This window comes from Lissotriton helveticus, chromosome 7, assembly GCF_964261635.1.
Source record: "Lissotriton helveticus chromosome 7, aLisHel1.1, whole genome shotgun sequence".
Classification (NCBI taxonomy): Eukaryota; Metazoa; Chordata; class Amphibia; order Caudata; family Salamandridae; genus Lissotriton; species Lissotriton helveticus.
In genome coordinates, this window is record NC_136068.1 from 1,535,986,773 (window position 1) to 1,536,241,648 (window position 254,876).

General features: G+C 43.3%; 1 protein-coding gene across 1 annotated transcript; it reads left to right on the forward strand.

The window, feature by feature from the left end:
* Positions 1 to 25,231: 25,231 nt before the first annotated feature.
* LMTK3 (lemur tyrosine kinase 3) lies at positions 25,232 to 233,008 on the forward strand. The gene is made up of 16 exons (XM_078650948.1): positions 25,232 to 25,295; positions 32,479 to 32,608; positions 73,994 to 74,127; positions 92,633 to 92,783; positions 94,918 to 94,994; positions 95,675 to 95,793; positions 106,513 to 106,597; positions 124,755 to 124,903; positions 127,838 to 127,922; positions 146,840 to 146,961; positions 155,101 to 155,250; positions 160,300 to 163,340; positions 220,916 to 221,286; positions 226,670 to 226,781; positions 227,687 to 227,944; positions 232,633 to 233,008. The coding sequence occupies exons 2-16, from the start codon at positions 32,521 to 32,523 to the stop codon at positions 232,647 to 232,649; spliced, it is 4,959 nt and encodes a 1,652-aa protein (XP_078507074.1). The 5' UTR covers positions 25,232 to 25,295; positions 32,479 to 32,520; the 3' UTR covers positions 232,650 to 233,008.
* Positions 233,009 to 254,876: the final 21,868 nt, after the last annotated feature.

The following is a 254,876-nucleotide window of genomic DNA, read 5'->3' on the forward strand; positions in this document are numbered from 1 at the left end:
TTTTGTACTGTGTGGGGATCCTTCTAGTATAAATCTATGCCATTTTGTATGTCTGGTGTGCATGCAAACTAATTTGCATATAGCCAGGTTCTGAACTGGGATGGTGCAGTGAGCTAAAAAACGGTGATGGATCAAGCCCTGATCTGTTGACTGGGTAGGAGTGTTCTGATTAACTCAGATACTCTGTCCATCACCACCCCCTTTTTGAAATTATTTTGGCCACCATGAGTGTGGAAGGGTATGCTCAGACATGAGTCCCTTGCTCACTGCACCATCAGGATTCAAGCAAGCCGGGCCGAAGACGACTGTAATGCCAGAAACCGGTCCCCGGAAGCTTGTTTCCTTTCCAGTGAAGAATTGGCTTGGTAGTTTGGTCTGCCCTGTTCCCATGATGCACTGGGCCAGGGACAGACTAATTTGCATATAGCCAGGTTCTGAACTGGGATGGTGCAGTGAGCTAAAAAACGGTGATGGATCAAGCCCTGATCTGTTGACTGGGTAGGAGCGTTCTGATTAACTCAGATACTCTGTCCATCACCACCCCCTTTTTGAAATTATTTTGGCCACCATGAGTGTGGAAGGGTATGCTCAGACATGAGTCCCTTGCTCACTGCACCATCAGGATTCAAGCAAGCCGGGCCGAAGACGGCTGTAATGCCAGAAACCGGTCCCCGGAAGCTTGTTTCCTTTCCAGTGAAGAATTGGCTTGGTAGTTTGGTCTGCCCTGTTCCCATGATGCACTGGGCCAGGGACAGACTAATTTGCATATAGCCAGGTTCTGAACTGGGATGGTGCAGTGAGCTAAAAAACGGTGATGGATCAAGCCCTGTTCTGTTGACTGGGTAGGAGTGTTCTGATTAACTCAGACACTCTGTCCATCACCACCCCCCTTTTGAAATTAGAAGGGCCTAGCTGGGCCTGGAAGGTGAGGCAACCCACCTTGAATTGGGAGCGTTCACGAATGGGGAGCCAGTGCAAGGATTTTAGGAGGGGAGTGACGTGATGGGATTTAGTGAGGTTGAAGACCAAACGGGCAGCTTGGTTCTGAACCAGCTGCAGCCGTCGTACGTTGTAAGCCCGCATGCCATGGTAAAGGGAAATTTAATTTTTTAAGGTAGGCAAGACATACGTCTGTGGCGTGATTTTACTAACGAGTGTTTAAGGAGGAGAATTCTAGTAATGGACTAGTATACATACGTGCTGAGTGTTGCAATTTATATGTGTGTTAGATTTCAACTTTGCTCTCTCTCCATATATTTTCCAGGAGAGTTTGAACTGTCTGGCCCTTAGGAGGAGGTTGTTTGCATCCCTCTGGGTAGTGTCCCCTCACTTTGGGGGGGGCCGCCTGCACTTAATTTTTCAGGTAATCAGACCACGTGGTGGCTGCATTTTTTGTAGTCTGATCGGGTTTATAAACTCCAGATTGCATGCCCCCACAGATACCTGATTGAAGACACAGGGTGGATAGAAGAATGTGTTTTTGGTGATTGGGTCTTTATAATTAGTGTATTCTTCCATCACCGTTTGGATGATTTGGTTCTTTCGTTTTCTCTTTTTTTTCCCTTTTTTAAGTGATAGAATGACTTTCTGGGAGTTGGATTGACTTCTTTGGCTCCACGTTTCTAAAATTCGGGTGTTCACTGCATCGGCACAAATGGGTGAGATTATTTTTGCGGCATAATTTGTCTTTAAGAATTGTTTTAAATGTATTATATGTATATATTTCCCCAGTACCCTCGTCCTGATGAAGCCACAAGATACCACTGGCGGAAACGCGACCGCGACTGCGTCGACAGATAATTGATTGTATTCGTTCTACCCCTTGTTTTTCTTTTTGTTTAGGGTACATAGTTGTGTATATATTTTGTATATATTGTAATTACTAATTTTGATTACTGTATATAGTCTGGTCACCGCCTTTTCTGTGATTCATCATATTGTCCTTCTCAAAAATCATATCATTTATTGCTGATAAAAATACTGAAGAAAACAGGTTAATAAATTGTTTCCTGTTTTGAAATAGCTTTTGCTTTATTTGTCCCTCAGTACCTTTCTTTCTACTTCCTCATCCTTGTGATGCTCCTTGCCCAGGTATGGGAGGGTAATTTGGGCAGAACCCCTTTTCTTTACGTAGTAATGGTAAAGGGAATTGGCATAATCCAAGCGGGAGACGACCATGGAAAATACGATAAGTTTTAGGGCCGTGAAGGAGAAGAAGCGGGAGACCTTGCGGATAGTGCGGAGAGATAGAAAAGAGGAGGAAACCACCGAGCTCACCTGAGAGTGCAGAGTGAGTTGGTCGTTGATTTTAATACCGAGGGTTTTAACAGAGGAAGAAGGGAGTGGGGGGGCCCAAGGGAAAGGGGACAGAAAAGAGGGGACCAGGGACTGGAGCAACCACCTGTCAAAACCAGCTCTGTTTTATCTGGGTTTAGTTTCAGGTGGTTGTGATTCATCCAGTCCCGGATGAAGAGCATTGTAGTTTGGAAATTAGATATAGAGTCAGGGGAGTGAGAGAGGGAAAAAATGAGCTGGAGGTCATCCACATAGTTATATACGGAGACTTCCATTCGTTGAAGAGCAAAGATGAGGGGGGCTATGTACAAGTTAAATAGTAAAGGGGAGAGAGAAGAGCCTTGGGGGACCCCACATACCACCTTCCGAGGTTCAGCCGAGAAATCGCCCAGGCGGACCGCTTGAGTGCGATCACTTAGAAAGGAGGACAACCAGACTAAGGCAGTGCCCCCGATCCCCACCGCCCCGACACGGGAAAGTAAGATGGAATGGTCCACCGTGTCAAAGGCGGCGGAGAGGTCGAGCAGCACCAAGGCCTGGGGGATGTTAGTGTCCAATCCCTCTCTAAGGTTGTCAAGTACTGAAAGCACAACTGACTCGGTGGAGTGAGCCGGGCGAAAACCGGCTTGGCGGGGGGCCAAGACTCGGTTTTCCTCCACGTAGGTGGTGAGTACTCTAGTAACATGTCGCTCCAGGACTTTCCCTAAGAAAGGGAGCAAGGAAATGGGGCGGTAGTTGGCGGGGGCAGCGAGGTCCGCGCCAGGTTTTTTTAGAATGGGGACGATTGTTGCGGTTTTGAGGGCAGGGGTAACCACCCCCTGGGACAGGGAGCAGTTGAGAAAAGTGAGCGGGGGTAGCGGGCAGTTCGTGAAAATGTGACAGAGAATGTGGGCAGGGCATGGGTAAAGCGGGGACCCAGATTTAACTAGAGGGAGGAGGGAGAGAAAGCATTCCTCTGTTAGAAGAGGAAAGGAGTCGAGACAGGCCTCTATAGGGGGGCAGGGCGGGTTAAGAAAGGCGGAAGAGGGGGGAAGGATATTGGCTCTGATTGTTGCAATTTTATCTAAAAAGTAAGAATTCAGGGAGTCGCAAAGGGGTTGAGAGGGGGAGGGTTTGAGAGTGGTTCTGTCGGAGTAAGCGAGTTTATTAATAATAGAGAAGATTTCTCTAGGTTTATTCTCCGCGACTAGAATTTTTGAGGAAAAGTAGTCCTTTTTGGTGGACAGAATAGATTTTTTATATTGCTAAAAGAGGCACACATAGCATATGTAAACAATATTTAGAAGCAGCGCTATAAACAAGCCCCTTTCAAATACAGATTTGGAGTGGTTTCTGTTGGACCTGAATCCCTCAGGTAGCATTTCCCAAAACTTTTGGCGTTCTCCTCCCAGGTTTTGCTGATTCTCTTGTTAGGGCCTCTGGGCACTTTCCCACTGTAAATGAAGTGCTAAAGTGCACGCTCCCTTCCTACACACGTTAAATAGTGCTGCTTACCTGAGGTTGCAAGTATGTGTCTGACCTGCCATTTCAGGCTGGTGTGTGCCCTTGCCCCGATGGTGCTCTTAAATACATGTCCAGCCTGTCATTGCAGGCTGTTGTGTGCTTTGCACCGATGGTGCTCTTAAAGGCGTGTTCAGCCTGCCATCGCAGGCAGATGTGTGCAATTGCACGTTTACTCAGAGTGGCATATTTAAGTCACAAGCCATCCTAAACGGACCTTTCACCTCCACCCGAGTACCCCAAGGTGCGTCTTAAGGGGTGAAGCGAGTTGGAGGTGAAAGGCAGGACCGGTACACATATGCGTTCCTGCCCAGGTAGTGAGGAATACCATGCTTGTTTTCACTGCTTATGAGGTTTGCTCTTCCCATAGACTAACATGGAGAAATGGTAGAAATCACTTAAGACTGCCATAGTGGATTGCAGTGGAGCAGCCTCATGATGTTTCATATCCTTGGATTTGCAGCAACAACCCCTTGACAGTGGTAAAGGTGGCTTTGTCGTACCTAGAGCAGAAATGGCACTACAAGAAAGTGGGCATTTTTATGTGCTCTAAACTCTTTGTACTCCTTTATGCTTGGCTGCAGTTCACACTGGAGGTTGGTGGAGCACATCGGAGTATTCCCAAGTGACAACTGGAACGACAGACCCCTGCCATTTGCAGGCCGGCTGGAGAGATTGGAAGAAGATAGCTCCACTAAAGATCAAGATGTAAATTCCACTTCCTTATGGCAGACAGGACTGAAGTTTAGGGGAGACATCTGTGATTCAAGGGGAGGTCCTTTGAACCGCCCCCAACTTCAAAGGCACACTCCAGTGTAACTACTGGTGCCATACTTCAGCATGGGCTGAGATACGCTAAAGGGGACGTAGGACCAGAGAACCTGGACTATGTGGTGCACATTGCCCAGGACCCTGTTGTGCACTTGGAGGATTACTGCCAAAGAAAGGGACAGCGTGCCCTTCCTGAATAGTGGCCTGGGCCGAATACATGCTGCTGTGTGGCACCATGAAGTGTGCTTTCCAGGGGCTTGGTGAGCTTCTCTCCATTCGCTCTGAGGCCTCCGGGACATCATAGATCTCCTAAGGGAGACCACACAGTCTACCTGTGACACCTGGAGCACGGTGCCCTCTCAAGTGTCCATATCATCTGCTGGATTCCAACTGGTAGCACTGTGTGGGCGTGGAACTAACAACTGTCCCTGGGGATTAGATTGCCTTGTTGGGAGCCTGAAGTCTGGCCAGTATCTAAGGGTTTGGCCCCCTCATTGTGGAGACCTTGGCATGGATAAGCATCTTGAGGATTCTCCGGTTGCAGGAACCCAAGTGACCCACTTCATCAATCATGCTGCATTTCTTTCATACGACACACCAACTGCATGCTCATTGTGTGCAGTGTATGATTCACAGGTTGCGACCCCCGGAGGTGGGGGCATAACCACAGTAGTGCCTTTTTCTACCTCGTGAAGCATTGCTAAACTTGCGGCTGTGTGTGTGACCTGAGCCGTCTGATATGGCAAACACCGATGTGCACCGGACATTGTGCCTCATTTCCAAAGAGGTACGGAATTTGCAGCTCTACATTGTGTGTGACCAGAACGGTCTGCTGCGACCTGTATCATTGCGCACCTGATGTGCCTGGATTGCCTGAGTGCGACTCTGATTAATGTGTGCTTGATGGGGTGCCTCCTCCTCCTCCTGTGACCACCCGCTTCATTCTCCATTCATCTACTTTTACCTTATTTTGCCCTTAACATGATGGACCATCTGCCCTCTTTTCACCGGACCTTCCCCAACAATACCCTGTTGCCAGCTACTGTTGCCCAGTGTGATCAGAAGCGAGTCAAGTGACTGCGTGACCAACCCCCTGGCTGGTGCCGGAAGGCCCTTGCAGGCCCCCTTTAGTATGAGTGCCTATTGCCCTTGGCCCATCTCTGCCCTCCATCCTCTGGGTGAACTTCTTGAGTGGTTACCAAACCGCTTTTGCTGACTGCCTCATAATTGACTGCTTCCTGCTCCTGCTTCCGGGAACCCTAACTAAGAGTGACTTCAGCCGTGTGTGGCCTAGTGCCAGTGGGGAGGACGGGGTGTCTCCATTCTCTGGGTGTAGGATAGTCAGGGTGAGTTGGAGGGAGGCTTGGACCACGGAGTCAGCAGAGTGTAACCACTTGACCTGCTGGGTATCAATGCACCACATTAGGGTGCTGAGTCCGTATGTGTCAGAGTGCTTCCGTACAGACTTGTCGGATATCCGGAGTGAGTGGATGTGTTTGGGAGTGACAGTGGGGAACCACACATGATTCACAACACTGGACAGCAGTTTGCCTACTGCATTGATTTCTTGTCAGAATCTCATTACATGTGACATTGGTTTTACCCGGGTGGCCTCGGCCCGTGGTGCTACTAAAAAGTGGTAGAAATTTTGTATGTACATATTGCTGATATTGTTGTGACCCGGGTGCACCCTAGAACTGTGTGGTATTGAATTATAAGAATTGTTAGGGTGGGCCTGGGGTGGACAACGTATTGCACCGTATAAGAGTGCTGAGAGGGTGTAAATTAGGACCTTTCCCAAGTGTGCATATTACTGATGTCATTTGACATGGCTGGGCCTACTACTGCTAGTAATAATTCCCAAAGAGTTTTATGCCCAGAGATACATGATGTTTACGTTGTGTTGATTATTGCGTGTATAAGTTCAGGCCAACCATGATGGAGTGTAGGCTGACTACAGGGACCTCAGGATCCGCGTCGAAGATGCATTGCTCAGCTGAAGGGATGCATTGGTTCTGAGATGCATTGAGGCTGCGATGTGAGGGTCTGTGTCATTCTCGAGGATCCGGTCGACAGGGCTTGCAATGCAAAATTCATCATCAAGCATTCGATGCGCAGCTGGGGCGATGAGTCAGTTCTGAGGAGCTGTGAGGCTGCAATGCAGAGTCTATAATCGAGGCTGCCATTGATGAGATATGCAAGGGTTTGCGCTGAGGATGCATCGCACAGTGGTGGTTCCGAAGGCAATGTGGGCTACAGCGGCGAAGTGTATCTTTGCGATGGGTCCAATCCACTCAGCAGCAGAGACTCAAGGTGCAGATGCATGGTCATTGGAATCCTGTTATGTCCCTGAGGCTTCAAATCAGGAGGCCTGCCAACAAGCTCTTAGAGTTACTCTGGGTTTTGGGTTCAAGAGATGCAGCTTCAGTCCTTCTCTCCCAGGCAAGAGGTTAGCACAGCAGGCCAGCAGTTCCTTCAGAGCAGCAGTCTAACACCATGGCCGTCCTTTCAGCAGCACAGCAGCCCTTCTTCCTGGCAGAGTATCCACGGGCCAAAAAGTGTACTGAAGAATTGGTGTCTGAAGTCCAGTATTTATAACCAGTTGTGCCTTTGAAGTTGGGAGAAGCTTCTAGAGGTATGCCTTTGAAGTGCATAGGTGCCCTGCCTTGCTGGCTCCAGACTAACTTCAGGGGTATGCAGCCCTTTGTGTGGAGACAGGACAAAGACTATTCAAGTGTGATTGGGCCCAACATCTCCCTCCTATCTAGCCAGTGATCGCCCATCCAGTCAAAGAAAAACTTCCCATTGTTTGTGGAAGTATAGGAGGAATACACAAAGTCCAACTGTCACCCACACCCAGTCTTGAGAGCCAGAGACAATCCGCAGGAACCAAATGTCTAAGACAAGAAAATGCCAACTTCTTAAAGTGCCATTTCTTTTATTAGAATTGTTATTTAAAATTCGACTTCACCATAACTTAGGATTTTAGATTGCTATTTCAGAGACACTAGACATAAAGTGGTTACCTGTTCCCATTTAGAAATGACACTTATAAAAATGTAATAAGGAAATTCCAATGTTATACTGGGGAAGAGGTAGGCCTTGCAGTAGTGAAAAACAAATGTAAGAGTTTTTTACTACCAGGACATGTAAAACTTGAAAGCCCGGGTCCTATTTTTTAAATACACTGTCCAGGGCCTACCTTAGATGTGACTTAAATGTATTAAAAAGAAAGGTTTGTGCCTGGCAAAAGGTTTATTTTACCAGGTTGAAATGACAGTTTAAGACTAGACACCCGCAGACAGCAGTGGCAGACCTGAGACATGTTTAAAGTGCTGCTTAAGTGGGTGGCACAATTAGTGTGGCATGCCCACTATTACCATTTGATTTACAGGCCCTGGACACAGGTAGTGCCACTTACCAGAGTAAATTAAATATGCCAGTTGGGTATAAGCCAATCTAACATGTTATATGGAAGGAGTACAAGCACTTTAGTACTGGTTAACAGTGGTAAAGTGTGCTAGTCCTATGGCCGGCAAAAACGAAGTCAGCAAAATCAGGAGGTCTGAAGGCAATAAGTTAGGGGAAAACCACACCAAAGATGCCAGGTCTAACACTCTTCACAAAAGTAAAAATACATGTCAGTAAATACACATGTGTATGCTTTCTCTTTCACTTTGTATTACATTTGCTTCTTTTGGTTATTCACCATTCATGAGTGTAAATTTACTACAAAGTGTAGGCTTACATGTCCCCATTCCCTAGAACGAGAGGTACTTCCAAATTAACTAGTGTAAAGTGCCTACTAGTAACTTTTCTCATGTTGGCAGAGATGTCTGCCACCGGGTAGAGATTCTCTATGGTAAAGTATAGGGAAAAGTTAAAAACTTTATTAAACCTTAAAAAAAGATCAAAATAATTTATAATAAATATAATTGTAAATTGATGTTATAGATATATTTTAAATGTAGCTCAACATAAAAAAATGCTACAGTACTATTAACTTAATTTATTAAATATTTACCTAATTTTAATATATTGCATTAAATTAAAAAAATGTAAACATTTAATTAAAAACACCTTAAGTAAAATGTTTATATTATGTATTAAAAATTATTAAAAGGTATGTATAGAATAAATTGAACTAAATTCAATTAATTCTTTTGAAGCTTACATTTATTTTTAAACTATATAATATTTTAAATTAAAATAACAAAAATCTTTTTACTTTATGTATATTTTTTAAAACATTAAAGTAAATAAATTTATATTTTAAGACATCTAAATAAGTGTATTTATTTTAACATTATTTTCTATGGAGTGTTAGTCTAAGTCCCTGCCTCCATTATTTTCTATGCGAGGGTGTTGCAATACCAGTGGTTGGCCATGTATGATGCTAGACTTACTCCAGGTTTGAGCTGGAGTACATTTACTGCTGTTTTTGGTCCTGTTTGCAATAGTAACTTTTTTAAAGTACAGTTTCTGAATAGGAATGGGCTTACTCTTTTTTGGGTGGGTGGTTGCCCCTCTCCAAACCCCTCCCTAACTCCCAGTTAGGCCCTCCTTATACCTTCCCAAACCACTCCAGTTTTAAGGTTCCGTGGTTTTCGGGACCGGACTCCATTTTGTTTGCGTTGTTCATAACGCCATTTTGTGTTACCCTCACGTAGGCCGTGGAGGTAACCGGACGAACAAAGTTGCATGGGCCTCATTGTTCATGTATGCATTAAACAGGCCCTTTTCTGACTTGTGAGTAAACTGCAGGACGCTGACCTCTTCACCTGAAACTGACCCTTTCACAAAGCCAATTTCTCTGGCTGATCGTTGTCTGAGATTGCCAATCAATGTTCAGGACCTCGTTAACTTTTAGTTTCCTTGCACATATGTTATCCTAATCAGCATCTGAATTGTTTCTTTCCTTACGACTTTTCATTACATGGGTTGTGCTTTTCAATTATAAATTTGTCCGGCTTGCAAAGATTGAATTTGGGACAGTCCTAATAATTAACTTTTGGGTTGGGTTACTGTAAATTGGGTTTTTGTTAATGTGATACTGAAGAACCGGGTTTTCAAGTACCCAGCGGCGTCAGGGACACGCCCAGAGTCCTCTAGGTTCCCTTGCCTTGGTATACAGAGACACGGAATACTTCTTGGTGGCGTCAGAGATTAAATTTATTAGCTGCAGCTAGTAGCAGAAATCCCAGTAATACAGCACGATGTACAACTCAAGAAACTGCTCAATTTTACTAAGGCGAGACATCCCTATTTATACACAAAAAGGTACATTTAAAATGCACACCCCTGCACCAAAATTCAACCAATAGAAAGTACATGACATCACACAGCATCATACAGTAAAGCTCAATTTACAGTGTCCCAACCCACAAGTTAAGATTTAGGCATATCTAAAATATTAATCTAACCTTTAATTGAAAGCGTAACCCATGAAATGAAGGAAAAAATAAAGAAAAGTAGTTTCAGATAATGTGCAAGATTAACAAAGACGTAAAGAAATTTAAAAGTTAACAAATGTCTTGAATAGTGATTGGAAAAAGTAAATAACGATCTTGCAGGGAAATTGGCTTGGCAGGGTCAATTCCTAGGTGAAAGGCCAGCTTCTAAAATTAACTCCAGCGCACAAAGAAATCCCTGGTTAATGTGTATATATGATTCGACTGTTTGGCTCACAAACTAACTTCTGAAGCCTACATAAAAAGTAACACTAGATGGCAGTCACGACACATAGCAAAAACCCAAGTTTCAGAAAAGAAAGTCTTTGAGGAAAGAATACATTTAGATGTTGTTTAAGATAACACATGCGCAAGGAAACTTAATGGTTAACAAGGTCCTAATCAGTAATTGAAAAACTTAGACAACCATCAGCTAGGGAAATTAGTTTTACAGAAAGGTCAGTTCCAGGTGAAAAGGGTTACTCTCTGCAGTTCATTCAGAGACAGAGAAACCCAAATTAATATATGCACGAAAAGCCACTTGTTCGCTGGGCCCACAGCACTGGCCTACGTAAGGGCAAGATTAAAATGCAGACAGGTTTGAGAATTTCAGAACCACAGACCCTCCTTTTGCCATTACGTAGGCAATAACCTAAACTCATGTCAATCTGAATCTAGGTCTATATCTATTCTCATCAGGTCATCAAGGTGTTGCTGTAACATCATCTTATTATCCTTCACTTCTCTCGGAACTGGTCTTCTCACACAGATCATAGCACAAAGACTACAAATGGCGGGACCACACTGGATGCATAAACAACACAAGAAAAGGATAGCTAACGCCATACCAAGGAACGTCAGAATCTTCCATCCCCATTTGGACAATGACTCCCATAACCATCCCATCAATGACCAGTCTCCTTCGTCCACATGAATAGACTCAGAGATCTTATGTAGTCTAGAGATGGCTTGGTACACTGTCGGGTAATTATCTGGTATGAAAGCGCAGCAACTAGATCTAATCAATTTGCATACCCCACCTCTATCTGCAAGTATAATATCTAAAACAAAACGGTTCTGTAATGTCATACGGCAATCCGCTTGAAGCTCAGCTGTAATATTGCTAAGGGCACCTGCAGTCTCATTTATAGTGGCCTCAACCACTCTCGTAAGCTGACGAATATTCCTACTATTAGCCATAGGACCCCAAAAGGGTAGGAAACCCTTAAAGAAGTCTCCAGCTTCTTGTGCGACAGTATCTTTCGCATCGATTACACCTCTACCATATCTTGTCTTATGGTAGTCGAAAACAGCAGTGTATGTAGGGGGAAGCAAAAATGCCACATAACATGTGCCAGAAAAATCAGATGGCAACCATGTGTATGCTCTATCATGACAAACAAAATACGTGCCTTTAGCTGGCACGAACGGAGGGGATTTCTGGGACGTATAAACGTATGTGTGAACACACACACTCTTACCAAGCTGAGCTCTCGGATTCTGACCATTACCTTGCAAACAAAGATGACCTCGGTGGGGTACAATCCAAATAGAAGGAGACCTTCGCTGCCTTTATTTCTCCGTCAAGCTAGCACTATATGTCGTTTTATTCCAACCGACATATGCTCGCACCTCATCTCTAGGGATAGCGTTATACGCATCGATATCTCTAATCATATCAACTATTCCCCGTATCAAGGCATTATTACTTGCATTGTCTTTGACGGAACGTACAGGAGAGGCTTCATTCGCATAGATAAACATTGATTGGAGTGCCCAAACTGACCCGTTAGGCGAAAAAGACAAAACCAAATATGGCATTCCCTTATCTGTAGTATGTGGCATAAGACCACACACCCAACAATTCGTGGTATTTATGACTAGCTGATGCTGATGCAACATCTGTATAAACGAATTGTTCACAAATTCTGATCTTCGTGTCTGTTCATGTTCAGGTAACGTATGAAACTCATGTGAAGAAACAGTAGAAAAAGAAAGAGTAGGTTGAGAAGTTGGTGCAGACGTCAATTGTGTAGGAGAAACAAACCAGAATATAGTAGCTAATAGAATACATAAAAGTATTAAAATAGATAAAGCTATACCACACTTAGAGAACAACATTCTGTAATATCAGTTTTTCATCTCTTGCTTTTTATCATCATTCCTCAATACAATCTCCATTTTCTAATGTCGCTCACGCAATCTTGATAGAGTACTTCAGCTGTGATTATTAGCAGGTCATAGGGACACTGCAAGTCCTGCAGACCTACTGCCACTACTCAGGTCACAAACTGAACCGTTGGTACTCCTACGTGACCCTGCAACTGGCAAATGGTAACCAATCAAAAATTTAACAGAAAACCATAATACAATTTCAGAAAAAGCAAGAGAAAAAGAAAAACAAAAGTCAAATGCAAAATACTTGAAGAAATTGTCTCTTTTTGGTCTCAGTGTGGGAAAAAAAATGTAATGTTCAAAGTCCCTTTATTTATTTCGAGATCGGAGGTTGTAACGTGATTTAGTCGGCACACTTTGGTCGGTAAACAAAAGTTCAGGTTCGGTAGTGTCCAATCCCAAACGTGGAGGAACAGCTTCTTGCAGCACATTGTCATCCTCGCGTTCTGACCGTGTCCATGTCAAATGAGCATCACTAAAAGGAACAAACCTAGGAGTTTTTTCACATTCAGAATCGGCTATACCTTCCCTCACCCACTTGTCATATGGTAAGGGCAATGGAACCTTTTTTGTATGGGTGGCATGCACCCAGTTTTTCTTCCCAGCTACTCTAACAGCAGTTCGAGTCACTAACAAAACTAAATGCGGTCCAGTCCACCTCGGCTCCAAATTCTTTGTTCGTTGAAAATTCTTCGTAAGAATGTAGTCGCCGGGTTGAATTGTGTGTCCTGGATCCGCAGTTGCTGTCGGTAGACTGTCATAGACCTGTTGGTGGAGAACACGTAATTTAGCAGTCAAGTCATGTAAGTAATCCACCAACATAGGGTACTCAATACTGCTGTATTCTTTAGGACGAGGCACACCCCAAACATTCACAGGACGACCAAACACAATTTCATACGGACTAAGTCCCACTCGAGAATGCACAGTCGTCCTTGTTGACAAAAGAGCCAACGGCAAGGCATCCGGCCATGTAAGGCCAGTGCTTGCTTGAACCTTAGCTAATTTCAGCTTCAAGGTACCATTGTAACATTCAACAAGTCCAGCAGACTGGGGGTGATTCGCTGCATGGAACTTCTGATTTATTCCTAATCCAGCACATACTTTCTTCATAATTTGACCCACAAATTCACTCCCATTGTCCGACCATACGATTCTCGGCAAACCATACCTAGGGAAGTACTCTCTCAGCAAAACCTTGGCTGTAGACAAGGCAGTATTATCCTTTAGGGGGTAGGCCTCAATCCACCTGGAAAAGGCACAAACAACCACAAGGACATACTTCAAATTGTTGCATCTCTCCATATGTATATAATCTAGCTGTATCACCTCAAACGGATACGTAGGAGGAGCAAAATGACCAGCTGGAGTTGGAGTTCCCTTACCAGGATTATACTTCAAACAAATCATACAATGTTTCACCACGTTCTCTGCACATTTCGGGATTCCAGCATTCTGCCAAACTGGAGCCAACAACTTGCATATTCCCTTCGAACTTATGTGGGCCATTCCATGAGCCATTGTAACCACTGGGAGCACATACGCATCCGGCAACAGCCATCGCTGGTGTTCTGACAACTCAACCCAACAACCTGTTGAATCCAACATACCCGTAGTTTCTCTCCAAACACTCACTTCTTTCTCAGTCGCTTCAGCCTGAATCATTTTCACACTTTCTATTGTGTCTTCACACATTCCACCAGCCATAACCCAATTAGCTGGGCCTGCAACATACATACGGCTCATCATGTCTTTCGCCGTTTCCTTCGCAACTTCATCCGCAAACGCATTCCCTCGACCAACATCGTCCACAACTTTCTTATGCGCACTACACTTCACAATTGCAATCTGCTTCGGGAGAGTGAGAGATTCCAAAAGTTCATTCACCAACTGCCCATGCTGTATTTTGGTTCCGTGCGAAGTAAGGAACCCACGCTCTCTCCACAAACGCCCAAAACTATGGGCAACTCCAAACGCGTACTGGCTGTCGGTGTAAACATCCACTCGCTTTCCTTCTGACAACACACACGCTCTAGTCAATGCGATTAATTCTGCTGCTTGCGCAGAATTCTGTGGTATGCGTGCTGTCTCAACAACTGTATGTAAAGTTGTAATAGCATACGCTGCAGTCGTTTCACCATTCGGAAGCTTAAAACACGAACCATCCACCCATAGGGTACCATCAACATTCGTAAGGGGAGTATCCCTTAGGTCAACTCTAGCTTTCGTTTCTTCCTCTGTACGAAGAAAACAATCATGCTTTTCTTGAGGATCCGTCTCTGTAGAGATCGGTAACAACGTGGCTGGATTCAGCACATTACAACGTTTGATGTGAACATGGCTAGCCAACAGTGTCAGCTCATAACCTGAAAGACGTGCACTAGTAAGGTGCTGTGTCTTAGTCCTGTTTAATAAGGTATCCACTGCATGTGGGACCATTACAATCAACGTATTGTCCAATACCAAACCAGCAGACTGTCGGATAGAAACAGCCGCTGCAGCTGTAGCTCTCAGACAACTCGGCAACGCCTTAGCAACTGGGTCTAACGTAGAGGAGAAATACGCGCATGGACGTTGCTTGTCCCCAAACGTCTGTGTCAACACTGACAACGCACAACCTTCTCTCTCGTGCACGTACAACGTGAAAGGCTTACTATAGTCTGGAGTACCCAACACAGGAGCCGAACACAATGCATCACGTAGTTCAGAAAAACTTTTCTGACATTCGTCAGACCAAGGAAGAGGATGCGGAGTATCTTTCAGAGTCAATGCTAACAAAGGTTTCGCCAACAGTGAAAAATTGGGGATCCACTGTCTACAATACGATGCAATACCTAAAAAGGCACGCACTTCTCTCTGTGTGGATGGTACATTCATTTGCACAATCGCTTGAATTCGTTCTGGGGTCAATCTCCTTCCCTCCTTCGACAAGAGATGACCTAAGTAGGTCACTTCTTGGCGACAATACTGTAACTTTGAAGGTGACACTTTATGATGAAGGTCAGACAAATACCGCAACAAAGAAAGAGTAGCCTCTTTACAAATCTGTTCATCATCAGCAGTAACCAACAAGTCATCAACGTACTGAATAAGAGTAGCACCAACAGGTAACACAAAACCATCAAGCTGAGTTTTCAACGCCTGACTATAGATGGAGGGACTTTCACAATAACCTTGGGGAGCTCTCTTAAACCGGAAGCTTCGGCCTCCTAATGAGAAGCCAAAAATATCCCTGCTCTCCTCAGCAATAGGAATACTGAAGAAAGCATTCTTCAAATCGATGACAGAAAACCAAGCTGCCGAAGCAGGAATCAAAGTCAACAAAGCAGTGATATCAGGTACCACAGGAAACTGTGGCACGACTATCTTGTTTACCTCTCGAAGGTCAATCACAAACCGATACACAGGTGGCTGAGAAGCATCAGTACGTTTAAGGATAGGCAAAACAGGACTGTTACAAACATTACCTCTCGTTTCCTCAACTACACCCTTCTCAACCAGATCATAAACAATCGCTAAAAGAGCTCTCTCACCATCACTCGAGATCTTGTATTGGGGAATACGAGGTAGCCTAGAATTTGATTTAAGTGTGACAACATAAGGTGGAATTTGCAAAAGACCAACATCATTTGGACCTGTAGCCCAAAGTGTATCAGGAAGCGAACGTAATTCCAGTGGCAAACAATCCTTAGACAAATACATTGGGGAAATCACTTTCCTACCGAGGGTAAGTTGTACTCCTGAAGGAGAACAATGTAATGTCGCATACAATCTTTTCAGCAAGTCCAAACCCAACAGGTTCTCACCACAACCAGTCATTAAAATAAGTGGAGCTTCCAATTCACAAGGGCCAATCGAAAGGGACAAAGGACTAGAAACCAGATTACGAACTGGGGCGCCTGAAAATCCTACTGAAACATTGGTCAAGCCAGACAAAGGTGCGCCAGGAAGTTTAGAGTGCATAATAGAACTCTTCATCGCACCAGTATCCAAAAGAAAAGGTTCTACCACACCTGATGTATTCACTTCAACATAAGGTCCACTCTGGTCTACTGGAACTGACACTACTCCCTCACTTTGTCCTTGGCTGTCCTAGTTATCATTATAACCAGAACTCTCACCTTCGACATAGTAATCCTCAATCATAATACTGGGCAGACTGACCACTCGGAACATTCTGTCTGTCAAAATAATTCGCAGAATTCTGTAGGGAAGAGGAACGCTCAGTCTGAGAGATCACACCACGTCCCCTACCCCTAGGAGCTTGCTGAAAACTACCATGACCTCTTTGACCAGATACACCATTCGCACGCTGTAACAATGCCGGGCAACTATTCTTGTAATGACCTTCCTCTCTGCAATAAGTACACTGATTAGGGCCAGGAAAGAATCGCTGTACATAAGGCTCGGGCTTCTGTAACAATCTCTGAAATTGTGGAGGTTGCTGAAACTGAGGCTGATTCTGACGAGGCGGATAAGCTTGCTGCAAAAGAACTTTTGTCTTTAACTCTTTAGTTTTTTTCTCCACTTTATCCTTCTCATCTTTATCCCTATTCTCGTAATATTGTGCAGTAGCCAATATCTGGGCCGAAGAAGAGACAGCCCATGAACTCTCAGAGTCCTTTAACTTATTAGAAAGTTCAGGAAGCAAATTAAAGACAAATTTATCCACAAACAACCTTTGACCACCCTCCATACTCATATCCTGACCACTATGATCAATAAACGTCTCTTCAAACCTAGTGAAGAAATCAGATACACTCTCGTCTTTCTTCTGCTTACATGCTGCTAACTTATCCCAATTCACTCGTAAAGCGGGCATCATTGTTTTCATCAAATTAATAATTCTACCTGGTAATTCTGAAACTAGAGGTTCAGGTTTAGCACCTCCCTCCTGTCTACCATCTGCAGCAACAATATTCGCCCAGGTATCACCTAATTCAGCAGCATGATTCTCATGACGAATCTTCGCCCACAAGGGTTGAGGGACTACATTACCCATCAACATATCGATGTCAGCTAAATTCATAATACACGCTTCAACTGTCTGGGACAACTCCTTGTAATAACCAGCAGGATTCTTACGAGGGTCAGGTAAGGTCTGCTTAAGAGCCAAGACCTCTGCTCTCTTCCAAGGGACATGTACTCATACTCGCTGAAAATGAGCCGGAGCGGCAACAATACCCTGATTTACATTAGCCTGAACTGCTTCTTTCCATACTGGAGGAACTTCTCTCATAGGGTACTGTTTCACTTTCCTCCTAACAGAGGAATCAGGTTCATACAATGTCTGAGGCGGAAGTCTAGATCTGAAAGCAAGTATTGTCTCTACGGCATCTGTAACATCAGATTCCACTATCATCCCTTTGGCAAAATCTGACTGAACATCGAGCACATCCTGCGGAATCGGACCCAACTCATTATCTTCCCATTCCTGACGCAGAAAAGTACACATTACATCAAAAACATACCGTTGCTTAGGCGGTTCCCACTGAAAGAAAACATCCATAACTGCTGGCAAATTATACCTCGAAGCATTTAAAATCCACCTACGAGCCAACAAATCCAACACTGTCCGTTCTTCAGAACTAGGAAGCTGACTACGACTCTGCTTACGTTCCGAAACAGGGGTCATATTCAGTGACCCAAACAATGGTGACAACAAATTAGAAACAGTCTCTGTCATTCATTTTCGAACAGAAGGAGAAGAAGCAGACATAAGAACAGGAGAATAAGTATTCTGAGGCAAGGAAGGTGTAGGGACAAGAACAGTAGAAATCGAAGATGCAGAAGCAGAAGGCAAAGGAGTTTGAGGCAAAGCTGATAACAAGACTGGCGACCCTAGAATGGGTTGCGCAGGAGGAGGCAAAACCATCTGTGGAGCACCGGGTGGCTGAACAACAGCAGGAGGTTGAACAACAAAGGGTGGAACAACCGGGGGTAATTGAGGCGCAGTAGCACCCTGCACATAGGGAGGAGGCAATCTCAGTAAATGAGAGATCAAAGGATCTTTTTCAGGGTCTTCCATCACTTTCGGAGGAGAAGACGGCAAGGCCGGATAACATTTATCTATGGCCATGCAACGCTGTCTATCTAAGACTTCACTCGCACGCTCTTCTCCATCTTCCTTAAACTGTCTAGCAGCTTGTAGTACTGACATATTTTTATCTTTCCTATCTCTCTTTGCTTGCTTAATTTCTCTCTGTTTGGCTTCCTTACGCCAAAGGCGGAAAGAGTCAAACATTGCTGGCCGGGCTTTCTTCTTAAATAGCTTAATTTCTAGATTGTCTAAAATCTCTGTTTCAAAACTACCATGTGGGGGCCATTGTAAAACACCATCTTTTTTAGTGTAGCGGACCCATACTTCATTATACGTAATAGGGCCTACTCCATGTTTTGAGTACAATTCATAAGTTGGAGTTCCAACCGGAGGTATCGGACATGAATCCTCCAATCGTGAATCCCTGTTACTACCACAAACAAACCAATTACCAATTTTACCAAAACTAGGCATCTTGCTCACTGGTCTGGTTTCAAACTTCAAAGGGAATCAAAAAAATGATATACTTTGTAAATATACAAGCCCTTCGGCTTTGGATACTGCAGCAGCCAAATCAAAATCAAATCAAAACCAAGGAACCAGACAAAGTCGTGGGAGCGACCCACTTATACTTAACTAAATATCTGTCACGCCACCAGAAGACCGTCTATCGTCTCGCTTTACAGACATCAATCGGAGGGTCCAAGACAAGGCGACAGTCAGGGCAGCAGTCCTTCGCAGCCGTTGGAAAGCGGGAAGCCTCGCAGAAAAGTCCTTTGGTCCACGCCGACATGCAGGGGTCGATGAAGTGGGGGCCCTCCTCCAGAATTTCCTCACGTGGCTCCTCGCAAACTTCGGGCTTGGACCGGTACCACTGAAGTCGGCCCGCGTTGGTCGCGCCAACTGAAGAACCGGGTTTTCAAGTACCCAGCGGCGTCAGGGACACGCCCAGAGTCCTCTAGGTTCCCTTGCCTTGGTATACAGAGACACGGAATACTTCTTGGTGGCGTCAGAGATTAAATTTATTAGCTGCAGCTAGTAGCAGAAATCCCAGTAATACAGCACGATGTACAACTCAAGAAACTGCTCGATTTTACTAAGGCGAGACATCCCTATTTATACACAAAAAGGTACATTTAAAATGCACACCCCTACACCAAAATTCAACCAATAGAAAGTACATGACATCACACAGCATCATACAGTAAAGCTCAATTTACAGTGTCCCAACTCACAAGTTAATATTTAGGCATATCTAAAATATTAATCTAACCTTTAATTGAAAGCGTAACCCATGAAATGAAGGAAAAAATAAAGAAAAGTAGTTTCAGATAATGTGCAAGATTAACAAAGACGTAAAGAAATTTAAAAGTTAACAAATGTTTTGAATAGTGATTGGAAAAAGTAAATAACGATCTTGCAGGGAAATTGGCTTGGCAGGGTCATCTCCTAGGTGAAAGGCCAGCTTTTAAAATTAACTCCAGCGCACGAAGAAATCCCTGGTTAATGTGTATATATGATTCGACTGTTTGGCTCACAAACTAACTTCTGAAGCCTACATAAAAAGTAACACTAGATGGCAGTCACGACACATAGCAAAAACCCAAGTTTCAGAAAAGAAAGTCTTTGAGGAAAGAATACATTTAGATGTTGTTTAAGATAACACATGCGCAAGGAAACTTAATGGTTAACAAGATCCTAATCAGTAATTGAAAAACTTAGACAACCATCAGCTAGGGAAATTAGTTTTACAGAAAGGTCAGTTCCAGGTGAAAAGGGTTACTCTCTGCAGTTCATTCAGAGACAGAGAAACCCAAATTAATATATGCACGAAAAGCCACTTGTTCGCTGGGCCCACAGCACTGGCCTACGTAAGGGCAAGATTAAAATGCAGACAGGTTTGAGAATTTCAGAACCACAATACTCAGTTAGAAAATGTGTCCTATTGGTCAGAATTTTGCGCAGTGGGTGTACATTTATAATGAGAATATTGTGTATAAAAGGTAATGTCTTGCTCTATGAAATTTGAACAGTTTCTTGAGTTGTACACCGTGTTGTATTGCTGAGATTACTGTTACTAGCTGCAGCTAATAAATTTGATCTCTGACGCCACCTAGAAGTATTCAGTGTCTCTGTTTGCCAAGACAGGAGAACCCGAAGACTTTGGGCGTGTCCCTGGCGCCGCTGGGTTCTAAAACCCGGTTCTTCAGTTTAGTGTTCCCAATTTCCACCACTCTACCTACCGCATTAATTACTAAAATGTAGGCACGCGTGGTCAGAGGTGTCTGTAGTCTGGGCGGAGATCTCCACACAGAAAAGAAAAGAAAAGCGGAGACAGGAGAATCTCAATGTATGTTAGTGAAGAGCATTTTTTAGTACGTAACTGTTGGCCCTCAGCCTTTTGGCTTTGGCAATTCTTGTTTTGTTCTCCCATAGCTTTTGAAACTTTTTACTGTTTGTTAACTGTCACTCCCTCATTACTTTGAAAAACGACATTGACTAACCAGACCTAGAAAAGCCATTCGGTCAAGTGTTGGCTGGCAACCTCTTGCCTTTGCTAATGCATTTTGTAATGTTTTGTCAATCTCTAATACAAGTAGACAGACAGGGTTGAAAAAATACATAAACAGAGAGACTTGAAAAGACAGACAGGTAGAGAGATAGATAGATAGATAGATAGATAGAGAGATAGATAGATAGATAGATAGATAGATAGATAGATAGATAGATAGATAGATAGATAGATAGATAGATAGCTAGATAGATAGATAGATAGACAGACAAACAGACAGACAGACAGACAGACAGACAGACAGACAGACAGACAGACAGACAGACAGACAGATAGATAGATAGATAGATAGATAGATAGATAGATAGATAGATAGATAGATAGATAGATAGATAGATAGAATCACAAAGATAGATAGATGAATAGATAGATAGATAGATAGATAGATAGATAGATAGATAGATAGATAGATAGATAGATAGATAGATAGATAGATAGATAGATAGATAGATAGATATATAGATAGATAGATAGATAGATATTTGAATAAATGGCACAGGTTAACATAGTAATATAACTGATAAATGTATTGATAAGCACAGAATAGAAAAGCACTCAAAGCAAACTAGAAAGACATATAAACAGGGCATACAGATTAAATTGGTTTACAAGTATAACTGTGGTCCTCAACTAAAATACATACCAGCTTAACGTACAGTCGATGCAGTTTTAAATGCACTTCATTGTGTGCACGTTAATACGAGGATACCTTTATAAAGAAGTTTCAAATGGCACAATCAGGTATGTTGTGAAATAGCAACAGCCACATAAACAAAGGCCACTTTAAAAGGAATTTACAAGAGCATTAGCAGGAGACAGAATCTGATAAATGTGGAATGTGTCCTGTGGTTACATCAAAAGCAGCATAAAGAGCTGGTACAAAGCATTTTGCTATCACATTACACTTTAACCACAAAGGCAACACTAAAGTAATAAAGGAAAAACCAATAACACTAGCAATGAAAGGAATACCCGTATGTATGAATTTACTTGTTGTGCAAGAGAAAAATTAAATTGCTCAAATTGACCTTAGCCAGTGACTGAAGTAGGCTCACCCATTGCTCTATGGCGTATGCTTTTGTGGGTGGAAGCAAAATGTGAGTGACTCAAGAAAAGACCAATGGATGAAGAAATCTAAGTAAGTACATTATACATATAAATTTAGTAAAATAAGATAAAAGGTCTTGGTTAACCTCACACCTTACACAGTAAGAGCAGGACTGAACGTTTTTCTTAGCAGCCTGACAGCAGTGGTGCCAAATTTTAATTCCACCTAATGCCTCTTTCTTCTACCACTCTACACTTGTTGTTTCTTTGCCTCATTCGTGTTAGTTCTTTTTCATTCCTACATTCCCCTTCCATCACCTATTCTATTTTTCTCTTGCTCCTTCATTATTTCTTTCTTATCTAGCTCTCTCTTGCTCTGGTTCGAAGTTTGGGAATAAAATCTAAGTCCCGGTCTCCAAAAACATGCGACTGTGCCCACAAACTGCCATCAACACATATTTAGTAGTGTCTCAGCTCATCCACGATAGACAGTCCATGCCACCTCACATACCCTGACACTTCTTTCCCCATGAATACTTATCCCAGCATTATCCCATAACACTGAGATGAACGTGTTATAAAAGAGGGCTTGCTGCCAAAGCCTGGCTGCTTTGTAGCACTGTTTTTATTTGGTGCGGTCTACTCCCCGAGTCAATGGTGGACATTTTGCTGACCTCAAAAGGATGAAATTTAGACCTAGGCTTGCTGGAATCCGAACCAGTTCACTGCTGGTTACACACAGGTCTTTCTGGCAGAAGCCTTATTGGCAGGGCTTAAGTTCAAGGTACATGTGGGTAGATGGCATCTACCCACTCTTTTAACAGGGTGGATGCCGTCTCTCCTGCAAAGAAGTTGAGCCCCTCAGAAATATGCTGAACTCATCCTGATGTCGTTTTTAGACACCAGGACACATTTGGCAGCATCTGCACGTTGTCTGCTTACATTTCAGGCAGCAAGGTTGCGTTGTGATGATTTAAAATTCCAGCTACACCCAAAACAAAGGCCACAGTTAAGGGGCCATCTGCCCTCTGTTTGATTGAGCATCCTGGCTATCTGAAACCTCACCCCTAGCTGCAAATGCAATGGATGGGGAACAAAGGATTACTGCTTGTTATTACTTTACAGGTACTTAAGAGAGGCATGCGTTTGACTTTTTTCAATCCCTGTATATAGGACATATGTAGGCACTGTACAAATTTTAGATGTGTTGGTCTGTCCCAATATTTACACAAATAATTTAAATGCCACTATTTTCTTGTATTTCCTTTATAACACTGCACATCCCAATCCAGGGTGTAGGAGTGCTATACATCATACGTACACATGGACAATAAATCATATGTGTGTAAATCAATGTACAGGATGCGTTACATAGGATAATGAGTTACAAGGTATAAGTCACATGTTTTTCATAACTCACTGTGCTATATTAGAAGGATTACAATTTATGAACTGCAAGTAACAAAAGTATCTCTGTATTTGAAGTAGTAGCCAACTTGCCCAGCTACATAAAATAAAATCCTGTTATCTGCGTGTCACATGATGCACTATGTAGGAGACATATTAACCCTCAATGCTACTTGAATTTAAAATTGGGACCAGATAAAATACAGATCTCTCCAGCAAGTACATTAACCTCCAGAGTTATCTTACAATTATTATTTCCTGTGATTTACTGGGAACACAGAGAGCTATGCAGTAGGTGCCTTAACCCCATAAGATATTTTAAAATGCAGACTTTGTAACCAATTATGCAGAACAGATTTATTGCCACGTTTTTCCTTGTTGTCAAATTTTTTTGTGGCAGAGTTTAAAAAAATATATGTATACGTTGAGGTTCAGATTTTGCGACTCAGTTGCGTCACTTTTTTGGCACAACTCCAGCGCAAAATCTAATTTGTTAAATATTGTAATGCGCTCAAATGTCCTCATGATAGACCTGCTAAATGTATGTTTGAGGTCTTAAGTTCTGATATCACTTCTTGCGATGCGACTTCCGGTGAGGTCAAGGGTTGTAAAACCACTTCCTGTGATGCAATATGTGATGTCACGCACCATGATGTGAGTGGCATTCTGCCTAACTTGGTTTGTCCCCCCACTTCTTTTTTAGGACGTGTGCCCTGCTTATTGGGCTGCATTCCTTGCCGCAAATTCACCTCCCAGGAACAAGAATGACACAGAGCACATCACAAAAGTAAATAGCAATAAAACTTATAGAAGACGGATACCACTGCGGACTAGGTGGTGTGAAGTGCAATATCGAGAAATGAGAGCGCATGCGCACAGTCCAAATCCTCTCTCATACAACTGTAGGGCCCCCAAGCCTAGCAACAGGCACAAGGCGCATTGCCTCAAAGCACAAACCTACAACCGAGCAAGAAGTGCAGTAACTAAACTGGGAACTGAAACCAGACGACTGGCTTTTACTCCCGGCTACCCCTCCTATCAAATTCGTGATCTTGTGACGCTTATGGTATCCCCATGTGCCTCTCTTATCTGTAAACTTTAGGAGCGTTAAGGCCAAGTGTGGGGTAAGGGTTGGAAGCTATCCTGAGACCACTTCCCTCACAACACGTGAGATGCCATCTTTCCTATTGCCTCTTTCTGTCATGCCAAGGTGAGCACGAAATGTGGCCATAGAAAACCGTGGGTCCTCGCGACTCGAAACCCCCCTGTGACAACTCCATCCCTTTGTCTTCAGATTTATGGACCTTCTGTAGCGGATCCGACGACCTCCTATCGAGACTAGGTCCCCCGCCCCCTGCGTGAGGGTCTTGCAAACCTCCTCACCCCGTAGCCCCTCTGGCCCCCCTCTCCCAGCCCATTCTTCAAAATGCCGTGGATGGTAGCGGAGGAATAATTGCTCCTGCCGTTCCCTCTCCTAGGCCATCCTCTGTTCTTGCTGCTTATGCTGATGCTGAGGTTGCTACCACGAGAAGGTCTCCATGGCGACACCCTCTCCGTCTCTATATCCCTGACGGACGCAGCGCACAGCCAATGGGAGGTTCTGCAGTCCAAGGCAAGTGGGCGGTGCTCCATCCATCAGCTAGCAGAGGCCCTGCAACACACACCGACACACCGGAGACATTAGACCTGTCCCACCTTTTTATTTCATATTGTTTATTCCTGTTCCTGTGACCTTTATTCCATCCCGCCTTCGAGTCAATTTATGTCCGCGAACAGCGATGCAGAGGACGCCCACCGCCGTTGCTGTCGGGCCCCTATGTCTGTGAGCCTTTTCGATCTCCCTGTGGGATGGAGAAAAAACCGACGGAGGGGGGCAGGTTTATTTAATACATCTATGGTTTGGGGCTTTTCCGCTCGACGGATGGTTTTGGCTCCGCGGCCCTTCGCCTCCCCACTCCCCGGACCAAGACGGCATGCTCCCACAAGTACGGCAGACAGAACCAGGGACCACCATGCTGCTGGACTACGGGGGACGCAGGTAAGGCAGGCCCGGGGCCTCCTGTGCATACGCTGCACCTGTCTGTCCCTCCCTCTTTGTCAGTCCCTACAGGTCAAAATTGGCTGTTCCCATGGCCAAGGCTGGCTCGTTAACTGTCCACGCGAGTGCGTGTCCGTGTGTGTACTCTTATAATTGTAGTCATTTACGTTTCTTACACATCGATCTGTGGATTCAGTCACGGCACTTGAATCCTAGCTTCCCTTTGTTATGTTTTGTTGCATATTTACATTTGTATAGATTTATGTGGAAATATTTACATATTATATAGCGATATGATACATAATGGGTTAACATGTAATGTGGTCTAATATTGCCATTGAGGAGTTCTGGTGACATCATAAACCACGAGGCCGAGGGCTGAGTAATGTATAAATAGTACTAGGACGCAAGGGTGGCAATAACAGAGGAACTGTCATGTTACCTGTTATGTTTCTTTGTTATGTGACATTTATTTTTGGATACGTTGCTTGAAAAAGCTGTTTTCTTAAAAGTGCAGCAAAAAGGGAGTACTCATTTGAATTAGAATGTTTCATCTTGGTTTTAACTTTCATAAATAAACTTGCTAAATCTGTGGAAAATGTGATGGCCAGTGTATTTGACTATAGCTGCAATGTTTAGTGCACAATTACTGCATTTGCCACGTAATTTTCCATATAATTCAAATCAGTTCCTTGCGTTTTTCACCAAACTTTATATTGCTTCTAGCTCAAATGTATGAATATTATACTGCCAGAGATTGTGGTGCCTAACTTGTGGGTTATTTTTGCCACACAATTTGGTCTTCCAAGCCAAATAATTATTGTAGCTCTGTCAATGGTAAAGCTCTGCAGAGTGATTTTGGAGGCATCATAATAATGATGAAATCCATTTTTCAGAGGGAACCCTGAAATAATTTCCATATTTCATGAGAAATATTTGTTTTATATTACTACGTTTTGTGCAATAAAAGCACATTAGCATACATTATATGCACACACACACACACTAGTAGATATAGGAACAATAGATTTAGGGCCAGATGTAGGTAGGGTTTTACCGGTCGGTAACGGCCGAATTCGGCCGTTACCGACCGGTATTTGGCATTTGATATGTAGGGACAGGTAAACAGGGAAAATCGGTAATTTTACCGATTCGGTAAATATACCGGTCGGTAAATTTACCGACCGGTATATTTACCGAATCGGTAAAATTGATATGTAGGTGGGACTCTTCTGAGTCCCACAAGGCCTACAAAATCGGTATTTTACCATCAAATTGTATTTGATGTTAAAATACCGATTCAGGTGTGCATGCACATGTGTGCATGCACACCTGTGCCATATGACAGGCAGACCTGCCCTTAGTGCAGGTATGCCTGCCATATGGCCTCCGAACCTTTTGTGGGGGTGCTAGAGGGTGTCAAAGTGACACCCCCTGCACCCTTGTCAAAATCGGTATTTACCGAATCGGTAAATACCGACCGGTAATGCCCCATTCATTCCTATGGGCTTCAAAGCCCATAGGAATGAATGGAGCATTACCGGTCGGTATTTACCGATTCGATAAATACCGATTCTTAACGATTCGGTAAATGGAACATCTGGATGTTCCTACATACCCCCACTTCTTATTTACCGATTCTTAATTACCGAATCGGTAAAATTTGGTAATTAAGAATCGGTAAATAAGTTTTACCTACATCTGGGCCTTAGACACATAAGGCCAGATGTACGAAGCCTAATACCAGTTGGTAACGGCCGAAATTAACGAATTTCGGCCTTTACCGACCGGTATTAGGCATTTTAGATGTAGGGGCCTAATTTAATGATTCGGTAATTTACTGAATCGGTAATTCCGATTCATTCCTATGGGCCTGGAGGCCCATAAGGATGTGTGGGAAATACCGAATCGGTAAATACCGATTCGGTATTTACCGAATCTTACCGATTCGGTAAAAAATACCGAATGAATACCTACATCCCATTTACCGATTCTAAAATACCGAATCGGTAAAATTCGGTATTTTAGAATCAGTAAATCTGGATTACCTACATCTAGCCCATAGAGATATAAATCTGGATTTAGTAATATTGATTTTTTTGTTGTATATGTAGCCAATAACCGACTCAGCTCTTGTTGCTTGAGCTAATAATAACCAACTCAGTGGACCACTAGTATAATTGGATGCACAAATATGTGTCACTTTTTTTGTGTATATGTCTATCTTTACATCTCTTTATGTGCCTGTGGGGTGTTTTGTCTTGGTGTGTAAGCGTGTATGTGTTTAAATGCCTGCCTGTATTTGCTTCCGTGGGCTTATGCCATGATGAGATGTGTAGCTGTGTGTGTGTTGTTTTTGAGAATTTTCCTGTGTTTATGTGTGTACCTATGTCTGTGTTTGCCCATGTTTTTATGTATGTTTCTGTGTTTGTGAGAGAAAGAATTAGCACTGGTCTGTAGTCTGTGTCTCTGTCTGTGTGAGTGTATTGATGTTTCTTTGTGTGGGTGTCTAAGTGTCTACGTGAGAAGTCCTGTTGACTCTAACTCTGCCTCTGCATCGCCGACATGTAATAGTCTCCACCATCCAGAGATGCCTAGGTGGCAGAACCTTCTCTTTGTGTATGTGTTTCAGTAGTGGCTGCTATGGGCCAGTAGTGGTGGGCGGGGAGGAGTGTTTAAAAAAAGATCCACTTACCTCCCAGCCGCCGCCCCTCCTCTGTCTGATGCCGGAAAAAGGAAGCACACAGGCTTCGACACTCCCCTAGCCAATCATGACGCTGCTGTCACCAGCATGACAGCAGTGTTGTAATTAGTTTGAGCACAGTGGTTCAGCGCTCAGACAGGGAGTGGGATGCTGTGCAGTTTTCCACCCAAGTTGTGCAAAACAGCCGGGTGGAAAACATGCTAAGTGCGCATGACTGTTTGGCCACCCAAGGCAGCCAGCCAAACTGTCATGCACACTTAGAAAGTGCCCAGCACTCCTCCCCCTAGTCTGTGGGCAGCCCCACCCGCCCCGCATCTACAGAGCCAGTACGGAAAAATAAAATGATAACATATTGCTATTATTATTTTATTTTTCCTGTGGGACAACCCTCCTCCGCCTTAGTGAAGGAGCCGCCTCTGTGTGGACTCTATGTGTGTGGAATCTAACCGTTCCATGACCCACCCATGGTTCACAAAATTGCGAGAGGTGCCCTTCTAATCCAAGTGTTTCCTCATTTGGGTTCGGCCACCCGCTGCCCCTGGAAGAACCCTCTCTATGGGCAGATTTACTAAGATTTTGCATCTGTTTTGCATCATGTTTTGTGGTGCAGCTCTGATACAAATTCATTTGTATTATTTACTTAGCCATGTAAATCAATTTGGGTGGCTTTGCATGGTTTAGTAAACACAAAGTAACGCAAGGCAGTGCAAAGTGCTGCCTTGCGTTCCTTTACACTTGCGAGTCTTTCAATGGGTGGAGCATGGGCGTTCCTTTGCATCCACCCATGGATTTTGGCGCATTCCCAGATTTACCATTAGTGGTAGAACTGGGAATGCGTCAAAATGCTACGGCTCCCTAGTGAGGCGTAATGAGGAGAAATAGCTTTATTTTACTCCTTTTTTCTCTTTCCACATGTGCTGTAATTTGCAGCCCTCAAAGATAGAGGAAAACACAGTTAAGGATTATTTTAGTGCAAGACGGTGTCCCGTCCTGCGCAAAAACAATTCTGCTTGTACAAGGGTGTCTGCATTGGCATTAAGCAGCACGCAGTGCGCCAGCGCTAGAAGGCAGCAGAAATTGGCCATATTTTAGTTGATATGGTGGATTTCTGTTGTCTTCCTTTCACGCAACGCAGTGCAGCAAAATGCCTTGCTGCATTGTGTTGTGTGAAATTTAAGTGCATGTGCCCCTACTTGTGTCTACTGTATGTGTGTGGAGTCTAACATAGCCATACCCCACCTGTGCCTTCTCAGCAGGTCCTGGACACCATCTGCTCCTGGCAAAAACATGTCTGTATGTGTGTATTGTATGTGCGTGGAGTCACAGTCCTTCTGGCAGAATCCTCTCGGTATGCATGTGTGTATTGCATGTGTGTGGAGTCACACAGACCCATGCCCCATCTGTGCTTCCTCACCAGGGCCTGGCCACACCCTGCTCCTGGCGGAAACATCTCTGTATGTGTGTATTGTATGTGCGTGGAGTCACAGTCCTTCTGGCAGAAACCTCCAATAGGCATGTGTGTATTGCATGTGTGTGGAGACACACAGACCCATGCCCCATCTGGGCTTCTTCACCAGGGCCTAGCCACTCCCTTCTCCTCACGGAAACATGTCTGTATGTGTGTATTGTATGTGCGTGGAGTCACAGTCCTTCTGGCAGAAGCCTCTCGGTATGCATGTGTGTATTACATGTGTGTGGAGTCACACAGACCCATGCCCCATCTGGGCTTCCTCGCCAAGGCCTGGCCACTCCCTGCTCCTGGCGGAAACATCTCTGTATGTGTGTTTTGTATGTGCGTGGATTTACAGTCCTTCTGGCAGAAGCCTCTCTGTAGGCATGTGTGTATTGCATGTGTGTGGAGTCACACAGACCCATGTCCCTTCTGGGCTTCCTCACCAGGGCCTGGCCACTACCTGCTCCTGGCGGAAACATCTCTGTATGTGTGTATTGTATGTGCGTGGATTTACAGTCCTTCTGGCAGAAGCCTCTCTGTAGGCATGTATGTATTGCATGTGTGTGGAGTCACACAGACCCATGTCCCTTCTGGGCTTCCTCACCAGGGCCTCGCCACACCCTGCTCCTGGCGGAAACATCTCTGTATGTGTGTATTGTATATGCGTGGAGTCACAGTCCTTCTGGCTGAAGCCTCTCTGTAGGCATGCGTGTATTGCATGTGTGTGGAGTCACACAGACCCATACCCCATCTGGGCTTACTCACTAGGGCCTGGCCACTACCTGCTCCTGGCGGAAACATCTCTGTATGTGTGTATTGTATGTGCGTGGATTTACAGTCCTTCTGGCAGAAGCCTCTCTGTAGGCATGTATGTATTGCATGTGTGTGGAGTCACACAGACCCATGTCCCTTCTGGGCTTCCTCACCAGGGCCTCGCCACACCCTGCTCCTGGCGGAAACATCTCTGTATGTGTGTATTGTATATGCGTGGAGTCACAGTCCTTCTGGCTGAAGCCTCTCTGTAGGCATGCGTGTATTGCATGTGTGTGGAGTCACACAGACCCATACCCCATCTGGGCTTACTCACTAGGGCCTGGCCACTACCTGCTCCTGGAAGAAACATCTCTGTATATGTGTATTGTATGTGAGTGGAGTCACAGTCCTTCTGGCAGAAGCCTCTCTGTATGCATGTGTGTATTACATGTGTGTGGAGTCACACAGACCCATGCCCCATCTGGGCTTCCTCACCAGGACCTGGCCATTACCTGCTCCTGGCGGAAACATCTCTGTACGTGTGTATTGTATGTGCGTGGAGTCACAGTCGTGGCTTTATAGCAAAAGCCTCGCTGTATGCATGTGTGTATTACATGTGTGTGGAGTTACACAGACCCATGCCCCATCTGGGCTTCCTCACCAGGGCCTGGCCACTACCTGCTCCCGAGGCTGGTGCCCGAAGTCTCCCACTCGCCAGCCCCAGCTCTGCACGTGGTGCCTTGCTCCCTTCATCTGTGTATATCCTGACTCACGACCCAGAGCCTGTCTGCTTCCTCAGCAGGGCTGACCTCCCGCTGAACCCGACGTAAGATGCTCAGGTGGCTTTCTCGGCTGTGTGTCTGTGTGTGCCGTTGTGTATCCGGTTCTACTCACCCATGACCCGCCTGTGCTTCCTCGGCGGCATCAGGGCCCGAACCCGAGGATGGCGCTGTACAATGATAAGATGCGTAAGAGGCTGACTCAGCTGTGTGTGCGCGTGAGTGTCCCTCTGTGCTGGTGTGCATACATTCTCACAGCTTCAGAGGCTGTCTGTCTTTTCAAAGCAGGGCATGATTCTCCCTCTCGAAAACCCGAAGCCAGCGCTGCAAGGTGCTCGCTCAGGCGTCTGTGCGAGTGCCTTCTTCCCCCCACCCCTCCCCCGTCTTTGTTGATGTATATCCATTCTCACAGGTCCTGAGCCTGTTTGTGCTGTCTGAGCAGGGCCTGATCCCTTCAAAACAGAGAAGACGGCGCCTTAGGTGCTGGGTGGCAGCTGTAGGGGTGTGTATGTGCTGGGTGGGCAAGTGTGTGTATATATTTATACTGATGTATATTCATTCCCGCAGGCCCCGAGCCTGTGTGTCCGTCCTAAGCAGGGCCTGATCTCGCTCGAACACCTAAGGGTGGTGCCCTAAGACGCGCAGGTGGCAACCTCGGCCGGGTGTGTCCGTGTGCCCTGGTGTGTATCAGGTCACACGTCATGAGCTCCTTCGTGCTTGCTCGGCAGGGGCTGGCTTCCACCTGATGCTTGAGGCTGGCTCCCTAAGATGCTTAGGTGGCAGCCGGACTGTGTATGTATGCATGTGTGTTTAGGTGTGTGATGTCCATATATAAGTATGTGCTCAGAGCTGGCCTGCGCTGAGACAGGGCCCTGGGCGTGGGCGGAGAGAAATTGGCGCCCTTGCTGATGGTAAATGAGGCAACAGGGGGTCCCTTTGTTTACTCTGGCCAGTACATGGATGAGCAGAGAATGGCCCCTGAACACCAGCATCCCTGGACCTCCCTGGCTCAATTCACCCGTACCCCAGCTGCATCACCCCTGTGCCAGCAGGGGTGAGAGGGTGAAGGGAGAGAAAGGAAGGGGTTGAAAGGGGGGTTAAAAACATCACTCGCCTTATGATAATGAAGTACTAAAACCACTTTAAACTAGACAGAAACAAACAGGCCGAGACAAGGTGAAGGCTGGAGCCAGATGAGGAGGACCCTGCTGTTGGCATAACCTTAATGAACACAGCTCCATGCGCCCCTCAGAAAATTGGCGCCCTGGGCCCAGCTCGCCCATGCTAAAGGCCGCCACGTGCCTTCTACCCTTTCGCACCAGCCCGGCATCTGTCTTTGCTTCCTCAGCACGGACCTGAGTTTCCAGTGAACTCTAAGGCTGGGACCCTACGAGAGCCAAGGAGCAGCCCGATGTGTGTGTGCGTGCTTGTGTGTGTATCTGTATTTAAGTGTTTCTATTCACCCCCATGCTGAACCTCTCTGTGCTTTCTCAGCAGGGCCTGATCTCCCCGTAACCTTGAGGCTGGCACCCTAAGATGCTCAGGTGGCAGTCCCTGCTCTGCGTGCTCTTTTCCATGTCGTATTTTAACCCCGAGAAGGCCTTGGCAGCACCTGCTGAGAACGGTGAGTATTTGTCTGGGACTTTGTATGCATGTTGCATGGATAGGATGGTGCCTACACTCGGTTCTAGGACTCCATGCAACCCAGAGCCACGCATTAGCCAGTGCAGTTAGCAGCGAAACTAACCCCCTCCCCAGTACACTGCTCGTGACCTTACACATGACATCACAGATAGAAATCATACCTGCCAACTTAAATAACAATTTCACTGCCTGAGGAGGGGCGCGGCCTTGAAAGGGGACCGGGCCTCGTGCCAAGAAGTACCTATGAGGCACTTTTGAACACCCTTGCTGAGGCTGGTGCTGATTTTCGGGGTGTTTTCTCACCCCTTAATGGACGTCGACAGTTCAAATCCTGAGAAAACGAGCTGGAAAAACACTAGTTACAGTGGTTTTCATTTTGTTTTACCTGCCACAGTGTGATTTCGGCTACTCACCGTGTGATGGAAGCTGATATCGTGTGTCACACGGTGTCACACGGTGGCACTGTGTGAGTTGGCAAGAATGAGAAAGAAATGATGACGAGCAATGTACAAATTAGTAGAATTTCATAAGGCACATTAGGAAGGATTTCCATAGGTGCTTGTGACAGGTGGTACACTCAACATAGTCTAATGATACAGGGCCAGATTTAGAGGTGCCCCCGTTGGCTCTTTCATCGGAAAACTTACTCGAACGACTGATGGAGTAGGGGCTGTTGAAGATAAGCCGCCAGTTAACCTGCCATATTTAGGACTGACCATGTGATGGCTTTTTTTTTCAGTTCGTCACCTCCTGGTTTTTCCTATCACTGAAAATTAAAACAATTAAAACAATGACCCCCCACATCCAGGGAGAAGAAGACCTACCTAGTTGAGGGAAGGCATCATTATTTATTTGTTTTCCCAAAACAAACTCCCACTATGGAAGTCGGTTTTTGAAAAACAAATGGTTTGGTGGACAGCATCAGAGCGTCTGCCCCAAAACTTTTAGAGGAGCTGTCTTGACAGTGGTTTCTCTAAAGGTACAAAGAACAGCTCTCAATTTAATTCACAATAGTTTGTCAGAGTGGCAAACGTAATGTCGCCCCATCTGTGAATGGCAGAACACCACCTACAAACTCTAGATCCTGTCCCTAGTCTGTTAGTTATGCCTGAGTGGAACACACAGCGTCCAGTTACAAGAATGACATAGATCGTGGGTCACGTTTCCTATATTTTAGCGGCATACACAGTGCAAAGCTGCCTGCTATCTGCGCTATTTTACTGAACAACAAAATTCATGGGTGGAATGCTTGTCAAAGTCTGAGCCATTGGCAGTCTTTTGAGGCCCCATTCCTGTCCATTATTTTTTGTCCACTGTGCTACTCAGATAATGGCCACCTATATTCGGATCAGATTTAGGGCCCGATTCCAATGCGGTTGGGAATGGCTCCGACCATTGGTCCGACCACACAGGAATTGCCCGTTCGGATTCCTTTCCGACCGACCCATTGCGATGGGCTCGGTTGGAAGGGAACCCGAATCGGTTTTCCAAATGGACTCCGACGGGCTCGTGAGAAACCCCAGATGTTTCATCCTTGGTCTGCCTCATCAGTGATGTGCATCTTGAGTCCTGCGAAACAGTGAGCACCGAAACAATGCCTTGGCTTTCCCATTACACTTAGAACAATACTGCACCAGGCAAATACTACATGGTGCAACATTTGCAGGGTATGGTATTACCGATCATTGCAAGTTCTATTCCTTAGAATGGAAGAGAACGCAGAGATACTGTGCATTTTTCCCAATGCTCTGGTGCGTAGACTCAAAATGTGCGGTGCTTGACTGCATCAGTGCTGCCAAGTTTTAATTGAAAACAATTATGCTATCACCCCCTTCCCCCTCTGGTCCAGTAGTAACCACACCACTTGGAGTCACAATTTGGCCACAAAATCCCATTTCCCCCCAAATCTTGGTTTAAGGTCGTTTATATTAAAGGACTGATAATTTCTTCTACTCTTTATTTCATTTTCTCTCTCTTGTTTTCCTTTTGCTTGTTTCTTATTTTCTTTCTTTGTTATTGCTTTTAAAAAGAGAATGAAGGTAATCCACTACTTAAGTTGTTGATTACAGATGAACACATGATGTAATCCTGAACATCATCCCATATCTTTGTTTCTTTAACAATTTGAAAGAAGCTACTTAGTACAAGATTTTATCTATTATCCTGATATTGCCATCTACGGTCCCAAAGAGGCGTTTTTTCCCCCTAAACGATGCAATCTTTTTTGTTCCAAAGACCCTAGCCATGTACCCAAGTATATGGAGCCACTAAGAATTTTCCTCATTTACTTTTTTTCTTAAATCATACTTAACATTACTAGGTATAAATGTCACGCCCAGCAAAAGACTATCTGTGGACACCAATGGTGATAACCAATATCAAAAAATAAAGGCATTATTAGCAGAGGCAAATTTACTCAGAGAGACCTTTAATATTTTTTGCTAAAAGTTTTTATAACTTGTTGACTGGTGATCGCGGTTGGAAAGTTTGAATGATGCTCGCTTACTGGAAAGTTTGATGTACCTTTGTTAAGTTAGCAGTTTCTTCAGTCCATGGATCATTGTAGGTAATTAATTTATTGATCCAACAGTCCATCTTCAGGGCGCCCTTAATGCTGGTAGAAAAAGGTAGGAGGATATATATCCTCTAGAACATGGTTCTGTAAATCACATAAAGATGGGTTGAAGACCTCATTCCTTGGTACAACCTAAAAGCTGTATCCTAAGAGAGGTGAGATGTTACCCCCGGGATACAATTTATGAGTCCTACATTTTCTAGCAGAAGTTTAGAGCTCTGCTGAAGGAACACTGGCACAGGTATCCTTGCAGTAATTTTGCTAAGGATTCAGCTGATATACCCAGAAGAAGACGGTAAGGAGATAAGGAGAAAAAATGTAAGTAAGTGCAAATAGGAACAGCTGACATGGACATCTGTGGACCGTTTTCTATAGAAATGGCAGCACTTTGGGGAGCCTGCTCTCCTGAAAAAGAATGTAACTATGGGACAGACTGCACTTCTTCCATATTATACCAATTTGGTCAGCCCTAACCTGACTAGGTAGCTTAGAGGAGTCATCACACTCATTTTCAGGAAGCCCGTACGCATAGTCTGTGTGATATTTCTTGCTTAGAGCAACATGTGACAAAATACATTTTACAAGGATTAATGTCACACTCATTGGCTCCAGAGAAGGTACCATTCTTTAGGGTGTCGGGGGTGGGAGGACAGGTACTAGCAGGGACTTCTGCCCTTTCCCACAATCAATTACCTCAAGCCTTTATTTGATTCAGAGGTGTCTTTGGTTCCCAAAGTCAACAGAGTGATCAATGGCATCAATCTGCAGCTATCTTTCCTCACAAAATCCTCTTGTTCTTCAGTTGTACCATCAAGCAAGGTTTACAAGAGCCTTGGTAATTGGGCAACTAGCCTATTGCAAGATAATCTTTCATGGCTATAAAAGAGGTTAATTAGCAATTTATAGAGACTTAAAAATCAGGCTGCAAAATCATGCCATAGTTTATAAAAAATGATGAACAGGTCAAACCTTCATCTAAGGCGCTACTTTGGCTCTCAGTGGACCTGAGGATCAAGTTCAGAATCTTCTGTATATGTCATAAGGGCTCCAGCAGCAAGGACCAGGAAACCTAAAAAATATTGCACTATACTACCCCTCAAACAGAAGTCCATTTTCAGCAACAATAAACCTCATCACCCAACGATCATCCGAAAGGATGTAACATGCAGACATGCAATAAGGTCATTGGGACTACACGGATCCTGGCTGTCCATGGGACAAGTATATGCGACTACCTTGTCTCAAATAGGTGGAAGCGATTGGAGAATTTAAGACCAGGACCCTCATGCCAATAAGACATGAAGCTCCCATCATTCAATGATCTGAGAATCTTGTTCTCTTGTAGCAGCCTGAAGATGCCAAAAGGTGATATACAGCACTTTCTAAAACCTCAGAAATGTATTTGGGAGGGTTTGAGTCACACCACTTCACGGAGGTTGCTCTAATATAATTAGACTATTGTGAGTATCCAACAGACGCATGATTCTTTTTCTATGCCCAATATTTCAAGAAGTGTTACTAGAGGAGCACAGCCACAATGATCGGTGAAGCAAAGATCATAACCCCAGTCAAGTGATGAAATTCAAAGTATTGTCAAACCAGGATACTATATCAAACTACAATCTCATACAAAGCACATTCTAGTTAGTGTGTTTGGGCACATGCCAGTTATTCCCGCACATGGAGGAAACAGTTCCTCTTTATCTTCCCAGGAGGTCAGGATTGCATTCCATAGGTTGTATGCTTTCCAATCTGATTTGACTTAGAAAAGGTACTGAAGTATTTTGCCATCATGTTTAAGAAGGTGATTCCTAATATAGCACCTCCTCCCCTACACACACACTATACAGATCAACACTGACCAGGATATCTCCATGGTCTGTTCTACGAGTTGATTTTATTACTACTGTGCATATTTCACTTTATATATTGGCCCTATTCAAACAGATGAAAATAAATATTAACTTTTAGCACAATGTCTTTACATGTAACTTCCTAATTTAACTAAACCTTCTAACAATAGGTTAGCGGATCTTTGGTGCCAACAAAGATGATTTTAAATAAGTTCTTCTTTATGCATAACTTCCACATTTAACACATCTATGCGCATGCAATCAAACATTATTTAGAACACAAATTTTTACATATGTACCTTACACAAAACCCAAAAATATGCAACAGTGAAGGTTCAGGCTTCCCTATGGCACTGTGCAGGATACTGCTTATCAGATAGGGTGTCTTTATGTGTGTGAACGCATTTAACAAACCTAGAGCCCCATTAGGATGGCGCGTGGATTGCACCCGCCGGGCCGGCGGTAGCGATCCGCCCGCCATCCATACCTAAAAGACCCCCGCCACATTAGGATGGCTGGGGGTCCGCCGTCGACCGGGCGGAAAACATGCATAACATGGTGGTGGTGTCTGCAAGCCACCGCCATCCATATTATGATGCAGGCGGGAAATTGGCCTTTCCATGGCGGAGACTCCGCCATGGAAAGGCATGCAGTCTGTTCTTGAGGGGTCCGTTGCGGGCCCCCAGGGGGATGAGGGGGTAGGTGGCTGCACTTACATTTGCATGCACAAGGTGGCAGGCACCGCGCAGTGTAAAAAGGGAGTGTGGCATCGGACCACCTCTCTGCAAACCAGCTATGTGGCGCTTACTGGAGGTACCTGGTGGGCTAGTTGGCCCCCAGGGACTCTCAGTATTCATTGGGACTTAATTTCCCAACTTACAACGCACCAGGGGGCTCATTTGCAGAGTGGTGGGGAAAGGCGGTGTGGGCTTGTGGGGCTTACTGGAGGTAAGAGGTAGGCTAGTTGGCCCCTATAGGACCCCCAGCAACGAAGGGGACTTCAATTACCAAGGTTGTCCTTGGGGGCCAATTAACCCTCTTGTTACCTCAAGTAAGTCTCACACAGTGGGATTTCTAAGACGTCTTCGGAGGAAATGCCCCCCTTTCTTCACCACTCTGCAAATGCGCCTCCTGGCAGACTACGGGATGGGGGATGAAGTCCTATTTACTCCTGAGGGAGTTTGGGTGTCAATACATGGTCAGTGACATCACTGATGACATCTCAAATGACATCACTGATGACATCATCCACGTGATAATCTGAGGCACCTCCTCATACCCTAATATAACCTTTGATACATCCACTCTAAAATACAGACTGCAATTTTCAAAACCATAGACACACTCCCATTTACTCACCCATACAGTTATACACACACCTCGCTTATTCATACAGATAGTAACACATACTTACTCTCTTATACAATCACTGATACAAGCACACACTCATCCATACAGTCACTCTCACAATCACTCACTCTCGCATATATTCATTTTTATAGACCAATACTCACATATACTGCCTTTCACATATGTAGTTACTCACACATGTACCACTGAGACATCCATTCACTCACCAACATACCCATACACACACTCCCCCACCCATACAGCCCTTCATAGATGCACACTTGAACCCATACACCCAGTGAATCACCTACCCACACATCTATGCACAGAGTCACACCCCCCCACCCACTCACACTGACACTCAGGCACCCATACATATACTCAGATAACCAATCAATAATCCATATAGGCACTCATGTAGCTACTCACCAACCCATGCAGCGCTTACACACCAACAGACAGACTAATACAGATATTCACACAGTTTAGTCACTAACCTATGCATTCAGTAAGACATGATTAATCACTCACTTATACAGGCAGTCACGCACCTACTATATCATCCACTCAGACACTTATACACCCACTCATTCTTCATTATACCTTGGTATATATATATATATATATATATATATATATATATATATATATATATATATATATATATATATATATATATATGTATATATATATATATGTATAATATATATACATACATACATATATATATACGCCCTTACCGGTGGTGTGGACCTTGCTGCGACACTGCCACTGCCTTCTGTGTGGAATCCACCGTGCCCTGCTCCACGGACCTGCTCTCTTTGTTGGCCCTTGACTCTTCCCTGCCCCCGTGTGTTTCGCGGACCGCCGCCTGCCAGACTACGTTACCCGAGAGGCAGTGCGGCGCGGTCTCGCGATAGGAGGAGGGGGCAGGAGCATAAATCTCCCGGCGCAGGACGCGCGCGGGCTCGCCCGGGGCGGGCCCGTCCTGCGCCCATTAGTGACAGGAAGAGACAGGGCAGGGCCCCCTACTAACATTTGGATCTCGGGAACACGCATACAGGGACAAAAGATACTGTGGGGACATCTTGAAGGGGCTTGTGCCCTCTAATACCGCGAGCATCAACCCTTTTGTTTTGTTCTGAATTGTACTACTTAGGTGTGTTTCCCCGGGCCCTAAGTCGTGCAGGAGTGGCTGTTACCATAAGTTTACTGTTAAAACGGGTAAAAGGAAGTCAATGGAGGGAGGAGCACCGACAGTAAATGCCAAAAAAGGGAAAAAAGCTAAAAAGGTTTCTCATGCAGCTACCATCTGCGTCCTCACAAGAATTGAAGTTATCGTCAGTGAATGTGAGGAAGTGTTAGTGGGGAATACCGGCAGTAATGTAATGGAAAATACTGATCCACTCATTGAGGTTGTAAAGCATCATCGGAAAAAAGTGATTCCCGCCATTTTTAGCAAAAAAACTCCACGCACCCCCCCTATCTGCGAAGTGCATAGCTCTCCCGAAGGCCCCATAGAGTTAGACCTCATAGAGATACCAAATGGATCGAAAACCCCTAATAAGACATTAGAGCATACAAACCAAGGGATCTCGCAGAAGACGTCAGTCGAGAAAGATATTGTTTGTTCTAATAGATATGCTGTTCTAGAAGGGGATTCAGGAGACCCAATTATTGTTACACCACATGGTGACAGGGAGCTAGAGTCAAGTATTAATGGCCGGATAGCATGCACTAAATGCCATTATTCTAATAAAATTTTACTGTAGAAAATGGAAAATTTGGAGAGGGAATTGGCTTTCATAAAAAAATCACTGGAGGGGCTAGTACAGAAAGCAGACATGCTGGGGGACATAGACCCCCAACCCTCAACATTCCCCAAACCAGCCATAGGTTCAAGGGGAACTCCATCCAATAAATCAACGATAGGAGGGGGGTCATCACCATTGAGAGGGTCCACAGTCAAAAGGCCGCTTGGCTGGAGCACTATCTCAGGGCAACCCAGCATTGGATCATATGCAGAAATTACGAAATCACGGGGTGAAAGAGCAAAGAGTATGGCCATGCATCTCAGTAATATGGGCACTAGTAGTACTTCTATGGTGAGTGAAAGAAGGAATGCGGTAGATGTCCCCGGTATTCCATCTAACAGAAACTCAGCAACAATTGTCTATATGACTATGGTCCGTAAACTCAGTAGGAGTGCTGACCACGAAAGCAGTGAATCCATACATAATAAAGCGATTTACTGGCTGCGTCATGTGAGGGGGTGCAGATCAATCATTAGGGAAGACTTGATCAGGGTAAAAAGGATGTCTCTGTTTAGCTCGCACACTGATTGAATTGAACTACAGTTATGTAATCAGTAATTGCGGAGAACCTAGTTGCCCTTGAGTACCGGTCCTGTCCACCCAAGCACTCAGCCATTCAAATTAGACGCCTGCCACTTTGGTCCACAGATAGGCAACCGGATGATTCCAATCTTAACAGAATAGATTGACTAAATAAGGATATTTACCCGAACCGCCCACTTGAATCAGGCAATATGGGTGAGCATGGAGGCATGCCTTGCCCCAAAAGTGTAATCCCAAGTCCACTTAGAAGAGAAGGAAAGGGGAGGGTTACCCATGGTCCATCAGGGGTTGGTAATAACCAAAGGGTGATCCAGCTCCTCTCCTGGAACATAGCAGGTCTCCAAAAAAAACTGGCAATTCCAGAATGGAATGAATTCACTGATAAGTACGAGATATGCATGTTCCAGGAGACTTGGAGCACGACTCCCCTATATAAGCCTGGGTATACTACCTACTTTATCCCGGCGATAAGTTCGGGGAAGGGGCGGCCATCGGGGGGCCTCCTTATTTGGGTTGATATTGCTCTAAATTGGGGTATCACTATCCACAACTCATCCTCGGAGGATATCCTTCATTTAACAATTGAAGGTCCACACAATGACAATAAGGTGGAGCTGTTTAATGTGCACGCGAGAGGAACTGTAGGGGCCCAAGATTCAGCTACTATAGCATCCCTAGAAGTAGCTTTAGCTGGCATTTCCCCCCTGTCTAATATCATTGTGGGAGGAGACTTAAACTGTACGTACGAACCGCTTAGAGAGGAGGACCTCCTGGGAATTGATGAAGAAGATGCCAAACAGTCTATCCCCACATTGAGTCTGGCCCCAATCAGGAAATGGTCACCTAGGGTAATCCAAATCAATGCCTTAACATTAGAATATAATCTGCGAGCATTGAGTGGTAGGACAATTTCTGACCCAAAAGGGGCTAACACATATAACAGACTTAGTTGCCCCTCGCGTATTGATTATATATTGCTTGATACCGCCTATGGGGGGACCTTGTGGATATGGAGGCAAAGCAGTCGCTGGACAGCGACCATAACCCTCTATGTATGAAAATTAGATGGGGAACCATGGTAAAGTCATCTAACGCCCCGTTGTTACTAACAAAAGAGGTAGTTCCATCTAACTGCAACCGTAGACTGAAGTGGCATAAGGTTGCATGCCAGGAGGATTCACTAACTAGCATTAGAGAGCTAGTAGAACAGAAGAGTAAAGAACTCGCATTGCTTAATACAGCCCAGGGGACAAAGCAGGTTTTCCATTTGAATGAAGTTTATAAGGATACAATAGCGGCACTGGGCTAGTTTTTCATTATTAAGGAGTCCAGAAGGAAAAAAAGCAACATAGCAAAACCTGGCAATGTATGGTATTCAGCTCAGTGCAGAAAAAAGAGAAAGGCCTTATCCATAGCCCTGCGTAAAAAAGACGTCGCAGCAGTAAGGGTGGCTAGAGAGGAGTATAACAATTCTATAGAAGTAGCAAAGCGGGATTGGGAGGAACTACACTGGCAGGAGCTTAAAACTGCAGCCCAGTTAAAAGTCTCAACCTTATTTTGGGAATTGATCAACAAATCCAGTAGAAGGGGAGCTGTCCCCATTCAAAATCATATTACAGAACAGCAGTGGCATTCTCATTTTCTTAATTTGTATTGTGGTGAGGTAGAGCCAGTTATACCGCAAAGCGACTATGTAGAATTAAGTTTACGAAATCCCGTCCTAGCAGAAGTATTTACAATCCAAGAGGTACAACGGGCCATTAAGAATATAGCCCCGGGAAAAGCAGCAGGGCCGGATGGCTTGCCAGGTGATTTACTTTTACATGATCCTATGCTTTGGGCCAACTTCATTGTTCCCTTATGAATCTGATTGCACAGGGGCAAACCGTCCCGGAGTCATGGAAGGGAGCTGAAGTGATAACAATATTTAAGAAAGGCGCTAGAGAAGACCCTGCCAACTACAGGACGATTAGTTTAATCGACGTAGTCCAGAAAGTAGCTGGCAGGGTTATTATCTCTAGAATAGGGTCATGGCTGGATGAGGGGAACATTCTCATGCATTTCCAGGTGGGCTTCAGGCAGAGGGTAGGTATGATGGACCAGGTCTTCAGATTCTTTGCGGTTTACTGAAAAACTGTGTCCATCGGGAAAGGCAGTTTATATTTGGCCTTTATAGATCTAAAGACCACCTTCGACCTGGTGCCTGGTGGAAAGCTCTGGCAGGTGTTACATGACCTGGGCCTTCCCATCTATCTCCTTGAGTTCACCAAGAGACTACACGAGGATAATTATGCCAAAATCAGATGGGGGAATCAGGGGCAGTTGACGAAGAAGGTGGCCGTGAACAGGGGGGTCCGCCAGGGCTGTGTGATGGCCCCGACTTTGTTCTCTCTCTTTGTTAATGGGGTTGTGGACCATTTGAGAGAGGACCCAGCCGATGCCCCAGTCCTGGCGGGGGAGAAAACACCCACCCTGCTCTTTGCCGATGATACCCTCCTGATGTCCAAAACCCATGTGGGTCTCCAGAAATTGCTGGACAGGTTTAGCCTGTTCTGCAAAGAAAGGGGTCTAACAATCAATACCTCTAAAACAAAACTAATGACCCTGTCCCGGTCAAAAAGAGCAGGGAGGATTAAAATTACCCTTAATGGGTCCCCGTTAGAGGTTGTGGAGGCATTTGACTACTTGGGAGTCAGGGTCAACAATAGGATGAAATGGAACTCCCATGTCGCCAAAATGCTCCTCAATCTCAAAAGAGTTTCAGGAGCAATCATAAGAGAACAATGGGGATCAACCAGTAGACCCATAGCCCCGGCCCTTGTGGTATACTAAGGGAAAGGCACTAGCGTCAGCAGTGTATGGTTCTGAACTGTGGGGTTCGAGAACACTGCTGATCTGGTTAGAGCAGAGAATAAGTTTCTGAGATATTTGACTTCCCTCTCAGTCTCCACCCCATTAAAGCCCCTTCTCCATGACATGGGCAAACGCTCAATCAAAGATATAGTTCGCCTTCGCCCCCTATTATTCTGGGTGCGCCTGAGAAGAGCGCCTGAATTGGCCAACTACGCGGCAGTTCTTGATGAACTCATTAAATTGAACGGCTGCAATAAGATTGTGTGGCTGAATAAATTAAGACAGTTGCCCATAAATTTAGGACTGGGTGAATCCTGGACAAGCCAATCTCCCCCACCTAAACAAATCGTCAAGAAAATATATTGGCAATGGGTACAGGCAGAGGAGCTACGCTGCTCCAACTGGGGGCCTTTAACTGCACAGTTTTTGGAGCATAAACCTGCTAGGAAGCTGGAACCTTTTTAGATTTTATCCAAATCCCAAGAGACAGATCACTCTTTTTAAGGTTGAGGTATGGGACCCTCCCTTTAAATGAATTCACTGAGGGCTGGAAGAGGTCTGGGTCGTCTCAAGCTTCATGTCCAGACTGCCCTGCCCCTTGAGAGTCTTTAGCGCACTTCTTGTTCGCTTGTAAAGCTTACAGGGAGGCTAGAAGAAGATGGCTAAAACCACTATGTAAAGAAATGGGTTTTAGACACCATAGGATGGCCCAACGCATCCTCACAACAGATACTACATCTATGACCATCGTATGTGGGGTTGCAAAGTATTTGGGAAATGCCTGGCAGACACGCTCAAAGCTGTTAAAGAACAATATGACATGAAGACTGTAGGCTATACAGATTATTGCACATGATTTATCTCTGTTGCACTTTAGGCCTCTGTTTTTTTCTTTTAATGTAAATATGTATTTTTATCGTATTTATTGTCTCCAAATTGGGCGAATGAATTTTACGGATGGATTTTATGATTGGAAAATGTATTGACTTTTATGATAAATTTTATCGAATAAAGTTTATTACTACTACTACTAATATATATATATATATATATATATATATATATATATATATATATATATATCTCCGCTACTTTCCTTTTTCCTTTGTGAAAAGAAAACAGCACTCGCGGGAGTAGGATCTACGTTTTTATTTTTGATCCTGTGAGCACCAGACGCGTTTCGGCTCCTGCCTTTGTCAGTGGTACACTGACGCGCCATTTTTTTGAATTTTTTATACACCTCATGTGACACAATCTTACAGAAATAGAAACAGGACTAACTTCGGCGCCATGTTTAAGTGTATACATTAAACATATTCACGTTATATCAACGTTCAAACCATTACATATCTGGTCAATATTTGTCCATTTCGCCCTGAATGGGCTCACGCTTGCTCCTGTTTTGAATACACATTCGCAACTCATATTATCAGATCCACATTTTTATATTACGCCCTGGATGGGCACATCTTGCGCCTGTATTCATCCTGCCCTGTCTCGCTTACATACTATGCACCGTGTCCCCTTCACCAAAATAAAAGAATTTAATTTGTAAAAATTTTTTACTATATACTTTTACATTTGCAGCTTTTCCAAAATTTTAAACATTTTAAACAGTTTTACTCTATACAGTTCTCGTTATTTTTCGTTGTTTTCTCATTAGTACAATCATCCCAAGTGCACTGTCATTTCTTCATGACTATTAAGACCTCCTGGGGCCTTTGTTCCGATATCAATAATGTGCCTGGACTCTAGTCTTCTCAACTTTTTCAATCTATCTCCCCCTCGAGGATTATTTGGTACTTGGTCCAGTGCAAAGTATATCAGATCATCGCTGTTACTGTTATGGTATTGTTTGTAATGCCTCGCCACTGGGTATGATGGGTCACAGTTGGTGATTGCTCTGGAGTGTTCTAAAATTCGCATTTTAGTGGGATTCACTGTGCTCCCTATATACCTCAGTCCACACGGACATACCAAACAATAGACTGTGTAGGGCGTTGTACATGTTAGGAAAGACTTAATTTTACGTTGTTGCCCTCGAACCTGGTAAGATAACACTTTCTTACTGTTTCTACACGCTTTGCAGCGTCCACAGGGATAGAAGCCTGGTATTGATTTACCAAAGGGTTCTACAGTTGGACGGGGGAGATAGCTGCTTGTTAGAGCATTTCTCAATGCTCTCGCTCTCCTATACGTTATCATCGGTTGTGTAGGGATGTCTGTACCTATTATTGGATCTGTGGTGAGCAGATTCCAGTTCTTCCTCATTGCAGTTCGTAACATCCCTGCCCCCTCTGAAAACACAGTAATTAATCTGAAGTTCCCCTCTTGTTCTGGTTTTCTTTCCCTGACCTCTAATGTTTCTTTTTGTGGGATATTCTCCACTTTCATAAGGGCTTCTCTCAAACATGCCTCCCCATATCCTCGCAGTCTGAATCTTTCTATGCTCTGCCTAGCATTCTCCTGGAAATCTTCCTCTGATGTACAATTCCGTTTCATACGTAGGAGTTCTCCGTATGGTATGCTATGGATCAAGCTAGTAGGATGGCTGCTCATTGAGTGTAGGGTTGAATTTCCCGCTGTGGGTTTTCTGTACAGTTGTGTGCTAATCTTGCCTTGTTCTATTCTTATTTCTAGGTCTAGGAAGCTCACTTTGGTGTTACTTATTTCATGTGTGAAGCGCAAGTTATAACAGTTATCATTTAGTCTTTCTATATATTCTTCCGCTTTACTTTCAGATCCCCTCCATATGATCATCAGATCATCTATATATCTGTACCATACCAGTATATGTTGTGTCCACTCCTTATGTTTGGGATCCCATGCTTCATTTTCTTCCCACCACCCTACAAAGATATTTGCAAAGCTGGGAGAATAGCTTGTGCCCATGGCTACTCCCACTAGTTGTCTGTAGTACTGGTCTTGGTACAAAAAGATGTTATTGTTTAGGCTAAATCGTAGAAAATCCAAAAGCATAGCATTGTGTTCAACATAGTTGGCTGCTCGTGTTTGCAGGGTCTTATCCACCGCTTCTATACCATGTTCATGTCCTATGCTAGTGTATAAACTAGCGATGTCCATTGTTATCAATAAGTCCCCTTCTCTACAATCAAGCTGTTCCAACTTACACAACAGGTCTTTGGTATCTCTTATATAACTCCGCAACGTTTTAACATGGTTAATCAGAAAATAGTCAACATAAATGGAAATATGTTCTAAAAGGCTTCCTTGGGCACTTACAATTGGACGTCCTGGTGGCTTTCTTTTGTCCTTATGAACCTTCGGGAGGTGGTAAAAGCAGGGTGTGGTTGGATTCAGGCATCTTTGATATAGAAACTCCTCAGTTTCAATTATTCCTTTTTAATGCCATTCCTTTAGCATCTCGTGACACTTTGTGATGCTCTCTTGATAATCTCTCCTTCCCACTTTGCAATAGCAGGTCGTATCCTGTAATTGTCTCAATGCTTCCTCATTATAGGATTCGTAGGTTTGAAGGACGACATTTCCTCCTTTGTCCGAAGGTTTTATAATTAATTTTTTGTCACTTTGTAAGTTCTTTATTGCCTCTTGATGTTTCCGGGTAAGATTCCACTGTTTATTCGTGGGTCCTTTCTTCTCTATTTTCCTTAATTCTTTTGAAAATTTAGAAAATAATCATAATTACGACATAGTGTCTTAATGAAATTCACATTTGCAAATAAATGTATATTTTTCTTGACAAGGGTCCACAGTTTAGATATATTTAAACAATCTATATAGACTATTTCACAATATATATGGCTCCAAAATTATTCCAAAAAGTATTTCAATTATGCAGATGGATAGTTTTAGTCTCTTTCTATAATGTTAATGAATATCGGTTGCCACTGAAAGTTGTCAAAAAAGTGAAAGTGTATGAAAATATAAAAAATTAAATCAAAACCCACAAATGAATATAGTTAAAAAAAATGATCAGCTCACAGCGAGTTAGCAAACCAGACAACTACACAGCATCCTGTCTCGGTATGTATATATAGTTCTTAATAGATTCTTATAAAAGAAAATGACTTTTATTGGTCATCAGCCGATGACCAATTACTGCAATATAGATTGAAGTTTTGAGGGGATGTCAAAACAACAATATATTATAACCTCAAAGAAATAGATTATATCAGTGTAATTTACAGAAAGTTGTTTAAATCTTCCGTTAAATTTAAACCATTTGGAGCCTTGGTATCTAGAGACAATATAAGGTGCGATTCTTTCTGTCTGAGTAGTTTGTCCCGGTTCCCACCCCGTCCGGGCTGGGGCACCGAGCACAAAACAGTATATTCGAAATCCTTTAATCGTTTGTTATGCACCGAGCGAAAGCGTCTAGCCACAGGGTAGTTTTCATCACTATTGACAATTGCTCGAATGTGCTGCAGGATACGCTTATGCACGGGAAGTTTTGTACTTCCTATGTATTCGAGGTTGCAGGTACATTTTAATTTATAAATTACATATTCCGACCTGCAAGTTAGATGTTCTCGAATAGGTACAGGAACCTCACTAAATGCTGTCATGTAGTGGGTACTGTTTTTAGCAAATGTGCAAGCGCGACATGAAGTGCACTTAAAAAATCCCATTTTATGAAACCAAGGTTTTTTGAGGGAAACCTCAGGTGATGGTTTATCTAATGCATCCCGCATTGAAGGCGCCCTCCTGAATGTTATATTGGGTGTGCCAGGTAAAATAGGACCTAAGATGACATCAGTTAGTACTATTGGCCATTCCTTACCGATGATACGTCGAATTTTACGCTCTTGTGTGCAAAAAGTTGTGATAAGTCTGACCTGGCAGTCCAGGCCAGTGTTATCAGACTTTTTTGGTGCAAGTAGATGATTCCGATCAAGAGATCTTGCTTTAGTTAAAGCTTGACTCAGAATGTTTTTGGAATATCCTCTGTTTAAGAAGCGTTGTTTCGATTCATTTAAACAATGGTCAAGTGAGGAGATGTCACTGCAAATTCTACAAATGCTGATAAATTCCCCATATGGGATACTTTTAATAGTATGAACCGGATGGGCACTACGGGCATGAAGAATAGAATTGCCCGCTGTAAATTTGCGGTGCAATCGAGTTTCAAGTTTGTCATCTTTAATGAACATCTGCACATCAAGAAAGTCAGCTGTTTCTGACGTTATAGACGCAGTAAATTTGAGATTGAGTGTATTTGTATTTAAATTAGATACAAATGATGTTGCCTCATCTTCTGTCCCCCTCCAAATTATACACACGTCATCTATAAATCGCCAATAATTGACGATGTTAGGCAACCAACGCTGATGCGTGGTCTTGAGCTCGTGCTCCTCCCACCAACCCACATGCAAGCATGAGTAGCTGGGGGAAAAGCACGAGCCCATCGCCACACCACGCATCTGTTGGTAGATGTTACCGTGGAATCGAAAGAAGTTAGAGGTGAGACAGATTCTTATCATCTCAATCAACATGACATTGTGATCTCGAAAACATATATCACGTTTACTCAAATAGTGATTGCATGCATTATTACCCTGATGATGATTAATAGAGGTATATAATGATTTGATGTCCATTATCAGAAATAGGTAATTAGCACACCATTGCACATTCATGATTTTGGTAAGGAAGTCTGTAGTGTCTTTTAGGTAAGAAGTAAGATTAATCATGTGGGGTTGCAAAAAAAAGTCTACATATTTAGATATGTTTTCATTCATACTCCCAATCGCAGAGGTAATAGGGCGACAGGGGATCGGTGTAACTTGTTTATGAATTTTAGGTGGGAAATATAAACAAGGTGCAATTGGGTGTTCGTTGTTCAAAAATTTGCTTTAGTCTTTTGATAATAACCCAAGTCTTTTCCAATTAGAAATTTGTTTACGAGTTTTATCATGGCTTTGGGACATAGCAAATTGGGTTGATATTAGATAACACAAAGTATCTAATAGATGTCTTTCCGCCTCAATCATGTAGTCCTTTATTCGCAATAGAACGGTATTTCCTCCCTTATCAGCATTTTTTATTATCACATCTTTGTTTTTTTGTAGTTTTTTCACAAGCAGATGGTAACGGTTGTTGTTATAATCCTGTTGTTTTCTTTGAGTTATAACTTGTCTATTCAAAGCTTTTAATTCAATAATTACTCTGTCACTAAAGACGTCCACCGCATCTCTTGGCATGAGCGGAAAAAAGGTAGATTTCGGACGAAAAGGACTAGTGACTGGACTGTTGACATTAATTGTTTGACTCACCGTAGGAGTAGTTCGTGAGTCATCATCGTAAGCCAAATCGTATAGGTTCTGTAAGCCTGTGATGTCATATACCTGAAGAGATGGCATTGGGTCTTCAGCTAGGGAAACAGTGGCTACTTTGTTTCTCTTAGATTCGAGTTGGAAATGTTTAATCAATTTGATTTTTCGAATAAATTTGAAGACATCAATCCTAGTTTGATTATAAGAAAACCTGTTTGGCGGACAGTAAGAAAGTCCTAATGAGAGTAACTGTTCTTCAGCTTTTGATAGGACAAGATCAGTAAGGTTGATAACCGTGTTCTCTATTGGGCTTCTTTCTTTCTCCAACTTTTTTTTGTTCTGTTTTGAGTAGTATTTTTGTTTACAGATTCGCTTCCTTGCGCGCCTGCGCTGGCTGATTGATTTCCTTGCTTTGTTTGAGGGTTCCGGGAGCGCAGGGAATAACGCCGGTCCTCGCTTACAAAACTCAGTTCCTCAATTAAAGAATAATTCTCATGGGCACTTGGTCCTGGCATAGAATTGGTCGGTCCGCCATCATCATCACTGTTGGAAGTTAGTGAATTCACAGATAAGACGTCAGTGTTATCGGCGGGAATAGAAGATGTATCACTATGGCTTGTAGCATGACCAGTTGTGGATTTGTCATTTTTGGAAAGAGCCTTACGTTTTAAATTATCGTATTTGCGGGAAAAGGTAAAGATTCTGCCCATGGCATAGTCATTTTTATCCCGTGCAAACTTCGTGATTTTTCTTTCGATAATTATTTCCTCTAGTTTTTTGATTCGAATGTCTATTTCTGCCTTGCTTTTGGTAATAAAATCAGTCTCACTGGTGGCTTCCAGGAGATTGTTTACACGATCAATTTCCAGCAATAGTTTTTCTCGGTCTGATTCAGCATATTTGATGAGTATGTGAATCATGTTCATTGAACTCTTTAGATTATTCTCAGCCCACTCCTGTAACATTTGAGAATCAGGATTGTCATAAGTGGGTACAATCAGTACTCGCTGGCCGCGTGGAACTCTGTTAGCGTCTCTGTATTTTTCTAAAGATTTTTTCTCCCACCATTTTGAGAGTTCACCACGAAGTAGTTTCTCCAGTGTTTTTATCAATGTTTTGGCATCATTAGTACTTGCAGTAGATGTTACCTTCTCTTGATTAGAAACAGGAGCTGGAAGACTGTCAAAGCGCGCCTCGGCTGTGGCCTCTCTGTTCCTGAGCGCGTCACTGGATATCATGTTTAAAGTATTTCCCTTCGGTATATAAATAAAACTTTTTTTGTCAATTGTTCACTGAAGCTCTGCTATATATATAAAACATATTTAAACTTTACAGAAACACACAGTCACTGGATGATGTCATCAGTGATGTCATTTGAGATGTCATCAGTGATGTCACTGACCATGTCATGAATGATGTAATATGTGACGTCATCAGCAGTGCATTGCGGGGGTGCGAGTTATAGTTAGCTTTACTAACCATAACAACCGAATTTCTCTGGTTTTGTACGAGTGAAATGTCCAACTAACTATAATGTCCCTGAAACCTGTGTTTTTTTCAGTGTATATATATATATATATATATATATATATATATATATTACCTACTGGCGATAGCCAGTAGGTATATATAGTTAGGATTTTTTTCCTATGGGATTTTTGAAAATTCTATGTCGAATAACTTTGGGGTTTGAGGACAGAATTGGCTGAAATTGTCAGGAAAATGGAACATTTTGTTTCTGAGCAGCCCCTGAAAATTTGGGGGGGTTTCGTCAAGGGGGGGCCGAGAAAAAAGGGGGGTCCCAAAACGTGTTTTTCCCATGCAATTTTCCATAGGGTGGTTGGCCTCACTTTTAGCCTGAACGGCTGAATGGATTTACACCAAACTTGGCAAAATTGTAGGGACTGGTAGCCCGATGTGCCTTTGCTATGTCTCAAGATATAGGCTCCAGTGGTTTTTACGAAAATTAACTTTGAAAAATATATATTGGGCTACATTGGGCTATATATATGTTGGAGCCCAAATGTAGCCCAATGTAGCCCAATGTAGCCCAAAGATGGCCACCAGAGACTAAAAAAACCAAATGTAGCCCAAATATCAGCCAGATGTAGCCCAACTATAGCCCAATGACAGAATGTCCCAGAGTGTTCTAAAGAACAACTAGAGTGCTAACAGTCCTACTTATTACAAAGGTATGGCACACCTGAAGCCATCTTGATTGGAATAAAGTGGTAACTCTTAAAACATTTAATTTAAAAAGGAACAAAATGAGGGGGTTCATTTTGCCATAGAAAGTTTGATTAGCGAATATATGACGAAATCCCGCATACCATCAGTCCGCAAAAAAAATCCTGCATGTACTATTAGGCCGCAAATTAAAATAACGAAAACTTTTAGAACGAATATGCCTTTAGCATACACTAAACAACTAAACTACCCTAAACCCTAAAACACTACCCCCAGCATGACCCTACACTACACAAACAGTACAACACTACCCTAAACCCTAAAACACTACCCCCAGCATGACCCTACACTACACAAACACTACAACACTACCCTAAACCCTAAAACACTACCCCCAGCATGACCATACACTACGCCAACACTACAACACTACCCAAAACCCTAAAACACTACACCTCAGCATGACCCTACACTACGCAAACACTACAACACTACCCTAAACCCTAAAACACTACCCCCAGCATGACCCTACACTACACAAACACTACAACACAACCCTAAACCCTAAAACACTACCCCCAGCATAACCCTACACTACGCAAACACTACAACACAACCCTAAACCCTAAAACACTACCCCCAGCATGACCCTACACTACGCAAACACTACAACACTACCCTAAACCCTAAAACACTACCCCCAGCATGACCCTACACTACGCAAACACTACAACACTACCCAAAACCCTAAAACACTACACCCCAGCATGACCCTACACTACGCAAACACTACAACACTACCCTAAACCCTAAAACACTACCCCCAGCATGACCCTACACTACGCAAACACTACAACACTACCCAAAACCCTAAAACACTACACCCCAGCATGACCCTACACTACGCAAACACTACAACACTACCCTAAACCCTAAAACACTACCCCCAGCATGACCCTACACTACGCAAACACTACAACACTACCCTAAACCCTAAAACACTACCCCCAGCATGACCCTACACTACGCAAACACTACAACACTACCCTAAACCCTAAAACACTACCCCCAGCATGACCCTACACTACGCAAACACTACAACACTACCCAAAACCCTAAAACACTACCCCCCAGCATGACCCTACACTACGCAAACACTACAACGCTACCCAAAACCCTAAAACACTACCCCCAGCATGACCCTACACTACGCAAACACTACAACACTACCCAAAACCCTAAAACACTACACCCCAGCATGACCCTACACTACGCAAACACTACAACACTACCCAAAACCCTAAAACACTACCCCCAGCATGACCCTACACTACGCAAACACTACAACACAACCCTAAACCCTAAAACACTACCCCCAGCATGACCCTACACTAAACAACCACCACAACTCTACACTACACTAACACAACACTACACTACACAACACTACACTACACTACACAATCACTAACCCACGAAAAAATTAACACAAACCCACTTACCTCTCTCGTCATCGTGGTTTTCACAACGCAAATGCATTTACCATGCATGCCTTTAAAACGTAATTCTTTGTAAAGGCATGCGCGATAAATGCACATGCGTTTTGAAAAAATGCGGGATAATGGTATGCGAGGTCAATGACCTTGCGGGATTTTGGTATGCGGACTGAAAGTCTGCGGGATAAAAAATGCGGGAAAATGGCTGCAAACCATGATTAGCAGCAGACTTCCATGGTGAGCACTAGCTTTACTACACTGATCTAATGAGCAACTAGAGTGCTAACATTCAGAATTTATGGCAAATGTGTGACACATCTGAATGCCTTCTTGATAGACCCAAAGTAAACAAGCATTGAAAATGCAATAGATCTCGCCCTCGTTTAAGTTAAAGCCATTCTGTTTGTAATGAGGTGGCTTTTTAGCTTTGCTTTTATTAGTGTTTTTAAAACTTTCATGTAAATAACATGCATATGTATGCATATATGTATATGTATGCATGCATTTATATTTATATAGATATGCAGATTATATATGTTTATATATGTATATTACCTACTGGCGATAGCCAGTGGGTATATATAGTTAGGATTTTTTCTCTATGGGATTTCTGAAAATTCTATGTCTAATAACTTTGGCGTTTGTGGACGGAATTGGCTGAAACTTTCAGGAAAATGGCACATTTTGTTTCTGAGAAGCCCCTGAAAATTTGGGGGGGTTTCGTCAAGGAGGGGCAGAGAAAAAAGGGGGGTCCCAAAACGCATTTTTCCCATTCATTTTTCCATAGGGCGGTTGGACTCACTTTTAGCTCGAACGGCTGAATAGATTTACATGAAACTTGGCAAAATTGTAGATATGGTTTGCCCGACGTGCCTTTGCTATGTCTCAATATATGTGCTCCAGTGGATTTTGAGAAATTAACGTTTAAAAAAATATATATATCTGTGACAGCGCTCCGGTTAGCGCCCCGGTTCGCGTACCTGACGCGTAACGGAACTTCGCGAAGCGAAGCTGATTGGCTCTCCGGTGTCTGTCAACATTCTAAACAGTCCGGAGCGGCCACCATCTTGTCTCTCGGTACGATCGAGAGACAAGATGTGGTGAAAAACGAAGGGGGAAATGAAGGAAAGGGGGTAAGGTAGACCACTCCTGACCCCCTAGGATTGATGAGGGGGATATTAAAGTGCCCCGCGGGGCAAAAAATAAAAAATACATTTTTTTTGCGATTTTACGCCGTAGAGGCACGTCCCCGTACGCGAACCGGGCAGCTCACCGGGCAGCTCACCGGGCAGCTAACCGGGCAGCTAACCGGCAGCGTAGCTGTCAACATTGTAAACAGTCCGGAGCGGCCGCCATCTTGTCTCTCGGTAGGTTCGAGAGACAGGATGTGGTGAAAAAAGAAGGGGGAAATGAAGGAAAGGGGGCAAGGTAAACCCCTCCTGACCCCCTAGGATTGATGAGGGGGATATTAAAGTCCCCCGCGATTTTTCGCGGTAGAGGCGCTTCCCGGTACGCGAACCGGGCAGCTAACCGGCAGCGTAACGGGAGTCCGCCATCTTGTGTTTTTGGAGCGTCCGGTTCGTGTACCGGGTAGCGTCCCGGTAAGCGTAACAAGGGAAAAACCAAGAGAAACAGTAAAAAATAGATTTTCAGCAAACTTGGCAAAATTGTAGGGACTGTTTGTTTGATGTGCCTTTGCAAGGCCTCAAGATATGTGCACGTGTGGATTTTGTCTAATTAAGGTTAAAAAAAATATATATATCTGTAAGCGTGCTCCGGCACGCTTACGTTACGGGTTTTGTTTGCGCTGCAGAGCCGATACGTCACGGTTATGCGACGCGTCATGAGGCGTCTCACGTGGCTACGTGATACGTCACGTAATAAAGAATATATTTTACAGCTATAGATATTAGCTTTTAAAAAACCAATGAAATTCACTGAAAAAACCATAGGTTATAGACCATATATAGTGAGGAATTTGCATTTACAAAACCTTGAAAATTCACTGAAAAAACCATAGGTTAGAGACCATATATAGTTAGCTGGACATTTTATTGACATAAAACCAATGAAATTCCATATATAGTTAGTTGCACTAACTATATATCGCGCACCCGCAATCCACTGCTGATGATGTCACATATTACATCATTCATGACATGGTCAGTGACATCACTGATGACATCACTGATGACATCTCAAATGACATCACTGATGACATCACTGATGACATCTCAAATGACATCACTGATAACATCATGACACACCAATACCAGTTACTACATACGCACTCACTGATTCCTACGTCTACACACACATTCACTCATTCACCCATACAATCACTCATACATACAGTCACTCATTATTACAACACTATCATATGCACTCATACACCTATGCAGACACTCACACACTGCCACTCATCCATGGAGTTACTCACACACCTAGTCAGTCCTGTAAAGAATCAATCACACTTCCATTTCCTCATCTATACAGTTAAACACAGAACACCATACTTCAGTGACATCACTGATGACATCACTGATGACATCTCAAATGACATCACTGATGACATCTCAAATGACATCACTGATGACATCATGACACACCAATACCAGTTACTACATACGCACTCACTGATTCCTACGTCTACACACACATTCACTCATTCACCCATACAATCACTCATACATACAGTCACTCATTATTACAACACTATCATATGCACTCATACACCTAGTCAGTCCTGTGAAGAATCAATCACACTTCGATTTCCTCATCTATACAGTTAAACACAGAACACCATACTTTTCACACATATACTAACACATACTTACTCTCTTATACAATCACTGATACAAGTACACATTGATATGCACAGAGTCACACACCTCCCAGCCAGCCACACACACACTCAGTCTTCCATACATCCACTCATTCTTCAATATGTACAACATATTTAAACTTTACAAAAACACACAGACACTAGATGATGTCATCAGTGATGTCATTTGAGATGTCATCAGTGATGTCATCAGTGATGTCACTGACCATGTCATGAATGATGTAATATGTGACATCATCAGCAGTGGATTGCGGGTGCGCGATATATAGTTAGTGCAACTAACTATATATGGAATTTCATTGGTTTTATGTCAATAAAATGTCCAGCTAACTATATATGGTCTCTAACCTATGGTTTTTTCAGTGAATATATATATATATATATATATATATATCCTCTCAAATGTCCCCGTCACAGAGGGAACGCTTCTGTTGGTGCCCGCGTTTTGAGACCGGGAGCGTGTCTCATTTTATTTCCAAAAACAAAAAGTTCACGCGGCACACTTCTTGGCAGGTAAATTACAGTTTTAATCACTCAGGTCAGCAAAACTCCTACGCGTTTCGAACAAACGTTCTTGGTCACGGCAGTGTTCTACAATTAGTCCTTCTTTCATTTTGCATTTTATACTTTCACCATGTGTTACATAACAATGATGCATTATGGGCTGTGTAGTTTTATTTACCGTTTTGTAACATTTTCTTTTCGTTTTTAACTTTATTTTCAGTTAATATGATTGGGCATTTATGTGGGGAGAGTTCTAAGGATCCAGTCCCAGGTTATACGTATTAATCCTTTAGTAGGATATTTATTACGTATCATTGTATAATTTCATGTCTTTATCGTTTACACTTTGTTATGTGCTACGATCTCTGGGATATGTCATCCTTAGATTAAGTTGTTACTAGGGCTGAGTGCCCTTTGCCCCACATATGTGCCCCTACTGGTATATTGAGTATTTAAGCCCATGTAATTCATTAATTAAGTAAATTCACCAACTTTGGAGGTCCGCTTTGTACGCAAAACATATTATATCACATTTTTGGTTTCGCTGCAATTATTTTACAAGTGAACGTGCATTTCCTCATCTGCATTCAAACCTTTTGGGTACTTGGTTTTAAATTTAATTATCAGTTTCGACTCTAGTCTTCTCAACTTTAAGAGTCTATCTCCCCCACGTTCTTGGTTTGGGATTGTCGCTAGTCCCAGATACTTCGTGTCCTGCCATGTTTTTCCTTCATGTTGTTTCAAATGTTTTGCCATGGCATAGGCATTGTCGTCATTCGGCAATGCCGCTCGGATATGCTCTAATATTCTTTTTTTCAAAGGGCATTTCGTGCTGCCTATATATTCTTTTCCGCAGCAGCATCTCAGCATATATACCACAAATGACGATTCGCAGGTTATTTTTGTTTTGATTAAAAATTCTTTGCCAGTGGGGTCTCTTAATGTGGTGGTATTTTGACCTATTTTACAGGCTTTGCAGGTCATGCACTTTGTAAATCCATTGCTTCTTTTCTGAAGCCAATCTGTTGGTTTTTTAACTGTGAAGTGACTTCTTACCAAATGGTCTGTAAGGTTTGGCGCTCTTCTGTATGAGATTAAAGGGCCTGTTCCAATATCTTTTCCTATATCTGGATCTTTTGTCAAAATATGCCAGTATTTTGAAAGAATTTTCTGAATCTTGTGGCTTTCCTTGTTATATGTAACAATCATTCGTGGTCGTTCCTCAGTTGTGTTTTCACTGTCTTTCTTTTTATTGATAAGTGTTTCCAATCTTGTTTTTTGTCTGGCTTTTTCTTCCCCTTGTGCTATGTCTCTATAATTATAGCCTCTTTCTTGGAACTGTTTTTTGGTATCTGTAAACTTTTTCTCCATTTCCTCTGTTGTTGAGCAATTTCTCTTCATACGAAGAAACTCTCCGTAGGGAATGCTTTTTATCAATTTTTTGGGGTGAAAGCTTTGACCATGGAGGATGCTGTTAGTTGCTGTTCGCTTTCTATGGGTGGTCGTTTCAATTTTGTTGTCTTTTATGAATACTTTAATGTCCAGAAACTCAATTTCTTTAGGGTTGATGTTATGTGTAAATTTCAGACCCACATCATTACAATTTAAGATGTCAAGAAAGGTTTCAAATTCCGCTGTGGTGCCTTTCCACAACAGAAACAAATCATCAATGAAACGCACCCATAGTGCTACTTTTGCCATGTATGGGTCGTTTTCCTCTCTCCAAGCTATGTTCCTCTCCCACCACCCCATCATGAGATTCGCATAGCTTGGAGAGAAGGAAACTCCCATGGCCGTCCCACACTTTTGTTGATACAATTTCTGATTAAATAGAAAGACATTATTGTATAAACACATTCGGATCATGTCTGTTAACATTTTGGAATGCTCACGTTCAGTGATAGGTCGCTGTTTTAGGAAAAATTCTATTGCTTTCAAGCCAATTTCATGGCTGATCGAGGTATAAAGTGACACCACATCGATGGTAACTAACATATATGATGGTTGCCATTCTGTGTTATTCAATAGTTTCAGGAAGTCACCTGTGTCTTTTATGTAGGAGATAAGTGTAGGAACCCAAGGAGCTATGAAGTAATCAACATAGTTTGATACGTTTTCATATAAACTCCCACAGCTGGAGATTATTGGTCTCCCCGGTGGTTTGTTCAGCGTCTTGTGCACTTTGGGTAAGAAGTACATGGTTGGTATAATCGGATGGTCTACCATTAGGTATTTCTTCTCATTTTCTGTGATCAGAGTCTTTTCTTGCCATTTGTTTAGTTTTACCTCCAGATCAGCTATCAATTCCGGAATCGGATTTCTCTTTAATAGTTCATAGTTTTTTTCATCCTTCAATTGACGTTATGCTTCATCTATGTAATGTAATGCAGGACATGAAGTATCTGGGACTAGCGACAATCCCAAACCAAGAACGTGGGGGAGATAGACTCTTAAAGTTGAGAAGACTAGAGTCGAAACTGATAATTAAATTTAAAACCAAGTACCCAAAAGGTTTGAATGCAGATGAGGAAATGCACGTTCACTTGTAAAATAATTGCAGCGAAACCAAAAATGTGATATAATATGTTTTGCGTACAAAGCGGACCTCCAAAGTTGGTGAATTTACTTAATTAATGAATTACATGGGCTTAAATACTCAATATACCAGTAGGGGCACATATGTGGGGCAAAGGGCACTCAGCCCTAGTAACAACTTAATCTAAGGATGACATATCCCAGAGATCGTAGCACATAACAAAGTGTAAACGATAAAGACATGAAATTATACAATGATACGTAATAAATATCCTACTAAAGGATTAATACGTATAACCTGGGACTGGATCCTTAGAACTCTCCCCACATAAATGCCCAATCATATTAACTGAAAATAAAGTTAAAAACGAAAAGAAAATGTTACAAAACGGTAAATAAAACTACACAGCCCATAATGCATCATTGTTATGTAACATAAAATGCAAAATGAAAGAAGGACTAATTGTAGAACACTGCCGTGACCAAGAACGTTTGTTCGAAACGCGTAGGAGTTTTGCTGACCTGAGTGATTAAAACTGTAATTTACCTGCCAAGAAGTGTGCCGCGTGAACTTTTTGTTTTTGGAAATATATATATATATATATATATATATATATATATATATATATATATATATATAACATTTTAACATAATGTAAAAAATATACATTAACTTTAAACATATTAGATTAAAAATAAGTTATAAAGAAAATGTAAAGATACATTTGATAACTTAAGAGTAATAAATGCAATATGTAACTTAAAATAAATGTAAAAAATGATACGAAATTAATGCAAAATAATAACAATAAATTAACAGATAATTACATAAAAATAAAGGAATGATAAGTTTTAACTTATACAAACAGTATATATAATCATCAAAATGCAATTAGCGAATATAACTATCAAAATAATAAATACAGAAATATCACAGTTTACTAAAACTAAAACTAAAATTTCTCACAAATAAAACAAAAATAGTTTAAATATGTGAAATAAAAAAATATTAAATAAATATATCAATATATAAAATAAAAATATGAAACCAAATATAAAACAATAACAAATGTAAATACAATTATCTAACAAACAATAATAGAACTATATCAGCGACTTAGGCACAAGGAGATAATACATACAGTTTTCTTTACAATCTAATAAACATTAAAAATACATTAAAACATACCAGCATAATGCCATTCAAACATAAATTGATCAAAAACACATTTATTAAAGAAGATCAAATTTAGAATTTCCTCTCCAACAGTTGTAAAGGATGTGTTGAGCTTCGGTGACATCAGCTATACTATTCCCTCTAACCGCAGGGTCAGACATGCTATTCCCATCCCAAACTTAACAAAATTGGTGGAATTTGTTATTCTTGGTAGTGGTCAGTTCTACTATTCCCACTCCAATCTGAGCAACCACCAAAACAACCAAATATTAAACAAAGTAATTGTAATAATTTACATATTTCATAATCACATTAGCTAATTAAAAATAGATTAATCACTTTAAAAAATAGCTATATATACTACCCACTCTACTCCCCTAGAAACCCAACCACCTGCCAAATAATTTTTTTTTTGAAAAGTGTAACAACTCACAAACATTAGATTAAAAGTACAAAATATTTAAAAAAATGAATACTTGACAAAGCAAATACAGAAAAAATAGCATATTTAAATTAACATAATTAATAATCCGATAACCCAATGTGATAAAAATAACAATAACAGCTTATTGAATTTTATAATCTATATGTGATAATGCACTCCCCATCCAACTCCTAGACAAACCAATAAACCACCAACAACTCTAAAAAAAACTATTAAAATGTATAATAAAAAAATGTATATATAATCAACAATGAAATAATAACCTGTAACACCCAGACTAATAAAACATTAAAAAAAATCCAATACAATATTTTTTAAACACAAAATTAAATAAAACAATACTAAATACTTATTAGTTACAAAGTAAAAAGTAACTGTTAACTTATGTCATATATTCTTATAGAGCGCTCTAATCCACTTAGGCGTCTTGGCACTAGCTGATAAAACCAGAAAAAGACTCAGCAATGGACACTAATAAGTGGAAAACAACCATGTTTTTAAAGACTTCATGAAGAGCAAAAGAGTAGGTATCAATTTGATTAAAAGTGGAAGTGCACTCCAAGGTTTTGTTGCATTCAGCACAAAACCTATGCCACCCCAAGCAGTACACTTAAAGCTAGGCACCCCAACCATTTTGGCAGTAGCTGAATGTAGAGATCTGGCTGGAACATACCAGGTAAAGCTTTTTTAAAGAAACCAGGACCTTGATCATGCAGCGCTCAATAAGCAATGCACAGAGATTTTAAAAGTATCCTGTGCCTTACAGGCAACCAATGAAGTTTCCTAATAGAACTTGACACAGAATGGTACTTAGGAATTTTCAAACGCAACCTAGCAGGCCCGTTCTGCAAAGTCTGGAGTTTATTGAGGACATACTGATGGGCATTTAGATAAAGCAAATTGCTGTAATCAATCTTAGTTAACTCCAGAGAGGTACCGTTTTCTGAAGACTGACAGGAATAAATGGTTGATCTTCTCTGAGTATTATATGCTGCAGAAGTGACAGCATTAACCTGACCATAAAAGGACAAATTATCATTAATTAGAACTCCAAGGTTCTTGGCAGCTCTCACTGGTCTGGGAAGAGTACCTAGCGCAGATGGCCACTATTCAGTGGACTAAAAAGATGGCTGAGGACAGAAAATCAAAACTTCGGTCTTTCCTGAATTCAATTTCAGGCGATTCTTGCACATCCAGGAACTGACTGCCTTCATACAATTGCAGAAATGTGCCCCAGACCCATTTTCCTCTGAAACAACATTAACCTCAATTTGAGTGTCATTCGCATAAGATGTTGAGGAAAAGCTAAATAATCTTATCAATTCTGCCAGGTGAGTAACAAAGAGGTTAAATAATGTTGGACTAAGCGAGGACCCTGGGGGACCAAGCAAGACAAACTGTACACACTAGACACAAACTCACCCAACCGGCTGTCTCTTCCCAGTCGCCGAGAAATTACTTCAGCATATTCCTTGCAGTGGCTGTTACTCCAACGTTATCTAGTTGATCCATCAGCTGCCCATTATTAACGGTATCAATGGCTGCCGATAGATCGAGCAAGATAAGTGATGCTCTACCCGCCCTGATCGAAAGAAAACTTAAGCTCCTTAGTGGCTTTAATAAGTGCGGTCTCAGTACTGTGACCCTCACGAAAGCCGAACTGAGTATCATCAAGGAGATTGTTAGGCTGAACATGAGTCGTAAGATGTTTGTTCATCCCTTTTTCACTCAGTTTGGCCAGCAGGGTTGGGTATGAGATTGGACAATAGCTGTTCAAGAGATTTTTTTAATAAGAGGCAAAACAGTAGCCTTTTTCCAGACAGATAGAAAAGAACCACAGGAACACATACTCTTAAAGATGTCAGTCAAACTGACAGCAATAGTCTCATCTACCATAGTAGCAAGCGTCAGTGGACAGGGATCACATGGGGAGCCTGAATTTGATAACTTAATTTAACTAATGACCTCATCTCTCAAGGGAGGAACAAATTGACTTAAGATGCTGTGCATAGCAACACATGAGGAAAGATGCGGGTCCGGATGGGATGGTAGTGTAGAAAATCGATCTTCAACTTTCCTAATAAAAGTATCAGCCACCGTACTACAAAAAGATTGACTAAAACATTTGACCCTTTAGGTGTAAGAGCTGTCAGTTTTTTGATGGTGGACAATAATTATTTTGTGGAATTCGCAGATGCAATGTGTCCCACGATAACCTGTACATCAAAATATTTTTTGCAACAATAGTAAAGACCAGCAATATTTGTGAAATCATATTAGGGTCGTACCACTAATATTGAACTGAAACCCACAAGTAGGGATACTTGGGGTTACTAGCAACTCTGAACTGGTTGTACAAATGGAAAGGTAGTTGTATGAGTGACTAGCAGCCCGTCCCGACGTTGTTCGGGTATGAAATAGAATGTGTGTAAGGTGTGTATTCAGATACGGTCATTCGCGTGTTACCCCGCTTGAGGCCCAGCTGCAGCCCTGGTTGATATTAGCAGGCGCGTGTCCCCCCGCTTGAGGCCCAGCCGCAGCCCTGGTTCATGTTATCAGGCGCATGTAATTAGTGCAGTGATCCGCCGCCTGAGCCCGGCTACAGCCCAGGCGGATGTTAGCAGGCGCGTGTAATTTGGTTTAATGTGATAGTTCAGTAACAGCACGCATGAGAGGCTGCAGTAATTGTCCCCGCAGACACACTCAGTTGCGTGTGCCCCCACTTGAGGGCCAGCGGCGACCGTCTAACAATTAGAATTGTGTGAGTCTTGAATGATTGTTTCCCGCTGTCCTTATTTTTTTATGACCCACACCGACGCTCTACGACCCGAGGGCTTTTTAGATGCACCCAGGCCAAGCCACACACTGCGTTCGGCCCTTTCAGATGCACCCAGGCCAAGGCACACACTGCATTCGGCACCCCCAGTATGTGTGAGACAACGGGCAGTCCCCCAAGGGAGTCTTGCGAATGGTTACTTACCACGCTTCGAGGTGAACGTCTTTGTGACGCCCCCAGCACGATCGGATTAATGTACGACCCAGATGGCATGACGTGCGGAACGTAGCACACGCCCCCAGTGTTTGTCACGCCCCCAGCGTGCCCCTTGATGCGTCGCAATTGCGTAATTGGCGCTTCACATGGCATGAAGGGCGGACACACGCCCACAGCACGGACACACGCCCACAGCATTTGTCACAGCCCCAGCGTGTCACGCCCCCAGCGTGCCCCTTGATGCGGCGCAATTACGACTCACATGGCATGAAGGGCGGAACGTACCACATGCCCCCAGTAGTATTGTCATTCATATAATTACAATGATGATTATTGATCATATTATTATAATGGTTTGTTGTTATTACAACCACTAATAAGAACAATAAAAATAGCAATAATCTCTATCCCTCTTCTGACATTGATTTTTAAACCCAGGGCCAGAGAGCACACCATGTTCATGTATGTAGAAGTACGGAGATACACTCTGCAGTAGACAAGTCACCACATCCAGAATTTCAGATGCCCCTTCTTCCTTTTGTTCATATCACTCTAGGCAGTCCCCCTGAAGCAAGACTGTGCGCTCCCAGTATTATGCCTATTATGGCCACCCGTCCCTTTTCTGACTAGCATTAATTTTATGACTTCAAAAATAATAAGAACCAGTTCCTACAATGGCTCAATACCACATGCTATGCCACAGTAGAAAACCATGTATTAATAAAGTAGCTCTCTCACTGGATATTCTGTCAAAGAATCTATCGGGAATGATCATAACTTAATACAGTTTCAAAAAACAGTGGCCTCTTTTGCCACTAAACCAGTTTCTTAGGTGTGTCTTTTAAGCCAAATAAATCATGATTCATTTTCTTTACACTATCACTGTATTTTTTACCAATATGTGTCCAACCCTGTTGTCTAAGCAAATGCTTTGCTCTTAGAACACTTAATACTAGAGTTCCATAATACCTCTATTTCGGTTACTGGTCATGCATTACGGCTCCAATAAAAAGCTCACTTGAAGCAGTCTACAAAGAATTCTAACAGGATTAGTGCAACTGGCAGTAATTAAAGTTGTGATCTGTCCATATTGGACACAAGACAACCCACGTCAGACTACTGCATGACAATACACTGCATCTTCCCACTAAACTAGAGTGTCTGCCTCCTTCTAGTCAGGAGATATAAAAACCCCAGCACACCCTTTCCTTCATGTGGCTTTGGTGGCACAAGCTAAGATGTACCTTACATGGTACAAAGATGGGCCTGGAACTGCTGATTCCACCTCTCTGGTAAACCAGGGGTATCAGACAAACGGAAGCATGCTTTCTTGTGCTCTATTCAACCAATGTATTTTTCAACATGCAATTGTTTTTCTGCTCCAGAATGTAATTGTAATTTTGTTACCGCTGTTTTGATATTTCAACTTCCTTATGTCAAGCGCTCTTTTAACGCCGGGTCTAGCCACGCTAGCGTTCTGCGGAGTCTGAGAACCATTGGCCGTTGTCCAGTCTAGCTGTCTTATGCAGCTATAGAGGAGTCTTGCTTTGGTTCACCCCTCAGCCGTCACCTACCCAGCCGGACATCGGACATTGTTTTCAACGGTTCTTCACGGTCTTGTCTGTCTGTTTCTTTTTTGCTCTGACTGTTTTGTCTCCCCTGAAATACTTTACCCCTTCTGGTGTACCTGACTCTATCAGCATTCCTTCCCCTGTTTACTTTTCCCCCTTTTCATTTAATTCCTCATAAAACGTGTTGTCTTGGCTATACTACGCGCTAATAACTTTTTGTTATTGTGCAATCTCATGTTCTTCTCATATGCCTATAACTGATGTCATTTCTTATAACTGTAACTGATGTAATTTTTGTAACTGTAACTGATGTTATTTTTTTAAGCTGTAACTCACTGATCCTCATGTAAAGCGCTCTGATACCCCGGGTCTAGCCAGCGCTATATAAAACTTTTTTCAAATCAAATCAGACATACTGTTGGACAGTTCATACTATATAAGAAAAATTGTCAGCTTAGACAACATAAATGTCAAAACTGTGCGAGAATGACTCCACATGCACCATCATGATATGTTAGACCTTATCCTGTCTGGCTCATAGTGCCCCTTCTGGAACTTTAAACCCTACAAGGTACCGGAGGTCATGTGCAACCTCAGAACATGACAACTTTAACTCCCCAAAGAAATCGTAGAAACAGATCATTCTCTTTCTGTAGTAACTCTTGCATTTCCAAAGAGACCCAAGAAGAACTTGAATTGGCATTTCAATTAATCCTTCAAGCATTATGATTCTTGTGTAAAATACCTGTGCTGCAATGATTATTAGAAGAAACAGAACAGCGTAATCAGCATTACTAGAATCATAAAAAAGATGACGAATTCAGCTATTATTCTGTTACACTGATTATAAGCATGCATTTTTGGTTTAAATCTTTTTATTGAAGGGCATGCCAGAGTAATGCTCACATCGTTATATGCATCAACATTGACACAGCTAGTAAAAAAATTGGCAGCATTCAACTGTTAGGGGGAAGAGAAAACAAGAAACATCTCAACCAACGTAAGGAAAAGGGGAATGAGGAGAGACAATGGAATCAAGAGAAACACATTCCCACCCCAAGCCCTCCCTCCTCCCAACCCCAAAATCCGGATCACCTTTGCTAAATGATTTAGACACAGTTGATTTACCTCATATGCATACATATCCACTCATGTGGTGAGGGCAGCTTCTGGTAAACGTAAAAGTCGTAAATATTTCAGGCAAGTGAGTTCTCTGAAATCGTGCATTAGGAGGGACAAATAAGGACGCCAGAGTTTCCCAAAGTTGTCACCATAATTTGTGAGTGTCATGGATATTCTTTCCATGCCCATAATGAACCATAGCTTGTTAAGCCAACTTGTATGCGTGGGGAGTTGTGGTGAACCCCAGTGTGTTAGAATGTTCTGTGTCACCGCTCCCAGCGCAAGGCCGATTTGTCTGCCACGTTTAGATTTAAAGGGATAGGTTAAAGGGTTAGGTAGGCCTAGTAAAACATAAGCCAAGAATCTAGGTATCTCTGTATCGAGATGGGCGTCTATCTCGTCTAGTAATTGTGTCCAAAATGGCTGGAGTCGGGGGCATTCCCATAGTATGTGTATTAGAGTCCCTTGGTAGCCTGGCGGGTGTGAGGTACCAGTACGAGGTGATTTTAACTAATGTTTCTATGCGGTAGGTATTACTGGCAGTGTGTTGGGCTCCATGGTGGATATCGCTCCATTCTTTCTCAGTTAGCTGCCTCCCTAATTCCTGCTTCCATTTATGTTGACCGGTCTTGTAGACATGTTTGTGAGTTTGTATTAGGAACATGTAGATCTCCAAAATGAGAAGTTTATCTGTAGTGCATAAAATGAACCAGTGTTCATATGCTGTGAAAGGTCTCTGTGTGAATAGTTTATTGCTAGGGTGTAGGAGCCAGGGGCGTAGTTGAAGGTAATGCAATTGTTCTGATTCAGGTTGGTTAAAATCGTTGCGTAGTTGTTAGAATTATATCACTCCGGCTTCATCTGCCATATGTCACATGACCCGACATTCAGTACTTCTCCATCAGTGCTTGCCTTGAAGTCTAGGCCAGGTTGGAAATCTGGGTTATCAAATAGCGGGGTCAACGGTGAGGGGTAAAAGGTGAGGCTGTGTTTGGTTCTTGTTTGGTCCCATGCTTACTCGCGTGATTGGGGAAAGATAGAGGTTTCGGGGTCTATTTGTTTTTTTGAGGAAGGAGACCTTCCACGTACCTGCATTTGCTCTCTCTTGGAAGAGCCAGTTTTCTCTGACTCTGGTTGGTACCACTCCACTAAGTATCTTATCTGTGTTGCTTGGTAGTACTTTTGGTGGTCAGGGATACATAGGCATAAGCATACATGTATACTCCTACCTAGTGCTTTCTAACATTAGGGGGTGCAAATCTGCTAGAATGACCTATGGTGATCTAATTTCCCAGTTACCTGTGGGTATGTTTTATCTAGGAGCCCGGTCTTGGGTAGAGTAGACCATCATTCTTCTCAGGAAGGTAAACAGGATTCAGCTGGGCTGGAATTCCTGCATGGGGTGACCTCAGCAGTGACAGCGGAATGCTACTTTGTCTAAAGAAAGGATTGGTGTTGTCTATATAATAAACTTCACCCATGCTACCATACTGGAGTCCCAGTCACGGCGTCATTTGCAGGGTTGTTCCCAGCGGACAACAAACATCAACATTTTCTGCAGTGAACTTAAGCCTGGTACAAAAATGTTCAAGGCCCTGATACTTAAGAAGTGTAAATGTAAACAAAACCATTTCAGAGATCCTATAGGTGTGAGTATGAAGAAGTGTGTCAAGAGTCAACGTTTAAGAAAGATGTCAACTTTAAGCGCACCATGTAAAATGGTGGTGTTCCTCTCCTGAGACCTATGTAACAATATAACAATACTGCATAGAATGAGAAGAAACAGTTCATCTTAATCAGGAAACGTCAATCCAGGGTATTTTTATGTTTTTGATGCTGGAGAAGGGTGCCATATGTGCTGACTCGGTACAAAAGGGGGTGGTAATGGACGGAGCATCTGAACCAATCAAACACTCACACCCAGTCAAAAGATCTGGGTTTAATCCATCACCGTTCTTTAGCCCACTCTGCCACCCCAGTTCAGACATGGCTATATGCAAATCAGTCTGACCCTGTGCCTCATGGGAACAGTCCAGCCCTATGTGCTGACTCGGCATGACTGGAAATGTCATGGATATAGTATAGCCGTAGGTTATTTTCATATTCTGGCTAATGCTCTGGATGTTAAAGAGAAAATTTGCCCATGGTAGGCAATAGGTTTTGAGTTAGTTTTGTCATTTCCTTTTTTTTAAAAAAAAGTTTTATTGTTTTATTGCAAGGAAATACAGCGAAGCGTAATTAAGAAAATAACACAATGTCTTCGAAAAGTACGTAACAAATTACAACACACACATAAATTAAACAGTATAATAAATTAAATCCATTCGGCAATTGGTGCCCAAATTTTCTCCCCCAAAACTTTTTTAGCCCCCTTTAGTTTGTATATAGCAGATTCAATGTTATACATATACAATAATTTTTCACGCCACATAAAGAATGAAGGCGGGTCCGAACTAATCCATTCCTTAGTAATACAGGATCTAACTGCGGCCATACAAAGAAATAAAAAATAAGAAGTTGGTCTTGGCCTAATAACAGTGTGTTTTGTCATTTCCTAAGCGCTTTGATTAGGAATGAATGCTCATGTACATGTTCTGTATTTTGAAATGACAGGAAGAATGGGAATTCAGAGAACGGCCTGGAATAGTTTTAGCCCCTTTGGAGCTAAATCTGATTGTTGAGGTGCATTTATACATGTTATAAACCTGCCCACACCTACTTAGAAACCTTTGACATGATCCCAACACCCATTTTTACCATTCTAAAAGTATACATTTCAAAAGAACTAACGCAGCTGTTCCCACCTTAAAAAAAATTAACAACACGTATGGGCTTCTTACATCTTGCACAAAAAGCACCAATTAAAATTCTCGTTTATAAACACACAATCTACTGGGAATGGAGATGTTACTCTTATTTTAGCCTACAAGGTGCAGGTGCCCTGTCCGTTCTAGCTTAACCTAGCTACATAAAAGTGGCCAATACTTTAATAGGGTAAACCTAAGTTAGGAAATTATTGAATTGGCGGAATTGGCTGGGACCAACGTTCCTCTTCATTCAGTAATTACCTCAAAATATACAACAATCAACATGCATTATCTAGAAGGTTTTATTGCTAGTAGTTTTACAGATGAAATATTCAATCTGAAATAACTACTAAGCAGTTTTGTGAATATATAATTAAGACAGGTGACCAGGAAAAAGCAGGAATGTTTTAAGGCTGTATAGAAAAATTCCAGTCCCTAACGAGAAGGTTTGAAAGGATACATACATAAGATAAACTGCACCTAACAGTTGGATAGACGATGCCACAAACAGCGGCTCACTCACTGTGTACAAGGTACAAGAACAGTTATCATTAGTGTATGGATTTGAATGGATAATTGCGTTTTAAAAAGCTATTTATGCCATACAACACACTGGGGTTCACCACAACTCCCCACGCATACAAGTTGGCTTAACAGGCTATGGTTCATTATGGGCATGGAAAGAATGCAAATACCGGGCATGTTGATGGTTCTCAACCTCCATAGCTATTGTAAAGATTTACATCCTAAGAAGATGGGAATCTCCAATGGCTCCGATGCATGAGTACAGCATAAAATAACATTGATCATGGTGGGTCGTGAACAGCTGATTTACAGGATTAATGATCAAGGATATATCTTTTAAGAGCTTTAGGGGGTCACTTCCTGTCGCCACCATTTTGCAAGTACTATTCAGGGACATAACAAAGGCCCTTGCAGCACCCCACAGGCTTACCCATACTAGAGGGGGCCCCCCTAAGACCCTACTGTTTTTAGTTTTTGGGGCCCTCTCAGCATATCTTACAGGGTGTCGCCTCAAGTATTGTTACGCCACTGATACTAATGACGATATAGTGGTAATTGCATTGTAGTCCACTTGCATATTCAATAACAGACTGACCTTGACAAACCCAACACATATTGGACTAGTACACAGTTGACCACATTACCGCGTTCAGTGCTTGCTTTGCCTTGATACCTACTCACCAGTGAATCCTCCCCTTCACTATTCATATATGTTGATAATTGAAATTGATACTGCTGAAAACTCTTGACCATAGTCAATACATTTCCTACTGTTGCCCTGTAGGCACTACATGTTTTCAAACTCTTGACAGCCCTCTTCTTGTATGCCCACCCACTTTTATTTTGTAATTTTTTTTAGCCGCCTTACGGCGTCACATCTGCTATTAAAAACTTGCTAAGATGACAGCTGACTCCACTGCTCTTTACACAGATGCACGGACACTTATCCATTGTTTTCACTTACTTGATATTCATGATATGGTTAATTAGCCAATGTAATTTCAGTAAGGACCCCCAACTGAAGTCAGAAACACAACTTCTTTAGGGTGACAACATTGCTCCTTTGATGTCCAACTCAAGTTTCTTTGGCTCATAAGTCTTCTCCATGCCATTATTTCCCAGCACTTTCATTATGGTCTCCACCTTGACTATTTGGTACAATATTTCATTTAATGATGTCATTGTACATTTTTTGTATACTTGTACAGGACCTTGCCATGGTAGAGAGAGCCTTCATCTAATGCTGCATATGTTACATTAAAGTTTAAAGTACTGTCATGTTCCAGCTGTCTATAAAAAGAACTGCTTATGCAAATAATTAATCTTAAAAAATAAATTTTAAGTGAAAAGGATATTGACCTTTTTGTGGCGAATACTTACTAGCCATTTCCAATCCAAGCTTAAAGACCTAGCTCGGAGACCCTGTCAAAAGAAATGGAAATCTCCCTGTACTAGTTTGTCTGTACAGCATTCGATTTTTATGGACCTATTTAGAGTTTGGTAGACAATATGCTGGGGAACAGCGTTTACAACGCAACTTTTACACCGAAGTACCTTTACGACGCAACCATTACAACGCAACTTTTACAACGACTTGCGCTGGGGGGCGCTCTAGGATAGGGAATAGTTTTAATTTACTATCCAACACCTTCCCTACTATCCACGGGGACTGGAGTTGAAATAGTAAATTAAACTATTCACTATCCAGCGCCCCCCAACACAAGTCGTTGTAACGACTTGCGTTGTAAAACTTGCGTTGTAAAGGCATGCGTTGTAAAAGCATGCATTGTAACGACGTGCATCCCAATATGCTACATGTAAATGTGACAAACATCTTGTCTGCCACATTGCTAGTTTCAATAGCTATCATGCGCTTGTAATATGGTGGACGAAACATCTTACACATCTTGCCAATCTTTAAACAAAGCATTTCGTTTTTTGATACCTTTAGGCTCTCATTTACTAAAATTTGCACAGACATTTGCACCATGCAAAGGAATGTAGTGCTTCGAGCAAGGATCTTTCAAATTATAAGTTAGTTATGAACCTTTGTAGCACATTATGCAGTGCCCGCCCCACTATCATTCTTAATAAACAAGGGTCTAAATCCAATGCTCTTGACACCTGCTCCCTGGAATGGAAAAACTTGCAAATAAAATAGTTTACTCATCAGCTGTACTGTCAAACAATCTATTAGGATTGATCACTGCTTAAGTTAATAGCCTGTGTGTCATTTTCTTTACAGCCTCACATTTATGATAACATCCATAACTATATTAATCAAACAATCTTATCTAAGAAACACATTTGCAGATAGATAACTGAATACTAAAGTTCCATACTATCTCTTTTTCAGTAACTGATCATACATAGACTATAACTAAATTACATTTTTACTTATTGGCTAGACTATTATTATAGACCTCTTGAGTTACCTTTCTCCTGATCAACACAATTCGGTTATTGTGGGTATCATGTATTTAGGGCACAATCACACATGACAAACATTACTTGCATTCCAAACTGCTAGAATTTTGTGAAAGGGGAGACATTTGAAAATTAGATTCCATTTAAATGATAGAAGAAATACTTAATAACAATGATGTTGATGATGATGATGACGACTATGATGACAATAAATAATAGCAAATAATGATAATAATAATAATAGTATTAATAATACAATCATGAAAATAACTTGTTTTATATAGCACCTCATCCCACACCTCTGCCATTTCTAAGTAGCATAAATATCACATGTTAATGTTACCCAATTTAATGATACTTGTCTCACAGAGATGTGATAGTAGTATGAGAGGCTGTATGCTCAAGTTACAGTGTGAAAAGCAGACACATATAGCTCTAATTAGTGTTTTAATCAGTAGTACGTAAAATAAGGCAAGAGCTGATTGCACACATCACAAGGGTCTCCTGGTCATTACTACCTCTATGGGAGGAGACTAAACGCCTCTTTTATAGTGTGACAATAGATGCATCAATTTCCATTAATTTTATGCCTGTCTGAGCAAAAAACTAAATCTTAGCTGCATGCGATTGGTAAATAATATTCAAGTTTTCAAGAATCACAAATTGAACTAAAGCCACAGGGTAAAGAATGGCTTATATAATCAACTGTGCAGTGCAAAGAGACTTTCATGTTCTCAGATATAAGTAATCCTAAAAAGAGCCAATACTTTGTATTTCATAACTGTATTCTCTTTTACGCAGCTCCTCTTACCATACTCCTACCGTACTTGTGATTGCACTTGGTTATTCTTAGGGCCTCACTTACAGTTGGGTGGTAACAGACCCATCCACCCCCTCTCGCAGCCTCGCTTTATTTAGAGTCTGGTGGCTTTCATGATGGTGGAGTTGCCATTCCAATACTACAGTGACCAGATCTCCACATTCTCTGTTGGGGTCTTGGTCAAATGTATCTACTCCAATCAGTGTGTGGTATGTGTAGAGATGAATTCATTTCCGTTGCTCAATGTATAGGTATTTTCTCACACCTTTAAACAATCAACAACTCTGGGGTAAAAATTCTACATCACCCTGTATAAAATGGTCATGCGCACAAATGATCTAGAAGCTCTAGGAATAATTGGTAAATTGGGATGCGATGTGTTGAAGTAATTAATATATAAGTTGAAAACGTAAAACTGCTTGATAAATGGGGAAATCACATAGAAACTGACGTGACTTGTTAACAAGTCGTTTGTTTTAATTTTTTCGAGTAATTGCAGATACATTCATCTAGCTTTGTATCGAATTTCTAGGTAAAGAAATGTGAGAGGAAGTGACAGCTTACTCAACATGCGTGTAGATTTGACAAACTGACTAGAACTGTGTAATAAAACCTAAGCCATAAATGCTTTAATTTATAAACAAGGCGTTTCCCTTTCTTCTCTTTTAAGATGGCTCTTCCCAAGGGCGGGTGCCCCTTGCTCCACCCTATGCCGTAGTCCTGATTTCCTGCTCAGGCCTGCTGGCCTTTGTTTTTCTCCTCCTCACCTGCTTGTGCTGCAAAAGGGGAGATGTCGGCTTCAAGGTGAGTGAAGGGAGAGTTGGGAGTAGGGATGGGAATGGGTGCCTTGTTCAGAGATATCCCAACGTCAAGCATGTGGTGGTGTTGCTAGAAGTGACAGATAAAACAAGCATTGACAAAGCCAATTGGTCTCGGCAATGTATTGTCAATGTGAGAAACACAGAGATGAACACTATGCGACTCAGAGTGATTTAAATCAACATTGGACAAAAAAATCAGAAAAGCTCATTTTAATCTGTAAGAGCTCGAAAGCACTATGACTCCTAGCTGTAATACCATGTCAGTTATAATTTAACCATGTGTCTGCTTAACATCGGTCCAAAGTGCTGCAAGCAAGCATCAGTACCAGTGCACTCACCCCCAGCGACGAGAGTCAAAAATCCTGCAAGCGAGATCCTAAAATGAGTCAAGCCATGACTGAAAAGCGAACATGGTCTAGAGCAGCATCTCGCTGTCAGCAACATAGAAAAGGGACAAACAGGCAACATGCAACTCAAAGGCAGGGATGAGGGTGAAGGCGGAGGAGCATTTTTTCTTGTGCTCGGCGATTCAGTTCTGCGGAAAACACTGAAACGAAGCACCAATCTGCATAGTGCCCACACCGTCATCCGCTCCCCCCAACACATATTACATTTGCCCATATAATGATTACACCGACACTTTGTTTATGGGTAAAGAACTGCTGCAGGTTTATTTTCATACAACAAAAGTATGACGTTTTAGTGGGTTATCTTACGGGCGATCCAGGGCAGGCAGCCCCTTGCTGCCCGCCCGCCTTATGAGCCAGCCGGCACGGTGGGTTGACGCCCGGACAGTGCAGAACCTTTGCAGATCCCCTTACGGATCATGTGATCATGTTTCCCGGAACCTCCCTGCGGCTCCAGGTCTTTGGCTCAGGCACCCTTACTGTGCCAGGCAGAGGTACCCTTACTGTACCGGTCCGCCGCAGAGGTACCCTTACTGTACTCGTCTGCCTCCAGATCGCCCTGTAACTCCACCTGCAACACAAAAAGAAACATCAAAACATCCAAATTTCATGACACCTGCCCAGCTGCTGGGTACGAGGATAGGGTGGGTGCAGCGCGTCAGGCAGGCAGCAGGCTGATCGGCGGGTCAAAGAGGCCGATCTGGGGGGCGGCAGGAGCCTAAATACCTGTGCCGCCCCCAAGCGTGAGCCCTCCCCCAGATGCACATACTGTGCCACCGCCCAGGGGAGGGGATGGTGAGCCAGCCCGAGCCGTCCCCTCCTTGGGACCAGGAGGGGGAGGGGTGCTCCGACTAGTGGGCACTAAAAGGCTGCCCTGCTGATGTCCCCCTGCGGGGATGTCAGGCAGGCAGCAGGCTGATCGGCGGGTCAAAGAGGCTGATCTGGGGGGCGGCAGGAGCCTAAATACCCGTGCCGCCCCCAAGCGTGAGCCCTACCCCAGATGCACACACTGTGCCACCGCCCAGGGGATGGGATGGTGAGCCAGCCCGAGCCGTCCCCTCCTTGGGACCAGGAGGGGGAGGGGTGCTCCGACTAGTGGGCACTAAAAGGCTGCCCTGCTGATGTCCCCCTGCGGGGAACGCGGACAGCGGCACGAATATTGTAAACTGAGTTGATAATTTCGAAGTATCTTTTGTAACTGTCGATGGTGAAGGGATATGTACCCTTCAAATGTGGCAATAGATGTTCTGCACTTTTGAAGGTATACAGACCGCTTACTCTGCATATTGCTACACAGTACTCCACGGTGTGTCCTCATTGAGTTTAATATGATAAACAGCATTTTAAATAGCTGGAACGAGGCAAACTAAATATTCTGGATTTATTTACAGATAATAAACTAACACCAGTAGGTGACTAGGAGCATGTCATGTAGTGATCCAGTGTCTTTATTTAGCTTGTGCACTGGTAAAGATGTTAGATTGAGCAAGATGGTCTTTAAGCATACATAGCTGAAGAAATGTGTGATACTTTCCTATATTATATAAAAGCAGGGGGTGCATGTTAGTTTTTAGCCATCATCTATTCATTACTCCAGGGGAGCATAAAATATTCTGTATGCTTGATAGGGCAAAATAGGAGCCAGATTTGGGAGTTCAGTTATCAGATAATCAGCAGAGTAAAGCATTCATTTAAAACAAGAATGTGTTGTTTAATGGGAAATAAACATATTTACACAGGTACTACATGAACCCAAGCAAAATAACTAAGTTTAGCACAATATTCACCGTAGATGTCCAAAAGATACATGTACGAATGCTTTTTTACATGGTCCATGGCATGTCCTTTGATTGCTGCATTTAGGAGCAAAGGCGCATATGTATGAAACGATTTTTTATTCGCAAACGCTGCGAATCGCAAAAAAAAGTGTTTGCGAGTAAAAAATTGCAAAACGCGATGTATGAGTCATTTTCGCATTGCATTATTAGAGAATCGCTAATTTTGCGATTCTCAATTTTGCGTAAGCATTTAAGGAATCGCAATTTCCGATTCCTTAAATGCTATGTAACAAGCACCCAAGTTGTGCGATTTCTCCTTAAGAAATCGCAAATTACCACCAACTCCAAGTTGGTGATAATTTGCGATTTCTTTCAAAAATGCACTTTTTGGCATTTTTCAAGGTGCCATGTGGCGCACATACATGCCCTTGGAGCCATACATGCCCTTGGCGCCATACGCGCACACATGCTCATTTCAGGGGTGCATCAGGGTGTCCTTATGACACCCTTGCACCCTTGAAATTATTCTCAATTTGCGATTCTCAAATTGCGAATCGCAAATTGAGAATTACTTCCCATTCATTCCTATGGGCCTCCTGGCCCCTTGGAATGAATGGGAAGGTATTCCTTAATTGCGATTTCGCAATTTGCTAATCGCAATTAAGGAGTACCAAGAAATCACAAAATATTTGCGAATTTTTAAATACATCCCGTTTTGCGATTCTCAAATAGTGATTCTAAAAAAATCACTATTTGAGGACCGCAATAACGGATTTTGATACATATGCCCCAAAGTGATTAACAAAATAGGGCTAACACACAGAGTTTTTCTATCTACCCCGAACTTGACCTGAAGGTATCAGAGTGCTTTAAATGATCATCTGTTGCATTACACAAGGACACATTTTTTTTTTTGTTAGGCATCGGGAGATGTAGTGATTTTTCCAGAATCACAGTAAGTTGAGGGTCGTTGCAGAGACTCGAACCCGGTTCCCCAGATTTAAGGTCGACCGCCTTAGACGTTAGGCTAAATCCTCTCCCTCTTGGCAGTTCAATTTCTAAAACTTTAGCTAGTTCAGTTACAGTTTCAGTGTCTGACATTAATGGCCAAACAGAGGATTATATTGAGTTTCATAAGGAAGGAATCACCCAACGACACTGAAAATAAGGTTGAAATCTTCCACACTTATCAGAATATTACATGCACATTGCTCTGAATACACATATGGCCACAGGAGTGCAATTGGGTTGTCTAACTGGTTGGAACTATACTGGAGACAACACGGAATGCGACACATCCTAATCATACATTTGGGCTTCATCGATATCGGTTTACATCCTTTACAACACAACTTTTACCACGCAGTGCCTTTACGACGCAACTTTTACAACGCAAACCATTACAACGCATTGCGCTGGGGGGCGCTCTAGGATAGGGAATATGTTTAATTTACTGTCCAACACCTTCCCTAGTGTCCACGGGGACGGGAGTTGGAATAGTAAATTAAACTATTCACTATCCAGCGCCCCAAAGCACTATACGTTGTAAAGGTATTCATTGTAAATACAGCGTTGTAAAGGCATGCGTGGTAAAAGTATGCGTTGTAAAGTCATACATTCTCGATATCTACTGTATTGGTGATGCTTTGTATTGATCACTAATTTGCAGGGCGAAGATAGATTTGTGAGGGTTCCCTCAAAATGAAAGTTATGAAAATTAGTTTTCAGTAGTGCTTTAAGCAAGGATTTTAAGCCAACGTGATATGTTTTAAAGAGTAATTAAGCACTCCTTTCGTTCTTTCTCTGCCTCTGACATCACACGCTAGCACTTTCCTGTTTCTTTCTTTCCCTTACTTTTTCGGGTAGTCTCTCTCTGCTCATCAATTTTTTTCTGCCCTTCTCCTCTTTATCTCCTGTTTTATTCCAGTCTCTGCCTTTTTTTTCTTAGTCTCCATCTCTACCTTTCCTGTCTCTCTTCCTTCCTCTTCTGCATCCAGTTTCTCTCCCTTGATATCTCTAGCTTATATACTTTTAGTTCTGTCTGTCTATCTCTATATCTTTTTTCCTAGTTTCTGTTTGTTTTCACCTGTTACCATTCTCTTTTGTGTTCCAAAACCCTTTCTCCAGTCTATACCTTCCCATTGTTCCCATTTCTTGCTTTTTCTATCCTGGACTGTATTATTTACTTATTTTGCCTTGAGACTCTCTTTCGCTCTCTTTTCCTTAGTTATTACCCTCTCTCTCTCTCCCTTAGTTATTTCTCTCTCTCTCTCTCTCCATAGCCAGTAGGTAATTATAGTTAGGACCAAAGTTTCAATAGGAAAAGTGTTTTTAGTTTTGCCAATAACTTTGGCTCTGCTTGATGAATCTTCACTTTTCGCAAAACGTCCCCTTTTTGGTTTGGCTGCTTTGTTGGAAGTATCTGGGTGATCCGTCAAGCGGGGGCTGAGAAAAAAGGTGGCCCCAAAACATGTTTTCCCCATGCTATGTCTATGGGAATTTTTCATTTTTTGAACACGACTACAGCCCGAACTGCTGAATGGAATTACACATAATTTCGCAGAAAGCTAGATGTTGGTTCAGAAAGCATGCTTTTTCTGATTTTTTTGTAAATCTGTTCAGTAGTTTCAGAGAAATGAAAGTTGAAAAAATATAGATCTCTGGGGACGAGAGTCCTTGCAGATGCAGTGTCAGAGGCATATCCTACAAAAATTTGATTGGCCGACAACACTTCATTCATGAAGTCTTGGCAGCCATCTTTGGACTCGGCTTGAAGCAGTCCTGACCCCCCAGACATGGTGGGGGGGGGGGGAGGGGGTATCCCACATGGACCTCGCCAGTGTTTAAAAGGTTTTTTCATTTTATTTTGCCTCAGACGGAGGCTGGTGGATTTGCTGGTGGATTTGCGAATATGTGGCAAAATAAGGAGGGGGGTCGCGCGAACTCCCTCTGGTCCCGGGGACCGCCACCTCCTTGGGTCCTTGGGGCTTTACATTTTAATTAATGTGGGGGGGGGGGGACGCAGCCACCTCCCTGAAGCTTTTCACAAACTGATGGTGAGAGAGTCATGGGCCCCCCGGGGCAAATAAGAATATGGGAGTAGGGCCACGTGGCCCCTCTCCAGGAGCCCTACATAGGCCCTGGGAACAGCCCACCCCACTAGGGCCGGCTGCAGCAATGTCCCGGGGTGCCATCGTCTGGCTGCTCAGAGACTGCACTACCGCTGCCCCCCTCTGTGTCTCATGCCATCTTCTGGTTGTTCAGAAACTGCACTGCTGCTAGGCCCCTGCTGTCTCTCGTGCCATCCTAGGTTGCGCACACAATGTACTGCTCCTGTATACCCTGCTTTGTCTCGTGCCATCTATCTTCTGGCTGTTCACGGACTGCACTGCTGCTGTGCCCCCACTGAGTCTAATGCCATCTTCTGCCTGCTCACGCACTGCACTGCTGCTGTGCCCCTGCGGTGTCCATGACATCTTCTGGCTGCTCACACACTGCACTGTTGCTGGTTCCCTGCTTTGTCCATGACATATTCTGGTTGTTCACAGACTGCACTGCTGCTGGGCCCCCACTGTGTCTCATGCCATCTTCTAGCTGCTCACAGACTGCACTGCTGCTGGGCCCTCACTGTGTCTCATGCCATCTTCTGGCTGCTCACAGACTGCACCGCAGCTAGGCCACCGCTGTGTCTTGTACCATCTTCTGGCTGCTCTTAGACTGTGCTACTGCTAAACCCCCACTTTTTCTCTGCCATCCTCTGAGCCCCAGCTGTGTCAGGTGACTGACACTGAATGGACATGGTCTCAGTGCTTACTTTTAGACTGTCCACCACTGACGCACTTTTTCCAGCGGTGTACGCTATATGCGTGATTTCAGACAGATTCAAACTTTCTGTACACCTATCACCAAAGGTGGAGTTCATTTTGCGAATTCCAGAGCTCAAACCTCTTGAGTTTCAATCAATCAATCAATCAATCACTCAATCATTTGTAAAGCACACTACATACCCGCGAGGGTCTCAAGGCGCTGGGTGGGAGGTCCGCTCCTGACCGAACAGCCAGGTCTTGAGCACCCTCCTGAAGGTCAGCAGGTCTTGGGTCTGTGGTAGGCTCAGTGGGAGGGTGTTCCATGTCTTGGCGGCAAGGTGGGAGAAGGATCACCCACCGGTGGTTGTTCTTCAGATGCGCAGGACGGTGGCAAGTGAGAGGTCGGCGGAGCATAGCTGGCGGTTGGGGATATAGAAGGAAAGCCGTCTGTTGAGATAGGCTGGGCCTGTCTTGTGGAGTGCCTTGTGTGCGTGGGTGAGGAGCTTGAAGGATATCCTCTTGTTGACGGGGAGCCAGTGCAGGTTTCTCAGGTGGGGGGTGATGTGAAGTGGGGTGGTACGTTGAGGATTAGTCGTGCCGAGGCGTTTTGGATGCGTTGTAGTCGTTTGATGAGCTTGGTCAGGGCTCCCGCGTAGAGGGCGTTTCCGTAGTCGAGTCTGCTGCTGACGAGGCCCTGGGTGACTGACTTTCTTGTATCTGTCGGGATCCATCTGTGAATCTTGCTGGGCATGCAGAAGGTGTTGAAGCAGGAGGAGGAGACGGTGTTGACCTGCTTGGTCGTTGAGAGGTTTGAGTCGAGGATGATTCCCAGGTTGCGTGCATGGTCGGTGGGTGTTGGGGCTGCCCCCAGTGCAGTCGGCCAACAGGAGTCGTCCCAGGCTGAAGGGTTGGAGCCGAGAATGAGGACCTCCGTCTTGTCCGATTTCAGCTTCAGACAGCTGGTCTTCATCCAGTCGGCGACGGCCTTCATTCCTTCGTGGAGATTGTCTTTGACTGTGATGGGGTCCTTGGTGAGTGAGAGAATCATCTGAGTGTCATCGGCGTAGGAGATTATGTTGAGGTCGTGCTGTCGGGCTACGTGTGCGAGCGGGGCCATGTAAACATTGAACAGCGTCGGCCTGAGGGAGGATCCCTGGGGTACGCCGCAGATGATCTTGGAGGTTTTGGAACGGAATGGGGGAGGTGGACACTCTGGGTTCTGCCGGAGAGGAAGGAGGTGGTCCAATCCAGAGCCTTGTCTCGGATCCCTGCGGCGTGGAGGCGTGCGCGTAGTGTGCCGTGGCAGACGGTGTAGAAGGCGGCAGAGAGGTCTAGGAGAATGAGTGATGTGGTCTCGCGGTTGTCCAGCAGGGTCCTGATGTCGTCGGTGGCGGCAATGAGGGCAGTCTCGGTGCTATGGTTGCTGCGGAACCCTGACTGGGAAGGGTCCAGGATTCTGTTTTCTTTGAGGTATCGGGTTAGCTGTCTGTTGACGGTTTTCTCGATGACATTGGCCGGGAAGGGGAGCAGAGAGATGGGCCGGAAGTTCTTGAGGTCTCTTGGGTCTGCCTTAGGTTTTTTGAGTAGGGCGTAGATCTCGGCGTGTTTCCAGATCTCTGGGATGGTCGGGGTCTCGAGGGAGAGATTGATGGTGTTGCGCAGGTGGGGTGCGATGGTGCTGCTTGCTCTGTTGAAGGCGTGGTGCGGGAATGGGTCCCATGGAGAGCCGGAGTGGATTGAGCGCATGGTCTTTGTGGTGTCATCGATGCTCACGCTGGCCCAGGCTAGCAGGGGGTCATGGTCGATGGTGTACGGAGGGTCTGTTGTGTTGCTGGCTGGCTGGGTGTTTAAGCTGTCGTCGATGTCTGCTATCTTGCGGTGGAAGAAGGTGGCGAGGGAGTCGCACAGGGCTTGCGACGGCAGGATGTCGTTGGTGTTGGAGCTGGGGTTGGAGAGTTCCTTCACGATGTTGAAGAGCTCCTTGCTATTGTGTGTGTTGTTGTCGAGGCGATCTTTGAAGGAGGTCCTCTAGACCGCCCTGATGAGGTGGTGGTGGTTGCAGATGGCGTCCTTGTGTGCTGCATGGCTGTCCGGAGTTTGTTCACTGTGCCATTTCTTCTCTAGTTTTCGGCAGGCTTGCTTGGAGGCTAGGAGTTCTGGGGTGAACCAGCTGGCCCTCTTGCTGGTGTCTCTGTGGTGGGTTTCTTCAGCGGGGCGCGGGTGTTGGCGCAGTCCTCGATCCAGCGTCTGAGGCTGTGGGCAGCGTCGTCGGTGTTGGAGAGTTCGGTGGGTGGGCTGAGAGCAAGGTTTGCGTGTAGTTGGTCTTCGGTGATTTTGCTCCAGCAGCGGCGGGGGATCTGTTGGGTGTGGTGGTGGGTGGTAGGTTTCTGGAAGGCGAAGTGGATGCAGCGGTGGTCGGTCCAGAGGAGTTCGGTGGTGTGGCTGATGGAGACATACAGGCTTGAGGAGAAGACTGGGTCGGGCGTGTGGCCGGGTGAGTGGGTGGGCGTTGTGATGAGTTGCTTCAGTCAGAGGTTGGCGAGGTTATCGATCAGGGTTGTGGAGTTGTTGTCGTTGTTGTTCTCAAGGTAAAAGTTCAGGTCTCCGAGGAGGATATAGACGGTGGAGGTCAGGGCGTGCATGCTGATCAAGTCGGCGATGGAGTCGCTGAGCTGGGGGCGGGGTCCGGAGTGGGTCGGTAGACGAGGGTGCCTCTGAGGGTGGAATTAAGGTCTGTGTGGGTCTGGAAATGCATGTGTTCGGTGGTGCTGAGCGCGTCATCGGTGCTAGTCGAGTTTAGTCTGTGCAGTGCTCCACCAGAGAATGCAGCGTGCAAAGACTCAGTGCAGGCAGCCTGGAATGGTGACCTACTTTCAGTGGATTCCTGGAGACTCCTCCACACTCTAGCATTGAGAGCAACAGAAAAGCACAAGACCTCAGCCTTTCTAAGATCTTCTGGAGATGTAGGCATGGTCTATGTGCCAGTTATATGTTAATCTTGCCTAAGTTGTCATTGACCCTGTTCCATCCCTAATGGTCAATGGAAGGACTATCCTATGGGGTAATGTGGAGACTCCCCAGTAGCCCAGCTATATAGTTACATCATGTACCATTAATTGCATGCATACATTTTAAGAAGGGTTGGTACTATCTCATTAAATTTAAAACAGCTCTAAGGAGAAAGCATTGGTAAAGCCAGCAGGTCTCGACTACAGTGGGAGGGAGCAAGTAACACGGAGGGTGAAGCAACATGGAGGGCGGGGAATTTGGGACCCGAACCAACACGGAGGATGAGTACATGAGGGAGACTGTTGTAAAAGACAGCCACTCAAGTCGGGTGCTTAGACAAAAAGAAAAAAGTAGAGCCCATTAAGGGAGCAGTTGAAGGACACAAAAACTTGGGTCATTCTCCAGGGGAGAGACAAAAAAAAGAAGCGAAAATTAACGTTGCACAAGCCAGCTTATGAAAAGCAAGCAAATGAATGTGACAATAAAGCCAACCAATGGCAAGCACATGGCGGCCTCTGAGTCCTCTGTAAGTAAAAAAACATTCTTGCAAGCGGCTGCACCTTTCAAGACGAAACCTAAAGTAATGATACAGAGCAATTAAAAGTATTACAGACTGTGAATGAGTCTGCGTTGCCCATTAAAAGACAGTCATGGCTAAAGAACGGTGATGGATTAAACCCAGATCTTTTGACTGGGTGCGAGTGTTTGATTGATTCAGATGCTCCGTCCATCACCACCCCCTTTTGTACCGCTTTTGGCCGTCATAAGTGTGGCAGGGTATGCTCAGACGTGAGTCCCTTGCTCACTTTGCCACTGGATTCATGCAAGCCGGGCTGAAGACGGCTGGAATGCCAGAAACCGGTCCTCGGAAGCTTGGTTCCGGTCCAGGGAAGACATGGCTTGGCAGTTCGGGCTGGACTGTTCCCATGAGGCACAGGGTCAGACTGATTTGCATATAGCCATGTCTGAACTGGGGTGGCAGAGTGGGCTAAAGAACGGTGATGGATTAAACCCAGATCTTTTGACTGGGTGTGAGTGTTTGATTGATTCAGATGCTCCGTCCATCACCACCCCCTTTTGTACCGCTTTTGGCCGCCATAAGTGTGGCAGGGTATGCTCAGACGTGAGTCCCTTGCTCACTTTGCCACTGGATTCATGCAAGCCGGGCTGAAGACGGCTGGAATGCCAGAAACCGGTCCTCGGAAGCTTGGTTCCGGTCCAGGGAAGACATGGCTTGGCAGTTCGGGCTGGACTGTTCCCATGAGGCACAGGGTCAGACTGATTTGCATATAGCCATGTCTGAACTGGGGTGGCAGAGTGGGCTAAAGAACGGTGATGGATTAAACCCAGATCTTTTGACTGGGTGTGAGTGTTTGATTGATTCAGATGCTCCGTCCATCACCACCCCCTTTTGTACCGCATTAAAAGACAAGCATCCGCAGAGAGAAATGTTTGTACTGTCCCATAAAAGTATAGAAGTCCTTCTGAGAAATCCAAACCCTCCAATTAAAACAATAGCTTTCTTGCAGAAAAGTACTATAAAATAAGTGTGGCGGTAATGTGGGGAAAGTGTGGTAATGTGCCTTTTAAAGCATAGCAGTTTTTTGCTAAGTGCTGTCCCATTAAAGAGCATGAAAAGTAGGCTGGACTATTGCGACCCCAGTGAGAAGCATATTTCACACCATTAAAAGTACAGTACTCCTTCTGAGCGCTACTGGTACGAGGCCATTAAAGGTACAGCAGAGCTTAGGAAGGTAAAGATGGAGTTGAGTCTTCATGACCGTTCTGTTATTCTCCTCCTATCCGAGACTAGCAACAAGTATTGAAAATACAATTGCCTGTTAGTTATACATAGTGTTTATGTCAGCTGCTTCTTCCAATATTTTGGCGGCACAATAAATGAGGAACATGGCACTAATGTGATTTACCAAGGGACACAGAGCCACAGGTCGTTGTCATGCGGACTAGACAGGATTACAACCCAGGTCGTCCCCCTCATCAGTATTCCAAACCTGTATCCTTCTAAGCACGCAATCTTCCAGAATAAAAGATGCAACATTGGTCCACACTCACGCACAAAAGCTATTATACGTTATAGAGAAGTCAGACTGATTGTTGTGTCAAGCACACATCCTCCGCCTGTTTCTGACTTCTTTTAGGGTCATCTATGTTTTGCTCTGAACCACTACGGCCAGACCTTGTAGATCAGTCTCTGCTGCTCTGAATGATATTTCAGAAAAAATGGAGGCTGAGTTGAAACACCAACTCTAACAACCTCAATCAATCAATAAATCAGGTTTCTTGTAGAGTGAGACTAATCACCCATTAGGGTCTCAAGGCGCTGTGGGGTGGGGAGATCTGCTGTTCAGTCAAAGAGCCAGATCTTGAGGTCCTTCCTGAATTGAGGCAGTGACAACCATCCGTAACACCGGATCGCTGAACATAAATTAAATGACAAATGGCACCCTAACTGAGAAGGCCATCTCCCTCTTGTGACTGGGAGGCAGAAGGGAGTAAGCGGCACATGCTTTCCCTGTGGAGACACACCGTGAGGGCACACCTCTACTGTTTTCGCCCGAAAACTCTACCTGTCCCAGGCACATTTAAGGGGTCACATGTCAGTGTGATTTGTCCAGACCCTATCAGGCTCCACCCTCCACGCACTTGTAGATATAGCTAAGTGGACCACCATCAACCGTGCTGCCAGGACGGAGAATTGAAAAGGATGTTGGCACATGTAATACAGCTCAGTAGGGATCAGACGCATCTGACCTTCAGAATAGCTGAGGCAGATTCACTTAATAAAGTCTAAAACATGTAAAAAAATATACAGACAACGCAGGAGGGTCATGAATTCCACGTGTGCCTGGTCTCTGCAGAGTTCTTGGAACGGAATGGGCCATGCTTGGCCTGGACTGGAAGATTTGGGTTTAGGAAATTAACGGATAAGGGGAGTTGCCTGAAATTCCTCGCAGAACCCTGAGCTGGTGGGTCCAAAAATCTCATATAGCTGCTTGACTGTGCCAATCTAAGCACTAAATGTAATTACCTGGCTGTGTACGAACCCAGCTGCAATTTAGAGTTTGGGGTGTCCGTTTGGGGTACAAACTAGCTAACTCTGGCTCCCTCCATGTAATCTTTTTATACACGCATTCCTCTTACCCCTCGCTACTGTTAAGATGAAGGGGCTGTTTTAGGAACACCCTCTGTGAAAGATCTACTTTCTTTGGCTTGTTCTACCACCTTTGGGCCATTAGACATGGCCCAAGCACTGGCTGTGTGAATGACAGAACTGAGACTAGATGGGAAGTGTCCCACTGATAGAGACAGGGAATGATCTGCAGTGTAAACAAAGCGACCACATTCTATGGCTGAGGCTTTAGACATCACAATTATCTCATTCATTTCCATATTGGTGAAGTGGTTCTACAAAAATCATTCTGAACACAAGCATACAATGTGAAAATGAGAGTTTGTTTCTAACTATATTAGGGCCAAAATGAAACACTGCCGTGGAATTCTTCACAACTCTAATCCAGATTCTTTTGTGTGGGCCAATCACTGGGACGCAGCTACTGAAAAAAACCAGATTCGGAGTAGAGCGAAAAGTTTTATTTGCATTTGATATGTGTTGTTTTTTTAATTTAATTTGGGCTTTAAATTACATTTGTAATAGGACTGTGCACATTTTTTTTTACTTCGGTGAGGTCTCTGGGAAATTTTGCAACTTTGTCAAGGTAGCAGAGAATTTTTTTGGTTTTTATCTCTGTGACTTATGTGGCAATTTATGTCACCCATATCGTATTTAACATTAACAAAATGATTCTGCATAACGCATACTTGGGGGGAAAAAACGTTTTTTTTGCCAATTTGTTCAGAAAAGAGTTGCAAAAAGTTATCTTGCAGAGAATAAACCTACATACTTTTTTCAGTGTGACTGAAATTTGTAGTGGTATGTGTTGAAAATTATCTTGTAATAGATAAAAAACACTCGGACGAAGGCCAGATTGCATGCAGAGCAGAATGTGAGCACAAAAACCTCGTGCTGCAAAAATATCGTAACCAGAATATCGACTTCCAAAGTATAAACATAGATTTAGTATTTTGAACTTGATATCTGTGTACCTTGAAGATGTATATTTGTCAATGCAGATGCATGTGGAGTTAAGCATAGTTAATCTATGCTTGCCTATGCATTCTAACCTTCACAATATGTTGTTTGTCGATTTCCTGGCTATGATATTCTGGTAATATACCAAAGACCAATGTAAACCAACAAACTTTGAAACTTTGGCCAAGAGTTAAAATCGAACACTTTATGCAACTTTGCTAAAAAAAAATATAAAGTCAGCCAGTGTGTATGTAGTTGACAGAGGAATGAGGCTGCTTTTACAGCCATTGTGTTGGACTGCAGTGGTGGTAGGAAGGAACATATAGTGAGAGCGAGAGAGCCCTTGATAGATAATGTTAACAAGATATGGATAAAAGGCCAGAGGTATCATTAAAATCGTGAATTAGTAACTCATCAACATTCATGAGCTAGAAATCATTTAATTGTCACAATGTATTGATGTATACATTGCAATCGAGGTGGGCGAGCCGCTAAAAGCTCGAGCCAACTGATGCCAGATGCTGGGCTCTGGTTCGGCTCGAGGTCCACTTGGAACTTCGAAATTAAAGAGAGCTGAGTTTTCATGTGGCTTCTGACTGCCACCCTCACTCTACCCTCGTGCAAAAAGTAAAAAACGAAGCTTTAACATTTGAGGTAAAAAGGAGAGACACATAGATACCCATTTAGTGGCTGATTGTACAATGTGAAACCAGATAACCTGGAATTAATCCCAGCTTCCCCGCCTAAACAAACTGTGTGATTTTAGGCAAAAAGTATGTTTCTCTAATCCCCTGCTTTCTTTATTACCTCTCAATGAACCTATAGTGTGACATATTGATGTCAAAGCTGCTACATGTTAAAGAAATGTTCTTTTTAATGCTGAAGAGACTTTATAATATTTTATGTAATGTTTTTTGCATGATTTATAAAGCAAACATTTCCTTGGCTCGGCTTGAGCACAGGCTCTTAGACCCGAGCCATACCCTTGACTCGGTTCTGACTCGGTTCTCCCCTGTCAGTATGCTGGATTGTCCACTTTCACTTTGCAAATACCACTGGCAACCGTAACTTGGATTTCTCTTTCTTCATTGTACAAAGTCTACCAATTTGGCAGGGCCACTTCTGCGGCTGAAGAGCCAGTTTCATACTTAACGCCCAATGTGTATCACTCATGAATCTTTAGCATACACAGATTCATACTTCAAGTAGTGAAAAGATAAGTAACACACTCTAGTGATATATCCAGCATTCTATAGAGAGCTGGGACTTCATTTAGAGTGCAGGATCAATGGAAAATCCTCCAATTTGCAGAGGATTTTATTGTTTCCACTAACTTTAAGTAATGTCCACATTCCCTCTCTGGAGGAGGTGGGGATTGGGTGAACTGGGCCATAGGCACATACATGTGAGTATAACAAGTAAGGATGTCAACCAAGTTTCAGGATATCGACAATTTGCATAGTTTAAAAAGAAAGTCGAAAAAACTCAAACTTGTAGATTTTTGCCAGAAAGTTTCCTTCAAAAATCTTTTGTGTTTTGCACTAGAAAATTCTATTGAAATGAAGTAAGGTAAAGTATACACATTTTACAACCTCACACATTTCTAATATTGTATACCTTCTCCAAAGCTTAAATGTACTCTTCTATCACCCGCTTGGAGTGTCTGTTGGCCTTGTCTCAGGATTCTAGGGGCATATTATCAAGTAAGGGCGTACATTATCGCCGCTTTTATCGGCAGGAAACTGCCGATAAAGCGGCGATAATGGGCTTGATAATATGCTCTATGAATTCCAATCGAAGCCCATGTTAGATGTGAAGACATCTAACATGGGCTTCGATTGGAATTCATAGAGCATATTATCAAGCCCATTATCGCCGCTTCATCAGCAGTTCCCTGCCGATAAAAGCGGCGATAATGTAACGCCCTTACTTGATAATATGCCCCCTAGTGTCGTTTTTCTTTCTCCTTCCTTTCTTCTCTGTTGGTCTGGCTAATTTAGTTTGTAGATGCCTCATAAGCAGGAATTTTCCACAAGTCTATTGGCTAGTGTTGTTTTATAACTTACAATTACTATGTTTTGTATATAAGCACCTTAGATGGTGGATTGTCAAGAAAAAAGGGGTGTCCCAAAATCAAAGTTCTCTAGGCAATTACCATTGACTTTTTTGGAAAGCAATTCCACAAAAACTGCTGAACAGTATAACACCAAAACATGGCAGGAAGCTAGATCCTGGTCCAGAAAGCATGCTTTTTGGGATTTTGTGTAAATCCGTTCTGTAGTTTTTGAGAAATTAATGTTGAAAAATATTTGTATTTCTTGGCAGTTGGGTTCGAGGGATTCTCACAAGAGTGCCTCAACCCACATTTTCAAAATAGAGCATTCTGAATGTCCCAGGGGGCTTTTTTTCTCTTGGGGCAATTTGCTCACACGTGATTCAGGCTCCCACAGGAACGAGTGCTCTGATTGGCTGCCTGAAACATGAGAAAAAAGTACAGGCATCCATTACAGGGCCCAGAGGCTTAGTCCCCTGTCCTGAGTTTAATTTTGACATAAAATATAAGAGGACAGGGTAGGGATACCATGCCCCCAGGCCCTGTTCTGACTCCCCCTCCACCTCCTCCCCCTGGCCAAACTATATATATTTACAATTTTAAAAAGCTGCGATGCCACAAGACTCCTATTGGGTCACTGCTTTAAAACAAAAATGCCTGCCAGCATTTTATAGTTCAATATTAGACCCCGAGGGCCTTTCTTAAAAGTATCTGGGGAAGGAGCATGAGTGTGACCCCACCCCGTGAGCCAGTTCTGACACCAGGGACCCCATTCCCCAGGGCCGAGTACTTGGAAGAAGGGGGTGCATATGTCCCCCACCCTATGCCACTAATGGGCCAAGGAGACCCCATCCTCTGGGGCCAGATTTGCACAAACTGGGGAGGTGCCGTACGCCCCCCTCCCCTTTATTAAATAGCAGGCCCCTGAGGGATGGAGTCCCCGGGTCACATAGTAGTCCAAGTAGGGAGGCTGCTCTCCCTCTCACCTTAAAATATATGTTTTGGCCACGGAGGATGGGGTACCAGGGCTATTGTTGGCTTAGGGAGGGGGCTGCTTGTCCCTACCCTTCATTTAAATACAGGCACCAGGGAGGGTGCCCGAGGGCGGTCATATATTTGCTGTTCTACAAAGAAGGTTCAGAATATCTAAGTTTTCAACATCCTACGGAAGGTAAGACATGATTTACAGTTCCTTAAGTTATTCGGTAGAGAGTTCCAGAGCTTAGGACCCAGAAGGTGAATAAGTGGCCCTTCATCCGGTTTAAGCGAAACATGGGAACACCAAACACAAACTGGGTCGAGGATCTTAGTGGCCGAGTGGGCAGATAAAGAGATACTAGTTCCTGTATGTAGCGTGGTCGAGGCCAAATTTAGCCTTGAATATATAGCATAGTGCTTTGAATTCAAATCATTTGGCCACCTTAAACCAATGAAGTTCTTTAAACAAATGAGAAACAGCAACATATCTGGGGAAGAGGTAAAGCAGTCTAGCAGCGGTGTTCTGAACAATTTGTAGGCTCTGTATAGATGACTTATCAGCACATTGCCGTACTCCAGGTGAGAAATGATCAATGCCAGAATTGCGGTCTGCTGATCCGCTAAGGGAATACGCCACAGATTCTTCTTCAACCATTTAAGGACTGCAAAACAAGTGGCCTTTACCTTAGCTATCTGTGGCTTCATAGAGAGCTTATCAAAAAGAAAGCCCAGGTTGCTTACTTTAGATACTTGGGTGGGAGGGGTCCCTAGAAATTCCGACCAGTGTTTGGCACCCCAAATGGAGCAGTTGTTGCCTAGAACTAGTAGCTCGGTGTTATCACTGTTAAGCTTAGGTGAGTTTAGGTACAACCAAGCCGCAATTTTCATCATCCCCAGATGCTGTAAAGATGTATCGTGTCTCTGTGCCGAGGATAGGTTTAAGATGATCTGAGTATCATCGGCATACGAAAACAGGGTAAGTCTACAAAGGACGAACATAGATGTTGAACAGAAAAGGAGTTTAGAATGGATACTTGCGGGACACCTGAAGTCAAGGCTTGTGTTTGGGACCTCACGTTAGATGAAAAACACTTGAAACGTGCAGTCTTTTAAAAAGGAGCGAAGCCACCTAGGGGCTGAATCTGTCATGCCTATTGACTCCAGCCTATAAACCAGGATAAAGGGGGACACCCTTTCAAAAGCTGCGCTCAGGTCCAATAAAATAAGGGTATTGTCTCAGATGTTCAGTCATTACCAAAAAGGTGGACTCAGTGCTGTGCCCATTGTCATGACATTATCATTTAAAACAACATAATTATTATAAGGCTGTACATGGTGGAGGTGCGTGTTATAGTTACCCAGGGCACGAGTTATAGTTACCTGGGGCACGTGTTATAGTTTCTTGAGATAACTATAACTGGTGAATTTCAGTGGGTTTTTGAGTTTAAAACGTCACGTTGTCATTGAAATTTTCACCTGTTAATGTCACGTTAGCCTTTGTTTTTGTAGTGAATATATGTATATTTTGTATATTTTGTTTTTTTATTTGTTTGTTTCTCCTATCTATTTTCTCTTTTTTGTTACTTTTTATTCCCCATCTTTCTCTTTAATTATTTATTTTATGATGGGTCCATGTCCCACTTTTTTGTTTATTTCTTACTCTCTTTCTTTCTCATAAACCAGGATTTGTAAAAAAAAATGAGTGGTTTTTTATTTCAAGATATAAATTAATCTTTAAAACGCAAGTGTTAGGGAGTTATGGGACACAATAAAAATATTGTGGTTCATTCGTGATGTTGACAGCAGATGACAAGCAATAATTGTTCTGCTACCCTTATACATCGTTGGTGAACAGCACATTTATGTTGCATTCTTAAAGAGTGAGGGACTAATAAAACGCAGGCAGAAAAAGGCTGAGCTATATATATATAGACAAATTAGGTATATTCACCTCTGGCTAAACTAACCAAGAGATACTTAATTTTGAGGTCTAATATTTCATTTAAAAGGCTTGCATCATTTTACATTCAAAATGTTGCCACTTTGACAAGGAAAGTTCTCTTTAAGTTTCTGGACCTTACAATTCAAACTGCTTGTTTATTTTTCTTCATAGCCTACTTTAGTCTTGTTACTCTCTTCTTCTATTTTCGAGACAGTTCTTCAATTCTTCTACTTTCTTGCTGTTCCATGATACTGTTTACAGTGTCCTGTTTTTCTGTACCCTCTCTGATGTTATTTGCTTCCCCTTTTGCCTCCCTCTGCCTTTCCCTCCCTTGTCCCCTTGCTTACCTTTCCCCATAATCTCCTTGAGTGGACATTCTCTCGAACCTCCTCTCTATCTTCCAGGAATTTGAGAACCCGGATGGGGAGGAGTTCTCAGGGGAGTACACCCCACCTGCCGAGGAGACCTCCTCTTCACAGTCCATTCCTGATGTGTATATTCTCCCCCTCTCCGAGGTGTCGCTTCCTGACCCCAACCCTCAGCTTCCAAAGTCAGGTACTCGCTTCCAGCAGCTCCACCCCTGTATGTCCTTCTCCTGCCCATCACTTGCTGTATCCATCAGAGATTCCATCTTCTCTGTCTTTCCATCTTTCACTGGTTCTAATTGCTTCTATTTTTCGTCATCTGAATCACTCTACATCTTCTTGCTACATCTTGTGTCTCACAAAGTTCAAATGCATATAGACAGCTATATGAAGTCATCTATCCTTCATGCCCTGTTTCCATGCATTCATTCACTAGAATCCAAATGTAAAAATTTCATATTTGGCATCATTTCCAATGTCAACACTCAGTTTCCACCATGATTTTCTGAATAAATGAAATTCTGTTGGTATGTTGTTCGTGACTAGGGCAGTTCTACTGCCAGTTCTTTCGTAGTGGATGTGGAGTGCAGTGAACTGAATCCGTTCAGAATGAAACTTGGGAGTTGACATGTATGTTGATTGAGTAACAATGAAATTATCCTAGAGAGATGGTTGGAAACACAATGCTTCTTCTCTGCTAGGAGTTCTCTTGGGTAATTTAGCTCATACCCCGTATTAGCAAGACACCATATTTTCTATCACTGATTTCTTTTAACAAACCAGTGTTTTCTTTAGTATTTATTCATTGGTAACAATAAAACCAACTGAACTACAAAACAATGATTTGTGAAAGGAGGAAAGCCCACGAATAGACACTAGCGGCACTATTAGGTATAGGACGCACTTTCCCTGTTTGTACCATGGTGCCTGGGGGCAGTGCATTCAAGTGAAACACGGAGTGGCTGCTTCAAAGTGGACTGCACTTTAATAGAGGGGAGAGAGATCCTCTTGCAGGTGGGTGCAGTTAGTGACTGCACCCATCTGCAAGGGGATGTCTGGGGGGCCCATAGGTCCATGACCCTCTCCAGAGGGCTTCAATCAAGGGGCGCACTGACAGTGCACCATGTTTCTGGGCGTACTGTCAGCACGCCTCCTGACAGCTTCTTCACCTCTGCGCCCACATCCATAATATGGCACGGGTGCAGAGGTAAAGCGATTCCCCCCTTTGCATCGGGCCATGCTCCCTTGCAAATGAGGGAATGCCCTCTTGAGATAGCGCTAGTGCAACATGTGCAACAGGTCTAGCTGTAATACAGAAGGGGCCGCACAAGCTTCTGCAGCGACCTCTATAAAATGGGCCTAGATTTCTGTTTGTCTTGTTGCCGTATGGTCACTAATACAATCTAGTAGGCTCTTCTGCTATAAACACTCCATAATCCATATGGACAATCAAAATGGAAAACACACCCTTCAAAGGAGAAAGCCTATGTAAGTGTGGTTTGTAGCAGAGCATGGACGACTCATCCACTGATAGAGACAACCACTGGAGCTGTCTGCAAGAGCACTTATCATAAGCAAACACTCATCATTAATAGCAGAAAAACCCTACATCTGTCAGAAAAGAATCAGGTGAGCCTAAGCTTACTTAATTGCTTGGAGGAATAAAAGATAGTAGCCATTTTCCTTCACGAGAAGAATGCTACTTCAGTTTAAATTGCACCGAAGGATGGTAGCCCATCGCTTAAATGAGATAACTTTGCTGAGCCTTCTTTAGAAGCATGCAATGTCCCCATGGTTCATAGGGCAGTGTAACCTTGTTACGAGAGGAACATCTGTCCAAAGACTAAGAAAGCACTAGATTACTTAATGTTCCACTCACAATAGACTACAACCACAGCCTCTATAGAAAGGCTTACATGCTCATCAATCTGCATATTAATACTAATTTTGAATAGTTGGTTGTTTTCGTAGGATAGCCACAGTCCCAAAACCACCTAAGCCAAAGGTGAGTTGGCCTGTTGGTGTATTGAGGGATGTTTTCCAAAGGCCGATGCCTCTGAAAGGCCTGGAGGCCTGGGATGGAGCGAGTCAGTCACATCAGTTCTAGATCAAGTCCAACAAGTGATTGACTCATCCGCAGTTCTCCAAGCCATTCAGAATCAGGAAGCTGTTGAGAAATGTCCCAAATGGCATTCACCTTCATCAACCTGCTTCCATCAGTGATCAAGGACACTTTATGGTGGGTCGTCATATCTGTGGACACCCATTATGAAGAGTAATGAGGTCCGGTGGCGCTATTAACAAACTGTCCCTTGACTTTTCAGGTCTGGTGAAGCAGCCAGGATTCAGCCGCCAGGACCTCAGCTATCTGCAGGAGATTGGGAACGGCTGGTTTGGCAAGGTCTGTACATCTTACAAGAACTCTCGGCTCTTGCCATTGGATTGTTTTGTGCTGGTTGAGGGTGGAATTACTGTTTAGATGCATAACAAGAAAGTGGTTGAGCTGTGCCCAAGACCCCAATGAAACAGAAAAGTCTTCAAATAAACAAACATAAGAGTAGAGGCTGGCCTGGGATAGAAAGAGAATGGGAAAGAGAGAAATAGAGACAGAGAGAGGTCTAGAGATAGAGGGAGATGGGGCATTTTGAAGTATCGGGTATAGATTAAGTAGATGAAAGGTTTTGAGAGGGGTGTGTGTAGAGCCTAGTCTGAAATGCAATGGAAATATGGCCCACTCTGGAATGGGCATCACTTTTGGAATATTAGCCCAGTAGATATTTGCTGTTTCTAATAACACACATTTTTCTCCATCGTCTGTGTGCAGCGTACGTTGTCTCTGTGCTCAGTGTTAGTGGGCTCTTATTTTACGGGCTGTGTATCTTTAAAGGCAGTATTACCAGGGCTAAACTTGGCTTCAGCTTTTAGCGCTATTAAGTTCTCTTGTTTTTGCTATACAACCACCTTCTACCAAACAAGACCGAGGGAACACTATTTCATTGGCAGGAGAATGCCATTCAAGATATTGTGTCTTCTCGCCTCATTGCTGTTGCTTCATCCTGTCTGCCTGTCTTTTCTTTTTAGGTGATTCTTGGTGAGATATTCTCAGACTACACTCCTGCCCAGGTGGTTGTAAAGGAGCTACGGGTCAGCGCCAGCCCTCTGGAACAGAGGAAGTTTCTATGTGAAGCGCAACCTTACCGGTAAGGCACTTCGTCTCACCGACCTACCTGTAGGCTATTTCATGGAGTCAGGCTGGGCTAGAGACTCTGTTAGGTCTGCCAGTGACCTTATTTGAGATGTTTTAGACAACCCCTCCCTTAGTTCAAAGAAGTCACTAAACACAACAGGGGTATCTAGAAACCATTATAATGCGTTATTATAATTAAAAAATGGACTAATTGCAACAATTTATTATCTAAAGCGAGAAAAAAAAACACCCAATCTCCACATATTGTCAGGTTGTGTCGCTTTATCAGCAGTTTAAGTTCATAGCATATTACCCATTCATTCTTCGCAGTTATCCCTCAGCTCTGCATTCTCCTGTCTCACCAACAGCTAAAACATGTCACAGTTCTGTCATTAAAGTTACTAATGTCAACATAGGCCATACCGAATATATCGTTTCCTCTATGCACAATGGTAGAAAAAGAGTAATACAGAGTGGCGCTTTATCTTGAACAATAAGAAATCCTGGTGTCTGCTCATACTGTATACCTCCGGCCATCCACAAAGGACCAGACACACCATCAGTGTGGATAAATAACTGTGAAGTCATTCACTAGAGAAGCAGAAAGCAGGAGGTCTACATTTATCAGTCTTGGTAAAACTCTATCTCACCGTTCTTTAAAATGAAATCACCACCAATAAACATATGCAGTCTCCCCTTTGTATTTCCAGAATTTAGCATCTTCCTTTTAGTATATTTGATAAAACTTACATATTTTGCCCACTTTTCAAAGGTTTTTGCAAGATGTCTTTATGGCGTAAAGGACAGTGAACACGTCTTTATTCTGTTCCCAGGAACTGTTGAATACAAAATGTGTAAATGGTGAAATCTTAAGCACAGTATTTACTTATGGTTCAGAACGCAGGATAACATCGAGATGAAACTAGTCCTAACGGGAACTGCACGAAGACATAAAAATGCCCGAAAAGACAACAATTCATACAATTTACATTTCCACTAGACACGCTAGATGATGCAGAAATTATTGATGTATTTGAACTGTTCCTTCATATGTGGCTGGACACGTGTGACCTTTTTGACGGAATTAGAACGACGTGCGCCTTTCATGCCCCATCCTAATTGTGGCTCGAATGGGGTCATACAAATCCTTTTGATTCCGAAACACTTTTTGACTCATAAAAGAGCTTTTGCAAATAGCAAAAATGAATTTTGCTGTGGCATACCATATGATTTTGTTATTTTGTTTAGTTGTCCATTGCAAAATACTTTAGTACATCAAGCCCTTTGTACTTTGCAGCAGGCTCCTGTGAGGCGTACATGGTTATGGGGTTATGGAAAGGAATGAGACAGGATATATGTGCAAATCGGATTCTCCACTAGTGTCTGGGTTCCTTTTTCCGTAGCAGGAATCTGCTTAAGAATAGACCTTTTGCATGCAGACAAAATAGACGGGGGAGATATCTAGGCGTGAGAGTTTTATTCTCCGAAATAACTGTAAGCTGGGTTTGCATTTTTTGGTGAGTGGAATTTGGGATAGGTGTTGGGAGTTGCTGGGTGTAAGGGACAAGGGAGTAGCCAGAAAAATAAAATACCCCCACCACTCCATTTCCCGATTCCCGAATGAGCGAGGAAGAGGAGTGAATTCGTTTTTTTTTCTTTGAGTTTCTTTTTTTCATTCATTCTTAGTATTATTTGACCCACCATTTGTTATTTTTTTTAAAAAAAGTTTTCCCTCTTACTTTTCTTCTTCTAATTTCACTATCTTTATTTTTATGTATCTTTCTTTCTTTGTTTCTTTCTTTTAATCGTTTTTGCACTTTAACACCTTTCATTCATCGTGCCATCTTTCGCTTTTATACCTTGCTTTCATCAGTATTTTTATCTTTTCTTTTTTCCTAGCTATCTTTTGTTTGCAGATTTCATTTTTCTTACCTGTTCCTTCCGTCTATACTGTTTCTTCAATTTAATTCAATTCAAAAGTGCTTTATTCGGTATATATAAATATAACCATATAGCAACAAATACAGAATAAAAATTGCATGTGCATCATGAATTTTACATCAAACCCTAATTTATCAAGTATCAAATACAGCGTAATGTGCTCCTTATTGGTTCTGGGGGGCGCGTAACAAGGGATTTAGTTTTCATGGTAAAAACATTTGTCATAAAAGATAAGTGTCTTGACGATTTGATATGGCACAACAATCATAAAATGCGATAGCCGAATGAATCAAATGTACAAGTTTGGCAAACACAATGTAAAATACTCATTTTCAAGTACATGTGCAAAATGGCAATAACAAAGTGCGTATAGGTTAAAAACAGTGTATGCCTTCATATTAAAATACATGTGCAAACTAATGTTAATAAAGTGCATATGAGTTAAAACCATGTATTAAATTCATACAATGATTGATTTCCGTACAAATATGCATTTTAAAATATATGTAGCCACATGGAAACAAATGTCTGGGCTCCCTAAATTAAACATCATCTGCATTGCTTTCTTGGTGCTACGTATATCATATTTTAAAAAGATGGGTTTCAGATAAAATTTCCTGTAAGGAATATAAAATTTACAAAACAACATAAAATGACAGCTACTCTGCTTTGAAATGCTGTCACAGGGGCATAAACATGAGCCATGCTGCTTGATCAGTGGGAATGCTACTAGATGGTGCACAATTCCTAGGCGTAAGCGAGTTAAAGCAAAGCGATGAGAGCTTTTGGTAACAACAGTAAGGTATGACTGAAAGCCTTCGTTAACATTGTACTCTAAGTAAGAGTTGAACGTACTTTGTTTTACATATTCTGTCATTCTGGTGCTTCTTTTAGGGTTCAGGAAGGTGACTTTAAGCTTTTTTTTTGATAGACCTGCCCCCATGGTGGGTTCTCTGAAAACATCAAAATCATAGAGTGTTTTATACCAGGATTGAATATGGCATAACCAGGGTATATTTGAGCGGTGGTCGAGCTTTAAACAGTCAATAATCACATCCTGAGTGAATTTTTTTTTTAAACCTTTATTGTACAGAAGGCGCGCACAGATACGGGCCTACAACCCACCGGGCCGGCCACCACAATTAAGAGACATACGAGGCAATACAGAAGAGACAACAGGATTTCTAAGTAGCTCATATGAAAGGCAAAGGCAACAAGTCTCTAAGTCGCCATCACGGACAGGATAAAAGTAGGTTAATTTTATAATAGAAAAAAGGGTGTCACAGGATAATGACAATCTGTAAAGTCCGGAGGGCCGTGGTGGGCCGTGAGCAAGCCGAAGTCTCGAATACAGGAAAAGACCAACAGAGCAATACATTTTGGCAAAGGCAGAACGTGAGTCCCACATCAAGAACAATCGCAATCGCTGCTCAGCACCCACCCACCACTACCAGGGCACATAATAATAAAACAGCGAAAAATACGCTTACAAAACTAAAAGCCCTCCGTTACAACAACCCAAGGGAGGAAAAGAAAATGGGGTGGGGAAAGGGAAAAAAGGGGAGGAAGGGGACATTAAAAAAGGGGAGGGGGAAAGTGAGGGCGCAGCGTCAGTGCACGCCCCCCACGGCTAACAAAGCACCCAATACTAATTCGGCACATGGAACTAGTGGCAACAGGAGAAATGAGTGCGTAGTAAACCGTGACAGCAGACATACCAAAAGGGCCATGCCAGCACAAACACCCCGGGGGGCTACGTGCCGACACCGCGCCACGAAATTAGGGGATACATAAGAGCCATAGAACCAAAAAGGGGAACAGGGAAAGATACAATAAACAGACCCTCCCACCACCCCGCACAGCCCACCCTGCACCCCTGCAGAAGGCTATGGCCTACCCCCCAGCAGTGTGCCTGTCGCCCTAATTAGAACCCGAAATATAGAGAAATATAAGAAAGAAAGAATCACTTAGATTAAAAAGGGGGGAAGGGAAAACAGGGAAAAACAGCGGGAGAGGAGCCACATAATCAAAACCCCTTCAGCTCCCACCCCCCCGCACGAAAATACTCAGAGCCCACGGGAAGATAATAAACACACGGATAAGCTCCAGGAACGTAAAGACGTATCAAACATAATCATACAATTATGAACGGATCACCCAACCATACCACAAAATAACAGTCCACAGAGGCAAGATCAGCTCAACCCTGTCCTCGTTTTTCGCAAACTGTAATCGTCCAGCGCACCAGGAACCAAATCACATAAAACAGGAGGTGAATAACAGGGAGTCGAATCAAAAATACACTCAAGTTGTAGCGATCGTGACCCGGATGATCCAGAAAGTACAATAACCACTTCAGGCAAAGCAGGCAAAGTTCCGATGAGAATACGGAGAAAGCCGGTCCAGCGGCACCGTCACAGGATCTTCGTACGGCCATGTGAGGCAAAAGAGGCAAAGGAGACCCATCGAGGTCGGTCCAGACGGGATCCAGCCGGGGAACCTCCGGAGCAGAAGGAGGCACAGGACGAAGAAGGGCAGCGGACCCCCGTACATCCACACCAACAGCAGCCTCCAGGTCCACGACCCCAAGGAAAGTTCCAGCAGCACACAACAGGGATGAAGCCGCACAAACCGAGGGGGGTCCGGCAGGCCCAACAAAGGGACCCCCCTCCAGGATAGCGGTCGGTGCGGTCATGGGTGCCCCCCAGGAGCGCAGGGCGGCGAGGATGTCGCGAAGTGTAGGCTCACCTTTACAGTATTCAGCAAACGTGCCGCGCGGCGGACCCGCATCGTCGGTCCCCGCAAGGCCGAGAATCATGGGGCCGGCCGCCATCTTAGGAGCCCGGCGGGGCCGCTGCGAACACCGACCCCCGCCCGGGTATCAGCGGGGCAAAACAGGACACCGGCAACCACCAGCGGAAGTGCCACCAGGGCAGGAAGGGGAGCCACCAGAAGAAGGCGATGCGCCGGCACCCCACACGCCGCCGGCACCGTTCTCCGAGTCCGGGCGGAGGAACTCAAAATGGCCGGGCCGGAGAACAAAGGGGAGACGAGCCAGATGTACGGTTAACCCCGTCCATGGAAGTCAGCTCCCCAACACCAGGCCGCAGGACCGCCGGACCAGGCCCGGGAGGCCGCAATCGGTCTATTAGCACATCGGCCCCTCCGACCGACTCCACACCACCACCAAGGGCCGGCCACCGCGCCTCGTCCAGCCCGGGCGCCGCCAAGGAGTGCCAGGCCCGGCCGCTCCGGAGGCCCCGAAGCAGACAGGGACGTAACTCAGGATCCGTGACACCCAGGAATCACCGGAGCAAACGGTAAGTGCCTGTGAGTTATCGTCGTTCCACTGCACATCGTGGAATACTTCCCGGGGCAGGATAAAGTACAGGATATTTGTTGCAGTCAGGAGAGTGATCGGAGCCGAGCTAAAACGCGGCCATCTCGGACGCGAGCTTGGCTCCTCCTCCTGAGTGAATTTTGTTTCTTCTTTTGACCACATTGAACGCCATAGGGCCAGGGGGCGTAGGGCAGCCAGGTCCTTAGCATAGTTTAAGCCCACTTCCCTATGTGTTAACTCATTTGAGGCCGGAGCACAAAGCAGTCGTTTCAAGAAGGCATTCGCTTCATACTGGATGTGGTTACCACTCTAAGTATGATAGCCCCATATCCCTGCCCCATACAAGGCTGATGATATGCATCTGGAATTATAGATAGACACCATCTCTTGTATTCTACGGCCACCTAATTTGGCCGCGAATCTAAAAACGCTACTGGTATGCCTGACCATTTTAAAACGAACGCTCTCCTGTTCGTTAGTCCACCTTCCATCTCCTGAAAATGTAATACCCAAATAGCAGAACTTTTTTACAGCTTCCAATTTCTCCCCATCTAAATAAAAGGTCCTATTCTTCCTTGTCTTCCTTCCGCATGAAAATATAAATGTCTTTCCTTTATTGATTATCAGCTTTCTATTTTCTATGAAGGTCTGAAACTTATTAATTAGACATTGCAGACCGTTTTGGGTCTGGGAGAGTAGGACCGCGTCGTCTGCGTATAAAAGGATTGGAATGGGGTTACCGTTTATAATGGGGGCATCTGCTTGGTTTGTTCTTAGGATTTGATCAATATGATTTATGAACAAAGAAAATAAAAGAGGGGCAAGAACACATCCTTGTCGAATGCCTCTGTTGATTCTAAAGAAAGGTGTGCATTCGCCAGCAGTACAGAATCTAACTTTGCTGGACAAGTTTTCATAGAGTCTGGCCAGGAAGTAAATAATTTCAGTAGGGGCGCCCATTTCTAGTAAAACTGGCCATAAGAGCGAATGTTCCACCAGATCAAAAGCCGAGCTTAAGTCAGCGAAACACAAAAATAAATTGCCTTCTTTGGCCTTTGTGTATTTACTAATGATTAGTTCCAGGTTCACTCACTGCTCCATTGTTCCCATCCCCCTTCTGAACCCGTACTGCACTGGGGATAAGATGTTATTTTCCTCAACCCAGGCTTCCAGTCTCTCTAAAAGGACTCGGCTAAGAATTTTAATTGACAAGTCCAGAAGCGAGATGGGGCGGTAGTTACGTGCCTCTGACCTGGGGCCTTTCTTGTAAAGAGGTACGATAATAGACTGGCCCCAAGTTGGTGGATGCCTATCTTCTATGGCAGCATTAAAATAACGTGTCAGGATAGGTGCCCATAAATTCATTTCATGTTTGTACCTGGTGGCCAGTGAGATCTTATAATTGTGGCGCTCCTCTCTAATTTTTACTATGTCTCTGGGCTTGGTATCTAAAGCTAGTTTAAGTTTGTTTAGTGACTGAGCACAATTCTTATCGAACCAGACCACTTGAATTTTCCTCAACTTTTGGCTCCTGACTGTAAGTGAGTCGTCAATCACTTTAGTTATTTTTAAAAAGTTAGTGAGTAAATTACCTGGCGTCACTTTGGAACCAAGACAATAGTCTATTTCCACGCTACATTTTAAGAGTAGTTCCATCATAAATTGGGCGGGGTTGATTCTTACCCACTTTATTCTCATGCTGTTCGATCTTTCTGCTGTGATCCCTTGAACGGGTCTTCCATGAGCATGGGTTTTTCGCCCCCATCCAAATAGTACTAGCGATATGCTGCTATGATCGCTCACGGTCTGCTAGACTACCCATGGGTTGGAATAAACTGATCCATTGGACACCAGAATGTGGTCAATGTTGGAGTAAGCATCCCTCCCTTTAAATGACGGGCACTCTACATTGTTTCTATTCTTTGTGCAGTCTAATAGCTCCAGATCTAATTTAGCAGCTAAATTATTCAAAGCGCTTCCGTAGTTGGTGTGGGGGAAATGATTATAAACATTACTACCTCCGCTATAGTACTACCCTCGATGACCACAGATCCCCTTCAGTGCGTGACTGCATGCTTGAATGTTAAAATCTCCCGCCCAAATTATTACAGGGGGTCACCTATTTGCTCTAGTACTCCCTCTATTGCCCGCTCTATATCTTGTACAATCATACCCCGATTGGCTCCAATGATGTTATTATAGAAGTTAACTATAACTAGGTCCCTGCCTTTACCATGTACCAGGCGCAAAATCTGTGCATACGGGGCCACCTCTACGCAGCTACCAGGGATGAACTCAGTTAAGGTAGTTGATACCAAAGTCAGAAGTCCACCTTTTGCTCTTCCTGCTAAGGGGATTGTTGCATCCACACTATAGGATGTATACCCCTCAACTTGTATTTGGGCTCTATGCCACGTCTCCTGGAGACAAATTATATCAAGCCCCTGTGTAATAAAGGTGTTCCAAAAAGGGGTAGTTAATTTACTGGCAATACCTGCTATATTCCAGGTAATGATGTTAAGGACTTCATCGGTATTGTCCTGTGCAGTGTCATAAGGTGCAACTGTTTCTAGGCTTTCAGCCGAGGTGGTGTCTATGACGGGAGTTACATCAATCTGAACTGTATTGTCAGTTATGTACGAACCGTCAGTTGCTATCATTTCTACTATATCCCCGGCTACCCTATTTATGCCAGATATACCTGTATCGGTTTCAGCCATTCCCATAGTGATAGTTATGTCTGGTGGATGGGGTAATGTGGTTTGTTCCCTCAGTCAATCATTCTCATCCAATGAACCAAACGCCTGAAATCTGTTGTAAGTCGGGATTGTAAAGTTATCCCATGGGTTATATATTTGAGCAAAATCATAGACTGAGTTATATTGGTTGGAATGGGTAGCTCTGTGATGGTCGATTGTCCGTGCTATAGGATATTTCCCTGACTGGCCCCTGTAAAAATAGTCTACAGGTAGTAGGGTTGTGTTATATTCCCGTTTGGAGGGCATCTGTGCATTTAAGATTGAGTCTCTGGCCCAGTCGGATGTACTGTAGTTTATAACTATACAGCCTCCATTTATCTCCTTTTTACTGGGTCCCACCCAACCTACTCTCTGGGTTGATATAATCTGGTTTGCTCCCCGCATTGCTGTTTCTTTTTCATTGCTCTATCCTTTCATTGTCTTTCTTCCCTTGTTCCTTCTTCTTTGCTTTTTTTCCCTTTATCCATATTTATTACGATTTTTTAAATTACTTCTTTCCATCTTGGCTTCTGTCTTTCCTTCTATTTTGTTTTTCTTTCCAGTTTCCATTATTTCTGCTCTCTCTCTTTATCACAGAGTTTGCATGATTTGGCATGAATAGACCCCACCGTTAGCACTATGTGCCGTTCGCTTGTGTATGAGCTTCTGTGTGGGGACTGTTCAATCTTTTGTCAAAGTCAAGAAGGCAACAAATAGCAATTAAACCATTTCATCTAACACAAGCAAGCAAACCTCACACCTCTGCTGCAGCTGGTTCACAACGCAATTGGTGAGGGTGTTTTTTTCTGCAGCACGGCAGCTTGGTCTAGGTAGGGAGGTATTGTTGTGTATGGCATACTGGTCTGAAGAGGCCTCTCGTGTGCTTAGTTTTAGGCACAGATCTGTTCACCTTCAGTGTGCATTTGTTCATTGATGCCTTTTGCATACGCATCTTACATTGCAAAGCTATTGCAATAGTATATTTAAAAAAAAGCACTAGTGCCAATGAGCTCCCCTTGCATTCACTCTATTAATCCCTCACAGGTATCTAGTGGATTAACCAGAAGATGAATAAAATAAAAATCTAAAGGAAACCTTTTACAATCTTCCTCCACTAAAGGTATATGGAGAGGTCTTACAGTACTCAGTTGATTTCTGCACAGGGAATTCCATGGCTCTTAGGTTTTGTCAGTGGTTCTAATGGTGGATGAAGCTTCATGGAATATCCCAAAAGTATAGAAAATCTGTAGATTGGGAATAACCTGTCTTGAAACTGATGAATTTGCTCTGCTCTTTTGCCTGGAGTACCTCACCCTACACTAAATTTGGTAGACCTTTATTTTTCGGAGAATGGCGCAAGAAACTGTTAGGACACATTGTCCCTTTTGAAGCAAGAGTGGATAAAAGGGGTCTTGTGGCAGATTAGTCATGGCAGTTTTGGTGGCTTAGTGGACTAATGCGTCCACTGTAGGTGTCTGTGTTGGATTTCATGGTCACAGGTTCAAATCCTGGTGGGTCCACTCAACCTTTCATCCTTCTGATGTCGAGAAAATGAGTACCGCTGTGTAACAATAAACATCTGTTATTCAGCAGCTTGATACCCTTAGGTGAACATGCGCTTTGCAAATGCACATATTATGGGTGATTGTAATTGAAAGAATCACACTCTTATGAAAAGGAATGTAAATGATATGTAATAATATGAATACAGAATGTGATATAAACGGAACGTGGTGAGTGTGCATCGGACTTCAATCTTTAAAATAATGTGCATTTAAATAATATGTTCATGTTTAAAATTGTGTTAACTGTCTGTTTACTGAAATGCAGTTGATTTATTTACCACCTGTCCCCAGCTATCATATTCCCATATCAATATACTATGCTTTACAAAGAAGTCACTCGGTCGCAAATTCAAAATATATAATAAATGCAATACGTACTGTCTTTTTCATAGGGTTTATTCGTGTTCAAATGTTGTAGTCGTTAGTTGAACTTTGTGGTGGTCTTTGCACCTATGTCTGTTCACTAATAACCTTTTTTAAATATGGCTTCCATGTTTGAACAGAATAGTTGAGATGTGGTCACCTGAGGCCTTGTTTCGCAGTACATTGACCTTCCTTGTCATACTTTGTGAGCCCCTTATAGTCATGATAACACTTAGTCTTCTTTGAAAGCCCAGTATGACATTGTGCACTCTTGTTTAGCTTCCTGTATATGGGATATCCCATGTTTTCCACATGCTTAATGCTGTTAATATTAAGTCATTTTAGAGATAGTCAACAACAATATAGTGGGACACAATCCTGTATCCTACAAGGAAAATGACATATACAAAACACACAAAGACATTTCAGGCAAGACAAGTATAGCTTATCAAATGTAAATTCTGTAAAGCTTAGTACAAACGGTCAATGCACTTTTTTGACACAATGGAGTAATGTGCATGCTGTTTTATATGAAACAGCATGCACATTACTCTCGGAATATAGTTTTGATTCTATTCTATATTTATCCTGCTTACAGCTAACTTTTTAAGGACTAGTGTTCATATGTATAACTGTTTCCCAAGGTCCTTAATTACCTTGAGGGTTCCCTTGTTTTTTCTAGAAATGGAAATAGCCAAAGGCTGAACTTTCATGGTATCATGGCTCTCTTAATGTCCTACAATGTCTGTCTTGTTATGTCTTCTTCTTTCCTTGCTCTCAAGAAGCCTCCAGCACCCTAACATTCTGCAATGCCTTGGATTGTGCACCGAGATTGTACCCCTCCTGCTGATCATGGAGTTCTGCCAGCTGGTGAGTGTGCTAGGAACGTCTGGTTGGGATAGGAGCGGGCGACAGGAGGCGCGTTTTGTATTTTGATTTTGCACGTGCCATGTAATCTTCATCTCTCTGATTCACCGAGACAGTAGTAAATCTTAACTGAAGCGGACTGGCTCTTCGGGAAATCGCTGAATTTAAAAGGAGGATAATTAGACTTCAGGACATGGGAAGCAGTTGTGTTTTTTGTGCTTTGTTAAAATAGGGATAGTTTTTGATGTTTCTAACAGCCAATCATATGACACCTCAAGAGTAGATTTCATAAAGTTCCCTACTTCAAAGCGCTCTTTGCTAAAGAGAGGGATTGATTAATCGATCTGTGCATTGTTTATTAGTCTGCATGTTTATTTTTTATTTTTAGGATACAATAGGAAGACATTATATTTGGAAGCAAAGTGAGAATCCACCTATCACATTTTTTATAAATTCACATAAATATGTCACAGAAGATTCTATGATGGTTTCCTTTGTTTAGTTTTATTGGCCACTTACCAGTGTGGGGTGTGTGACTGCAAGGTCACTTCATCTTCTACCAGAATTTCTTCTTTTCTATTCCATAGATGAAAGAAAGCCAAAAAGGCAAGTTCTCTTGTAGAAGTCTAATTAACAAAGGTCTTAAGTTATTTCAATTTTTCCCCTGGCAGTAGATGAGCCACACAGCTCACAAAAAATCTCTGGATAGTTGAAAAAATGAGAAGTGTGCTCATAGTTAATAAATAAATTACAATATGAAGAGACAAGATGGCGGTGGTGGGGTAAGAGTCACTCTACAGAGCTCCCAAGCCAGTATTCTGTTTTAATGCATCCAGCATCCGTCTCCATCACACAATCCTTGCTGGGTAACCGGGGAGGATGCAGAAGGTTCAAAAGAAGCAGAGAGAGGCACAGGAGACTCTTGCAGATTTGGGCATGCCAAGCTGAGTTCCAGCTATTCTGGGCTGCTTCAGATGGGGCACAGCAGTGCCATGATTAGCAACTGAAAGCTGGATGCCCTCAACACCAGCTGGTAGGGATGGGCTGCAAGCATATGCTCTTACTTGCTGACTGGAGGAGTTGCTGATCCTATCAGGTGGGTCGACGGCCAGCTGAGAGATTGGGTGGAGCTGGAGGTGAATGGAAGCAGCACATGCACAGACTGCTGACTATCAAAGCACCCTAGGGCACTGCACATAGGAGTGTGCTAGGGGGCCAGTTTTGAAGATATCACAGTCCTTTCTTCTAGTAAGACTTAAGTGTGATATTGTGCCGCTTACATTTGACGTTGACTGCACTGGGAATAGATCAAGCTTTTTCAGTGCACTTCTGACATAGTCATGGCACCACACGTTTAAATACAAAGTCATGGCTTGATTTTGAAGTAATTCAGCTCTATCAGGTTCTTTGGGGCCCACCAGGAGGGCGGGGGGGGGGGGGAGGGAGAGACCGAGCACAGATACAGTGTTAAGGTGTGACAAAGGCCGCTTTATTGGAAGCAGGTGCATCCTAAATAACAAAACCTTGGCCTGTGCCGAACAAAACTAAACCTCACTAAATAAGAAATACCTAACCAACCCCACCCCTCCCCTAAATGATTTCCCATCATTCTCCACATAATCACAACATAACCACAACATCCCAACTGCAACATGCCTCCTTACCGACCATCACATCCCTTGACCTCTGCAATCCCAACCCCATGTGAAACAAACCCAGGCCTCCTACCCCTTTTTCTCTAGGAAAAGAGCCACTCGAAAGCCACCTAGTGACTTTCGACCCCCCATAGGAAACCCCCCCTTGCATATCTGCACACTCCCAAAGCTACATACAGGGCCTCCTTCAACTGAACAATGTATAGCTCCATCCCATACCGAGACAAGTGTACCTCGTCCTCTCTGAAAAAATACACAGCCCCGTATCTCAGTTCAGGATACTCCATGCGCCCTACCCCTTCCTTTGCACAAAACTGCTTCATTTCCCTATTCATTTTCCTCCTTGCCCTGTCGATAGCCCCTGGGCGCTCCGACCCCCGCCAGACCCTCCTAGGAATGTATTCGGACCATATCACATGACATCCCGCCCACTGCTTCCTGATCTCCAACAAGTCCCGCTTCATTTGCTTCACCAGAGCCAGTCCCTTGCACAGCACCAGGTCGTTTTCCCCCAAATGAATGACCACCACATCAGGACAGCCCGCCCACCCCCCGGACCACATTATTCAACTCGTGCCAACGCATCCCCCCTTTTCCCCGCCAATGACATCTAAACAATCTGTCGTCCAGTTCCAGATTAAGTTTCCGATGTTTTCCCACTCGGCCCTCTCAGCTCTTTTGACAAAGGAATGTCCCACAATGTAAATTTCCAACACCGCCGCAGCTGGCCCCGCCACAGCACCGGCAAAGATACACATGTAAGAGGGCGGAAAAACATCCATGTCATTGCGCCTCGCCTACTACCCGCAACCGGACATAAGTCTTGTAACAATCCGACTTCCACCGCCCCAACCGCTTAATGTCCTCCGTCCCTCAGCCATGCCGTGCCACGTCCGTCGCCGCCCCTATTCTAAAGGAATGCGTCCCAAACGCCTTTGGGTCCTCACCCATCAACCGCATGGCGTGCCGCAGAACCCACAACACCTGACCCGCCATCACCCTGCTGCCCCCCCACCAAACACCTCCCCTCCTGCCGTCCCCCGCCAAGCTGCCAAACGCCGGCCCCATGCCGCGGGACACACCCCGTCCAGCCTCCCCGGCCCCATCACCACCCACGTCCCCACCCCTTGCTGGTCCGTTTTGGAACGTCGCAAGCGTACCGCCACCTCCCGCGCCTGCACCTCAACTTCCTCCCACAGTACCCCCCGGCCTCCCTTTCAGACCTACCAATTCTGAGATCCTAAATGCCCCAAAGAACAACCAGGACATGAGCGTGGCAAACAACAACGACTCCCTCCCGTCTCAACAAACCGAAGGCAACGTCGTTAAAAGGCATCCCAGCATATCCGCCGTAATAGGCCTCCGCTGAAACACCTTCGCGCCTCTCTCCCGTGCCCAGCCTTCCAACAACCTCGCCCCCAACTCCCCCACGGACGGCGGATACCCCCACCACAGCTTCCCCATGAAAGCCACCACCGACAACTTCCCCGCAATCGACACCCTCGACAAACCCTTATCCATCAAGGCCAACATGAACCACACCACCTGCTCCTCCAGCCGCCACTTGTCCCCCTCTCTTACCGCACCAGGCTGCAGAAACTCCTCCCAAGCCTGCACGTACGCCTTCCAAGTGGACGCCGCCACCGACGCCCTCACCAGCTGAACGACCCGGCGTCTCCCACCGACCACAGCTCCCTCGGCACCGGCGTCTTGGTCTCCTCCGCCTCCGTGGCTAGCCCATGGAACCTCTGCCACTGTGAACGAGACAAAGCATCCGCAATGTCATTGTCCACCCCAGGCACATGCCAGGCCTGAAAAAGTATGTCATGCTCGAGACAGCGAAGCAAGAAAACTCTCATCAATTTCAGCACCTGCGGGTCCCGGGCCGACTGCCTGTTCACCACCTGTACCACGGACATATTGTCCACCCGGAATAGGACCCACTTGTGCGCCAACTCCCAAGCCCACACTGACACCGCTACCACCAGCGGAAACAATTCCAGAAACGCAATGCTGCGGCCTCCCACCTGCCCCCGCGGCGGCCACTGCTCTGCGCACCACGACCCGCCCAGTACAAACCGAAGCCACCAACACCCGCCGCATCGGAATACAACATGACATCCCACTCCCAGTCTTCCGATGGCGCCATGGGCACCCCATTGAACCGTCCCAGGAAAGTCAGCCACATCCGCAATTCCTCCTTCGTCCCTGCCGACAGCCGCAAGTGATGATGTGGCAATGTCAGCCCCAACAGCGCCAAACCTAGGCGACGACAGAACGTACGCCCCGCCCGCACCACTCGGCACGCAAAATTCAGGTGCCCCAACAACACTTGCACTTCCCGCACCGTCACCTTCCGCTTGTCCAACATGCCGGCCACTAATGCAAACATCGCCGCCTTCTTGTCTTCCGGTAGGCGTGCTTCCATGGCAGCCGAGTGGAGCTCTATTCCTAGAAAGGACAACACCAAACTTGGACCGTGCGTCTTCTCTGGGGCCAGGGGAACTCCCAAGTAACCCATTAAGTCCTGAAAATCGTCCAGCTGCTGCTGACAATCCGCAGAACCGGGCCGTCCCACCAGAAAGAAGTCATCCAGATAGTGTGTCACCGTCTCAGAGCCTGTGCGCCAGGAAAAAGCCCACTGCATGAAGGAGCTGAAACGCTCAAACAACGTGCAGGAGATCGAGCACCCCATAGGCATCGCCTTGTCCACGAAAATGCCCCCTTCGAATTGGATATCCATCAACTGGTGATCCTCCGGGTGCACCGGGAGCAACCTGAAAGCCGACTTAATGTCGCACTTCGCCATCAGTGCCCCCTTCCCTGCCGCCGCCACGATCTTCCGCGCCACGTCCACCAATGAGTACGACACCGACGCAAGTTTTGCCGATATGAAATCATTCACCGAAGACCCATCCGGCCACGACAAGTGCTGTATCAACCTGAACTGCCCCGGCTCCTTCTTGGGCACCACCCCAATCGGGGAGATAATCAGGATTGGCAAAGGAGGCTCCGCGAAGGGGCCCTCATGCGGTCCTCCCTCACTTCCTTGAACAATTTCTCTCGCACCACCCCCTTCCGCGCATTTACTGACTTCAAGTTATCTACCCAGCGTGCAATCTGCGGTCCCTCGTACCCCAACCGAAAACCCTCCCGGAAGCCCCGTCGCAAAATGGGCGCATCGTCCGCCCGCGGATACTCCGCCAGCAATGGCTCCAGCCGATCCAGCCTAACTGGTGTATGAGCCCTTTCCCAGAGCCCCCGCTCCCCCTCTGCCTCCCCCCTCCCCCTAGCCTGATTTCCAGACGCCGCGGCCTGTTGTCCCGATGGACCTCCGATTCCCCAGCAGCGCACCACTGGGTGCCTTTTCCCGCATTTTGAGCATTCGCGTTGAAAACGGCACACTTGCCGACCGCAGGCGCCCTTGTTGAAATCCCAACAGGCCCCAACTGTGCTCTGCCCTGCGCTCTCTTCCTGTCCCACCCCCCCACGGGTGGGGCGAGCTGCAAGCCGCTGGCCGTATAGACGGTGCGCCCGAACTTCGCCCCGCCCATCGTCTGTTGGTTCAGGTCAGAGTCGAGCTCCCCCGACTTCGCATCCGGGTCCGACGCCATCCACGCCCGGAACTCCTCATCATAATGTGACCAAGCGTAACCGCCGTATGTCACCTTCGCCCTCCGCACCACATCCATGTATTTGAACAAAGCAATGGCCCTGTCTGGATATTTCTCGCAATATACGCTACCGTATATGAGGAATGCCGCCGACCAATTGTCAATCATCAGCGGCACCTTGGGGCGCCTGGCCAACTCCTGCTCCTCCTCCTTCGACCCCTCCTTAGACGATAGCTCCCTGGGAAGGAGCTTCAACATCTCCACGTACTCCCCCTTCCATATCTTCTCCGTCGCCAGTGAGAGGTGCGCCCACAGTGGTTTTGTCACCCCTATATAAGGGAGCTTACGCACCGGCACCACGCAACTCTCTTCCCCCCCGGTGGCTCCCCCGTCCGACTTCGCACTTCCCGCCGCTGCACTGCCCTTGCTGTCCGCCCTGGCGCTCGCCGACGCTACCCCCTCCGATGGCACCGCCCCATCCGTGCCCACCCCCGCATCCATCACATACCGTCCTTTCACCAGCCGCACCAAGTCCTCCCCCCTTGCATCCGTCCCCACTCACACCTGCGCACTGCGCTTCCTGCCCAAACCACTCCCCGCTCTGTCCCCCACCTTACCTGGTGTCAAGGCCGGCGTCCGCACTAGATCCCGCCGCCTAACCAGTGGAGCTGAGGGGGCCGTCACTCTGGGCACGTCCAGCCGCGGTCGTACCTGCAATATACTTCCAACAGCATTACTGCCCCCCCTCCCGAATCTCCCCCTCCTCCTCTGACTCTCCATCCCCATCCAATTGCAATCCCAGTGGCTCCTGGTCGCCCCCTGTGACTTCCACTCGACTCAACCCCGCCTTCTCCCTACACACCCTCATCAACGCACCCAAATCAACACTCACTCTCCGTCCATCGGCCATACATGACCCTCAAGCTGTAGTGTCCACCTTGCCGCGCACTCCCCGACCCCCGGCGGCCCTCTCGACCCTGGGCGAGCGGGGGACCATCGCCCCGCCGTCTCCACTCCCACCGCCGCTGCCAAGGGAAAAACGTGGAGTCCAGCATGCCGGAGAAAAACCGCCCCCCAAGCCCCCAAACTCTCCACCCTATCCCCATCCCCTCTGTGGCCCCCGTCCCCAACCCGCAGAGTGGCCCCTCCTCTTAGCCGGCCGCTCTTGCCACCCCCCAATCCTGCCATACCCACCTCACCCCAAACCCCCCACGTCGCCTGGCATGGATCCCCTGCCCCCGCCAACCCAAGCCCCCCCAACGCGGTCCCCACCCCACACCCCGACCCCACCCGATCCACTCCGAGCCCCCATCTCCACACCCCCCAGACCCCTCCCCCAGGAGCCCCACCCCACCCTCCCCCACCCCCCTCAGCGCCTCCCCCCATCGCCTCTCACCCCACTCCCCCACCTCCTTTCCCCCTGCACCCCCGTCGGGGACAGGGACCTGCTGGGGCACACCATATCCCCCTCCCACCCAGACAAAGTCAGATCCCCAGTCCAAGTCAGTCTCAACACCCCCCTTTCTCGCCACCCCCTCTCCCCCTCCCCTTCCCCCTCCAGCTCTGACTCTTCAATAAGCAGGGGTGACCCCCATCCCCCTCTCCCCCCCTTGCTCTCCCCCTGTGGCCCCCACTGCATCCTGCTCAGTATTTCCTGACCCATCTTCCCCGCGCCCTGCCTCCCGGGGCAGCACCTCCCCCCATGGCCTTCATCGCGCGACCCCATTACCGCGTCAGCCTCTACAACCCTCTCCTCCCTCCCCCCCACCCCCCAGCAACTTCCACAAATTCCCAAGCCCTCTCGCCCCTCGCGCCCCTCCTTCCCACAACCCTCCTCTGCTGCGTGCCATTCCCCAGCACCGCCCCACTGTGCCGCCCTCCTTCTGGACCGCTCCTGCCCCTTCCACCTGCACTGCGAGCCCTCCGCAGCAGAGACCGCGAGGGCTCGCACGCCACCACAGCTGCAGCGGCGCCATCTGCAGTGCGCCGCGGCAGCCTCACCTGGACCTCCGTCCTCAGCATGTCCAGCCGTCCCGCGTCACCCAGAAGCCTCAACGCCTCCACGACCCGCGGATCCATCAGCCTCGCCATTCTTCCTCGGAAATCGCCGCAACCATCACAAAGCGCTACCGCCACAGGTACCGCTCGCTAGACCTCTCTTGCCAACGCACCAGAGACCCCGTAAAACGCGTCGCAATACCACAACCAGGCCTCAAAAACACGCGACCCGGACCCCCTCCGGCTGCTGTGTCACTGCCACCGAAATGGTGGTCAGTGACACAAAATGGCCGCTAATATAGCCCCCAGCCAAACCAGCCCAAGCCCCAGTCCAAAGGGAGCCCAACACACCCACCGCCAGCCCAAGAAGCCCAAAATCCCTTGTCCCCGTGGTCTCCTTCCCCCCCCCTCCCTCCGGGCCCCAAATACCCCCGGGGCTGACAGGCCTCCCGATGGTCGGCCGCCCCCCAAAACCCCATTGGAAAGTCTATAAAAAGCACACTGCAAGTTTAGATAACCTCTAATAATGTATCCTATCAGTACAGTCCAGTGAGACATTGCAAGAGAGGAGTAATTTTCTGTTGGATGGTGATTTACTTACTGACACACTTCACCATTGTATGGTCTTTTGATCAGTGAAGAGTCTACTGTTCACATATGGTCTAATGGTATAAAAGCTTCCTACTACCCTATCCATTGTCTATTGATCTGAACATACCTATTGGTCTGCACATGGTCTGTCGATCTGATCACATCCCATTGATCTGTGAATGGCTATTGTTTTGTGCATGGGCTATTGGTCTGTGCATGATTTATTGTTCTGTACATGGTTAATTGTTGTGCACTTGTTCTTCGGGCCTATGCATGATTTACCTGCACTTGATTCATTATTGGTCTGTGCATGGTGAGATGGCTGACTTTCTGTTGCTCTTCTATTGTCCTGTTTGTGCATGGTCTATTGATTTTTACCTGTGCCACTGATAAGCATTTGTACTATTGTCTGAGTCTGAATATGTCTCGGTTAGCATTAAAACACACAAGATGATGGACGGAATGTTGCACAATGGCAAAACATTTACCCCCAGTCACATATCTGGGTTGAATCCATCGTTATTTTGCTCACCAAGCTACCCCAGTTCAGACATGGCCATATGCAAATCAGTCTTGAACCTGTGCCTCATGGGAACATTCCAGCCCGAACTGCCAAGCCATGTCTTCTCTGGACCGGAATCAAGCATCCTAGGACCGGTTTCTGTCTATCAGCCTTTATCAGCCAGGATAGCTTGACTCCAGTGGCGTAGTGAGCACGGGACCCACTTCTGGGCATACCCTTCCCACATAGGGTGAACAGCAAACCAGGTTAGCATTAATCCATAACAACTCTAAAGTTCTGAACAGTTTCTTGGGCAGTCAAAACTACTGAGAGTTACAGTGGTTGAACAATGAAAGTACGAGCGGTCTCATTAGCACGTAGCTGCATTACGTACCAGGGAAGTTTAGTACATAATTCTTTTGAATCCAACAAGTTAGGTGGGCATCAGCAGTCCAAACCTCTCTATGGTGCTTTCTGTAGAGGAGTGAAAATCGAGCACAAAACTAACATTGAGAAGTTCCATCTTTTTTGTCCATTAATGGTCTAAGTGTCTTTACTAGCCATTACTGCTCTGCTCACTATTCTCCCCCAGTACACTCACATATTACTAGTCTAAGACATTTTTAGGGATACAAATTGGATAGGCCTATTAACAGGAGTCTGGAAATGTGTCTTCTCAGCCCTTTGCCTCAATGGGTCTTGTGCATGGTGCAAAGAGCATTTAACTTTCTTCTTGCATCCATCGGAAGCCAGTGAAGTGCTTTGAGGGCTGATTTTATGTCTTGAAGAGACTTTGTTTTATTGACAATGATACAGAATCCCTGCTCATGCATTTGGTACTACAGCAATTAACACAATGGACCATCACGCCTTAGTAGAGCACTTAGTACACTATAGTTGGAGTCTCAGATTGACTGCTAGGTGGTTCCACCCATTTCTTTAGGATTGTTTTTCCCACAGAGTGAAACTAGCCCTGCTCATTTCTGAAATCTGTAGTCAAGCTGGGGTTTGCCTTATCATCCGCCCTTTTTAATGTAGACCTCCTTTGTCTCATAGATCTCTTTAAAAAGCGGCACATCTGTACATTCTATGCCTATCACACCTGAGTAAATATTACATTTTCAACCAACCCCAACCCAGGCATGGATCTTGAACACTTCTTACTTTAAGATTTGGTGTGGATGTTGGCCGATTATCTTCTGCTCAAAAACTGTATTGATTGATTTTTGTCACCAATGGTCACTTTCAACCGTTACATCTCCGAACACTACCTTAACGCCATTGATAAGGAGAATGGTCAGCAATTGTCATTTTCAGCTTAGAAAACTGAAGCTCATCCTCCCATTGCTGTCCAAGTTGCACTGGGCATCAGTTATTGAGCCCCTAATAATTCTCATGGATACTATTGCACTGCCTCTCTTCTATGTAATCTCCAAAAAGCTCAAATTGCCATTACTGGCCTAAGTTCACAGCACAACACAGGCAGGCATGTCAAAAGTGTTTTCGGGGCCTGGGTCAACAACCTGAGCGAGGCTCCCATAGGGCCAGCACCTGTTTCTATGTTAAAAGCATGTCCTGCAAGAAAGAGAAGAGGCAAGTAGATAGACCATTTGGCCCCATTTAGTGGTTTTTAGCCTTGGTAGCTTCCTTGTCATTAATAAACAGGGCAGGCATTTTCTATTCAGTTAACTCAGTGGCTTTTGTGTTTTTCAATCTTTGAAGATCAAAGACTTACCGGACCAACCAGAAGTCATAGTAGTGGGTTCTACAGTTGCATGAACACCTCTGCAAAAAAATGTCAACCATATCTTCACGTTAAACTGTGAGATCGTGAGAGTAGAAGCTAATATGTGCACATTTAATATTTTATTGATGTTCCATTGGCCTCTTCTAAACACATTCCAGGATGTTTGGGTACTATCCCTGGTGGGAGATAAAGACTCTTTAATTGCATAGTGTGCAATTACAGGATAAATAATAAATAATAATAAAACCACTTATAGAGCGCATGGTTACACTAAAAACAGTGTGTCCCCGCGCTAAGAAATGCTATCGCTCCCTGAAGAGGCCGAGAACTGGGGATAGTCTGCACCCCAGTGCAGGACATAGGTGTATTGAAATTGTAGGGTCCTCCCAGTTCACGTTAATGAAGAGGTGATCTGTAAGAGAGTTCCATAAGTGAAAGTCTTCTGTTTGTAGAATTAATTGTTTCACAGGGTGAAAAAAAGGTTACCTTTGGAGACTGACTAAAAGGTGCCTGATTGTCTAGAGCAGGATTACAGTGTATTTATATATGTAGAGACAGCACTATGTTTTGTGTTGTGCTATAGCCAGATTTATGACTTTAGATTTCAAATTAGCCATTATGGGATCTGATTGCTTCATGCCAAACAAGCATTGCACACATAGTTTTGGATTTCTGATTGTTTATTCAGTGCCTTAGCTAGGACCTTTTTTAGAGGCTGTTGAAGTCCAAGTGGGATATTGCTATTGCAATGGCTAATGTTGTGAGGCATGTTGAACATGGGGGGAAATAGATGGCCCAGATCTTTAGATGGTAGAGTGCAGTTTTTGTTGCTGCATTGACTTGGGGATTGAAGGATAGAGTGGTGTTGATTAGGGCCCTATGTTTCGTATGTTCTGCTTTAAGATTCTTGGTGGTCCCATGGTTGATTCAGAATTGAACACTATTATGGATTGATGTCAGTGCCAGGTGAGCAGGAATTCTGCCACCCATATGATACGGGATTTGTACCACAGAGTTTTGGATCTGATAATTGTCTGGACAAAACCTGCGGATTTTTCGAGTGCTTTCTCACTCTCTCCTTCGTATGTTATTTTCGGAGCCATGCAGCCCATACGATCCTACACCATTGTCTTGTGAGAGGTCCCTTTGTAACCACTCACGGCGCCCCTCCCCCCCCTTTTGTCCTGAGGAAGACCCCGCCAGTAAGGGTTGGAAGAACTTACACACACACAGGGGTTGAAACGTCTACACTTCGTTAATGCCAGTCTCTTCAACAGTACTTGCTTTACTGTGTATTCTTGTGTTACATGGCAACATTTTGTACAGATGTTATTTACTGTGATGAAAAAAATTTGGTTTCTTGGCATGTGAATAGTAGATGCCTGAATGTTTGATTGTGATATTCATCACCGCCTATACTCTATTTACCTCACTACTTCACTTGAATCACCATCCTTCCCCTTCCACGTTCCCCTTAGGGCACTGCAATGATGATGTTTTTATAAAGATGTATGTCCTTCAATGTCTTTCTAACAAATTGTTAGCTAGGTTCAGTGTGATTAAATAACACTGCAACATCAATATATTCCTGTTTTGATTCCTTAATTTAAATATCGGTGTATCTTTTCCATCTTGACACTATTTCGATGTTCTAATACTGGGACTACCGTGCTATATACTGCCTGCAGCATTTAGGCAGAGTCATGTTTGATGCACCCACATCTGGACTAGTGTTGGACACCCTGCTGCTTGTTGTAGGCTCAGTCCCATTTTTCAGTTTCCGTACATCTGGGTTATCACATACCAGTTGTTGACTGGATTTATCGTCCTAATGAGATCAGGTAGACATTGAAAGAAAGAGGTGATGTGATTCAGTTGTGGGGGCCTCCTTGTGTTTCTGACGTTGGTTGACCTCGTAAAGGCGTGACGTGAGGTGAGCTGGCAGCAGACGTGGGACGTGAGGTCCATTCTTCACACATGTTCAGAAACAGTAAGCAATCTCTATGGGATTGAACTTGGCTGGTCTCCTGAACTAAAGTGGCAGCAGTGAACCGAAATAAAAAGTCTTATCTGAACAGATGGAACATTAAACACAACAAAGGACCGACCTCATTGGCATGTTTGTCCCAGTCTCACTCTCCAATCAGTTAACATAATACTTGTAAGGAAATGTGCCACCTCCATATCTTAAAAGACCCTTTCTACTAGAATTTCTTTATCTTGGTAAAGGTTTGGAGCCAGATTCTCAGAATAGAAATAAAAGACAAACAAAAGTTTATTTGCACAGTTGCTTAAAAAGTGACTGGAGAGCAACAACACCACTATTTTTCACACGTAATCTGCAGGAAATTTAAAAAAAGAGTGTTTTATACCTGTACATGAAGAATTTGAGAGCAAGTATTTATAATAAGTTTGCCTGTCCAGATAGTCAGTAATTAGGGGTTTAGCTTCAGGATGTGTGTTTGTAGGTGTTTCACCCCCCAATAAATGTATTTGCTGACGAATAGCTGGGTACAGGTGCTTTTTTCGGGTATGGTGAAGTGTCTGTTGAATTTCACCTGGGATTTTTGCATGCACACACTGACAAAAACACACACACTCTCTCTCATCTCTCTTTTGAAAGCCCGAATGTATTTGATTATTTTACAAAATATTGTGGTTTGCTCAGTTATTACCTACCAATCCGCATTACTCTCCCTTTTCACTGCCTCTTAAGCCCCTCTCACGCACCCTGCTTATCCTATGATGCATGTTAACATGATATGCCAGTGTGATTGTCAGGAAATATGAAGCTAACAACCCCACCCCAATCATACTGAACGAGCTACGCCCCTGTCAGTAATGTCAGGTGCAAGGGCTGCATTCTTGCAAACCTCAGTGCCAAGTGGAGACAGTAGCGTAACTGGGGGTGTCAGATGTTCACCTCTAAACTATTTGAGAGGTTGTTCCCCCTCTTCAGGAGACACAGAAAGTTACTAATTCAGGCATTGCTCTTTCCAGACTGTATTTTTTACACCATCTATTTTACCTTACCCAGCAAAGCAGCACTATGTTTTGCTGCAGTAATCTTTTATGGTTAAAAAAGGTCTCAAGCTCTAAAGTATCTAACTGGAGGTGTGCTGTGGATAACCAAATCTAGTTTAGTTTGTTCAATGTAGTTCCAGGAAAGTCATATCCATCTCAGAAAGTAAGGATAATGAGCAACTATGTAAAAGAGTTCCATTTAGATTAGTAATAGCCACATTTATTATATTTGGATATGAGGAAAGAGTATAATAAATGTGATCTAAAACTTCTACAGACCTGTCATTGGGATTTCCTGCTGAGTGAAAAATTTGATAATTTGACAGAAGATAAGGAAGAGATGACTTTGTAATCAATTCAGCAGCAAATGAAATTGTGGTTTCTACATTGACGAAGGTCTGTGAAACAGGCCTACCATAATTCGTTGAGCCACATTTTCTTCATAATCATGGAATTTTCAATATACAGTTCATTTGTGCTTTTTGAAAAGAGGCCTGCGTAAAGTGTGGAGACTGATATTTTAAACCAGAAGAAGGGCGCTAAGGAGCAGTTGACACTATTTACGTTTTCCTGGCTGACACTTTCAAGTTTCATCTTCAGCAATAACTTCATGTTGGACTCCCATTTTGGACCCTGACGCATCAGTGATGGCAGCCGCGGCCCATGCAGGTAAGATCAGTGGGGCTGGGTGTGGGGGATTTCGACAGACGAGGACAAGGGAAAATTAATTATTTATTTAACTTTCCCTCGTGGTAATCTGTCGAACCCCCTACCCCCCAGCCCGTCCCGACCGCCCTATTGCTCTTACTTGTATGGGCCGCAGCTGAGTGATTGATTATTATTGTGAGAGATTCCGTGTTCTTTTTATGGTTGATGATATTATGATGGGTCATGACTTGGTTATTAAAAAGAAGAAATAGATTAAAGCAACGGCCAGCTTTGATTGTGAAGCAGTATAGGTTTTGGCCTGACAGACCCTTCCAAAGAATGCCAATGGTATAGTTCGAAATGACACTGACAGAGTCAACTTTCAACTTGGGGTTCATGCTGCCACAAATGTCCAATGGTCACCGATGCCCAGCATCCACAAAATCCACTAACACCCAAAAATACTGATAAACAGTAACAAACACAAAAGGCTACAAAAGCTCTCATCAGAATAAAGGCCAAAACCCTGTGGAACTCAGTGATATTTAGGAAATGTAAACATATGTAATAAGGTATGGAATCAGCACATCACCAAAACTACCCACTCCAAAGACACGACCTATAACCACATCTTCACATCCCAAACCCTTCATTTACTGCAAGAACATGATACCCCTGGGCTGGACGGAACACTTTCCATCTCCTTATCCATCTTTCTCACCATGTCTAGACATCAAGGCCAATTAAAAGGAGAAAAGCAAGCATACTCACTCTCTCAAATATATCCCAATGGGCATGCTGGCCAATATAAGATATCAACACACCCCTTGATGCATGCATCAGAGCCCTGACAAATCATGTAAAAATTAATTCAACACAGAAAAACAAGACACTAGACTGAGACTGTCAACAGAAATGTACACCCAGGAACTCACAGATAAGAATAGAAAAGGGGTGGACCAGTGCCCTTGACAACCTCAAGCAACTCAGAGCACTTTAATCAGCACAGAGATCCCCCATCACTTAACAACAAGGCCATCGATTACAAGACTGCCATCAACCAAGTGACTAACTGAATCAAAGTACTCTGGGTGTCAAGCATTGTATCAATCCAATTGCAGATACCCCAGTCCCACAATCCGTTAACAGGTGCAGTGCCACAAATTACCTTTCTCACTGCACATAGTAAACACCAAACAGACATCCACTTTGCCTCCAATCTCCTAATCCTGCCACCCCAAATGGACTGACTTCACTCTTCTTTGGCATGCTGGATTTACCAGCATCCTCTGATCGCAAGCCACCTCTTATAAAAATGTGATTTTTCAACATTCTTTGTGAAATGTTTTCAAGAAGATGCATTCACCCTCATCATCAACACCATGAACTTCTCTCTTAGTGAAGCAAGTGTACCGGACAACCTGATGGCAGTTAACTTTCTCCATTTGCCCTGGAAATCTATCCTAGACAAGAAAGATCCTGTCAACTGGTGCCCCAGCACTATCATGTGTTTCATTGGAAAATCTATTGAGAAAGCATCATTTGCCCAACCCCCAGGATCAGATTAACAGGAATAAACCTCTACAAGTCCACTAAGTAGTCTTTGATACCTTGTTCCGAGTCCTGATGATCTACGATCTGCTCTGCAGCCGTCTGCCCAGTCAACAACAAGCCACTCATCCATACCATGGAAACTGTTATGGGTCTCTCTGACATAACCAGATGTGAAGCTGAAGATCCCAGAAACTCCCAATTCCCTGCAAAATACTCACGGGTTCTGTCCTCTGTACTTTCCTCTTCAAGCTCTACATGGAGCACCTCAGAGCTGGCTCACAATAACATCAAGCGCCATCAGTATGTTGGCCACACATAACTCTACCTCAAAATCTCACCACCTAATAAAATTCAGTGTATCAAAACTTGTATCGAGCTAGTATCTTATGCTCAATCTATTACCTAAAACTTATCCCAACTGAGACTGAATTCCTCCTTTTCGATCCCCGCAGGACAAATCTCATATTCAAATGTGGCTGTGAACCTAGATGGTTGACAGCAAATTTTAATTTATTAAATTCGCTTTTGACACAGATCTCTACCTCAAAGATCACATGCCTAAGAAAATTAAGACAGCATAAAAAAGATTACTCTTTTGGAAAAAAGTGAAACCTTGATTATAGAAGTCGACTTTATGACAGTGGAAATCTTGCTCTTCGCCCATCTAGATGCAAAGCTGTGCCCAATGGCCTCCCTCACACCACATTGGCACCCTTGAAAGGCATCATTCACCCTGTGGTACACCTTATCAAAGTCTTGAAGAGTTTTGAACACATCACTAAAAAACTGAAGGAGTTATCCTGGCTCCTCCTCTGGGCTAGTATCAACTGAAAGACCAGTTGCTTCAACTATAAGGCTATCAGAAACAATACCCATGCATATCTGCTGAGAACATAATCATCTCAGGTGCACAGTGCCACACCAGAACCAGGGCATTGTCAGACCGAAGAAGAAGAAATAAAGGAAGAACATGCAGGCCTTCTCCTGCTACTTACCCAGGATCTGGAACAACATACCAGTTGACATTAGATCTATCCAGGCCCTCTTGCCATTCAGAAAAAAATTTGAAGACGCAGCTCTTCCAAGAGCATCACCACTTAACAGAGACCTGCCTCTTTTAAAGAATCCTCTATGTTATCCCAAAGCCATCACCCATTGGTCAGTGCTCCATTGCTGTCTACCTAGGGTTGAACTATGCAAATATATTACATACAAACATACAGGTCAGAATTTAGAAACTTAGCATTTCAACTAACCCAAGTTGATAGACTGATTTTAGTTGAGAGTAGTAATAGTTACATCTGATATTTACAGTGTTAGTGAAATTCAGAAACTGTTATGGAGAGTAAAGGTTATGATTGATGACTTCAGTTACTTAAAAAATATTTCCTTTCAAACTTTGTTTAGTACAATCGCATCATGGAAGTTCTAAGATAGCTTTTATGAAACTTCACTCATCCTTGTCTAAGGGTTGCACCTCATTCAAAAAAGTTAATAGTAAGACAATCTGGTCAGTGACGTAATCAAAAGGGAGTGGCCACATTTTGTTCTAATATAACCCATTTGAGGTCAGTCATTTGGAGGCCCTTGATGATGTAGTGATTGTTCATTTTAGGTGTATATTCCTTGCACTTCATATTACTCCTGAGTTCCTTTATTCTGGTCTTCGCTTTCCTACGTGTTATCCGCACATATTTCATGTAGTGAAGGAATCCACCAGTAGATGTATATTTATAAGTAATTTATTAAGATAATATAAGTGAGTAACAGGCGAGAGCCAGAGGAATAGGTACAGGCAGTTAACCATCCAGCTCAGTCTCAAGATCTCCCACAGAACTCTGCTTGCCAACAATCTACATTCTAGAGTGGAGAAGTAAAGACACATTCCTAACCTATTTAAAGAAGAAGTACATGTATAATAACACTACACTTCAGTTTGCAGGGGTAGGTTATCATGTATATGACACAGGCTAAGTTGCAGTTCATGTGTCATCTCAGTACCCAAGGGTTCTGTAAACCTAGTTCCAGGGATGTTGTGTGTGTTTTTAGGTTACACACGCTGCATTGACCACATGGGTAGTGTCCTGTTATCCTAGGGTTTCTCTCTGTGTTATCCCAGGTGTGTACTAGAATGTCTCCAAGGTTCCTACTCCTTTTATGTTAGAAAAAGGGCTTTTCAAAGTTTAGAGACCCTGTATTCAGGAGATGCCAATGTTTCTAAATGATTCTTGTCACCTGGTTAGGCATGGTCTTGTATGTTGTAGCACAGATCACACTTTTTTCAATTTTATTTTCTTGTTGATTTCAAGCTCTATATCTCTTTGGCTACCATGTCTTTTGCCTCGAAATTGTCCCCCCCCTCCAAGTGTCTGAGTCTGATGAGTTCCCCTGTCTTATGTCTGAGGTTCTGGTGCTACATAATCTTTGGGTGAGTTGGATAGACCTTCTCATGTGAGCAACGCTCTAAGTCTTTCTATAATTTCTGTATTTTAGATTAGAGTGAGGAAATCTTTCTGTTCTGTCATTTCCTTATTGATTTCCTCTAATTGTTTCCTGTAAGGGGCAGTTTTGCAAGTTGTCCTAAGGTGATTCTCACTAGTCTGTATTTCGATGGCTAGAACTTGTAATAATCGTTTTGCTGTCTTTATAATCAGGATTAACCAGTCTCTAGTGCAATGCCATGCAATTAGGGACCAGTCCCGCCTGAAGGTCAGAACTAGACAGTGATAACCAGCGAACCGTAAATTCTCACAAGAAAGTGTCTACTTTGAGGTGTTGCTTGGTATTTTGCCATAATTTTGAGCCTGTCTCTTCTTGGTCCTCACAGGGAGACCTAAAAAGATATCTTCGTGCCCAGCGCAAGGCAGATGGCATGACCCCTGACCTCCTGACCCGAGACCTTACCACCTTGCAGAGGATGGCATACGAGATAACCCTGGGGCTGCTGTTCCTGCACAAAAACAACTACATTCACAGGTGAGGCATTTCCTGCTTGCCCTTGGCTGTATGCGGCACAAAAATAAGTTGAAGTCAGTTGTTGACTGGCGCTGAGTGACATTGCTGAGACCAGGATTGATCCCAATTGTGTATTGATTTGGTAGAGGCATGTGTAAGAATCCAATCCAAGTAATATAAAATCAGGTTTATTCATGAGGAGCACAGTACAGCAGTTGCACATGTGCTCTTCAGATGAAATAAGGTGTAGCAGACCAAAACAGATCGCCGCCAATGTTTATAAGAATCCAATCCAAGTAATATAAAATCAGGTTTATTCATGAGGAGCACAGTACAGCAGCTGATCTTCTCAAATACTCCATGACTTCTGTTGCCTGGAACATGGAACTCCACGAACCATGCCAACAGATTACAAATGAGGTTTCAAGCATAAACCTCTTAGAGAAAATACATTAAAGAAACAGTAACCCAAGTAAAAATAAGTATAAGCATACAACAGCATGGTTATACCACTGTGATGCCACTGATGCATCAAAGGTTTCATATTGATGAGTTGAACGGCCAGTATGACTATAGCAGAGCCAGATTGTAGGCATGGGCACACCTCAGATGCCAGGTATGGGCTTGCATTGCTTCCCTATCTATGTCCTGGAGAGATCTGGTACTACAAATTGGGAGTACTACTCCCACATACGCAGCTGTGCACCTTTAACTATTTACACGAGGTGCAGATCAGAATAGAGCGCCCTATAGCAATGAGTGTGCTATTCCTAGTGCAGGCATAAACTCATTCCTGCACTAGAAAGATCACATTTGTGAAAGGCAAAGGGACCGTTTAAAGTCCCCGGTCTTCCTTTCAGGTGGAAACCCATCCTGCTAGTGAAAGTGGGAAAAAATTCTCCTGCAGGGGGCTGTAGTAGTTTCGCACAAGTGTTGCACAAGGATGCCTGTAGAGTACCAGAGACACCCTACTTCCTTTTCAAGGGATACACTGACTGTGTGCCACTTTTATGCTGTGCATTGTCATAGAGCCTTCTAACAGTATCTCTGCCTCAGTGCCTCCATATGTAATACACCACAGATCCAAATGCTTTGCCTACATGGGAATGTGGAAATGCCCATTGGAGCTTGGAAATTGTGCACTGGTGCGATACACATAATAGAAAGAGCTACACAAGCATCTATGCCATTCAATAATATCAAAGTACTCTGGGGCCCAAGAAGCAAAAGCAAAGTCTGTCTGACCCACAGAGCACTTACCGTAATACAAGCCCTGGTGTTTTTCTCTGTCTTGCCATTGAATCAGTGCATCCCCACATCCTGACTGTTTAGTGGACAAATCAGTAATCAACGCATTTGCAAATTCCTATCTACAAAGACCCTTATTGAATTACTTATATATCCGCTCATATCTTACCCATGGTTATAAATGCAATGCTGCATCACATTAACTCTCTTTAGTGTATTGTATCTAGAAGGGGAAGTTTGTCCGAGGGATTTGGGGCATTAACGGGAAGTGGAGAGAGTAGCTTCATGGTAGACCAAGGGGATCTTGTAGACTCTGGTGAGCAGTCAGACAGTTTTCTTTTTGATTTTTCCCTATACTTGTATGTATGTATGTGTGTGGTGTGAATCTAGCCAAAAGTCAGTGGAACACGGTACATGGTCAAATTCCAACATAGCGTCAATGAGTGATAGGAGAGATAGCTGGTTTGTAGGCTGTTAATGCAATGTTTTTTAGTTCTTTAAAGTGGTGCATCTTCAACTCTTTCCTAAATTGGAGCAGCTTTGGGGCGGTTCTGAAGGATACAAGTTGTGATAGCTTTGTAAATGCTGCGGCTGGTTTTGAAGAGTGGAGCCAAAGGAGTTCCATAAGAATGAGGGTAATGAGATCATACCTCAGGTCCTGGATTAAACATGCTGTGGTGTGGAGGATGCCCATAAGAGGTGCCGGTTCTCTGGCTACTTTCTGGAAGAAATAGTTTTGCATTTCTTGATGAGAGCTGGTACCAGGCCTCCTTTGGGTTTTTTTGGGCAATGATGTTGTCATTCAGGGTGAGTTCAAGTGACTTGCCATTCTGTGAAAGTCGGGGTTCAAAACTGTCAGGTTCATGACATTGAGCCAAGTCTGTACTCTTTCTTGTTTTCACTGTCTTGGTTGATCCTAAGTAGGCACTGAACTTCCTGGTCTGGATGATGTGCAGGCAGTGTTTGAGGAGTTGCATGTATGAAGGAGATGAGCCTTTTAGGTAGAATTCCATCTCATCAGCAAAGTGATGAATCTTGATGCTATCTGTGAAAAGAGCACCAAGCAACCCCAATGTAGAGACTGTAGATGAAAGGGGACAGTTTGGAACCCTCTGGGACACTGTTAATGGGGATATTTGGGGGGCTGGAGGTGTCCATGCAAACAAACTGATGTTGCTAACTTCACCTTGTTTGCTTTGCACTAACTTGACTATCCCCAGTACAGCGATACATGGATACATTTACGGAAAGGTAAGGGATGTGGTGGTCATACATAGCATACAACTGTTGTTCGCTGCAAAGATACAATAAAGTGCTTATCCCTCCTTTTCATAGTGTACAATAGACAACAAAAATGCTGTGTACAGTGCTCTTGTTTTCGACACATTCAGAACTCATTGAAGGTTTCACCTACCAATATAGCTACCAATTATTTGGAAGCATAGTCCTTAATGTCTCACAGAAAAATCCTAATGATTGAAGACCACTCTGGGACAGGATGTAGCTTGGCGGCTTGAGCTGCCGACTCGGGATCTGGGTTCGAGTCTTGGCATCGGCGCAACATCCTGTAATTCTGGGCGAATCACTTAATCTCCCCGTGCCCATAGACAATGCCTTGATACCATCACAGGTGATATGCCATGCTGTATAAATAAACTAACAATGCATAAAAAATAACATGTATTTATTAATGCTTTTGTGCAACAGTGACCTGGCCCTGAGAAATTGCCTGCTGACCTCTGACCTGACAGTCCGCATTGGGGACTATGGTATCTCACACAACAACTACAAGGTGAGTTTTACTGTGTCACGTACTATGTGAATGTATAAATAGGAAAGACAATGGTGAGGTCTGGGGCACTGGAACTAGGGGTGTGGGAGGTGTTACAGCACCGCCAGAATAACCTTGCAAGAGTTCAAAACGAGAGTGATCAATAAAGAGGCCTATCATGTGTATTTTTTTCTTGTAGCATTTGCTGTTAATTCAAAGGCAAAGATCAACTGCCGGCAACATATTTTTCTGACAAATGTATCTTTATTCTTTTTTTTAACATGGAGACTGGTGTTTACCTTTCCCTTCTCTTATGGCAAAGTGAGAGAATTATGCAACCAAGTGACAATCCTCCTGGTGTACAGAGAGTTTAAATGGAGAATGCTGCTTTATGTCAAATATTTTCTAACACACAAGGCAATTGGAAACATTGTAAATGAATTGTACAAATATTTCAAAATATAGCAGCAGCTAGTTAAGAGCAATTAAGGCACCATGGGGGCTATTCACATAGGTAACTTACACATGTGAGAAATTTACATGTGTAAGTTTACTATTGTACTTTGTACAAACTTTACTACTTTGGATAGTCACAAAATCCAAGTGTAACCTTACTAGAAAGTCTAGACTTACACGTCTTCGCCCCCTGAAAAATGATTAAGAGCCAAATTTACGAGTGTAAATACCTACTGAAAAAATACAACAGTAAGTTCAGCATCATACATGACCAACACTGGTTCTGCAACACCTGCCCATTGGAAATAATCGGGGCACGGACCCCATTGGAAATAATGTTAAATTAAATTATTTAAAAGTTAAATAATGTAAAAAGAATACATATTTATTATTTAGTTATAAAATATTTTAATAAAAAAATGTTATTAAAAATTATTGTAACAATTTTTTTAAATATAATTCAGTTACTGTTAAATAATTGGATACATTTCTTTTAATAATTTTTAATGAATATTAAAACATATTTTTTAGTTCTGGTGTTAATTTGTTAACTTAAACTTAAGAAAAATAAATGAGATATAATGTATTTACATTTATTAAAGATTTAATTAAAAATAAAGTTAATAGTGTGTTAGCACGTTTTTCTTTTATTTCTACATTTACAATAAATATATATATTAATTTACATTAATATTTAACCTAAAATACGTTTACAAACGTTTTCCAAATGTAATAAACATTTTACATTTTCCCTATACTTTGCCATATTTAGATCTTCACTAAAAGGGTGGAGATCTCCCTATGGTAAAGTTTAGGGAACTCATTCAGGCTGACATCATTCCACATATACAAATAGGAACATATAAAGATTGGCAGGTAGTCACCCACACAGTGTATTGGCAGTAGTCTGCATCTTTATGTTGTAGCTGTTCCACGTTGCCTTTGTATATTTTCTCTCTTAGTTTCCTTTTTAGTGTATCTGGAGAGCCCTAATTAAGTAGACCTCGAAGAATCTAGATCAAGTGCTCTCTCAGCACATTTATAGGCTGCTGCTGGGAGAAGAACTCCTCTCGTGGGAAGGTGTAAGATTTTGGTGCAATCCCAGCTTTACTAGTTCTTGTAAATCTGGGAATGCATGAAAAGCCATGGGAGTTTTGTGGGTAGACCCACGCAAACCCCAAGGAACGCCTTCTCAGGGTAGAGTAATGCAACCGAGCGATTTGCATGTCAGATCCTGAATCTTCCCTCCCACATTTTCTTAGTGAAGTGCGTTTATATTCATCTATATCAGGTTATAAACTCAATTTATCTAAAACGGAAGTCCTGCCCTTAAACTCGATCTGTTTCCAATATATGTTTAGCAATACGGATTTTGCATGGTGTCCTTCCAAACTCAAATACCTTGGTATATGGTTTTCATCTTCCTTAAAGAATACCCTTAAATTAACTTTTGACTCACTTTTTTTAGAAAATCCAATCCCTTCTTCAAAGTTGGTCCCCCCTTTTCCTTTCCTGGTGGGGCAGATTAGACACTATCAAAATGATGATTACTCCACATGTTCTTTATACTATTTCAATGCTCCCTTTTAAAATTCCCAAATCCTATTTTTCACGTATTAACTCTATTTGTACCAGATTTTTGTGGAACAACAAACGCCCTCGAATTGCATTGCACAAGTTAATTCGACCTAAGCATGAGGGAGGCGTTCGATTTCCTGATTTTCAAACTTACCACTCTGCCTTTTTGATTAAGCAGTCCTTTTCTTTGGCATATGACTTCGCTGATAACCCTATACCTACATGGGTTCTACTAGAACGCTCCCTTTTAAAAAATTTCTCATTTCAACACACTGTTTTCATGTCAAATTGTTCTTTTTTAACCAAATATCCTATTTTGAAATACTCCCACTCACTGTTACATAATGTTTTCTCTTCTACTCTATCTCCTCTTCAATGTTTTTTATCCTCTACTGTGTGGTACAACAAATTCCTTCGATATAAAGGCAAATCATTTTACTTTAAACATTGAAAAGAAAAGGGTATCTTTTTTGTACATCAATTTTTTGATGGCCCATCTCTCCTTTCCTTTTCAATAATGCAAAATTCTTTCCATTTGCCTGCATCATTTCTTCCTGAATATACCATTATAACGTCTACCATTCAGTCACATTTATCTTCCCTTTCCCTGCCTGTCGCTTTTCCTTCTTTTATTCCTACCACCCCATTGTATTCTTTATTTTCCACTCACCAACCCAAAGCTGCTCTTGTTTACTCAATTTTGTTATCAAATGTCTCTGACCGCCCTAAATCGAATGTAGAGAACGCTTGGGAGACTGACCTCGATGTCTCCCTCTCTGTTGCATTGTGGGATCGGTTATGGTCCAAACTTTTTAAGGTATCTAATGCTGCACGTATCACTCAATCTTTATTCTTCATATATCATAGGGTTGTTATTACCCCAGTTAGTATACACAAGTTTTCCCATACTTCCTCCTCGTTATGTTGGTCATGCTCCACAGAAACTGGGACCCTTAAACATCAATTATACGAATGTTCCTCTGTTTTATCATTTTAGACTGAAGTATGGAATATCTGCATGCCAATGTTTTCTTGCTCCGCCCCATTATCTTTATTGAATGTTTTTTTAGGTTCTTTATCCGATGATATTGTTATTGTATCCTCTTCTGCTAAGTTATTGGACCTGTTTATTGCTCTTGTGTTGGAAAGATAACTCTAAGCTCTCTGTGCATACTTGGTGGAACTTTATTTGTGATGAACACAGAATTTCTATTGCATCATCCAATTCTGTCCCCCTAAAAATTAAATCTGATCTTCTTTGGCTTCCGTTCACCACTTACCTTTCCTCCAAGTCTCCTACTTCCTTCCTTTCTACTAATCTCACATTTTAATCCTGATCATCTCTTTCTTTTATTCTTTTCCCTCTTTCCTCTCTTTTCCTTTCCTCTTTTCTTTTCCCTTATCTTCCCCTATCCTCTTTCACTTTCTCCCCTCACTTATAAAAATGTTTGTGATTACATATGACATGTATACGTAGTCTTATGTATTTTTTCCTTACATGCATGACATGTCTTTTGTGTTTTCTTTCAAATGATAAATAAAAAAATTCTAAACAAAAAAGGAAGTAAATACACAGGAACACTACTCAGGAAGCAATATACTCAGATATTATTTTTGTGCGTTCAGATAGGAACGCTAACCAAAGGAAATACACACACGGACAGGAAGAAGTACACGTAGGTATGAAATAAATATAAACATACTGAAATACATGATCCCATATGGGACAAATACACTTAGGTCCTATCGTAGCTGGTAAAAATCTGACATCGGTGTATATGGAATTTATTGGATGAGATCATTATAGCATATTCGAGTTTTTGGGGGATTAAATGCGGAATTTGGTGCTTGGTGCACCAGAATCAACATGCACCTATAAGTGCCAGGCCTTTTCCCCTTGTTAAATTCAGTCAATTTTAACGTGTTGAAGTTTAATGAAGGGTGCGATTTGATTCCACGTGGTAATTGCCAGCAATTGTAATTGAGATCCCTGCGCAAACAAAACAGGTTTTTTGCCCAGGCATCAGAATTTAACTGACCACCTGTCCCAGCACAAACAAAACAGGTTTGTGCGCAGGCATCAGAATTTAACTTATCACTTGTAATCAGTCCCTTTGCCAGAAACCAATACACAAAGCCAGGAAGCAATATATCCAAATGTGAATTAGTACATCCAAACAGCAAGAAGGCCACCCCCACAAAACACATACTGCCACAAATAAATAATTACATATGAGCTAATTACATTCAAACTAATTACATACCCAACAGGCAAACACACACTTTGACTGTATCACATACACCCAGATAAGTGATCATAGGCACAGACCAGAAGATAACCAAACAGAAAGACACATATGCAGAGAGATACAAATACTGCCAAAGAGTAACAAATAATGCCAGACTAAAACAAATACAGCAGCATTGGATCAAGGAGTGGGTCCAGGATATCAAGTATGGAATATCATGTGCTACCTTAATGCCAAAATATTGAGGAGAAACATATTGATAGATATTATAGGTATGTATAGATTTTCTATACGTAACGTCACATCTACGTACCTTGTATATATATTTATACATATACATAGCTATATAGTGAAAAAAACAAAGGTTAAAGTTATGTTATGGTTAGGAAAACTTTAGTTATTCTATCTATACAAACCCAGTTTAAACTATACATACTTTAGAAATTCTAAAGTTATACTTATAACTTACATTTCTAATTTGGGCATCGCCGGTTATAACGTGCATATATGTCATTTAAGATGTAATAAGCGTTATTATGGCTGCCATGCTTTCACATGCTATAAGGTATATAATATGAAAGGGTATAGCCAGCGCATGGATAATGGGCATACAGTGGAGTGGTCTAGAGTGGAGTTGCGTAATGTTGAATACCATAAAGTAGAGTTGTATAGAATTGCACAGCGCAGTGACGTAGAGTGGAATGAGGTGCAGTGTAGTGGTGTTGAATGGAATTGCATACAGTGTAGTAGCTTAGAGTGGAGTGGCATAGAATGTAATATCATAGAGCGGAATAGCATAGTGTAATGTCATAGAGTGGAGATGTGGAGTGTGGTATAGCAAAGAGTGGAGTAGCGTACAGTAGAGGGTCGTACACTGAAATGGCATACAATGGAGTGTTGTAGAGTGGAGTATTGTAGAGCAGAACATCGTAGATTGTAGATGTGTACAGTAAAATGGCATACAGTGAAGTGGTGTAGAGTAGAATAACATTGAGTGTAGTGGTGTTAAGTGGAGTGACTTAGAGACCATTGCCATATAGTAGAATAGCATTGAATGGAGTGGCGTAGAGTGGAGTGTTGTACAGTGGAATAGCGTAGACTTCAGTAGCGTACATTGGAGTGGTGTACAGTGGATTGGCATAGAGTGGAGTGGCATACAGTGGAAGCATAGAGTGGAGTGGCATATCATTCATTGACGTGGAGTGGTGTAGAGTGTAATAGCACAGACTGTGTGTCATCGAGTGGAGTGGCGTAGCATGGAGTGTGGCACTTGAAACAGCATTAAGAATGTAGATGTAATGTGCCAGAAATGAAGAATGGGCAGAAACTAATCTAGACTCATCCAGGAAGTTAATGGTAATTTTGGTGAAATATGCAGCAACGTATCGACAAAAATTGCAAAAACAGATTGATGATTTAAATGAGGACATCAAAGCAATGGGACAGAGCGATGAAGAAAAAAAACTAAGAAAAGAAATGATATCCCGCCTAAAAAAAGAGGAGGATAAAATAAGAGAACGGAAAACTTATAAATACCACCGGGATAGGGATGATTACGAATGTGGCCGCATCTTCACTTTCGCCAAAAAAATATGAAAGTATGAAGATATCCAAATTCAGTGGAATGTCAAAAAATGCAAATAGTGGTAATGAAAATCAAAGCAAGGAGAATCATCAGCCTCAGACCTAAGCTCGGCAGTAGAAAGTGAAATGGAAGACACAAGAGAGGGAAGAGTACCAACTACAATATCATTAGTTGAAGAGCTGGATTTTTTAGTAGAGGAACAAAAACAAACCCTACGTCCAAAACGACAAATAATAAAACAACCAGTAAAAACAACACCCTCAAGCGCCGACAAAGGAGAAGGGCAAGGAAAAGGAGAAACCACCAGGCTATACCAAACGCGACGGTGGAATCAGAAATGAACAGACAAGAAATGGTGCAACAGTTAGAAAATACCACAGTCACAGTAACAAATCTATCAAATGTAATTCTAAATACAGCTGAATTACAATTACTGTCACTGGGTCTGGCATTTCCACCAGAGAGCTCCTTTGACTATGCCGCCACGAGAATGGATATCTATAGAGGCATAAGGAAACAAACTAAAAAAGTATCACCTGCTAAAAAGCAATGCTGAACAAAGGGAAAATGACACACGAATAGGTTTACCTCCATTAGTAGAAACAACAGCAGGCTATAATTTCAATACCCAAGATATGATACTAGTTCAGAAGTTGGAAACTCCTGCCACAACAGAACCACAGGATACAATATAAGCTAATGAAAACGATATAAGCAATGTGGTATGTACTACAAAATTTAAACCACAGTCCACCTTTGTCCCAATAATGCCAAGAGATGGGATAGATGTCTATCATGAACAACTAATCAAAGAACTGAAACAGCTAAACTATAGAACAAATAAATCGAAAAATAAAAATAAAAATAAACAAGAAATCAAATACCAACAATTGATGAGCAAATTATCCAGCAACAAAGAAATTGTAAAACGCAATGCGGATAAAGGGGGAAACTTGGTAATCTGGAACAAATCAGATTACATTAATGAAGCGCAAAATCAGCTCACAGACAAGGAGTGCTATCGCCAATGCGACCAGATCATGTTAAAAATGACATATGAAAAGTTTTATACAAAACTAATGGCCTGGAAAGGATTGGGACTTTTAAGTAAAGAGGAATATTTGTTTTTAAAGAACAATACACCAACCACACCTGTACTTTACTTTATACTCAAACTACACAAAAATGCAGAGAAACCTCCAGGTCGCCCCATTATTTCAGCAATGAACAGTCTAACGGAACATGCCTCCCAATATATAGACCATTTTTTACAAAACTTTGTCCAGAAATTGCCCTCATACCTGAAATATACAGGTGACTTTTTGGCCAATATTGATAACTTTGTGTGGCACAAAGATTATCTACTGATTACGATGGACATAACATCTCTATATACGAGTATCAGCCATAAAGATGGAATGAGGGCAACAGAGTACTATCTTGAACAAAGACATGAAATGTTTAAACAACACAGTAAAATAGTTTTAGATATGATTGATTTCTGTTTACATAACAATATTTTTCTTTTCCAGCATACACTATACCAGCAGATACGTGGTGTTGCTATGGGGAGCCTCACATCAGTCTACGTCACTCCACTCCACAACACTCTAGTGTCTTCTATTCTACTGCATACAAGAACACTCTGTGCCACCCCACTGTTCGTCACTCTAGTCTACCCCACTCCACTCTACCCCACTACAGTCTGCGCCAATCCATAATGCACTCTTCCACTGTACACAGCTACACTTTATGATATTCCACTGTATGCTACTGCACTCTCCCAAACTCCACTGCATGGTATTCCACTATTCACTACTGCACTGTATGCCACTAAACTGAACACTACTTCACTCTACGCTATTCCACCCTACTACTCTCCACTTTACTCCACTCCACTCTTTGCTAATCCACTCTACACCACTACACTGCACACCACTCCACTGTACACTATTCCACTGTACGCTACGCCACTCTACGTTAATCCACTCTACACTAATCCACTTTACACTGTTTCACTGTATGGCACTCTACTGAACTAACATTCTAGATACGCCACTCTAGTTTTTAGTATTTACACTCCATGATCTTTCACTCTACGACACTACACTCCATGCCACTACACTCTATGCTATTCAACTATATGTCACTCCAGTGTATCCTACTCCTCTGTACGTTGCTCCACCATACGCTATTCCAATGTATGCCACTCCACTGTATGCCAATCCACTGCACGCTATTTCACTGTATGGCACTCCACTTTACGTTTCTATACTGAACGGCACTCCAGTTTACAACACTCCACTCCATTCCAATCCACGCTATTGTATTGTATGCCACTCCACTGAATGCCACTAGACTCTAATCTACTCATCTGTACGCCACTCCACTTTACACCACTGCAGTGTATACCATTACACTCTATGTTACCTGTAAATATTTTTGTCTTGATATATTGACTACTATATGTATCAAGATATTCCATACTACAACTGAAACAAATAACCCATAGTTGAAGGCATGTTATATTTATTTTTATATAGTATTTGTTTAATTGTTACATGTCTGTCAGTGATGAATCTACAGTAGTGCTTAATTTGTAAAAATAAAAAGTGTCAGGGCCCTTGTCAGGAGGCCACTACAGCTTGAACTACCCATTGCTCCTGCTGCTAATGACAGTACCAACACAACTACTAACCAGCACTCTCCTACAAGTGTGATGATTCAGACTATTCCAGGCCACCGAAAGCTATAAGAATGGCTTGGGCGCTCAGGTATTAGTCATTTTTTATGTATATTAAATTAATAAACCACTGTGGGAAATTAGACAAAATTAGACAAACAGTGGGATCTGGCAGACTAATGGGAATCGTGAGTATTCAGTGGCTTCCAGGCAATGGTGCCCTGAGTCTTAGGGTCACCAGAAATCTGAAACTCATTTGGATGATAGAGCTCTGGGAATTTCCGAAACTAGTAGTAAGCAGGCAGCACAGTTTTGCCAATGCTTAGGCACAAGTGACACTCTTGTATAGTTATGTAAACCAGAGCATCTAGGCTGAGGAGCCACAAGTTTCCACTTAGCAGTTTGTTGGTGGTGGTTCTTCCCCACTGACTCTTGTAATTAGTGTGCACCACCTGGTGTTGACTGGACCCATTTATTAGTATGGCTTTTTCAGTGGCAGTCGTATTCATGAATCTGCTTGAACACTCTGGGCCTGATTACAATGTCAGTCGGAGTTGCCTCCGAGTGACATCGCTGCAGATTGGGAGCTGATCGATCTCAGGTTGACGGTTCCAACCACATTAATTGGATGCAACTGCACATGGTGTGGTCACAAACTCCTATTTCTCAATAGGAGCTTGTGCGGCGGGTGGAAACCGCCCGCAGCACAAGCTCCCATTGAGAAATGGTAGTTTGTGAACACACCTATACCGTGTGACAGGTACCTCAAGGTGCCTGCCACAAAGTGCAGGGATGTTCAGGGGGGCACAATAGGTGCCCCCAAGGCCCAGAAGCTGAGGGCCAGAGGGGAAGGGGGACCCGCTAGGGTCCCTCAGTGTCACTTTCCGACAGCCTTTCCATGTCAGAGAGGCTGACATGGAAAGGTTGTCAGAAACCAACATCAAAATCCTGGTGGCAGAAACGCCGTCCTTTAGGGATTATGAGGCCTTTCCAACCGACCAACAGGCTTCATGAGCCCGTCGTATTGTGACGGTCGGTCTCTCCAACTGCTGCATCCGACTGCATGCATCATAATGCGTCGGTGGTCGGACCGCAGCAGTAGATGCGGCTAAGACTGCAACCAAAAAGCCATCAGTTGCACTCCGAACCGCATCGTAATGAGGCCCTAAGAGTTCTTCCCATTTTCCCCTACAGAGTGTTGACTTGCAATATTGACATTCCTCCGTTGATGCACCAACATTATTTCCCTTACCTTACGCAGGGTTGGGTCTTCTGAGGACAATCTGGCCAGTCTTTCCATGTAGACTCTGTCTTCTCTCACAAAGGCAGCATTAGATTAACAGATGAAACCTGGGTAACCTACACTAATGGAAAGTAATGTGTTCAGACAAGGAAACTGACATTCTTAGAGGACAGACATGCACCAAGCCAAACAGGGAGTCATGCAGTGAGACTGTGAAATTGACGTACACTGTGAAAGGGATACTGATGTTTGCTGACACAGGGAGGTAACCTACAAAAATGGACATAAAAATACTTGCATAAAAGACTTACATGTTATGTTATGTTAACTATGTTTGTATAGCGCTCGGCTGCCCCAGCAAAGGGGCGTTCGGCACTTTCACTCATAGCGACCAGTCCAGAGAGCCAGTGAGGAGCACCAATATAAACCAGCAGCGAGAACTATTGTGGTGGGAAAAGGTACATTTATATAGCTCTCCTGAAATCCAGCAGGCCATCCAAGCCACGAATCTGAGGTGGCAAAGAGTTCCATAATTTGGCCGCTAGGCAGCGGAAAGGACGTCCTCCTGCACGACAGCGCTTCACACGTGGAACTGTGACCAGGTGCTGCCCGAAGGAGCGCAGCGCTCGAGAGGGCACATACGGAGTCAGCAGATTAAAAAGCAAGCCAGGTTAAGCAATTTTCAGTATCTTAAATGAAAGACACAGAGTTTTAAACTTAATACGCTTGCTATAGGAAGCCAATGAAGTTTCCGGATGGTATTGGAAATGGGGCAGAAACGAGGAAGCCCTAACATAGTTCTGGCTGCTGCGTTTTGAATACGTTGCAGTCTGGCAATCTCAGCCTGATTGGCTCCCAAAAGTAGGGAGCTAGCATAGTCCAGTCGGGATAGAATAGTTGACTGGACAATCACTTGATGTGTTGTGGGTTCAAAAAACTTTAAAAGAGGTTGAAGACCCCGTAATAGACCAAAGCATGTGCCGGCAACTTTTTTAGTGTGAATCCGAAAACTGAGGGAAGAATCCATCCATACCCCCAGATTCTTGACCTCATCCTTAGGTTGCGGAGTCTTACCTAATGCTGTTGGCCACCAATGTTCACCCCACATGCTGGCATTCTTACCAACTAACATCACCTCAGTTTTGCTAGCATTTAACTGTAGGTAATTGGAAGTCATCCATTCCGCCACAGCCGATAGGCCGTCTCTGAATCTAGAGGCACTCAGAGTGGAGCCCTCAGTCAATGCCACCACTAGCTGCGTATCGTCCGCATATGAGACAATGGAAAGGTCCCACTGTCTGGCGACTGCAGCCAATGGCTGGACATATAGGTTGAACAAGGTGAGGCTCAGGTCAGAGCCCTGAGGCACCCCTTGTTCGATGGAATGCACCTGAGAAAGAAAAGGGGGAGCAGTGACTCAAAAAGATCTTCCGGACAGAAAGGATCTGAACCAATTCAGAGCCAAGCCTGTGACGCCTGCCTCCTCTAATCGTTGTATCAATTTGCCATGTGACACCGTGTCAAAAGCGACACTAAGATCCAATAGGATTAGTGCCGCTGTCTGACCTGCTTTATACAGGACAGTGGTCCCTAGACAAAAGGAAATTTCTGAGAAATAAATATAGACTAAATAGCAACTATATTCATTGTCCAGCCGGACAGTTTTAATTTCTGATAAGTAAAATGTACAAGGAATTTAGTGTGATACAAGCAGGACACCAGCCGATGTCCAACTAACACACTTAAGGAAAGAACAAACAAGAATTTAGAGGCAATTCAGATAGTCTGTGTATTACAATTCACAGTCAGACAATACAGTTAACACACTATTGCTAGCGTCCAATAGCACAATTCGTATGCATATAGTGTGACAAGGTCGATGAAGTTTCGAACCTATTACTTATTTAAGGTTCATCTTCAGGACAAACAATGCATGCCTTCTTATTTGGAAAGTCAAGATGAACTTTAGGCCCGTACCGTCAATGCGGTCCGCGTTCGGGGGAGAATGACCCACCTGGGTAATTCTCCCCCGAACGCGGACCGCAATGACGACCCGTTCCTTCCGCCTTGTCGTACTGCCTCTATCACTTTGTTTGCTGTCCCACCGTATATCCGGCGGACTAGCACGATAATACCCAGACTTTGGGCTCTTCATATTAGCCCTGCAGTACGGGCCTAAAGTTTATCTTGACTTTCCAAATAAGAAGGCATGCATTGTTTGTCCTGAAGATGAACCTTAAATAAGTAATAGCTTCGAAACGTCGTCGACCTTGTCACACTATATGCATACGAATTGTGCTATTGGACGCTAGCAATAGTGTGTTAACTGTATTGTCTGACTGTGAATTGTAATACACTGACTATCTGAATTGCCTCTAAATTGTTGTTTGTCCTTTCCTTAAGTGTGTTAGTTGGACATCGGCTGGTGTCCTGCTTGTATCACACTAAATTCCTTGTACATTTTACTTTTAAAATTAAAACTGTCCGGCTGGACAATGAATATAGTTGCTATTTAGTCTATATTTATTTCTCAGAAATTTCCTTTTGTCTAGGGACCACTGTCCTGTATAAAGATATAATTCCCAAAGGTCCCTAGCATATTGCTTCCTTGGGTTCCCTTGTGTACTAAAATAAGCTGTCTGACCTGCATCAACAATAGTACGCAGATGCTCAGTCATGGCAAGGAGAGCAGTCTCAGTGCTATGGCCGGGACGGAAACCATTTTGCGACATGAGACAAGGAGGCTAAGTGTGAAGGAAGCATAAAGGACAACCTACATAGCACTCCCACACATTGAAACAGGGAATCTGACAATTAAATGACAAGATATCTAAATATGCATACATCATTAGGAGGAGAGATACTTGAATAAAGATTTACAGTGTGATACATTGGCTACGTTGTAAGGTTTAGCTTGGTGAGCAGTTGTGCAATATAAGTTAAAGAAACTCCGTAAAGGTGTTATGTTCTTTTTTGTTGAGAAAGGCAATATATTGTGCAGCAACTGGTGGTAATATTAAGCGCTCCAATACCTCCGGGCAATGTTAGCGCTAAATAAAACAGACCCTAAAATAAAATTGTGAAACCAGGTTTAAATGAGGAGGCGATTAGTTACATGTGTGCTTGTATAAAGTAACCTGTGGTAATATAAAGCGCTCTTGTACCTTCAGGTGATGTTGGGGCAATATAAAACTGACCCCAAATAAAATTGTGAAAAGTAGGTTTGAATGCGGAGGCAATTTTGGGGGTGTAGGAGATCTATGCAACTATTGATGATAGCATTCCATTAAATAGTGTATATTAAACCACTACAATTCATGCAATAATAATAGCTATAGATGTTGTATTGTAGAATATTAATCATATTATATACAGAGTAAGTCAAAACAATACCCTTTCAGGCATAGAGTGTCGCATAAATTATGCAAAAAAAAAGCAGAGAACTCTGGGTTGTTCTCAAGTATAGGTCGAAAGCAGCTCCTGTTAGAGCACTCTCAACACCAGCAACACTCTAGATCTGCTCACCTCAAATGTCTGCTTTTCTATCAAAGTCTTTAAGCATAGGATTAGCACAGTGCCATCCACACCGAGATAGAAAGGGACAAAGTGTGTTGCCATTTCTACAGCAAAGTCTTTAAGCATGGGACTTGTTTGGTAGTTTACCAATACAAAGTTGTAATACTGTGCCTGCAGTAGTAATGGGCTTTTGTCATTTTACTGCTCGGCTTGGACAGCACTATGCTAGTCCTATGCTTAAAGACTTTGCTGTAGAAATGGCAAAATACTTTGTCCCTTTCTATCTCGGCATGGATGTTACTGTGCTGGATGAGTCTTTGCTCTTCACCCTATTGCCATATCAATTAAGGGCCACGTTGAAACAGGCCACTTGGAAATTCAGTTTCACTAGAGACAGGGAAGCTCGCATTCTAAAGAGGGGTATCTACCCGGCCATAGACTCCTGTGTGATAAATAAAGCACAGGCTTATATTTCCTGGAACTTGCCGCATGGAGTGTGCCGCTTTTGGCTATTATTGATACAGGGTATGCTCCCTTTAAATAATTTACTGTTTGAAAGGAATGGTTCTTCTCTGATTTGTAATTTGTGTAATAACTCTATCCAGGACGTTAATCATGTGCTATTTATTTGCCCCACTTTATTATTGTGTCGGGGTAAATGAATGAGACCAATTTGTCTACAATTATCTATTCTCTCGGCCGCTGCACTAATTGTTTCTTTTTATGAGCCACCAAATTAAATGTTTTGTCATAGGATTTGTAACTTTTTTAAGTGTTTTTTAAATTTGTATTAATGCTCATTTTATGAAGGAAGCAAATACTAACTTTGGTTTTAACTTGATGTTATACAGTATTAAGGACATAAAAGATATTTTAATTATTTCCTATTGTATAAAATATTCTAATGTTTGTATTTGGAGATTTATTTTTTATTGTCAGCTTTCACTTATGATTGTAGAAACTATGCGGCATAATTTTTTTTAAACTTTATTGGCTTTGCAGTTTATGTGGATCTCTTCGGTGTTCCAAGATCATAAATAAATAAAACTTGAACTTGATCATAACCAGGGCCACAGGATTATGTGATTCTGCAACTGCATTTTTTCCCCACATAATTACTCATCTTCTGCATAATTTGTAAATTTTAACAAAACCCCCAAAGATGTTTCTAGATCAAATGGATCAAAAATGACTAAATACACAACGACATGTTTTGCCATGCAGGGACAGGCCTTTTGATGCGAAGATGCTGAGTGCTGCATTTAGGTGTTAAACAACATATTAATAATGTGAAAACTCTGCCCAAACAAAGCTAGTACTGCTTCAAAATGTACTGCATTACACAACAGAATTAGCCTTTTGTTGTAGCATAAGTTAGTCAACAATGACAGATAATTTGTTTTTCCCTGATGCATAATTTCAGTGGCCTGATCATAACACACAGGTGAAAGCAGTGCATCATAATACCAGGTAATAAACCTCACCTTTCAATATAATAATACACGCAGAAGGACTAGGTACACTCTTACGTAGTCGTTTAGACCTAACTGGTGCGATTCGGAAGGAAAACAAATCCCAGGCATAAATTGTGTTTACACCTGGTGCGCACATGGATTTGTGCTCATTTTAGACATATGAATATTAAGGAACAACACATGAAGGCAGCAGCTGGATATAGCGAAAAAAACAATGTTTGCGTCAATGTAAAAGTGATCATGAGCGAGGGATTGGTAAACCACAACAATCCTCACTGTTTAAATGCACCCAGACATATCTTCTTCCCCGTCAGTGGAACTCCGAAGCATCTGCTTTTTGGAAATGGAAAGCTGGCTCCTTGAAGCTTAAACGCTCAGAACAATGTAAATTAAATAGGCAGAACGATTAATGATGCCAGTCAAGAGTGAAAGTCTTTTAAAACGAGTATAACACACCAGAGGGCTAGAAGGGTCAACAGGCTGAGCAAAGGCAAATCCCTGCCTCCTGGGTAACCTAATCCCGCCTGGAAGTCATCCTCTCTGGAGGCTGCAGGATAACAAGAAGGATGCACGTTAGGCCCTTCAGAGGCACCAATGGTCCAAGTGAGCTGTCAGTGCAGACCCTCCTTCCCCACACATCATCAGCAGGAGAAAAAACATATCTACGATGAGAACTGGTGGGTGTCAACACCAACAGCTGTTTGATGGCACTTTCACCCTTGCCTCCAATAACACTGAGAGTGATACGCTCACTCTTATGTCAATACAGTTTATCAAGCCCTGAGGTGAGGGAGCACAAGCCCATTTCCGGTCCTTCACTCACCCCCAAGTGGCGCCATCATGCTGGCTAAGACCTTCCCAAAAGTACCATTCCCCAAATGTGTACCAGGACCGGTGTCTGTTAAGGGGCATGAGGAGTAAATAAAGGCGGGGTTTACCGTGCATGTACGGGTGTGGTGTACCCCCTCTAGCCGCCGCTGTGCAGGCTTCACGTTCTAGTTGTAAGCCCCTCTTTGTCAGTAAGCCATGTACACAGTACTTACTTCTTCAGAGTGTGGCATTGTAGTAAATTCAGAAAGAGAATGTCTAACGACAAGGGCATCGAGTCTCCGGGACCAGCAGAAAGATTGGTCAGCAGTCTTGAGTCAGGTGGAGGTATAGAGGTTGATGGGAGTAGTAGTCTGGGGCGGGCCAGCAATTTGTAGTGGCTCCATTTTATAGACTAACAAAGGAAAAAATTAAGCATATGTTGTAATTGGCAAAAGTGGGCGATACAGCTTCGCTGCATTAAAGGCATTGGGCAAAGGAATAAAGAAAAGGGGATAATCTAAGGGAGAAGAGACACAGAAAATGATGGGAGTTGTAGACAGAAGCGGTCCAGGATAAGATATGATCCTGTTTTACAGACTAAAAAGAAACAACTCAGTATGTCTTGTAGTAGGTGTGTTAAAAGTGAGCAATACGGCTCTGCTGCATTAGAGACATTGGCCAAAATGCATAAGAACAAGAGACGACAAAACTTTGCAAATCATTTTTAAAAAGTTCCAAAAAAGCAGGTGAAAACAGTACTTGGGCCACGGGACACTGATAAAAGAAACATACGAGGAGCAACAGGAAATAGTATGCTATAGCTAATAGAAACAGAGGAAAAGTAAAGTGGCAGGCCAATAAGAAGTGAAGGCGGGATGTAAGCCCCTTTTAAGATATATTAAAGTCATTAGATTTCACAAGCACAGCACAAGCACTGTGCAGGTAAAACCTATAAATTATGTAAGTGTCCTGTTCTCAAGGCTACCGGCATGGTTTTGATCCGTGTGTGACATGGTATTTCTTCTGTGTAATGGCGCAGGTGTGATTTTGTTCTGTGTCCGCTTTAGATGTATGTGTGTCGATACGCTATTTCCTTTGTGTTAGGGATGCATGAGTTGTTTTCATTTGTGCTTGGTGTTTATGTCCATACTTAGTTTAGGCTATAATTTGCAACAGTGTTTTTGTTTGTTTGTATGTGTCACAGTATGTCATGTCATTGCGTTATGGGTGTTGTGATTTTGCTTAGATTTGAAATGACCGTCAATATCATATTTTCTGGTGTTAGGAGGCAGGCATGAATTGGGTCAGAGTGTCAAGTTTCGATGTGTACCAGCATACGCTGCCTTTAAAAAAAAATGTTTGCCACTATATGGGGGTCCAATAGTAATTGGTGTTGGGATTTGTTCTGTGTCTGTGTAGTATGTCTGCCTGTATATTATTCCTCCTGTGTCAGCGTATGGGTGTGATTTGGGACGGCTTGTCCTGTTTCATTCTATATAGATATATGTAATATCTGTGTTTCGGGTGTCCTACTGTGATTTTTCTTTTAAATGACTGTTGATGTATTATTTCCTTGGTGCCTAAGTGTGGGTGTGATTTGAGTCACAACGTGTTCTGCAGTGTTCTACTGTAGAGCAGAATGAGTGCTGTAATTTTGTTTTGTTTCTAGTTGGTATGCCTGCTATTCAATCAATCAATCAATCAGTCGTTTATAGAGCACTAGTAAATCAACCCTGAAGGTCTTGAGGCACTGGGGCTGTTGGCTGCTGTGTGGTGGTGATTACTCAAACAGCCAGGTCTTTAGGTCTCGTCTGAATTGTTGGAGTGACGGTGCAGTCCTGAGGTGCAGAGGGAGGTTGCTCAGGCTTTGGCTGCCAGGTGCGAGAAGGAGCGTCCTCCTCTATAGGCTCGACGGATACATGGGGTGTCTGCAATGGAGAGGGAGTCTGATCAGAGGAGACTGAACGGTTAGTGGAAGGTTAGGCATTTATTGATGTTTGCTGGTCCTTTGTTGTGCAGAACCTTGTAGGTGTGGTTCAGCAGCTTAAACTGGCATCTCTTCTGAATCAGGAGCCAGTACATTTTCATGATATGTGGTGTGATGTGGGTCCTTCTTGAGACGTCAAATATGAGTCTTGCTGCTGAGTTCTATATTATGTGGAGTCTCTTCACATAAAGCATATTTCCACAGTCCAGTCTTCTGGTGATGAGGGTTTGTGTGACATTCCTTCTGGTGTGTATCGGGAGCCACCTGAAGGTCTTCCATAGCATGTAAAGGGTGTGGAAGCAGGCTGAAGATACTGCGTTGACTTGCTTCCTTATCGATAGCTTGTCATCTAGGATGCTGCTGAGGTTTTGGGCGTGGTCTGTTGGAAAGAGGGTGTACTATGCTCCCCTGGCCACCATGAGTTGTTCCATGGTGAGGTGTTGTTCCCAAAGAAGAGAATTTCCATTTTGTCCGAGTCGAGTTTGAGACAGTTATCCTTCATCCAGGCCACCATGTTCATCATGCATCTGTAGAAGTTGGCTTTGTTGCTGGAGGGATCTTCAGGCAGAGAGAGGATGCTGTTGTATTGCTTCCTTCGTGTCAATGTGTGGGTGGGAATTTGCTGAATTGTCCTTTTTTAATCTATCCCACTGTATGTTGTACTTGTGCGAAGCATACAGTGATGTTGCTCTCCTGTGCATCATGAAGTGGGTGTGATTTAGACTAGAGTGCCCTGTAAATTACTCAGCGCTAGCCGGTACGGATCGGAGGTAGGGGAACGTCGGGGAAGGACATGGGAAGATGCAGATATTAAAAAAGAAAAGAAGAAGAGTAAATGTACCTTCTAGCCGCTTTCTCACGGCGTCTCTCCTCCGTAGTCCCTCGCTCGGCCTGAATGGAGAACATGCGAAGTGCACATGACTGTTTGGCCGGCCCGACAGGGCTGGCCAAACAGTCATTGCGCACTTAGGTGGGTACTACCACTCCTCTCCTGCCCTGCTCTGTGGCAAGACCCGCAAAGCTGCCTCAGTAGGACAACATAAAATGATAATAACACAAGTTATTATCATTTTATTTTCCCTTTATTTCACTGCTACAAAGTGGGGCGACGCTCCTTTGCATTAATGGAGGAGCCACCACTGACACACTGACAGTGCTGTGATTTTGCTGTGTCTGATTTTATTTTGAGTGTTTTCTTTCCATATATTTTAGTATATGGTGTGCTTAATTCAAGGATCATGTTATTTTGCTGTGTTTGCTTTTACATTTTTCCAAAATGTTATTATATATTTTCTCTGTTTGCGTTGAAGTGTACTGTTTTAGTGGCAGTCATTATTTTGTTGTCTCTTTTTTCAGGAGGATTATTACATTACCCCAGACCGCCTCTGGATTCCTCTACGCTGGGTGGCTCCCGAGCTGTTGGATGAAGTGCATGGGAACCTTGTGGTTGTGGATCAGAGCAAGGAGAGCAACGTCTGGTTGGACACTGCACATTCCTTCTTGCTCCACCCCGTTCTTTACCCCTTCCTGTTTTGCTTTTCTCCTACTCCATCCATACTTCTCTACAACCATAGTCACACTCATTCTTCCCACCAGCTTTCCTTTTTAGGTCTGATCTTTGAGTCAGTTTTAGCTGTCTTGCTACTTTATTGTTTTCCCAAAACAATGCATACATAATATAAATACAAAGAGGGGCTTTTAGATTAGTGGGCTTCAATCATTCGTCGTTAAATTGCCATTTACATTTTGCTTCTACCCACTAAATCATACAGCATGGGCCATTGGCTTAATTCACTTTAAGAACTTGCAAAAAACGTTCACACATTTTTCACTTCAGCTTAAAAATTGTTATTTCTCGTTACTCCCAAAACGTTTTTCATAGTGTGCTTTCTAAATTGTATTTTTTTTAATGTTGTCAGTGGGTGATAGAAAATGACTGCCCGGAGTGTTTGTATTGCTATCTGGAGTCAGAGAGGCAGAGTGCCTTTCACCAAAATAAGATAACAAAAATCTAACTTCCAATAAAAAATAAATGGAAACGTACGCTCTGCTGCAATCTTTCTCTTTATAATTGCGATAAGAATGCAGTACCTTATGTGGCTAATGGAGGTCTCATTACAACTCCACAGGGACGCCTAGTAACAGCCTGTGGTACTGCACCCTTTTCTTGCTTTGTGGATTTCCTTTTATTACTTATGCTACTGCTGAGATATTTTTTGGCAAAAGACCCATTGCATAAAGACTCTGTTTCCAAGGGATGAGTTCTTCTCCAGCCATATCCAAGAATATTTTGTTTCCTCTCTGCATGGTGTGCAGACTATATGTGCCCCCATTGGGTTATTAATAAATCTACCTGAGCCCACACAGATTGGAGGGACATAGTATGCCAATATTATCAGTAGACACAATTGCATTCAGTGACTTATGTGAGCTTTTATTTCTCTGACTCTGCTGTTTCCTGGGTTGGTTAAGATGCTTTAATACAGACCCCCTAAAGGAGGCGTTGTGCTACAGGCATGGCAGTACCATTAGAGTTTCTGCAGAAATTAATATATATAAGTATATTGCGCTCTGGGGTTTTTTAAATGGAAAAAGGAAGGGCATGTTGCTACCCACTCCAATCTACCCCACTCCATTAAAATCTACCGAACTCTACCACACTCTTCCCCACTCCACTCTACCCCAATCCAACCCCACTGTAATCTGCCTCACTCCAATCTACACCAATCCACCCCTCCCAACCCCAACCCACACCATTAATTTTTAGCCATGCTAAACAGCAGCCACATTGGTGTACAACAGGGCTAAAGCACAGTTCCAAAGCCAATAGCTCTCGCATAGGGTAGAGCGCACATGCTTATCTTTTTGCTCGTACTGATTTCACCTTTCCTTCAATGTGTTCTTTGCTTATTTGTATTGTGTGACAACCTCATGCCCTATAATCCTTCTTTAATCCATCTTCCTTCTTTGTTTGCTGTTGCTTTTATATGTTTATGTGTTCTTCAGCACATCTCCAGAACTGCCTCCTTCATAACTCATTTTCATATTTCAAAACCTGAGTTGCTTATCACTTCTTACAGCTAAACACTTGCATTCCTTGCCTCACCGTACACCTAAACAAACACATCCCAGAATATTCCTCACACCCTAGCACCTGAATCCTCTCCTGTGCTTACTCCAAAACACCTGCTTACATTACCTACTTCTCTCATCTGAATACCTGCACACCTCACCACGCTTCATACCTCAGCACGTGCCTCCCTCACCTGTCTTTATTTATTTATTTATTTGAAGGTTTTATATAGCGCAAACAAGACCCTTGCGGGTCTGGGAGCGCTTTACATGTCAGATGTAGGAAACAAAAATAGACATAGCAAGCACAGTCATAAGTGATTCAGATATAATATACTCAGAAAGGTAAAAACTAGCGATTAAAGTACAGAGCTCAATAAAACAGAACTAGTAATTAAAATACAGTAATAAGTCAGTAAATTCACATGAATTTAGCCATGAGAATAGCTTTCACTTCTTTTTTGAAGGAGGCTGTGGAAGGATTCAGTCTTGTTTCTGTGGGCAAAGCATTCCAGATCCTGAGAGCCATACCAGAGAAGGATCGGTTATAGGTTTTTTTCTTGGCAAATCGTTGTGGTTTCAGTAGAAGAGTCTTGGCACTCCTGGAGGCTCTATTGTCAGCAGAGAGCACCAGTTTCTGAGCTAGGTAGTGCGGATAATTGTGGTGTAGGGCCTTGGGCATCATACATGCGATTTTCAGATGAATTCTTGCTTCAAACGACGGTAGCCAGTTGAGGGCTTTGAGGTCTGGAGAGATGTGAGAGGTTCTCTTTGAGCCTTTGATGAGTCTCGCAGCTGAGTTGATAGCGGCTCTTAGCGGGTCTGTCGACAACCTTGGGAGGCCGCATAAGGTTACAGCCCCATATTCCACTCTTGGGATTACTAGAGCTTGAACTGTTTGTTTGAAATCGTAAGCTGGCAGGAAGGGTTTCAGTTTTCACAGGGTCTTCATGTGGAAATTAGCTCCTTTTGTGGAAGCGCTGATATGCTTCTGCATCTTTAGGTAACTGTCCAGAGTCATACCTGGCAAATTCGCTGATTCGACAATGAGAGGTTGTCCTTTTAGAGCTGTTAAGTGCTTCATTCAGTCCAGGATAGTGGATGCTTTGTTAGGGGGAGCGATTAAGAGGAACTCCATTTTTAGGGAGTTTCGTTTCAAATGGTTTTCAGCAAGGCATGTTTGTTTTTTTGTAGTGCTGAGTTGAGCGATTTGATGTCTTCAAGTGAGTGGATCTTGATGTAGATTTGGGTGTCGTCTGCATACATATGGAAGTGAATCTTGGAAAGACTGAGAAATTTGGTGAGTGGTTCCATGAAATGGTTGAAAAGAGTGGGTGAGAGGGAGGAGCCTTGCGGAACTCCTAACGTGACTGGCATAGGGTTGGACAGGGATTGATTGACCTTGAACCTTTGAGATCTATTTTGGAGGAAAGAGGCCAACCAGTTAAATACTGCTCCGGACAGTTCTAGACAGTTGCCGTGTTTGACAGTGTCAAATGTTGATGACAGGCCGAGTAAGATTAGTAAACAGGCTTCGTTTTGGTCCAGGATTTTTAGAGCGTTGTCAATTATGTGTGTCATGGCTGATTCAGTACTGTGACCTGCTCGGAAGCCTGATTGAAATTGGTTAAGAAGGTTGAATTGTTCGATATGGCTGTTCAGCTGCATGTTAACACATTTTTCCAAGAGTTTGGCTAGCATAGGTATGGTGTATTTCGGAAGATAGTTATTTAAATCCGAAGGGTCAGCTGTTGATTTCTTTAGGATAGGGTATACCTGACCTGTTTCCAGAATGTCTGGTATGGATCCTTGAAGGAGGGAGGTATTTATGATGTTGGTCCAGAGAGGTAGTAAAAGAGGAATGAAGTCTTTTAAGTGGTTGGCAGGAAACGGGTCTGTGAAGTAGTTGGAGGGTTACAGAGCGGTTAGCATCTTTAGTATAGTATATTCACAGTAAGTGTTGAAGTAGGACCAAGTTACATTGTTTTTGAGGTTGAATTTTGTGGAGTAGTTAGCTTGGGCACCTGCCGGGGGCAGTGATGAGTTCTTTTGCATGTCCGAGAGTGATAAGAGGTCCTTGAGTAGGTCTGTTTTCATGGATTCTATTTTTGAAGTGAAGAAGGAGGCGAATCCCTCTCAATTGGGTAGAGTGTCAGGGATAGACTTGGGGAGAATGGGTGCTCTCTTGGTTTGAGCTTTGATTAGATCGATTAGCTTTTTGGGACGGTTCGTAGCTTGGTCTAGTTGAATCCTGAAGAAGTCGGTTTTGGATTTTCTGATCTTTCTAAAGTAGGAGTTTCTGGTGGATCTTAGTAGCTTGAGGTGGTCAGCTGAGGGTGCAGAACTCCAACGTCCTTCAATTACTCTAAGTGAGCGTCTATCTTCATTTAGCCTACCATCATACCAAGGTTTTGAGTCTTTTGTGGGAGTTCTTTTCAATTGAAGAGAGGCTATTTTTTTCTAGTAGGTTGTATATGGAGTGAAAGTAATGATTGGTCTGCTCTTGGACATCAGCTAGGTCTTCCGGGGAACATAGTAAGTTTGAATTAGAGGATGCTAGAAGGTCGGAGCCAACGTTTTTCAGGTTTCTCTTGCAGATCTTTGTTCTCAGGGGTTGTGGTGGAAGTGGTTTAACCCATTCCATGACTTGTAATGTAATGACGTGATGATCAGACTAATCGCAGGGGAGGATCGAGTCAAGCTGTGTGGAGTCCACTTTGGAAATTACTAGGTTGAGGGTTGCGCCTTCTCCCTGACCTATAGGTTGAGGGTTGCGCCTTTGTCGTGTGTTGGGCTGTCACATATTTGGTTAAGATTAAGGTCTGAGAGGAAAGCTTTGAGGCTGTTTACCCCTGGGTTGTTATGGTCATCCCAGTGAAGGTTGAAGTCCCCCAGGAATATTTGCTTATTTTGTTGGTTGTCATTTGACGCTAGACTATCCATGAGGTGTTCTATGAATGTGAGGTTATCTCCAGGAGGTTGGTAAAATGTGTGTAAAGTACATTTTTGTTTGTTATTACTAGCGATGTTTAAGCAGGGGTATTCACAGGAGGATAAAGCGAGGGCATTGGAGTGTGTCACTGTTAGATTGTTCTGATGTATGCAGGCTAGCCCACCACCTGGCCTATCCGTTTTGTCTAGTCTGGTGATGTCATAGTTAGGGGGTATCAGAATGTCCATGATGGGAGTAGATGCTTCATTTAGCCATGTTTCCGTCAGGATGAGAATGTCTGGTTTGTTACTGAGTCGCAGGTCAGCTATATCGGCTGCATGTCTAGCTTCATACCTGCAGTTTAGGAGAATACATTGTAGCCGCGTTGTTGACTACTATGGTGGGTTCGCTTTTGAGGGGTATTCTCGTGAGGTTATTTTCAACTATGCTTCTGGAGTTGTGTCTAGTGGCTCTGTGTGTGTTGACCGGGATAGATTGGATTAGGGAATCTGTATGTAAGTTAACTGGATGCATGTGGGAGGTGAGATAGCTCGAAAGAGCGAAGTAGGGCCCTAATTCTTTAGCAGATAGAGGGTTTTTCATCCTGATTGGGCAGTATAAGGCAGTGGGGTAAGGCACTGTGCTCCATTGTGGGGACACATGATCTTGTGAGCTTGCGAGTAGATGTTGGGTGTGACTAGAGTTCTTGATGTGTGGGAAAGATCTGTATTCCTGTTTAGTGCGTGTGAGGTTGGGTTGCTGTAAAATCAGATTGTGTAGGGTTTGGATGTCAGCTTTGACTTGCTGAAGGGCTGATAATATCACGTCAAGTCTGGGGTCTGGAGTGAGAATGTCCTTATTTGATGGATGTACTGTGGGTGCAGGAGGAGTTGTAGCAACTTTAGTGCCGTTTAAGGGGGAGTCGTGGTCAGCACCGTTGCGTTGTGCTCTTTCTGTGTGTATGTCAATGGAGGGGGGAGTGAAGAAGCTGGATGGGGAAGGGACTGAAAGTCAGCTATGTCAGGATCTGTCGTGGTGTAGGTGAAGATAGAGGGGGCAGTGGGGATGTCGGGGGGATGGGAGGTGGTGGTTATATTTGGGGTTAGAGCCTAATGATTAGTGTTGATGTTGGGGGAGGAGTAGGAATAGGGGAGATGAGTGGCGCTAAGAGGATGGTTGATGGCTAGGCTAAAGGTTGTGAGTGGGGTGCTGGGAGTAATGGTGCGGGGGGTGGTAGTGCGGGGTGAGGAGGATAGTGTGTGTATTGGTGGTGTTAAGGTGCAAGACGGTTTTAAGGTGGGATGTGTTGTTAGCTAGGGTGTCGTTTAGGTCTAGAGTTAGTGTCAGTGCCGACGGGGACAGCTGGGTATCCTGACTTAGTTGGGGATCAGGTTGGGAGTTGATAATTTCGCTGTGATTGGCTGGTGAGAAGGGGTGTGTTATTGTGACTCTTTCCTTGATGAGTGGAAAGATGTGATCTAGCAGATTTAGGTTGCGGTCAGATGATTGGATGAGGATGATTCCATTATGATAGATAGTGATGATGGCTGCTGCATTATAGACTAGGGATTGGAGGATAGCTAGCGTGAATCCTTGCACTGTTTTCCTCAAGTTAGCGACCTTAAAGAGAGCGAGTATGGCTTTTCTCCATTGAGCTCTTCTTTTAGTATAGAAGATAATGTTATTAGTAATGTGCCCTTTGTTCATTGAGAAGTATAGATCAGAGTTTGGGGTTTCAGGGTGAAATTTTAAAAAGTTGTGTTTAAAACCTTTAGCTGCTTTTTGTGAAAGGTTGGGGGGGTAAGTGATGGAGTAGGTGTAGTTACTGGTGCTCTCCATAGTGAAGGGTAACACTTGATTTGCGGGGGACAGATGGGGTGGTGTGTATGCGGTGTACTGCCTTTTGGGGGGAGGAGTAGCTAGTTTTTAGGTGCGGGATGAGGTTCTGAGATGCGGCTGTTGTCTGTATTCTTTGGATGCCCACCCATTCCGGATGAATCAGTCCAAGATGGCCGCCATGTTAACTGACTAGATCAGTGCTTGCAATGAAGTCCTCTGTCTATTTCCGTTAAAGGTCCTCTTCAGATGCAGTCCTTTTTCTATATTTATCTACTGATCTATTGTGGCCATTTTGTGTATTCTGTATAGGCAGCTGATGTTCTTACCCTATCCAGGAATTAGAGTTTCTGGAGGTGTATGTTGCAGCATCTCTATGTGATTGTCACCATATTTGTGCCTGTGATCACAGGCTGTGATGGATCTGTGTGTCTTCAGAGTCAGGAGTAGCTTAAGTGGCCTTGTGAGTGAACGAAAGCAATGTGGCAAGAGTGCATAGAATGAGGTTAATGCCCGGTATGTAATGCAGTCCTCAGACAAAGTGATGAGGGCTGGGGGTCCAACCTGGACCCCTTAATCACATTCAGGTTGTATACCCATCATGTGGCAAGTGCGTAGACATAAAAACTTTAGTAATTAGAGCGGGCGCTGTGAACTAACCTGAGATGGCGTGTTCCTCTGTGTCCTTGAGAGATGCGATCGAGGGTTGGCCTCTGCCTTCGTCCCCGTGTGCATTGGCTTTGCTCACTTATATAGAAGGGTGGTGGGGGTGTCTAATCAATGCCTGCTGAGCTCTTTGGACGAGCCGGTCTCGAGCCATTCAATGTGATAGGCGGCTCAGCGCCGCCCGGCCTCTGAGCAGAGCTGGAATACTTCTGTTGCCGAGAGGAGGCCTAGGAGGCCGTTCTGTCTCCTCTCACTATCCTGGGGTACGAGCTCTGCGTGATCGATCCAGCGACGTTGAGACGGGTGGGGGATCATGGCAGGGCGCCAGTCCTAGCTTCTATCACACTACAAACATCTAAATGCTTGGCTCCCTCAATATCACTCAAGTCTGCCACACAGCTGAAAATCTGCTTTTCTCACCGCTTTATCTGCTTTACTCAGTGATACAAACCTGAACATGTGCCTCTCTCACCAATCTTCATACCTGAACACTTACAACTCCACCCCTTCTCACTGCTAATAACCTGTAAACCTCACCATTCTTCATATGTGAACAATTGTTGAATGCTCTACACACATTGAACAACATACTCCTCACACCTGATCACTTGCCTACGTATTACTTTTCACACAAACACCTGCCTCATTTACCACACCTCACAACAAATGGTTGCCTCCCTCTGTACATCACACACCAAAACTCTACCTCACTTACCTTCCCTCATACAAGAGCTCCTTCCTCCCTCACCATCACACCTGTGTTCCTCGTTCTCACAAAGCTGAACATATGAATTCCTCACCACTCCTCAAAATCAAATACATGCCTCCCTCAGCACTCTTCACACTTGCCTCCTTTACCACTTTCAACATCTGAACACCTGCATCCAGCACCATTCCTCACATCTGAATGCATTCAATCTGTTCGTCTCTTCACATCTGAACATCGTCCCTTATCACTTCTCACCTCTAGATTCTGTTTACATCACCAGTCCTCACATCTGTTCCTACAACCAGCCTTCACATCTGTATAATGATTTTCTTGTCCAGTTTGAACACATGCATGTGTCTCCCTGATGTCATGCCCTTGACGTGCCTATTTATTTGTCCTAAGGTCTCTTGGAGTGACTATATGGGAGCTTTTTGAGTTTGGCAGCCAACCTTACAGACACCTTTCGGATGAAGAAGTGTTGACCTTCGTCATCAAGGAGCAGCAGATGAAGCTTGCCAAGCCCCGGCTTAAGTTGCCCCATTCTGACTACTGGTAAGCAGGCTAGGAGGGATGGGCATTTTTGGTCAGAAGGTTCTCCCCTGTGTGTAGGGGTGTGTATTTAAATGACAGCTTTGATTACTTACTGATAATGCCATCAATCCAATTCTGTTTTTCTTATCCTAATGCTTCATAAAAGAGCATAATCTTTCTAATCAGAATTCTGCAGTGAAGGTGCCTTCATGCCCATGATTACAACAGGGAATGCACTAAATTTTGCATTGCTCCAATCTTTAGCATTGTTTTTACCTAATCATCAGAACAAAGCCATAAGCCAATGTAGGGAGGGTTGGCACGCCTCAAGAACTTTGATTAATCAACTTGATATGAAAGTAATGAGATGACCATTAGGTCATCTAATAAAGTAAAATGTAAACAGAAGATAGTTAAACAGAAGAAAAGCCCAGTGCTGACTGAATTTCGCAATAACCATTTACCCAAAAAATATATCAGAAGATAATATTTACTGTAAATTCAATAAGAAATTAAACAAAAAATAAACGTAATATTAATGACGCTCATACAGTTAAACAAACAATGATAAAAGTGTGAACACTGACAGGTGTAAACTGAACAAACAATGGCTGAGAAAAAACACAACAAAACAGCATAAACAAAAATACATAATATAACAATTGTGTCCTCTCTTATTTAGGCCACATGTCAAGCGTCAACGGCGTTTCGACCCACGGGTACTTTAGGGGTCATGTTCAGGACAAAGGCTTCAAGTATAAGAGCGTCCACTTTATTTTCTACAAAAATGAAATATGTACATGAATTTGTTTAACTATCTTCTGTTTATATTTTACTTTATTTGTTATTTTGGCTCATGAACCGCTGATTGGAATAGTGCTTATATTGCCCCAGGTTCTTGTTCTAGGATTGCCCTTGTTATTTGTAAATCATTAGGTAATCTAAGCATTATTGCATTGACCATCATCCATGACTTAGTCATTCATACCAGAAAGATAATATACCTGGATGAAGAGGTTGTGGTTGTTTCCTAGTAATAATTTAAACAATGCAACACACCAGCATATGTTAAACATCTGAATTTAATTAATGTTCAACAGTAATTACAGAACACAAAGACTCCAAGGATGTGTCATCTTTCACCTCCTGCTGATTCTGTGGAAAAAGCTTGACAGGTCAGGCCTACAAATGCCCTCCAATCAAGGCCACTGACCTTCTACCAGTAGTATAGCATACCTAGACTTGCCCTGGAAATCTTTAGAAGGCAAATCTTAGGCCAAGGAAATGCACCCACCCATGGACTAAGTTTGTTTTTGACTTACCTAACACTAACAAAGACACTGCCTCACCTACTGAATTCAGCAGACTGGCCCAAAAGGATAATTACTCCACACCTGATAACTAGCCTGCAGGACAGTGCATCCTGTGCTGCTGTTCCTGGTATCTGCATAAATTCACAGCCTCTTCAAAGGCAAAATGTGCTTCAATACCAGCCTATGTTAAACCTGTCCTGGAAAGGAGCACTGCACATGAGTTATCCTAAAGAGCCAAATGCCTTGCAGCAGTAATGGCCACTAGGAAGAAAACATTATCGGACAGATACTGTGACAATTCTTCCAAAACAGATTCGGTTTCTTCTGAGCCCGAGCCACATCTCAAGATGGAACTGACACAAAAATGCAAGATGGGCTACTACAAAACCATGAATAAGATTAAAGGCAAGACACTTGATTGAGTCCAATTCCACACCATTACTCACTCATGACCCATATTCTCCCACTGACCCCAGATAGTGGCCAACTCCAAAGTAAAGCACCACCTAAGAATCATAATGTAGAGAAGATTCACAATGCAAGAGATGAACTTCCATCGCCACACACCAAGCCCAATTATGGTAACAGGGTTTGAATATAGGTGAATTGCAAATTACCTTACCTGCCACCGCTAAGTCTATGTAAATTCCTCTGCTGTAATGCCAGCCTCTAAAATTCCAGAACAAGATCTGGCAATGGAAACTTGAAGGGATAGGAGATTAACAGAAACAATGTTCCTAATAAAATACCATCTTCCTTCGAAGAGAAAAACAGGGCTTTTCCTCCTGAGAGGGACACCAGAATCACTGTTGCTCCATCCTCTGGTATTCTTGCAATGAGGGGTATCAGGTTGTGGGGCATTTAGTGAGAATCTTGACAAGGGAAACCTATGCACTCATCTCCTAACTACCTGCAGTTTGGCACAAAAGAATGGTAGCATTTCATGCTCTCAGTCTGCAATTAGATCTGTGAAGGGAGCCTCAACACCTAGTCTTATTGCGGCAAATATGTTTTAGGACAGACAATAACTCTGTGAGGATGGTAAGACCCCAGTCAGCCTCTCTGCCACAATATTCTTTACCCTCATGTTGATGCTGATAAAGATAGGATACCCCGAGCTACCAGGATGCCACTGGGAACACCAAATCAACAATGCTCTGGAAAAGGTTTCTTCAGGGCCCAAAGAAGCTTCAACATCACTTTCCAGTTAGAGGACTTCAAGCCTCGGTCCTCTTGGTCAAGGGCTTGCTCAGAAATACTTCACCGACCCAAGACAGAATTGCTATAGAAGGGACGAGGTATTCTCATGCCTGAGACAGATTTCTTGGTATCAATCAGACTTGGAGCACCTTCCAGATCTAACCAGACAATAGGATCAATATCTCAAAGCAAGACTACCTCAGCTTCCAGAAGTGTCTTAGATGTATGTGGCACAAATAATCACTGACATGGCAGCTGGTTCCAGCTTGACAGGTTTTAACCCCTGGTTTCTCATCATGTGTCCTAGTGCATCTCGCAATGACCTGATTGAGGCTTTTCTATGCCATAGCAGGTGTGAGAATTGTTACTATTGTATCTCTGCCACAACCTCCTTGAGAAACAGAGTCCCAATGAATTATAGACCTTGGGAAGGTATTCATTGAGATATGCTTGGTTGATTAATTTGAGTTCGGAAGGCTGCATACGACCTTCATGTTGTTAAATGACTGAAGAATGAACCATTCAGTCAATCAGAAAGAGCTGGGCCGCAAGATGCCCACCAATAGACATTTGTGAATAACTGCTATGTTGATTAGAGGCCAAAAGGAAGGACTGAATTTGAAGTGCATACTTTTAATGAAAACCTGCCACTCCCATAAGGAGAGTAAAGTCCTCCAGAGAAGTCTGAAAATCCCACAGCAGAATTAGAATGATGGGGTCTCTCCATTTTGAAATCGGTTATCCAAATGAACTAAATGTTTGGTGTCAAGGGGATCTACTCTCCCTTGTTAACGTCTAAACTAAACAATATATGTATACACTTAGGGCCACCACTAAGGAACCATACGGACGGTATTCCAGAACAACAGGACTAGATTTATTAGGATCAGGTTTCTGGCAGGAGCATGGCAAATTCTGTCAGGATGAAACAAGTCTGTCTCCTAGCCGTATTAACATCACTGCTGGCAAACAGGATAGACTGACTATTCCAACATGCATTTCCTGATTTTTCAGGCTAGTGGTTCCATTGCCTGTGCAAATTGAATTAATGACTGACAGTGTGCATCCCTCTCTGGAATGTGCGACCCATTTGATTTAAAAAACATAAAGTTCCAAGTAAATACAGTATGAAAGAATGGCATTCTTGTAGCGTGCTTAAACGATCACACTAGGGCCGGCTAGCACTCACACTAATAGAGAATAAGAAGGGGACTCAGCAAAAAAAAGTTGGGTCTGATGAGCCTTTCTAAACAATTGACAGTTTTTTTGCTGGCAAAATTACAGTGGAAGGGCATCCCAGAGGGCAGGTGCCACAAAAAAAGGCTTATCCCCCCAGTTTTGCTCTTTCAAAACAAAGATATGTCAACAATGGCAAAGACTACGAGATACAAAGGAGAGTATCTAGGTAGCTGCTTCCTGAAGACAGTAAGACCTTTCTCATAAAAGGCTTTATAACAGAAGTACAGTGCTTAAATGAAGTTAGCTTTTCAACTACGAGCCAGATGAGGGTTTGTTGTGCCTCAGAGATTCAGTTATATATCCACAAATTGGATAAAAGCCCTGCTGGCCATGTTCAGGACTTCTTGAAGTCTCCATGTGGAAGTAGCATGAAAGGCTTAAACAGACATTAGAGTAGTCCTGGAAAAAACAGACAGAGGACACTCCATTGATTTTTGTTGCTAGAGTGAGAATCGTTTCCCGCCACAAGACTAAATTCTTGAGCGTTTCCTCTGGTATGGGTGGATTTCTCAATGTGGAAGGCTAAAAGGTTGGTGACCAGTGGCTGTCATTTCCTAGCAACAGCATTTCAGATATTGAACACTTCCGTCTCAATAAATTGCCATTCATGTCTTGAAACTTGGGCAAAATACATCTTGTCATTGCTTCTTGGATGTCAGAGAACGACTTGCTATATCTCAAAATAAGCTGCCTGACATCAGCATAGTTGTCACTACAACAGACCAAGCAGGGAGTGGGATTTGAATGGGCAAAAGAGTTCCTACTTATCATGCAACACCAAACACACAACGCTTCTAAGGCCCAACACTAAATGTTTCTTCAACCGTTTTTATTTTAGGATATACTTATTTTTATTCATACAAATTTCATTAATGGACATATACCTCAGTACTAAGCCAGGCAGTACCATCCTATACTGCCTCAAGGTCCCTCAGAGACTCTCACTAAGTGTATGAGCAAATGGCCTGAGTGCCATGGAGTTTCAAATCCACACACTTCCTCCACATTCACCAGCAATCTCTAATAGTAGGACCCTTAGGGACAGGCAAGGACCTTCGACCTTGTTTAACCTGGCCAGACATGCGAGATTAAGAGTGGAAGGAGAGGAGTCCACTTGTTCTATGAGGGAAAAGGCCAGCATGAAAGAACTCTTTCGTTTCGAACTTGCTGTATTGTCAGATATTAGCTTTTTTTTTTTAATTGTCTTTCCTTATAAACTTGTGTCATCTTGTTTCTACCCTTGTTGATGTGAACCTCAGAGGCAATTCAATTAATGTGCCTAATTTCCCCTCCATTTTGTCCACCCGGCCCTCTGCAGGTATGAGGTGATGCAGTCCTGCTGGCTATCTGTGGAGCAGAGGCCCACTGTTGAGGAGCTCCACCTGCAGCTGACCTACCTCCTCAATGAGCGAGCTAACCAGGCAGATGAAAGCTTTGAGTGGCGCTGGAATGAGCTGAGACCCAGCAAGATGTCCTTGGGTGTGCTCCGGCGTTCTGAAGAGATCTCAGCCTTCCCGCTGCTGGACAACTTCACCACAGATGGCTTCCACGCTGATATGGATGACATTCTGACAGTCACTGAAAGCAGCCGGGGACTCAACTTTGAATACATGTGGGAAAAAGCCCGCATGGGCCGCTGGAAAGAGTCACCCCACTCTCCAGATTACGCAGCCAGCAACGGGGGCCTGACTGTGCCTGCCAATCCCTTCTATGACTCTGGCCACCAGCATTCTCGACAGAACTTGGAGACACCCAGTGTAGTCCCTGTTATCAGTGCTCGGAGTCCTTCAGTAAGTAGTGAGTACTATATCCGCCTAGAAGAGCATAGTGAACGGAACAATGGTGTGGATTGCACAGTCTGTGCCCCCAGCCCTGTATATGAACGGCAATATGATCTTGAAGACCAAAGGGGCCACCACAGGCACATGTCTCTCGGGAGCCCAAACTCACCCCTAGAGCCGCTCTTCTCTTCAGACTGGGACCCACTCGAGAGCAGCAGGGGTAGTCCAGAGCAGGCCCCTGCTCATATGATATTGCATGAAGTGCCTTCCCTTGTGCATGGCTGGACACCAAGTGGCTCAAACCCCTTCATTACTATTGCCAGGGACTTGCCACGCTATGTCAACCCTTTCCGTGGGCCAGGGGAGAGGGACATTGCGAGGCACATTCAGGAGACATCCCTTATGGAGCCTATAGGTGACATGTTCTCTGGAAACTCCCTTCTCAATGTCTACCATGACCTGGAAGACCACCCACGGGGCTGGGACTGTGATGGGGTGGAAGGGAGAGGGGCTGGAGAGACTCTGGCTGAAGATCCAGCATCGCTGTGTGAGTTCCTAGAAGACCGGGCCTCACCATGGGACTGTGAGCCGTCTCTCATGGAAGACCAGACATCAGAAGAGAGCAGCAGCAGTAGCAGTGGTGGGCATCGCCGGGGCTCACTCTCCTGCCCTCTGTGCAACAGAGGGCTGCGGGGCAGCCTGCAAAAGTGTACATGCTCCATGCTTCGAGGGGATGTGGTCATTGACTGGGCCCATCACCAAGATCTGGATCATGACAACTTTGGGCTGGATGACAACTCCTCTCTCAAGGTTGAGCAGGGTTCTCTGTCAGAGTGCTCCATACAGGCCCGGGTGTTCGGGGAAGGGGATGCTTTGCCTGGAGGCCCCCCAGGCGAAGGCCTGGCCTCTTCAGAGCATGAGGAGTTTTTTGATCCACTCATGGGTGCTGCGGTGAAGAGCTATGACATCCAGGACTACCCAAAGAGGGGTCAGGTGAAAACTCACGACACTCTTCAAAAGAGCAGCCTCCAGCATCCCTCTTCTCCCTACATTGGCGTGTCAAACGCATTGTCCAACTCTAGCATCATGATCCCCATAGAAATCACTCCACTGTCAACTCTGGCAGAGAGCGCTGAAGAACAGACTATTGAGATACTGCCAGATATGCAAAAAGAAGAAGACTCTCTAAATCATAGTGCCCTGTCCTCCACAGTGGGCAATCATAGCGAACAAAGGGCAACACTGGACTCTGTAGATTCTCTCGATATACCATCCAACACCAGCTCCTCTGATGTGTGCAGCCCAGCTTCTCATGACTCCTCGCCAGGGCAAAAGTTTGGCGACAGCGGCTACGAAACGGAGAACACCTTCTCTCCAGAGTTTGTTGTCAAGGTAATGGAGGAGGATGACGCAAAGACCCCAAAACTCACCTTGACACCCATTTCCGAGTCAACTAGCGATCTCACTCTCACTGAGGACATGTCTGAAGAGCAAGCCACCCCGATTGATGAGTCACTGCTGAGAACACTGGAACCAGGAATCCCCCACAGAGACTCTGCTTACTTCTCAGATGCTGACACAGAGTCTGAGAAGCACTCAACAAGAATCGGTCACTTGATAAATGAAGAAACTCCTGAAACACTGGACCAGGGTGGTGGCCAGATGCAAGATGAGATGTCAGTTGCAGCAAATCTAGAGCATGGGCAGCCTTTTCAGCAGCAGATTGAAGAAGAAGTGAAATTACATCTTGATCCTGTTAAAGAAGTTACATCAAAACAGGACAGCCATGAAAATAAGGAATATGAGTCCGTTTTACCACTTATAGTAGAGAATGGAGGTCTGCCTAATGAAGATTCTGAAAATCACATTGAAAGTCATTCTTTGAAATCTCAAGGAGATACAAAGGATGCCACTTTAGGGGAGGGGACAGCAGACATTGAACTGAATTGTACAGAGACAAAGAAAGAGAATGGTGAAAAACAATCTTTTAATATTGACTTAAAGGTCAAAGAAGAAGGAAGCATGAAAACCTCGAAAGAAAGTGGCTTTGTGGTGCAGATTTCCAAGGAGGAGCTCTTAGTTTCGTTGAGGGAGAATGTCACCAAAAATGTATTGTCCAGCAAAGACTCTAAAGCAGCAGGTGGAGCTCATGTCTTCTTGAAAGAACAATCTGTACAAAAACTGTGGTCCATGGGGCCAGAAAGAAAGGTGCCTTGTGAGGGCCCAGAACATAAAGGAACATTATGCCCGGAGAAAGAGGAGTCATTGGCACCCTCTGTCATTTCCGATACCAGGCCGGATCCATGCCCTGACACCACGAACAGTGAGGACTTAACATGCTGCCACTCTGAGAAGCTGTGTGAGCATTGTGGGGAGGCAGACGAGAAGGGTCAAGTGACTGACAAACTGCCAGACAGCCAGAATGGTAGTTCAGCGCAAACCAACAGTACAGGCTCCTCAACTGAGGCCTCAGACTTTCCAAGCCCTCCCCCTATGGAAGTGACCAGGCCACAGCAACAACCAAAGCTTTTCTTGGATTTAACAGTTTCGGGTAATCACGAGAGTGAGAACATCAAAGGTAAGAAAAAGGCTCTTGTGATTAATAACTGGACTGATAATGGACCAACGACATGAACACCAATTTAAGGAATCATTTAAGAGAATGCATGTTTAGGCTCAAAGTATATTATGGTATATGCAAATGTTTGTTTTTTTATATTTCAGAGCCAGCTGCCTAAATACTCAAAAACAGCAGGCCAATGTAGTGAGGCATTCAAGCATAACACAGAGCTGGATTTACATAGGAAATTGAGGGAATTACAGGCAGGCCCTTTTAATTGAAATCTGTCTGTCCTTCGATTGAAAATGCTACAGTCCTTTTGGTCAAGCAGAATGGGCCTGTAATCTTTTGATTATGCATGTCAGCATCAACTAAAGATATTTGTGATGAAGTACCCTTTAGCATACATTATAAGATCATTGCAAGTAACCAAGGAGTTTCATGACCATATAATGGAATGAGACCAAGGCTGAGTTCTTTCATAAGGTTATGGAGCTCTGAGGATAGAATGATAGGTTACCCTCACACAGGAGTCACACTCTAATCGGAAACGTTTTCAGTAAATGTCCATCTTAATCTTGGGACAGAGACTGTGCTAGTGGCACTTTGAAATTATATTCTTGGTTGGATCACTGAGGACCATTTGGCTCCACTGGTCTTTTTCCTCGTGCTGGCAGCATTTGATACCGTGGATCATCAGCAGGTCCTTTTGAACGCTCTTGTCAATGTTTCAAATACCTATCAACTACCATCACTTGTTTTAAATGTTTTTTTTGCCTAAATGACACCAACATTTAGAATGCAGCATCTGTTGATGAGACCAGTCTAACAGATATTGTGGGGTTTCACGTAGCATCACAATCTGCCTGTTCTCTTTTAAATATATTAGCCCCTCTGTATGAGGTACTAAGGAATCCAAATATGTTTTAATATGAAACAGGGTTTCTTTAAGTAAAACAAGATTGTCTGCCAGCATATCATGCCTGGGTGAATATGAAATGTTTTCAAATAAACAGTGCCAAAATGGGGATCATGGTCCTTTATTTGAAAGGGAAAGTGACTTATCAAGCTCTTTCCCATCTGCGTATTTTGAGTAAGTCTATTCAACTTTCCACAAAGGTCAAAAATGTAGGTGTGAAATTAGACAGTCTAATAACTATGGCCTGCTGTTAATAAAGCTTGTTTAAAAAAATAAATCTATCTACTTACTGATACATACTCTTCTCTTGTCGTTGATGCAGAAATTAATTTGATGCCAAACAACTGTAATACCATATATGCAGGTTTCTTGCATTTACATTGGCTTCAGGCAATCCAGAGCACTGGAGTTGTAGGGATAAGAGATCCTGTTTCATGAGTGCAGGAGAGAGCTCTAGTGGCTGCTAGTCAGAGAGCACATTCACTTTAAATTGTGATAATTAGACCATAGTTGTTGAAATTATGGTACTGGCATGGAACATTTCAATGTCTAAATGCTTATACCTCCCATGAAAGCTATTTAATAACCTGTTTACATAGGTGTTCTATGCAAGCATCAATATTTTTATAGATATACCTTTCTGGATTGGGTGAGGCTGTTGACCAACTATAATATAAGAACACCATAACTACTTAACTTTGAAGAATGGTACTTCACTAGTCATATGTCATTGATAACAGCTGTATATCTAGTGCAGACAGAACCCATAACAACGTTTTCACCCACTATTGGCATTTTCTCGCATACTTTTCTCCTTATGAGTTTTGGTTAGAAGATTAAGGTCTGTCATTGATTGTAATATGACTTACTTTTTCCTGATTGTGTGTCTGTCGCACTGGGAACAGTTTTCATGTTGTGCCTGTTTTTAAATTCAAAGTGTAAAAAACAAACAATTTGTTGTATCCTTGCACCAAACTCCAGTGATTATAACTTTTCAGCCTGGAATGGGGAATAACTTAGTAGGCCTAGTAATACTGTCCAATATTGTTGGCTTGGAGAGTGCAGAAAATGTCATAATGAGGGTCAGCAGTGGATGAGGAAGTGAGTTGGTGGGACTCTGGGTCAGGGCATGTTTCAGCCACCCTATCCTGCTGTAGGGTGTGGGCGAGTACCTGGCTGTAGCCCAGAACCAGAGCTCCTGCAACCTGGAAAATGTCTGTGGTCTCTGAACACAAAATGATCAGGTCTGAACTTTTCTGGTCCATATAAATCCTGGCCCGCAGATAATTGGAATTGCTGAAAGTGGAATTCCACCATGTGTCATCTCTACGGGTGAAGTTTCTCAATTGTATTGGAGACTGTAGTGCTTCCTTTTGGGGGCAATCAAAAAGTAACTTCTGTAACATGTAACCTGGATATCCAGCTTACTGACTACTGGTCCAGGATAAGTACAATAGTTGAAAGAGTATTCATCCTTGTTCCAAATATTTTTAGGAATGGTTAGTAGTTCCTCACTGGCAAATTATTGGAGAGGGATTTCCATTGCTTTAAAGATTGGAGTAAGCATAAGCCTATTTGCTTGCATGTTTGCATGTCACAATATTAAGTACAATAATAACGATCTGCACATATATCGACTCCACATTATCAACTATAAAAATATCATTAAGGGAAATTAACAAGAGAAAAACAGACATACTGTTCTTACCCCTACAAGTAAATACTTCTTTGATATGTTGATAGTTGCCATTGTGGAGACGATATAAGTGCAGGTCGATATTCAGACTTAATTATTGTAGTGTTACACAGCTTATATTTGACCATGGGTTGGTATGGATGAATGCTTTAAATATGATTATATTGCTTCTGTAGTTTTGCCCTTCTCTCAGGATAGTATGATGCCATATTTAAATGTAAAATAAAATTGGGTCACTTGTGAACAATAATAAAATATCTTAATATTCCTTAAAAGTCTTTGGCTGCATCCATGGCCCAGGCTGTTCTGCCAGATTGTGTTACATTGTCACACATTGGTCGCTGCTGCAGTGGAAGTCCTGTCTTTATTTGCAAAGAATCCAATGAGATCTCTTGTTTCCACCTTTGCCCTTTTCATCCCCTTTGAGGTACCATCATTGAAGTCAAATGTCCTCCAACTAAAAAGAAAATAATTTAAAGTGACTTACATGGGCGAAAACACTTCACTGTCCCACAAACAGTGACCTTTGCATAAAACAAGTTCTACTCTTGTTGTGAAGAAAATGTGTCTTTTATTTAACTAAACAAGGGATTCTCTTGAACACGACAAGAGTGTGGGGAAGGAAAGTCAGAGGTGGCATGGCCAAACATAGCCCAGCAGGAACACAGTGAAACACAGTAGATCACAATTCCTGGTTTTGCATGTAAACTATTTGTTTGAGCGAGTATGTCATCTCCTCTCCTGACGCATACAAAGACCGGCATTCCAACAGCACTGTACTTATAAATATCAAACTCTAGTCTGTTAACCTACTTGAATTTCATAACAACAACACTCTTTAAAAGTTCAGCAATTCCCCAATAGTTTCTCTCGTAGTCGCTGGGAGACCGTCTCTCCTGAAGGCTATTGATCTATGCACTGTCTTGTAGTCTAAGGGCTAACCCACTCTTCTCAGAAAATATGGGGACACTAGCATCAATTAAACAAGACACGGAAGAGATCTAATAAAAGTTCATTGAGAGGCACTTTCATTCATTTAATTTACCATTCATCATAAATTAATAAGAAAATGAAAACTAGAAGAATCTCAAAAGAATTGTGCTCGCCGTTAGTTGTAACCTGTTGTACCTCTTTGATATTAGTAAACACAGTCCTGGTTGCATATTTTGGCAGTTTTGAAATATTTATCTGGCTTCCATTAATAAAACGTGATTACTTCCATTAGGCTAGTGAGTGTTTGTAAGCTGTCCACATGCCTATTGAAATGCTTAAAGTATTAAGAGGGTCGAGCCGTAGGATCAAGACTCTCTGAGTTTTCTAAAGACCTTGTGAGTCTTCGTAAGACTGAGTTCAAAGCCAAAGAAAAGCATATGAAGACAAGATTCAAAGTCAAAACTATAAAGGTCTATTTAAAATTCAGACAATTACAGATGGCAAAAAGTAATTAGATAGGGAATTAACAATAAATCTTTCAATAAGAAATCAAAATAAAGCACAAGGCACAATATAAAGTCTTATTCCAAAGCAAATAAGCAGCCAAAAGAAAAAGAAAGTGTAATTATAAAGCAAATAGAGGGACTAGCACAGAGTCTGCTCAGTTTAAAAGCCTAAGAAAGTTTGGTGCATATCCCTAAAACATCATCTTTTATTGGGTTTATTGACAAAATAGAGGTATACTAGAAATGTAACATTCTAGTAAGCCCATCATTATTATAATACACAAGATGCATCAGATAAGATACATCTAGGAACACCTACTTAACTGCATATTAATGAATGAGGTGTGCATATGAAATGAAGGGGATGGTGACATTGATGGCATTTATTTAATACAGAATGGTCAGCTAATGGACCTTCCCTAGAAAAACTAGAACACAGGACATTGAATGAGGAACACACATTATACAATCTATTTATACATAGTCCATAGAATAGGCTTCTATTTAATTGATGTATGGAAATGCACACAAAGATATGCATGTGTAAACACTCACTCACATAAAATAAAAGTACACATTTCGCTCTGCACATATTATGTATATGTCAGTGCAAGCTGTCTGAGGACTAGTCAGGCTAACTAAATAATGTCCAAAGTAAGCTTAATTTTTAATTTCAAAGTGTTTTTATTGAGTTTTAAAACAGAGAAAACAGGCATGGCATAGCAATGGACATCAACAGGCAAGTCGGGCAAGCGAGACAGACAAACATGTCTTCTCTAGTAAGCGTCAGGTGAGCAGGATGAGCATGCCCAGATGGAAAGGTGGTGCCTGGAGGTCGAAAGAAGCCCCCAGTCGGGGCGACAGTACACAGGCCAGCCTTAAAAACCCTCCTCCCCCCCCAACCCCCAACTCTAACGCCCCCCCCCCACCCCACCAGTACGCCAGTTTTCCATAGTAATCGTGTGAGTGATAGCTAGTCTAGATGTATCAAGGTGCCTCTGGCCGCGTACGGTCCACCATGCAGTCTGTAAGTCGTAGGATGCGAAGGTACTTCGGGCAGGTGATTTCGTGGAATTCCCTGGAGAGCAACGTCAGGAGCGGTTGCCAGGCAGTGCGGAATGTGTCGGTGGTATGTGTGAGTGTGGCCTGGATCCGTTCCATGCCCAACGTGAACCATAGCTTGTGTAGCCAGCCCGTGTGGGTGGGTGGGGTAGTGGAGCCCCAGAGCGACAGGACGTGTTGCGACGCAGCCTGCATAGCGATGCCCATCTGCTTGCCGCGAGCTGATCGCAGGGGGAATGTAAGTGCATTGGGAAGCCCTAGGAGTGTGTTAGCTGGGAAGCGTGGGATCTCAGTGTCGAACGTGGAATCAATATCGTCCAGGACGACCTTCCAGTACTCTTGCAAGGCGGGACATTCCCACAGGAGGTGAGTCAATGTACCCCAGCTGCCACATCCTCTCCAACACAGCGCGCTTCGGGTCGGGTTGCCTTGATTGAGTCTCGCTGGGGTAAGGTGCCAATAGATAGCCAGTTTTATCGCTGATTCCTTGGCTTTGGTGTTGCGGGTAGTGTGGGCAGCCCTGTAATATATGTGGTTCCATTCCATGGAGGAAAGAGGTCTCCCGAGTTCAGCTTCCCATCGCCGCTGTCCAGCAGTTTTCGCAGGGTCGACAGCAGGGGAGAGCAGCCGATAGAGGTCCGAGATAAGATGTTTATCTGAGTCCTTGGACACAAGCCAGCGTTCGAACGGTGTCATTTGCCGGCCTACCAGGGGGGCAACGTCCGGCCTCAAGAGCCAATGGCGGATTTGGAAATATTGAAACAGGTGAGGGTTATCCACTCCATAGTCTCGCGAGATGTCGGCGAGAGAGAGGAAACCCTCCGTGTCAAAGAGGTGCCCAGCTGATCGGCAAGGCGTATCACGCCATTGCAGGAAATCCTGAGTGTCCGTGCCTGGTAGGAATGCGGGGTTGTCAAAAAGCGGGGTAAGCGGGGATGGGAAGGTCGTGAGGCCCCGTTTGACCGCTACCATGTCCCAAATCGGCATAGTGGTCCGAGTAATAGGGGAGCGGAGGAGGTAGCGCGGCATGTGCCGGCGAGCAAGAAACGGTATCTTCCACAGGGAGGTCTGGGCCATGGCCCTGTCCTGAAAGAGCCATCTCTTCTCTGATTCGGGCCGGTACCACTCCACTAGATATTGGATTTGCGAGGCCTGGAAGTATTGCAACAAGTTTGGGATCCCGAGGCCGCCCTCATCTACAGTCCTGTGCGCTACTCGTTGATGTAGTCTGGCGCGTTTCTTCTCCCACACAAATTGATGAAGATCATGTTGGAGGTCAGCTAGCATTCCCGTTGGCGGCGACACCGGGAGGGTCTGAAAGATGTATAATATCTTGGGTAGGACCGACATCTTCACCGCCGCGATCCTCCCAAGCAAGGAGAGGGGCTGCTTCGACCAACGCGCGAGGTCAGCCCGGATCCGGGATGATAGAGCAGAGTAGTTGTGATTGACCGTCGAGACCGTGGAGGAGGTCAGGGTAATCCCCAGGTAAGGCAGCCGAGTGGTGGACTGCAGTTGGCACCCGAAGGTGGGTGGTGGGTTATTGGGAAGGGCATGGCTGCCTAGGGGCAGTATCAGGGACTTCCCCTGGTTAACCTTGAAACCAGATACCTCGCCGAAATGTGCCAGCTCTGCCAAAAACGCTGGTATGGAGGTAGAGGGGCGGTCCAACGCGGCGATTATGTCGTCTGCGTATAGTCCCACCACGTGGGGTTCGTTGCCGAAAGACATTCCTATAATGTGGGGATTGTCGCGGATCTTCTGCGCTAAGGGCTCCACATATAGAGCAAACAGGAGGGGTGAGAGGGGACACCCCTGGCGGGTTCCTCTCTGGATCTCGAAGTAAGCTTAATTTTTGAATTAGTAAAACACTGTTAGAATCCCCATTTTGATAATTTTATCAAAATAATTATTATTCTACACAATACTACATTATAATAGTTCATTCATCCTTCTAGGCTCCTTTTACTTCTTCTGTAAGGCCTTCAATTCTTCATCCATTTTAAATCACCAACTTTGAGCTCCTTCTTTCTTCATCTGGGTATTTTCTTCTTTTCACAACCACACTTTAAACCTATTTTAAAACAAATCAGTTACACAAGCTTAAATATCAATACTATACCCATCATGATTAGAGTTAATACAATAGATCCAGTTAACACTCTTTCTAGTAAACCCCCAACAATCTCACCAATCCATTGACTCATTTTATTAAATCATTTGCCAGTTTGACTGAACCATTCACCAATAGTTTCCACATACCAGTTTCTCCTAAAGAATGAACAAAACTTAAAATGTTAGTTATATTGTCAAAATACCTTTAATACACGTGCTGTCATCCAAAATATTGGGGCAGCAGTGTTAAACTTTAATCACACGACACATACCACCTTCTTTTGCCAAAGCAAATCTATTTTGAATAAAAATTGCATGAATAATAAGTATTCCTACATTAATTCTAGTTTATGCTCCTGCTGTATTATAAGCCAAACGTTCTACGAAAGTAGGCAACATTTTAGTCTTAACATCATTTAAACTCATACTGGTAGTGGGGAATCAACACACCCAACACATCCAAAATTGCCTGACCCATTGCATATTTCACTCTTTTCTAATTTATTTCACTCTTTTCATTCAGCTTATTCACATGGTATATGTTAAGAAATACCGAAGCTGAATAACAAGAACCTATCCCACTACTTGGAATGTTAAAACAAGCTGTTGTGTTACAAATGTGATAAAAGCCTCTAACTATAGGTTCTTCACCCAAAATGCAATTTCTATTAACTATATAATTAGAACTGAAAATTAATGTATTCATGTCATAGCTAATTTATCCCATCTATCAGCTCTCATTCGTATCACACAGCACTGCGTTCCTCTTTTGCGAAATCCTAAGTGTACAAAGTATCTGCGAATTCTTAATCATTTTCTCATATTTTACATGAAACACCATTCCTTCAACCCACTCATACTAAATTGCACTCTTCTCTCATTACATTCTAATAAAATTCTAAACTATGATCTTCACTAATGTTATTATTATGTGTAATTTTGTAGAATTTAAAAACATATCCCACAGCAGAATATAGTCTCACTAAGAATCCACTTAGTGAATTTGTATTTTTCGCTAGGTAAAAAACATAAACATTATTTTGCAGTCAAGCTAATCTAAGTTTCAAAAACAAAATGCAAAAATTAAAAAAATCTGCCAAAACTTTAGACTTAATACCATATGGGCATTAATCAAATAGCCTTTTAAATAATAGATGTAGGCAAAATCTTCACGCAGGCAAATATATATTTTTTTAACAGTCTGTTAAAATTTTGCAAATCTGTGTAGAAAATCCTCTTCCAAGGTATGTGGACATCATTTTTCCTTTGACTATGGGCAGGAAACTGGTTCACAATGTGAGTGTGAAACCTTTCCTCAACCATAATCTACAATGGTAAAAAAAGTTACTCCTCTCAAGAAGCAGGTATATTTAAAAAAAAATGTGGGCAAAAATAAGAAATTCGTAACCCAAGAGAGTTATGCAAGTACACTTAATCTTCTTAACCACTTGGCTGCTAAGGCACCTGATGATCTTCCATTGACTTTCCATTGAAATCAATGGAAAGTCCATGACGAGTTACCCTTGTCATTAGCGCTGAAGTGGTTAAACATTTCAATAAAAAAAATATCCCCCAAAGTAAAAAAAAAATGTAAGTCCATTACTTCGTCAGGAAAATATGTTGTTTATTTACAGACTCAGTTCATGTGCCAATTTATGGAGGTTCTTCAAACAGAATTTAAAAATCTCTTACCTCAATGTCTCTTTCTTATGGCACTATTCTTGTCAAGGATGCCCATTCAGGAGCTTTGTACTTCTTGTTTGGCACTCTTACTTGATCTTCTGATTACTGATTTGGTTTGCCAACCAAATCTGTTACTGCTTCAGATGATTTTTCTTCATTTCATTTCAGACTTGTTAAATCTTTGTAATGTTGTCCCACCTTTGGACCATTCAGATTGGATTAAGCTTTCATCTTCTGGTTAATTTTTTTACCTGTCCAATTTTCATCTTTTTTGTGTCTTGATTTGCACCACTTGTAACTCAGCAGTTTGAGTTGCTCTTGGGACTTGATTTTTTGTCTTGTTGACAAGTTCAATACAAGCAGAGGTTTGAATGTGATTACCAATTCTTGCACTTCGATTTTTAAAAGTTTGTTTTTCTTGATTTTGATTTTGTTGTTCTTGTTTGTTTATTTGTTTTTCGTGAACTGTCTTTGCTTTCCTAGAACTCTTTGTTCTCCTCCCCTCTGGATCCATGTAGCAAACTCGAGCTTGACTCTGTGAACCAGAAGATTGTGTCTCTGGTTCCTCATCTGTAGTTCATTCTCTTTATGTAAGAGATGTGTGGATCTAACTCCACACTTCACAGCAGTGTTCGTCACCAACATGACTTTGTAAAACACATTCTACTGGGGCTCAAGGCAACTTTTTCCTATGTTTCTTTACCACTACCCAGTGTTCAGGCTCCAGGTTCTCACAGGGTTAATTGCTTGCTGAAGGTGTAAAAATCTGCAGCCGTGTGAAAGAACCTTCTGAATTACCCATAAGATTTATGGTCACTAGTATCTTCCTTCCCACATTTACCTGTTGACATATTACACACTTTTGACAAACGTTTTCTGCAATTGTTCAAAAAAGAGGATTATACCAATACTTTTTAAATGTGTAACAAGAGAGAAGGGTTTTTAAGGGTTAAAGGAAAGGGCGCTCTGCAAAAGTAAACGCTAGGTTATTGGGATTAACAGTACTGGGTGTTGGTGCGAATAAGCGAGGGGATAAGCCCTATAACCCCCCGTGGTACGTCTGTTCACTGAGCACACGTTACAAACATCAAACAATTGCCTATTGCACACAACCAGAGAGTAATTATTATTTAATTTCTCTAAAGCATATCACACATGAGCAGAGAGTGAACACATAATTGTAAAATAAGCTGTCAGAGAAAACATCATATTAAAGAAAATCTTCTTTAATTTCTTGTGCAGCCAGCCGACACGTGTTTCGTCGCATAGCAATGCGACTCATCAGGGCTGTAAGTTTCAAGTGAATGAAAAGAAGGTCGCTTAGCAGGTGATATTTCCAACCCGGCCGGGCTCAGGACCATAGGAAGCGTGGGTAGACTTTAGGCCTGGCAGGCCTTTTATGACGTGCTTTATACCGGACCTAAAGTCTACCCACGCTTCCTATGGTCCTGAGCCCGGCCGGGTTGGAAATATCACCGGCTAAGCGACCTTCTTTTCATTCACTTGAAACTTACAGCCCTGATGAGTCGCATTGCTATGCGACGAAACACGTGTCGGCTGGCTGCACAAAAATTAAAGAAGATTTTCTTTAATATGATGTTTTCTCTAACAGCTTATTTTACAATTGTGTTCACTCTCTGCTCATGTCGTATATGCTTTAGAGAAATTGATTAATAATTACTCTCTGGTTGTGTGCAATAGGCAATTGTTTGACTTTTTAAATGTGTCCACCATCCCCTCACTTCCCACCTGTGTAGGTGCGTTCATTTATCTTTCCATCTGCAATAGCATTGAGTTAATCAACACATACCTCCTTGGTCCCCACATATAAATTTCTCCTTGTCTATACCGCTCTTTTCCCCAGATTTTATTTTCATCCTGTGATGTTTCACATGACAACTGCCTTAGGTCCTCAAGAGTTTGAACTGATATGGACAAGACATGATTTAAAGTTTTCATTTCTGTTTCAGAAATCTCATTTGATTGCAATGTGCTAGACACAGAGCACAGCCTATTGTAGTCTTATCTGTAATGTTATCTTCCAATGAAACCATGTTATCTCCACTCTTATGTGCAGCACCTTTTATAACAGCAATATTCTTTGCCAATTTCAAGGCATTGAGTAGATCTAATTTTTTTTAGCTATTCTTAATTGGGGTGCTAGTGGATGTGATGACAACCTTCTGGAAACACAACTGCCCAAAATTGTGGTTCACAGTTGACTAACAGTGTAGATTGCAAAAAACTCAATTCACTGGCTACACAGCATGTTCTTGTAATGACAATGAATTCTGCTACTTGTACTGAAGATACATTACACAAGTAGGCTGCCTCCACTATTAATGTCAAAGTGCAAACTGCATATGCTGCTTGAAGAATTCTATGAGGGTCTCTTAAACAAGAACATTCTTACAAATAAAATAAGATCAGCCAATTGGTCTTGGTTTGGTACACAATTCTGTCACATCAATAAAATTGTCTCAAATTCATGAATTCTTTCACCAGCTTTCTCTGCTTCTTTTTATTAGCGAAGGCAAGAGTGTGGCAGGATTTTATTGACATGTTCTCAGTCACCAAAATACTTTTTGGCAATTGTTTGTGAGATGCTGAGTATGTGTATGAGTCTATTATATTTCAAATGAATGTGAAACCAACACGATTGTGTACCCCATCACTATTTCCTCACTCTGAAGACTAGCCAATATTTTCCATGCAGCTAGTCAATGTTGCCTCTATTGTAGCTAATGTTGCAGAAAATAAATGTAATGGGTCTTTTCAAATTTCCATGTTTCTGAGTAAGATTAACCTATCTTTCTAGATATGGACCATCCTTGTCAAACTAGGTCTTGTAGGAACTCCAAGTGTAGGTGCAAATTATGGACTATGTTCATGAATTACTGAATGTTTCCTGTTGAAATTTTAAATTTGGCTGAAATTCTGACATATTATTTTGCATAGGTTGTTGTAGGATTGTGGCTGAAGGCACATTCCCACTGAACTGCCTTACATTCTGCTTGTTCTGCACAGACGCTGGTAGGGCTGGGGCCACTGACTGCATCATCCTATTCTGTGCTATCTGATTTATAATATGCTGCATTTGAGGACCCCTTTCTGACTCCATTTTAAAATGCATTCAAAATATACAAGTTTGCTTCCATTGACCTTTTTTTACCACAAATGTGACATGCTCCAGATTTTGCTTGCACATTGTTATCATTGTTATTAACAATATTGCCATTGTTAGCAAAGCCTTATCCCTTTCCCTCTACCTCCCAAACTCCCATTTCCACCTTGCGCAAATTGCAGACCTCCTAGTGATGGTGCTTGAAAAACGTCTTCACCAACCTTTTGAAAGAATTTTGTTTGCGCCTTCAACTTTTCTCTAGTCGATTTCTTTGTCACATATGGTAAAGAAGTGGATATTATGTTGGGGAAACAAGTAACCCCCTGGGAGAGGATATAAGAGCTAAGTTTGTATTGTTATGTTATGTTATGTTAAACTTTACTTGTATAGGGCATGTTCACCAGGTAGGTTTCTTGGCGCTGCTCTGAAGGGTTAGGCTAAGATGTTACTAGTATGCCTGTTTGAATAGCCATGTTTTAGCAGTTTACGGAAGCTCATAAGGTTTGAGCATTAAAAACATCAGAAATATAATTGTAAGATTAAGCCTTACCCAAGCTGCTGGGCCTGATAATATGCCTGTGATAATTATAAGAAATCGTCCTGATTGATGGGCAGAGTTATTGTACAGGTTGTTTGATAGAATTTTGGATACAGGGATTATACCAGAAAACTGGAGAGGGGCAATTATGAGGCTGATACATAAAAAGGGAGAGATAAAAACCCCAAAAAACTATATGCTGATCAATCTCTTAGATGTGGCTGAAAAGGTAATTGCAAAAATAATCCTGGGAATTCTAAAAGATTGGGTCGACCACAATGGTATAGTACCTTCAGAACAGGGGGGCTTTAAGGAACGGCACTCAACAATTGACCACTGTTTCTTGCTCTGGTCCATTGCATGTAAGTCTGGGAAGTCTGTTGCTTTGTAGACTTTTTTTTAATAACTTTATTGAATTTTGCATGTAATACAAAACAAGAGACTGTATCTTGTATTATAGCAGTGACAATTGTACGTATCAAATACATAGCGTAAGTTACATCATCAGGGGTTATCAAACATAGTTGGTCACATAGCATTTAGAACGTAAGAACTTATCCCCCCTCACCACCATTGTACCTGACAATGAAATCATCAAAGTAGGTGTAGGAACAACCCCCCGACCCATAAAATTTGGTCGAGCACATATGCTGCTTAACTTGATGCGTCCTCAATTGTGTCATTCTTCCCCTTTGCCTCAGCATAAGTTGCATTGTAGACTTCCGTGCAGCTTTTGATCTTGTAGATAGAAATCGCCTATGGGAGGCATTGAGAAAATTAGATATCCCAAAAGACCTCTTAAGGTCAATTCAGGAGCTGTATAGGAAGAATTGGGCTCAGGTTATTTAGGATACCAGGGGGACCTTAACACAAAAAATACAAGTGAATATGGGTTGAGACAGGGTTGTGTATTAGCCACTCTACTCTTGTTGCCAATCTGCCTGTGACCCTAGCTGCTGCAAATGGATTTAATCCCAAGATTAATGGTAAACATGTGGCATGCCTCCTGTATGCAGATGATCTTGTGATATTAGCCCAGACTGAAATTGGCCTGCTCAGGAAATTAGAGAAATTTGAGAACTATTGTAGGTGCAAAAAATTTGTGGTAGATATGGACAAAACGCAAGTGCTTTGCTTTGGGAAAACTAAAAGCAAATTTAATTGGCACCTAGGCTTTGAGAGACTTGAAGTAGTTAATGAATATTAGTACCTTGGAGTCTGGTTCGAGCGGTCTCTGAAATGGAATTTTCACCTAGAGACCCTAAAGACTAGGACTTTTGCCTCGGTGAGTGGGCTGAAAAAATGTAATGAAGCCTTTGGAGATATGTCATGTAGACCGTTGCTAAAAGCCTGTGAAGCAAGGATCACCTGCAACTTCAATATGGAGCTGAATTGCTATATATTCGTGGTAAAAACAGCTGGAATGCTGAGGAGGGAAAATGCCTGAACTATTTACTGTCACTTCACAGTTCAGCCATGTGAGAAGTTGACCTGGCATATGCTGTCCACTAGTTATAGTGGGCAACTTGCACCAGTCCAAACAAGCCCTTAGAGGTGATAGGTTAAAGACAACCTTATTTGAAAGCTATCCTAGTGGTAGCTATGGAGAGCAGCCTTGAGGCTAAGTCTTGAAGGAATGTAAAGCAGCTTGTTTTACCATTCTATAATCTCTTGAATGGCTACATGAAAGGAAAACCACACCAGGTATATTGTATTGTATGTATTGTATTTATTGCTTATTAAGCGCAGCTGCCACCCAAAGGGTATCCTGGCGCTGAGACCACATCATTCCATATAAAATATATGTATTTATTCCTAAACACACCCTACTAGTCTCTTTATGAGGCTAGAGGTCAAAGCACATATGTTACACCTAATATATCACAGTAAATTTAGCACGGTATACGTAAGGCCCTAGGGGTAAACCAAACCATATATTTAGAAAGTGGTATAAGAATCACGACTTGACTAGACACAAGGCCTAGAGCCTGTAGAATCGCTGGGACCACAAGGAACCGCCCAAGGTAGTGATACAGGGGACCCACGGGAGACGCGTGCAGTGTGAGAACACAGCCATGAATCGCCGTTAGCTTCTATGGGGAAAGTCGCGGTTGGAAATTTAAAGATTAAGGACACTTAGGAGAGAACTTTGAGCAAACCCCTTTAGACTTCAGGTGTTCTAGGGCCAACACCCACGGGAGGACCGGAGAACTCGAGTTACCTCACCCAGGGAAGTCGGGTGCATAGGTGTCTTTTGGTGTCGGGAATCCTCGTTGATTTCAATGGCGATCTGCTGCAAAGTGCTGCTGCCGTTGAGAAGGAAAGTGTACGGTGTGATCCAAGCCTGGATCGAAGATGAGAGGAACCTGAAATCGGAGGGGACAGCGTCTGGGTCACTTGCCAGTGACCAGGGGCACGATAGACGAAAGCCCACTGATGTTGGGTGATTTCAGGTTGAAGAGGTGAAGTTGACACCGAGCCTCGAGGACCAGGAGGTGTCGACGACAACCAGGAGCTGAATTCAAGCTGCCCTATGAAAGATGTCAAGTGCTGCGGTGTCTGTGACCGGATTGGACCCAACAAGCCTTGACAACAGCAACCCAAGCAGGAAGAGAAAAGATGCTTCGGTGCAGTCTGGGGGACTCACCAAGTGGTGGAGAGTCAGGGCATGTCTGGAGAAACCAGGTAAACCCAATGAAAGTCAAAGTTGCCTTCTTAGGGATCCACCAGTCAACGGACCAGGGATCGCAAAAGTACCTTGAGCGAAAACACAAAGGGCTGGCCCACGGAACACTCGTGGAGTGTAGGCCAGCAATCTTTGGTAGAAAAGGTGCTCTGGGTTTGGGCTACAAGTAACCCAATGCACAGCCTCAAGGAATGTCAAGAAGCGAATGCGCTTGCAAATGTGCACGGTGTGCAGGGGTTTGGTTACACAGTACCCACGAAGGCTACGGGTCTCAGCTTTGCTTGGGACTCAGGTAGGCCTCGAGGAAGGCTGGAAATCTACCTCCTGTCTTGCAAATACTTCGGAGTCCAGTGGGAGCTTCGGAGATGCAAACCGGTCAGATGCGTCTTTGGTGCCTGCCAAGCAGGGGAGTAACTCCTTTACTCCAAGGGAGATTCTTCAGTCATCCTGCGTTGTGCAGACCGTCGAAGTTCCAGGATTCAGTATCAGAGTTTCTTCCAGGTGTAATCTAAAGTCCTGTAGTCAGGGGTTCCTTTCTTATACCCAAGGAAGGGGTTGGACATACTCTGGGGACCCAACTATGGGAGAGTCTGGAAAGAGGGGTGGCCACACCCATTTCCTTTGTCCAGTTTCGCGCCAGAGCAGGGGCTGGTAGCCCCTGCAACCGATTTGAACTGGGCTATGCACAGGGACATCAAATGTGCCCCAGTGCAGACTTCAAAGCTCTCTTGGAGTGCACCCACCCAGCCCTAATACACTAAGGCCTGTCTGGGAGGTGGTGACACCTCCCTGTGATAGGAAACCTATTGTCCAGGTCTACCCTGCGGAGTTTCATCCAGCAGCAGGAGGCCAGACTTGTGTCTGTGGCTGTGGCATCCATTATGTGATGCCATGGTTCTTTTAAACAGGTACCGGGTGTACCGGTGTGTACATGTCTCTCCCTCTAGAAGGGTGGAATCATACCCCCGCCGCCAAGTCTAGAGGGGGGGTAGATGATTCCAAAGTGTTTGACACCAAACACAACATGTTTCCTTGCAGCCATTCCAAAGTTAGTATTTACCGTGAGGTTATAATGTACTTAAGAGTATATGGTCTGGCTGCATCACAGAACAGCCCCAGAGAATAGGTTCCAAAGGCTGCAGAGGGGCCCTCCTCACGCATGGGCACCCTCTCACACAAAACCCAGCAGCCTGCCTTCAGGATTGGTAAGGCCTGTCATAGGGGTGGTTTATATGTGTAGTGTTTCAATGTAGATATAGGTAACCTATGTCTAAGTAAGGGGTGCATGCACCACCTTACCCAGGCTGCAGTAGCAGTCCTGTGGTGTCATTTTGGAAGGCTTCCCAGGGGTGGCATAATACATGCTGCAGCCCCTGGTAGGCCTCTAGGGTACCTATGCCCTTGGTACCTAAGGTACCACACACTAGGGACTCATAAGGGTACCTCAGTAAACAAACTGGAGTGTACCTAAAGTACATGTAATCATTTTAGAGAGGAAGCAGCTAGGCTGGTGTCCTGGATAGCAGGGAACCAGCCAGACTAAAGTCGAAAAACAGTGAAACTTCAGCAAAAAGTGGGGGTAACCATAAGGAGCAGATCCTACACTCCTACAAGCCATGATGAAAGCAATAAGATTAAAAACTGGCATAATTTCATGGAATATGCTGGCCGCAAAAGCCCTAATAGGATTCTGCTTGAAACTGAGTGGGGAGGATGGACAACAAATATCTCAATGGTGCAAGAATGAAATTAAAGTGGGCAAAAAAGGTTAGGACTAACGTGGCTGCCGTTAGGACTGTTATGAATGTAAAGCAGCTTCCACAGTCTTTACAAATAGAAATCTTCAAGAGTGAGCTAAGAGCGCCAGGTAAAAAATTGTCCGATGAAAGTGCCTACCAATACTTAAGAGAAAAAAAATCTGTACATTTTAGGTTAAATTAGTTATCCATATGTGGACACCCTACCAAACCCGTTGTTAAGAAACAAAGTGCTGAGAGTAAGAATTGGACTCAACCCTTGTAAGATAAGTGATACGGCAAAAGCAAAAATTATTGGTATAGAAGGGAACTGTGCTTGTAGGTTGAACATCAAATGCGATTTTGTTAGAAGTTGAAGAGTACTGAAAGAATTAGGACACAGCTGAAAGAAGTACAACTCATTTATTGGCCATCCACTCTCCTCACTGAAGACAAACCCAACATTCTATAACAAGCTTCACAGCGGGAGAACCCAACAGGGGTCAGGGAGCAGGGGTGGACGGAATGAACCAACAGGTTGTAACACATCTCCCTTCCTTATAATGAGTACCCACAAGGCGGACCGACAAGTACGGGTTCACAACACCTTAGTCGGCTCCCCGGAGGGGATAGCAGATTGCTCCTGTAAAGAAAGGGTTATGGCTGTACTTTTACAATGTTGTCAAAACTCCACCATTGACCATTTTCAAACTGTACAACATTTCTTAACACTTTAACAATCCTGCTGGGGGAGTAGAACTTGCTGATGTCATTTCCCATTTTAGTGTTCCTTCTGGCTTGTGCCATGTCCCCCACTTCCCACCTTTGAAACTTCACACCATGTTTCTTATCGTACCACTGTTTGTACTTAATTTGATGTTGTTTGACTTTCTCTCCTGCCTCCTCCCAATCTACATCCTTGACATCGCCCCCATTTAACCAACAGGGGTTAAACTTGGTACTTGGCTCCCTTCCATGTAAAGACACAAAAGGAGAGACCCCAGTTATTTTATTGGGCGACGTGTGGTAAGCCCACAGACATTCCCTCAAACAATTCTCAACATCTTGTCCATTCACAGTGGCCAGCTGGATATTCTCTTTGATGACCCTATTAGCTCTCTCCACCATGCCATTTGCTTTGGGGCAATAAAGAGCTGTGGTCTCATGTCTGATGCCTGAAACCTCTAGAAAACTCTGCATTTCCTCAGAGGTGAATTGTACCCCATTGTCAGTAACTAATGTGGAGGGTATACCCTCCTCACAAAACACCTCTTTAAGAAATTGGATCACTGATCTGGTGTTGATGTTGTGCACAAATTTTTGCTTCACCCAGTGAGAGGTGTAGTCAATTAGAACCAACATGAACTTTTTTTGCACACCAAGATTTTGCATAGGTCCAATGATGTCTAACGCCAATTTGCTCCATGGCTTGGTTGGAACACCAACTGGAGAAAGTGGAGACTTGTGTATAGTTTTAGACTTGTCACTCTTAGCGCATGCCCCACATTCCTTCACGGCTTCCTCAGTCATGTTGTCCATTTTGGGAAACCAAAAATTCGTTCTCACTCTAGCTTTTGTGGCACTCCGCCCAAGGTGACCTTCATGCGCCAAGTCTATAACTCTCTTCCGTAATTCTCTGGGCGGCATTACTCTATTATTTCGGTACACTTTTCCTCCAATGACACTTAATTCATTCCGTACTTCCCAGAACTCTTCTAGCTCTGCTTCAACATCCCTTTTCTTGTTAGGCCATCCTCTCTTGATCTGTTCCATTAGCACCCTAAGTTCTTTATCTTCCCTCATACTGTCCTCCCATTCTTTCTCTGTGATGGCAGGAAAATTCATCATCATTATTGGGCTGTCTAGAGCCTCCTCAAGTTCTTCCTCTTCTGGTAACGGTGATCTCGAGAGGAACTCTGCAATTTTATTTTCCTTGCCTGGCACGTGTTCAACTTTGAAATTATAATGTTCTAATCCCAGAATCCACCTGCTAATGCGTGGGGTGCAATTTTCCAGACCTTTCACCGAAAATACATATATGAGGGGCTTGTGATCCATCCGTATAGTGAACCTCACACCCCATAGAAAAAACTTGAAATGTCTGACCGCCCAAAAACACGCCAGGGCTTCTCGTTCAATTACAGAGTAATTTTTCTCTGGAGGAGAAAGGCTCCTGGACGCATAGGCAATTACCTTTTCTTCTCTGCCATCCTTCTGGACTAGTGTGGCACCCAGCCCATAGTTAGATGTATCTGTTGCAAGAATGTTTTTTTTGGTTGGATCAAATGTACCGAGCGCTGGAGAGTTGATTAGATCCTCCTTTAGAGCATTAGCAACAGCCTCTTGCTCCCCACTCCAGACAAAATCCTTGTCTTTTTTTTAACATCTCTCTCATTGGCTCGCACTTTGTAGCAAAATTGTCCACATACTTAGACATGTACTCCATGAGCCCCAAAAAGGATTTGAGTTCTTCTTTGTTACGTGGACTCGGAGCCTCTTTCACTGCACGAATTAAACTTCCTTTTGGTTTGAAACCTTGTTCTGTGATGGAATGGCCCAGGTATTCGACTTGTTTCACCTTAATCCTACACTTATCCTTTTTGACAGTTAGTCCTGCATCCATGAGTTTTTTGAAAACTTGCCTTAGTACATTATCGTGTTCTTCTGAATCTTTACCATATACCAAGATGTCATCTTGAAAACACATAGTGTGTTCTACTCCTTCGAGGATCTTCTGCATGACTCTTTGGAAAATGGCTGCCGCTGACGCAAGGCCAAACGGCATTCTTTTAAACATAAAAGCTCCAAATGGCGTGATAAACGCCGTGAGTGGCCTTGAATCCGGATGCAATTCGATCTGGTGGTATGCCATGGATAGATCTATTACACTGAAATATCTTGCAGGGCCCATGGTGCTTAGCATCTCATTAATGACTGGCAAAGGGTGTCTCTCCACCCAGATACAGTCATTTAAACTGCGCAAATCCACACAGAGGCGGATGCCTTCCCCATTGGATTTGGCTGCGAGAACAATAGGGGCCAACGACTCAGAACAGCCAACTGGTTGAATAATGACCAAATCGCACAACTTGCGCAGTTCATTTTCTAGGGGCTCTTTCAGTTTGAGGGGCACTGTGCGCAGGCCATGCACCACAGGTTTGGCATTATGTTTTAATTTAATCCTATGTTGGAAGTTGTGCAGACATCCTAGCCCCTCTTTGAAAAGCGGGTTGAATTCTTCACAGATCTTTTCACTTCCCGGGAAATTCTCAGTAAGCAAAACTTGTTCTGGACTATTAGGGTCTAGTATGATTCCCAACTCCTTTTGATGAACCCATCCCAACAGGTTAGAACCAGACCTGACTACATATATTGTCCCATACGTTTTCCTATCTTTGAATTGGATCCGTACATCCTTCATTCCCAGCAGGGGTATATTGCCTTTATTGTACCCTGAAGGAGAAATATCAGGGTTCTTTAAATCACTTATCTTATTTTCCCCCATGGAAACATAGTCATCCTTATTAATCAAAGTGAACGGAGAACAGGAATCAGCAAACATTTCAATGTGTTCATCATTAACTAACACATCACATTTAGGATAAATGGAATTCACAGTGTCATCAATGTCCTTTACCTGCAAAATAAACTTTTCCATTTTCTGTTCAATACATTTTACTTCTCTGTTTGCACCCCTTTCAGTACCTCTTTCGTTTTCCCTCGAATGTAACTCACCATCGCGGCACACCCTGGCAAAATGCCCCCTTCTATTGCATTTATGGTAACCACTACCTCCCCTTCTGGTCTCATCTCTTTGACACACCTTGCAGTATGCTCCACTGACTTTGCTATTTCAACAGCTTCCTTCAGCCCAGGATTCTTAGCCAACAACTTCTATTGGATGCGAGGGTTATTGGTACACCTCACCAATTGATCTCTTATTAGTGAGTCAGTGAGATCCCCAAATTCACATAGTTGAGTCAGTCCCCATAGAACAGCAATATAATTCTGTACTGACTCCTGTTTCCCTTGACATCTTTTAAAGAATTTATGGCGCTCCAGAACCACATTAATTCTATCCCCAAAATGTTTCTCTAATTTTTCCATGGTCTGCACAAACACATCCACTTCCCCCACCGCATTTACATCCTGCTCTGGTACAGGTAGATTTTCATATACTTTACGCCCTTGCACACCCAGATTGTGGAGTAGAATATGTTGTTTCCTTATAGAGTTGAACCTTTGTCCCCCAATAGCTATAAGGTAAGACTCAAAAAGCTTCACCCATTCTTTCCAGCTTATCTCGGGTTCCCCTATGTCATTTAGGAAAGGCGGGGGTTGGTTCATGCTTGCTGCTGCCATGGTGGGCTAGGAAGGTTTACCAAAATCTCTTAGCAAAAAAAAAAAAAAAAATAGGTTAAAATTACACTCTAGGAAATTGCTTACAGCTCCCCTCAAAATTATGACCAATACAGGAACAATAAAATCACTAAGAAAAAAGGATATTGGAAAGATTGGAAGAGTACCAACTATAGAACCCTTAAACCAGGTTTTTTTTTAAAAACAGGGCGAACCCCCAAAGTCAGACAATGTGTAAATGATGCGCAGCTCTTACTAATGTACAATTCCTTGTGACTTCACTCTCAGTTGACTTCAAAGGTGCTCTTAGTAATACTCGAGCTGGGCGAGTCAGTATTGTTTCTTCTCCAAGTTCTTAGGCAGAAGCTAACATCCGGATGTTAACATTATCGCAGGGTTGTCTTGAGGGAAATTGGCCCTTTGCACGCGGTGCGCCAGCAGAACTTCCCTGACAGAAAAGGCACCCTGACACTCTTTTCTTCCTCAGACAGGGAAAGTGATGAAAACACACAATCGCTGTTAAAAGACACCGCCAGCCCCGGATGCAGATAGCTTACTGAAACACTGACAGGAAATGGGCGGGCTGAGTTCACTGAGGCGTCGCAAAGCTCAGACACTGCTTCTCCAGCACATTACTGAAGCACTGACAGGAAATGGGCGGGCTGAGTTCACTGAGGCGTCGCTAAGCTCAGACACTGCTTCTCCAGCACAGGCTCCTCACAACAGCGCCTCTCCGGAATCGGCCCCCAGGAATCAACAAGTCAAACTGGAACACCGCTATGCCCAGGCAGCGCTCAGAGGCAGGAATTAACACTCACAGACGCCGCAGTACGTGCTGCAAACAGGACCCGAACATGAAGGAACGCCCCAAAACGGACTCCCGCCGACGACTGTGGCGGTGACAACCAGGAACTTCCTCTGCCTTCCGTCGATCAGCTCACAGCTGCTCTCTTCACAGGAAGGTACGTGGAACAACAGGGGTTCTAAAACGCTACCCGTCATGAATTCAAGCGCTCCACACAGTAACGGCCTCATTTACTCTCTTCCGGCTACTACTCCCACCGTAAGCACCGAAGCACAATGAAAGTCAATTACATTTGCCGTTAAAGGCGATCTCATTTCACAAACTCGGGTCCGTCTTCTTTTAACACATATCTCTTTCCTTACTTCAAGTACGTTTCCGTGTGGAGAGAGCACACAAAGGGGAGATGGCCACAACTGCCCCCTGCACAGGTCAGTCGCCAGTGTTAGAAGTTGAAGAGTACTGAAAGAATTAGGACACAGCTGAAAGAAGTACAACTCATTTATTGGCCATCCACTCTCCTCACTGAAGACAAACCCAACATTCTATAACAAGCTTCACAGCGGGAGAACCCAACAGGGGTCAGGGAGCAGGGGTGGACGGAATGAACCAACAGGTTGTAACAGATATGTTGCATATTTTGTTGTATTGCTTAAAACTCAAACAACAGCGGAGACAATAGTTACGCCCAATATTCTTGAAACATGAAAATATGACTCGAAGGCATGCCGGAGAATTTTTAACTGAGATGCGCTTTTTAGAAATAGCATGTGCTATTGGAAGATTCATGAGGGCAGTTAGTGCAATGTCTATTGAGAACAAGTAGGAGTATGGATGCATTTTACAGAATTATTTGCAGATTGTATTGAATTATATATTTTATCTTAATATTTTATTTATGGTTTTTTTAGATGAAAATTATTACTATATATGTCTTTGTTACCATATTTTTATGCTGTATTGTTTAAAGGCCATTGGTCTAAATAAACATATCTTTGATTGCTTGATTTCTCACATCTCAAAAATCACTACAATATTTCTCATATGCCAAAATCCCTTCCAAAGATTTGCCTTGCCAGCGCATCACATCTCTGCTGAAGATTTGTACTGCTGTCCTGTCAATCCTTTCCACAACAAAGATTTTTGGACGACGTAGGGTATAATACGGTGCACTAGGGATAGTACACTAGAAATCGCGCTGTTTGACACTCCACCAACTACTGGGGCACCGTCCCAACCCCAGGTTAGACTAAACTAATACAAAAAAGAGAGCTGGGAGTGCTATATTTATGTCTGAAACAATTAGATATTTTAATTTACAAAAAGAAACACAAATAGATCAATGGTCCAAAATTCTAAATTGCAACCATAAATACAATCAAAATTCTTCTTTTTCTTGTTTTTCTGCAGCCGACGCGTTTCGTCCTAGAAGCAGGACGTCATCAGGGCTGCAATATCAAATACACAATACAAACACATCAGTACATATATTCAATATCAATCATTAATCACCTGTAAAATGAAAAAAACAAATCTTTTGGTAACTTTTAAATCCAATACAGCTCACTGTGCCGAGTGGTACTGACAGAGAATTAAATAGCTTAACAATACTACAAAATAAGCGAGAAAATATAAAATTGGGATTTTCACAAATAATCATATCTATCGTGCCTTATTCGAGCAAGCACGTATTCTACAACATATCTGCTGTTCCTTTTTCGAGCACACAAATATTCAACCTACATCCTGAGATGAAGTGCTGGCAAACTGTTGCACAAGTGTTTTAAAAACGATAATTATTAGTGGTGAACCGCTCACCTAATATTCTTGAAGTAAGGCTCCTCTGTTTAATTGACTTCTAATATTGAACCTTTGGTCTAGGCAGTGTTGCTGCAAGAGGCCGATTCATCGTATATATAATAGTAGCATTCACAAACTGGGGTAAGGCAGAAAAAAGGAAAGACCGATCAATTGTCAAACGAATTCTATATATCTACCCAGTTGTAGCCTTCGCTATTCTGGTTCTCTCTTATCTTACACTGACTCCGTATAACCAATCACATTAGAATTCATACCTTTCAAAACTAAAAGTCACAGCTTCACTCAAAATCGATTTATCCTTTCTTTAAACCGAGAGTCTTTTAAAAGCGATCTGCCCGTGGCTTCTCACACCTACAAAAGGTTCGAACACAATGATGCATTAGATTGCTCTATTAGCCCTCTTAAATATTGAAAAATTGCGTCTCCCTATTAACTCACCGCATTCCAATGTATTGTAGCCAAGCGGAAAAGTAACATCTATATTTGCAGTAGTGCTGTCCATTCGTTCTTAAACTGCCCAATCTAAAAAAAATTTTTTAACACAAAATGGACATATGATATAAACTTGGCGTGTCTTAACTTCTAATTTAACTATCCCTCTGAACTCTGCCTAACCTTCTTCGCTTACCTTTCGTAATGTGGCCTCCTGTTCCTCTTCACGCCAACCGGGTACGATAAATCCCGGAGGTGAGGTTTCTCTATGCTCCCTGCGTTTAAAAAGAGCCCAATAGCCAATCAGAGCACACAAAAATTCCGCGCGTATTGTAATGCCGCTCACCTGTGAGCCAGTGTGCGTTTTCAATCAGGTCCGCTACCTCTATTTACTACTAAATATTTCCGCTCATGCGTATTAAACTATTGTGCAAGTTGATCAGTTAACCCTAGTATTTCCGGTCATGCGCATATAATATACGTGAGTTTCCAGTCAAGTCCGCTACCTCTATTTACTGCTAAATGTTTCCGCTCATGCGCATTAGACTATTGTGCATGTTGATCAATTAACCCTAGTATTTCCGGTCATGCGCATATCTTATACGTGAGTTTCCCATCAGGTCCGCCATATATATAATTATTTGTATTAAAGCGAAAGAGTGATTCCTGAGTATTAATTATCCTCTCTGCATACCGATTCTAATAATGTGCCCTCATACGTTCGTCTAAAGTGACAAGTTTCATTTCTAAACACTCGTCTGCAGAGTAAGTTATTCGTCTGACGTCACAGTCTGTTCGCATACTCTGAAAAATGACGGTGTGGTGTTAATTTAATTTCACGCACCGAATATTGTAATAAGTCATCTCATACTGACTAAATAAAGCCGCCTTTCTTCTTGAACACTGTACTTAAATAAACAAAAACTGACTCCATGATAAATCATCGTACCTGCCGTGATTTGGCCTACCATTTATTCCGGTATGCTCTATCCTATTATTGCTATGCTAACCTATTCCCTTGTTGTTTATTTACTTATGCATGCAACTTTGTGTTTATATTATTGAAAAGGGGGCAAATTTCTGATGTGTTTCAATATTCTCTTTAAAAATCGATAAATGCCTCCTATTTTGGGCCATCACTTACATGTAATTCAGAAAAAAGGGGGCAAAAAATCATCCAAATATTCAAATATTTAGATTGCACATGTCTACACTGTATCGCCCGAATATGGGCCAGGACGCGTTCATGTCATACTAAAAGAAGGCATCCACAGAGAAAACAACAGTTTGCCTGCTCAACATTCCAGAATGTGTACAATAAACAATAGAATGCCTAATAAAACATATATTTATTGAACCCACTAGTTCTGGTCATGTACATTCATTGTTAGTCCTCGTTCATTGATAATTATGCCAAAAAATGGTGTAGTTCAGAATCAATGTTTAAGCCATGTGTCATACTACGACATTTGATTATCCAAAAGAAAGATTGGCCTTATCAAATTTAAAACAAGACCCCTCAATAATCATCAGGGAAGCTGATAAGGGGGGGAACATCGTTGTGATGAATAGGGCAAATTATGTGGCTGAGATACGAGAACAACTCAAGGATGTTAATTGTTATAAAAAAGTTAAAACTAATCCGATGAAAGAGATTTCTCAGAATATTTTGGAACATTTATGTGTATGGAAGGAAGAAGGACTGATAGATGAATCAGAATATAAATATTTAAATGTTAGTCATCCCGTCTCTCCTTCCTTTACACATTACCAAAAATTCATAAGGACAGAGCTAATCCACCAGGCAGGCCCATAGTCTCCAGCATCGGCAGTGTCACAGAACATCTGTCAGAGTTTGTTGATGGCTTTATTAAGCCGTTAGTGGTGAACTTACCTTCATATGTTAGGGACACCACTGACATTCTCAATAAATTGCATGATTTTAAGTGGGAAGATGGGATGATTTTGGTAACGTTAGACGTGGTGGGTCTTTACACTTGCATTGAGATGGATAAGGGTATACAAGCGCTAGAACACTTTCTTGGCAGCAGAAGTGCGAGTTTAAGACACCATTCCAAAATGATAATCCAAATGAGCCAGCTAATTCTCAAAAACAATTACTTCCTATTTGAGGATGAATGGTTCCATCAGATCAGGGGCACGGCGATGGGATCCAGGTTTGCTCCCTCTTATGCCAATCTATTTATGGGCTGGTATGAGAGGGAGCACGCCTGGAGCCGCAGAGCTGGGGAGTGGATGGATCTGGTGGTATTTTGGGCCAGATTCATTGACGACATCCTAATAATATGGAGAGGCACCCCGGATGATTTAAATAATTATCTGCATTACTTGAACCATAATGATTTTAATGTGAGACTGACAATGAATCAAAGCACATCCAGCATTGAATACTTGGATGTGACGCTGTCAGTGGTGGGGGACAAAATTAATAGTAGACTATTCAGGAAAGAAACTGCTACCAACTCCATCTTGAGGGCAGACAGTTTTCACCCGGGATCTGTAATTGGGGGGATACCATACGGAGAAATGATCAGAACCCGAAGAAATTGCAGTCGGGATGAAGACTATATTCAAGAATTAAATCAACTAAAACTGAGACTAGGCAAAAGAGGTTATGCCAAAAAAGATCTAGCAAGGGCCAGTGAGAAAGTGTCTAAAATTGACAGAGCAACTACTTTGCTTCCGAAAAAGAAAGAACTAGTCAGACACAAACCTTCCTTTGTCACAGCATATTGTGTGCAAAAAGAGAAAATCAGACAAGCACTAAGTAGGAATTGGACCCTGCTGAAGGGTGTCCCGGGTCTATCTACGATACTGGATGACAGACCCTTAATAACGTTTAAGAAATGTCCAACTATCAGGGACAAAGTTTCGACGAATTACATTCGTCCAACAAAGAAACAAACCAAAGATTGGTTTCCCACTCAGCCTAAAGGCTTTTATATCTGTGGGACCTGTGTAATATGCTCGCACGGCATGAACAAAACAAAAACCTTCAGATTCAATGGAACTAAGCAATTTTATATTAATGAATTTATCAATTGCAACAGTGTAGGAATAGTCTATGCTATTATCTGTAGCTGTAACAAAGTGTACATAGGGAGCACAAAAAGACCCCTTAAAATAAGAATGCAAGAGCATAGACGAGCAATCATGAATCGAGACACAAGATCCCCACTCTACGTACATATGGAAAAGGAACATGGTGCCAACATGGGATTTAAATTTCATGGCATAGAAAAAGTGTCCCAACATGTGAGGGGGGGAAATTGGGAACTACGGATTCGTCAAACTGAAGCACGTTGGATAATCAAATGTCGTAGTATGACACATGGCTTAAACATTGATTCTGAACTACACCATTTTTTGGCATAATTATCAATGAACGAGGACTAACAATGAATGTACATGACCAGAACTAGTGGGTTCAATAAATATATGTTTTATTAGGCATTCTATTGTTTATTGTACACATTCTGGAATGTTGAGCAGGCAAACTGTTGTTTTCTCTGTGGATGCCTTCTTTTAGTATGACATGAACGCGTCCTGGCCCATATTCGGGCGATACAGTGTAGACATGTGCAATCTAAATATTTGAATATTTGGATGATTTTTTGCCCCCTTTTTTCTGAATTACATGTAAGTGATGGCCCAAAATAGGAGGCATTTATCGATTTTTAAAGAGAATATTGAAACACATCAGAAATTTGCCCCCTTTTCAATAATATAAACACAAAGTTGCATGCATAAGTAAATAAATAACAAGGGAATAGGTTAGCATAGCAATAATAGGATAGAGCATACCGGAATAAATGGTAGGCCAAATCACGGCAGGTACGATGATTTATCATGGAGTCAGTTTTTGTTTATTTAAGTACAGTGTTCAAGAAGAAAGGCGGCTTTATTTAGTCAGTATGAGATGACTTATTACAATATTCGGTGCGTGAAATTAAATTAACACCACACCGTCATTTTTCAGAGTATGCGAACAGACTGTGACGTCAGACGAATAACTTACTCTGCAGACGAGTGTTTAGAAATGAAACTTGTCACTTTAGACGAACGTATGAGGGCACATTATTAGAATCGGTATGCAGAGAGGATAATTAATACTCAGGAATCACTCTTTCGCTTTAATACAAATAATTATATATATGGCGGACCTGATGGGAAACTCACGTATAAGATATGCGCATGACCGGAAATACTAGGGTTAATTGATCAACATGCACAATAGTCTAATGCGCATGAGCGGAAACATTTAGCAGTAAATAGAGGTAGCGGACTTGACTGGAAACTCACGTATATTATATGCGCATGACCGGAAATACTAGGGTTAACTGATCAACTTGCACAATAGTTTAATACGCATGAGCGGAAATATTTAGTAGTAAATAGAGGTAGCGGACCTGATTGAAAACGCACACTGGCTCACAGGTGAGCGGCATTACAATACGCGCGGAATTTTTGTGTGCTCTGATTGGCTATTGGGCTCTTTTTAAACGCAGGGAGCATAGAGAAACCTCACCTCCGGGATTTATCGTACCCGGTTGGCGTGAAGAGGAACAGGAGGCCACATTACGAAAGGTAAGCGAAGAAGGTTAGGCAGAGTTCAGAGGGATAGTTAAATTAGAAGTTAAGACACGCCAAGTTTATATCATATGTCCATTTTGTGTTAAAAAAATTTTTTTAGATTGGGCAGTTTAAGAACGAATGGACAGCACTACTGCAAATATAGATGTTACTTTTCCGCTTGGCTACAATACATTGGAATGCGGTGAGTTAATAGGGAGACGCAATTTTTCAATATTTAAGAGGGCTAATAGAGCAATCTAATGCATCATTGTGTTCGAACCTTTTGTAGGTGTGAGAAGCCACGGGCAGATCGCTTTTAAAAGACTCTCGGTTTAAAGAAAGGATAAATCGATTTTGAGTGAAGCTGTGACTTTTAGTTTTGAAAGGTATGAATTCTAATGTGATTGGTTATACGGAGTCAGTGTAAGATAAGAGAGAACCAGAATAGCGAAGGCTACAACTGGGTAGATATATAGAATTCGTTTGACAATTGATCGGTCTTTCCTTTTTTCTGCCTTACCCCAGTTTGTGAATGCTACTATTATATATACGATGAATCGGCCTCTTGCAGCAACACTGCCTAGACCAAAGGTTCAATATTAGAAGTCAATTAAACAGAGGAGCCTTACTTCAAGAATATTAGGTGAGCGGTTCACCACTAATAATTATCGTTTTTAAAACACTTGTGCAACAGTTTGCCAGCACTTCATCTCAGGATGTAGGTTGAATATTTGTGTGCTCGAAAAAGGAACAGCAGATATGTTGTAGAATACGTGCTTGCTCGAATAAGGCACGATAGATATGATTATTTGTGAAAATCCCAATTTTATATTTTCTCGCTTATTTTGTAGTATTGTTAAGCTATTTAATTCTCTGTCAGTACCACTCGGCACAGTGAGCTGTATTGGATTTAAAAGTTACCAAAAGATTTGGTTTTTTCATTTTACAGGTGATTAATGATTGATATTGAATATATGTACTGATGTGTTTGTATTGTGTGTTTGATATTGCTGTCCTGGCAATCCCACCACAAAAGTAGAAACAAATCCTGACACACCTTCTTTTGCTGGGCCATCACCTCCACTATTCTGCCTATAAATCTGAATCAGTCTCTCATAATATGCATGAATTTACTCATCTGCATTTTGCCTCGCTCTGATGAATTTAAACTATTTAACCTGTTTCTGTGAAAGCTTTCTTTTAAAATACTCAATAACCTGAAGATACTTGTGCATGACCCTCTGTGAATTCTTACAACTAGGAGACTTTCTCCACCTTACATCATTGGGCCATTGCATTACCGTCTTGCACTCATCCCACAAATGTTTAGGAAAAAACAATTGAAAAGAACACATCCAGATTTTCCCAAATCATCTTTGAGTTGGTCACAATTCATTCTCTATTTATCTCAGTATGCCACTTTTCTGTCTCCTCTCTAAGCTTAGGAAAATTCTTCATGAATGTCCATAAATCCTTCCTTGTCCCATGGTGCATACACATATGGTCCTCCAGGCACTTCTCTCTATGAAAACTCTTTTTCAACTGTCACTTTGCATTTAGAATCACTCACACTTGTGTCTCTTTTTGATGTACTCCTTTTCAGTTTCTCATACTTCTGTCTATTCATCTCTGCTTATTGTGACATTTTCCCCAGTCTCTGATCACATTAATTAATTTTTTGATACATTGACATTTTATCACTATATATATTCCTGTTTGCACCATTTTATCTAAATCCTCTTGAAGTTTAAAACATTAATGTCTACCGTTTTCATCTCACTTTCTGAAGAAAGACCAGGCAATGGTTTTTCTCTCCTTACGGTCAACTCTCCTGCTCCCACTTCTTACATTTGCACATAAGTCTTAATATATCGGGGTATTTTTACTCCAGTCAGCAAATGATCCATGAACTCAGCTTCTCACTCAGATTTTTATCTTATTCTCACTTTCTGTTTCATTTACAGTTTCATTTTTTATCTTCCTTTGTTTTGTTTTATCCTGAATTAGCATCAGTCACAGGAAAACACACCACCAATTTCTGATATGTTCTCACACCACTCCTTTTTCCTGAACTCAGTCTTGCTTCCAACCAATTATGTGTGCCATTACCAACTTGTCCCTTCAGCTTTTTCTGATGTTTCTTCTCATTGGCCACATAATCCCATTGTTTCAATGTCTCAATCTGTCTCGGTTGCAGTTTCATCTCAAATACTCAAGTTTCTTCACACCAAACGTAGCATTCTCTGGAAAATGCTTCTTGTAACCTTTAGTGATACGAAAGGGGATGATGGACGGAGCTTTGAGCAAATCAAACACTCACCCCCAGTCAACTGATCTGGGTTTAATCCATCACCATACTTTAGCTCACTCCGCCACCCCAGTTCAGACATGGCCATATGCAAATCAGTCTGACCCTGTGCCTCATGGGAACAGTCCAGCCCGAACTGCCAAAGCCATGTCTTCCCTGGACCGGAAACAAGCATCCTGGGACCGGTTTCTGGCATCACAGCCGTCATCAAACAGGCTGTCTTGAATCCATTGGCAAAGTGAGCAAGGGACTCACGTCTGAGCATACCCTGCCAACTTAGGGCGAACAAAGAGATACAAAAGGGGATGATGGACGGAGCTTTGAGAAAATCAAACACTCAACCCCAGTCAACTGATCTGGGTTTAATCCATCACCATTCTTTAGCTCATTCCGCCACCCCAGTTCAGACATGGCCATATGCAAATCAGTCTGACCCTGTGCCTCATGGGAACAGTCCAGCCCGAACTGCCAAAGCCATGTCTTCCCTGGACCGGAAACAAGCATCCTGGGACCGGTTTCTGGCATCACAGCCGTCATCAGCCAGGCTAGCTTGAATCCAGTGGCAAAGTGAGCATATCCTGCCAACTTAGGGCGAACAAAGCGATACAAAAGGGGATGATGGACGGAGATTTGAGCAAATCAAACACTCACCCCAGTCAACTGATCTGGGTTTAATCCATCCCCATTCTTTAGCTCACTCCGCCACCCCAGTCAACTAATCTGGGTTTAATCCATCCCCATTCTTTAGCTCACTCCGCCACCCCAGTTCAGAGATGGCCATATGCAAATCAGTCTGACCCTGTGCCTCATGGGAACAGTCCAGCCCGAACTGCCAAAGCCATGTCTTCCCTGGACCGAAAACAAGCATCCTGGGACCGGTTTCTGGCATCACAGCCGTCATCAGCAAGGCTAGCTTGAATCCAGTGGCAAAGTGAGCAAGGGACTCACGTCTGAGAATACCCTGCCAACTTAGGGCGAACAAAGCGATACAAAAGGGGATGATGGACGGAGCTTTGAGCAAATTAAACACTCACCCCCAGTCAACTGATCTGGGTTCAATCCATCACCATTCTTTAGCTCTAGCTCACTCCGCCACCCCAATTCAGACATGGCCATATGCAAATCAGTCTGACCCTGTGCCTCATGGGAACAGTCCAGCCCGAATTGCCAAAGCCATGTCTTCCCTGGACCGGAAACAAGCATCCTGGGACCAGTTTCTGGCATCACAGCCGTCATCAGCCAGGCTAGCTTGAATCCAGTAGCAAAATGAGCAAGGGACTCACGTCTGAGCATACCCTGCCAACTTAGGGCGAAGAAAGTGATACAAAAGGGGATGATGGATGGAGCTTTGAGCAAATCAAACACTCACCCGCAGTCAACTGATCTGGGTTTAATCCATCACCATTCTTTAGCTCACTCCGCCACCCCAGTTCAGACATGGCCATATGCAAATCAGTCTGACCCTGTGACTCATGGGAACAGTCCAGCCCGAACTGCCAAAGCCATGTCTTCCGTGGACCGGAAACAAGCATCCTGGGACCGGTTTCTGGCATCACAGCCGTCATCAGCCAGGCTAGCTTGAATCCAGTGGCAAAGTGAGCAAGGGACTCACGTCTGGCCATGTCTGAACTCGGGTGGTTTGGTGAGCAAAATAACGATGGATTAAACCCAGATCTGTGACTGGGGGTGAATGTTTTGCCATTGTGCAACATTCCATCCATCATCTTGTGTGTTTTGCTGGTCACCCTATGTGGGAAGGGTATGCCCAGACGTGGGTCCCGGGCTCACAAAGCTATCCTGGCTGAAGACGGCTGATAGCCAGAAACCGATCCTAGGATGCTTGATTCCGGTCCAGGGAAGACATGGCTTGGCAGTTCGGTCTGGACTGTTCCCATGAGGCACAGGGTCAAGACTGATTTGCATATGGCCATGTCGGAACTCGGGTGGCTTGGTGAGCAAAATAACGATTGATTAAACCCAGATCTGTGACTGGGGATGAATGTTTTGCCATTGTGCAACATTCCGTCCATCATCTTGTGTGTTTTTCTTGTAACCTTTAGTAGCATTATTAGTGGCGGCTGGTGACATTTGAAAGAGGTGAGGCGCAAAAGTTGCGATGAGTGCACAGTGGTACAAGGTTGCAGTCTGCTACAGTAAGCACTGTGACCATGTAAGTCATTATTTTCAACTTGCATTACACTCAGTATAAAATAGATTGCTACAGAATGCACAAAACTGTTTAAGATAAAAAGTGTTAGCAAAATATTTTTTTTGTTGCCGAGAGTATGTAGTGCAGTTTTTTTTTTATAACGGTCTTTTAAAAACACACACTTCACAGTTTAGCTGGTACTGGTAGCGCCTTACAATATACCCCTCAAAAAGAATGAAGGTGTATTAGGAAGCTTCAATTTATTCCATCAATTAAAGTCAATACCTTCCAGGCACCCTTTACATTTGCATATTGACCAGTTACGCGCATTTAAAAAAAATTCTGGAAAGCAGGCAAACTGGCAAGAAGGCTTATTTTAGTTGTCTGCTGTCCCTTGGTTTCAAGGCAGAGGGAGACTCCCTGCCTTACACTGCAGCTGAAGAATTTCGAATTGAGCGGTCGTGCCCTTAAGATTCCCCCTGCCTTTCGCAGTTTTTGCACCGTTGTGCAAACAACGTTTAGCGGTCATAATGCACACAGAAAGGGGAGTGGGAAGACGAGACTGCTGTGATATATTGCTCGCAATGTCCTCACTCGGCCTGTGTAAAATATGATGGTATGAAGCAAAATTCCTAATGTGAATACCTGTGCGCAAGTCACGATGCACATACAATGAAGCCGAAAAACACAGGCATGCAGCTGTGTGTAGCAGGCAAACTCGCAAGAAGGCTTATTTTAGTTGTCTGCTGTCCCTTGGTTTCAAGGCAGAGGGAGACTCCCTGCCTGACACTGCAGCTGAAGAATTTCGAATTGAGCGGTCGTGCTCTTAAGATTCCCCCTGCCTTTCGCAGTTTTTGCACCGTTGTGCAAACAACGTTTGGCGGTCATTATGCACACAAAAAGAGGAGTGGGAAGACAAGACTGCTGTGATATATTGCTCGCAATGTCCTCACTTGGCCTGTGCAAAATATGATGGTATGAAGCAAAATTCCTAATGTGAATACCTGTGCGCAAGTCACGATGCACGTACAATGAAGCCGAGAAACACAGGCATGCAGCTGTGTGTAGACAGAGAAATCAAATGGACACACGACAAGACTAGCCATCAAAAGTTTCTGAGCTAAATGCTGCAGTCCTAGAAACAAAAGGTTTCTGAAGCCTTTGAACCAATAAAGAAGTACTTTGGAATTGCAGCTGATTTTTCACCACTCTCATTAACATAGTTTTGAGCATGCTTTCAACAGTGCATTACAACCAATAGCTATGACCCCAGTATTAATTTACATCAAGGAGATGCTGAAATCCAATGTTAAAGTACACTATTTTCTGATTAACAAGAGAATGGCACCTCGGTATAAATACAGTTTTTAAAATTATCGGATTGTTCATATTTTTATTGTGCGAGCAAGACAACCGTAAGATGTTACTTTTACCTTACAGTCTTCTTTTGGCTACTCAACTGTTTGTGCGCGGTGAAGGGTTCAATGGTGGAGCTGAAACCCTGCAACCATGACCCACAGAAACCAACACATCAAATAAATGCAAACGTATATGCACTGTGCCAGCCCGAAACTCACACAAGGACACACTTAACCTGGTAGCAAATCCCACTATATGTGCATACACATAAAGCTTTCTTTGCACGCATTTCAAACATATTGTATACTCACATACCAAGCTCAAAATACTGTGTCAGCCACAAATATATACTGGACAGGTAGTGCTCACCTAAATCACAACACTACCTCACAGACTCGTAGTAGTAGATGGACTCCAATTCAGTGACCATTAACATGGAGAGTTAAAAACCTCAGCCACTTGCGCTTCTTATCTTATTTATTACACAATACACAGGCTGAGGGCTTACTTATTTTTATTTAAATATGGGATTCCTGTTTCATTTGGTTTTAAAAGAATAATGCATACGTTTTTCGTGTTGACCATGCAGATTCATTTATTTTAATTAGCCCATTTTACTTATCTGTATAATGCCAACATGACCTCTGCTGGTGGTAGCAGAGGCCATAAAAGAGACTAAACACCTGTGAAAAGGCTGGCTGTCATGCAGGACAGAAAAGGCGATTTATCATTGAAAGGAGGCTAAGTAGAAATAACATGAACATTCAAGTAACTTTCATTTACTCAAACTCTGCACACTCGTTCATTTAAAACAAATAATGCTGCACAATAAACATTACATAACTGTAATAAAACTTACTTTTACTTCCAGGATGAGTCAGAGGGGTGGGCTAGAGGTGCATGTTAGCTGCACTGGCTCCGTGGCTCGTCTTCTTTGAGCTCGGAAGGTCCGTTACCGTTACTCTCTAATCTGTGTTAGCTGGGGTCCTGCTGCGGCAGAGCGGCTCAGGCTGGCACTTCAGTTGTTCGAGGCTGGCAGGACGGAGAGCTTGGAAGGCCCAGGCAGTAAACCAAAATGCTCCGTTCAGGGTGAGTGTTCTGGGCTATTGATTTATTAAAATCTGCTGTTTGGTTGTTTTCTTCAATTCGAAACACACGTACACGCTGCTGCGACGTGGTGCTTCAGTGACCCCAGCCTGCCAATCAAAGTGAGCAACAGCAGTCGCAGACGCCAGCAGTGACACGCCCAGTCTTTTGTTTTTAAGACATACCCCACCCTGGTCATTTACTTTAATGCCACTGCTACAACACGCACTGGGCCATTTCAAAGAACGATATCAAACAAAAAGGAGGGAAGAGGATAAAGAGTCCATTCGTTTCCCCTTAACTAGTAACTGATAATCAAAAGAGAACGGACACTGGTATCTGCAAAAAAACCATTAGTTTTTATCGAAAACCCTCATAGACATCCTGGAGTTGTTATAGCGGTATATCTTTTCATCCGCCCCATCAGGAGTCTTGGCATCGTCATAGGGTCAACGATTAACGTGCAGTATGCCTGCCTCACCCGAGGCTACTTCTGGTGAATGCAGAAGTGTCCAGAAATGAAAAAAGGAAATCTAAAATATAATGACTCAGCCAGAGGAACTTGGCTTTTAATATAAAAAATTGACTGGTCACTACTATTAAAAACGAAATTGAGATATTGAGGTAGTTGAGTTACTAAACTACCATATCATTATTGAAAAAAGTCGACATGTTTCAGCTCGTCGAGCCCACAGAGGGTCAGTGGAGCTTTCGTCAGGACATAAACAGAAAAACATACAAACAAAAATAGATATGTATAGCACATACACCCTTTATGTGTATGGTGAAGATCACACAATGGAATTTCCAAGCTGTGAAAAAATCAATGAGATCATTATCACAAAAGCATGTTCACTGGGTTTAGGCAGACATCATTTAATAATTGCATTATTATATGCAGGGACGTGGGTCAACCGGATTACGGCATAACCCTCGTGGGGTGAGTATGTAGGGGAAGTATCGTGGGTTTCAGAGTAGATTTGTGAATACTCATAAGCTTTTTATTTTTCTGTGACAAAGCTATGCTTACATGGCTAAGGTGGATGTCAGAATACGTTCAATAGGAGTAATTACGAGCTCAGATAACAATTCAGGCTGAATTTAAAAAAGTGACACGGAAGCAGTGCGCTAAAATACCTCATAGCTAAAGAGTCTATGCGTTGTATAAATAACGGTTCGTGTATTAATGAATCGCGGGTGTTGGGAAACCAAGGGTTTTACAAGTAGCGGTTCGCGTATTGGTGAATCGCGGGTGTTGGGAAACCAAGGGTTTTACAAATGGGGTTTACTACATATGTGGTTATGTGCTACCAACTTCATGCACACCCCATACAAAAAACCCGTAAGGTACCTGGTGTTTTCTGAAGTTAGGTATCCAACAGGGTATCAGAGTCGCTTCTGCATATTCTCTACATTCGGAATAATATATATTCATACAAGTTAGTTTGAGCCGTTATCTTACCTCTTTTCTTTGGAAACACTCAGAGAACGCCATTCTTACCCATGCGGCATCAATCTGTGAGCCTTGTGCTGACTCTGCCCCCGGCTGTGGGCGGGTCAGAAGTTGTTGGTCTTTTATACTAGCCACTAACACAAAGGTAGGACCATTTGTTTACAAAATCGCTATTGTGGGCTAATGTGTTGAACAAAGCCCGGTTCCAGGCACAATTATCGGCATAATTCAATGTCGATCGAGTTAGCTTACACTATTTCCTGTGTGTCTATTTTGCATGGCTTGTTGATCCTTCGAATTTCATTGGGGAGCAGGACAAAATATGTATAAAATGTACTATTTTTCGTAGAAACGGGTACTCTTCATTTTTCATGGATAAGATCAGAATAGTTGAGTCCACGGAATGTGGTCATTCATTCCTATTTCATTAGTCTTTAAGCGGTCCACCCATCTCTGTTCTTTATTGAAAAGAACTTGTTCCGCGTTCTGATCCTTAGTTTGAAGCATTTCTAGTACTGTCCACTTGAGCTCGTCACATGTATGGCCGGCTTCTATGAAGTGGGTGCATAATTTGGTCGTATTCTTTTTTAACCTGACATTGCTCCGGTGTTCCCCTATGCGGAGTTTGACCTTCCGGCACGTCATGCCCACATACTGCTTTTGGCATGGGCATGTGATCAGATATATCACGTGTGAGGAGTTACAGTTAGTATGGCTCCTTTGAGTCCATTTGAGATTGTCATTCAGCTGTAAGGTCTTTGTACTCGACGTGAATTTGCACACTCCACAGGTGCCACAGGGATAGTGTCCGGTGACTGGTACCATATGTACATCTCTAATAGTTGACTTAAGAGGTGGTTTTCTAGGTTTCGTGTGTACAAGGAAGTCCTTTAAGTTCTTGGTTCTTCTGTTAGCAAAGCGGGGCTTAGGCCAGTTCAATGTTCCAGAGGTTAATATCTGCCAATTTTTCTTTATGAGTTTTTGCACCTCATAGGTCGCTGGGCAAAACGTAGTCACGCAGGTGACGAGATCTTTGACCGGTTCTTTTTGTGTATTCTGTAGCAGGCAGTCTCTAGGTTGATTAGAGGCTCTTTTCTTGCATTTAGATATTATTGATGGTGTGTAGTTCCTTTTTTTGAGTTTTTTACTCAATTCTTCTGCTTGTTTTTTGTAGTCCTCTTTTTTGCTACAATTCCGCTTATGCCTCAGGAATTGGCTATATGGGAGATTATCTCGCAACGGGCGAGGATGGTAACTGTAATAGGACAGCAAACAGTTTTTGGCTGTAGGTTTGGTAAATGTTTTTGTCTCTAGTCTCCCATTTTCCACAAATATGGTGAGGTCTAGGAAATCAATTGTCTGCTTATGTGCTGTGGAGGTAAATTTTAGCCAGCGATCTCTGCTGTTAAGCCATTCCAGAAATGTTATTAGGTCAATTTTGGTATCCCAGATCAGGAGGACATCATCAATATATCGTTTCCAGTATTTGATACTGGAAACGTATGGGTTGGTATCGTGAAGAATGCTTTCTTCCTCAAGGCGGCTTACGTAGAGTCCGGCCACCGAAGGCGCAAATGCACTCCCCATGGAGGTGCCATGGCGTTGTAAATATAATTGGCCATTATACTCGAAGTAATTTTCTTGCAGAGCAAGTCTGCAACATTCGAGTATGAAATGGCGCGGAGTTTTGTATGTCCAATCTAGCTTGAAGAGCAAGTCCTCCAACATATTGAGGGTGTCTTCTTGGGGTAGGCTGGTGTAGAGGGATTCTACATCCAGCCCTACCAGTAGCATGGTTTTTTGGTCAAAATTTACATCTCCAATCTGGTTCAGCAAGTCCCTCGTATCCTTGAGATATGTTGGCGTCTTTTGTACCAATGGCTTTAGAAACTCGTCAGCAAATTTCGACAAGGGCTCGAGCAAGGAACCGATTCCCGAAACTATCGGGCGTCCTGGGGGAGGTGTTTTGTTTTTATGGGTTTTTGGTAATGAATAGAAGAAAGGTATTTTGGGTGCCTTGGGTGTTAAAAATTCGGCCTCTTTCTTTGAAATCCATCGATTCACCTCCGCTTCGTGTACCATAATTGCGATCGTATTGGTCAATCTTTCAGTGGGATCCGCATCTAGTTGTTTATAGAAGGTTTCGTTGGACAGTAGAGTTAGGCATTGTTCATTATATCCTTCTTTTGTAAGGATTACCACCCCGCCACCCTTATCGGCGGGTTTAATTATGATCTTCTCATTGTCTCTTAGTTCGAGCAAAGCCTGTTTTTCTTTATTGCTCATATTGTGGTAGACCTTTTTATTTTTGTCCATTTTGTCAATACCTTTCATTATGGCTTGTTCGAATGTTTGAACTTCGATGGGCACTGCGGCAGGGGGAGGACAGAATTTAGATTTTCTCCTTAGGTTAGTATCTCCCTCCGTCACTGGATTGTCGGAATTACCAAAGAAAGCCTTGAGTTTTAGGGTTCTGCAGAACTCTGCTGCTTCACATTTTAGTTTAAAGCGGTCAGTTGTAGGTGTTGGCACAAACCCAAGTCCTTTGTTAAGGACATTTTTTTGGTCTTCGGTTAAAGTGATTGTCGTCAAATTCACTATGAGTGAATCTACTTGCTCGGTCCCGGTTGTACAGAGGCCATGCTTCTCGTTTGTACGTTGGGCTGTTGGTCTTGCCACCTGAGATTTTTCTTCTTGCCTCTCGTTGTGTTTTGGCCTCTCCCTAAAAAAGGCTGTGTTTGATGTTGAGTGACATTATTAGGCATATGTTGACTCTCCATTTGGTGTTGTTGGTTAGCGTCAGGATGGTAAGGATTCATCCATCCAGCAAAAGGAGGCATGTATGGAGGGTAGTAGGGCATGGGATTGCCATGAAAAAATGGTGGTCTTTGCCATCTATTGCCTCGTCGGGGACGTGAAAACCGAAAATTGTTCCGGCCTCTTCTTGGGGCTGAACCGTCGAAGCTAGCTTCTGACCCTTCTGAGGAATTCCCACCAGATGAGTCTCCATCTGAGCCGCCGTTGGTAAAGGTAAAATCTTCCTTAGAATACGGGTGCATTTTCTCCTGACTGAACTTTTTCAATTCTTTAGATAATTTCTGAAGTTTGTTCTGTGTGAGATATTCTTGCATTTCATCCATTTCTTTGGTGATTTCGTCCAGGCGTTTCTTGTATACCTGCGGATTTATGCTTTTTTTAAGTTCATTCTCGCACTCTTGTATCTCTTTTAAGAGTGCGTCCGATAGTCTTTTGGCTGTTTTAACTATTAGTACAAGGTAGTCCAGTGTGCATTTCCACGAGATGGAAGACCAATCGCGTCGGAAGACCAAATCATGCAAAAAGATTCTCGGTGCATTGGTGACCCATAAGCCCTTTGGGGCGGATTTGGATCTTAAATATTAAGCGGTCATGATTATCCCGTGTATAGCAGTCCGGATTTGTTCCCGTTTCTTAGTAGTCACAGTGTCCCACTCATCTGTTTGTGCGATTGCTTCGATGAGTTCTTGGTTCTGTAGTAAAGAATGGCCTGCTAGAATTTCGTCGATGTCACTGCCTGTAAAGCTTAAACCCATATTGTTCTCCATGGTTCCTCAATTTTAAAGATCCAGAGTCTAGTATGAAATATAACTAGGTCTCTTGGGAATCCCTGCAGCTGTGCGCTGCTTAAAGACTGATATCAAACAAAAAGGAGGGAAGAGGATAAAGAGTCCATTCGTTTCCCCTTAACTAGTAACTGATAATCAAAAGAGAACGGACACTGGTATCTGCAAAAAAACCATTAGTTTTTATCGAAAACCCTCATAGACATCCTGGAGTTGTTATAGCGGTATATCTTTTCATCCGCCCCATCAGGAGTCTTGGCATCGTCATAGGGTCAACGATTAACGTGCAGTATGCCTGCCTCACCCGAGGCTACTTCTGGTGAATGCAGAAGTGTCCAGAAATGAAAAAAGGAAATCTAAAATATAATGACTCAGCCAGAGGAACTTGGCTTTTAATATAAAAAATTGACTGGTCACTACTATTAAAAACGAAATTGAGATATTGAGGTAGTTGAGTTACTAAACTACCATATCATTATTGAAAAAAGTCGACATGTTTCAGCTCGTCGAGCCCACAGAGGGTCAGTGGAGCTTTCGTCAGGACATAAACAGAAAAACATACAAACAAAAATAGATATGTATAGCACATACACCCTTTATGTGTATGGTGAAGATCACACAATGGAATTTCCAAGCTGTGAAAAAATCAATGAGATCATTATCACAAAAGCATGTTCACTGGGTTTAGGCAGACATCATTTAATAATTGCATTATTATATGCAGGGACGTGGGTCAACCGGATTACGGCATAACCCTCGTGGGGTGAGTATGTAGGGGAAGTATCATGGGTTTCAGAGTAGATGGTGAATACTCATAAGCTTTTTATTTTTCTGTGACAAAGCTATGCTTACATGGCTAAGGTGGATGTCAGAATACGTTCAATAGGAGTAATTACGAGCTCAGATAACAATTCAGGCTGAATTTTAAAAAGTGACACGGAAGCAGTGCGCTAAAATACCTCATAGCTAAAGAGTCTATGCGTTGTATAAATAACGGTTCGTGTATTAATGAATCGCGGGTGTTGGGAAACCAAGGGTTTTACAAGTAGCGGTTCGCGTATTGGTGAATCGCGGGTGTTGGGAAACCAAGGGTTTTACAAATGGGGTTTACTACATATGTGGTTATGTGCTACCAACTTCATGCACACCCCATACAAAAAACCCGTAAGGTACCTGGTGTTTTCTGAAGTTAGGTATCCAACAGGGTATCAGAGTCGCTTCTGCATATTCTCTACATTCGGAATAATATATATTCATACAAGTTAGTTTGAGCCGTTATCTTACCTCTTTTCTTTGGAAACACTCAGAGAACGCCATTCTTACCCATGCGGCATCAATCTGTGAGCCTTGTGCTGACTCTGCCCCCGGCTGTGGGCGGGTCAGAAGTTGTTGGTCTTTTATACTAGCCACTAACACAAAGGTAGGACCATTTGTTTACAAAATTGCTATTGTGGGCTAATGTGTTGAACAAAGCCCGGTTCCAGGCACAATTATCGGCATAATTCAATGTCGATCGAGTTAGCTTACACTATTTCCTGTGTGTCTATTTTGCATGGCTTGTTGATCCTTCGAATTTCATTGGGGAGCAGGACAAAATATGTATAAAATGTACTATTTTTTCGTAGAAACGGGTACTCTTCATTTTTCATGGATAAGATCAGAATAGTTGAGTCCACGGAATGTGGTCATTCATTCCTATTTCATTAGTCTTTAAGCGGTCCACCCATCTCTGTTCTTTATTGAAAAGAACTTGTTCCGCGTTCTGATCCTTAGTTTGAAGCATTTCTAGTACTGTCCACTTGAGCTCGTCACATGTATGGCCGGCTTCTATGAAGTGGGTGCATAATTTGGTCGTATTCTTTTTTAACCTGACATTGCTCCGGTGTTCCCCTATGCGGAGTTTGACCTTCCGGCACGTCATGCCCACATACTGCTTTTGGCATGGGCATGTGATCAGATATATCACGTGTGAGGAGTTACAGTTAGTATGGCTCCTTTGAGTCCATTTGAGATTGTCATTCAGCTGTAAGGTCTTTGTACTCGACGTGAATTTGCACACTCCACAGGTGCCACAGGGATAGTGTCCGGTGACTGGTACCATATGTACATCTCTAATAGTTGACTTAAGAGGTGGTTTTCTAGGTTTCGTGTGTACAAGGAAGTCCTTTAAGTTCTTGGTTCTTCTGTTAGCAAAGCGGGGCTTAGGCCAGTTCAATGTTCCAGAGGTTAATATCTGCCAATTTTTCTTTATGAGTTTTTGCACCTCACAGGTCGCTGGGCAAAACGTAGTCACGCAGGTGACGAGATCTTTGACCGGTTCTTTTTGTGTATTCTGTAGCAGGCAGTCTCTAGGTTGATTAGAGGCTCTTTTCTTGCATTTAGATATTATTGATGGTGTGTAGTTCCTTTTTTTGAGTTTTTTACTCAATTCTTCTGCTTGTTTTTTGTAGTCCTCTTTTTTGCTACAATTCCGCTTATGCCTCAGGAATTGGCTATATGGGAGATTATCTCGCAACGGGCGAGGATGGTAACTGTAATAGGACAGCAAACAGTTTTTGGCTGTAGGTTTGGTAAATGTTTTTGTCTCTAGTCTCCCATTTTCCACAAATATGGTGAGGTCTAGGAAATCAATTGTCTGCTTATGTGCTGTGGAGGTAAATTTTAGCCAGCGATCTCTGCTGTTAAGCCATTCCAGAAATGTTATTAGGTCAATTTTGGTATCCCAGATCAGGAGGACATCATCAATATATCGTTTCCAGTATTTGATACTGGAAACGTATGGGTTGGTATCGTGAAGAATGCTTTCTTCCTCAAGGCGGCTTACGTAGAGTCCGGCCACCGAAGGCGCAGGTGCATTTGCGCCTTCGGTGGCCGGACTCTACGTAAGCCGCCTTGAGGAAGAAAGCATTCTTCACGATACCAACCCATACGTTTCCAGTATCAAATACTGGAAACGATATATTGATGATGTCCTCCTGATCTGGGATACCAAAATTGACCTAATTACATTTCTGGAATGGCTTAACAGCAGAGATCGCTGGCTAAAATTTACCTCCACAGCACATAAGCAGACAATTGATTTCCTAGACCTCACCATATTTGTGGAAAATGGGAGACTAGAGACAAAAACATTTACCAAACCTACAGCCAAAAACTGTTTGCTGTCCTATTACAGTTACCATCCTCGCCCGTTGCGAGATAATCTCCCATATAGCCAATTCCTGAGGCATAAGCGGAATTGTAGCAAAAAAGAGGACTACAAAAAACAAGCAGAAGAATTGAGTAAAAAACTCAAAAAAAGGAACTACACACCATCAATAATATCTAAATGCAAGAAAAGAGCCTCTAATCAACCTAGAGACTGCCTGCTACAGAATACACAAAAAGAACCGGTCAAAGATCTCGTCACCTGCGTGACTACGTTTTGCCCAGCGACCTATGAGGTGCAAAAACTCATAAAGAAAAATTGGCAGATATTAACCTCTGGAACATTGAACTGGCCTAAGCCCCGCTTTGCTAACAGAAGAACCAAGAACTTAAAGGACTTCCTTGTACACACGAAACCTAGAAAACCACCTCTTAAGTCAACTATTAGAGATGTACATATGGTACCAGTCACCGGACACTATCCCTGTGGCACCTGTGGAGTGTGCAAATTCACGTCGAGTACAAAGACCTTACAGCTGAATGACAATCTCAAATGGACTCAAAGGAGCCATACTAACTGTAACTCCTCACACGTGATATATCTGATCACATGCCCATGCCAAAAGCAGTATGTGGGCATGACGTGCCGGAAGGTCAAACTCCGCATAGGGGAACACCGGAGCAATGTCAGGTTAAAAAAGAATACGACCAAATTATGCACCCACTTCATAGAAGCCGGCCATACATGTGACGAGCTCAAGTGGACAGTACTAGAAATGCTTCAAACTAAGGATCAGAACGCGGAACAAGTTCTTTTCAATAAAGAACAGAGATGGGTGGACCGCTTAAAGACTAATGAAATAGGAATGAATGACCACATTCCGTGGACTCAACTATTCTGATCTTATCCATGAAAAATGAAGAGTACCCGTTTCTACGAAAAATAGTACATTTTATACATATTTTGTCCTGCTCCCCAATGAAATTCGAAGGATCAACAAGCCATGCAAAATAGACACACAGGAAATAGTGTAAGCTAACTCGATCGACATTGAATTATGCCGATAATTGTGCCTGGAACCGGGCTTTGTTCAACACATTAGCCCACAATAGCGATTTTGTAAACAAATGGTCCTACCTTTGTGTTAGTGGCTAGTATAAAAGACCAACAACTTCTGACCCGCCCACAGCCGGGGGCAGAGTCAGCACAAGGCTCACAGATTGATGCCGCATGGGTAAGAATGGCGTTCTCTGAGTGTTTCCAAAGAAAAGAGGTAAGATAACGGCTCAAACTAACTTGTATGAATATATATTATTCCGAATGTAGAGAATATGCAGAAGCGACTCTGATACCCTGTTGGATACCTAACTTCAGAAAACACCAGGTACCTTACGGGTTTTTTGTATGGGGTGTGCATGAAGTTGGTAGCACATAACCACATATGTAGTAAACCCCATTTGTAAAACCCTTGGTTTCCCAACACCCGCGATTCACCAATACGCGAACCGCTACTTGTAAAACCCTTGGTTTCCCAACACCCGCGATTCATTAATACACGAACCGTTATTTATACAACGCATAGACTCTTTAGCTATGAGGTATTTTAGCGCACTGCTTCCGTGTCACTTTTTTAAATTCAGCCTGAATTGTTATCTGAGCTCGTAATTACTCCTATTGAACGTATTCTGACATCCACCTTAGCCATGTAAGCATAGCTTTGTCACAGAAAAATAAAAAGCTTATGAGTATTCACCATCTACTCTGAAACCCATGATACTTCCCCTACATACTCACCCCACGAGGGTTATGCCGTAATCTGGTTGACCCACGTCCCTGCATATAATAATGCAATTATTAAATGATGTCTGCCTAAACCCAGTGAACATGCTTTTGTGATAATGATCTCATTGATTTTTTCACAGCTTGGAAATTCCATTGTGTGATCTTCACCATACACATAAAGGGTGTATGTGCTATACATATCTATTTTTGTTTGTATGTTTTTCTGTTTATGTCCTGACGAAAGCTCCACTGACCCTCTGTGGGCTCGACGAGCTGAAACATGTCGACTTTTTTCAATAATGATATGGTAGTTTAGTAACTCAACTACCTCAATATCTCAATTTCGTTTTTAATAGTAGTGACCAGTCAATTTTTTATATTAAAAGCCAAGTTCCTCTGGCTGAGTCATTATATTTTAGATTTCCTTTTTTCATTTCTGGACACTTCTGCATTCACCAGAAGTAGCCTCGGGTGAGGCAGGCATACTGCACGTTAATCGTTGACCCTATGACGATGCCAAGACTCCTGATGGGGCGGATGAAAAGATATACCGCTATAACAACTCCAGGATGTCTATGAGGGTTTTCGATAAAAACTAATGGTTTTTTTGCAGATACCAGTGTCCGTTCTCTTTTGATTATCAGTTACTAGTTAAGGGGAAACGAATGGACTCTTTATCCTCTTCCCTCCTTTTTGTTTGATATCAGTCTTTAAGCAGCGCACAGCTGCAGGGATTCCCAAGAGACCTAGTTATATTTCATACTAGACTCTGGATCTTTAAAATTGAGGAACCATGGAGAACAATATGGGTTTAAGCTTTACAGGCAGTGACATCGACGAAATTCTAGCAGGCCATTCTTTACTACAGAACCAAGAACTCATCGAAGCAATCGCACAAACAGATGAGTGGGACACTCTGACTACTAAGAAACGGGAACAAATCCGGACTGCTATACACGGGATAATCATGACCGAATATTTAAGATCCAAATCCGCCCCAAAGGGCTTATGGGTCACCAATGCACCGAGAATCTTTTTGCATGATTTGGTCTTCCGACGCGATTGGTCTTCTATCTCGTGGAAATGCACACTGGACTACCTTGTACTAATAGTTAAAACAGCCAAAAGACTATCGGACGCACTCTTAAAAGAGATACAAGAGTGCGAGAATGAACTTAAAAAAAGCATAAATCCGCAGGTATACAAGAAACGCCTGGACGAAATCACCAAAGAAATGGATGAAATGCAAGAATATCTCACACAGAACAAACTTCAGAAATTATCTAAAGAATTGAAAAAGTTCAGTCAGGAGAAAATGCACCCGTATTCTAAGGAAGATTTTACCTTTACCAACGGCGGCTCAGATGGAGACTCATCTGGTGGGAATTCCTCAGAAGGGTCAGAAGCTAGCTTCGACGGTTCAGCCCCAAGAAGAGGCCGGAACAATTTTCGGTTTTCACGTCCCCGACGAGGCAATAGATGGCAAAGACCACCATTTTTTCATGGCAATCCCATGCCCTACTACCCTCCATACATGCCTCCTTTTGCTGGATGGATGAATCCTTACCATCCTGACGCTAACCAACAACACCAAATGGAGAGTCAACATATGCCTAATAATGTCACTCAACATCAAACACAGCCTTTTTTAGGGAGAGGCCAAAACACAACGAGAGGCAAGAAGAAAAATCTCAGGTGGCAAGACCAACAGCCCAACGTACAAACGAGAAGCATGGCCTCTGTACAACCGGGACCGAGCAAGTAGATTCACTCATAGTGAATTTGACGACAATCACTTTAACCGAAGACCAAAAAAATGTCCTTAACAAAGGACTTGGGTTTGTGCCAACACCTACAACTGACCGCTTTAAACTAAAATGTGAAGCAGCAGAGTTCTGCAGAACCCTAAAACTCAAGGCTTTCTTTGGTAATTCCGACAATCCAGTGACGGAGGGAGATACTAACCTAAGGAGAAAATCTAAATTCTGTCCTCCCCCTGCCGCAGTGCCCATCGAAGTTCAAACATTCGAACAAGCCATAATGAAAGGTATTGACAAAATGGACAAAAATAAAAAGGTCTACCACAATATGAGCAATAAAGAAAAACAGGCTTTGCTCGAACTAAGAGACAATGAGAAGATCATAATTAAACCCGCCGATAAGGGTGGCGGGGTGGTAATCCTTACAAAAGAAGGATATAATGAACAATGCCTAACTCTACTGTCCAACGAAACCTTCTATAAACAACTAGATGCGGATCCCACTGAAAGATTGACCAATACGATCGCAATTATGGTACACGAAGCGGAGGTGAATCGATGGATTTCAAAGAAAGAGGCCGAATTTTTAACACCCAAGGCACCCAAAATACCTTTCTTCTATTCATTACCAAAAACCCATAAAAACAAAACACCTCCCCCAGGACGCCCGATAGTTTCGGGAATCGGTTCCTTGCTCGAGCCCTTGTCGAAATTTGCTGACGAGTTTCTAAAGCCATTGGTACAAAAGACGCCAACATATCTCAAGGATACGAGGGACTTGCTGAACCAGATTGGAGATGTAAATTTTGACCAAAAAACCATGCTACTGGTAGGGCTGGATGTAGAATCCCTCTACACCAGCCTACCCCAAGAAGACACCCTCAATATGTTGGAGGACTTGCTCTTCAAGCTAGATTGGACATACAAAACTTCGCGCCATTTCATACTCGAATGTTGCAGACTTGCTCTGCAAGAAAATTACTTCGAGTATAATGGCCAATTATATTTACAACGCCATGGCACCTCCATGGGGAGTGCATTTGCGCCTTCGGTGGCCGGACTCTACGTAAGCCGCCTTGAGGAAGAAAGCATTCTTCACGATACCAACCCATACGTTTCCAGTATCAAATACTGGAAACGATATATTGATGATGTCCTCCTGATCTGGGATACCAAAATTGACCTAATTACATTTCTGGAATGGCTTAACAGCAGAGATCGCTGGCTAAAATTTACCTCCACAGCACATAAGCAGACAATTGATTTCCTAGACCTCACCATATTTGTGGAAAATGGGAGACTAGAGACAAAAACATTTACCAAACCTACAGCCAAAAACTGTTTGCTGTCCTATTACAGTTACCATCCTCGCCCGTTGCGAGATAATCTCCCATATAGCCAATTCCTGAGGCATAAGCGGAATTGTAGCAAAAAAGAGGACTACAAAAAACAAGCAGAAGAATTGAGTAAAAAACTCAAAAAAAGGAACTACACACCATCAATAATATCTAAATGCAAGAAAAGAGCCTCTAATCAACCTAGAGACTGCCTGCTACAGAATACACAAAAAGAACCGGTCAAAGATCTCGTCACCTGCGTGACTACGTTTTGCCCAGCGACCTATGAGGTGCAAAAACTCATAAAGAAAAATTGGCAGATATTAACCTCTGGAACATTGAACTGGCCTAAGCCCCGCTTTGCTAACAGAAGAACCAAGAACTTAAAGGACTTCCTTGTACACACGAAACCTAGAAAACCACCTCTTAAGTCAACTATTAGAGATGTACATATGGTACCAGTCACCGGACACTATCCCTGTGGCACCTGTGGAGTGTGCAAATTCACGTCGAGTACAAAGACCTTACAGCTGAATGACAATCTCAAATGGACTCAAAGGAGCCATACTAACTGTAACTCCTCACACGTGATATATCTGATCACATGCCCATGCCAAAAGCAGTATGTGGGCATGACGTGCCGGAAGGTCAAACTCCGCATAGGGGAACACCGGAGCAATGTCAGGTTAAAAAAGAATACGACCAAATTATGCACCCACTTCATAGAAGCCGGCCATACATGTGACGAGCTCAAGTGGACAGTACTAGAAATGCTTCAAACTAAGGATCAGAACGCGGAACAAGTTCTTTTCAATAAAGAACAGAGATGGGTGGACCGCTTAAAGACTAATGAAATAGGAATGAATGACCACATTCCGTGGACTCAACTATTCTGATCTTATCCATGAAAAATGAAGAGTACCCGTTTCTACGAAAAATAGTACATTTTATACATATTTTGTCCTGCTCCCCAATGAAATTCGAAGGATCAACAAGCCATGCAAAATAGACACACAGGAAATAGTGTAAGCTAACTCGATCGACATTGAATTATGCCGATAATTGTGCCTGGAACCGGGCTTTGTTCAACACATTAGCCCACAATAGCGATTTTGTAAACAAATGGTCCTACCTTTGTGTTAGTGGCTAGTATAAAAGACCAACAACTTCTGACCCGCCCACAGCCGGGGGCAGAGTCAGCACAAGGCTCACAGATTGATGCCGCATGGGTAAGAATGGCGTTCTCTGAGTGTTTCCAAAGAAAAGAGGTAAGATAACGGCTCAAACTAACTTGTATGAATATATATTATTCCGAATGTAGAGAATATGCAGAAGCGACTCTGATACCCTGTTGGATACCTAACTTCAGAAAACACCAGGTACCTTACGGGTTTTTTGTATGGGGTGTGCATGAAGTTGGTAGCACATAACCACATATGTAGTAAACCCCATTTGTAAAACCCTTGGTTTCCCAACACCCGCGATTCACCAATACGCGAACCGCTACTTGTAAAACCCTTGGTTTCCCAACACCCGCGATTCATTAATACACGAACCGTTATTTATACAACGCATAGACTCTTTAGCTATGAGGTATTTTAGCGCACTGCTTCCGTGTCACTTTTTTAAATTCAGCCTGAATTGTTATCTGAGCTCGTAATTACTCCTATTGAACGTATTCTGACATCCACCTTAGCCATGTAAGCATAGCTTTGTCACAGAAAAATAAAAAGCTTATGAGTATTCACCATCTACTCTGAAACCCATGATACTTCCCCTACATACTCACCCCACGAGGGTTATGCCGTAATCCGGTTGACCCACGTCCCTGCATATAATAATGCAATTATTAAATGATGTCTGCCTAAACCCAGTGAACATGCTTTTGTGATAATGATCTCATTGATTTTTTCACAGCTTGGAAATTCCATTGTGTGATCTTCACCATACACATAAAGGGTGTATGTGCTATACATATTTATTTTTGTTTGTATGTTTTTCTGTTTATGTCCTGACGAAAGCTCCACTGACCCTCTGTGGGCTCGACGAGCTGAAACATGTCGACTTTTTTCAATAATGATATGGTAGTTTAGTAACTCAACTACCTCAATATCTCAATTTCGTTTTTAATAGTAGTGACCAGTCAATTTTTTATATTAAAAGCCAAGTTCCTCTGGCTGAGTCATTATATTTTAGATTTCCTTTTTTCATTTCTGGACACTTCTGCATTCACCAGAAGTAGCCTCGGGTGAGGCAGGCATACTGCACGTTAATCGTTGACCCTATGACGATGCCAAGACTCCTGATGGGGCGGATGAAAAGATATACCGCTATAACAACTCCAGGATGTCTATGAGGGTTTTCCATTTCAAAGAACGCCCAAATGGAATTCTGAATCCCGAAATGAACAATCGCCCCTCCCACCACTATTGACATCACATTTCAAGCTTATGCTTGCAGGGCGAGCAAGACCTCGCCCGGCCAAGTGTAGGATCGTCAAAGGCCATTCGTTCAGACACTGTCACTTACCCCTCAGAAAAATAAATAAACTATTCCAAACAGATTTCAAACGTACATTTTATTTTAAGCTGCCCAGTGTTGTTTTTCATCCTCTTCTTCTTTCTCCCTAAAGGTGGGAGGGCAACGACCATTTCGACCATTAATGCCAGCCGCACCTGAGCATTATGCTGTTCTTTAAGCCACAGACATGTGTAAGCCATGATTCAACAGCATTTCATATGCAGCACTTCTCACTGGAGGCAGAACTTCTCCACTACTGTACTACTTTTTGGATTTTACCACATGTGCACCCTTTGTTGACCCAGCCAAACTTTACAATACACACTTCAATGCCGCTTCAAAACAAAACCTTAAACACAATTCACAATGTTGATATTCAAAATACATAAACCTTTGCCTGCCTACTGGGACATTGGCAAGTGCAAGGAAATTTGTTTTATTTATTTTTTAATTTAATTTTTACCTATCCCGTCATCTGTTGAATCCATCACCACTCTTTAGCTCACTTCCCCACCTCAGTTTAGACCCAGCCATATGCAAATCAGTTTTGACCCTGTCCCTCATGGGAACAGTCCATCCCGAACTGCAAGGTCAGGTCCTTCCTGGACAGGAAACAAGCATCCTGTGACCAGTTACGGAGTAACACCCCTGATCAGCCAGACTAGTGGAAAAGTGAGCACCGGACCCACATCTGAGCATACCATGCCAACTTAGGGCGAACAAAGCAAATACAAAGAGATGATGGACGGAGCGCTGAAACTTTTCAGACACTCACCTCCAGGCACAGATCTGGGTTGAATTCATCATCGTTCTTTAGCTCACTTCGCCAGCTTAGTTCAGACCCAGCCATATGCAAATTGACCCTGTGCCTCATGGGAACAGCCCAGTCCAAACTGCAAGGACAAGTCCTCCCTGGACCGGAAACAAGCATCCCGGGACCACACCTCAGCAGGAAGAACCATTCATTTACTCAGTTTCAGGTGGTGAAATTTGAAAGTGGGGTGACGTAAACCTTCCAGATGTACGTTCAATAAAAAACATGCATATCTTTACATTATTTTGCTTTTGTTACTCCCATCTATACTTAGTGCTGTTTTAAGACCTTAATGGGAAATCTAAGTGCTGTACCTCTGAGTTTAGACATTGCAGAGGAGTTGTTTTCAGCTATCAAGGCTCACTGTGCATGTATTGCAAATCAACCATGTTACCGTCATATGATGTGCGAAGCCTAAGTTTTTGGTTTTCAATAAAAAGAGTTTAAAAAAAATACAGCACTATACTGCACTTTCGATTTCACGTTTTGGTGTGAGTACCAATCTTTCATTTAAAGTAGATGACTGCAACAACTATAAAACATTAATCGACTGGTGGTGTGGTTGCTGCTGCAGTCATAGGTGGTTTTTACTGAGCTAGCTGTGCATAGTGAAGGCACTTGCTCGTTAAGTGGAGTTAGAGAGTTGTTTTAAAAGCAAATCAACAGATTATAATATTAATACCCAAAGCCTAATTTGTTAAAACAAAATTAGGCAGGTGTCTATATTTTTTATTAAGCGTTTGCCACCCAAATCTACCATGGGCACCACCCACTTTCATCTCTGGCACTACCCACTTGCACCCTTGGCATGGCCCAGATATGGATTGTAGTGAAAAAGCAATCCCATCTAGCCATGTGAATGTAGGTTTGATGAGCAGAGTCGTTCAAATCCTTGAAGATAATTTAAAAAGTAAATCAAATAATGCACTTCACGTTCCAATTTTAATTTCACTTGCTAAAATGCTATAGGACTCAAGCTGAAGCTGTCCAGTTTAGTGGAATTACTCTGCTTTTTGTAAAGACTAGGACTTAACAATGCCTGGAGAGTCACAAGAAGGCAAGGACTGAAACCATCACAGACCAAGAAAACAACTGAGTAAAGAGCTGCTGAGACAAATAAAACAACAGAAAACAGTTCAAAGAATAAAGGGTACACAATAAAACTAAAAGAGAGAGTATACATAATTCAAGGAAGGGAAAAACAAATGGGTTTGACCAACTCTACTTGAAGGAGAGCATAATGATCCCATGATGCCTTTAAGGATTCTATAATCAGGATCCCTTAGGCAAAGTAGCCTCATGTAGACCTAATGCTGGCACACAGGCACAAACACGGCGTCATTCAAACCCCAAATGAGCGTTAGAAAAAAGCGGACTTTTCTGTAGCTGTGAGCAGCAAAAAAGAAGGAAAATGGCTGCCACATCATAGGGAACTAAGTAGGTATCAGAACACTAATAGGTTCCTATTCTAAGTTCTTTGCATTGTTATGTAGTTGCTGCTGTGAGTTGGCAATTAAAGAGGCATCCATCTTCCTTCTTTTTGATTCGAACAACACCAATACATCATAACGTGACAAAAACACAAGTCCAGTGACCATCTCGTAGAACAAACTCTAACAAACTATTTCTTCTTCAATTTCTCCATTTACTTCTTGAAGTCTCCTCCTGGAATGAAACCATAAGACACATTATAGGGTGGGGAATGAAAGTGAGGGATAATAGCAGCCTCCGTGTCTTTAATGAAATCATGATTTTCTATCCACCCTAGCTGTGGAAAATCCAAATTTTCCTTCATTGCCTTCCCATTAAAGCCTTACTGACTATGCTCACTATCTGGACAAATATGCTATATCCTGAGGTCCAGGATCCACTCCTCAGTACTGAAACACTTCACCTAGAAACTTCGTCCTTTAAAAAGCCAAGGGGCAGATTTACAAGACCCTTGCGCCGCTTTTACGCGGCCATTGCGTCACTTTTGTGACGCAGCGGCGGCGCAAAAGATGCACCATGGTGCGGGGCATTTACAACGTGACGCACCTCCCAGATGCGTCACGTTGTAAAGCCCTGCACCAGAAGAGGCGTACCATCGCAGGGGAGGCGTTCCGGCACAGGAACGCCTCCCAAAAGTGGCTGCGTCAAAACCCTGCGCCTGCTTGAAGCAGGCGTAAGGATTGACGCAGCATTGTGCACATAGGACCCCCCTGATCAATGCTAGCGCGACGCAACTCCAGCAATGCGCCACTTTTACGGAACAGATGCGTGACGCATCTGTGCTGTTTTTGCCCCATGGTGCGCCGGATTGTAAATGCGGGGCATCAAGGGTGGTGCAACTGCGGCGCACAATTACTGGCGCATCCCTGCCGATATGCAGGGATGCGCCAGTAATTGTAAATCTGCCCCCTAGTCTTTTCAGGATGTGCTGTAGAATATGGTACTTTCTCAATCATGAGCTACGTAAGATTCCATCACATCCATATTTAAAGAAAGAGCTTGGACGATTATTGATCATCTAATACTTAAATGCCTAACTTGATTTGAATTAGCTTTATTTCGACAATACATGTTATAAAAACAATCTTTACATAAAGTATAATATAAAACATTAACAGTTAGTTAAAATATCTTAAGAACATGTGCAAATAATCATACAAGTCAGTTTGTCCCAATACATATAAGAAAAATTCATGATATGAAAACAGTAGCAAAGATAGTTAAGGGTGGATAAAAACGTTAAAATCATTGGGCAAGTCCAAATCTCGAGAGTAACATGCTGGTATCACATCCAAGAGTGGGAGTAATTCCAATTTCAGTGATTTTCAGTTAATAGTTGTGATCTTATAGACCACATCCATCTCAAGAACTTGGCTACCAGAATTGCATAGCGGAGTCATGGATCAGTCCACATAATTCTCAGGGCAATGCTGCATTGTCTGGTGCCCAGACTCTTACTGGTCTGTGCGGGCCATACTTTGCGGGGGCCTGCATAGGCGGGGCAGACGAACAGCACATGGGGATAGGTTTCTGCCTGTTCTGTGCAAGTGGGGCTTTTATTGTCGCCTAAAATGGCCCATTATACTGTTAAGGATATTAATGGAAGAGAGACCACACTAAATTGACAGTACAATTTGCGATAAAAGGGTTTTAGGATTGCGCATCAGTAGTGCTCGAGGCTTGGCCAAGGTTTGAATGTTAAATGCCTAACTATTTCATGGTATTGAAGTACAAACTTATTGGCACTTCTATAAAAGAAAAAGGAGCCCTGGATAGTTCTGAAGTGTTAGGGGGAAGAGTAGATCCTTTATATGGAACGCTCTACAAGATCTACAGATCTGTGAGTGTGGGTGAATGTTTGACGGTGGTCATCATTCTGTCCATCATCTTTTTGTGTTGCTATAGTCACCCTTAGTGGGAAGGGTATGCCCAGATGTGGGTCCCGTGCTCTTTATGCCACTGGTTTCAAGCTAGCCTGGCTAATGAGGGGTGATACCCCAAACCCGATCCCTGGATGCTTGTTTTCCAGTTCAGGGAGGACCTGGCCTGGCCATTTGGGCTGGACTGTTCTCATGGGGAGCAGGGTCAAGACTAATTTGCACATGGCTGGTTCCAAACTGAGGTGGCATGGTGAGCAAAACAACAAAATATTTAACCCAGATCTGTGACTGCGTTCGAATGTTTGACAATGTTCAGCATTTCGTCTATCACCTTTTTGTGTTGCTACACTCTACAACCCCACAGACAGTCCAAATATGCTCACCTCAAATGTCTGTTTTTCGAGTAGAGTTGTTAAGCTTGGGATTAGCACAGTGCGATCCACGCTGAGCTAGAAAAGTGACAAAGTCTTTTGTCATTTTTGCAGCAGTCATTATGCATAGAATTAGGTAATGCTATCCACATGGAGCTTAAAAATGGCAAAGCCTTTTACCATTATTTTATCATTACCAGGCACAGTATTACAGATTTAGAATGGTAAAACACCTTCCAGGCCATTCTGGGATGAATAATAGCAGCTCCTGACACATGAGTTTATTTCTAGTTAGAGCTCGCCAGAGACGCACAGCTTTGTTCTAACACAAGGGAGCAATCAGAATAAATCCAAACAATTCCCTCTCAGACTAAGTGAGCTGCATAAATTATGCAAAAAAGAAGTAGGGAATCCTCAGTAGTTCTCATGTTATAGGTGGAGAGCAGCTCCCTTATATGGAGCACTCTACAACACCAGCGGCACTCTCACAGCAAACATCTGTTTTCTGTCCTTCAACATTGAATTAGCACAGTACAATCCACACCATACTAGAAAAGCGAAAAAGGCTTTTGCCATGTGTTGCAACAGAGCCTTTATCCATCATTTTCTCTGTAAGATTCCAACACATCAGTATTTCAGAAGAGAGCTTGAACGTTTAATATCTAATACCTCAACTCCTAACTAGTTATTGAACCAAAAACCTATCGGTACTTCCACCTTTGTTACACTCAGCTGTCATCAATTAATTCTATCGCCTAAGTCATCTATTGAAATAGTCTTTGAAAACAAATATTTATTTTCTCTGGCTTGTTGAAATACCTTCACATTTTTATCTGCTTTGTAGTCACAGCACTTCTGAAAACTGTCTCTCCATCTCACCCACCTATGCCTTTATAATGTTGTGATGCCTCTGGGCCTGGTTTGCAATGAACATAACTCCTAAATAAAAAATGAAATACTGCATACTGACATTCAGAGTGTGGAAATTAGTAGTTTCATGTCACCAATCTTTGAGTTGGAACAGGTAATTTAATGTGACTGGTGCATTTCATTGGTGATATTTAGCTGAGACTTTATTGTGCTAAATCCATTTCAATGGAATTTTAAGGAGATACATTATTGTGTTAATTGAAAGACGTTATTTGTTATGACAAATGACATAGCAGTGACTTTCCTGCACTCTGGGTGTTTCACTAGTGATTTGGAGCAGGTACATTATTGCACTCAGTTCGAGAATAATGTGGAGAGGAGTAGATACTTTATTATATCAAATCCGTAGAAGCAGGCACTGTATTGTGAGCAATTCAATTTAGAGGGAATCAATAGTTGGTACTTGAATGTGCCACTTGAATTTTAATGCTCAGTGGGAGCAGGACATTTTGGTAAAAATATGCTTCAAGAGGAAATCTACACGGGTATTTCTTCTGTCTAGTTCATCCCTAAGGAAAGTTCTTATTAATGTTGACTTGTTTAATGATAAGTTTCTAAACATCCCGTGTTGCATTTGTTTCTGTGCCTTTTACAGCAAAAGTCGCCCGGCTATCACTCTCCCTTCCCCCGCTGAATCTTCAAGCGTTCCCGAGCCCCACCAGCCGGAAGTCCTTCTGGGACAATAGAGAAGAGGGCTCCGGTGGCCGTTACCAGCCCGACCCTTCTTACCACAGGGAAGAGGAGGAAGAGGAGGAGGAAGTTGGCAACCTAGTGAAGCATCCAGGGCGAGGTTCGGAGGCTGAGACGGGAGGCGTCCCCATCATTGTAACGGAGACAGACGACGCTCGCAATCTACGCAGCTTACTCAAGTCCCCCAGGTCGGCAGATGAGGCGGACGATGACAATGACCGGAAGAGGAAAATGGTGTCCTTTTTTGATGATGTAACTGTCTTCTTGTTTGACCAGGTGAGCTTTGCCTGCAAAATACTTGTGCTGCCAGACTGAGCACTACATCACAATTTCAATGCCCTTCAGTAGGCATGGGTGCTTTTACTCTTCATATTTATATTTTGGTGTGCTCATATTTGAAAATAACGGTATAAAGAGTTGTTTTTCTACAATAGCTGATAGTTTCAATACATATCAAATGCACATGAAACTCTTAAAGCAATAGGCTCCTCGTGTTATGTGACTGTTATAAAGCACAACTTCTGTGGTCACAGTTTTTTGATACATTGAAAACAATTTAAATGTACATATTAGAGAACTCTATTTGCAACTGACATTCTAACCAACTCTGGGGAGATCTACCAATTGCTCATATTGACAGTAACATTCCATCTTCACTCTCAGAATCCAGTTTCACTTCTACTCTCAAAACTTAGCTTCTCCTCCAATCACCTTTTGTCTGAATCATCACCTTTAACCTTGAACAGCCCTCTTCTACCTTTTGGCTGGGTTCAACTACACCTACAAAGGGGATACACGAGTTGTCAATGCAATAGACCGTGTAAAAAGGTTTACAAAATATGAAAAGCCATGAAACGTAAAAATAGTTAGTTACAAGTTTTATCTCCCGTAATGAATAGTATAACAACAGATATGATGTTTGGATGAAGGTTATAGAACATTATTCATACAATATTGAATAACCGTTATTCCACTTTAAATTATTACAATTTTGATTTCGTATTTAGATTCCCCCAACTGTGAAGACATTGATACATTTTGATTCTTCTCCGTTCCATTTTTTATGCTATTTTCAATGTGTCTGTTTCAGGTGTGTAGTTGGGTTTTGTCTTTTAGCTATAAGAAGAGTAGTAATTGCTCTTGGAGGTGGTGTAATTTCACATAGTTTCCTCCTCAAATTCTCAGAGATTCTCAAATTAAATTTCCCACAATGAGGAAACCTTCGACCCTTGCCATTCTCTGTAATTTCATGTTAATGTTTTAAGCCAAACACATGGATGTAATCCTTTGTCCACAAATATGATGTATCCTGGTGTACCCTCAGGTGGTGTATCTTCTCATATTAGGTATGGCCACTTCTCCTTATATCAGTTTTTGTAAAATGTTTGAAAAACTTCATTTTTATTCAATCTAATACTTCACAAATGTTTTTGATAAAGCCAGGAAATTAAATTCTCTTACAATTCTCAAGTTCGGCTTTTTCAGCCAATAACAGCACAACGTTCTATGACATTGTCAAATAATCTAGGCGCCACTTTACACCAACTGACCAACCACAGCACAACACACTGTGAAGCCAGTCTCGCTCCTTGCTACAGCTCACCCTCCTTTACAATTTTCTTTGATGCATTTTTCTAAGCAAATGCACAAGACAGTATGCAATCGTTTCAACATTAAGCTGTCTCTGCCACTAAATGAAGAATGTCTCTTACTCAAAGGCAATACAAAATAATCTTATTTCTATACCTATATTTCTCATGTCTCTTACTCAAAGGCAATACAAAATAATCTTATTTCTATACCTATATTTATCATTCACTTCAAATTAAATCTCGACCGGCGGAATTTCACCCTTAATTGATACAGTTATTCCCATTATATTTATCATTCACTTCAAATTTAATCTCGACCAGCAGAATTTCACCTTTAATTGATACAGTTATTCCCAGTGCACCTGAGATCAACTATATCAATTGTTCACCACTAACATTCAAAAGGAAGTCCGTTTCCATAAGATGTTGACAATGTCTCACAACAAACAGCACAGCAGACAACTTATTTAGTGTCTTCTACACTCAGACCACCACGTAGGTATATAAATAAATCACTGGATCTTAGGCCACAAACGGACCAGCTAGCAACTTCAACTTCTTTACGATCAAGTGCCACAATCATACATGAACTTTAACCATTCCTTCACGTCGCTTAATCAACACATAGCCATTTTAAACACCGCACTCTTAAGCCAAAGCAATTGCAATGCACATCCCTATTAATACACACACTCCGTTTGCTGCTACAAGTCGTTAAAATCCGTCAATTACTCCATCAATCCTGCCAAAGCATGGGATTTTTGGGTTTTTGGACTGGTCAGGAAAATCTATTTTGGACACCCTAAATCCTTCACATCAATAGACTGAACCACTACTCTGCTACCGAGTTTCGTTGCAGCAGAAGCCCAGTACATTTATGAACATAATGTTATCACTCCTACTGGGCCAATACGGGTAGGATTTATACTCAGGTTCAATACTTCACCTCCGAGGCGATGGCCTTCTGATGGACTTTTGTCTGTCGTAGTGAGGGGAGAGGAAACACGATGTCCAACTGTTAGGTAATCAATGAGGACAGTTGATTTGTAGACAACTCACAAATTGGTGATCAGGTTCAGGTAAATGACTCTCAAAACCATGCTATAGAAATACATTATTTCAATTGGTAGACCAAACCACTTAAAGAAGGTTAGTCTAACAAGAATCATGCAAATCAAACGCTCTGCTTTAGCTACACAGAATAAGCGCAAAATAACCTGATGTTCTGAAAATAGTCTATGCTAACTCAGTTATGCATTTAAAATAAGCCTAGTTTCTACGAGAGAACATTAGACACAATAAGACTCATACAACTTTAGAGACTGTAGTGATTATATTACAGATTCAAAATCAATGCATATAAGTAGCATTTTAAGAAGCTCAGTCATGAATCTAACAGTTTGAAATACAAAACCGCACATCTAGTTGAAATAATCTATCCCTAAATAAAAGAGTCCATAAGAGGATGGGTTTTTTTTGTAAGCAAAACAATTTATATCACCAACAAAGCAAGAAGTTGATTCTCTGAGCATGGGCAAGAATATCAAGTTAAAGTCCACTAGGGTAAAAGTCTGTGGGAATGGGCAATGGGGAATGGAGCATAAATCAGGAAAGTTCAAGGCTGGTTTCTCACCAAACTGCTTTAAATCATCCGACAGGCAAGGGCAATAAGTATAGGGGCAGAAAAGTACGTATAGAAGGCAAGCTGTAGGCATGGAAAGTGAAATTAGGTCATCTGAGCTTAGTTAAAGCTCTCCTCCAAAACGGCACATCAAAAGCACTGCAATGTGAAAAGCATGATACATATCCCTCTTCCTGTGTGAAGCAGTTATATAGTTCATATTTGTCACCATGACATCCATGGATGGTCCTCAATGGCCTGATCATCCTTCCATCTTTCCAGTTACAAATTGCTACTCCAGCATATTTTCTCACACACATCATGAGAAACGACTGTCCTTCAATCCTCACAGGTTAGTTGACAAAGAGCTTTCTTATTTTGCTACTTTCCACGGATACAGGGGATAAATCGCCCCACCATTCACACAAAAGGGGTCAAAATAAAGGTATTTTTTGTCTATTGGAATGTCGAATGAACCAAGAACAAATAAAGCAACATTTGAAGAAACGTATCAAAGTTTAAATTCAACATTTCATATTTTAGTATAACAAACTCCTAATTTAGAGAATGCAATAGAGAACAAAGAGGTTGAGGCAAAGTTGTACCGCACTTGCCAATACTAATGTTGTTTGGAGAGTAGAATATTCTGTATGGTGCAACAAACCCTGAAGACCTGACCCTCTCTACTTCAAATGGAAAATCTTTCAAACCAAAATTAACGAACAATGGTTCAGCATGCCATGAACGAGACACGCCAGAGGAACAATTGAATTCAAATGCTTGCAAGTTTTGAACTAAAGAAACATGGATTTTCAAAAATACAATTAAATCTTTTGAAAGTGATTAATCGAATGCATAACCTGAAGCCCTGAAGAAGTTCTGTGTGGACCAAATGTGTCGGCTACTGGATCTTAACCTTGATATATTTTTTCATATGAAGCAAACCAATAAAGAACTATTGAAGAAAGAAAGCTGTGACAACTACACTGTTTGTTTGCTCATCTGCTGCATACACATGCACCGTGATCACTGTGGCTGCTAATGAAAAATGTACTTGCTAAATTTATATGCAATTTACCCAACATATCACAAAAATTTGAGTGCTGAACCATTGTTCGTTAAACTCCTAATTTAGTTTAAACATAATAATCTAAATCACACATCTCATATATAAGCATTTTGTAATGTTGTCAGTAATTGTTACACAGAAATGTTCAGTTTCAAATATGGCCTACTGCCACTATTTTAGAAAGTAGCAACATATAAAGTAATTCTAAGAGATTTCTTGAATAAGATACACAGCAGGTCACGGTAAGCGACACCTTTGTTTGCTCATACTCTGAAAGAATATTGGGACCAGATCGGTAAGACTCTTTCCGAGGTATTAGAGCAACGCATCGAGGTAAGCATTGAATTAATTATCCTTGGGGTTAGAAATAATGCACAAGACATCACACTGTCCAAAGGCCAAGAAAGTATTCTCTTCCTGTTAATCCTCTTAGCCAGGAGGGAAATATGTATAAACTGGATAAAACATACACCACCAAGCCCATCCGAATGGCTAAACTCAATTTTAAGGGTATACAAAGTAGATAAACAGGAGAGGCAAAGTAAGAAAAACAGGTTCTGGAAATATTGGGAGAAATACATTTTGGCATCTATTAGGGGGTCCAATGATTAAAGCAAAGGTAACATCGATTTCAAGTTGAGTCTTGAACTGAGTAGTCATAATGACTAGCTCCCCCCCTCCGACAATCGTGTTCCTGGATATGGACAAAAAGGGGCACCTGAGGACAAGGCTAACCGCACCCCCCGAGAGAAAAAAAAAAAATATATATATATATATATATATATATAAAGCAGTCACAAAGAATGGTTCCAAACTAGAAAACGGGGCCTCTGACTCCTCCATAATCTAAGAATTTTTTTTTTGCTTGATGAGGACTAAAAAATAAAAAACCAAAAAAAAAAACATGTAAAGTAATTCTAAAAATCATTAAAGTAAAATTGTTCTTGAACGCAAATGTTCTTTATCATATTAAACACTTATATTGAAAATTTCAGACATCTAACGCATTTAGTTTCATAATTGCACAATATCGTGTTTATTAGGACACTGTGCAATTAAATCAATATCAATGCTAAGTTATCATCAGTTTTTATGACATCTCTTGTTAAGAATATAAGGTAATCCATTACTAAAACATCTTAAATTCACTAATTGATTAATTCTACAGTTTCTACATTTTCAAGCATGCTTTTACGGTGCTGGTTTATCTTTTTTCTAGACATGTGCAAAGTGCACATTTAGGTTTTAAGTGTTGTGCAAAGCAAGATCAGCTTTTATGCTGCTTCATTGGGAACAATGAGAAACAGGATTCCATGGTCTCAAGCACACCACAAAAACTGGACAATTAATTAGACACTTTTTGGATTCCCATTGCAGGAGACCCCCACCAACGAGCTGAGTTTTCAGACTGCTATGGAGAATGATCAGATAGTGCTTGATCCCGTCGTTGATGCAGGAATGGATGGCTTTCCATCATCTGATGGATTCAGTAAGCACTCTCTCCTTATCAGTTTTTTTCATAACTGAGAATTTGGGGATTTTAGAAAATATAATGCACACAGCATAAAATAAAGTGGCAGCCACGTGCTAATAATGTGTTCCATTGAGGTACTGTTGCAGGAGTGTTCTTCTTACATGGTTTGGCTCTGTACTTGTTAAAATTTTTGCATTCTCAGTATTGCTACTACATTCTTTTTCCAGGGGGTTTTAACCATGTAATAAAGGCATTATTTATTTACCCAAGCCCTTTGTCCTGCCCTGATTTTGGGCTTGGACTTGTTAATATATTTCCAGTGTGCCGTATGGCTTTGTCGTCATGTTATGTTATGTTAAAACAACTTATAAAGCGCACAAATACTAATAGTGCGGTGGATCAGCACAACAATGCCCTCTAGCTGTTATGATAATGGTGTGAATTGTCACAATATGGCCTCCCATTGTTAAGTAATGCTCTTAGACGTATCACTATAGCCCTCTTTGTTTCCAGAAATGCGGTGGACTTGTTGAACTGTAGCCTTCTATTGTTATGGTAATTACATGGATCTGGCACACTAGAGTCCTGTCATTCTGCAGCAAAAGGGTTGTAAATATAATGCCACACTAAGCTGATGATTCAGCCATCATCACTAGATGGCAACTCTAGTCATTGCGCTGCACTGTTTTTTCAGAGGCTCGGATTTCACTTTAAAGTGCACTGCTAATGCTCTGATTTTATTTATGCTTCTTGTCCTAATCCTGTAGTAAATTGATGCTTGCTAAATTCTCAAGTGTATCATTAACACATTTATGTGATGTGTTTCTGGTCTCCACCGCTGGTGGTAACAGAATTCCACTATATGCTTTTGACCTCTTGACTGGATGTTGCAATTTACTTATTTGTTCCCTTTTTCACAGGTGGAAGCTTCGAGTGGGATGACGACTTTCCCCTGATGACCCAGAACTCTTCTTTCGTGCCCATGATAACAGATCCCATCTCTTCCAAGCTGCAGCTTCCCTTGCCTAGCCCACCACCTGCCTTGCCTCTCCCTTCGCTGCAGGGTAAGATGATGGATTCTGGACTAGTGGAGACCATGAGATTCTCCCGCTTCACCGTGTCCCCTGCCTTGGATCCCCATCTCCCTCCCTGTGATGGTGACCTGGAGACCTCTGCTGGTATGTTCCAGGCTTTTTTGTTCATCATGTAAGACTTCCAGTTACCTGAAACTGAACACCTTAATGGTAGAGTGGCCTCTCTGGAGATGTGGATGTTTACCAATAATCCTACCATTTTTCACATGCATTAGCCTAGAAAAAATCAGTTGCATGTCTACCTTTGCTCTATCTGGAAATCTACTGGTTCTCCTGCTGACCAGTCTTCCTCCATGCAGACCTCAGAGATGGAAACTTGTGTAAGGTGTGATCAGGAGTCAGCTCACCTTGCCATTAGTGTCTCAGGCTTATGCAGATGCAATGGTGAAAGAGTTAGCCTCTCTAGTTAGACCATCATAATTGTAGACCAGAACACCGTTAGAGTGCACTTCCTGCCTCCTTGCCATTGAGGAAAACTCCTATGAGGATTTTGAATCAGGTATTGTGGTTACTGAGCCAATGTCTGCGAATGGGGACAAGGAGTGAGACTCAGTTCTGAGATTTTCAGCTTTACTTGTACTATTCAGTATATGAACTGTCCTTGGATTTCTCTAAAAGCATCCTCCACTGTATCTATATACCTCGCGCGCACACACACACATACACACACATACTTATATACACGATAATTCCCATAGAGATAATCTAAAAATGTGTTATTCTTCACATTTGAAGGGAGACTCGCCTTTATATTTTATTTCAGCTTATTTCCATGAAACCTCCTAAGCCCTTTTATTGTTTTAGTCCCGGAAAAAGTGGAAGGCCCTAGCACAGAACTATATATGGAGTGCTGGTTGCTGGACACGGAGCTGGGAGGCCAAGACTCGAAACTATATACTGTTGAACATGCCCACAGGATCTCTGGACGACCTCTGGTGCCATGAACACCACCACAACCAACTATTGCTCAGCTTCTTAATATGTGCGGCCGCAATCACATCCTCCAGGTCGCATGGGCACACAGTCCCTGGCAAATTGAGGGGAGTGCAGTAAACATTTATCCAGATTATACAAAGGCATTCCAGTGTCAATTTTAAATCTAAATAGCTGTAAGGAAACATTTATGTACTCTAAATCAGAAATATACATTGTTTTTCCCGGAAGCGCTGAAGGTTATTTTCCAGGAGAAAACGCACTTCTTGAAGACAGTAAGGGTGGTATGGGTGTGGCTGGAGTATGCAGGTTACCCAATGTCGGATGAACTGGTGCAAAACCCACCAACTTCCTGGCGGGTATAAAAGTCGAAACGGTGTGGCTGCCGGGGGTCCAAACTCTCTATCACTAAGGACCAGGCTCTCTCAGAAAGGGCAAGAGTGGTTGACAAGGTACAGCAGGGACTCCCATGGTCGGCTAACAACAGGTGGTTGCCGCTACATGAGGGCTAGAAGGCATCGGAGGAAAGCACTGGAACTCGGGGGGGGGGAGGACCTACAGCTGCCAAAAGTAACACTAATGAAATCAGACAAGATAGCCTGGAAGATGATGTGCTGGAAGGACTTCTCTGGTCTTGAAAGGTTTGGGAGTCTGTAGAGGTGCTACAGGTGGGACTGTAGATTGGACTGTCTGCAAGGTGGAGCCTTAAGGGGCCCAGCACAATTCCCCATCTACATTAGGTGATGTGTATGTTTTTGCAGGGGGGGTGACAGGCATCTCGGGCATTGGAGGGTGGGTAGTTCTGAACCCGTTGAAAGAGGTGGTGGGGGGGGAGTTAGGGGATCATATGACAGCATTTCAAGTAATGAAAGTAAATGGTCATTGATGGGATGCTCTAACTGGTCCATGCATGACAGGCACATTGGAAATTCCTAACAGAGTAGATACAAGGCTGAAGGTACTGTCATAGAACGTAAATGGGCTGGGCGATAAAGTGAAAAGAGGGGGTTGTTATGACCTACCTGACTTGACACTCTCCAGATGTGGTTCTCTTACAGCAAAAGCTTCTAAAGGGCAAAGACTGCACCTTTCTGGGTAGAGACAAATACAAGGTTCTAGTCCATGAGGGTATTCAGCAGGGGCCTTCGGCATATTGGTGTGGAGATCTCTACTATTTCCTGTGTTTAGGTCATGGTGCGACCTGTGCGGATGCTTGGCATCGGTGCAGGGTACGTAGCAAGGAAAGGAACTCATAATAGCGTCAAGGTACCTGCCACTGGGCTTACAGTCCATAGGGCTGGCAGAGCTAAGGAATTGGGTGACCAAGATACCAACGGCCCCTTTGTTTGTGGTGGGCAACTTCATTTGATGCTACACAGTGACATTGATAGAATGATCAGGGCACCCTAGAGAAGATGTGCTGCCCTGTTGGTGAGCCATGCATCCCGGATTGGGGCAGTATTCCTATGTGGCCAACTCAATGCTGTCGCTATCGTGTCTGGATTATTTCCTGGTACCATTACAGCACATAAATAGATTCAGGGAGCCAAAGTACCTGCTAAGGGGTATATCCAAACACTGTTCACTCATTAGTCAACTGTTGTAACCAACACCGGGCCCCACAGTAAGCTGAAGACTTAGACTGGCTATGAGATTAAACGGTTCATCCAAGAGGTGACAGGTGTCTATTTCAGGAACAATGAAGGGTCATAGAGTCAAAAACAACTCTTTGGGAGACCTACAGAAAGGTGGTGAGGGGCTAATTGAAATCCCAGATGGTGGCGTTAAATGAAAGAAGTAAAGGAAGGGGAGAGAGTTAGAAAAGCGGCTCATTCAGTGGGAAGCACAATATGCCCGAATAGTGTACACAACGGATTAATGTAGGAGTCTAACACATCAGGAGGTGAAACAGTTCTACAGGGCGAAACAACTCAGGCACTATGAGGATGGGAAGCTTCTAGCATGGCTGGCAAAGAGGGAACAAGTTCAAAGGTGTATCATTTTTACAGGGGAACTTTCAGGATGGGGAATTTACAGAGGTCCTGACTCAACTGAAGAGTGGGAGGACCCAAGGCCCAAATGGTTTTCCAATGTGTTTTTCAAAGGGGTGTGAATTAGGGTAGTAAAACCCATTAGCAGGAGGGGGTCACATATCTTCGAATCTTCGTAACCAGGGATCAGCAGGTGTACTATGAGAGGAATCTGGGGCGGCTGGCAGAGAGATATTGACTAGAAGTACAGCAATGGCGAAACCTGCGCCTGTCCCTGCTGTGCAGAGCAGCACTTTTCAAAATGATATACCTGCCCAAATTCCTCTATGCACTCCAGAGCTCTCCCTTTGAGGTCCCAGACCATTTTTTCCCAAGTCTAGATGGCGAATTGAGACTCCTGCTGTGGAATGGATGGGAAGGGGAGGGCGGCAAGAATAGTGCTACCCAAACTGACGAGAAAGGCCTAGTAGGGTTCCTTAGATACCTAGAAGGAAGGGGCAAACATGTGACTCTGCCCATGCCTACTGCAGCAGCAGCTGTGGCCTGGGGAAGGCAACCTAAAAGTTGGGATGGTGGGGTACATTAACCCAAAAGACACCATTATCAGACACAGAGGCCCAGGCGTCGTTGCGTGGGGTTTAATGCTACAAAAAAATGGGGAGGTTTGGCATCTCAAAACTAGAGGACATCTGGAACAACACCGGCATTCCGTATTTCACGGACCTATAGGAACAATATCATTTGATGTGTAGTCTATACCTGTGCTATTATCAGGTTAGTCACGTTCTGCAGCAATGTATAGACACCTCATCAGATTTGCTATTCTCTTCTGCAATATGCCATTGACGATGGCTATGCGGGACATCATTCAAAGGTGGGGGAGGGTAGACCTCTGACAGTGGGGCAATGGGTAGCCAACATGCATTGGTGTATGCGAGCAGAGTAGCAGATTTACATAGCCGGGTCTGTCCCCAAATTCTTTTGAAAGTATGGGGTCCGTGGAGAAAACTGGAGGGTTGAGTGTTGCATGGCCTAGATGCAGTGCCCAGTATCTTGTCTGTCAGGTGAGGGCTGGGCCAAGATACAACGGTAATGTGAGGTTAACTCTGACATTTACAAAAGATTTGGACAAACAATCCCACAGCCATGGAGACAAAGTCACGACCGGGATAGATGATGTGGAGATTTTTCTGCTTCAAGGGTCGATCATGTATGCTGTCAGGAGGGAGGGAGGGAGTTTTTGTTTTACTTTTTCATGCGATAATAATGCAAATAAGACAGACTTTCCCCTCCAAAAAAGGACAAGCATCATTTACGTAGAAAGAGAAACAGACAAGAACTAGGAAGCAGGCGTAGGTGCAGATTAGTACAGGAATTAATAGCTACATACAGTCGTTCTGAATGGTGAAAGGTTTACAGCAGCAGGGGTGTGCCAATTAAGGAGCAGATTTACTCAAAGTTAATGCAACACAGCACAGCAAGGCAAGTTGCTGGGCTACATGAGCAGGAGAGAGCTTAACAGCACCATATGTACAAAGATATGGCACTGTTCAGCTTGTTCCCTTTTGGAAGAGATAGCTTCCCGCTCAAAATCAATCCTCATTGGCATACTCATTTTTCTATGTTCTATGGAAAGAAGACAAAACAAAGGGAAATGAAGATATTTATCCTAGTTACCCCTCTCATGTATGCATTTACCTTTATCTGTCTTTGCAGCTGTGGAAAGAAAACTCCTAGAGATCTCTCCACTAAAATATCCCAAGGATTACTTGTCAGATTTCCTTTTAGTTGTTGATCCAATTATTTGTGTCTCATTTCTCACTTCATGTTCTCTGTGCTGCCTTTCAGACACCATCGAAAGCTGAGGATTCTGTCCGGACCGGTGCCGCTGCCTCTCTGCTGCCCCACAGGAGATATTTATCTCACACCTCTCAGAACATGCTGAAAAACCATGCAGAATGCTGCTTCCCTTTCTGGCCTCCCACCTTCATCTCAACCCTTACACCAAATTCAATTCCATTTTTTCCAGTTGGTAGCAGTGAACAGTTGGGTCCAGTTTCTCGGTTTAATCAGCATAGGTCATCTAGACAGACCCCAAAGAGAGTTTTAACACAGATCTATGGAAAAGTTGGTCCTCTCAAGGTATCTATACGGGGTGTTGAAATATTGGGGAGAATGAAGCTCAGAGTTGGAAAGGCGTAGTTGGCTATCTGCCTACATTAGTGCCTATGAATGACATTCATGGCTGTAGAAGAGTTAATCGACATGTTTTGGGTGCAGCAAGGGGTAGCATGCTATCTCCAGCTTGCCGTTTGGCACTCGCGGTCTTGCGGGTGCTAACTCTGGTCTCTTGGCAGCGGTAGGAAACTAATTGCCCTTCCCCAGCCTCTCAGCAGCAAACAGGTGCCTGTTGAGGGACAAACGGTGGGACAAGGAGTGTAGCCTTTGATATCATAAGATGCCAAAGGGCACTTGATGTCAACATTTTGGTGACCGACATCCCCGGAGCTAGTCAGGTCTCTCCGTTTCTCTATTACGTATCTGCCTCTTAGCAAGGCACCTTGATAGATGTTTTTATTATGGCAACATAAACAGTGTACACACCATTAGAAAGTATAACAGGAAATCTATTACACTGCTGAATATTAAGGTTTAGGATGACTCATGGCTGAGGACACGCCTGTGCCTTTCGACCACCCTCATTTAGTAGTGCAATAAATAAGATGTCAAGCAATCTATAGACCTACAGATTCATTTTGAAGCTCCCACTGCACCAGCAGTGAGCATTATATTGACAAAACAGCTCAGTGAAACAAGGGCCTTGAGCGAGTCCACGAGTCATGTTGGCGTGTATATTGTTCTTCGCAGGTGTTCCAACCAGACACAAGGCAATAGTCAGATTTATCTACACACTCTGCCGTAATAAGATGCCTTTATCAGGATTTTTTATTCTGAGCAATATGGCAAAATATATGTGTATATAATATTTTTATACATGTATATATTATGAAAGGTTGCATTTTGGATCAGCCTGAGGAGGTATGGGTTGCCAGTATTGAAGCTATTGCCTTGTCTTTCAGTATGGGGCTTGGCAAGGGTCTGTGCCTTGTTTGCAGGTCTTTTTAATATAGGCTTGCACCCTTCTGGTGAAGACACCAAGGGGGGATGGGGGAGGATACCCTTCATCACGCCCTTGGAGGTGATTTGCACTTGAAGATATTTCTGATAATAGGGTGTACCAATGGCAGGATGGCATAATTTGCAAATGATACGAAGCTCTACCTAATGAGTACCGACCCGTGCTACAGTGCGCACTGGCCTTCGTCACTTGTTTCACTACCAGAGCTATGAGCCTACTGAGGTTTGATTCATGTAGGGACCTCCTTCACAAGTATTATGGTCATCCATAAAAGTATTCTACCACAATATTGCGTTTTAAATATCGACCTGCCAGAATATCGTTTCCAGAAAATTACCTAGGACAACATCATGAAATTTCACATCTATGTGCCTTACACTTACACTTTCTCCCTCTCTCTCTCACACACACACACACACACACTCTTTCTATGTATACATATGTATATATATATACATATATATATATGTATAAATACACACCACACACACACACACACACATATATATGTTTATATATATACACACACACACACACATATATATATATTCTTCAAGATGTGGATGTGGAATAGTACACATATACTTATTTATAAATACTTTCACAATATAGTAATTGATATCCAGCCCTCGATACTTTGGCAGGACGATATAGTGTCACTTGGTATTGTGACATAAAACCGTCTGCAATAGTCTCAAAAGCAAGGAAGAGCCCATTCCAGAATGCATAGTATTGGTGGGACCTTTACATACTTATTCATTTACTTATTTATTTAAGAGACATATTTATTTCGTTTTGTTTTCTCATAGGGCACACTGAGCACTGTATGAAACTGATTTGGGGCAGTGGGATCTAAAATCTCTCATACGCAAAGTGAGTCGTACTCGAAGTGCTTTGCATTTTTAGGCTTTGTTAAACAGTTTGTGACTTACATTCTGTTTCTGCTCTCTAAGACATCTAATAGTGCTGGATTGCATGAGGTGTCCAAGTGATGCTAAACTATAGCATACTATTTTTTTGTATTTATATTTTATAGGGCCCTCTCTGCAAGCCAAATTGTCTATAGGCCCATATAGGAAGGCTGAGTAATTTAGTTAAATTTCTTTCTGCAGCGGTCATTGCTGCTTCGTGGCACCAAAGTCTTATACTCGTGTCTTTATCGATAAATACTAAGGGGCCTATTTACAAAGGTACATTTTAATGTGTATAATTACTCACGTTTATTTACTACTAAACCCAGGTGTAACCCTACACTTTTTTGCCATTCATCATTTCCGAGTGTAGATTTGCATGTCTCTAGCCTCCTACCACAGGATTTACGTGTCAAGTTACTTCAAGTAAGTTTGCATACATAGGTGGTGTTCTCTGGCACTCTGGAAGAGATCCCCAGATGGGTAAAATATATGAAAATGATCAAAGTTTATCACTCATTTAAAAAACGTTTTTGAATATTTCAATGTGAAATATAAATATACATTTAAAATATTTATATTTGAGCTCAAATTAATCAAATAAAATGTTATAGCATATTTATTTATTATTTTATATAAGTAATTCATTTGAATATACAAATTTAATTTATAAATATAATTTAAAAATACTTTTTAAAAACTGTTTAAATAATTTAAAAAAAATGTAAATACTTTATTATTATCTTTAAAATAATGAATAATTACACAGAATTTGTAACCTTAAAAAATACATAAGTACATAGTTTAAATGTTGAAATATTTCATTATTTTAACATTAGCTCCTATGGGATATTATTTTATTTCCCTGCCACTTTTCTTTTCTATGGGAGTGTGTTGCAGTTTCTGAAAAAGGCTGGACTGAAGTACATTTACACCTGTTTGGACACCTTTAGAGCTATAGTAGCTTTAGAAGTGTATTTTGTGAATAAAATCGACTTACTCATTTGTGGATGTGTTTTGTATTAGCATATCCATCGCAAAACCTCTCCTTAGATTTCCTTAAACCCCTCCCATTTAGGGGCCGATTCCGATATGGGTCGGAAAGCTCTCTGACCGATCCGGATCCGGAGTGTTTTCCGACCGAGCGAGTACGATGCGGCTGCATGCTGCCCGACTCGGTTCGGTCGGACTCCCACAGAAGTCAATGGGAGCCAGTCCCATTGACTGAATGGGTACATCTCGCACAAGGGCGCCCCCTACAGTGGGTACGCGTCGGTGCCATCTGCACCGTACATGTCTGTGTTGTGTAGACCCTTGGGTCTCCCCCTGTGTCTGATTCGTAAGGCTACAGGTGCAGGGGGCTCTGTACAGCGCCCCAAAGGCAGCTTCCCGGACGTGTTGTGAGTCAGTGGTTTCGGGTCGAACCAGTTGTCCGACTTGTGCATCGTACTCACTCAGTCGTAAAACGTCTCCATTGCGCGGTACGAATTGTGTCCACACTGGTCGTTCGGAGCGGTTGGGATCCGGATACGGGTCGGTTGGCACTTACGCGTTCATTCGCATTGTACTTGGACGTCTGGACCTGTGTACGACTCGGGCGGAAAATAAGCCTCCGAATCGGATCCGCTACTGCCGAACCCGATTTGGAGGCCTTCCAGACGGGATCAGAATCGGCCCCTTAGTAGTAAATAGGCTAATATGCTCCATTTTCCAGCTACTCCCTCCTACAGTTAATGTAAATGCATGGGATCTGCAGGAGCCTAGCTGAACTATCTGTGATCTATCCTTTAGAAAAGAGTCCAGATCCTATGATCCCTAGAATGTAGGTCGAATTCATGTAATGTATCAATCAGCAGCCTGCGGGAAACAGTGTCAAAAGCTGCAGACAAGTCATGTAGGATCAGGGCCTGATCCACAACTGACTTAATACCATCCCGTATGGCTAATAATGTAGACTATTATTGGGCCGAAAACCTGTCTGTAAGGGGTCCAAATATTACTTCACGTAGCCTTTAAAGTACTACTACCAGTAAGTATAAAAGTACATTTTAGCAAGGGATACTCTCATACTCTCTCTCTCTTCTTTTTACTTTTTCACAAAGTCCTTGAAAAGGTAACTTGATGGGTTACTCTATGAAACCAACTTCATGCGAAATGCACAATGTCACTAATGCCAGTGCGCCATAACACACATGTGGCTAGAAACCTCCAATGCAATGATGTTTTTTAGCATCTGCAAAAACTAAGCAACATATTACAGATGGTAAATCTACATCCAAACTTTTCAAAAGTACACTTTTGGCTATAATCCCAGAAAAGGTGACATCTTCTCTTCATTTATGTACAATTATAATTTGCTTTAGTAACATACTTTCAGAGGTTCGCAGAATACTGATGAGTACTCCATGAAAATATATGCACACTATAGCTACCCAGGCATACTAATGTCCAGTGAGTATTTGCCTTGTGAGTCATCCACTATAAGTGTGGTACCAACATTTATCGTTGTTAGAATATGATTTGACATAAATATTGTGTCCTTAATAACTATCGCCCCATAGAAGCCAATAAGAAAAAGTCTATACCCAGGTGATCGTTTTTTGGATGATATTCTGATACATAACCTCTCCTGTAGCAGGCCTCATGAAATATGGGCTGTCCCGGTTCTTTTCCTATCCTGGAAAGGTGTTTACTACTACTTTTTACCCACGTATCTTCACAGAGTGGGTGCAAAACATGCACAACCTTTGTTAATTCCCTGAAAATTATGTTTGTCAGTGTGAACAATCGCTTGGCTAGACAATGACCAAGGAATGCTCAATGATTTTCCACATGATTTCTCCTCTAGAAAATATATCTATAGAAAATCCACAGACAGTCTACGAATCTGGCTCAATACACACACAGTAGAAAATCCATAGAAAATCTATAGAAAATCTCCAAACTGGCACAATACACGTAATTGTACATCCAGTCATCGGCTCTAAATAGATGCTGATTCTGTGAATCGGTATAATGTTTTTTTCCACCTTTTGATCAGTTATATTTCCTCACAGATACAAGTACAAAAACCCTTGTGATCCGATCATTGATTTTCTGTGTCATTCCCTTGATGAAAATGCCTTGGTACATGACTAGGTGAGAGAGTCTGACATTGTAGAGGCAAAGCCTTGGTTTGTCACAGGGCAGGCCATTAAACAATGTGGCGTAGCTATGCTATTGCAGAGAAATTATCCTTCCTGATGTAAAATGTAGTATTTACTTGTGTTGGGTACCACACTCTCTCAACATGGACATCACTCAAGGTTCGCCCTGGGTTTCTCCCGCTACCCCTAGATTACTCTTTGGTACTCCAGCGACTTCCCCCCCAGGTCCTGGTCTCCGGAGGCATGGAGACAAATCAGGAACAGAAAGTAAATAAGTGGTCTGACAAACCTCATTAGAGACTGCACTTTTTGCTCTTAAACTAGTCCCTCCACAACAAATTTGAAGTTATTGAGGGGCTATGTGTGGGACAATAAATGAAATCATGATGTCATTAATGATCAAAGGGTACACAATGCCACTTCCCTACTTTTAGAATTTAGGTGAATGTCCTTCAAGCACAACTACAGAGTGCCAGAAACATACTCTATTTTTGTACTTCGCAACATGGGGCATGCATAATTTTACATGGACTCTTTTGGTTACCAGCTCTGCTGCGGAAAGGAGAGGGACTGACAGCCCCCAAAACAATTGTTCAATGGATTCCACACATAAAGAGTGAAGAGGGAGCAGATCTCAAAACATTTGGAGAGCCACTAACAGTAACAGGGAGTGAAGCACTCAGTTTATCACCATATAGGGAAAAAGCAAGTTGGGTCAGGGTTGGGGAAGTGAGAGTGACTGACAACCCCCAAGGACAGAAGTGCTCTGTGTGTCCTAGGACAACTCACTGAGAAGTGGCCCGTGCAATGTGGGACACCGTCAGCCAGACATAGCCTTTTAGGCTATAATGTATTGCTTTTTGGTATTTTCTAGCCCTCTTTTAGAATGAAACAACAAGACCAGAATGCAACATAATTTTACGTAAAACCCAATCAGTAATGAATGGTGTCATGCATGAAATAGAACCACTTGGTAGATCTTAGGATATGTTCAGTGCAGGTGGGAGCAGGGCAGGGAAGGTGAGAGACTGCACCCAACTGCATCATGACCATCTGGAGCCATTGCCACTCCCTACTTCTGCCAGCGTTGCCTTGTCCCTGTCTTGTCCCTGTCATGAAATTCCCTCATCTCTCTTCTCCCTCTCCAGCTCGAGCCTCTTCCTATATCCCTCATGTGTCACAATGACTGGGGAATGTAAACCCACTGTTCGTTGCCAAATGAACTCTCAAACTATAATCCCTTCCTATAGAAAGTGACTTATTGTCTGTGCCTCCCCTTGCTTTCCCGGAGGAGTGCCTCACAATGGACAACGCAGGAGATGCTGCAACAGTGGCCATGTTGTAAGTCGTTGAACTGGGGTTGGATCACATATCTGTGGCCCCACACAGGCAAGAAAGACTAAAAGAACTATCATCAATTGCATCTGAAATGGGGTCTCCTTCTGAACTGGGGTTTCCATAGTGGTGATGGTTCTGGTTGTTGATGGTGATGGTAAGCTTTATACTCAGTCCTTTATGTGAGCAGGTGCTGTCTGCCTTTCTCTTCAAATGTTTCTCTTTTTAGAAGACAGAGTACTGCCACCTTTCAGCAGTACTACAAGCTCAACATTGGACATTAGCGGGACTAGTCTGAAGGCCTACAATGCTTTAAGTAGGACAATGCCGGCATTCCTCATCGAACCTGCCATACTTTTAATGGCACTTTATTTCAGACTTGCCATATTTGGAATGGGACAACAACGGCTGTATCAACACTTCACCGAAGGAAGCGAGAACTGTCACACATGTCTGTGTTACACACTTCCTGTGCCTGCTGGGATGGCTTGTTACCTTCTTGAGTAAGTCAGATGAGGTGGTAGAAAGGTCATGGTTACTTTTGGATGGTGTCTGAAGCGTGAACTGAATAATGACAGCCTGGCTTCCGGCAGGTAAAGCTAACCACCATGGAGTCAGTGTATTAAGTGGCCTAGTACTGTACAGCTTGGTGTAGATATAATTAGTATAGCAAGTGCAGTGTCACCTGTTCCAAGGGTTATGATGGGCCCATTTCACTCCAGATCTGGCAGCCTTTTACTACCCAGGTAGGCAGGTAGGTGGGCCAATTTTCCTTGCTTTCATTAGGGCCCATGGCTCCAGTGCTATGCCACTGGCTTATTCTGAGCTCTATATGAAACCTGCTGCCCCCACTTTGATTCAAAGATCCAGAAGTCAGAACTTCTCTTCAGTAAAGGTTAAAGATGGAAAACTGCCCATCTTGATTGGATTATGTAAGAAAGATTGTTCAGTATGCTGAGCCTCTGCTGTAGAGATCTTTGTTTAACCTGGGGTTAACAGGTTGAAATTACACATTGGTCGAATTTTCCTTCTCCTCCTGAATTAATATAGAATCATTAAGTTGGGTAATAATAACAGCCATTATTTAATTACCAAGAAATAATTCAGATTAGAGATATGTGGTTGACATAATAACTTGCTTTGTTCCATCAATTATTGTAGAGTTCCCATTACAAACTCTAAACGTGGCTTTCCAAGAAAGACGTAGAGAACAAAAGGTCAGAATGGGTGTCAATGAGGGAGAAATGAGAGAGTGATAGTAAAAAAGCACCCAAGCCTCTGCAGAGACAGTGCCCAAGAAAGAGAGAGAGCTGACAGGGAGATAGTAATCTCTTCCAGCATTAAACCCAAGGGATGCCAGTTTTTTTAGTGGCACTGATGCACTCTTAGCATCTGCAGATTGTATTGCAATCAAGTTCTCCTCTGATGTTGAGCAAAGTTTATTTGCCGTATAGGCACATCCAGGCCTTGTCCAGATAGTTTCAAAACAGAGGATGGTGGGGTTTGTGGAAAAAGCATCCCTTGAAGTATCTGAGGTCTAGAGATGGACCTATGAAAGTGTATCCATTAGAGTACATATATTTCTAGAGAAGTGTGTCTAGGAAGAGAGCAGAAATGAGCCCAGATGTAAGCCCCCAGAGTTGTGAGTTGTATACATTATGGTGTTGAGTTATCCACAGAGCCCTACTACTAGTAATCCAGGACCTGTCAACATCTGATGTAAAGCCCAATGACTTTAAGGGATAGCCATGAGTGAGGGTGGGAGAGGGAGTACACACTTTCCCTTTAAGCACAAGTTATAATCTAAAGGTCAGAGGTAGCCTGGCCTATGGGTATGGTAGAATATCTCACAGTAATATAACTGAAATAGCAATTGGATTCAGTCTGACCCAACCTATAGAGACCGTTCTGTGTTAGGAGATATAAAAACATCTCTTTTGCCCAGTCCACATATCGTGCAACTTTATAGTTTTATTATATCGGGCTCGCATATCCAGGGAGCTGCAGTGCTTTGGCCTAGTCACCTTCCCTCTGCCCACACTCTGACATATCCCCCAGGCACATATCCGCATGTTGAAAAATGTCTAAGGATATGGCTTTGAGGCAGGTGGCATACTGCTTAGTGTTTTGACTCCATCAACATCACTTTCTTACCTTTCAACAATGTTCTTCCCTTTTTAATCTTTACTTGGGGAATTGCAAAAGAGTGTTTTGATCATTTGGGCTGAGTTGCTAAATTGAAAGCATTCTTGGTGGCAATATGAGATGTTTCCCATCTGAACCATATCAACCAAACCTGTTTATGACCTCTGTTACCCCAAATAATATTCTATTCTCCTTCCTCAAGCATCTACACAATTGTAATCTTTGTGTGGAACTATATCCCCTAACCTGGGCTGTCAGCTCCACTGTAGTTTCTGTGTTTGGTTCTTGGCTGCTTTTCTCTCTCCTTAAAGTGCCTCTTGTTGCTCATGTGGAGGTTTACTATTAATGGTATTAATCAACCCTTTCTTCAAAGCACCCTATCATTCACAACTAACACCAGTAAGAAGATTCCCAAGGAAGTGAGAAGATCCAGCAGTACCAAAACTGATGGTTGGTTTTGCTTTTTCACCGTTTGATTATATTTATTTAGTAGTTTGGTAATCTTTGCACAACTGGAATCTTCAAGTCGTTGCTCACTCACTTCCAATGGAAATAACAGTTCTGATTGTCTCGTCAGACTAATGCTTTGAAAACAGAAAATGTGTTAAGCTATCCCATCTGTGCATAGAGTGGTGTGTCACCAAGTAGCCACTGATACACTAGTTGGTAAATCAAAACCCAATGTAACTGTCACCAGGTAGATATATGTTGGAGGAAACTTTTGGAAACCCATGGCACTCAGGAGACAGCACTGAGCTTCAGCTTTAATGTGCTAAAACAAAAAGCTTTGATTGTAAAATAAAATAGAAATGTCAATATTATGCCACAGTACAAGAACATGTTGGATATAAAACCAAATTATACTAGATGTATAGCCTGCAGGACAACAATTAGACAACGCATTAGAAATTAAAATAAATGATTAGGCATAATACACTTAATAGAGAAGAAACAGAAATGCAAGACATGTTATACAGCTCAAAATGGGGATAGTTAAGTTGTTACAACAGACATCTATGAGAGACATCTCCATATGCCCAAATAAACACAGGTAGCAGACACAGGTTTTGTGGTAGATTATCAGATGAGATAATTCACGGAACAACTTGAGCATGTAGGCACAGGGAGTGAAAACTGGACGCAGGAAGGACACATAGAGGACCAAGCTAAGACCTAAACGTATTGTGGAAAAAGTACATCGTAGACAAGACCTTAAGTTCATATTCAATTATACAGAATATAATCAATAATACCAAACAAATAACGGCTTGAAGCCCAATACCAAAGAGCTGAACATGCGGCTCATTGTCATTCCATTGGGCACTATGCCTCTAGTCTTGGGGTTTTCTCCAGGGACTATTGGGATTCAGCACTGTAGCCAAGAGGATCAACTGAAGTGAACAAACAGCATATAATTCAGATACAATAGATGAAAAAAGTAAATACAAGGACTGGAAACTTGGAGTCCTCGTGATATTGAGCCATGTAGTTACCCAATACCGCAGACATATCAGGGATGCTTAGAAGATAGTCTAGTATGAAGACAAGTGTGAGTATGCTCAGAAGACATAATCTTTCTATAATATATGAGACAATGTGTTTGCTGATATTGCCTAGACAAAAGGCAAACAAGGTGATGATATTGAGTAAATATACAAAGGCAATAATGTTTTTGATGATCTCTAGTAAAGAGACAAAGAAGATAATGTTTTGAAGATGTCAAAGGCCAAAGGTAATAACAGTTGAAAGTCGATTCCCTGAAGAGAATGTTAAAAAGCTATAAAATAAAACAGAGGTAATATTTTGAAGATAGCAAACCAATGCACAACCAAGATAATGATGTAAAGATATCAGGTCATCAAAAACATAAATAATTCTTTAAAGATATAGAGTCAGCACCTAAAACAGGTAAGAGGTAATGTATTCACCTTAGTGATCTAGTATGGAGCCAAAACATGAAAGAGGTAATGCTCTGAAGATGTAGCCACCAGTGAGAAAGTAATGCTTTGGATAAATTAAATCAAATCACCTTTGAGGTAGTCTTTTGTAGATTGAAACCAGCAAACAAAGAAGATCATTTTTTGTACATACAGACGAAACACCCAGAGAAGATAACAAGTTAAGGTATTAGTCCATCACAGTAAGGAAACAATGCTTCGAAAATATCAAATGAATACAAAGCAAAGGTGTATTTGAAGACATCCAGCTAACCCATGAAGGAGAGCAACACACAACAGAGATATTGCGTTGAAGATATTGAGTCACTACATAAGGTAGATCATGCTGAGAAGACATCGGCCCTCATTACGAGTGACCAGGTGTTAAGTGTGATACTCATCGCACCTGATAAATAACAATACTGGAGTGTTTTCTCTAAAATAGAGGGTAACATGGATTTTGGAGCTTACTGCCCCAAATCCACATATCCCTATAATTACCGGGTATTTTCCTCCCATTAATTCTGGAAGAGTTAACCTATCAAAATGTTACTGGGGAATCTGTTTTTCTAGCACTTCTGCTATATATCAGGTGGCATAAAAAGAACAAAAATCATAATTCCGTTGTAGCTATTGCACATATGGGTAGTTATCAGCCAACTCATAATGAGGGTGGAACATAGATCAAATACACTATGTAGGTAATGCTTTGAATATATGGAGGCAAAACACAAAGAAGAAAATCAATGAAGAGACTAACCTGACACATAAAGGTGGAACTGTTATTAAGATATGGAACCAACAAAAGAAGAGAATGATTTCAAGATCTAGAATCTAAACACACAGACGACAAGCCGCAAAGAAGTCATTGAAACAACGCATCAGCAACTTCTTGAGCTCACTTTTAAGCAAGGGTGTTTGCCAGTTTTTTGCAGATTCCATATTTTCCGTACATTTGACAAGTGACCCATTGACTCCTGGTCAAAAGCCTTCTCTGGAATTTATGGCTGATACTTTATTTCTAGGATATCAAGATTTGACAAGTTTCAAAAAGGACTTTGTTTATTCTTGTTCTTTCATTCAATAAAAAAGCAAACTTAAAAAAATATAAATATATAAATATATGTAAAACTGAAACCATTAAAGCCGCAGTATTACTGCTCCGAATCTCACGGTATTTTTACATGGTTGAAATGTGATGTATTTTGACAATTTGTCTGTAAATAATTACATTTGCTGTTCTGAAGTGCGAATTTAAAAAAACAATGTTTTTTCATGAAGGGTGTATGTTCACCAAAAACATTAAAACAAAGTCTTCTACTGAGAGGATTGTGGAGAAGTTCTCAAGCTCCATATTTTGTCTACAAAGTATTATTAACACAGTAAGAGAGAAATAGAGAAGTAGATGAGTTTCTAAGCTATACTGATGTGTTTGCAGATGAGCCTGTTACATTTCAAACCCAATGTGTGGCCATTCAAACTGAGGCATACCAGTCTCTAACCCAACCTGAAACACTTTCAACATGCCAATGACTTATATCTACGCAATCCGCTACCCTTCTAAGCAAATATTTTGAGTATTCAATTCAATTAATGAATCTTTAGTCTAATATAGGGTCTTTCATATCAGTCTGATATAATAAAACTCTGATGAGTTTCGTACCCAATGTAATGCATTACCCCCAGGTCCCTTATGTCCTCGTCCCATTCATTAAAATATGGAGATAACCATCTCCCGACAGAAAACAAAACTATCAAAAGAATGCTGGGACACTAACCCCGCCCCTCCCACTGGGAGTACATAAGGGGTACTTACCCAGCAGTCTCCCTGTTCTTTTTTCTGTCTGTCGACAGTTTGGTCTGGATGCTGGTGCTGCTCCTGCTGGGCTGGGGTGGCGTGCACTTCTTCTCTTCTCCCCCCCGCCTGGCTGCCTGGCTTCGCGGGCAGGGGGGGGGGTTTCCTTGGTCTGCCACCTGGCCTGCCGGGCTTGCTGGGTGTCAGGCTTGTTCCTGGCTGGGGAATCCTGATGGCCGGCCCTTTGCGGCTGGTGCGCCGCCTCCCGAGGGTTCTTTCCGGGTCGCTGTGCGAGTCTTCCTGTGGCCTGGCTGGGTGGAAGACGCGCTGCGCTTTCTCTCCCTGGGATTTCCGTTGCTTGATGGGTGGAGTGGGGGCCTCGTTCCTGGGGGTGTTTCGGCCCCCACTCTGGGTGAGTCCCGCATAGCGGTGTTTTTTTTACTCGCTCTGCCTGTCTTTGTCCTGCTGCCTTCCTTGTTTTTCTCCCCTTGCAGCTCGGACGTGTGTTCCTCTGCCTCCGGTTCTCCCCCTGTCGGGTGGCTGGGCTTCCTGTGCCTCACTCCGCTGGGGTGGCGAGAGGCCGTCTCACGCGGGTTTACAGGCCTGTTTTGGCCCTCCTTTGCCCGCCTCTCTGGCTGCGTGGACTGGTTGTGGCTTGGGGGCTGGTGTGGCAGCTTTGCTGTTTTGGTGCCCGTTTTCCCGGGGCCTGGCTCCTTCTTGTCATGGGCTTGGCTCTCTGTCTCAGCGGCCCCCTGCTCCCAATAGCCTCCCGGTAGAGGGTCGGGCGCAGCCCATCAGCAGCTTGCGGCGGCTCCCCTGCCTTGGCTGGGGGGTCCTCTGTCCTGTCTTGGGGCGGAGGTTTTCTTCTTTATCGAGGGTTCTCTCGCCTGGTGCGGGCTTCTCACGGCTCCCTGTCATCACGCCGACTGTTGGTGGGGTTTGCTCAGTGCTGCTGCTCCCCCGTCACGAGGGGTTATTGCATTTGGTCTACGCTGTTGATGGTCCCTCGGCCTGATGTGTGCTGCGATTAGGTTGGGCCCCATTGGCGTTTCTTTGCGGCACGTGCTTCTCTTCTTTGGGTGTCCTCCCTCGTGGGGTGGGGTCTCCTCCTGTTGTGGTGCTTGTTCCTGTCTTCGAGGTCTTGTCTTGTGCTGCTAAGGGTGCTGGCTGCTGCTGTGTCTTTCTGTGTGTCAGGGCCTCGACTCTTACATGGTGTTGGGTGTCTGTCGTGCACTTTCGGGCTTCCCTATGTCACAGGCGTTGGGCGCTCTTAGATGTGTGCGGGTGCAGGGTTGGTCTCTGCGCTGGTGGTTCGATGGCTCCTTTGCTGTTTTTGCTTTGGTGCCTTTGTTTTGGCCACTTTGTAGTTTGTGCATGGCATTGGTCTGGGGTGCCGGGACTTGGACACGGGGCTTCCTGGGTGGCTTTCCTGCACTTTGCTGGTGCTGCTCTTGCGGAGTGTCCTCCTGTGCGGCTGTCCCTGGTTGTTCTCCCCGCCTTTGTTTTGGGCGTTGCTCGTTTTTTTGCCTTGCTGGAGGGTGTGCTGTGTCTCCATGTGCTTCCTGGCGATGGTGGCTCCCACTTTTGCTCCGTTTCGCCCTTCGGGCTTCTTGGGTGCTGTGTGTGCTGGCCTGGAGGTTTGCGCTTTTGGTGCGGTCTCTCTTGGTTCCCTGGTCGTGTTTTGCGACTCTGGTCCTGGTTTCTGCCTTCATGGTGCCTTTTTTTGTCTGGGGTGCTGTTGCTTGGTGGGTTTACACTGTTCTTCTCCTTGTGCTTCGGGGCTGTGGTTGTCTTCTCGGCTCTGGCATTGCCTTCTTGGCTGCCTGGGGATCTCTGTCGGGTGGGGGCTTTGTCTTTGGTGGTGCCCCTCCCTGCCCTCCGGGTTTTGGGGGCTGTTGTCTTCTTGCTCCCATAGGTGCTCTGTGCTTCCCCGTTTCAGGGGGGGGGTCTTCGTGGCTCCCTTCCTCCTTTTTTGCTGCGGTCCCTCTCTGGGTTTCTCGCTCCTGGCCTGGCCTTGGCCTTGCCTATGTCTTTGGGTTGCTGCTCTGGGCTCCCGTGCCTCGGGGGGTTTCTGCCTTTGCTGGTTTGTGGGGCCTATGGCGGCGGTGCCTGGTTGTTTCCGGCTTCCTGCTGCTGTTCTGCCTCTCCTGGTCCTTTTCCGTGTTGCCTTGCCTGCGCTTCTGCGTTGTGCTTGTGGTCGCGCTTTTTTGTGCTGCTTGTCGCCCGGTTCACCCTCTGGCCCTGTCGTTGGGGCTTGGTGCGGGTGCTCCTTGGCCTTGCCCTGGGCCGGGTGTTGCGGTCCTGGCTTCCGTGGGTTGTTGCCTTTGGCCTTTCCTCCCTGCGGTTGACTTCTCTCCCTGTTGATGTCTCCCGCTTGGCTTCCGGTTGGGCTTGTTCCCTCCCCGGGCTCCTCTGGCTCTGTGTTGCTGGTCGGGCGTCCTTTCGGGGTCTGTCTCCCTTGTGCCGGTGTGCTTGGGTTGCGCTGGTCGCTCCTCTCTGGTCCTCGCTGCTGCGTGGTGTTCTGGGAGGCTCGCCTGCTCTGGTGCCTTGGTGGAGTTTGGCTTTCCCTGGGGTGTCTTGGGTTGGCTTCTTCGCCTTCGGGCTGGGCTTCTGCCGGTCTCTTTTCCTCCCTGCTTCTTCGGGTCTCGTCTGGGGTCCGTGTAGCTGCTGGGTGGGCCTTGTTTGCTGCCTGGTTGGATTCCCCTTGTGCGGTTGGGGTCTGCTGGGTCTCTTTGGCCTGAGGGGTGTGTTCTCTGGCTTGGCTCGCTGTGGTGGGGCGGGTGTTGTCCCTTCCCTTTCTGGTGGTCCTTTTGCCGGTGTGGTGCCTCCGCTTTCCCTGTTATCCCTTTCCGGGGGCCATGTTTCGGTCTTCCTGGTCTGCGGGCTTGCGGTTGCTTCTGCTCCCTGTTGGCTCCTGTTCTTGGCTGGTCTACGGGGCGCCCTGCTTGGGTTTTCCTGGTTGCTCTTTTCTGCTGTTCTGGCCTGCCTGTTTGGGCCTTGTGCTTCTTGGCGGGTGCCTTTGCCTGCCTGTGGGGGGGGGCTGGTCCCTCTGCTTTCGGGTTCCGGTCCCTTGTGCGTGGGGTGTGTTCCTGCCGTTCTGGCGTTTTGGTTCTGTTTCTGGCTCTGGCTCCTGTTTTCCTGCTTACCTCCTCGTGGGTTCCGTTTGGGCACTGCCGAGGCTGTTTGCTCTGGCGCCTGTGCTCTGCTGGGGCCTTCCTTTTGTTTGTGCCTTCCCGCGTTTTGGGTTTTGGCCTTCGGGTCCTTCAGGTCCTGCGGGTTGCTTGGCCTTGGCTTCCGGGTTTTGTCTTGGGTTGCCTTTTTGCCCTATGGGGTTCGTCCCCTGCGCTTGCCCTGCCTTGGGTTGTGCTGGGCTTCCTCACTGGTTTCAGTTTGCTTCTGTGTTCCCTCTCCCCTGTTGGGTTGGGGTTGGGGTTTCGGGCTGTGCTGTTTGGCCCTGTCCCGCTCCTGTGGGTGCTCTGGGGGTTGTTGGCCCTCGGTCTCGCTGCCCTCTGTGGGCTCCTGGAGCTTGCCTGTTGCTGGGCTTTGGGTGCTTGCTGGTCGTATTGGTTTCTCCTCCTGCTGGGCTTGAGGGGTTCCTTGTGGTTGCTTCCTGTCCCTCTGCTTTGGCTGTTTGGGGTCTTCTTTGCCTGCCCTCTTTTGGTTGGGCTTGGCTGTGGTTGGTGTGGGCCCCTTTGGGTTCCCTTGCTTGGTCTTGGGTTCGCTGGGTCTTTTGTCTGTGTGGTTGCTCCCCTCCTCTGTTGTTCGGGGTGTGCCTTCTTCAGGCTGGTGCTTCCTGCTCCGGTTGGCTGGGGCTGTGTTTTGGGGTTCCTGTGGTTCCTCCTGTTCCCCTTCGTCCTTGGTAATCCGGGTCTCTTAGTCCTGGGTGGTTGCCCTTGTAGTTCTTTGCTGCTCGGGTTTCCTGGGGGTGATGGGTCCCTTGTGGCCTTGGGGTTTGCCTCTTTCCTGTCCGTGGGCTCTGTCTCGCCTTCCGGGTTGGTTGCTAGTGGTCTGGCTGCTGTTGCTGGCTCTTTCTGCTCGGCCTGCTCCTCTTTGGGGGTTTCTGGAGGTGTTTTCCTCTGGTCGCTCTATGGTCGTGTCTGGTGCTTCCCTTCTCTTCAGGTTTGGTCCTTCCCTTGGTGGCCTTCTCGGCTCCCACTTTCGTGGGGCCGCCTTTGTTGTTCTTGGCTGGGTCTTGGCGTTCCTTTGACCCGCTGGTCCCTTGGGTGTTTCTTTTCTTTCCGGGGCCGGGTTTTGTCTGGCTTGGGCTCTCTGTGCCAGGGTTTGGCTTCGGTTGCCTGGTTCTGGCTTCATGGCCTGGTGGTTCTTGGCCTGTTCTTCTTTGGGTGGCCTCCTCATGGATTTTTCTCCTTGCCTCGGTTGGCTGGTGTGTCCGTCCTCTCCCCTTCTCTGGTTGGCGGTGGGGTGTTCCTGCTTGGCCTGGTTGCCCCCTGTGGTGGTGGTTCTGGTCCTCTGGTTGCTCCTCCGTTTTTTTGGTTGGGTGCTTCCTGGTTTGGTGGGGCTCCTCCTTGTCGGGGGCCCTGCTTGGGGTTTCCCTGGTTCTTGCTTCCTGCGGTTGCTGCCTTGGGGTGTTTCCTGAGTTGGCTTCTGTTTGGTTTGGGAAGGCCGGCTTTTCTGCTTTGGTATTCTCCATATTTTAATGAATGGGACGAGGACATAAGGGACCTGGGGGTAATGCTCTATTACTTACCGGTAATCTTCATTACTCCGGGTCCCGTTGTCCTCGTCCCATTCATACGCCCCGCCCTCCCTCCCGGACGGCCGGCCTTCCTGTTTTGGGCTTGGTTGTTCAGGGAGACTGCTGGGTAAGTACCCCTTATGTACTCCCGGTGGGAGGGGCGGGGTTAGTGTCCCAGCATTCTTTTGATCGTTTTTTTTCTGTCGGGAGATGGTTATCTCCATATTTTAATGAATGGGACGAAGACAACGGGACCCGGAGTAATGAAGATTACCGGTAAGTAATAGAGCATTCCTTCCAGCCATGTGCACTTCCAATCCACTGAGATTACAATGCTCCCTATCACACTTCAACCTTGCCCTAAATGCTTTCCACATAGCCTGGAACCCTCATAGCCTAATTCGTAGACTGTTCCAAACACCTGGTCAATTACTTACATCATGTAATGCACCTCTAACTCAACCTATGAGCTCGCAAGCCTGTGCCACTATCAACAATGTGAGCTTCCTAACTGATAAGATGCACTTAGAATTCACCCTAGTGGAGAGTCAACAATCCCTAGTTTACATTGAGTCTGCCCAGTTGCACCCCAAGCCAGACCAAGTGCAATTTAAACACACCCAAATTCATATACATCCCAACTGGTATTTTTCCAAACCTAACTGATGTGCTTTTATTCAATACTGATACTTTTCCAACATGTCTTGTGCTCCTAAAATCCAGTGTCTTAGGTGTCCCTCCCACCCTGATGCACTTCTAACCCAATCTGATCCCATTCTAACCTTGCCTTGAAAACCGTTGATCTAGCCTGGTGCACTTCTGACCAAACTGGACAGTGCAGAGCACACTCTGATTCACCCGATAGCCCTCCCCAACAATAGTAACATTCAGTTAATTTTATGACCCTGAAAAGTATTAAGCCCAACCCAAGATGCTCAATCCTAACCAGATGCCCTTCTAAAAACCAAATACAGTTCCAGCTGGCGTTTGTGCATTTGAAACGTTAATCCAATGAGTTTTCTTCAATACTTGCTGGTCTTTTACTCCAATCATGAACTTTCCATTGGGGGAACTTTCAGTGTAAGGTAACCAAACCAAACAATCTAACCAAACAATCTAACCAGAAGTCAATCCAGTTTGGTGTATTTCCAATCTACCCTGGCCCACATGTTTTCATCCAAACCTAACCTTGTGCACTTCCAATCAAATTCAAAGAACTTTTAACTTGATCTTGTTAATGTAAACGAACTAGTAGCTATTAAATTCAAAAGGGTGCACTCCCAAACCAACCTATACATTTTAGTTTAGGCTGGTCCATGTTCAAGCCCATATGTTGCATGTATAAACCTTTGTAAACATGCAACTTAGATTCATGCACTTTTACATGAATAATATGAGGTCTATTCAAAAACTGAGTTTTTGTCTCAATCTGGTGTACTTTCAAATTATCCTCGTGCCCTTTCAACCCACCTAGGTGGATTTTTAAATCAGCTTTGTTGATTTCCAGCATAAATAGTTTTATTTTCAACCTAAGGTAACTCATCCCAATATGCTCAAACCTTTCTAATCTATATTCAACTCAACCAAATTAGCTTTCAACCATAACTGGGAGCGGCACCTTCCCCAAAGAAATGGGCGAAGGATCTAGGTATCAGAATCGACAATTAACTGTTGATGGAAGAACATGTTAAATCACTCTCGGACGCCTGCTTCGGAACAATGAGGATATTCCCGTGGATCCCTCTTGCAGCCAGGAAGTCTCTAATTCAGTCGCTTTTGATCAGTCGACTAGACTATGGCAATTCCCTGCTTGTGGGAATTAGGGAAGACCTGGCATCAAAACTGCTGGTGGTCCAAAACATGGCAGCCCGCCTCGCCCTGAATAAGTGAGCATGTACGCCCTCTGCTCCCCATCAGGAAACGGGCCATTTTTAAACTGTTGTGTACGGTCTTTAAGTCTCTACAGGGTATCGCCCTGCCTAATTGAAGAAAAAACTTGAATGGTACAGACCAACGCAGCAGTTAAGATCTATCAATCGTTCTTTACTTTGTACTCAAAGAATCAGAAAGGTCAAAATAGGTGGCCTGGCTTTTTCTAATCTCGCCCCTCAACATTGGAATAGGCTCCCGGAGGATATTCGGGCCTGCTCTACATTTGCACGGTTCAAGAAGCTACTCAAAACGTGGCTGTTTTAGATTCTACTGCCCTTTTGGAGTCCCTCTCTCAGACTCGGAGAGTTCCCTTTGGGGATGATTTGATGTGCCATACAAATGAGTAAAGTAAAAATAAATAAAATAAACTGATACACTTCTAGCCAAATGCAAAAAACAGACTGATTGTGTGGCTATAACCAATTTAGTCATCGACTAGACCTCCACATCTACTGGGAAAACAAAATGTTTTCTTTAAATAATCCACACCCACCAGAGTTTTCCCTTGGTGGCATGCGTCATCATTGGGTCCATCCTGTTCCGCTGTGGAACGGGGCGTGCGGTGACCTATGAGATATGTGGGAGTCCTGATAGGTGTAAGTTCAATTGATAAATTCTAGATGTAAGAAATAGGAGTGGGGGTGTGAGAATTTAGAAAATACCTGCCTAGTAGATAATATATTATTTATTCAGACCTTTAGTCGGTGTGGTGAAACAACAGGGAAAAGAATGAGATTATAGGGAATAATATTTCTGAGCTTCTAAGGGTCTACATGTTTCAAGCCCAACCCCAAGGCTTTTCATCAGGACCAAGGTTTTCTACTCCCTGACACCACTCCTGTTATACCAAAGATGGTGATGGACGGAGCATTGACAATACAAGCACTCACCCCCAGTCAACTGATCTGGGTTTAATCCATCACCGTTCTTTAGCCCACTCTGCCACCCCAGTTCAGACATGGCCATATGCAAATCAGTCTGACCCTGTGCCTCATGGGAACAGTCCAGCCCGAACTGCCAAGCCATGCCTTCCCTGGACCGAAAACAAGCCACCGAGGACCGGTTTCTGGCATTACTCCTGTTAAACCATATATCTGCACTCAATCTGCATGCTAAGGAAAGTAAAATATATACATGCAGCACTACTTTGATGTTATGACTGGTTGATTTGCGAATACATAATGTGAAAGTTAGTCATCCTCGAGTTTCTGGCTATATTTTTATATATTTTATGCATACATCTGTATGGATATTTTTAGGTATGTTGTGTCTACTCCTCAAGAATGAGTATCTCTGTGAAACTCGTGAAAAAGTAATAAACATTCATAGAGGTGGGCACTTCTAGTGAAACCAAAAAGACCTTGTGAGACACAGACATTTCACTCAGCGCTATTCACACGTATCAAATGTAGATATCAAGGACATGAAACTAAAAATAAAGATAAATACACCACATACATGTAAATATAATGCCCAAATCTGGCATCATAAGTTCTCCGGGGGGAAGGTATGTCTATAGTCACACTCTTTTGAAATGTAGAAAAAGTGCAATTTGGTTGAGCAGCATGGTAATAATAAATGTCAATGCTCGGATATCATCATTGATGGAAGCAGCTATGCCGTACTTACAATTCCAAGGCTACTCCCTTGTACAAAAAATTAGGGTAGCTGGCCTGGGCTCAAATGCTACCGTCCGGCTTACCTCGGGCCAGATATGCCGAACGCAGTGAGGGCGCATCGGCATCCTCGTGTGCTGGAAAGCTGGGATGCTGACCTTCCAAGTTGCCACTGTGAAACTGGACTACTTCCGGGTGTTATGTTATGTTAAATGTTATGTTAAATGGGCTTATATAGTGCATGGCTGCCCCAGCAACGGGGGCGTCCCAGCGCTAGCAGACAACCAGACAGAGAGGGGGATAGAGCACAGAAAGTGGCTTAAGAATAAGACCCCAAAATCGAGGCAAACAGCCTAGTTTTGATGCATTTCCGGAAGTGCCAGTGATTTTGAGTGGCGTGTGCCTCGATAGGGATAGAGTTCCAGAGGGCTGGGGCGAGGGACCTAAAAGAGCGGCCACCTGCTCTGCTCTTGCGAACTCTAAGGGTCCGGGCAAGATGGAGATCAGCAGAGCGAAGGGTTCGGGTGGGGACATAGGGTGTACAGAGATCCTGTATTATAGGAGGGCCCAGGCCGTGTAGAATTTTGTGGGTGAGGCAGAGGGTCTTAAATTCAATTCTCTGTTTCACCGGCAACCAATGAAGCTGGTGGAGAAGGTGAGAGACATGGCAATGTTTGGGGAGGGCAAAGAGGGTCCGAGCCGCGGCATTCTGAGCTCTCTGAAGTCTATTGACCACTGACTCATTGGCCCCCAGCAGGAGACCATTGCAGTAGTCAAGGTGGGACAAAACCAGAGACTGGACTATGACTTGGCGGGTGGGTGGCTCGAAAAAGCCCAGAATAGGTTTAATACAGCATAGGCGCCCAAAACAGGTGCCAGCAACCTTCTTCGCGTGTAACTCAAAGGACAGAGACTTATCCATTAGGACGCCCAAGTTCTTAATAGCCTCCTTAGGGATGGGGGGGGGGCCCATTGTCGAGGGCCACCACTGATGGTCCCACTTCTGAGAGTCACCACCCAGCCAAAGTAGCTCCATTTTAGAGGAGTTGAGCTGGAGATAATTCTCCGCCATCCAGTCAGAGATGGCCAGGATGTCTTCCTGAAGTTTAGCCTGGCCCGGCGAGGTATCCTTGGGAAACGTGAAAAAAAGTTGCGTGTCGTCCGCGTAAGATATCATTTTGATCTTTCGTTCCCTGGCCAGAAGGGCCAGTGGGCGGACGTACACGTTAAACAAAGTGGGGCTAAGGGCAGAACCCTGGGGGACGCCGCAAATCAGGGGGATTCTGCTGGACGAGTGCGGTGGGGCATGGATCTGGAAGGAACGGTCAGAGAGAAAAGACGCGAACCAAGCCAGGGCCCCGTCTTTGACTCCGATCTCCCCGAGACGCTTAAGCAGCATCTCGTGGGAGACCGTGTCAAACGCCGCACTCAAATCCAGCA

Excerpts from the sequence above, each read along its gene's own strand:
- LMTK3 (XM_078650948.1), top strand. The coding sequence starts at position 32,521 with ATGCTCAGGTGGCAGTCCCTGCTCTGCGTGCTCTTTTCCATGTCGTAT. Across the intron at positions 163,341-220,915 it reads CGAGAGTGAGAACATCAAAG|CAAAAGTCGCCCGGCTATCA; the intron begins GTAAGAAAAAGG and ends TGCCTTTTACAG. Across the intron at positions 221,287-226,669 it reads CTGTCTTCTTGTTTGACCAG|GAGACCCCCACCAACGAGCT; the intron begins GTGAGCTTTGCC and ends TTCCCATTGCAG.